We start from the raw sequence: 286532 nt of genomic DNA on the forward strand, positions 1-286532 counted from the left end.
CAGCGCGGCGGCCCGAGCCGCAACGGCAGAAGCTGCACCGCGTCCCGGCAGCGGCTGCGAGCCCCAGTGACGCATTGCAGGTACGAACCAGCCAATCAGAGGAGGGCTCAACGATCATCGCGCTGCGCGTCGCTACTACGATGCTCTTCCGCGCCGCAAAGTAGCGCCTCTCAGGCGCCACTCCACCGGCTCTTCAACGGCTCGCTAGGGCGTGAAACACAGTTACGTCATCCGTTCGTCCCCTTCCCTTTATCTTTTGCATCGTCTATCACATAATTGTGGATAAAAGGGTCTCGAGAGGCGTTGGAGGGGAGGGGGTTGGCCGGGACTCGTTTATGATGTTCCGTTATCTGAAGTGTGGCGGAGGGATCTGGCGGAGGGAGGTGTTTATGAGGCGCTGGGGGCGGAGGGGGAGAATTAGTCCGAGTGGAGCGAGCGAGCTGAGTGGTTGTGTGATTGCGTCCCGGAGACCGGTAGCGCTTGCAGCATGGTGAGTGCGTCGCTAAGCTGCGGCCGCTCGCCCTGTGGGGGGGTAAGAGGCTGAGGGGAATTGACGAAAGGGAACTAGCCTTTCTCACACTCTCTAGGAGCGGTCTTCTCCAGGGGGATGGCGCGCCAGAGGCTGGGGGCGTCAGCGGCGGTTGTGTCGCAGGTGCCCCCCCACCCCCACTCTCCTCAGGGAGGTGTCCCGTGGTGTCCTGGGGGCCAGGCGCACCGCCCCCGGCACCTTGGAGCTCCTCAGGCTGGATGAGGATGGAGCCGGGGCGGGGGGAGGCGAGGGCGGGAGGAGCGGGAGCGCGGAAGCCTTGGGTCGGGCATCTCAAAAGGTCAGCCAGGGGCCGTATTCAAAAGCCCAACGGACGGTTGGTGCGGGCGCCAGGAAGCGCCTTTGTCCGCGCGCGGCCGCCATGCGCCCAGGGGGCGGGCGGGAGCGCGCGAGGCCCTGGGCGAGCGCCTGCGCCGCCGTTAGCCCGCAGCCCCCGCGTGCCGGGCCAGGAGGGAGCTGGGGGCGCGCGAGCGGGCGGGCGGACAAGCTGAGTGGGCCGAGTCCGCGGGGAGCGGCCGGGGGCGGGGCGGGCTCGGGACCGCGGCCGTCGCCCGCCAGACCCTGCTCGAGCCCCAGCTGCTGCGCTGGCACCTGCGGGACTGCGGAGGTCTGGGCGTCCCGCGGCGCTGCGGGGTCGTCCGGTCGGGCAACGTTTGGGGAGGGCAGCCTCGTCCGCTTCCCATCCCCCATCCCCGGCGGCGAGAAGGAAGCTCGGTGAATCCTGATCTTTCTGCTACGTACGGGCCTTGAGGCCTAATTCCACCTCCTAGGCTAAATATTTCTAAAAATAATTTAAGTGGTATTGTCGTTGAAGGAAATAAGTATATCTGAAGTAAGGCGCAGCCTCGCACTGCGCATCTCGTTAGAGAAAGCCAGAGGCTCCAGCTGGCGTTTGAAAGGCGTTTTTCTATTCACTCACGGAAAGCCAGCTCCGGGGTCACTCCCATTCTGTTGCCAGTCGATCTTACCGTCTAGTAACAATCGGAAGGATGCCTTTGACAAGGGCCACATCTTCTGAGTGCTCACGTGCACGATGAAATGTTTAAGATCCATTAACACTGTATTGCCCCGCACCAGCACCCTTGAAAATAACTCCCTATTTCCGTAGCGAAAATGCCAGGTCATCTTTTAGGTGCAGTTTAATTCGTTTGTACATTAATGGCTATCAAAGACTATCGCAATATAAGAGTATATTGGGGGATGGGATTTTTTTAAAGCTTTTTCCTGTCACTTGAGACCGGAACTCCTGTTCTTTCCTGTATAAAAGTCTAATGAGAGCGGTAATTTGCAATACTTATTTTGTGGTTCCTTCTGCCAAGTGGTTACAGGCGATGGGTGTGTCCAGGAGGCAAGGTGACATCTTAAACAGGAGTTGGGAATCCTTGCCAACTGAAACCTCCACCCTGTACGGGTGTGGGGAGAGTTCACATTTGTTTGATGTACTCATTCCATTTTGATATTTTAATTATATTATCCTAAATTTGAATATGCTGGTTGAATTTACTCTTTTAGGTGAAAATATAGGCATGTAATGTTCTGAATTGTGGGGTGAATTTTTTTTATATTATGTAAATGAAAAATAAGTTTTGTTTCTAGTCGATTTGATAATTAAATCAAGATCTCAGATTTTCTTGAAGAGGCACAGTTTGTATCTACCCTTTCATGGTCCTTTGCCAAAAGTAAGCTTTTGTAGTTACTGATCACATCATTACTGTTTTGAGTGATTTTGACAGTCATTATTAACTAAATTGGGAATCAGCCTTGCTAAGTCACTTCAGTTGTGTCAGACTCTTTGGGACCTTATGGACTGTAGCCTGCCACGCTCCTCTGTCCGTGGGATTCTCCGCGCTAAAATACTGAAGTGGGTTGCCCTTTCCCTACTCCAGGGGATCTTCCCAACCCAAGGATGGAACCCTCCTGTCTTATGTCTCCTGCATTGGCAGGCAGGTTCTTTACCTCTGGCATAGGTAATTTTATAATTATAAGACCTGAAGGTTTAAAATTAGGACTCCATAAAGTCAAAGAATGAACTTTTATTTGATATGGAAGAAGTTTGCTCACGTGGCTCTTGGTTTTACATATAGTTGATATATGGTCATTGAAAGGGAGATTGATTAAGACTTGAGGCAGGGGTGATAAGTAAAAGATGTGAAGATGTGGAACTTTTGGTCACTTGAATCTAAATGAATAGCCATGGAACAGCAAGAAGATCTGTTTGTTAGACTAAAGAAATTAATTAAACAATACCTCTATTAAAGTATTGAAAGTTCTAGGTTCAGATAGACTGATCAAATTAGGCCTTTAGTAAAGGTCCTAATTTTTGAGTAATTTCTTCTAGTTTCCCTTTTGGGCCAAGATACTGTTCTGTCAGAATTAAAGGTAACTTTTTAAACTCTATTGAAATAACTTAGAGACTGCTTTTGATATAGGTAAAACAAATGCCCTGACTTCTGAAACTGGAAAAATTTTTGCTTAGCATGGAAGCCTTTGTTAGTAGTACTTGGAGTAAACAGAAAAGAATGCAAAACGAAAGTGTGTTCCATTTCAAGCCTATGGACTCATATATTTATTGAGATAAGAATTTTGGATTATTTTTATACCACCTTTCACTAGATAAGCTCCATGGTATCCATACCTGCTTTTGAATGCCATTTGGGAAATGTTAAATAGGTACATAATTCCCTTAAGATCACACATGTAGTCTCGATCAGTGGACTCTTTTTCTCAGTGTTTACAAATCACTTGTGGTCCTTCAAAATGCACAGTCTAGTCCAGTAAGGCTCAGCTGGAACCTGAGCGTATACTAACGTTTGGGAGCTTTCTCTAGGGTTGACAGTAGCAGTTGAAAGCGATATTTGTAGAAGTAAAGGAGTAAGAAGTAGTCATCTCTCTAGTGAATTATTCTTCACTGAGGTAAACACATTTTAATGAGCTTGAGTTTTCCCAAAAGTATAATTCTTCTAGTTCTCCTACTAAGAAAATGACACTCTGCATAGACAAAAATAAGAACCAAATTTATTTGCATGTCATTGGAAAAAGCTTACAAATTACAGTGCTAGGGAGCTTTGTGTTTTTACTTTCAGTAGTCTTTAGTCTGAAAGTTATTGATGAAGGTTATTTTAGAGCCTTGGACTCTAGGTTAGTAAATACAAAAGAAAGTTTTTTTTTCCTAAAGCCTTCTCAGCTTTCATATGTGAGTCTTCCCAAAATCTCCCTCCCAACTTGTTGAGAAAAGCCCACTGTCTCAGTTTCTGCACATAGCAGTAATTCTTTCAGATTTCACATATGTTACTGTGTTTTCCACACTTTCGGGTTAACATTTTTAGTCCTAAACTGATTTCTCCTGCTCCATTTGTTCCTGGGCTTGTCGCTTCAGTTTGTGGAAATAAAGTTTCTCATCTTAAAGTTAAAAAGGAACATGGAGAGTTTGCTGTAAAGGGCTTGAATAATGCCCCACTTGTCTACCTTCACTGTGGAAATTGAACTAGTCAGGTTGGTGTTTAATGTTAATATTGTAGGTTCTTTGGTTAATTAGCTAACATAAAATAATTTTCACTGAACTTTTGGGGCTAGCCCTTTATATAGCTTCTAACTGCACAATGACTCTGCAAGGTAGGTATTAATATTCTGTGTTACAGATGAAGTTGACAATGAGAGGTTGAGTAACATGTCCAAGGTCACATGGTGGCAGAGCTGGGATACTAAACCAGTGATGCCTCAAAGCACCATGCTTTTTTCTTCCACCATGTCATGTTACCCTTCTTTTAGAAATGATAGAAGCCTTGCATGTTGGAATTAGATCAGAGGTAAATCATCTATAGCCTCTAACAAAGTAAAAAATAACAGTGGATTTACTGGGTTTAACTCTTATTCGTTGTGAACACAATTTGATTTTATACCAAATACTCGGAGAATTGGGATTTGTAAGGATAAAAGTAGATAATTTTTTTTTTATAAACTTGTGCATTTGAGCTTGATTATTGGCTTTTCAATTTTAAATTGCTAGACTTGGCTTTTTTCCTAAAGACCTTACATTTGCTTCAGGGTCAAATCAAAGTTGATCAGGGAAGAAATTTATGCTCTTCTGGGTTTCTTCTCAAATGTTCTCATGCTGTCCCTTAGAGAAAATATAAATGCCATCCTGTTATTATCCTTTCCAGGGGTGTGTTCATTTAAAATGAAACCAGGCAGTGTTTATTTTTCTTTCATATCAATAAATGAAAATGGATTAATCACAGTATGCTTCACATACTGTAGGTAGGAATGTTAGCTAGGAAGCTATTTCTTGTCATTGCCTCTGGATATATGTTCCAATAAGCAGTGCATGTCCACGGATGAAGGCTACATGAGGAACAGGGAACCTTGTTATGTTGCAAGTATCTTTATAGTGTGCTCTGAATTTAAAACTTGAGGTATTGGATATGTCCAACAAGTGTTTAATCCTGACCCTTCATATGAGTAATTTTGTACTCCTGCTCCCTAAAATTTAACCTTAGCCTTTTTCCCCATCTGTATGGTATTATTAATACCATTTAGGGTTGTGAAGATTGAATAAAAGCAACATACATAATGGGTTTCAGCAAATGCCTGAACATGCATTTTTTTTTTTAAGTAAAAACAAGTAACTTTTCTCCATTGCCTAAAAACATCACAAACCTCATCACTTTGGAATTTTAAACATCAAAAGAAAATTAATAACTGGACTTAATATTTTGTAAATAGTGTACTTCAAATATTCAGAATCCTGGATTCTCTGCAGTTGCATGGCAGGTGAGAAGGAGTACAACTGGTAACTTTCATGTTGCCCCAACCAGTACAGCTTGGATTTTCAAGATAAGAGTTTTGCTTAGTAATCTTTGGGTTTATTGAGGTTTCAAAACATCACTTTTTTGAAAAGTGAAGTATTTAATCACTTATAGGGAAAGTTTAAATGTAGTTCTTGTTTATTATTGGTGGAAATTTCTGGTATTAATGGTTTTTATCTACCTGAGGAAATGAGCTTAAGTTTAGATATACTAACTTTGAAAAAGGAAACTGCTTCTTTTGCATCTATCCTTGCTTTAAAAGAGTACAATTCCAATTAAACTTTGTAGTGTTAGTGTGCTAGATTTGCTTTTTTAAAATTTATGTAAAATTTAGACTTTCTAATATATTCTGAAATATTTTCACGTCTTAAACTTGGGGGCAAGGTAGCTTAGCTTTGGAGATAAATCAGATGTATTTTCTTCCCACCCATGTTTGGTACTAAGGAGTGAACTAAATGAAGTTGAGAAGTTTTATGAAACCAGATGAACCCTAAATGTTTTTAAACTTGTTTCTGTAACTGTTAAACTACATACTGTCAAGCCACTTACCTATTTCTTTGGTTTCTTTTTAGGCTGACCAACTGACTGAAGAGCAGATTGCAGGTGAGAAATAACTTTGTTAGGTTAAAATCAGTTCAGTTCAGTCTATACCTGTTGAATATTATTATAAATTGAAAAGCCATTCTCAAAAAAAGATATTTGTATGAAAGAATTGACTTTGATCTGTGTAGTAGATGGGAACAAGTGAGTGTAATGTAAGAGAGTAATTGAACCTGCTTTGGCAAGTGAGAAGGTAAATTTGCCTGTGAAAGATGTGTGGGGCTAACTGTAATTAAACACATGTTTTTAGGTTATGCAGATATACTTTTGAGCCTGGTGTTGGGGTGCTCTTTGTTTTGTTTTCCTTGAAGCTGTTTTAGTCTAAAGATTAATTCTGGGCAGTTTTTAACACTGCAACTTCAAATCAGTCTCCACAAGAATAGGGCCAAGTAGTAGTTAACTTGAAATGTAAAATCAGAAAATGAATGTTGAATTTACCGTGGTTTAAAGTAGCTAATATTTTAACCTTAGAATTGCATATATGGTTGGTCAATCAGGGAATAACCATTTCTCCAGTGAAAAACTTAGATCCAAAAGTTAGTATTCTGTTTTACAGAATCAGTAAATTTGAGTTTTATCTTAAAAGCAGTGACAGCTATTGAAATAAGTTTAAGTCTTGTATCCTTTAGTTTGCTGTGAAAATGTGAAATTGTTACATAAAACCTGATGTCATGTAGTCACTATGCTGAACCAGTAGTACTTTTGATTTTATTCTAATATTTTTGAGGTGGCTAGTTAACAAAATGTTGGGGAGACATCTAAATGGGGTTTTGTTTTGTTTTTTAATTTCAGTGTTGAAATGCTTTTCAAACTCTATTCCTTGACTTTGATTAGAGACTTGGTAACGAAAGCATCAGGCAGTTTTAACTGCAATGTTTTTCCTGATAGGCAAAATTTCAAGTGCTCTCAAAAGCACTAAAGCTTTTAAAAAAAAAAATGCTAGAGAAAAATGAGAAACCCAGTTGGAACTCAGGTATTACTTTACTACCCCCCACTTCATACACAGACTTGGCAGAGCCAGAAATCAATAATCTCAAATTCTCATCACAGGTATTTGCTTGGACTGTATAAAGTAGAAAGCTATTAGCACTGAGTACCAATTTGACAGGTTTTATTTTTATTTCTTACATGTGCATTTGACTTAAACTGGGAATTTGCTCTTTAGGATTGGTAAATTTGTATGTATAGAGTATGTTGAAGTAGTCAAGCAGAGCTTTGGAAATGATTTCTTTTGTTTATGTATAGTATTTTAGGTGTATTGATGAAATGTAAGTTATTCTGGAATAGTTTTTTATGTATGACTCGGGCTATTATTTCCAATCTTAAGTTCTTACCTTCTCTAATAGACCTGTCTTCTTTGCCTTTATTTCTCCGTAGTCTGAGTCAGTTAGTTCTGCATGGCACAGCATGTTCACTTTAGGGTAGATAGTGAATTATTCAAAGTGCCAGTTACATAGTTGGTGCTCATTACTCCTTTCCCAAACACACATATATAACTCTTTTAAAAAGTAGTTTGTGTCTGTTAAGTTCAAGAGGATCAATCCTCAATGGTTGATAGCATTTTTGTAAAGAAACCATGCAATTCATGGAACATTGTCCTCAAGATAAATTCTGTCTTTTCATTGGTTCCTATCATACAATTAAATTCTAGTGAGAGCAGCAGAAAAATTTGTTCTAGGTTCTTTCCCTACCCTGCCTTTTCCTAGGATTTTAATAAAGCTGTTCTTGGAGCCCAGGTTTTAATGAACCTTTAAAGTAGAGGAGCTAAAGCTTTTATGCTACTGAAATAAAAATCCTTATTTCCTCTTGTTTCCCCGTTACTTCCCACACAGCAGGGACTGAGGAAATATTTCCTGAATTTATAAATTTTCAAAGATGTGTGCCACACAGATACGTTCTAAAGCAGTACCTACTCTATCCTAACAATTACTCTGTCTCCTCCTAGAGTCCCTTACTTTTGAGTTGCAAAGTTGAATATACTAAGGTACTTTTTCAGTTAGCTTTATCTACATATGCTGACCAATTTAAAATTCCTCTAGCAGGTAACTTGGCCTAGAAAAATGTACACTTATAGTTTAGGTGAAGTGTCGAGAATTGTTTATGTTATCCTGGTCTTAATGAACAATCCAGAACAGTCTAGTGTGACATCAGTAACAACAAGTTAATTTTGTTGATGACTTGCCATGATGCAGTTAGTTGTTGGTGTTTAAAAGAAAAATGTAAAATAGTTTTTTTCTTTAAAGAAATTTATGCCTAAACTTCTAAATTTCAGTGTAGGGATAAAACTTACTTGATTAAAAAAAAAAGTACTAATCTTATTTAATAATAAAGGCCTTTAAGGATTTAAATACATGACCTTTAAAGGATCATTAAGTTCAGAATTTTATAAATAAATAGAAATTGGTAAACAGGCATTAGAGTTTTCTTGTTTCATGATAACCTGTTTTAATAATAATGTGAATTTATGTAAAACATAATTAGAAAGGTATCCTGTGGTTGCTAATCAAAATCTAAAATGAGTAATAATATGACTTCTGAAAGTTTCAACTTAGGCGTAACTAGAACAGATTTTGGGAGGCTCCATCAGTTGTATTGAAGAGAGCTGTCCTGTGACAGGACCTGTTTTCTTCCGTGTATTGGAGTTTTGACACCTAGGTTTATATTTCAAGTCATTCCTGGGAATTACTTTTTTAAAATGATATGCTTCTATACATGAAGATTAGACAAGTTCTGAAGCACAGGTGGTGAGCTATAAAAGCAGGTGAATTAAAATTGTATTTTTCAGTTTATTTCAGGTTTTTACAGGTATTTCTGCCTTTTAAACTTCTTGAAATTTAGAACATACATAAATGTGTAGCATGCATCTTTCAGAAATAGTTTTTGAAATTAAGTCATTTAGTAAAATGATTATGTCTGATAGTTATATCTGGGGATTTTTGTACATAATGGTGTTAAATGATGCCTATATTATAGCAGAGAGTGTAATTAAATACAAATCTCGTAAGTAATTTTCTTGGAGGCCAAGTTACTAGGTGATAGATGCTAATGTGTTCAAACTCTTAATAGTTTATATATTTCTAGACAGTATTTGTACATCCTGTTTTTAAAAAAACTCGGGTAAAATGGAAGTATTTTCATCAAATTCTGTTCTTTGTAGGACTCACTGATTTACTTTTGTCATTGAATTGGTCTAGGTTAGTACTGCATATTTTCATAAGATCAGTCAGTAGTTTGGTTCTAAGCTTCTAATATCGGGTGAGTTTCTCTGAAAACAAGTAACATTTTTTAGGAGTGGACTGTTTAGCACTGAGAGTGAATAGCACTTACTACAGTGTTTCTAGTCTAAAGCTAAACAATTAAAAGAATCAAAGCAGAAGAAAATAATGTGATAATCCAAAATGGTAATAGGACTCAAGTACTTGTGTGGGTAATTTTAAATAAAGAACCCATTTGGAGGCTATTGTGATAAACCGCATAAAAGATGATGGGGCCATGGACCAAAATGTTGGATGTAGAGATGAAAAAAGAATCAGGTAGTATTTAAATAGCAGAATTCAGCAGGCCTTGTTTCAGGGGAAAAGAGTTAAGGTAGCTTGCTTGTGTTCCTAGGGTTGCTGTATATGGAATTAATTTCCATTAACTTTTCCTTGAGGTCAGCTAGGGGAGATGTCCTGTAGGATGTCAGAAATAAAAGTATTTTCGTTGAGAGAGATGAGTGGACTAACTGAAGTCTTCATCATTAGTGGGCATAGATGAAGTGGCCAAGGAGAGAAAAAAGGATAAGAAATTTGGTCAGATCTACATGCAGGAGACAAATAGGAGCGAGACCCTTTGGCAGTATAAGGTAGAAAGTAAAGGACTTGTGGAAGTCAAGAGAAGTTTTCCACTGTAATTTTGCTACAGGAAAATGACATCATCTCTTTCTTGATATTTAAGTACTTGCCAGGCATAGTTCAACGTGCTTTACTTGTAATAATTATTTAATTTAGAAAGTAGGTACCAAGTGAACAAGTGAAAGTCACTCGATTGTGTCTGATTCTTTGACCCCATGGAATTCTCCAGGCCAGAAGACTCAAGTGGGTAGCCTTTCTCTTCTCCAGGGGATCTTCCCAACCCAGGTCTCGCATTGTAGGTGGATTCTTTACCAGCTGAGCCACAAGGGAAGGTACATTCAGCCCCAAGTAACAAAAATGAGGAAGCTGAAGTGAAAAATTTGCCCAAGGTTCCATTACTAGTTAGTAGCAGAGCTGGAATTCTTTTAAGCCCAGGCGGTTGAGTTCCAAATTCTGTGCTTTATGTTTTTGTATTTATTTGCTGATTGAGCCTAATATGTCCACTCCTACTTGCTTTGTTATTAGCTCATTAATATGTTGTCTTGCACTGTTAAAGTAAATCTCTAGTTTCTCTGTATTCGGGTATCCTAGACAATCTAGTGGTGAACTATTGATAAAAACATCATCATTTCACAATAGTATCTTAAAGATTTTAGGCAATAATATATTTCATTCTGTTGCAAGCTCAGAATTTATATTCTGAAGAGAGGTCTAAATTATTTTTTTTCAGTGATAATAACAATTAAAATTGGCCATACATATCTTTATCATCCCATTGTTAACAGTATTACAGATTATTTGGTGATAGTCTCTTCTGTCCTCCAGAAAAGGAAACTAGCTTAATGCATGTTGTTCTAAAGTTTAAAGTTTTTTGTTTTTAATTTAGTAAGTGATTAAATGGACTTAATTTTGACTTTAAGGATTGCTGTAAGTAGTGCAGTTGCTGTATAGAAATAAATGTATTTGGTAACAATAGTTTCCTTTTCTATTGTGAGTGTAGGTTAGATCTGTAATTTAGAATTGTGTTCCACAGAGCAGCTTCAACAGAAAATACAGAAGCCAGACATTTGGGGTTTTTTGGTTCTGCTTTTTCCACAATAACTTGACTTTAGTCTAGATTTTGGAGTTCCCTGTGAGGTTTTAGATGGAAAAAAAAACTCCCAGGTAGATGAGTATGAGCATATGATTAGCTAAAAAAAGTTTGAAATACCACAAGGTTTTCCACCTAATCCTTCAGGAATAAAAATCCCATTTCAGGTCCTATCTCCATATAATATCTTTGCTTTAATAGTTGATTAATACATTTAGCTTAGGTTACTTTATTTTTAACCTGTATATTTGGATTGTGTTTTCTTTTTCAAACAGAATTCAAAGAAGCTTTTTCACTATTTGACAAGGATGGTGATGGAACTATAACAACAAAGGAATTGGGAACTGTAATGAGGTCTCTTGGGCAGAATCCCACAGAAGCAGAGTTACAGGACATGATTAATGAAGTAGATGCTGATGGTACATCTTTTTAATTCTGGGTTTGAGAAGAGGGAGTTGAAGTAGCATTTAAATTCTGTTGAAATATTTCAGTATTTCAAATATTGTAATATTTTAACCAATACCATTGCAGGTAATGGCACAATTGACTTCCCAGAATTTCTGACAATGATGGCAAGAAAAATGAAAGACACAGACAGTGAAGAAGAAATTAGAGAAGCATTCCGTGTGTTTGATAAGGTAAGTATTTGAAACTGGATTTGTTCTGTTTTGAGGATTTTTAAATATATTCAGTTCAGTCGCTCAGTCGTGACTGACTCTTTGCGACCCCATGAATCAGAGCACGCCAGGCCTCCCTGTCCATCACCAACTCCCGGAGTTCATTCAAACTCACGTCCATCGAGTCGGTGATGCCATCCAGCCATCTCATTCTCGGTCGTCCCCTTCTCCTCCCGCCCCCAATCTTTCCCAGCATCAGAGTCTTTTCCAGTGAGTCAGCTCATCGCATGAGGTGGCCAAAGTATTGGAGTTTCAGCTTTAGCATCAGTCCTTCCAATGAACACCCAGGATTGATCTCCTTTAGAATGGACTGGTTGGATCTCATTGCAGTCCAAGGGACTCTCAAGAGTCTTCTCCAGCACCACAGTTCAAAAGCATTCAGTTCAGTTCAGTCGCTCAGTCGTGTCCGACTCTCTGCGACCCCATGAATCACAGCACGCCAGGCCTCCCTGTCCATCACCAACTCCTGGAGTTCACTCAAACTCATGTCCAGAGTCGGTGATGCCATCCAGCCATCTCATTCTCTGTCCTCCGCTTCTCCTCCTGCCCCCAACCTTTCCCAGCATCAGAGTCTTTTCCAGTGAGTCACCTCGTCGCATGAGGTGGCCAAAGTATTGGAGTTTCAGCTTTAGCATCAGTCCTTCCAATGAACACCCAGGATTGATCTCCTTTAGAATGGACTGGTTGGATCTCCTTGCAGTACAAGGAACTCTCAGGAGTCTTCTCCAACACCACAGTTCAAAAGGATCTCTGAAGACTTGTTTTTGTGGTTATTTGCCAACATATTTTAATATCAAGCAAAAGCTTTACTAAGAATTTAGTGTAGAAGGAGATTTCCTAATAACATTCTTTACCGACTGAGCTGTGAGGGAAGCCCAGTAGTTATATATATATAGTATTAGTTTTGTGGCAGAAGAGGTATTGACTTTGGAACTAAGAGATAGTTAAATAAAGGTTTCTGTGGATTTCTAAAGTATATTTTGCTCCCGAATGAGAAGTTTAATAAACTTCTTATCTAGATCATTACATCTATAATATTGCTCAGACATTTTACTAAATTTTTTTGTAGGATGGTAATGGCTATATTAGTGCAGCAGAGCTCCGCCATGTGATGACAAACCTTGGAGAGAAGTTAACAGATGAAGAGGTTGATGAAATGATCAGGGAAGCAGATATTGATGGTGATGGTCAAGTAAACTATGAAGGTAAGTCTTTTCACCGTCACAGCCTTATCCTGTGCTTTACTATCAGATCCTACCCTTCTAAAAGAAGCACTGCACTCCAAACTAGGATAAAACAATTTTTGGTAACCATTGTGGAACAGTTTGAAAAGCTTCTTTAAACTTATTTCAGGATCCTCAAAATTAAGGTGACTTTAATGTCTTTCATTGGATTCTCCTTCCCTCCAATTAGCTATAAGTCTGAAATTATACATGCTTCTGTTCAGAAGTATTATATATGATAAACTAAAGCAATAATTTGGTTTATTTGTTAATAATCATAAATAATTTTGATTTATGAAGAATCCAGCCTTATCAGTAAATTATTCCTCTGTACTTTATAAATTTGAGGAAAGATAGGGGAGTGGGAACTGCTCAGTAGTTGAGTAAATGTGATTGGTTTTGTCAGACTTTTGCCATTGACTCAACATCTTTGTATACTTCTTCTTTTTCAGAGTTTGTACAAATGATGACAGCAAAGTGAAGACATTGTACAGAATGTGTTAAATTTCTTGTACAAAATTGTTTATTTGCCTTTTCTTTGTTTGTAACTTATCTGTAAAAGGTTTCCCCCTACTGTCAAAAAAAATATGCATGTATAGTAATTAGGACTTCATTCCTCCATGTTTTCTTCCCTTATCTTACTGTCATTGTCCTGAAACCTTATTTTAGAAAATTGATCAAGTAACATGTTGCATGTGGCTTACTCTGGATATATCTAAGCCCTTCTGCACATCTAAACTTAGATGGAGTTGGTCAAATGAGGGAACATCTGGGTTATGCCTTTTTTTTTTTTTTGAGTAGTTTTCTTTAGGAACTGTCAGCATGTTGTTGTTGAAGTGTGGAGTTGTAACTCTGCGTGGACTACGGACAGTCAACAATATGTACTTAAAAGTTGCACTATTGCAAAACGGGTGTTTTATCCAGGTACTCGTACACTATTTTTTTGTACTGCTGGTCCTATACCAGAAACATTTTCTTTTATTGTTAACTTGCTTTTTAAACTTTGTTTTAGCCACTTAAAGAAAATCTGCTTATGGCACAATTTGCCTCAAATCCATTCCAAGTTGTATATTTGTTTTCCAATAAAAAAATTACAATTTACCCAACTGTTGCTCCGAATCTGAGTCATTTAATTAATTTGATGTTGAACAATTTTGACAGTCAAATTGGGGGTGTAATTTCTTCTACTTGGTATAATTTAGATATTTAATTTTTTTTTTTTTTTACTATTTAAGACTCTGTTTAGTTTTTAGATTGTGATACTTCCTTCAGAAGGTTTAACTGAAAGATTAAAAACTCTTGTGTAAGTGTACTTAGCATGGGGACTGACATAAGGTAGGTATCCAGTGTTGGCTACTTTTATAATTTTCAGCTTTGGCTTTGTTTATCCATATTGACTTCAGCCATGCAATGATTTTTTTAAATATTTGGCCTTTAAAACACAAAAATCCAAATTGGGGCAGGGGGTAGTTTTTTTACCTGTTTTTCTAATTTTTTACTCACAGTGCTTTTTAATTCTACTACCATAAAACAAAGAATTTTCTGTTGTGCCTAACTATCTTCAATATATTTTACAAATAAGATATCTTCAGTAGTGGCTTGACAGTAACTCAACTTTGTTTTATTTAGAAGTTTTCCTTGCTACTAAACTTTCTTTGCACAAAAGATGGCTATCAACAGGTTACTGTGCATTGTTGACTAATACCAATGTTACTCTGCCAGAAAACGAAAAACTGGATGGTCGTGAAGGAAAAGAGACATGTTTTAGATAGGACAAGGGGATGTCACAGGAATTGATCATCCTAATAGGGTATTATTACATATTAGGCAGGCGATTAAATAGGAAGACCTTCGTTGGATACAAGTATCATGTGTTTCATGTGCTATTGAGGCACAATAATCTCCAGAATATTAAACATGGGCTTTGGAGTTTTATTGAAGCAGTAGTCAGATCACTGCTCTGTGTAACTTTGAAGAGGTCAATACTACCTGAGCCTCAGTTACCTTACATGTAAAATGGGTCTAATTTACCCAGGTGGTTTCTAACTTGGCTTTTATAATCATCTTAGGTAAAGCACTTAGCATAGAGTCAGACATGACATGAGCACACACACACAGCATTTAACATAGTTCTTAGTATTTGCATTGTATTATATCTATCCTGTTAATCTGTTATGATCCTTGTAAAATGAGGGAATTAAGCAAAGTTAATATTGGTGCTTTTCTAGTTCTAATAGATTGAAGTAAGTTGGTAAGGTGGAAGGGGAAAACATGTTTTGTGGTTACTTGCGTGCATCACATTGCTGATTTTATATTCTTGTAGTCTTCACAGAAGTCACACAGTTAAGCATTACATAATCTTACTCAAATCATAATTATAAAAAACCTTATAAAGTCTTAACCATATTACATGTTTTATATTAGAAGCATTATAGTAATTAATTTTTTCTCAATATGTAGCATGTTTGCTTTCAGATAGTTAACCAAAACTATCACTGCAGTTAAAAATGATTCTACGATATGAGGTATTTTATCTAGAATTTTTATTAAAAATCTGATGTATAGCATAGGCACTGTTGATCTCTACATAGTGTAATCTTGTATTCACAAAGAGAATGGCCGCCTCCCTTTAAAACTGCTGTTATGGTAACCTGAAAATCAAACAGTATACTGTACAAGAGAGTGTTTTCTTAAGGGGACATTTTGTTTATTCTACATACTTAGTCTGTTTCATCGGCAAAGTCCTTGAAATCATTGACCCATGCTGTTTCTATTTTTGCAGTACCCAAAACTATTTTCTCATCTAGGTGTTCCCTTACATCTCATACCTTCTATGGGTTTCTGGACTTCTCTGTACCTTTCATCGTATTCAGTCTCTAGGGTACCAGTCCCTAGTCTGCTGAGCCAGTTTTACAGGCTCAGCCAAAATAAGAAAGTAAAATGAGGAACAATGATGGACTGGCTTAATCACTTCTGGTGAAAGTTCTGTATTTGTCTTTTAGTCTTACAACTTCAGCTTTTTATTTCAAACCTGGTGCCTGGCTCCTCCTGCCCTTTCCTATTTTTAAGGCTATGTTAAATGAATTTATTGAATAGTCCCAGTATTTTAGGAGAATGGTGTCCTCTCTTGGTACCCAGAAAAGTCACCCACACAATCACCTGTGAGAACTTGTTAGAGAATCTGTCTATATTTTAACAATATTTCTAGATACTTCATGTGCACATTTGAAAAGTGCTGCTATAGTCCATTTTCTGGTTTTAACTTATAAAAGGAAAACTGTGTTGAAAGGGCTGAGAATTAGGACAAAAACCTGTTCTGGATATTCAAATTAGGGGAGACATGATTTGTCACAATGAGTCCCTCAATAAAGATAGGCACAGGGTTCTTGAGGTGACTTACAGGAGTTGACCCTTGAGGGTTGCCAGGCCATGAAGAAGGGAATAGCATTTCAAGCAGAAATGCTATTTCAAGCAGAAGGGTGAGCATTTAGGGGAGACGTGGGTGGCATGTTTGGGATTTGTAAGTATACATCAGATCAGGAGGTTCTAATGGGACGATGAGACTAGATTGTACATTTTGCTTTTGTTCTAAAGGCAATGATTATTGAATGCATTGTGCCAGACGGTTCCAGGTTTCAATGAAGTTAATCATAATTACCCCATGTGGGTACCAATATATTTCACCTCTTTATAGACAATAAATCAGCAAATACAAATCCTGGTAAGGGAGAAGAGGGATTCAAGAAAGATGGAAAAGAGGAATCAATGCAGTGATGAACTGAAGTCAAGCTTGCTAAGAGCTTGAAAAATCCCCATTGGTTTTGGCAACTGAATAACTGGCTAGTTTATTTACTAAGTGCAGTTTTTAACTTAAAGGTGTGTGATGTCAGTAAGATGGTTTCAGGGAAGTATGGGGCAGGGATCTACACTATTGAAATTTTGTGACAGGAAGCAGAAACTCCATGGTATAGTGGACGGTTGGGGGCACTGGAGTCAGGCCTGGAATTGAACTCGTTTCTGCCACTGTGATGCAGAGTCTGCTGTGCTAAACTGTCCAAGGAAGCCTGTTTCCTCCTTCATAAAGTGGTATTGATACCTATTTCGTAGGGTTATTTTGAGGATTAAATACATGTGAAGTATTTGGAACACAGCGGGTATTCCATAAAATCAAACTATTAAGGTTGAGGGGACTTTTGTTTTTGAAGATGGAAATGTGTATAGATAGGTTGAGGAGCTACAGTCAAGATGGGCTGACAATGAAACGTATCTATACAGAGGGTAAAGGGTGGTCCGTGGTTTCACAGAATGTTGTATCCAGAGCTCACTGCACTTCTCAAAGCAGTGACACTCCCAGAAGTTTCCTTCTAGAGGAGTTTAGAAACAATCTTAGAAAGTGGATGCTAAGGTTGATTTTTCTTTAAGTATGCGATCTCCTAGCATGGAGGTGATTTGGGAAAGGGCTGATGGAGATCGTGGAATGCTCTAGCTCCTTTACAAGCCTCCTTGGCGCAGGTTCTTGGTGACTCCAGAGCCCTCTAGATTTTCTTACCATGCACGGGCTTGACGGTCTCGACCGATTTCGCTAGGCTTGGCGCGGGCCCTCCAAGTGTGTGCCTGCCTCCCTTTCCCCACCACCAGAGCCAAACCTACTGGCGGGTCTTCTGCGCATGCTCGGGAGCCAGCGGACCGAGGCGCCTCCTGGCAACCGGACGCCAGCCTCGGCCTAGAGTGAAGAGGCAGCAATGGATCAGTCTATCGCCATCACCTCCACTGCAGTAAGGAAGACCTGAGGCGTGGGGCTTGGCCTCGGTACCGCTTGCCTTCCTTGCCTTCAATTCTCAAAACACTGTTCCCCTTGCTGGGCTCCGTCAAAAACACCAGCTGTCTCTAATCCTGGGTCCTTGTGCCCCTCCGCTTCCTACCTTCACGCCTACGCCTGCGTCCTTTCTTCCTGATCGAGTGCCCTTCGTTTGCTTTTCTCCTGCCTAGCTCTCACTTATCCTTCCCCTTCGTCCTTTGTTTTCTGTCCTGTTTCCCACCCTCCACCCCCCATCTTAACCTACTGCTACTTGCGCTGGACAGCTGCTTTAAACAGGGTTATTAGATTCCTTCGTTTCCCTCCCTCCACCTCCTCCTCCCCTCCCCCACCGTCTGCCAAAAGAATGGGTTTTTCCTTCCTTGGTCTATTGGACACGTTTTTGCCGTGCTTCCTACTGTATAAAATATTTGAAACTGTCTTGTTTAGTGTTTAAATAAATTTGGGCAAGGGATGTTTAGCCTAACTTGTATAAAGTAATTCACCCCTGAAGTGAATCTGAAGTGGGAGATAGGGGAAGTTGAGGTCATCTGTCTTGGGCTAAACAAAACAGCATCATGTTTTCTTCTCTCTTCTTCCCACTTCATTTCCCTGGTCCTAGGGAGTGCTCGAGACCCGTCTTAAGTTGCCTGAAAAAGTTCAATTTCTGTGACTATAAATGTGCAACAGAGAAGATTCAACATAAATCTAATGAAGGGAATGTATAGGAAGAAATTCAGATTTAGTGCATATGAAGCAATGCTTTTTCAGAGAAATGCCTATATTTCATAGTAAAACTGAAGTCAGGGTTACTTATACGTGGATATGTTAGGAAGAATGAGTTATATCAGTTTATTGATTAGATTATTATTTTTCATGCCTTGTTGCTTGAGATGACCTGTATTTCATAGCAATAGAAAAGCATTCTAAATGAAAGTAAAACTCAGTATTTTAATGATTTTACCTAGTGGAAATAAAAAAAGGATAAAACTAAGCAACTGTATTCTGTTGTTGACAGTGAAGCTGAAACAAATATGGGATAATGATAAGTGGATGCACTTTAGAGTACTTACAATGTAAGACAAGAGTGGCCTTGGAAACTGAGAATATCAAAATAATTTTCTTCTTAACTTGGCAGATAAGGTATTAAAAATAAAAGCCACTGCTTACTGAGTCCTGGTTGTGGGTACAGGTCTTTATGATGCCTTATTTTTGTGCCAGCCCTGGTGCCTTTTGTTGTCCTCCTAAGAGGAAGCTGAGGTTCATGAGGGTTAACTTGCCTAGTGCACCTAGATAGTTGTTGAGCTGGAGTTCAAGCCCAAGTCATAGCATATGGAAATCTAGAAAATGGCACTTTCAACATGGCCAGGAATTTGAATCCCAGTATTACATTACATTAATTGGATGTCTGTACATTTTTACCTTGAGCTCCCTGAGCCATAAATCGTAATAACAATTATACAATTTTGGGTTTACATAACTTTTTGCTTCCTGCTGCTGCTGCTAAGTCGCTTCAGTCGTGTCCGACTCTGTGTGACCCCATAGATGGCAGCCCACCAGGCTCCCCCGTCCCTGGGATTCTCCAGGCAAGAACTCTGGAGTGGGTTGCCATTTCCTTCTCCAATGCGTGAATGTTAAAAGTGAAAGTGAAGTCGCTCAGTTGTGTCCGACTCTTAGCGACCCCATGTACTGCAGCCTACCGGGCTCTTCCATCCATGGGATTTTCCAGGCAAGAGTACTGGAGTGGGTTGCCATTGCCTTCTCCATTTTGCTTCCTAAGAGCACCAAATTTTGTCACCTAATTATTCTTATGACATCTTGGTGAGATGGGGATGTTTCGGTTCAGTGCAGTTCAGTTGCTCAGTCGTGTTCGACTCTTTGCGACCTCATGGACTGCAGCACGCCAGGCTTTCCTGTCCATCACCAACTCCTGAAGCTTCTTCAAACTCCATCAAGTTTGTGATGCCATCAAGTCGGTGATGCCATCTAACCATCTCATCCTCTAATGGGGATGTTTATTACTCTAATTTACCCAAAGGAAATTTAGATACTTAAAAAGCACTTAAGATCTTAAAATAACAATTTAAGGAAATATTATAGGCAAAATTGATTATGGAGCTCTTGTTTTCATTTAGGGTGACCAGTTTCATACAATCAATTTCTTCAAGTACATGTTTCATAAGTGATATTTAACTTCTAGTGATCACTTCTCAAATGAATAAGCACATTTTTATGTTTATTAATAGAAACCAACCCAGAAGTCATCATCTTTTGAAAGAGAAGGATGGTGGAGAATAGCATTAACGGTATGTATATGTTCATCCTTTCCTATTTGAATCAGTATTTGAGTCTGACCTTTTAAAGCACTAATACTTAATTTTAAGGAAACAATGGTTGTTCAAATCTACCTGGGCTCGTTTTATATTTATAATTTTAGTGTCAGCACATGACTGAGAAACTAAACTCTGAATGCAGTAAAAGCTTGGAAGTAAAACAACTATAGGAGTCTAGGTGTTTTACACTACAGGTTATCTTGATAAAGTCAACTAAGCTTACGCATTCTGGAAAGGTGTTTGACTTCAGTTTTTATCTTACTTCTTCCAAAAGTAAGAGCCTATGATAGCTTGTGTTAACGTGGTCAGTGTGTGAAAGCAAGATGGTGACATAGGAAAGAAAGATGACCAGAAGATCCTTCTCTCAAGATACATTATTTCTGTGTGGCAGAAATATTTCCTATTCATACCTTTCCATAACAGAGGGGCCCTAGGGACCAAAGCCTCTTTGGAACTGAACTAATTTTAATGGTATAACTGAGTCGAGTGCTCAGTGGGAAGATGGCCACAAAAGCAGCCGTGACTAAACTGTCGGGCTTGGCCATTCAGCCATACTGTGGTTGTGATTTGAAAGTCCCAAACCTCTTATTGGACTAATTAGACCATATGTTCCGCCAGTTCATCCTCAATCTCATGTTATTATCCTGTAGCTTCCCACTTGAGGGTTAGAAAGAAACACGTGGTGTCTACTAAACTGAAGTAGGATACCTTCTGTTTAGTCATGAAACTTATCCAGAGGGTTCTCATGAGAGACCTGACATTTCTAGTCAAATAGAATCTCAAATTTAAGTAACTTTGAGGCTAATTTTTAAAAAGTTAAAGCTTTACCTATGGCCCTAACCCATTTGCTATAGTTAAGCAATTGTCGCAGAAAGGAAATCATCATGATTGTCTTGAAATGTTGTTCTGTGGGGAGTGTTTACTTGATGGAATTTTATTAAAACATTTCTCTGGGGGCGGATTCATGTCAATGTAAGGCAAAACCAATATAATATTGTGAAGTAATTAGCCTCCAATAAAAAAAAAAAGGAAAAAAAAAAGAAAATGTTTATCATGAGCTTTCTAAAAGCTCAGAAGAAAAAAAAATAAAACATTTCTCTAAGTAAAACAAAGAGAAATGCTACTTAGGAGTGACCTTTGAAAGAATGATGCTTTAGGAGATGTTACCAGTTTACATACTAACTTGAAAAATGATATCAATTCTCCACAGAACACTCCTAATCCTGGCACTTACCACTTGAAAACTTTTATTGAAGAATCCCTGTTGAATCCAGTGATAGCAACCTACAATTTTAAAAATGAAGGAAGGAAAAAACCACCTCTTTTGCAAAGAAATGATCCGGTGCTGAATGACCTTCCCCAGTACATGCCTCCTGACTTCTTGGACTTGTTAAAGAAGCAAGTGGCCACTTACTCATTTAAGGACAAACCGCGGTCAAGCCCCAGCATGCTGGTTTACAGAGATCAGGTAAAGTGCTAGTCGAAGTTGGCTTTGTGTGGGAAAGCTATCAAGAGGCCCAGAGGAAAATATTCTCTATCTTCCCCAGGAGAAATTGAAAATCTGTAGGATGCCTTATTTCTTCCAGAAATCAAACAAAGCGTGCTTCACTTGCAAATATGTCCAGCAAGATGTTTCCCTTTTCAGCCTATCGTGGACATGGGGAATTTTTTTTCCCTTGCTGGGGACTGTTGGTAGGATTCCCCTGACCTAGGGTCTCATCTATGGTGGGGCCATGCTTCTGGTCTCTTCAAGCAGTTGATATGGTATGTCCTCTTTTTTTTAAAGAGAAAACTACCTTTCAGTGAGTAGTCCTTATATTAGAGTGTGGATATGACTATACATCATAGGAAAGCTTTTGCAAGAATTTCTTGCGGAAATGAGCATTGTGATACCAGAAGAGTCAGGTTGTACTCTAAGTTCTCCCAGTTCATGCATCACATTAAGGATACTGAGCACTGCTTCTTACAGCCCTGGACTAGGTTCTGTAAAGAGAAGATGTTCCCGACTTTGAAATATTTAAGTAACAATACAAGAGCAAATAGATCAAGTCCTGAGATAAATGGTGTAGCAGGAAAGGCCTAGAGAGAGCTCTATGAAGGTGGGATTGAAAGGCTAGAACGCTCCCTGGATTGAGTAGAACTGAAGTTGACCTTGGATAATATATAACATTCCTGTGGCTCTTAATAATTTACTGTGAGCTTCCACATATATTCTGTTTGTAGTTCTTCCCAGGCATTCTGAAATAGGCAAAATGGATGTTACCCCCATTTTACAGATTAGAAAACTGAGGTGAATAGGGATGAAGTAACTGGTTCCAAGGTGCATAGCTTATAAAGAAGACAGTGCTTTTTTATGGTTGACCTAATTTTATTTTGTTATTATTTTTTATTAAAGTATTGTTAGATAGCATCACCGACCCAAGGAAATGGATTTGAGCAAACTCCAGGAGATAGTGAAGGACAGGGAAGCCTGGCGTGTTGCAGTCCATGGGGTTGCCAAGTCTCAGACGTGACTTAGTGACTGATCAACAACATAGTTGGGTTACAGTGTTGTGTTAGTTTCAGGTAGACAGCAGAGTGATTCAGTTATACATATATATATCAATTCAGTTCAGTTCAGTCACTCAGTTGTATCTGACTCTTTGCAATCCCATGACCTGCAGCATGCCAGGCTTCCCTGTCCATCACCAACTTCCAGAGCTTGCTCAAACTCATGTCCTTCGAGTTGGTGGTGACATCCAACCATCTCATCCTCTGTCGTCCCCTTCTCCTGCCCTCAATCTTTCCCAGCATCAGGGTCTTTTTCAGTGAGTCAGTTCTTTGCATCAGGTGGCCAAAGTATTGGAGTTTCAGCTTATATATATAAATGTACATATATATATATATAGTCAGCTTATATATATCTATAGATATAAATGTATCTATAGATATATCTATTCTTTTTCAGATTCTTTTCTCTTATCAGTTCAGTTCAGTCGCTTAGTTGTGTCCAACTCTTTGCGACCCCGTGAACCACAGCACGCCAGGCCTCCCTGTCCATCACCAACTCCCGGAGTTCACTCAAACTCACGTCCATAGAGTTGGTGATGCCATCCAGCCATCTCATTCTCTGCCGTCCCCGTTTCCTCCTACCCCCAATCCCTCCTAGCATCAGAGTCTTTTCCAGTGAGTCAACTCATTGCATGAGGTGGCCAAAGTATTGGAGTTTCAGCTTTAGCATCAGTCCTTCCAATGAACACCCAGGATTGATCTCTTTTAGAATGGACTGGTTGGATTTCCTTGCAGTCCAAGGGACTCTCAAGAGTCTTCTCCAGCACCACAGTTCAAAAGCATCAATTTTTCGGCGATCAGCCTTCTTCACAGTCCAACTCTCACATCCATACATGACCACAGGAAAAACCATAGCCTTGACTAGATGGACCTTGGTTGGCAAAGTAATGTCTCTGCTTTTTAATATGCTATCTAGGCTGGTCGTAACTTTCCTTCCAAGGAGCAAGCGTCTTTTAATTTCATGGCTGCAATCAGCATCTGAAGTGATTTTGGAGCCCCCAAAAATAAAATCTGACACTGTTTCCACTGTTTCCCCATCTATTTGCCATGAAGTGATGGGACCAGATGCCATGATCTTCGTTTTCTGAATGTTGAGCTTCAAGCCAACCTTTTCACTCTCCTCTTTCACTTTCATCAAAAGGCCTTTGAGTTCCTCTTCACTTTCTGCCATAAGGGTGGTGTCATCTGCATATCTGAGGTTATTGATATTTCTCCCGGCAATCTTGATTCCAGCTTGTGCTTCTTCCAGCCCAGTGTTCCTCATGATGTACTCTGCCTATAAGTTAAATAAGCAGGGTGACAATATACAGCCTTGACGTACTCCTTTTCCTATTTGGAACCAGTCTGTTGTTCATGTCCAGTTCTAACTGTTGCTTCCTGACCTGCATATAGGTTTCTCAAGAGGCAGGTCAGGTGGTCTGGTATTCCCATCTCTTTCAGAATGTTCCACAGTTTATTGTGATCCACACAGTCAAAGGCTTTGGCATAGTCAATGAAGCAGAAATAGATGTTTTTCTGGAACTCTCTTGCTTTCTCCATGATCCAGCGGATGTTGGCAATTTGATCTCTGGTGCCTCTGCCTTTTCTAAAACCTGCTTGAACATCTGGAAGTTCACGATTCACATATTGCTGAAGCCTAGCTTGGAGAATTTTGAGCATGACTTTACTAGCATGTGAGATGAGTGCAATTGTGCAGTAGTTTGAGCATTCTTTGGCATTGCCTTTCTTTGGGATTGGAATGAAGGCTGACCTTTTCCAGTCCTGTGGCCATTGCTGAGTTTTCCAAATTTGCTGGCATATTGAGTGCAGCACTTTCACAGCATCATCTTTCAGGATTTGAAATAGCTCAATTGGAATTCCATCACCTTCACTAGCTTTGTTCGTAGTGATGCTCTCTAAGGCCCACTTGACTTCACATTCCAAGATGTCTGGTTCCAGATTATTACAAAATATTGAGTATAGTTCCCTGTACTATAGGTCCTTGTTTGGTTACCTATTTTGTATATAATATTGTGTATATGTTAATCCCAAACCCCTAATTTACCACTCCCTTTCTTGCTGTCCCTTTTGGTAACCATAAGTTTGTTTTCCATGTTTGTGGGTCTGTTTCTGTTTTATAAATAAGTTTATTTGTATAGGCAAGCTGTACTTTTAACTAAGGGCTTCTGAGCCCCAGTTTGGTGCTCTTTCCAGTCTACCTGGTGCCTCTGGCCTTGAATGAGGGGAGGGTTTCATGGGGTGGAACCCAAAGGAGGCACTTCACAAGAAGGGTGGAGTTGAGACATGGACTTTGTCATTTGGGACTTTGGGCCTTAATATCTTCTGTTTATAAAGGAGCTAATAATATGTATCAATCTTTGCAACCTTATCAGGATAATATGATCGTGATCTGAGACGATGCATTGCCACTTGGAGGTTGAATTGAACGGAAGGGGTTGTGGTTATTAGAATGGATGAGAAATCTTCAGCAAAATGAACCCTTGTTGTGTCCAAGCAATGAACCCTTCTAGGGCTTTGCAGATTATGGTTTTGAAACAGGACAGAATGATTAATGTTCACAGGGTAAATCTTATCCTGTTCGGTTCAGTGGATGAATACAAGCACTGAATTATACATAGACTTTTATGGCTTGGTATCAGGTAACCAGGCGACATATGAAATTGTCTTGGCCACCTCCTATGCAGAAATCATTCTTCCTCAGCCTCCTCCACCATTTACTTCCCTTCTGCTTCCTCTCTTCTGACTTTTTTGAGTTTCTGAGGGTAGACACAGGCCCACTGCTGAGAGAAGAAAAAATAGATGGTTGTATTAGGCAAAATTTAATGCTTTAAAAGACCAAAAGAATTTGGCTTATCCAGAGGGATGGATAAAATGTTCTAAAAATACTTTCCTTCTTTCTTTTCTTTCTCCTCTCTCTTCCACCTCCCAGAAAGGCTTGAGCTCCAGAAACTAGAAGAATTAAATGTTTTACTAATTTTCTATTTTAAAGGTATATGATTATCTCCCAAGAGGAGAGATATTCAGATGTAACCCTGTTTACTCGCCAATAAAATTCATAATTCTGATTTTTTAATGGCAGAACTCAGTAAAACAGTCATTTGAATTCAAGGTAGATACAGTATACATTATTGTTATTTACTAAGATCAGCATTCTCAAGCTTCATAATTCTTAATAGAATAGTCCCGTTATACCTCATTAATGCTGTTCTTTATTTGTAAGAAAGTTTTTACTATTTTTTAACACCTTTATTCTGAAGCATATAATTCAACTGGAGAATCTGTATCGAAGAATCATATGTGTTTATGTTTATATTTTAATGTGTGTGTGTCTGTGCATGGCGGTTGTTTAGTCTCTTAGTTGTGTCTGACTCTTGCAACACCATGGACTATATAGCCTGCCAGGCTCCTCTGTCCATGGGATTTCCCAGGCAAGAATACTGGAGTGGCTTGCCATTTCCTTCTCCAGGGAATCTTCCCAACCCAGAAATTGAACCCACGTCTCCTGCATTGCAGGCAGTCTTCTGCATTGCAAGTGGGTTCTTTACTGATGAGTCACTAGGGAAGCCCCATGTCTGTGTATATACTCATCTATATCTGGCTCTTTCCAAAGAGTATTTGATATGGACCTAAAATTTTTACAATCATTTTTTTCTTATCAGAGAAATAGTATGTTTTTGTTTTAGAATGTATATTCAGATATTCAAAAGTGAGACCATTTCTCTACAGTATGTGGTTTTATGACCTGATTTTCCCCCAATGTTGCTAACCCTTGGATTACTTACTCTACCTTATTTGTGGATGATTTTAGCTCCTTCTGTTCCCTGTCACTCTTTCCACTACTCCTGTCATAATTTCAGTACATTCAGAGATGATAATGATTTTCCAACAGTCTGGCTTCTCAGTTTTTTGAACTGTCCTTCACTTCAGCCACTCACTTCTTAGATTTTTTTCAACACCAATTTCTTCAGCCATCCTTAATTTCTGTTGCATGCATCGCACTGTGATGCACCCAGATCTTCTGCCTTGCTCACTCTGGCATCCCAACTTCAACAATTTTTCTGTTCCCCCCAGTCTACAATTCGCTGATCCTGCTGTTACTGGAAAAATGGGTTTGCCTCTTGGTGGATGTTGAACCAAAAGATACAACCAAGCCAAAGAGCAGAGAAGGAAGGATTAACTTGCTGCTGCTCTCGAGGCCTCATATCATTGTCATCCCCTGGGTGTCCCAACCATCCACAGGCTCTGGACCAGCCTGTGCAAGTGTGTGCATGTGCGTGCATCACGTGTCTGTCCAAGACCCTATCTGCTTACACTACCACCTTTCATTGCCTCTCAACTTGCTGATATTTTCCTTCCTTTCAAAGCTCAAGTTCCGTTGTTAATCATCAGTGTTACTCCCTGCATACAACCTCAGTTCCTTGGCCTCTCGATGGCTCATCTTACTTGTTTGGCAAAGTCACAACCCTGGTCAGATCTCTCTGTGAACTTGGAACCTGCATTTGTGTAGCTGAATGACTAGTCTCATTTTAAATTCTTTACCACGCATCGGTTCAGAACTGTTGTTCAGCCCCTAATCTGTTTACTCTCCCATTCTCCTGAGGTAGGTTTCTCTCACATCTTTCTTCTTTCCAAATCCTAGACACCTCCTCCTCAATCCTCATTCTTTTTTTCTCTTCTCAGCCTTTCGGCTTGTTCAGCCCCTCCTTCCTACCTTCTTCCATTTGGAGGCCCAGGCATGCATACCTCTTCCCCATCTGCTCTCACTCCCTGCTGATCTGATTTAGTCTCAAGGCTTTGAACACCAGCTGTTTGTTTGTGATTTCCAAATGTATATCTCCTGCCCAGACTTCTCTGTTGAACCTCCAGGCTTGTATATCCAGTTGTTGTTTTGACTTGTCTGTTTTATGTCAAATTCAGGGTTTCTCACCCTTGGCTCTGTTGACTTTTTGGACAGGATAATTATTTGTGGTAGGGGGCAGTCCTATGCTTTGTAGGATGTTTAACAGCATTTCAGGATAATTAGATGCCAGTTAGCAGCCCCCGCTCCCAGTTGTTCTTCTCTGGTGACTTAGACAGTAAAGAATCTTCCTACAATGCAGCAGACCTAGGTTCGATCCCTGGGTTGGGAAGGTCCCTTGGAGGAGGGCATGGCAACCCACTCCAGTATTCTTTCCTGGAGAATCCCCATGGATAGAGAAGCCTGGTGGGCTACAGTCCATGGGGTCACAAAGAGTTAGACATGATTGAGCAACTAAGCATACCTCACAGTTGCAACAACCAAAACTGTCTTCAGACATTGTTCAAATGTCCCCTGGGGAAGGAGGGAACTAAAAAAACCAAACAAACTTCTGATTGAGAATCTCTAGGTTTACTCTTTGTGTAGTGGGTGTGATCTCTGAGTGGCTCTTTTCAGGGCCAGCAGGTTGACAGTGAACTGGCTTCGTGACCTTAACTCATGTGTCCCCTCATTCTGGTCCTGACCAATGGCCTCCTCCTGGCTGCTTCTTGAATTTGCTACTCCCAATCCACCTCATGTCTTTGCAATGGATCTTCCTTCATCTGGAATGCTCTTATCACAGATATCTATGTGACTTATTCCCTCTCCATCTTCAAATCTTTGTTTAAGGGTCACTTTCTCAATGAGCCTCATTTAAATTGTCCATCTGACACCCCTGACCTTTCCTGCCCTCCACTTTTGTTTCCTTAGAACCTAGGGTCCTCGGTATACTATATAATTTATTTACAGTTTGCCTTTATTATTTGTTGTCTTCCTCCTCCCATGAGAGTAAAGCTTTATGACGGCCTGAATACTTATCTGTTTTGTTCACTGTTACATTTTTGCCTCTAGAATAGTGCCTGATTGGTTAATATTTGTTGAATGCATGAATGAATTGATTGCTGGTATTTCTGAAATCTGACTGGGTCTTCATCATTTTGTTTCCCTGCTTCTGCTAAGTTGCTTCAGTTGTCTCCGACTCTGTGTGACCCCATAGACGGCAGCCCACCAGGCTCCTCCGTCCCTGGGATTCTCCAGGCAAGAATACTGGAGTGGGTTGCCATTTCCTTCTTCCCTAGATGTGTGATTATCTTTGACTGTGCATTGTTCATTGCCCCTGAAAGGTTTTTTCCATGGATTCCATAAGATGAAAGTGTTTTTCCTTCAGGGAAAGTTTGTTTTTGGTTTCTGCTAATACTTAGGGTGGTACCACTTGAAATACACTGCTTATATATTCTTGGATCACTCTAGTGATGGGAATTTGGACCAGAATCCATGAAAGGAACCAGCCTATGGTTACACTCTTTCAAGGATGGGTTTCTCCTTGTTGTCTCAATTCTGCTTAGCACCAAGACATCCCTTTCTGTACTCCCCTTAGCATTGGGGTGAGGTGGGAGGGTGGCTTTCAGGAAACTCCCTTTTAGGGCCTCCAGTTTCTGTGGGTAGGACTCCCACTAGATCACCATCATTGATGATCCAGGCTTTGGCCTCTGGATTCTTCTAGAGCTCTGAAGTTCCCTCAAATCCAGGTCTGTTCTTCTGCTGAGTTTAGTCTGGACCAACTTAAATCCTCTGAGCAAAACTAGGCCATTTGTATCTATGGTTTCTTGCTATCTCTTGGTTTTGTTGTTGTTCAGTTGCTCAATTGTGTCTGACTCTTTTGCGACCCCATGGACTATAGCCCTCGAGGTTCCTCAGTCCCTGGGACTCTCCAGGCAAGAAAGCTGAAGTGGGTTGGCATGCCTTTCTCCAGAGGATCTTCCTGACCCAGGGATAGAACCTGAGTCTCTGATGTCTCCTGTCTTGGCAGGTGGATTCTTTACCACTGCACCACCTGGGAAGCCCATCTCTTGGTGTGGGGATCTTATATTCCTTATGACTTTATTATCAGTTTCATATCTTGTCAAAAGCTCTTGTTTATTTTGTATATTTTGTCCTTCATTTCTAGTAGTTGTTACAGTGGGAAGGTTCATCATCCAAATAACCTAACCTGTCATTAGCAGAAACCAGAACTTTTCTTTTTTCTTTGAAATATATTTTGAATCTTTTCCATGCATCATGAGGGAAAGAAATGGAAAGATATCCTATGTTCATTGTTCAGAAGAGTTAATATAGTTAAAATGTCTGTACTACCCAAATCAGTCTATAGATTTAATATAATACCTGTCAAAAGACCCATGACTTTTTTTATTTTTACATAACTAGAACATAATAATAAATTTATATGGAACCACAAAAGACCCTGAATAGCAAAAGTAATCTTGAGGCAAAACAACAAAGCCAGAGTTATCACCCTCTTTGATTTCAGACTATACTACAAAGTTACAGTGATCAAAACAGCATAGTAATGGCATAGATAAATGGGACAGAATAGAGAGCCCAGAAATAAAACCATGCCTTTACAGTTAATTAAGTTACAACAAAGGATGCAAGAATATACAGTGGGAAAAAGACTGTCTTTTTAGTATTAATGCTGGGAAAACTGGACAACAACATGTGAAAGAATGAAATTAAGAGCGTTTTCCTACGTCATCCTAATGAGTAGGGGTGGATCTTTTAATTTGCTCCAATTTTCTGACCTTGTTGGAGTTGGTACAACACAATGGAATTACATATCCACACTAATAGCTTCCTGTCTTTTTCTGTGACTCCAAGCTACTGTAGGATTTCTGAGTGCCTAATCAGCATGGATTGAAACATTAATTAACTAGGATCAGCTATTTTTATGGGCATATTGTCTAGATTCTCTGAGCCTTACATTACAAGTGAGGAATGAAGAAGCATATGTAGGAATTAGAGTAAAATGTACTTACTGTATATAAATGGATGCACGCAAACATGCATTACATAATAGACAAGGGAGCCATCCAGATAGTTTGCAACATGTTCAGCGATGCACAGAGAAGCAATCTCTTATGTAAGGCAGCTGAGTATTTAAGACTTCCTGGAAAAGTCAGTCCTCTCTCAGCTATATTAAATAGCAAAGACTGGCCAATGCCAAGTAAAGTAGGACAAATAAAGAAGCTATGGATAACCAGTATTCCTTTCTAGAGTAAGGCTAAGAGTTTTTCCATGATTGCTTCATTGAAAAAAATCTAAATCTTATGCAATTGCTGAATATAGATGAATAAACAGTGGCTTTAAAGTCCCCCCCCCCCTCACTTTTCAGTTCTCTTTCTTTCTTCTCCTCCTGTGTATGTGTATATAATGTGCCTGAGTGGGAGAGAGAGGAAGCAGAGAGCAAGGAGCATGGAGCATACGTTCACAGTGTAAAGTAAATAGAAAGCAAACACCTGTGTCATCATCATCAAAATCAAGAAGTAGAATGCTGTGCCCCCAAGAAAGCCCCCTGCTTAAAATACATGTCTATGCTTCCAGCATATAATAATGGTAATAATAATAATAAACACCTATGTTCCCTAGGTGTTTATTCTGTCAAGTGAGCAATGAACAAGGCACAAGTGCATTAGGACATTGTGTATATTTCATCATAAAATTTGTATTTACTCTTATTATCACTGAATCCACAGAAAATGCCTCTATAATCACAATTCTGTATTAATATGTGAAAGACAGCTGTAGGATCAGATACAATAGGTGAACTTACGTGAGGCAGATAACACCAGGATATGAACGTCTCATTTCCAACAAGAGCAGTATTGTATTTTTAAATCTGATTTTAAATTAATAGGGGTGGAAGAAGAGTGTCTGTTTTGAGAAGGAGTCAACTCCTCCCTGCCAACTCCTTGAACACAGTAAGGTCCTGTCTGTCTTCCCCTGGCTTCTCATTCTCTTTCTTTTTCTCCATCCCTCCCTTCACAGAGCCCACTATCTATGTTTCAATTCAGTTCAGTCGCTCAGTTGTGTCTGACTCTTTGCGACCCCTATGCTTACCAGTTCCTAAGTCTCCCTTACTTCTCTTACTCTGGTCTGATATCCACAGACCCAGGGATAATGGAGCTATCCAGCTAGTCTGTAACAAGTTTCACAGTGGGCAGAGAGCCAGTCTGTTCTACAATGTTCTTCCTTCTTAGAATCTCCCCCTTGCCCACCTCAAGGAAGTCTTACCTTTCTTAAAAGCACACTCAAATCTCGCTGTCTTTACCATCTTTATATCACCCAGGTAGGTTTATTTAATTCTCCCCCCCACCCAGCTTTACTGAGGTATAACTGACAAATAAAATTGAACATATTTAAGGTGTACAACATGATTTGATATATGTATAAATTGTGAAATGATTACCATAGTCAAGTTAATTAACACATCGAGCACCTCACACAGTTATCATTGTGTGTGTGTGTGTGTGTGTGTGTGTGTGTGTGTGATAAGAACACATAAGATCTACTCTCCTAGCAGTTCTCAAGTATACGATACAGTATGATTAACTATAGTCACTATGCTGTGCATTATATCTCCAGAACTTATTTATCTTTTAATAAAGTTTGTACCTTTTGACCAACATCTCCCCGTTTCCCCCATCTGTCAGCTCCTGGAACCACCATTTTACCCTCTGTTTCTATGAGTACAAGCCTTTCATATTCCACATGTAAGTGTTACAAAATGGTATTCATCTTCCTCTGTTTGGCTTATTCGACTTAGAATAATGCTCTCCAGGTTCATCTATGTTGTTGCAAATGCTAGGATTTCCTTTTTATTTAATGGCTCAACAATGCAATATATACATTAGGGGACTATATATCACATTTTCGTTATCCGTTCATCCATGGATGGACACCTAGTTTATTTCCATGGCTCGGTTGTTGTGAATAATGCTGCAGTGAATGTGCAACTGAAGATATCTCTTCCAAGTATTGATTTTGTTTCCTTTGGATATATACCCAGAAGTGGGACCGCTGGATGATATGGTAGTTTTGTTTTTGATTTTTGAGGAATCTCCATACTATTTTCCATAATGGCCATACCATTTTATGTTTCCATCAAAGTGCACAGTTCAGTTCAGTTGCTCAGTCGTGTCCAACTCTTTGCGACCTATGAACTGCAGCACGCTAGGCCTCCCTATCCATCACCAACTCCCGGAGTTTACCCAAACTCATGTCCATTGAGTCGGTGATGCCATCCAACCATCTCACCCTCTGTCATCCCCTTCTCTTCCTGCCCTCAATCTTTCCCAGCATCAGGGTCTTTTCAAATGAGTCAGCTCTTTGCATCAGATGGCCAAAGTATTGGAGTTTCCACTTCAATATCAGTCTTTCCAATGAACACCCAGGACTGGTCTCCTTTAGGATGGACTGGTTGGATATCCTTGCAGTCCAAGGGACTCTCAAGAGTCTTCTCCAACACCAGAGTTCAAAAGCATCAATTCTTTGGCGCTCAGCTTTCTTTATAGTCCAACTCTCACATCTGTACATGACTACTGGAAAAACCGTAGCCTTGACTAGATGGACATGTGTTGGCAAAGTAATGTCTCTGCTTTTTAATATGCTGTCTAGGTTGGTTGTAACTTTCCTTCCAAGGAGTAAGCGTCTTTTAATTTCATGGCTGCAGTCACCATCTGTAGTGATTTTGGAGCCCCCCAAAATAAAGTCTGACATTGTTTCCACTGTTTTCCGATCTGTTTATCAAAGCGCACAGAGTTCCCTTTTCTTCACATTTTCACCAACACTTGTTATCTCTTGTTTTTTTGATAATAGCCATTCTGACTGGTATGAGGTAATAGCTCATTGTGACTTTGATTTTCATTTCCCTGATGATTAGTGCTTTTGAGCACCTTTTCATGTACTTGGTCATTTGTATGTCTTCTATGGAAAAATGCCTATTCAGGTCATTTGCCCATTTTAAAATTGGATTATTTGTCTTTTTTCTGTTGAGTTGTATGAGCTTCTTATGTATTTTGGATATTAACGCTTTATGAGATAAATGGTTTGCAAATGTTTTCCCCCATTACTTAGGTCACCTTTGCATTTTGTTGATTGTTTCCTTGGCTATACTTTGTTGTCCCACTTGTTTATTTTTCCTTTTTTTGCCTGTGCTTTTGGTGTCATGTCTAAAAAAAATCTTTGCCGAGACCAATGTCAAGTAGCTTTTCCCATATGTTTTCTTCTAGAGGTTTTATGGTTTCATATGTTACATTTAAGCATTCAGTAATTTTGAAGGGTCTAATTTTGTCTTTTGCACGTGGATCTCCAGTCCCCAGATACCATTTATTGAAGAGACTATAGCTTCCTTATTGTATATTCTTGGTGCCGTTGTCACAGATTAGTTGACCATTTCTGTCTGGATTTATTTCTGGGCTCTGTGTTTTGTTCCATTAGTCTATGTGTCTGTTTTTATGCTAGTATCATACTGTTTTGATTACTGTAGCTCTGCAGTATAGTTTGAAATCAGAATGTGTGATGCCTTCAGCTTTGTTCTTCTTTCTCAAGATTGCTTTGATTATCTGGGGCCTTTCGTGGCTCTATATTGATTTTAGAGTTGTTTCTTCTATATCTTTGAAAAAATGCTGTTTTATGCTAGGGATTGCACTGAATCTGTAGATTGCTTTGGATAATTTAACCATATTAATTCTTTGAGTCCATAACCATGGTATATCTTGCCATTTATTTGTGTCTTCTTCAACTTCTTTCATCAGTGTCTTATACTTCTCAGTGTACAGATCTTCCATCTCCTTAGTCAGATTTATTCCTAACTATATTATATTTTTGATGCTATTGTAGATGAGCTTGTTTTCTTAAATTTTTTTTAGATAGTTCATTATTAGTATATAAACTCAACTGATTTTTGTGTTGTTTTTGTATCCTGCAGTTTTACTGATTTTGTCATTAGTTCCAACAGTTTTTTGGTGGAGTTCTTTATTGTTTAGTTGCTAAATTGTATCCCACTCTTTTGTGAACCCATGGACTGTGGCTCACCAGTCTCCTCTGTCCATGTGATTTCCCAAGCAAAAATACTGGAGTGGGTTGCCATTTCTTCTCCAAGGGATCTTCCCAACCCAGGGATCAAACCTTTATGTCCTGTATTGGCAGGCAGATTCTTTACCACTGAGTCACCTGGGAAGCACAGAGTTTTTAAGAGTATTTTATATATGTAAGATCATGTCATCTGCAAACAGGGACAATTTTACTACTTCCTTTATAAAGATGTCCTTTTCATTATAGGGGACTGGAATGCAAAAGTAGGAAGTCAAGAAACACCTGGAGTAACAGGCAAATTTGGCCTTGGAGCACGGAATGAAGCAGGGCAAAGGCTAATAGAGTTTTGTCAAGAGAATGCACTGGTCATAGCAAACACCCTCTTCCAACAACACAAGAGAAGACTCTACACATGGACATCACCAGATGGTCAACACCGAAATCAGATTGATTATATTCTTTGCAACCAAAGATGGAGAAGCTGTATACAGTTAGCGAAAACAAGACCAGGAGCTGACTGTGGCTCAGATCATGAACTCCTTATTGCGAAGTTCAGACTTAAATTGAAGAAAGTAGGGAAAACCACTAGACCATTCAGATATGACCTAAATCAAATCCTTTATGATTATACAGTGGAAGTGAGAAATAGATTTAAGGGACTAGATCTGATTGATAGAGTGCCTGATGAACTCTGGACGGAGGTTCGTGACATTGTACAGGAGACAGGAACCAAGACCATCCCCATGGAAAAGAAATGCAAAAGAGCGAAATGGCTGTCTGAGGAGGCCTTACAAATAGCTGTGAAAAGAAGAGAGGCGAAAAGCAAAGGAGAAAAGGAAAGATATAAGCATCTGAATGCAGAGTTCCAAAGAATAGCAAGGAGAGATAAGAAAGCCTTCCTCAGTGATCAATGCAAAGAAATAGAGGAAAACAACAGAATAGGAAAAACAAGAGAGCTCTTCAAGAAAATTAGAGATTCCAAGGGAACATTTCATGCAAAGATGGGCTCAATAAAGGACAGAAATGGTATGGACCTAACAGAAGCAGAAGATATTAAAAAGAGGTGGCAGGAATACACAGAAGAACTGTACAAAAAAGATCTTCACGACCAAGATAGTCACGATAACGTGATCACTGACCTAGAGCCAGACATCTTGGAATGTGAAGTCAAGTGGGCCTTAGAAAGCATCACTACGAACAAAGCTAGTGGAGGTGATGGAATTCCAGTTGAGCTATTTCAAGTCTTGAAAGATGATGCTGTGAAAGTGCTGTACTCAATATGCCAGCAGATTTGGAAAACTCAGCAGTGGCCACAGGACTGGAAGAGGTCAGTCTTCATTCCAATCCCAAAGAAAGGCAATGCCAAAGATTGCTCAAACTACCGCACAATTGCACTCATCTCACACGCTAGTAAAGTCATGCTCAAAATTCTCCAAGCCAGGCTTCAGCAGTATATAAACCGTGAACTCCCAGATGTTCAAGCAGGTTTTAGAAAAGGCAGAGGAACCAGAGATCAAATTGCCAACATCCGCTGGATCATGGAAAAAGCAAGAGAGTTTCAGAAAAACATCTATTTCTGCTTCATTGACTATGCCAAAGCCTTTGACTGTGTGGATCACAATAAACTGTGGAACATTCTGAAAGAGATGGGAATCCCAGACCACCTGACCTGCCTCTTGAGAAACCTGTATGCAGGTCAGGAAGCAACTGTTAGAACTGGACATGGAACAACAGACTGGTTCCAAATAGGAAAAGGTGTACGTCAAGGTTGTATATTGTCACCTTGCTTATTTAACTTATATGCAGAGTACATCATGAGGAACGCTGGGCTGGAAGAAGCACAAGCTGGAATCAAGATTGCTGGGAGAAATATCAATAATCTCAGATATGCAGATGACACTACCCTTATGGCAGAAAGTGAAGAGGAACTCAAAAGCCTCTTGATGAAAGTGAAAGAGGAGAGTGAAAAGGTTGGCTTGAAGCTCAACATTCAGAAAACAAAGATCATGGCATCTGGTCCCATCACTTCATGGGAAATAGATGGAAAAACAGTGGAAACAGTGTCAGACTTTGTTTTTTTGGGCTCCAAAATCACTTCAGATGCTGATTGCAGCCATGAAATTAAAAGACGCTTACTCCTTGGAAGGAAAGTTATGACCAACTTTGATAGTATATTAAAAAGCAGAGACATTACTTTGCCAACCAAGGTCCGTCTAGTCAAGGCAATGGTTTTTCCTGTGGTCATGTATGGATGTGAGAGTTGGACTGTGAAGAAGGCTGACCGCCGAAGAATCGATGCTTTTGAACTGTGGTGTTGGAGAAGACTCTTGAGAGTCCCTTATACTGCAAGGAGATCCAACCAGTCCATTCTAGAGGAGATCAATCCTGGATGTTCATTGGAGGGACTGATGCTAAAGCTGAAACTGCAATACTTTGGCCACCTCATGCGACGAGTTGACTCACTGGAAAAGACTCTGATGCTGGGAAAGGTTGGGGGCGGGAGGAGAAGGGGACGACGGAGAATGAGATGGCTGGATGGCATCACCGATTCTGTGGACATGAGTTTGAGTGAACTCCGGGAGTTGGTGATGGACAGGGAGGCCTGGCGTGCTGTGATTCATGGGGTCGCGGAGAGTCGGACACGACTGAGCGACTGAACTGAACTGAACTGAACTTATAATCTGGATACCTTTTATTTCCTTTTCTTGCTGAATTACTCGCTAGGACTTCCAGTACTGTGTTGAATAGGAATGGAGACATAGGCACCCCTATTCTGTTCCTGGACTTAGAGGAACAGCTTTTCAGCTTTTCACCACTGAGTATGTGATGTTAGCTATGTGTCACCCAATTGGATTAATCTCTCTCTATCCCCCAGATGTCCACTCTTTAGCTTTTAGTATTGGTTATAGTGTTTTATGTTAGAATTGTTTATGTATTATTAGATCATGGCCTAATAGTTCTTAACCAACAGAGCAGGCTCACTATTTTGTGGTCGATTGGATTTGTTGAATCAAGCCCACTTAAAATGTGATTAATTGTACAACATTTTTCTACATACCACTGCAGGTGTACTGTCATAAAATTCACCATGAAAAGTGAGTATCTGTTGAGTGTTTCAAAGCTGTAAATTGAAAATATACCTTTTCCATTCTTAAAATAGAAAATAAATGATGTAATGTTGGTATGGTCATAAAATAAATTATCTGAGTGATAGATAACAAAGTGAGTTTGAGACCTATGTTAATCTTTTATTGGTGTCCTTGTCTGTTCTGTGTAGTCAGTTAAGCTTTCACCAGGGCAATACGAGCTACTTCCTCCACCCGTTCCCAAGCAAGCTTCCAGGTAATTAAGTACTTATTAAGTTGCTTTTACTAATTTCACTCATGCCTTTCTATTTACATACTTAACAGCCAACACTAATGACTTTTAAACCTCATTTATGCCCATTATATTCAGTTTAGCATTTAAAAATATTTAATAAGAATGTGTTAAAGATCCTCATATTTAAAAATATGTTTGGAAAATGGTATCTTTTTTTATTTTTAAATTAGGAGCTTCGTATTTCGTTCTTCGGTTCAGAGGTTTCCAACAGGCTGCTTCACTCCTGTAAGTATATTGATACACCATAAACTCATGATGAATTTGATATTTAAAATATGCAGCGATTCCTTTTGAGATGTCAAGATTAACATTTCACTCATCATAGTAGAAAGGCAATGCATGATTAATGTGTTGATTCAAGATATACTTAAAATATATCTGAAGATACACTGGGGGTGGCAGTGTAAGTCACACATTTTTAAAGTTATAGAGGAAAAGTAAAGGCTCTTTTACTTTCTTTAGCTCTTCACTCACATGACCTTTTTCTTGAGGTCATCCCTCGTCACTTGTTCAGAATTCCCTATCCCCCTTTCTTGGCTTGTTTTTCTTCATAGTGCTCATCACCATCTGATACACTTCATCTAAAAATTTACTTACCGTGTTTTCATCTGTCTCCCCACAGAACATAAACTTCACAAAGGTGGGGATTTTTGTCTGTTCTTGTCTTGTATACTGAGCACCTAGGAAAATGGCTCACACAGAGTGCATAGTATTTGTTGAATTAATTAATTATCATCAGACATATTCAATAGATCACTGTATTACTAACAAGAAAGAAAAGTATTCCTGGTTTCTTTCTTTTCAAAAATGTAAAAATGCTTTCCTGTTTCTAAAAATTTTCAAATACATGTACATGTGTTTGATAAAAATTAACTATTTTAGATAAGTAATCAGTAGGATGCCAAAAAAATAAAAAGGGAAGAATGAGAAACTGTGAAGTTATTTCAGGGTGTTTTGATGCACTATAGTTATTTATTTGTAACTAGACACTTAGCAGTGTGAGGGGGGAGACATACAGTGAACATCTGAAAGAGGAGCTGAGATAACTGAACTGAGCTCAAAAACAGGCTCCAGAATACATATCTCTGTATTTGATAAAGAAGGTATGACAAATCAGTAGGAAAGAGAGATATTTTATGCTAGATGATTAATTAACTTGTAAATATTAGACTCTTCCTACCACACATAGTAAATTCCATATTGATTAAAGAATTAAATACTTTAGAACTATAAAACTAGAAGAAAATATATTAGCATATATTTATTTTTGGGTTTCCAGGTGGTGCTAGTGGTAAAGAACCTGCTTGCCAATACAGGAGGCATAAGAGATGTGGGTTTGATCCCTGGGTCGGGAAGATCCTCTAGAGGAGGGCATGGCAACCCACTCCAGTATTCTTGCCTGGAGAATCCCATGGACAGAAGAGCCTGGTGGGCTACAGTCCACAGGGTCGCAAAGGGTTGGACATGACTAAAATGACTTAACATACGCACACACACACATATTTAATTTCAGGATAAGGTAGATTTTCTGAGACAACAGAAATGGGTGGATTGCAAAGGAAAAGAAGCCTCAGGTTTGATTGCTGCTAAGTCGCTTCAGTCATGTCCGACTCTGTGCGACCCCATAGACGGCAGCCCACCAGGCTCCCCCGTCCCTGGGATTCTCCAGGCAAGAACACTGGAGTGGGTTGCCATTTCCTTCTCCTCAGGTTTGATTACATAACATTTAAAATTTTTTGTACACCAGGAAAAAAACTGTAAACAAAGTTAGTAGGTAAATGCAAATTAGGAAAAGTATTTTCAACACACATGGCAGATAAACAGTTAATGGCTTATCTTAAATTCTGTTAATAATTTCTAGGAAATAGAAAAGTAAAACAGATAAAGACAGTGAATAGACCATTTGTGAATAAAAAATTCAGATATCCAGTAAAGGTGAAAAAATTTTGGTCTCAGTAATACTTAAGTGTGGGAAACTGAAAAGCTGATTGAGGGACTTCCCTGATGGTCTAGTGGTAAAAATTATCTTTTTTAATTGGAGTTTAGCTGATTTACAGGCTTCCCTGGTGGCTCAGCTGGTAAAGAATCCGCCTGCAATGTAGGAGAGCTGGGTTCGATCCCTGGGTTGGGAAGATCCCCTGGAGAAGGGAACGGGTACCCATTGCAGTATTCTGGCCTGGAGAAATCCATGTACAAGGAGCCTGGCAGGCTACAGTCCATGGAGTTGCTAAGAGTCAGATGCAACTTTCACTTCATTTGATTTACAATATTGTGTTAGTTTCAGGTGTATAGCAAAGTGGTTCGATTTTTTATATGTATTTTTTCAGATTATTTTCCATTATGGGTTATTATAAGCTATTGAATATAGTCCCTGGCTATACAGTAAATCCTGTTGCTTATATGTTTTATGTGTAGTATTAGTAGTTTATATCTATTAATCCTGTATGTCTAATTTACCCTCCCCCTCTACCCTTTTGATAACTGTCCGTTTGTTTTCTGTGTTTTTGTTTTGTATATAGATTCACTTGTACTATTTTTTAGATTCTACATGTAAGAATCTAAATACATATCATATGTATTTGTCTTTCTCTTTCTAACTTACTTCACTTAGTATGATAATCTCTAGATCCATCCATGTTGCTGCAAATGGCAATATTTCATTTTTTTATGGCTAAATGATACTCTATTGTATATCTACCATATCTACTTTATCCAGTTTCTGTTGATGGGCACTTGAGTTGTTTCCATGTTTGGCTGTTGTCAATACTGCTGCTATGAAAATTGGGGTGTGTGTATCCTTTCAAATTAGAGTTTTCATCTTTTCCAGGTAAATGCCAAGGAATGGGGTTGCTAGATCATATGGTAACACTATTTTAGGTTTTTTTTCTTTAAGTAAGATGTGACTTTATTGCTAAATAATTGCTCAGTGATTATCTACAGAGGACTAAAGAAAGAGATATAATCAATTTGCAAATTGTTATCAAAGTATACATTAGACTCATTGTCCCATGTTTTCCCATGAGTCCATTTAAATATTGAAAATGCCTTTTTCAAAATATATATCCTAAAAATGGGCTGATTTTACTGTTTGCCAAGCATTCTGCTAGGCATTTAAAAAAATTTTATCTATTTTTCATTGGAGGATGGTTGCTCTACCATATTGTGTGGGTTTCTGCCATATACTAACATGAATCAGCCATAGATATATATATGTCCCCTCCCTCTAGGTTATCACAGAGCACCAGATTTGAGCTCCCTGCATCAGGCAGTAAATTTCCCCTGGCGATCTAATTTGCATATGGTAATATATGTGTTTCTGTGCTGCTCTCTCAGTTTATCCCACCCTCTCCTTCCCCACTGTGTCCACAAGTCTGTTCTTTATGTCCACACCTCCACTGCTGCCCCGCAGATGAGTCCATCAGTACCATCTTTCTAGATTCCATATGTATGTGTTAATATACGGTGTTTGTGTTTCTCTTTCTGACTTCACTCTGTATAATAGCCTCTAGGTTCATTTCCCTTGTTAGAACTGACTCAAATGTGTTCCTTTTTATGGCTGAGTAATTGTGTATACATACCACAGCTTCTTTATCCACTCATCTGTCAGTGGACATCTAGGTTGCTTCCATGTCCTAGTTATTGTAAATAGTGCTGCGATGAGCATTGGCACACGTGTGTCTTTTTCAGTTACGGTTTCTTGAGGGTATACGCCCCGTAGTGGGATTGTTGGGTCATACGGTAGCTGTATTCCTAGTTTTTAAGGACTCTCCATACTATGCTCCATAGTGGCTGTATCAATTTATTTTCCCATCAACAATGCAAGACTATTTCCTTTTCTCCATATCCTCTCCAGTATTAATTGTTTATAGATTTTTTGATGATGGCCATTCTGACTGGTGTGAGGTGATACCTCATTATCGTTTTGATTTACATTTCTCTAATAATGAGGTTGTTGGATGGCATCACCATGTCATCCACATGATGTTGGATGACATCATCATGTCAATGGACTTGAGTTTGAGCAAGCTTCAGGAGTTGGTGATGGACAGGGAAGCCTGACATGCTGCAGTCTATGGGGTCACAAAGAGTCGGACACGACTGAGTGGCTGAACTGAACTAGTCATGAGTGATGTTGAGCATCTTTTCATGTGTTTATTAGACATCTGTATATTTTCTGTGGAGTATTTTTAGTTTTTGAAGGAATCTCCATACTGTTCTCCATAGTGCCTGTACCAGTTTACATTCCCCCAGCACTGTAGGCGGAGAAGGCAATGGCAACTCACTCCAGTGTTAGACGGCGGAGCCTGGTGGGCTGCCATCTATGGGGTCACACAGAGTTGGACACGATTGATGTGACTTAGCAGCAGCAGCACTGTAGGAGGCTTCTCTTTTCTCCACACCCTCTCTAGCATTTATTTGTAGACTTTTTGGTGATGGTCTTTCTGACCAGTGTGAGGTGATACCTTGTTGTGCTTTTGATTTGGATTTCTCTAATAATTAGAGATGCTGAGCATCTTTTCATGTGCCTGTTGGCTGTCTGTATGTCTGGAAGTTCTCTCAATTCCTGTTTTCAGTAAAGGTCCCTGTCTTCCCATCACCTGGGATCCTGGATCCAGATCTATGGCTCGATCTCTTTAGAAATGAAACCTTTCATCTCCTACAGGGATGAGAAAAGGGCAACTACCTGACTGCTGAAAGTAGGTAGGTAGGGACCAGAGAAAAGAGCTCAGTCAACCCTCCTAAGGTTGACTGATGCCTAAGGCCTGAAATTCCTGAGCTTTTCTTGGATTCCGTGGGCCTCAACCTCACCTCCACCTCACTGATGCCTAAGGCCTGAAATTCCTGAGCTTTTCTTGGATTCTGTGGAGGAAAGCAGCCCACTTCTCATCAGCAGGACCTCTCCATGCACCAGGCTTCAGCTTTCTCCACCCTGCCACTTCAAGGACCATTCCTCCAAACTGCTTCACATTCTCTCAAAATACATGATCTCTGTTGGCTGTTATCTCTTGTCTTGATTGTATGTGTGTGTATACGTGTGTATAGAGGTGTGTGTGTCTGGGTGGAAGAGATAGTTATGCCTTTTTATTTAACAAGGGAGGAGTGATAATAAACGCATGTGTTCCATTGGCTTTGGCAGTTAGCGGTCAAGACAGTTCCCCTGCCCTCACACACTGGGTGATATTATATTTCCTTTGAAATGCATGCTTTCAATGAATGCCATGAGCTTAATAATGATTTGTTTACTATTAGTAAACAGACTCAGTTAAAATTAAATGGGTTTTAGTCCAGGTTAGGCATCCTGAAGGGTAAGCAACCTGGTATGTGAAATAGCACAAAGCTGTTGATTCTGACAGCTTTTGCCTTTGTTCTCATTGCTTTTCATGGAGGAGAAGGTTTTTGGAGATCCTTATTCTGCCATTTTCATTGATGTCACCTCATCCATCCCATTTTATAAATAAAAGTGATTCACAGCTTGGAACATCCTGTCCTTCACCAAAGTGAAAAGAATGCGTTCATGGAAAAGGTTCCAAGATATAGAATTAGCCCAGGACCGTGATTCATGTCTGTCCTAAACATGCATTCCCAGAGCAGACTTGTGGGTTTAGTTTAGATCCACAGACTTGTAAACGGCGGAGAGCGAACTGCTTTGATCCCAATGGTGGGAGATTGTGGCACTCGGTGTGAAGAAATGATGCTTGCTAGGAGAATATCATCCTAGACGTTCTGGAAATCAATGCCTTGATCCTTCTGTTCTGTTCAGTCGTTCAGTCGTGTCTGACTCTTCGCGACCCCGTGGACTGTAGCCTACCAGGCTTCTCCGTCCATGGGATTCTCCAGGCAAGAATACTGGAGTGGGTTACCATTTCCTTTTCCAGGGGATCTTCCCAACCCAGGGATCAAACCCGGGTCTCCTGCATTGGAGGCAGACGCGTTAACCTCTGAGCCACCAGGGAAGCCTGCCTTGATCCTTAGTATTAAATTAATTTACATCTCTATCAGAAGTTAAGAGTGTCCATTTCAGGAAATCTGTATAAATCTTGTTTAGTATTGTTAATTTGATAGTAAAAGAATGATATCTCATTATTTTAATTTAATCCATAGGATCTGAGGCTACACATTCTAATTATTTGTTAGCTAGTTCCTTGTGGCTTTTCTTGCACACTTTCTGGTCACATTCTTCACCTAGTTATCTACTGGGTGGAGTCATAACTTTTTTTTTTTTAAGATTTTTTTGGTGTGGACCATTTTTGAAGTCTTTATTGGATTTGTTACAATATTGCTTCTGTTTTTATGTCTCTTTTTTTTGGCATGTGGGATCCATGACCCGGGATCGCACCCCTTGCACCGGAAGGCAGAGTCTTTTTTTAAATTTTATTTATTTATTTTGGGCTGTGCTGGATCTTCATTGCTGTGCGTGGGCTTTCTCTAGTTGCGGGGAACAGGAGCTGCTCTCTAGTTGTGGTGTGTGAGCTTCTAATCACTGGCTTCTCTTGTTGGAGTGTATAGGCTCTAGAGTGCAGGCTCAGTAGTTGTGTGAAAGGGATTAGTTGCCTTGTGGCACATGGAATCTTCCTGGACCAGGAGTCAAACCTGTGTCTCCTGAATTGGCAGGCAGATTTCTAATCACTGGACCACCAGGGAAGTTCCTAAATTCTTTTTTTGTTGCTTTGTATATACTCTATAGTGAAAAAATAGTAATGCTTGTATTTGCTGAAGTTTTTCAGGAATTTTGGCTTTTACTTTTGTGTTTTCATATTTACACAAGTTTAAAATGTAAAATGTTTATATCATCAGATCAGAGAGTTTGTAATTACCTTCTGGAATGTAAGTTCCATGAAAGAAGGGGCTGTCTTATTCACCTATGCCCCCAGCCCATACTACAATGCTTCAAAAAAGTGCTGAATGAACGAATGAAATCTTTGTCTCCTTTCCTTTTCTATTTCTCCGTTAAAAATTAAAAAAATTCCCTTCAGAGATACAATGTCACTTGTAATTCTCTTCAGTTTTGGGGGGCATTTAAAAAAAAAACACATGTATCACTCTTTTAAAATGTGTTATGTGTAAGATCACAGTGTCACTTGAGCCCTGTTTATTTAGGACAGGTTGTCTCACCATTGGTATACATGAAACCTACAGTCACCAGAAATTTGACCTGTAGATCAGGTGCAAAACAGTATGACAACATACAGACATTCACTGAGTCACTTTAAACCCTTAAGAGAATAAGGCAAATTATAAAAGATGGATACTTGCAAGTATATCTCCTCCTCCTTTCATTCCATCATCTGTGAAAACTAGCTCATTGAACTGTGTTAATCATTTATATCTAGAATCCCCAGGGGCAGCCTATCAAAAGAATGAAGAACCATGTGAAAATGTGGCAGATCACTATGCCATTTTAGTTGTAAAAAGTTCAGTAACTTTGAATTTTAAAATACTCTAGGATCTTATGTGCCTGAAAGCCCCTCCATGTGGACAAGCCATTATCACTTGTTAAAACACACAGCTTTTTTGTTTATGTCAGGAATTCCACAGATGAATTTACATGTTGTCCCTAAGGTGTAGGTGCCTCTCAGGAGAGGTGGTTGCAAAAGGATTTGTCTTGTTGGAAGATGGTTTCTAATCTTTAGATTACCAATATAAGGTTGTATACTTATTGGCTACTTCAGTTATTGATGAAATAATAATAATAATTGATTATGGCTGGGGTGGATGCATGCATGCTCAGTCATGTCCGACTCTTTGCCACCCAGATCAGTAGAATTGTTTCGTGTGTGGGAAAGACTGAGGGGAGTGTTTGCGTGAGCATTTTGCAATAGATACCAGAAGATATATTCTACCAAAAGTAAAAAGGGCCCTTTTGTACTCACAGAAAAAAATTGTATTTGGAAACTTGTACCAGTCACCATTTCCTTTTAGCACCATGATAATAATCACCAAGTCCTGCAGATCCCGAGATCCAATGCAAACACACAGTTCCCTCATAGCAAGTTTTTTTTTTTTTTGCTGCATGGCAGTCATGTGAGATCTTTATTTCCCCAACCAGTGATTGAATCTGCGCCCCTTGCACTGGAAGCATGAAGTCTTAATCATTGGACTACCAGGGAAGTCCCCAGGATTTTTTCCAAGAGTAGAAAACAAACTGCAACAAATCATAGTCATTCTTATCCAAGCAAAGTAGACAAAGTAAAACTTGCTATTTGCAGTTTCTCCTCCCCTCCTCCTTCCCTTTAATTCTTGACCTGCAGAAAATTTGCATGAATTTTGTTCCCTCCTGAATGCATTTCACAATTTCAATTTGGGTGTTAAGGATAGCAGATATCCTGCACAACTTCTTTGAACATACAGGGAATACTGATGACTTTATTTCATACTCCCATTAAGGTAAGGAGGAGTAAGGAAGATTTTGTTTTTCTAAGTCTGTTTTCCCCAGTATCTATGAACCATAGCATCAGTGCTTTTCTAGTCTCTTGCTGGTAGAAGTATACAGAATGCAACCCCTTGCAAAGCCACCAAAGTACTGAGCCACCAACACTGTTTATATCTTTCAGCCAATTAATTTCAGTGTTCAAAAACTCTCCTAAAGTAATAATTTATTTACAATAATATTCATCTATGCAAAGAATATCATCAAGGGATTGTTTATAATAGCAAGATGATGAGATAGCAACAATTTCATATCTAGGAGAAGGAAATAATTTTAAAAGATATTACATATCTACACAGAGGAATATTTTACAGCCATTAAAATTACTGTTAAAATTATGAAATAGCACCAGAAATGTTTATGAACTAACTAAGCAATCCCCAGCCTTTTTGGCACCAGGGACCAGTTTCATGGAAGGCGATTTTTCCAAGGAACAGGTTGGGAGCAGGGGAGATCCCTGATCTAATGCATAGTGAAAAATTGTAGGTTACAGTTTGGTATATCTATCATGATGAAAGTCATGTAAGAAAAATTATGTTATTAAAAATAGGAAATGCAGCAAAGTGCTTTTAGTGGCTATTCTGAGATGTTGTGATTAAGGGTGGGTGTTTGCTTCTTTTCTCTATTTTGCATTGAGATTATAATGCATTAATTATAATTTTTCAAAATACAATTTTTAAAAGTCAGAAAAATAGTTTGAAGAAAGGAGCCATGGAAATGGTCACCATAAATATATTTTGTTACTTTAATAAAGATAATGCCATTACTACTACTTAATTAGGACTCAGTCATTTATATGATTTGGGACTTCCAAAAGTGATTTGCTGAGCAGATTCTTTTCAATTATTTCTCATAGTTGCATATAAAATGAAAAATGAGAGGGATATACATCTTTCCTTCCAGTAATGAAAAAATGAAAAAAATGGGTTTCTTTTATTTGATGTCAGAAGTATTTCAAGATGTTTCTGTATTTCTTAAAACCTGACAAGCCTATAAAGAATAGGAAAAGATCAGATAAACAGGAAAGGGTCTGTCGATACACAAATGAGCGTTATATGATTTATCTGTTTTAGTCACATTTGATAGAAGTTTGGAAAGGGGAGAGCAGATTCATGGCATACTCTCTGCATTAAACTAACATTATGGGGACTTCCTGGTGGTCCAGTGGTTAGCACTTCGCCTTCCAATACAGGGGGTGGGGGTTTGATCCCTTGTTGGGGAGCTAAAGTCCCACATGCTTCACAGCCAAAAAACTAAAACATAAAACAGAAACAATACTGTAACAGACTCAATAAAGACTTTAAAAATGGTCCACATCAAGAAAGCTTTAAAAAAAATACTAGCATTATGAAAGAATGCTGAGCCATTTCAGTTATTTCTGCAGTTAAGGAATCAATTTGATTAAAAACTCATCTTAAAATCCTGTGAGGAGCAGAAAAATAATTAGTAAACATGGTTACATTGGAAAAAACCAAATAGATGTCTGTTTGAATGGAATCTGAAAGTTAAGATGATTAAAACAGGCCCCAGTGTCAGTCTTCTCAAAGAGTTCACTTGTAGGTAACATTTTTGGAAAAATCAGTTCAGTTCAGTTCAGTCGCTCAGTCGTGTCTGACTCTTTGTGACCCCATGGACCGCAGCATGCCAGGCCACCCTGTCCATCACCAACTCCCGGAGTTTACCCAAACTCATGTCCATTGAGTCGGTGATGCCATCCAACCATCTCATCTTCTGTTATCCCCTTCTTCTCCTGCCTTCAATCTTTCCCAGCATCAGGGTCTTTTCAAATGAGTCAGCTCTTCGCATGAGGTGGCCAAAGTATTGGAGTTTCAGCTTCAACATCAGTCCTTCCAATGAACACTCAGGATTGATCTCCTTTAGGATGGAGATCTCCTTCAGGTTGGATCTCCTTGCAGTCCAAGGGACTCTCAAGAGTCTTCTCCAACACCACAGTTCAAAAGCATCAATTCTTCAGCGCTCAGACTTCTTTATGGTCCAACTCTCACATCTATACATGACCACTGGAAAAACCATAGCCTTGACTAGACAGACCTTTGTTGGCAAAGTAATGTCTCTGCTTTTTAATATGCTGTCTAGATTGGTCATAACTTTCCTTCCAAGGAGTAAGCATCTTTTAGTTTCATGGCTGCAGTCACCATCTGCAGTGATTTTGGAGCCCCAAAATATAACGTCAGCCACTGTTTCCAGTGTTTCCCCATCTATTTGCCATGAAGTGATGGGACCAGATGCCATGATCTTAGTTTTCTGAATGTTGAGTTTTAAGCCAATTTTTTCACTCTCCTCTTTCAGTTTCATCAAGCGATTCTTTAGTTCTTCTTCACTTTATGCCATAAGGGTGGTGTCCTCTGCATATCTGAGATTACTGATATTTCTCCTGGCAATCTTGATTCCAGCTTTTACTTCATCCAGCCCAGCGTTTCTCATGATCTACTCTGCATATAAGTTAAATAAAGTGAAAGTGAAGTCGCTCAGTTGTGTCTGACTCTTTGTGACCCCATGGACTGTAGCCCACCAGGCTCCTCCATCCATGGAATTTTCTAGGCAAGAATACTGGAGTAGGTTACCATTTCCTTCTCCAGGGGATCAGCAGGGTGACAATATATAGCCTTAACATACTACTTTTCCTATATGGAACCAGTCTGTGTTCCATGTACAGTTCTAACTGTTGCGTTCTGACCTGCATACAGAAAAATATAACCTTTCAAATATAACTACAGATGTACTAGGGTTTTTCAAGAAGTATGGAGCTTCAGAGATACCATCAATTCTTCAAATTTACTTTTATTTGTTTATTTGACTGGGTCTTAGTTGCAGTCTGTGAGATCAGGGTTTGAACCTGGGCCCCCTACATTGGGAGTACAGAGTCCTAGCCACTGGACCACCAGGGAAGTCCCAGTACTGTCAGTTTTTAATTTCACAAATGTGGATAACTTTTGGCCCCTGCCAAGTTTACTTCTACCCTATCCACCAGCATACTTGTCTCCTTTCTCCTCTGAACCTTTAGACGTAGTCTTACAGAATTCTAGAATTTCCTGAGTTAGATACACCCTGCCACATGCCTCCTCCTGAATTCCCACAGAGGCACTTCCAGCCTCTGTGTGGCCTCCTCCACACAGGGCTCTCCCCTCCTTGCTGGGGCACCTCTTTTCTTCTGGGCAGCGTGGTCCTGTTATCATACCATCCACCCGACCAAATTTGGGTGAGATCATTTTTACCACCATGTCTAGCAATTTCAGTTTATGTTGTGTATTTCTTATGTTTTGCGTGTGTATATATATAGACATTTTATTTTATCTCTGACTTTTTCTCTTTTCAAGTATGATTTGTTGAAAATTGTTTGTGTCTAGGATCAATAGCTACAGACTATGTGCTCTTTCTAGGTTCCCTTTAGCTTTATGATTTTAAAAGGAAAATAGCTTAAAACTAAGTACTGACACCTCCCAACACCAAGAAGCATTGGATTAGGGTCCATTGTAATGACCTTGTCTTAACTTATATCTGGTTGTTGTTGTTCAGTCACTAAATTGTGTCCAACTCTGCGTCCCCATGGACTATAGCACACCAGGCTTCCCTGTCCTTCACTACCTCCCTGAGTTTGTTTAAACTCATGTCCATTGCATCAGTGATGCATCCAACCATCTCATCCTCTGTTGTCCCTTTCTCCTCCTGCCTTCAATCTGTCCCAGCATCAGGGTCTTTTCCAATGAGTTGGCTCTTTGAATCAGGTGGCCCAAGTATTGGAGCTTCAGCATCAGTTCCTTCCAATGAATATTCAGGGTTGATTTCCTTTAGGATTGACTGTTTTGATCTCCTTGCTGCCCAAGGGACTCTCAAGAGTCTTCAGCACCCCAGTGCAAAAGCATCAGTTCTTCTGCACTCACCTTATTTATGGTCCAACTGTCACATCTGTACATGACTACTGGAAAAACTATAGCTTTGACTATATGGACCTTTGTCAGCAAAGTGATGTCTCTGCTTTTTAATAAGCTGAATAGGTTTGTCATCGCATTCCTTCTAAGGAGCAAGCATCTTGTAATTTTGCGGCTACAGTCAGGGGTGACCCTATTTCCAGACAAGGTCACACTCTGAGATACTGTGAACTCCAAATCCACAGGTCTTAAGAATTTTGAGGAACGTCATTCAGCATAATGAGACACACCTAAAACTCAGAGGATTTATAGATTTTTTGGGAACTTAATTCAGTTCACATCTTGGGATAACTTCATCTACCCTCACACAGTCTTTCAGAGGTACCTGGCACCTTTCAGTTTCTGAACAGTGTTGTATACATAAGCCAGTCCCATCCTCTTGGCCCTGGAGGGTTGGAGGTAGTGGTGGCAAGGCTTTAGCAGATGCCTGCAATGGTACTGAGCATTATGGTGCATGGAATTGGAACCAAATAAGTCAAGAAGTTCAAGATCAAGGGCACAGTATGTCTTCATACCATATGTCTTCTCCCTGTCCTCGTTGTTTTGAACCCTCCCCACCCACCCACCCCCGCCCCGCTATTGAACTGAGTCCATTTCTCCTCACCTTCAGAGCCGTCCTGGACCAAGCCCTCTTCTCTGCTTTCAGCTCTTCCCACTCTGCCCACCATCCTCGGATGGGGCAGAAACAGGAACTCTGTTGAAGCTGCTTCCCACCCATTGCAGGACCCTGGCCTGATCATTACTTCTCACTTAAAATAGGATTCCTGTGGCTTCTGGAATTAGAACTTGGGCCTGCATCAACTTCCTTAATGTTCCCCACTTAAGAGGTCCCGTGTGACACATGAGGGGCAAATAGCATTCAGTAATTTCTTTCTGTCCCGAGTCTTAGGCCCTTTGATTCAGATGACTACGCAGGAAGGCCGCTGGATGGCATGGGCATATATCAGGGCTTTGCCAGGCCTGGCATCTGGACTCTCAAGCAGCTCACGACTTAGAAGCTTAGAAGTGAAAGCCACGTGAGGCTTGTGGGGAAAGGGTAGTGTTCACAGTTTCTTAGCCATCCCAGATGGCTGTGTTGTCAAAGGCATGGAGTCAGTGGTGACCCCCTCAGCAGCATCTTTTACCCCAGCTGCCACTCCAGCTTGAGAACTTGGATTTATTATGGCCAAACCAAGGGGACTCTGTGCAAACCATTCCTGTCCAGACTCCCCTGACTTTCTATCCTGTGTGCTTATGGTGGCTCAGACTTCCCTAGTGAAGAAGCCTTGCCCTGACAGCGGTCTCTGTCCCACAGAGGCATCCGGTTGAAGACACTGCTGTTTTGAGACACATCCCTTGATTATCAGACTTGTGCTTGGCTGATAATAACAGACTTCATTCGTGGTGGATAATTGAGAATGGCAGCCCTAATTGTGCTGCTGTGCCACAAAAGGAAAACAGGGTTTTGAAAGCCTTGCTTTTAAATCCTGCAGAGGGGCCACATTTGGGTGCTTATTCAGCCAAATCCATTGGGCTAACCTGTGGCTCAGTCTCATGTGTTACACGGATCTTATGGGATACATTTCTGTTCTAATCTTTCTGCTCATTTTATCTTTTTTCACTACCCCCTTTTTCACTTACCCAATTCCCATATTAATTTATCTATGCATTAAGAATAACTTTTTTTCTTATTTTGAGAATACTCAAGTCCATCATAGAAAAATTAGAAACAGCCAATAATAAAAAAAAAAATTTTTTCTTTTTACTCAACATGTCACCACCTGGAGAAAACTGCTGTCGGTGAACATTACATTACCAGTTTTTTAATGCACATTTTTTAAAGCTTGTATTTTCACTTAACAATACTTGGGAGTAGACTTTATGTCCATAGAAATTCATCAGCTTGGATGGCTGGATGGAAGAATCATAATTTATTTAACCAGGCACACGTCATTGGTCATTTCTTTCATTTCTGATTTTTCAACTCTTAGAAACAGTGTTGTAGGGAATGTCTTTGTGACCAAATATTTGTACACATTCTCAATTGTTTTCGGAGAAAGAATTCCTAAAAATGGAATTGCTGGGTCAAAATAACAAATATATATTGTCTTTAACTTTAAATATATATACCATATAGACAGAATTCGCATGTACTCACCCATTCAATAATGACCAGCTCTTGGCCAATCTACACCTCCACCTACTTCCCCTAGTTCCTGCATTATTCAGAGACAGATCTAAAACATCATGCCAGAAAGATTTTTTTTTTTTTTCTGTCAGATAGCACTGGTATTTGAAAATGGGAGAGGAAAAGAAGTGAATTGCTAGAAAGGAAAAAAAGGTTAACATTTTGTCTACATTATCTATTGTGGTGTCTGGGCTGTATTCATTTTCCTGCAATATCTGGGCTCAGGACTCATTATTTGTCTTCTGGATTCCTGCAACAATCCTGTAACCAGACTCCTTTTTTCTTTCTCTCCCTTTGGATAGGGTTATATGTTTCTAAGCTGTTTCAGGCTTGCCAAATTATGGTTCAGAAAGGCTAATCAAATTAACAGTTTTGCCAGAGTCATGTAGGAGTATCCACACTGTGGATCAAGTTTTAGATTCTTGGGAATTAACTGGAGGTTAGGACTTGGGGCTTTCACTGCGGTGGTGCTGATTCAATCCCTTGTCTGGGAACCAAGATCCTGCAAGCCACACAGTGCATGCCCTGGGCTCCACCCCACCCCCGCAAAAGGTTTTGGCTTCTCCCTCCCTTCTTCCTTTTTTCCTTCCTTTATCTCTTTCTTTCTTTCCTGACCCCCACAAAAGTATATCTCATTGTTCTTCTAATTAGAGCTTCAGTTCAGTTCAGTTCAGTCGCTCAGTCGTGTCCAACTCTTTGCGACCCCATGAATCACAGTACGCCAGGCCACCCTGTCCATCACCAGCTCCTGGAGTTCACTCAAACTCATGTCCATCGAGTCAGTGATGCCATCCAACCATCTCATTCTCTGTCGTCCCCGTCTGCTCCCACCCCCAATGGCATCTGGTCCCATCACTTCATGGGAAATAGATGGGGAAACAGTGGAAACAGTGTCAGACTTTATTTTTTTGGGCTCCAAAATCACTGCAGATGCTGATTGCAGCCAGGGAATTAAAAGACGCTTACTCCTTGGAAGGAAAGTTATGACCAACCTAGATAGCATATTAAAAAGGAGAGACATTACTTTGCAAACCAAGGTCCGTCTAGTCAAGGCTGTGGTTTTTCCAGTGGTCATGTATGGATGTGAGAGTGGGACTGTGAAGAAAGTTGATCACCGAAGAATTGATGCTTTTGAACTGTGGTGCTGGAGAAGACTCTTGAGAGTCCCTTGGACTGCAAGGAGATCCAACCAGTCCATTCTGAAGGAGATCAATCCTGGGTGTTCATTGGAGGGACTGATGCTAAAGCTGAAACTGCAATTAGAGCTTAGTGTGTTATTAATGACCTTAGAGCTCCACCCGCCTCTCCTCGGGTTTCCTCACTGCATTTCCTCTCTGTGAGTTGCCTTTTGCTAACTTTTCTATTGAGCTGTTTGTCTTTTTAAAATTGTATTCATCTACTTATGTTAATCTCATGGCATTGTACGTAGGGCAGTGAATTGCTGTGAATACTTTTTTTCGGGACTAAGAGAACATATGCTGCATTTGTGTGAAGGAATAAGTGTGTTTTATAAAACTAACAGCTCAGAGCAGTAAGTCACCATCAGCAGAGGGACAAGAATGGAGTGAAACCTGCTGGTGTGGGCAGGGGGCCTGGGAGAGGGGAGGGTATCCAGGCAGGGACAGGGGAGACTTTCACATGTCATTTCCTCTGCAGTCTTCACAGTCATCCACAAGGCAGGTAAAGCAGAAAGAGCAGGTATTAATCCCATTTCACAGTGCCTGGCGCCAGGGCACACCTTAACAAGATCTTCCACGTCCCAATCCAGGGATTTTTCTACCATATCACACTGATTCATATGTTTTTTCATAAAAGGCAAGTAAAGCATCAAAATATATCAGCTATCACTATTTATGAAACAAAAACAATTTTTTTTTCTACAGCGTGAAGGCCCAGGACCAGGTCATTATGACTTGAAAATACCTTCAGCAAGTTCTGTTACTTCTTGTTTTCAATCCAGAGTACCTCGATTCTTGCCTGCCTGTTCAGTAAGTGTCCTAAAAGACAGATACGGTTGTAGGTTTCGTGGCTGACGCGGGGGTGGGGTGGGGGTGGAGTGGGCATTGGGAATGGGAGGGGGGCAGTAGAGTCATATACAGTTCTAACGTGCATGTGTGTGTGCTCAGTCGCTTTGGTTGTGTCCTACTTATTATGACCCTGTGGTCTATAGTCCACCAGGCTCATCTGTCCATGGGATTCTCCAGGCATGAATACTAGAGTGGGTTGCCACGCCCTTCTCTGGGGGATCTTCCCAAACCAGGGATCGACCCTGCGTCTCTTATGTCTCCTGCATTGGCAGGCAGGTTCTTTACCACTGGCACCACCTGGGAAGCCCCACAATTCTAGTGTGTATACATTAAGATTGCTTGATAAGGCAGCAAAGTATGGAGCTCACTAGATAAGCCTTCAGCTAGCTTCAGGCTCAAAGAGACTCCAGGCCCAGAGACCATGGCTGAATTATGAGTCCAGTGGAGAACAGCCAGCACAGTGATTGGCCATCGGGGTTATGTCCTGGTTGCTTCATGGGGAAGCCCCTCTCACGAGTAGAGGCCAGCAGTGGGCCCGTACAGACCTGTGTGCCTTCTGGGGACAGAAAGCCACAGCAGAAACATCATCTTTGAACCAAAGGAGACCATTAAGTCCGGAGCCATCATCCTGCCCCCGAGGACTCAGGACAGACAGGGAAGACGCTCGAGTCCATGGAGATACACGAGGAGGTAGATTCTGGGAGGGTGTGAGAGCCTCGGAGGCCTGGAGGAGGCCAAGAAAGATTGCGGAAGCACAACCTGGAGCTTAGGAAAGTGACTTGGGTTGTTTGTTTAATTAATTCCTGTGGCCTTGTTGTTCCGCAGTCCGAAAGTCCCCCAGACTCATTGGTTTGTAGTCTGATTTGAGATGGTTAATTCGGTCTTTCTCTGGAGGAAGATTGGGGAGGCCCCACCGGAAAGACTAAAAACAGACAGCTGGAGGCTAGTGGCTCCCTTCAGCAGATCCTCATACCTAGTGGCATGATCATGATCCAAACAGATTTTCATCCGAGCTCACAGGGCTGAGCTTCTTCAGGAAGTTGGAGTCATACTAACCAAAATCCCAAGAGACTGATGGAGAAGCCGGAAGGTGGTGGTACTCCTTTACAAGTGTCCAGCGAGGGGGCTGGTGTCTGGAGCCACTGCTCCGTGGAGCGTCTCCCCTTGTAGGAAACTCGGAAGGAAGTCAAAAAACGCTGAAGTTTGCTTGGCAGCAGTGACATCAGGGCTGGGGGACAGAGCCGGATGTTCCCAAGGTCTGAGGACTGCGGCCGGCAGCTTCCCGAAGGATGGCCTTTCGGGGTGCAGGCCCCCGAACCTCCTGTTCAGGCACTAGCCTTCCTGGACTCCACACACAGGCAGCTTCCTCATTAAGAGCACTAATAAGGGCTTCAGCTTCCTTTGACGTCTGGCCAGGATTTGATTAGATTCCCAAGCTGCTCCTTTGCATTTGGCCAGGGAAACATCCTGTCATTTAAAGCAGCTTCTGCAGGCAGCTGATCTCGTGCACCCTGGGCTGACCGCTCTGGTAATCTTGTTTGTACTCGCACTGCTTCCTGCAGAGATAGCAAACTGCAGGGAGGGATGGCAGTGACAAGCTGGTGATAATAGGGACTCATAATAGTGGTGGTGACTGGCGTGTGGAGCGGTACTTGCTGCCAGCCTCGCAGGTGCTGTCTGTCCCTGGGGGCCCCCCGTGAACCTCAAAACCTCATTTGATCGGTGAGGAGTAGGAAGCATGTGTCATATTGAGCCATTCATGGTGGGACTAGGACTTGAATCCAGGCCTGTCTGACATTAAGACCCTTTCCTTAACCATACATACAGGTACTGTTGTCTCTCTAAGATAAAATTTTGGGGTATTCAAGAATATTGCGTGCACCTTAGCATAGACAACACTGACCCAAGAAATCAATGAGAATGACATTCATTGGCATCTTACCACAACATAAGAGGAGCTTTGTTTAAATAACTGGTTGAATAATTTTTCAAGAGTCATGTATGGGTATGAGAGTTGGACTGTAAAGAGAGCTGAGTGCTGAAGAGTTGATGCTTTTGAACTGTGGTGTGGGAGAAGACTCTTGAGAGTCCCTTGGACTGCAAGGAGATCCAACCAGTCCATCCTAAAGGAGATCAATCCTGAATATTCATTGGAAGGACAGATGCTGAACCTGAAATTCCAATACTTTGGCCACCTGATACGAAGAACTGACTCATTGGAAAAGACCCTGATGCTGGGAAAGATTGAAGGCAGGAGGAGAAGGGGACGACAGAGGATGAGATGGTTGGATGGCATCACTGACTCGATGGACATGAGTTTGAGCAAACTCCGGGAGTTGGTGATGGACAGGGAAGCCTGGTGTGCTGCGGTCCATGGGGTCGCAAAGAGTCAGACGTGACTGAACTGAACTGAATTTTTCAAGCATTTCATCAGAATGAAAACAGGGCTTTTCAGAATTAGAACTCATCCATCCCGTGAGTCTGAGGTCCATGGGCCTCGGTAGTGCTGCGTCTCACTCTGTCTGTACTGGGGAAGGTGATGGAAACAGGAGTTTGGGCTTCTGTGGTCAACTGTTCAGGTTCAGAATCCACCCTCTCTGGCCCATGACCACTAGAGCGAAGTCACTGGGGGGCACCCACATTCGCAGGGACAGGGTGCCCCAAAGAAAGTGTGTCCTGAGGGGTGGGGGAAGAGTGAGCCCAGCTCCACTGGGCTGTCGCTTGCTTGTCTGCCCTTCTTTCAGCGCCTCTGCAGCCTTGGGGAGAGCCGGGGGCTCAGCCCCGAGGACGGGCTCCCGCTCTCTGGTGCACAGGCCTCAGCCCAGACCAGTGCAGCCCTTGTCTCCCTCTGGGGGTTTGCAGCTAAGCCTGAGTCCACAGCCAAGCTCAGGAGGCTCTGGGTTCTGGAGTCACTATATCATCACTTCCTGTTCTCTGTTGTGTTTTCAGAAAACCCCGGGCCCAGGAGCATATACAGCTTCAGCGCAATTCCCCAAGCAGCCCCGTACCATAGCCAAAATGGGCCGAGAACACAGCCTTTTCTTCAATAACACAGTTGGCTTTTAAAATAAATAAACCCCACCTTGGCCCTAAGCAACTCTTGTTTTAGTAAGTTCTATTTTGTCTCCTCTTTAGGGGAGTTTGACCACAGACCATATTCGATTGCCTGGCCTGACTGCCCAGCCCACTTATCTGGAATAGTTCCAGCAAAATGTCCAGTTCACTCTCAGAAGTCTCCTGGTTTGAACAGTAAATTATATGCTCTCTCTGTGTATTGTCAGAGGGTGTGTCCCCAGAGGCTGTGTCCTTGGACTGCTCTCGGCACCTGGACGCGCCCTGAGGCGTCAGGTGGGCTCTGTGCCGCCTTGGACTCTCTAGCTGAGTCTCCACTGCACTAAGGTTGTCATTGCTCATGGACTCCTGGAGGCTTCAACAAGGGCCATCCTGAACTTGACAGGAACCCAATAGTTTTTTCTCTATCTCATCTTCATGAAAAGAACAATATTGGTTCAGCCTGATGAGCATTTGTGGTTTCAAGTTAACAAAAATATTTTGACGATATGCTTGGGGCCAGGAGCTGTGCTGCGGGTGGGGAGTGGGGGTTAAGACAAAGATGAACGAAGCATGTGACTGAATTTAGGGTGGGTTAAAGGGGAGACAAGGCCAGAAAGGTAGTTTGGAACAGTTCCCGGCTCAAGGAAGGCTTTGAGAAGCATGCCAAAAACCTCTTCCTGGTTGCCTTGTGTGTGCGGCTCAGGGGTGGTTGTCATGTGGATGGCAGTCCCACCGGGAAGACACACCCTAGGCTCAGGAAACTGTGAGATCACTGCGCCCAATGCATGGAGGAGCGGTCCTGACATCGAAGGTCACAGGCGCTCAGAGCAGAGACAGGGCAGCACTGCCCAAGTGGGGAAGGAGGGCTGCATGCGGCCGGCAGCTTGGCTGGCACCCCTGGGACCAGGAGACTTGAGACAGGCAGAGAGGAGAGGGAAGAAGGTGGAGGGCAAGGAACCCTTTTTGAGTGAGAAGCGGGAAGAGACATTTGCTGGAGGGGAACAGAGGGAGACAGGCCCAGCTGAGTGGAGGGTGCAGGCGGAGCAGGAGGGGGTCGGGCGAGGCGCAGGTCACAGGCCCAGCAGTCGGTCCTGCTCAGGGACTCCAGCCGGGCCTGGGCTCGGGAAATGACGTCAGGAGAAAGGAAGGATGGGGAGACTACAGAGTCATTCATCAATAATAGGAAGGAATCTTTTTAACTAAAAGAAAAAGAAAACCTAATATAAATCCTTATATTTTATTATATTGAGAAAAACCCACTTCTCTAGTCTTATAAATACCATTGTAAAGTAGGCGTTGGGGACAAGGAAGGGGAGGCCTGCATCTCCCATCTGGGTTTATCCACGTTTTGCTTTTATGGAAGAAACTTCCTGCACTGGATCCCTTCAGAGCAGAAAATGGCCCCTTGGAGGATGAGGCGGCCGCCTCGGGTGGCTGCTCTTGTCCCACTTTGATCAGCAGATGGCCGCAGCACAGATAGTTCCCAGTTTTATTCTCCAAGTGGGTCAGAGGCCCCCTGCAGGATCAGAAGGTAACACTGGCGGTTCTGACGAAGGGTGTTTTCTCCAGGAGCAGTGGGCCAGGTTGTGCCTGGTGCTCAGGTTCTGGAGGGAGCGAGGTGAGAGATGATCACATATGTTCTGGGGCTTGTGGGTGGAAGGTTAGGGGAACCCTCACGCTGGCAGGGGCAGGAGGGAGATTGTGCTGCACATCTGTGGGAGTATCTCCAGACAGCAGCGTGAACCAGGGGTGTGAGCGGGAGTGGTTCCTCTCTCTCCCTCAGCCTCCCGCTGTTTCTCCCTCAGGCCGGCTGCGTTGGGTCTAACACAACTTTCTGTTCATGTCACGCCCTAAAGAATGCCACCAGCTCCTCCTGATTCCACTGCCAGGTTCCCAGGAGAGAGAATCTAGTTGGCCAGCCTGGGTCAGGGGTCCACCCTGGCCTCTCCAGATCTGACCAGGAGGGCCTCAGCCCCTGGGGCAGACAGACACAGCTGCAGGGGCCCAGCTGTGTCACGTGTGTTGTTGGGGTGGAGGGCAGCTCCCCCATGTTCTAGAAGAGAATGAAGACCCTTTCAGCATAAGAAGCGGGGGATGCCTCTTGTCCCATCTGCAAGAAGGGGGTTTGGGAGGCCTGCCGGGACATCGGCTGGAGGTGGAATGGCGAGAGAACATTCTGCGGGGCCACCCGGACACCCTTGAGTCTTGAGTCTGCACTAATGTCGCCCTCGGCTCCTGTGGCTTCTGTCGTCTGTCTGGAGCCGGGGGGACCCCAGCACCGTCCTCCCCACCAGCCTTGCCCCCTGTCCGTAACACAGCCCTTTGCCTCCTCAGACTCAGATGATATGACAGAAGCTGTGCCCTAGGTACTAGCAGCAGGGCTGGCTGGCACCTGGCAGTGAGGAGAGCAGTGTTTGCTTCCCCTCTTTGATATCTTCCGGCGTTTTAAATAGTACTTCATACAGCTCCGAGACGGGATATTAACACTCTACAGCCATTGTGTGCATCCAGTGACAGGTCCAAACTGAGTTAGAAAAGCCCAGAGATGGAAGGGAATGTGGTATTTATCTCACATCCCCGAGGGGCCTTCTCTCCAGGGTCTCTCTGCCCTCCTGCATGGACCACTGTGAGGCTTGCTTCTCCGGGTCCCTGCCCTGGCTTCCCTGAGCATCCCTTGGTCCTCTCCCCTCCCACTCACATGCCCCAGTTGCCCTCGGAATTTGGCTTCAACCAAAGGGAATGGCTCGTCTTTGCTGCAAATATCATCTGCTGTTGCCCTGTGAAATTCCCTCTGCATTGAGTCAGAGCGTGTCAGAAGTCACCACACTGATGGGGACAGCTTGTCTCCTCCCTTTCTTCTCCTCTCTCCCTCCTCCTCATCCCCACTGTGAACCCCCCCTCACTGCTTTCTAGGCCCACAGAGGACATCTGCCAGACCCGGAGACCAAGGGCCACAGATTGCTCAGGTGGCCGGCCCTGCCTCCAGCACCACTTCTCACTTGCTCAGTGCCACCCGCCTCAAAACAGCACGAGCTGCTTGGACTCTGGTCCCCAAGTCTAGAATCACTTTGGAAGCCCTATTATCTTGCAAACACATTCCAGGATTCAGACCCAGTAGTTTTTGTTCCCCACGTCCCATCCCCACACCCCAGGTGATTGCAATGATTGGTCAAGATTGAGAATATCTGCTGGGAAAGTGTGAAGACACCAATCACCAGTAACTCTAGGTGGGGCCACAGCTAGTTCTCCAAGCTGTAAAGGTTTAAGACAGGCCCGCCATGGCCCTAAGAAGTCACACTCCGGCTCAGAAGAAGAGATTGGTCCGTGTTGGTGTCTGGCTGAGTCCTGAGGGAAGAGGGCGGTGCTGGACACGGTGAGTGAAGCAGGCTCCTGGAGCATTCTAGTGGAGGCTGTTCTGCATTGAACCCAGTCACTCTTGCCAGCCTGATTCTAGGCTGGGCTCCTTACAGGTCTTTGGTTTTGGCCCAAGGGCAGGGCCTCAGGCATGCAGAACCTGCCAGGCCCAAACGGAGGGGTTTGAGCGCTGGATTGACGACCACAGGGGCTGGGTGGGCTTGTGGGGGCCACTGCCAGAGACCCAGATCCTGGCCGGGCTCGTCTGCCATCTCCCTGGTGAAGACGCAACTGTGGATGGTAGGAGGAGCCAAGGCTGGCAGAGGCCTGGATGTTGCGGGTGGCAAGTAAGCGACGGGGGTCGGGGCAGAAGGAGGAGAAGCCAGAGGAAGGGGAGGCCCATGGGGTGGACACGTGAAGAATGTCTCTTAGCAGGTCTTTGCCTTGCCTTAATGACGACACCCTTGGCCGTATCAGAGCCCAGAACAGGATGTCACCCTTCTGAGGAGAGATAGGGGCTCAGAGAGGCCCATCCAGCAGGGGAGGGAGGTGGCAATGTGGCTGCTTTGGGTCAGAGTGTAGCTTAGTCCCTGAGAACTGTCGGCAGGAAGCAGGGCTCAGGCCCAGTGACATCTCTGATCACCAGAGTGGGCTTGGCAGGAGGCGAGGAGGCAGGGACCTGTGCCCCCCACTTAACCGAGCAGCCTGGGAGGGGGCAGGGATGCTTGGAAACATGCCAAGCACGGTCACAGCTGTTCAGGCTTCTGATCGCCAGCCCCTCCTGGGCTGGGCATGGGAGCTGGACTGCAGAGTACCCCCAGGCCCAGGGAGCTTGCTCACGAAAACATGTGTGTTAGTTTCCAGTGGCTGCTGTTACAATTGCCATAGACGTTGGTGCTTAAATCAACACAGATTTATTCTCTTACTGTTCAGGAGGTCAGGGGTCCCCAAATCAATCTCACTGGGCTAAAGTCAAAGTGTTGTTTTTGTTCAGTCACTCAGTTGTGTCCGACTCTGTGACCCCATGGACTGCAGCATGCCAGGCTTCCCTGTCCATCACTATCTCCCAGAGCTTGCTCAAGCTCATGTCCACTAAGTCGGTGATGCCATCCAACCTTCTCATCCTCTGACATCCCCTTCTCCTGCCTTTAGTCTTTCCCAACATCAGGGTCTTTTCTAATGAGTCGGCTCTTTGCATCAGGTGGCCAAAGTATTGGAGCTTCAGCATCAGTCCTTCCAACAACTATTCAGGATTGATTTCTTTCAGGATTGACTGGTTTGATTTCTTTGCAGTCCAAGGGACTCCCAAGAGTCTTCAACACCATAGTTCAGAAGCATCAATTCTTCAGCGCTCAGCCTTCTTTATGGTCCAACTCTCACATCCATATACAACTACTGGAAAAACCATAGCTTTGACTATACAGACCTTTGTTGGCAAAGTAATGTCTCTGCTTTTTAATACACTGTCTAGGTTTGTCATAACTTTTCTTCCAAGGAGCAAGCGTCTTTTAATTTTGTGGCTACAGTCACCATCTGCAGTGATTTTGGAGCCCAAGAAAATAAAGTCTGTCACTGTTTCCATTGTTTCCCCATGTATTTGCCATCAAGTGATGCCATGATCTTCATTTTTTGAATGTTGAGGTTTAGGCCAGGTTTTTCACTCCTCTTTGCCCTTCATCAAAAGGCTCTTTAGTTCCTCTTCACTTTCTGCCATAAGGGTGGTGTCATCTGTGTATCCTTGTCTGAGGCCAGTGTTGAATTGTGGGCTCTGGGATCTACTGAGGAATGGGTGAATTTCCCAATACCTACTATAGTGTTAGCACACAGATATTGATACAATATGACGTTTCTGGTGTACAGCATAATAATTTACCATTTTTAAAGGTTACGCTCCATTTATAATTATTTTGAAATATTGGCTATAGTTCCTGTGTCATATTATATATCCTTATAGCTTATTTATTTTGTGCATCATTGTTTGTGCCTCTTAATCCTCTACTCCTTACCTCTCCTCACTGGTAACCACGAGTTTCCTCTCTGTATCTGTAAGTCTGTTTCTTTCTTGCTATAGTCACAAGTTTGTGTTTTTGGATTCCACATATAAGTGATATCATACAGTATTTGTCTTTCTCTGACATATTTCACCGAGCATAATATCTTCTAGGCCCATCTGGGTTGTTGTAAATGGCAAATTTTCACTCTTTTTTTATGGCCGAATAGTATTGTATGTATGTACCACACCTTCTTTTGTTTATGGACATTTAGGTTGCTTCCATATCTTAGCAATTAAAAAAAATCTATTTATTTATTTTATTTGGTTGCAGCATGTGGGATCTATTTCCCTGACCAGGGACTGAACTGGGGCCCTCTGCAATGGGAGCTCAGAATCTTAGCCACTAGACCACCAGGGAAGTCCCGTATCTTAGCAATTGTACATAATGCTATTATGACTGTTGGAGTGCATGTATCCTTTTGAGTTAATGTTTTTTATTTTTTTCAGTTTGGATATATATGCAGAGGAGAATTGCTGGGTCATGTGGTAGTTCTGTTTTTAGCTTTTTGAGAAGTCTCCATACTGTTTTCCACAGTGGCTCCACCAATTTACATTGCCACCAACAGTGTAGGAGGGTTCTCTTTTGTCCACATCCTTGCCAACATTTTTTATTTGTGTTCTTCTTGATAGTAGTCATTCTAAGAGGTGTGAGGTGATATCTCATTGTGGTTTTAATTTGTATTTCTCTGATTAACGATATTGAGAATATTTTCATATGCATTTTGACCATCTGTATATCTTTTTTGGAGAAATGTCTATTCAGGTTTGTGCCCATTTTTTAATCAGGTTATTTTTTATGTTGAGTTATATGAGCTGTTTATATATTTTGTATATTAACCCCTTATTGGTCATGTCATTTGCAAATATTTTCTTTCGTTCAATAGGTTATCTTTTCACTTTGTCAGTGGTTTCCTTTGCTGTACGAAAGCTTTTACTTAAGGTCCTGTTTTTTTTAAATTTTAACTTTTTTAACACCAAAAGCATTTTGTATTGGGGTATAGTTGATTAACAATGTTGTGGTAGTTTCAGGTGAATGCTTTTATTTCTTTTGTCTTAGGAGGCAGACCCAAAATATATTGGTACAATTTATGTCAAAGAGTGTTCTGCCTACATTTTCTTCTGGGAATTTTATGGTTTCTGGTATTACATTTAGGTCTTTAATTCATTTTTGTAAATAATATTGGAAAAATGCTCTGATTTCATTATTTAACATGTAGCTGTCTAGTTTTCCCAGCACCACTTACTGAAGAGATGGTCTTTTCCTCACTGTATATTCTTCTTTGTCAAAGATTAATTGCCCGTAAGTTTGTGGATTTATTTCTGGGCTATTTTAAAAATATTAATTTTTATTTATTTATTTGGTTGTGCCAGGTCTTAGTTGCGTGGCATGTGAACTCAGCTGTGGCATGTGGAGTCCAGTTCCCTGGCTGGGGGTTGGACCCCAGCCCCCTGCATTGGGAGTTTTAGCCACTGGACAACTAGGCAAGTCCCTGAGCTCTCTTTTTGTTCCACTGATCTGTGTGTCTGATTTTTGTGCTAGCATACTGTCTTGATTATTGAAACTTTGTAGCATAGTCTGAAGTCAAGGAGTATGATACCTTCAGTTTTGTCCTTCTTTCTCAAGATTGTTTTGGCTATTAGGCATCTTTCCTGTTTCATAACATCTTTTATATTATGGAAGTTCCTTTTATTTTGAACCACAAAGAATTGTCTGGGGAAGGACTGTTAGCCTAAATAACCTCAGCCATTTTTGGTGTTTGGTACTGACAAAAGTCATCTGAAATGAATTAAGTTTTTTGAAAGAGAAGGCAAAAAAATTTATTACTGATTTTAGAAATCATTCCTGGAAGGTTGATATTTAAGACTGCAGATGTTAGATGTTATAAACAAGCTCTGTAAGATCACTTAAAAAGCAGTCATGCTAAAAAAAAAAAAGCAGTCATGCTGGAAGTTCCCTGGCAGTCCAGTGGTTAGGACTTGGCACTTTCACTGCCATGGGCCCAGGTTCAATCCCTGGTTGGGGAACTAAGATCTCACAAGCTGTGAGGTCCGGCCAAAAAAAAATTTTTTTAAATTTTTATTTAATAAATGGTACAAAGCAACAATGCCATAAACATTAACAGTTAAAATTTCACCAAATGAAAAAATACTATAGAATACACAGTTGTAAAAAGCTACATTTAAGTTATTTTACAACTGCCTCAGGCTGCAAAAAGAAAAAAACCCAATGCCATACCTAAGTTATCCCTCTCAAAATAATGCCATTTATGCAAAAGTAAAAAAAAGTCACCTTAAAAGTTATATTATGGGGAATGGGGTTGGGTGGGTGGACAATGCTCCTAATATTTTACTTATGTTACAAGTAAATAATGGCTTCTAATATGTGGCTCTAGGGGCCACATTATTCCAAAAATTTAAATATGCCCTATCTTATATGGAAATGAAAATGAAGCTTCTGGAAAGTTGTGTTTAATGATGCATGTATCTATAGTGTAGATGAAGATCCTAATGATGAAGATGTATGAGTATTTTTTTGGGGGGGGCTGTGCTGGGTCTTCATCATGGCCCATGAGCTTTTCATTGCTGCACATGGACTTTCTCTAGTTGCAGTGAATGGGGTCTACTTTCTAGTTGTGGTGTGTGGGCTTATTGTGATGGCATCTCTCATTGTGGAGCATGGGCTCTAGGCGTGCAGGCTTCAGCAATTGTGTTGCAAGGGCTCAATAGTTGCAATACGTGGGCTTAGTTGCCCCATGGCATGTGGGATCCTAATTCCAACCAGGCATTGAACCCTGTCACCTGCATTGGCAGGCGTATTCTTAACCACTGGCCACCAGGCACGTCCCTCTAAAGTAATTTATAAAATGAGATTAAGCATACATACAGTTTTATTAAGAGAATATAATGAATTAAGAACAACTGTAGGCCCTTGAACAGCCATGATATACTCAGGAGGGCTGTTGGGACCTGGGGACAGGGAGCTGGAGAATACACCTGTGCTGTGACCTGTACACAGTGAAGGGATCCATCTCAGGCATCAGAGCTGACACCTGAGGCCAGCTGGTCTTTGCCGTGGTGTCCCCATGCCTGCTCTGGTCCCCGTTTCAGCATACATGTGCTCCTCCTCTGGTTGGCAGGTGTCCCAGGAAGAATGCAGTAGACAAGGTTCTCGCATGCAGACTGCCCGTATGTTGACCACTGCCCTGGAGCATGGGGGTCTTTGGGCAAGTCACCTCACCTTCTTGCACTGACTTCCTGCAAGATGGGCTTTTGCCACACCCACCTGTGTGTGCCCCTTTGCCTCTAGTCAGAATCCTCCCGCTAAAGGTGGGTACCCCGGCACGTGCCCCCCAAAGGCTGGTCTCCAAGTGCACACTGAGAGGAGAGTGTGCCTCTCTGGGAATGGGCAGAGCCACCAGGAAGAGACACACCCAAGGTCCCTTAAGTCTTGAGGGATCATTCAAGGACCAGGGAAAGGATTCAGATGGGAATCTTGACCTCAGGCTGCAGGAGCTGGAAAGGTTGTCTGGGACAGAATCAGTGAAGCTCTTTGGGCTTCCATCATTTTCTGCCCCCTTGAAAATGGGCATCCATTTCTGTTTGGAGCTCTCTCTGTCTTTACAGAGATTCACCTGCTCTGCATTTTTTTATCTTCCTGACTCTTCCAACCAGCTCATGTGTGTGTTTGTGCTAAGTCACTTCAGTTGTGTCCGACTCTGTGACCCATGGATTTTAGCCTGCTGGGATCCTCCAGGCCAGAATACTGGAGTGGGTTGCCATTCTCTCCTCCTGGGGATCTTCCGACCCAGGGATCGAATCTGTGTCTGTTACATCTCCTGCGCTGGCAGGCAGGTTCTTTACTAGTGCCACCTGTGAAGCCTCCAACCAGCTCCAACCTGCAGCTTCTACTGCTTTTCAACCTCTGTTCCAACCACGCACTGCCTTTTTTTTTTTTAATTAATTTTGTTTTTGTATCATTTAAAAAAATAGTTTTTGCCACACCATGCAGCATGTGGGAATCTTGGTTCCTTAACCAGGGATCAAACCCATGCCCCCTGTAATGGAAGCACAGAATCTTAACCACTGGACTGCCAGGAAAGTCCCCAAACTGCTTCTTTCTCCGACCACATTGACACCTCAGAGGCCAGACCCTCTGCAGCCTTCGGCACTGTCAATGTCATGAAAGGCAAAGAGAGGGCGAGGAGCTGTTCCAGATGAAAGGAAGCTAAAGAGAAGGACAGCTAAGTGGAGTGTGGGATCTTGGGTTGGGGGAAGACAGTGCTACAAAGAACAGTAGCGGCAAACTGGCAAATGAATAGGAAAGGAGAGAAAATACTGGGTCAGGGTAAATTCCTTCATTTGTTAACTGTGCTATGGTTACGTAAGACAAGAGCCTTTGTTCTTACCAAAAACACACTGAATTATTAAGGGGTAAAGGGGGACGATTTATGCAACCTATTCTCAAACGGTTCGGGGAGAAAAAAAAGCAGCTTTTAAAAGAGGCCCACAATGGCTGACTTCTTGCCAAATTCCAAAGAGACAGTTAAGAGGGGAAGACAATGAGTGGGAGTGAGGGAGGAGGGGGAGTCACGGCAGGCTGGGGCCTCTCCGCCGGGGCCCTGCCACCTCTTGGGCGGTGGGCCGGTGCACGAGGAGGAACTTTGGTTCTGGAAACCACCCATGGCCCAATCAGCTGGTGGGCAGGCCAGGGGGGTCACATGACCTGGTGCACAGCTCCTGTGGTGACCTTTTCTTGTTTCTGGGTTGCCTGGCGTCTTGAGAACCCTCTTGCTTTTTGGGTGACTTTCCAGCTTCTTGAGTGATCTGTTTCAGAACCTTCCTCTCCGGCTGCAGAAAGGATGAGGGCGGCAGGCAGCACGGGCTGTTCTCCTCCCCTGGAAGTGTGGGTCTTGGGCCATGGGCTGCAGCTGCCGGTGAAATGGGGTGGGTGGGGGTGGGGTTCTGGACCCTTATATCTGCCCCTGTGACACTTCAGCAGAGGATTCCTGGTGATACATGTTTCCATGGATCCCAGAGGGGTCATTCTGCTGCCTCGGTGACAGGCGCTGCCTGCCTCTCTCCCATCTGGTGAACTGGGGCGGGCTCTATGAGCAGGGACCTTACTCTCAGCTTGGCTGTGTTCCAAGCCGTGAGTGGAGGCACCATAATCTCATCACCTTTCACGGGGACAAAACCCAATTCCCTAGGTTGTTGACTACCAGAGGAGCAATGTCAGAGAGAGTTCACGGATAAGTAAAGTGCCTTATACCAGTATAGTGCAGGGAGAATGTTAGGATTGTCATTGTCATCAAGAGCCAGGGCAGGAGCCTCACAGTGTACCATAAACTGACAATGATAGGGAAGGGCAAGGGTGGATGCCAATTCTGTTGTCTGTCTCCTCCAGCGGGACCTCCATCTCATCCAGGGCCCAGGAGGGCTTGAGGGAGTGATGGGCTGATGCAGGGTCTCAGATGGGGCCCGTTGCTGCTCACCCAGAGCTCCAGCTGCTCAAACAGCCAGATTCTGTGTCCTGAGGCCCCTGTCCTCTGGTCTCAGCTGGTTGTCATTAGAGACCCGTGGAAAAAGGAGTGGGACCAACGGGATCCTCACACCCAAGAATCTAAGCTAAGCTGTGCAGAGGGGCTGCAGCTGGGGTGTGTGGATTGAATGCAGTCCTTCGGGAGCATCTCTGAGTGAGCAAAGGCAGCCAGCAGGGAGAGGAGGAGGGAGCAGGCGGGGGCAGGGAAAGCCATCATATGGTGTCCAGTGGTTATCATGGCGCTGTTCTAGGCTCTTTCTGTGTTTTTCTCACTTAATCATCAGGACAGTCCACAAAGCAGACACTATTCCAGGATTATTCTTTACAGATGAGAAGACAGGCAGAGAGGGTTGGTGACTTCTCAAGGGCATGGGGCCAGCCAGGGGTACACTGGGCCTTCGAGCTCACTCTGGGTACTGACTCCATCACCAAAGACAGATACGTAGCTGCTTTGGCCCCAGATCTGTGCCCTGTAGTCCCTGCCTTAGGGCTCCAGGGAACCCCTCCTTGTCTCTTTTCCTAGAGCTACTTTCAGTGGGTCTCTGCTTTTTTTTTGCAACTGAAAGCTTGATGAAAATTCCAAGGAATTTCTGGCATGGGATACTTTCCCAGTAGGACCTCCCTAACTTCCAGAACCCAAGTCGGCACCATGTGGGTTGGTCTGACATGTCACTGATGCTTGAGGCTGTCTGACTGTGGGTTGTCATCAAAAGCTGGCAGCATGGGCTGGGGGAGATTTGTTTAGCTGGATGCTTCCCAAGCAAGGCCAAGAAATATTTGCACAGTGACAACATCTGAGAGCTCCGGTAGGGTAGGGGGTGTGTCTACAACAATGAGCACTTTGGTACCAGAAAGAAGTCTGGGTGGTGGTGGCTGAAATTCCATCCATACTTGTGCCTTCAGATAAACACTGTTAACACTACATGGCTGTGGGCTGGAGGTTCATGCGGGTGACAGTGAGACCTTGAGTCTTGTCCCGGAACTCCAGCCCTTGTTCTGGTGCGATGGGTTGGACACAAGGCTGTCTCCTCCCTCTCCAGGGATGGCTCAAGTGTGAATGAGGGGTCTGTGGACCTGTAACTGGAGGTCAGGGAATGCCTGGCTTTCCACCACTGCCTGACTTTCCAACATCTGACCAACAAAGCCTTCCTCAGGGCCAGGAAAGCCTCCCCTCCCCACCCCTCTCCAGATTCCTACCATTCTCTTCCGGTAGGACTAGTTTTTCTAGATCTTTCTGCCAGACAGGCATCTACAGCCTAGATGAAAAGGGGAAGTGTTAGTCGCTCAGTCGTGTCCAACTCTCTGTGACGCCATGGACTGTAGCCCATTAGGCTCCTCCGTCCATAGAATTCTCTGGGCAAGAATAGTGGAGTTGACAGCCATTCCCTTTTCCAGGGGATCTTCCCGACCCAGGAATTGAACCCGGGTCTCCCACATTGCCGGCGGATTCTTTACTGTCTGAGCCCTACTAGGGAAGCCCCCTCTATGGCCTATAGCAGGCTTTAGTTCTCACCCAGGGGGCCTGAACTGGGGGTGAGGCTGTGAGACAAGTAATTTGATACTAATTGTTAAACCACTAAAGACTAAAGGTGTCTTCTAAAAAGTACCAGAGGGAAATCGATTTTGGGCACCCAGCAACTCCTGGAAGGGCCCTTCCTCACCAGAATAGCAAAACCGTGAGTGGACCACAGGGCTGAGGGTTGGGGTGGAGGAGGCCAGGGTGCTGAGTGGGCAGCTCTGTCTTGGCCAGCCCCGAGAGCCTGGGGGAAGCCTTAGGGTGGATGGGTGCAGCCTTGGGTGTCTTACCAGATAATCCCTTGGGGCGCACTGAGAAAGCAGGGCTTCTGTGTAAATTGTCATCATCCTTTGATGCACATTTTATAACAGGCTTAGTGTATCACATGCGGCATAACATCTGTTAGAGAAGAGAACCTGTCTGGACTTCTCAGAGCAGGTGGCTGATCTGGGTGTGGCTTGGACCCTAACCACACACCCTTGTCTCCCCTGGGCTCTCCCCCAGGTGCTAAAGACGCTCCTGGCCGTGCCCTCAGGGCAGTCTCTCTTGTTGAGGTGGCAAGTCCAGCACTGGCTTCTCCCAGCCCACCCGAGGGGCTGGAAGAACAAGGCCCACTCCAGCCAGCCCTGCCGGACCCCTCTGCCTTCTCCCACCCACCGCAGTCTTTAGCACCTCCCCCAGACCCTGTCATAACCTCCTCAGTGGGCCCCTCCCTCTACCCTCCTCCCGACTCAAGGCCAGGGTAACTGGTAGATAAATGCACATGAACACTGCTTCACACAAACCAGCCTTCCCTTCATGGGTCTCTTTATTCAAGACCTTTGAGTTGTCAACAACTTGCCCGGCCCTCTAAGGCCTCCCAAAGTCAAAATGCAGGTGTTGCCTTGGCCTTTCCCATTACCACGGACTCAATGCCCACCTCTCTGGGCATTCCAGTGTGAACCGATAGCATCTGCTTTTTCTTGTTGAATTTTTTCCCCAACAGAATTTCAGAATAAAAATAGATCTCTATCATATATATATATATATTTATACACATACATACACACATAGAGATCCTTCACCCAGGTGGGAGAAGGATCTGGTGTCCTTACAGTGTCCCCTGGCCTGGCACGGGAAGGCAAGGAGGTACAGGCTGGCCCTGGTAGCACCTGGGGATGTGCAATGCTGAGCCCGGGCTGGGAGGTTGGGGAGGGGGTTGTCCTCCAACATCCCCTCACCTCCAAGGAACAGACCTGGCTCTGACAAACCCAGGCAGCCCTTGCCCAACCTTTCCACACACCTTCAAGTGAGGAACGTACCAGATGGAGCTTTAAAAACTAAACTCAAGGTGCAGATAAAGAATTCCCTGATGGGCCTGTGGAGGCTGACTTCCTGGGGAGAATTCCAAGAGCATTGTGCAGCAGGGCTAGGGAAGCCAGCAGGGAAGACCCCCCCTCCAGCAATCCCTCACTCCCGCCCTTGGACCCCTGTAGACAAGGGTGTCATGTACACAGAGGCCAGCCCGACTACAGAGGAGGGGCTGGCTCCTCCTGGGGTCTCTAGTCACCATCCTTGTTTGGCCCCGGGGAAGGGGAAACCAAATGGCCAGGGCAGAGCTTGAGTCATCCAAGAATGGGCTGTGGTTAGTGAAAGGTGTTAAGGCCAGCCTCCACATCATAACCCCCAGAGGCATCTATGTTGTACCCATTGCCCAGAAAGGTAAGGCATGAAGGAATGAGGTGCTGATGCAAGGTATTCAGGAAGGGCTGAGTCCAGCAGCCATGTAGCCTTGGGGCTACAGCGCAGGGCCTAAGGAGGCAGCCGAGGCATGCTTCCAGAGAGATGGGGTGGACAGAAATGGAAGGGTTAGTTAGGGCCGGAACCCAGTTCCCGTGGCCAGACACCAGAGGCCTTAAAGGCACTTGGCAACAGAGGGGACGAACATAATGAGGCCTGACAGCCTCATCAGACAAAGGGCCAGGCCAGGCACCACCCACTAACTTAAACCTGGGAAAGGCCGCAGAGGCCTATCCTCTTCCCACCTGCCAGCAAACCCTATAGCCATGACCGCTCTGGAGGTGGCCTGAGAGTGGGGTGTGAGACCAGCACGTTCCCTCAGGCACAGAGGCCTGGGCGGGGGTGATGTACAGCTGGGAGGCTCCCCCACTAGCTCTCTCAGGGGACCGGTCCAGTCACCATGCCTCTCAGTCACTTAGGTTCAAGCAGACCATCTCCCAAGGGGCTGAGGAAGGAACCCAGAACCTCTCTCGGCCCAGCCAAAGGGCAACTTGTGGGGCTCATCTTTGGTGTTTGGGAGCAGAGAGCTGAGGTTTGAGACTAAAGCTTGTGCAAAGCTGGGAAACCCAAGGTTACAGATGTTGAAGGCAGGTACAGTACAGGGGCTTCCAGACAGGCGCAGGGGGTATGCAAGCCTCAGAACCTGACTGTACACCTAAACGATACACAGGTACCCTGGGGAGCGGCCCCCTGTTGATGAGGCCTGCCAGCTACTTCCTTGCTCACAGATGCCACGATGTCCGAGTCCCAACGAACAAGGGGTTTGTTTCTGATGCAAATCTGGTCCACCCTGCTCCAGAGGAGCAGCTCTAAGTCCTCGCTGGCCCTGGAGGGAGAGCAGGGTCAGGTGGGGGAGGCGAGGAGAACCAGGGTTGCAGCTGGCAGACGTGTTCCCTAGAGATGTATTTCCCTGAGGCCCTGGACCTCCCCTGACCATGCTCCTTACTCCTCGCCTTCACCTGCCTGCTGCCCACCAGGCCGTTCCCTCCATCCTCGTGGCTGTGGGCAGTGTCAGAGCTCTCTGGGGATGATGGAGAAGGGCAGCACCGGGCTGCTGGCCTCCAGCTCCAGGGCGGTGAGGAAGCAGTCGACAGCGGCCTCGCTGTGGCCCTGGGCTTGCAGCACCTCGCCCAGGCCTTGCCACGCCTCGTGGCAGGTGCTCTGCCTCTCCACGGCGTCCCGCAGCACCTTCTGGGCCAGGCTTTTATGGCCCAGCCGGCTCAGCATGAGACCCTGGGGAGCAAGCACAGGGTGCGGTGAATGAGGCTGTGCTGGCGGAGGGGCAAGCATCCTGCCTGTCAGGGTAAGGAGCGCAAGTGGCTCGGCCACAAGTTACAGAGAACCCTGCATTTCAGGCTGGGGTACTATCAAGGGCCCCGACCTACGCAAACCCTCCCTGTGTCAGTCCCAGCCCGGCCTCCCAGGTCACCCATTGGGGCAGCTCTGTCCCCTCCTGGTCCCAGGGGATGGCCTTTAAGGTCAGCAGGCCTGGCTTTGAGTCTCCCCTTTACAGCTGAGGGCTCCTGAGCAGGTCACCCTTATCAGTAAATGGGAAAGACCACCATGCCCACGTCTGGGGTTGCTGTGACGCTGACACCACATGTAGGCAAAGCACTTGAACAACGCTGGTATATGTGAGCTCTCAGTCCAAGGGTCTGTTACCCTGAGACGCCAAGCTGCACTGTGGTGCTGCCTTCTCCCCAGGGACACGTGAGACCAAGGCCTGTGAGGTCCTCAAGCCTGTGGTGGGTAGACAGGTCCTGTGCCTGCATCAGGGACCTGTCTTCCTGGGACCCAAGCCCATCCCTGCCTGGCCTGGCAGGTGGGGGCCCCAGATGGCTGGGGATCAGGGACAGATGCTGGGTGAAAGGAGGGCCTCTGAAGGGGTCGGGGCTGCCTGGGAAGCTTGGCCCTGCTGTTTGGCTTCAAGCAGAAGTGAAATTGGTACACTGTCCCCTCTATGTCCACCCACACCGGGAAGGGTGTGGCAGGTGGGGGGAACAGGGTGGTGAGCAGGTGGAGGGGCCAGGGTCCCCTTTCAACCTCCAGTCTCAGAAAGGCTGCTCTGCACCATCCCACCAACCTGTATCCCAGCCCTCAAAGGGGGAGCAGCACAGGGGCCAGCCTCTCGTTCCCAGTTGTGAGGAAAAAACCCGAACACTGACTTCCTGGACAGCCGGGGACCAAGAGCTGCCTTCTGTGTGCCTGGAGCCCCCTCTCAGGTGCCCGCCCACTGACGGCCGTGTACATTTTTAGCTGGAACATTTTCCTCCTTGCCGCACTCCCCAGAGTTAGGCCCTCTGTTGCTATGGAGACCCACTGGGAAAGATGCACATGCCTGATTTCATAAAGTCCTCCGAGGGCTTGGAACACAACCAATTAGGCAAGAGTGAAAGATGGTGCTCAGGAAGCCCTCAGAAAAGCCTGTCAGAGGCGCTGGCTGGAGGTCAGGTATCCAGGGGGCCAGAAGGAAGGGGGAGGACGGCGGAACCAGGGACAGGATGGAGCCTTAGCAGAGTCCTTGGATCTGGATAGATGAGAGCAGTGCTGACTCAGGGCTGCCCAAGACCAGAGAGTAGTGCTCAGCGTGTCCAGCAGGGCTCCGGGCCAAGCTGCTCTGACTGCATGGCCTTGGGATCTGGACCCCAAGCTGTGCATGATGGAACAGGGCCCACAGGGAGGAGGGCAGGAAGGCAAGACGACAGGCCGCCAGACACCAAAATTAAGCACCAAAAATGGAAGGTTTGAGCCCTGGGAGTGCTCTGCACAGGGGAGCGCCAGAGGACAGATGGGGAAGGCTAGTGGGCCACCTGGGGCGGGGGCGGGGCCGTAGTGGCGTTTACACACACGTTTTCTATGTCCAGCTGCCATGTGAGATTTCTGTCTGAAAAGAGGGCTCTCTAGTGAAAAACGATTTTGAAAACCCCTGATCTCAACAAGTGTGTGGGTGTCTGGGAAGGGCTGCAGGAGGTGTCGTGTGTTGGTTTTACTCGTGGTCCAGGAGGTTGGGGCCGGCTCCTCTGTGTAGAGGGGGACACACAGGGCTCAGAGCCGGAAGACCTGGCTGGGTCAGAATCGAGCCCTGCCACTGACGGGGGCTGTGACCACAGGCCAGTGGCCCATTTTCTCTGAGCCGCTGTTTCCTTGTCTGGAAGCCATCGGATAGAGCAGTCCTGCCTCACAGGCTATTGTGAGGATTCTGTAAGAATGAATGTGAAATTGTGAGCGGGCTGCACGGTGGGCCAACAGCAAATGGAAGTGAACCCAGGATGAACAGAGGGGCCTGGGCTGGGGGCAGGCAGGGAGGGTGCAGAGAGTGGGTTTCTCTGGATGGCCAGGCTCCCCATGGAGGAGACTGTGGGCTGGGGTGGGGTTGAATCACCTCCCCCTACCCTGGGGTGCTGACCTTAGAGCCAGAAAGGAGACACCGGGGTCAGGCTGGGGTGGGGTTGAGTCACCTCCCCCCCACCCTGGGGTGCTAACCTGAGAGCCTGAAAGGAGACACCGGGGTCAGGCTGGGCCCCGGAGGCCCAGGGCCTGTAACAAGATCTGCTGCCACCTGCCTGAGACACCAGCCCGTCGGGTTCATGTTTGGTAGCAACTCAGGGCTGTTTGCTGCCTGACAACTGGGCAGGGCCCTGCTCCACGAGGGTGCGAGGTCTCACCTGCTCTGCCCTGAGCCTGGCACTGTGCCCAGGGCCCATCGGCAGTCACCCTCTCAGCACCCGCATTCCCAGGTCTCCAGGGAGGTGGTGAGAACACAGAACCGGTATTTCAATTCCATCCAGATACCCCTCCTGACTCCGCCCCATCCTGCATTGAGAGGGGAAGACCAGACCGCTGAGTGACTCTCAGCCTGATGCCTGACCTGGAAAGGCCACAGCCGCGCCCACGGAGGGATTAGAACAAAGTGCAAGTTGCTGAATGTGGTGGAGCATTGCGCCTGGACGGGAGTTCAGGGAGGGGCAGGGCTATGGGGCGGGGGTGGGGAGTAGGGGGGAGTCTCCAGAAATTCCCGAGATCATCCGTTTCCTCTTCCCTCCCTCCCTGGATCTCAGGGAGGAGGGGGCCTCTGGCCACATCTCATCTACCTGCTGCTCCTCCAGGAAGTCTTCCCCAAGAATGGCGCCCTCTGCTCACACCACCACCGTGTCACCATGCTCCTTACTGTGGGCTCTTGAATGCCATCCCTGACCGACCCCTCTTAGACTGAAAGAGACAGGGTCCCTGGCTCCTGCCCTGCTCTGTGATTTCCCACAGGACAGCAGCTCAAGAGAGTGTTGGCAGGAGGATGGTCCTGGGTGCAAAAGCAGGCACACAGGAGGCCTGTATGTGTGCTCAGTGACCTGCTAGGGCCACACAGGCTGGCGGGGCCTGCCCAAGTACAGGGCACAGGGCGGGGCCAGGAGCTGCAGCCTGGGGTGGGGCTGAGGGGGAGGGAGGGTCCTGCACAAGTGTCACCCTGTTAATTCAGTGCCTGTCCCCAGAGTGGGGGCAGGCAGCAGGAAGGTCTGGCTGTGTGGGGGAGGTGGTCCTGGGAAGCAGCCCCGGGGCTAGGCCAGCTGCAGGCCAGGCCGAACACTCCCTCCCCATCCCTTCCCTCAAGTATTTATAGAAGTTATTTTGGAAATTTTCTTTCTGAGCTCAAGGCACATTCCTGGGATTCTGTCACAGCCTTTCCAGCTGGGAAGCCGGGCATCAGCTGGAGGCTGCTGGAGCCTCCTGGTCCCTGGAGCCCCCTGCTTGGGGACCCTGGAGCTGCAGGAAAGAGCCCTGGGCATGACCAGCTCTGAGGCAGCTCCAGGAAGGCTCCTTCCGTCATCCCAGGGTTGAAGTGGCTGGGGGAGGGATGGGGGTGGGGTGTGGAGGGCAGCTGACACACCCCTCAAGGAGGTCCACATTCCAGCCAAGCCCAGGCCCTCTTCCGCACTCCAAATTCTTCCAGGTGTGTCAGCCTCAACCTGTCCAACCAGACTGGGAATGAGGAATCTGTCCCAGCTGAGAACCTAGCCCACACGTGGCCACATCCCGCCTGGAGCTGGGCAGCTCCAGGGCCACAGGAGGCCCACCTACCTCCCTGTTGTGGGGAAGACACTACGACTCCTAGACCCACCCAAGGCCTGGCTGATGAGCCCCGGCTGATGAGCTCCCCATGGCTCTCACAGGAAGAGGCCCCTGATGAGAGAGAGAGCCCCTAGACTCCCTCAGAGCCTCTGTGTGTGTGTGGCGGGGTGGCTTCCAGGGCAGCAGAGGTGGCTGTGCTCTTCAAGCCTGCCCTCCCTCCCTCCTGGGGCTCCGCAGTGAGGCTTTCCTGGTGCTATCTGTCTGCAGAGGCCACAGCCAGGCTCAAGGACAAGCACTGGCTTGGTGAGAGGGCAAGCTGAGACCTGGGCAGCGGGGCCCTTGCCAGTCCCAGGTTCAAGGCAGGGGGCTGGACCTTTTTGGGTTGGTTTCAGCCTGGACTGGCTGGGGGTCCTGCCCACTCCAGAGCACAGCCAGGCCTGCAGGGCCAGGTCAGGAGACTGCAGCGAGGCCTCCGGACTTTGGGTTCCAGACGAGAACACTGTGATGGGCAGTGATGGCAGATGCTGCCCCCTGAGCCTGTTCTGGGGTGTGCTGGCCTTTGTACAAGGGGAGGGGGCTGAGCCCTGCTGAACCCTCCATACGTGTAAGTCTTTCCCCTGACCACTGATTGTGGGGTTAAAGTAAGCCAACGATGCCTACCCATGGCTCTGCACTGAGTCTGTGACACTGACCGAAGGCTTCCTGTCCACTTCCTCATCAGGGTTGGTGTGGACTCCAGAAGTCCACACACGGACCTAAGGTTTGCCTACAAAGTCCTGGGCTGCAGGCAAGACACCATGCCTCCACCTTCCTGAGCCTGGGGCGAGGGTTCAGGCTGTGTGCTGGCTGCGCCGGCGTGGGCATAGGGGGCTGGGGAGGGGCCGCTGGACACAGGAGGCCCAGGCTGAGGGGACACACCTTGCACCTCCCATCCCCTCCTCCCTTCTCCTCCACTTCCCCAGCAGGGAATGCAGATCTCAGGCAGCCCTGGGGAGGGGCCAGGAAGAAAACTCACAATAAAACTACTGCGCCAGGGGGCCAAATAGCCAGCAAGACATTGCTACTGAATTTTCCTGTCAAACAGAAGCAATATTCCTGCCCGCTGGAGCTGGGGAGAGGCTCAGACTCTGCCGATGAGGGGCTGTGTGTGCAAGAACTCAGCTTCTACACACACCCCCCACAAGACTTCTGGGTCCTCCCATTCCTCAGGCTGTCTGGATGCTCTCAGCCCCTGCCACAGCTTAGGAAGCCAGCCAGGAGGGAGAAGCCCAGAGCAGGCATGGGGCCTGGAACCAGAGACCCTGCTGTGCTATGGCACTGTCCACCTCGTCCATCAACCAGCCTAACAAGACTGTGGGCCCAAGAGCAGGGCTTCTCCAGACCCTGGCCTTCCCAGTTCTTCCTCTCCAGCAGCCTGAGGGCCCAGCCACCACTTTAGCTACAGAGCCTCACCTGCAAGAGGGGGTCTCAAGTACCCCTCGTCTCTCAACACAGACTCTAGCCCACTGGGCCAGCTGCCCTTGCTCTCAGCCAAGGTCAGCCTGGCCCCGCCCTGTGCATACTTGTCCCATCCACAGGGTGGCTGGGGCTGACATCCTGCACCTCTGCACCTTGGCCAGAGTCACTCACTGTGCTCTGAGAGAACAGAGCAACTTGGCTACAATGAGTGTCTGAGACTTGACTCTGGGCATCTCTCTCCCCTCTGCAAACCAAGAGCATCTGAACTTGGCCCGGGAGCCACACTTCAAGATGAAAAAGGTAAAGGTAAAGGCTTTCACAACAGCATAGGAAACCATAAACAAAACAAAAAGAGAACGTAGAGACTGGGAGAAAATATTTGCAAATAATGTAACCAACAAGGGATTAATCTCCAAAACACATAAACAGTTCATGCAGCTCAAAGCAAAAAGAACAACCGCCATGGCAGTGACGTCAAGCAGTCCAGTCAAGGTGGGGCTCGGGCCACCTGGCCTGCCTTGTGAATGGCACCAAAAATATACCCAGTGTTGACTTGTCCTTTCATCATCTGAGCCCTTAGACTATCCCCTGGAGGTCACATTATTATCCCCATTTGACAGAAGAAAAACTGAACCAAGAAGTAACATTCCTGCCTGCTCTAAGTAAGCCAAGAACTAATTACAAGAAGACGTTATCTCTAAGTGCCCCCAAACCCAGGGGCTGGCAGGGCTGAGCCTCTCTTGTGTGGTCCTATCCTCCAGGACTGGGTCTTCCCAGGTGCTCAGCGGTAAAGACTCTGCCTGCAATGCAGAGACGGAGGAGACCTGGGTTCAGTCCCTGGGTTGGGAAGATCCCCTGGAGAAGGAAATGGCTGTCCACTCCAGTATTCTGGCCGGGAGAATCCCAAGAACAGAGAAGCCTGGCAGGCTAACAGTCCATGGACTCGCAAAGAGTCAGACACAACTGAGCAACTAACACTTTTTTAAGTCTGGCAAAAATGGCTTGGCTTTTCAAAAAATGAGTTTGTAGTGAATCAAGATAGAAGATGGGTACAGGGGGAGAGGGGATGACAGAGGATGAGTTGGTTGGATGACATCACTGATTCAATGGACGTGAGTTTGAGGAAGCTCCGGGAAAATGGGGAAGGACAGGGAAGCCTGGCATCCTACAGTCCATGGGGTCACAAAGAGACTGCGCAGGCACTCACCCTCCAGCATCTCGGATGGGACCCTGGCGGGGGGTGGGAGGAGCTCTGTGCAGCCAGAGTTTACCTTTCTGACCTCAGAGAGCAGAGCCTTCTGGTTGGATTCCTGGAGCACCTGCAAAAGGCCCAACCTAGAAGCTCAGGTTTGGGTGGGGCAGAGCCCTGGCCCTGGCTGACTCAGGCCCTGCCTCAGGGACTCAGAGGGATGGTGGCGGGGAGCTTCTGAGGACTTAAGTCGTGAAGTGGCACACCCCAGCCTAGAGAGAGGGCGGCAAGACGCTCTCTGGGGTCATGGCCATGCTCTTGATCCCCAAGTCCACTTAAAGACAGCCACGCTGGGAGCCACAGGGAGACAATGCATGCATGCGTGCATGCTCAGTCACGTCCAACTCTGACCCCGTGGACTGCAGGATCCTCTGTCCATGGGATCATCCTGAAAAGAACACTGGAGTGGGTTGCCATTTCCTTCTCCAAGGGATCTTCCTGACTCAGGGACTGAACCTGCAGCTCCTGCATGGCAGGTGGATTCTTTACCACTGAGCCACCTGGGAAGGCAGGGGAATAATTCATCAGCCGCTCTCATAGAGGACAATGGATGACAGAAACACTGTCTTCCCCATCCCTTACATGTGGAATCTAAAAAGAAATGGTACAAATGAACTTACAAAACAGAAACAGACTCACAGAGTTAGAGAACTAACTTATGATTTATGATTATGGGGGACTGGGGGAGAGGATTGGGGGAAGGGATAGTTAGGGAGTTATATTTGTAAACAAATATATCCACTATATTTATAATGGATAACCAACAAGGACCTACTGTATAGCACATGGAACTCTGCTCAATGTCATGTGCCAGCCTGGATGGAAGTGGAGTTTGGGGGAGAACGGACACATGCGTACGTATGGCTGAGTCCCTGCACTGTTCACTGAAACTGTCACCAGCCTTGTTAATGGCTATATCCCAATACAAAATAAAAGGTTAAAAACAGAAAAAGAAGAACTGTCTTCCTGGCTTTCCAGGGGCATCTGGAGAGAGAACAGGCCAGGTCGCAAGGCAGGACTGCTTCAGAAATCACATCTCTGGGAATTACATCACAGGAGCCACAGCTCATGCAGGGCTGTTTCCTCCTGCGGTTGGGGTGCCTGGAGAGGAAAGGGTTCTGGGGAGATGGTGCAGCAGGAGCTGGAGCTCTGTCCCAAGAAAGAAGCATTACCAAGAACAGGGGCCAATGAGGAGCAGGGCAGCCTAGCAGGAGAGGAGCCAGGAAATCCCATTCCCCCAGAACCTGTCCCTGATAGAGAAGCGGGTGGGGTGCCACCCACACACACAGGCGGCAAGGATACAGTCATGGTTGTCCGCTCCTGGCTGAAGCTATCAAGCTGCACTTGGAGTGAGACAGGCTGCACCGAAACACCCACTCTCCCGGCCCAGCCAGGCGGAGGGGAGGGAGAGTGAGGCAGTGGGTGGCCGCGCCTGGTGACCCTCCTACCACTGAGGTCAGGGGACCTCAAAGGAGCCCCCTCTCGGGAGGTTCTCAGGAAGCTGATGACTCTTCAGTCACTGCTGCGCTCCGTGCCTTCCCTCAGCATCCCTGCTTCCTAGGAAGTCCCCTCTCGGCCACATCCTCCCTTACATAAGTGCCACGCTGACTCAGACTGACGGGGAGTGACTCCCATTATGCAGTACCATGGTGAAAAAGATCCCAAGATCCCATCTGTGCTCAGTGGGAAAAAGTGCTGTGACCGATTAGTGATGTCTGTCTTGGGCGAGGGACTAGAGAGTGTGGCGTGTGTGCTGTGTTCTGCCTTCTCTGATATTGCACTGCAGACTTTCAGAAGTGCTTTCTCATATATCAGCTCATCTGATCATAACACTGCTGGTCTAGGAATGATGAAGCTCATTATTCATTTATGAAGGGAGACGTTAGGATCGTGGAAGCCAAGTGATTGATTCTCCTCAATCACTCAGGGGAATTAGGGCCAGAGCTAGGATTAGATCCCAGATGTTCTGAGTCTCAGGACAGTACAAGGAAGACACTGAGATCAGGGAATGCTGGAGACCAATACACAAAAGTGTTCATGTGTCTTTAGGAAAACAGTGCTTAGTAAATCTTTCCCAGGCTTGAAATTTGCTATTCTTTATGCATGTGTGTGGGATGCTGGCAGGAACACAGCGTGTGGAAAGGGGATAGGCTGCCTACGCTGCAGCCGATGCCCCTCTGGTTGCCTGAAACTTCACAGTGGGCAGTCCTTTCTCAGATTGCATCAAGTCAGCAAGGCACCCCAGGAAGAGAAAAGGGGCCATTTCAGAAACATCTGTAGGAGCCACTCTGGACAGCTACTCAATTACTATGGAAACCCACCCTTGGAAACAGCCTCAATTTCAGGAAAATAGCTACAAACAATAATAAGCATAAATGAAAAAATGGTACACTGTTGCTTCAAAATCGTACTTATTACTGGATTTGGCCGGGTTTTCCGGGAGGGGTGAGACAGTAGGCTCATATCTGCGACCGTAGGGGCAGGCAGCTGTCTGCCTGGCTGCAGGCCTAATGACAGAACCCACATCCTCTGGCTCCTTAATCAAGTTTCTGGATGTGACCTTGGGGGAGGCATCTATCAGAGAAGCTAATGTCTGAAGTGCAGGGGGAAGGACAATGTACTTTGCAAGAAACAAACATTTGCTGAGCAGACTGGAAGGCAATACGGCGCCAGGTGGAGGGAACCTGGACCAGGCTGAGATGTTGCTACGTGGGCCTGAGCTAGGAATCAAGAGATCAGGCTGAGATGGGAATCCCTGTTTTCAAGGACTCTTGGGGTTAGCAAGGAACTTATAAAGATGACCTGGTCCAGCTCCTCCTCCATGTGATATTTACATTCTCTGGGCAGCATCCTCACCAGATGATTCACGAGTCTGTCCTTGGACTATGCCAAGAGGTAAACCATTTTTCCTGATGCTGAGCTGACATCTAACTTCTTGCAGTTTCTACTCAGGAAAAAAGCAGACCCCCTGCGGCAGTGATAACCCTTCAGCCATCTGGAGCCATTCCCCTGGGGCTCCCATGTTCTCCACGGGGCAGGCATCAGTGACACCCTCACGGCTGTGCTCCTCAGAGAGTTCTTAAAGCAGGGCATCTAGGTGGAACCCAGACCCCGAATGTGTTGTAACTATGGGCTCCTAAATTATTCTTCAGAAACCACTGTACATGCAGGCCTGTCTGCTTTCAGGTCATGACATTTATTCTGATACCTGCTCTTTGAAAGCAGGTAAGGATGGCAAGGAAAGAGTCCTCCCTAGGTTCTACCTGACCACCCGTCGGAGACATTCCCTGGGCCAGAGAGTCTACTACACAGGTAAGTAAAACTGAGGTCCTGAGAAGGGGCTTTGCCAACAAAGGTCCATCTAGTCAAAACTATGGTTTTTCCAGTAGTCATGTATGGATGTGAGAGTTGGACTATAAAGAAAGCTGAGCACCGAAGAATTGATGCTTTTGAACTGTGGTGGTGGAGAAGATCTAGAGAGTCCCATGGACAGCAAGGAGATCAAATCTGTCAATCCTAAAGGAAATCAGTCCCGAATATTCATTGAAAGGACTGATGCTGAAGCCGAAACTCCAATACTTTGGTTACCTGATGCAAAGAACTGACTCATTGGGAAAGACCCTGATGCTGGGAAACACTGAAGGCAGGAGAAGGGGACGACAGAGGATGAGATGGTTGGATGGCATCACTGACTCGATGGACATGAGTTTGAGCAAGCTCTGGGAGTTGGTGAAGGACACGGAAGCCTGTTGCGCTGCAGTCCATGGGGTTGCAAAGAGTTGGACACGACTGAGTGACTAAATTGAACTGAGAAGGGGCTGACTTGCCCTTGACCACCCAGGAAAAGAACAGCAAAGTCAGGGCAAAAGAACCAATCTCCTACTCCCAACTGCCGAGCCTCCCCACAGGAGAGTCACTGAACCCCTGACACCCACACCCTGGCCTCCATGTCCTAAGATTAGGGGCCGCTGGCTCCTCTTAGCACCCTGAGGCCATTCTCCATGTATGCTTGAGTCAGGCCTGACACAACAGTCCACCCCAAGACACTGCCTGAATCCCACAAGGAGGCACGGAGCTCCTCTCAAATGGGGGAGGCAGCCCTGTAAACAGGCAGGGCCTGGGAATGAAAAAAGAAAAGCATTTTGGTATCTGTCTAGAGTCTGCAGGGCAGGGACCTGATGGGTCCCTACAGTGAAAACCCTTGGGGCTAGATGGCCTTCCAGAAACACACCAAGAGGATGTCACAAAGAATCAGCCAACCCTCCCAGATTTTTTCATCCACTTAGGCAGGGGAGTGGCCGGCCATATGGTCTCTGTTCTCGCAAAAGGGCAAGGAGGAAGCCATCTCCCACAGATACCAGGGCACTGCAGGCAAGGGAGGGGTCATCTCAGGGGGTGCGGGGCTGACTCACCAGGCTGTGCATGATACGCACACCGTCGGGGTTCACCGTGAGCGCCTCCTTGTACAGCTGCTTGGCCTCCTCCAACCTGCCCTTCATCTCGGCCAGCCGGCCCCGCATGTAGAGCACCGAATGTGAGGTGGGAAAGAGGCCCGCCGCCTCCTGGATGCAGAAGCCTGCTTCCTTGAGGTGCTGCTGCTCCATGAACAGCTCGGCTGTGAAACCAGAAGGGCAGGTGAGGCGGTGGGAGAAGTCAGAGGCGGTGGCCCCCTCCCACATCTGACCGTCAGCCCCCCGAGTTCAGGAGCCAGGCTTGGGTGATGGCACCAGCCCCCTGAGACACAGCACAGGACGGGCTCACTCTGGGGCATGGCCGGAGCACCAGGCAGTGGCTTCTGAGTGCTCACCCTGTGTCAGGTTCATGCCATGTGCTGCACGGAGACCAACTCTGCCAGCACTCACCAAACCCTACAGGACCATCACTTCTATTACCCACTTCAGGGAGGAGGAGACGGGCACAGAGAGGCCAAGGAACTCTCCTAAGGCCACAGGGGGAGACAGTGATGGAGCCAGGGTTCACACTGGGCTGTCTGACAGCAGAGCCTGGCAGCAGGGGCATGAGTTGGGTCCTCTGCAGCTAAGCATTTGCTCGGGTCCTGTTCATCACTTGTTCAGCTGTCCACTGTGGACAGGGTGGGGGGCAGATGAAGTGGCTCCCCAGGGATGCCAACCGACTGAAGAGCTACTCTAGCTGCATTGTCAGGACAAGGAGAGCCACAAGATGCTGCCAAAGATGGGACAGGAAGGCAGTCCCGAGGGTGCCTGCGAAGGGGCAGGGCTGGGGCTCACACCGAGAAGCTAGAAAGTCAGCAGTACATACTGAGAGCTGACTGTGGACCCTGGGCCAGGCAAGCATCTTCTCTTATTTAATCCTCATAGGTCTGGGGGGAGGCAGGTTCTCTCCTGTGCCCCAGGCTGCTAGAGGGAGGACCTTACCCCAGTCCCTTGGTAGAAGGTGAAGCTCCCGGCCTCCCTCCAGATTCAGGACTTTCCATCATAAGGAGGAACAACGTGTTTCAACCTACTGGCAGGGAAGATCTCCCCACAACCAGTGAGCCTTCTGGCTCCACATCGGGAGAAAACAGGGCAGTTTCTCCAGTCTTGGCCCAGCCCACACAAACACACATTTCAAACCCTCGCTGTGTAGGCACACACCCACCGCAGGTGCTTTTAGAAACACAGTGCCCTGGAGTTGCCTTGCAGCCCACTCAGCCTGCCTCCCGTGGCAGCCTGGGTGCCCCACACAGATGGGAGGGAGCACAGAAGGGCAGGCAGAGCCTGGCTGGTGACTCTGCCAAGAGCTATTCCCAGCAACGGCCGAGAGCTGAGGTCACACTGGTTCAGGTGAGGTCTGGGGGTCGGGGGTGGATAACAGACCTCCCAAAGGAAGCTACCAGAAAGAGGTGGAAAACCCAGGCCCAGGCAGCCCACCTTCTTTTTCTAACAAGAAGCAGAAGGCGGCCTAATAACGGCCTTGACTGTGCACACAGCACCGGGGGCATCCAGCGTGAATGCAGCCTAAGATCCGCTGGATAATCAAAGCAGCTTGAACACTGCAGAAGGCTTTCTGAGTGGGGTATTCTTTTCCTTTACTGGAGATGAGAATGTGGGAGAATCAGAGAATTAACTCAGAGGTGCCAGGCTCGCATGATAAGGTGGGAGAGGGCAGCACAGGCTCCAGTCCTCAGAGATGGCCTGAACTGGAGTTGCTGCCTGGGCTCTCCACTGGCTGCCTTCGTACCTGCGTCCAGCATCCGGCTGCTGAGGACCGACCATGTGCCTGGCCCTCCCACGAGAAGGAGAAAGAGAGGAGGTGAGGGAAGGGGAGCAGCTGAGCCACAAAACCACTGGACTGACAAATGCCATGGCTGAGTGTTCGGGGCATGCAGATGGGGTCGGGCCAGCTGGGCTGGTTTGATCAGGGGAGTCTTCCTGGGGGAGGTGGCATCTGAGCTGGGGCCTGAAGGCACAGGGGCCCTTGGCCTGGCAGAGAGGAGAAGGGAGGTCTCGCTGGGCTGGGTCTGGAGGGCTGGGCAGGTCTTTCCAGGGCCACAGAGGAAAAGGGAGGGAGGAAGTGTGAGTGGTGGGGGTGGGGAGGCCTGTCCCGCACCAGCCCCTGGGCTGCTCCGTCCACCGCCAGGAGCTGAGCTCAGAGGAAAGCTGGGCTCTCTCCTCCCCTGGACCTTGTCCCAGCAGGCCCTCCTCGGGCCTGGCCCACCTGCCCGCTTGGTCCTGGCCCGGCTCATTAAGCTGTTTACAACTTGCTGCCCTGACTCCCAAGCCTCGTCTCTGGAGGCTGGCCCCCGTCCCACCCTTGGGATCTCCTCACAGTGCCTGCACATCAACAGATTTCAATTACGAGGATCCCCAACCCCCTCCTTCCTCGGGGCCCTGGGCTTTGTCCCAGCCACACAACAGAGGACATGCCCTGAAAAATAGGTAGGGCTGCTCTGCTCTGACGGACTTCATTACCAGTCAGGCAGGAAACCAAATGACAGAACAGAGCCAGAGGTTAGGGCTCTCGGCCACGTTACTGACAGCCCCTGGCAGGCCTACTGCCAGGGTGGGATCCCGGACCTGCACACAGACCCTCAGGTCAGAGGGCTGCAAATGCACCCCTTTTGTCTAGCCTCAGCCTCCCTGGGCAGTTGTTTTACCAAACATGGTGCTCCCCAGACAGCCAGCCTCGGCTGCAGAAGGAGCCCTATGGCACAGTGCCCGCCCACTGCCCAATCCTCTACCTCCCAGCCCTGGTGACCAGGGCCCCAAGGTGTCCACACCCAGCCCAGTCTCCCTCTGGCCAGGGCTGGATAAGCACCCACTATCACTGGATTTTCCTTGGATTCTCATAGGTGAGGTCATCCCTCCAGCAAACAGGGACCTCGCAGCCCCCTCAGTGTCAGAGGCTCCTCTCTGATCCCCTTGGTCCTTTCTCTCTCCCACTCCCTCCTGGTCCCCACTTTTCTCGGCCTCCTCTCTTCCTACCCCTGCCCTGACCTCCTCTCCTGTCTGTGTGTTTCGGCTTTTCTTCTTCTTCCCTCCTTCTCTCTCCCCGCCCCGCACCCTGTGCTTTTCTCTCAGCAGGCTCCAAATGGAAAACATCTGTTCCCTGGAGCTTTGCAACAGTCCCTTTTATTATTTTTTTCTGAGGCATCCTGATCTAACCCTGCACCCAGAGCTGGCTCCAGTCTCCCGGTTGTTCCTGCCAGTTCCGAGCCGGCTCTGCTGGGAGGAGGGCTTTCCTCGGCTGGTCCTGAGGAGCAGGGTGAAGGAGGGCCCAGGGCCAGGCCTGAGGCCTTGGGGGCACCTCCCCAGGTGAGATGGCTTCCTAGATATCCCCCAGGAAACCCCAGAAAGGAAGGGGGGCCACTCGGGCTGAAAGGGCAGAGGCCTTCCAGGGCAGGAGATAACGTTAGACCCTAAAAAGAATCCACCTTGAGCTCCAAGTGGAGGGGGAGGTGTCTCCAAAAGTTATCCCTTAAAGGAAATAAGCACTTCCCTATATGGGTGCCCAGAATAAAGGAGAAGGAAGGGTCGGGGAGGGCAGGGGAGGAGTGAGAGAAAACCAGCTGAAGGGAGGACAGCCGTGAGAGTAACAGAGAATCCAAAGGTCTGGAGGGAGTTTTTGGGTTAGCCTGGGACCCAGGGGTGTGTGACGCGTTGACTCAGGCCACACAGCGTCAAGGCCCTGTGGGCCTGGGCGCCTGACTTCCTGTCCTGGGAGCTCTCCTCACGAACTCAGGAGGAGGGGTTGACTGACAGGGAGGAGGGAGGAAGGAGGAAGAACAAGCAGGAGCACAGGAAGAGAGGACCAGGAAGGGGGCATATAAGGCCAGAGGGAGAAGGGCAGGGAACTGGGAGAGAAGGGAGAGTGGAGGGAGAGAAGGGAAGGGAGGAGGAGGAGACAGGGAAACACGAGAGTCGGGGGAGCCTGTTGGACCAAGGGCCAGATGCAGCTTCTGTCTCAACTATAAACACTGCCCTTCTGCCTCACCCCAGGTCCCCGGTCTGCCTGGCCAACAGTAGGGGTAGCATCCCCTTTCGAGGCCATCTAAAGAGCCAGGGCGCCAGCGCCCAGATGGTGTGGGTCTGCCATCTGGAAGCTGAGACTCAGGCCAGTTTTCCCCCGACACCTGCCTGCGAGCCCTTGGACCCCCAGGACAGGGGGACTCTCCCTGCTCCCACACCCCTCTCGAGCATGCTCTTAGCTCCCAGAGACACGAGCTGCAGTGACAGGAAGAGGGGTCTTCCTGTCCTTCTGGAAGGCACCTCCCGACACTCAGGATCCTGGAACATCTATGGGGCCGGGTGATTCTCCCATTTTCACACAAATCCACTGCCAAAGAGGAGACATTTTTGAAACTCATCTCTCAGGCAGAAACCCTCCCTGAGGCTTCTCATTTCAAAATGATAAAGGCAGGTAGTTTTCTCTTCCTGGAAATCTGGTGCAGCTGGAGGAATCATTAGGCTTGGTGGGTGGGGGTGGTCATGGGGGTTGCTGATGACAATACTTGTAACGTGGGTCAGGTCGGGGTGTGGAGGCTTAGGGTGATCTGCTCCTGGCAGTCCTTCATTCAAGGGGTGCTCAGCACATGTTTGCTGGTGATGATGATGGCCAAGGGAGGGGAGGGGGCTCATGCAGTGAGGATTCTCCAGAATCCTCCCACACTCAGAATGAAAGACCTAGGATACCTTCTTGCTTCCCTTTTTGCCTGTGGCAGCTACCCACCAGTCTATCCTCCTTTATTCTATAATGACAGATCCCCCGATTTTTAATGGGGCACATGTATACCCAGAATAATGGCACCTCCCAGAGTCCTTTGCAGGTGGATGTGGTCATGTGACTGAGTTCTGGCCAGTGGATCATGAGAGGAAGTGATGCATGCAAATTCTAGGACATGCCTTTCTAGGGACGGGTTGTCCCTTTCTCCCACCCTCCTAGTTACGCCTTGGAATGTGAACGCGGTGGAGAGCCACCTTGGATCACAAGGACAAGAGTGACACCGCATTAAGAGTAAAGCCAACAAAACGGAAGGAATCTGGGTCCCCGGATTGGGAGAGCAGAGCTGTCATCCTAGTCAAGGCTGCCATCTCTGAATTGTTACAGAAGGAAAAGGAAGTGTTTACCTTACAGAAGCCACTGCTATTCTGCATGGGTCACACACCCCAAGCTTGTCTCCTAATGCCACACAGCCCAACCCTCACCTTGCACCACAATTCAAGCATTCAGATTTTGTTCTCAGAGTTCTCCATGGGCCAAATGTCTAGGATAATGTCCAGAGAATAAAGGCTAATGTGCAAATTATTGAAGAATGTTGCTTATACCAAAAGTCTGATTATAGGCTTCAGGAGGGCCTTTAACCTTACTTGGAGTTACCAGAACATACTACCACCCTAGTAGAAAGCAGCATTTCTCAGAGATGCAAGCAGCCTTGTAAAATGCAGAAACGGCTGTTATCTGCTAAGATGAGTCAACAAGACAGACCATTAACACAAAAGGCCTTGGGAGTTCCAAAGCAGGTAGCATGCACCTCCCAAATCTGACCACTCATCAGTGCACTGCCAATATATTCCTTGAAGCTGGTGAAACCCCCGAGGAGGGTGAAGCTTTCTATCCCAGGCCCCTGTGGGGGTGGGGCCCCAGTATGCCCATCGGGAGCTGTTAGAGCTCCATGTCCTACAAGATGACAGGGCATCTTTGCCTCAGAGGAAGCCTAGCTTGTTACTCCTCTGGATTTTTCAAAGTTCTTCCTACTTCAGATGCAACAAGTGACACTGGAGCACAGCCCCCACATCCCTAGCATCCCAAGGGAGCCCGATATGCTAACTGGGGCAATATCTGCATTATTAACATGCTTCCCAGTCTAGTCTTTTTATGAATCCTTGTCCAATTTTTTCCCCCAGATTTAGATCCTGTGGAGGGGAGAGTGGGGGCGTCCTGCATACTAATGTGTCCATATGTGGAAGCTACCAGTGGGGAACTGTAGATCCTCAATCAACAAGCACATTCTAACTCTGACTTGCAGAATCTGCAGGTCCCAGGAAGGGAGTATCTCCTTTGTCTCTTCTCTCTCTTCTGGGTCGGGGTGGGGGGGCGGTTATCGACACTGCCTGGGGTTGGGGGTGGGGGCAGTGGGAGGCTGGCGGGGAGGGGCGTCAGGAGGGTAATCAGTACCAGGTGAGGAGCTTCATGCCTGGGTCACGGGGTCATGTTGGCCTGCTGCATTTTTAGGATTCCACTCACCCCACCACTTTGTTTTGCTGCTGCTGCTGCCATTTTCTCTCATTCAGGCACATCCAGGCTTGGTTCTCTCTTGTTTCAGTCTAATCCCCCTCTCACACCCGCTCCAGTATTCCTGAGAATCCTATGGACAGAGGGGCCTGGCGGGACTGTGTAAACTTGGCCAAGCACCTACTATGTATGTGCTAACTGCTCGACACACACTAGCTCATTTCAGATCAGGACAGTAAATGAGCTGTGGGACTTTGAACCTCCTGCCTCCCCAACCCTAACAGACCCTCCAACTCCAGGGTGGCAATGGTGCCCTGAATGGCGATCCTTGAGTTCCTAGCCGTCTACTTGCAATGAACTCGACCACCAGGTCTTGCTTTCTTGGGGCCAGCACACCTCACTTCTGCTCTAGTTCTCCCAAGAGTTCTTGGGGGGCTGAGTCCTAACGGGTTTTCTTCAAGACACAGCTTTTCCACCTGGGCTGCCAGGGCAGACTCACAGGAGCCAGAGGGGGCCCGGGTGGCCTGCAGGCAAGGGGTGGGAGCACTCACCAGCCTGGAGCCAGATCTGTTCCAGCGTGGTCCACAGCTGCATGGGGCCCTGCTTCAGAACTGAGCTGGGCACTGTCAGCTCTGACATGGCCTCCTCCAGCCGGGAGGCAGCAATGGATGATGCCCGCCGAGAGCCTGTAGAGCAAGATAGGAAAGGCTGAGCTGCAGGCCTGGTGACAGTGGCTGCATAGCCCTGCAGGAGCGGCAGGGCACGCTAAGTTACAGCAGGGTGGCCCGGCCCTGCAGCTGCAAAACAGTGCACAGACCCACTAGAAGGGGTCCATCTAATACCTTCACCCATGCAAGAGAGAGGGGGTGGGTTTCTGAGGGGCAATGAGGCAGTAAGCCCACTTCTAGGAGTCAATCCCTAAAGAAGAACACTGTGAATATCAGCAGTGGTGGGCATTCTACCACTGCCCAGGATACTGAAAGACAGAAATGATCTCAATGTCCACCAGTGAGGACTGATTAAAAATAAGTGAGAATATAATCATACTGGACAATGCAGTTATTGAAATAATAATGCACAACTATCAGTATTGATGCAGAAAGATGGTGACATAATGCAGTTTGGTAAAAAGAGAAGCAGACTGCAAAAGTGTAGGATCACAGTTTTATAAGAAATAAGAAACAAAATACGGGAATGTTTCTGAAAGTCTGAAAGGCCACTTATTAAGGTTCAAGTGGTGAAATGATGGATGACTTTTCCTTTCTCCCTTTTATATTTTCACTTTCTTTCACAAGTGCCTATTATTTCTTTATAGAAAAGTCCCATTGGAGGTTGGGCTGTGAAGGATTCTTGGGTAGCAGCTTGACCAGACCGTGTGCCCTCTGGAGAACTTCTCCCTGTGGCAGTCCTGAGTAGCACTGGGCCTCTGTTCAGGATGTACAAGCTGTTGACATTTACAGTTTATGTGCAGGTGAGATGCAAGCACTTTCTCTCTCTCTCAGAGGCAGTAAAGGCTCCAATACACTCGGGAAACCTTGGGGCAAACCACAGATGACTTCAGTTTATAAGGCGAGTGTTCACAGAGTCCTAATAACTTTGTCCAGAGTTCTTCCCTCTCTAATTGCAAAGGCGCTACACTCCCAGCACCGTTGCCTCCTTGGAGTTGGCAGCTCTACATCCAGCCCATTGCTCCTCAGCTCAAATCAGGTGCTGGGTGTGGCTTTGGGAATCAGCTTCATCTCTTGACAACAAAGGCGCAAGTTGGTTAACAGCCCCAGAAATGGAAAAGATGAGCAATGACACCAAATACGACTCCCTCACACTTTCATTCCCGTGACTAATTTTACTTGTGGTTTTGAGGAAGGTGTTCGCTTTAATCAGGTCCTGGGTTAAAACATATAAGTTTGCAGATCCTAAACTGGTTTGAATTTCACAAGCCATGGATGTCAGGATGAATTTTTCCAGGAAACTACGGTCAGATTTAGGCTGAAATGGAAGCTCAATCCTTCCTACTTGACTTGATCTGTTGAGGACATTATCATGGCAGACCTTGGCCTTGAGCTTTTTTTTTAAAAAAAAAAATTTATTTGGCTGTGTAGGATCTTCGTTGTGGGAACTTTTAGTTGCGGCATGTGGGATCTAGTTCCCTGACCAGGGACTGAACCCAGGCCCCCTACATCGGGAACGTGGAGCTTAGCCACTGAGCTACCAGGGAAGTCCTCTTGGCCTTGAGCTTCAGCCTAAGGGGAGACGTTCTCTGTGCTCCACAGCCATCACTCCACCCTAGTCTTCCCCACTCCCATTCAGAAGATGGGGCCCCCTCCCTTGCCTACGCCATCTGCCTACTTCCTGCCCCAGGGCCAGCAGCTGTCCCGCCACGCTGGGCCCTAAAGAGCCCGAGGGCAGTTCCTTTGCACAGGACCTTGGGCAGCAGCCAGTGAGAGGCAGGAGGGATTCCACCAGGCCGGGCAGATGCTCAGGCTGGGACAGGGAGCCATGGGCTCATGTGGACAGCTGCCCACAGGGCACATTCTTACCAGAGTCTGCGTCATGGGCATCGGGCAGAGTCAAGTGCATGCCACTCTGTTTCTTCAGCGTGAGGCCATCGCCGAGGCTGCCATCCTTTTCCAGGCCCCTGGAAGGCAAGGGAGGGCCAGGCCCCAGTGAGGTGGAGGGCTGGCAGGGAGAAGGAGGGGAGCCTTACGGCAGGTAGGCTCTGGGGCTGAGAGTTCAGACCCAAGAACGGAGCTAAAGATCACTGGGAAGGATGGAGATGAGCAGCAGGCCAGATCACAGCTCAGGCTCAGGATTCTAGAATCTGCTTCATCCCAGAGCTGAACTGAATGGTATTTCTCCTTCTCGCCGCCTGCCTGCTCCCTCCTTACTCCTGATTGCCTCCAGCCCACTGCTTTCCGAGTCCACAGGTTGTGCGCCTGCAAGGCCATCAGCCTCCTCACTAGTCCCTGCCGTGACCACATTTAGTTTCCAGAGCTACACGCTTACTCATGCTGTTGCCACCAAGGATGTTCCTGCTGTTCTCCACCCAACCCCCAAACAGCTTTAGAACCCAGTCCAAGGTCCCCGCCTCCCTCTAGAGGCTTCGAGCTGCTCATCTGCCCTCCGGTTACTTTCCCTCCCTGCTCTCTGTCACCTTCGATCCCAGTGCACACACAGACACACACACACACATACACGCACACACGCGCGCTGAGGATGAGAAACCCTCGCGTCCATCCAATCCCTCTTCGACCTTTTGTGTCCTCTCGGCATCCAGCAGAGAGCCAGGTACAGAGCAGGTGCTGTGAACAGGCTTCCATGGAAAGCCTGGTTTTTTGCGGACCAGCCCGCCCTCCAGGCACAGAAGGCCCAGAAGCCACTTCCTGCCTCAGGGTCCCTTACCCTGGACTGCCAGAGTGGCCCTGGAGGAGCCGGAGGGGGCCCTTGGGTGGCAGATAAACAGTGTGGCCATCTTATCACACCTCCCCCAATTCCCCAGGTCCCTGCAGCTCCCACACGGCTAGGGAGGCTCCTCTTTTCTAAAGAGTGGGCTGTGGGGGAGCCATCAGCTCAGCAAGGTTATGCCCATCTTCGGGCGCACCCTGCCAAGGGTGCTGTGGCCTTAATCTGCTGACTGCGGAGTCTCAGAGGACTGAGGCCGAACCGGCAGGAGAGGAGGAAGTGGGCCCAGAGGCCTCCTCAGGTCAGAGTGGACCCACGAAGAACAGCAGGGCATCCTTCCGTCTAATGCCGGTGCACACTGAGCTCGGGCTTCTGGGTGCACAGCCATCTTTGTGGGCGTTAGAGGAAACCATCCACAAAAACACAGTGGGAAAGGGCTGGCTCCCACCCCGCATGCACACCTCTCATTCTTGGGGAGGCACAGGAGTGTGAAAGAGCCAGAGACCCTGGGGGAAAGCTGCGGGCTGCCCCTCCTTAGCTGTGTGACCCTTGGCAAAGCTACTTAACCTTTCTAGATCTTACTTCTCTTTTCTTGAAATGGGCATTGTGTGGAGTTAATGAGCATGAGAATGTCAACATCACAAGGCTGTGGCAAGGATGAAATGAGGATGTGGACTGGGGCCCCTCCCATGCCCGCCTAGAGTAAATGCACAGACACAGCTGCTGCTCCCCAGGGGGCTCTGCTAGGGGCTCCAGAAGTGGCTCAGCTCAGGGACCTCTTGCCACCTGGTTCTAGGCCCCCACCCTGAAGAACCTGACAGCCGACAAGAGGAGACAGTCCACGCTAAGCATTTAACAAAGACCCGGATGGAGAGTGTTGCACTGGGCCACCAGAGGCCAGGCATGGGGCGGGGCTCCCCAAGGGGCAGTGTGGGCTGGTCCAGGCAGAGCAGAGGAAGAAGGCCTAGGCGCAGAGTGGGAGGCGGGGCTGGCAGGGCGGGGCGGCCCAGACCTTCAGGCTGTGGATTCTGGCCTTGATCCTAGACTGCCCCAGCCCAGATGTGATAAGTTTTTGCTCTGTGGCTTCAGGTTCGGAAAGAACACTCCCTATCCTTGGGAAAGCCAGGAGAGGACTGAATTTGACTCTGCTCCCAACAGTTTGCCTCCAACTAGCTGGCCAGGCTGAGCCCTGCTCTACTCTGAGTGGGTGCGGGGGTCCCCCAGAGGTGAGGGTGAAGTTGGTGGCTTGAAAAGACCCCAAGGCAAACCTGACAGCTCTACAGCTCTGCTGCTCCTGGAGGGGAGCCACAGGCTAAGCCCTACATGTGGAGAACAAGGCTGCAGCTCAGAGGGGCCCCGCCATGATCACCTAGATGAGCAGGCAGCCAGCCACCCGGCTGAGATGTGCGCTCTGCCAGCTCTGGGGCAGTTCTTCTCTGCAAGTGGAGCCAGGCCATGCACCTGCCTGCCTGTCACAGCTGGTGAGTGGCAGGACGAGGGACATCCAAAGGCGGGCCCCCCACACACCAGAGTCTGGCCCTCATTCCACAGCACCCAGCTGCCAGGTGGCTCCCCATTTCCTTTCTGAAAAGTCCCTCATTCCAAAGCTGCCTGCAGGCAGCTTCCACCCACTGCCCTGTTCAGACCTGGAATCTCCTAGGCCCAAAGCCTGCAAAGAGAGGGCTGACCCTACCCTGCCCAAGGATTTTATTTGATCAGATTATCCTGGGGCCTCCTCTGTAAACTCCAACTTTAGAGACATTCCTTTGGGGATAATAAGAGGTTGCTAGGCTCCCAGAGTCCCAGTGAAAGGACAAGTGCCCACCAGAGTGGGGTCGCCTGAGGTGGTGGGGAGATAACACAGCCAGACAAGGGGAGTGGAGCAGAAATGAAGCCCATTTCTGCTTTGGGCTGCACAAGCTGAGCCCAGGTGTCTTGGCAGGTTTCAGCAAAGACATTCTGCAGATTCAGCCTGGACAAGAGTGCCTTGCTCTGGTCAAGGAGAATCTCAGAGCTGGGAACCGGAGCAGGAGATGGGATGTGTGGAGATGCTGGGTGAGTGGGGGTGCCCTTCAGGAACTCAGCTTCCTCCTCCTTCTCTCCCAGCTTCCAGACAGAACCAGGAAAGAAGTGACAAGCTCCACAGGCTGGGGTTCAGAAGACTCAGGTTTAAGCCCAACCACTACCACTCATAGGAGAATGGCTCTGATATGTTATATAAGGTCTCTAGGTCTCAGGTTAAGAACCCCTGGGGTGAGGATAAACTATGACAGTGGATAAGAAAACCAGCTGATGGGGGAGGTACTTAAAACGATTTCTCTTCCTTCTTACCCCTCTGAACTTCAGTTTCCTAAAGAGCCTTTTTCTGTCCTTCACAGAGGATGGTCAAAAGATTAAAATTAGGGCAGGCCGTAAAAGGCCCCAGGAACAGTAAGTCCCATGCCCTCATTCAAACATCCTCCCCACCCTCTCACCCACCAGGCATCATGGCCACTCAGCTGTGGACTGTTGCCCTGGCAACCACCACCTCCCAACTCTGTCTGGAGGGACCCGCCACTCACCCCAGCTGGGAGAAGCTGTATAGGGTCTGCCACAGCCGCAGCATCTGTCGACAGGTCACCAGGGCTTCCTCTGGGCCTTTCAGGACCTGCTCCAGCTTCACCTTGGTGAACATCAGGCTGTGGGAGGGAGGACAGCAGTGAGAACACCTGAGGGGGCCCCCTTCCCCTGACTTTCCTCCCAGGGTAGAACCCCAAGGGCTTCTGCCCCACTGGAGAAGCCCCCATCAGCCCACCTCCCCAGCACTCAGGAGGCAGGGTGCCCACAAGCACGGCGGCCTCAGCCATATCCCGGGATCATGTGCTCTCTCTGTGCCTAGTTTCCCCATCCTCTCTGCCAAAGCATAGAGCACTCCTCTGCGTTCGTCAGCATCTCTGTGGCTCTCGCTTATCCCGATTGTGTACCATCCCGCCCCCCTCTCAAGAAACCTTGGGGCAAACCACAGATGACTTCAGTTTATAAGGCGAGTGTTCACAGAGTCCTAATAACTTTGTCCAGAGTTCTTCCCTCTCTAATTGCAAAGGCGCTACACTCCCAGCATCCTCCTCACCGAACACATGGCTATCTTTTTACTTACACACTCTCCAGGCCTTACATCAGAGACAGACCCAGAAGGAAACTGACTCAAGGAATGAGGCTAAGCAAGGAACAGGTGAAAAGGTCACCAAAGGGCAGGGTTCTGCTTCCCCTCCTCACCAGCGTGCAACAGGTGCTTAAATGCAAACTGTATCCTGACCCTGAACACCCGAGGATGATCAGGTTTTCCTTTATCTTCACTGAATAGCCTAAAATTGCCAGTTCTCCTCATATATTCAATAGGATGAGAGTGACATGAAGTCTTATTCAGTCACCATTTAGGAACAACAGAATCTCTTTCAACCCTCCTCAAACCTAAAGTCCTCTAGGGTAAGAACAGTGGGAACAATGGGGATGTGGCCCTGAGAGAGGCTGGGAAGAGAGCGAAAGGGCTGGTTCTACCAGAAGGCAGGTCCACAGCAGGGGCGGACAGCTGCCTCGCTCTGCCCAAGACAACGGTAGAGACCATCAGAGCCCTGGCTCAGCATGACCAGGGTGGTGCCAAGTGCCCACCCTTTAGTTGTTGGGGAGTCCAGGGTCCTGATGAGGGCCAAGGCAGTGGCTATTTACCAACACGTATGAAATACTGCAGTCTTTGCACCATGGGTACTGCCAGCCACACTGACGCACACCAGCTGCCTGGCAGCCTGTGGAGAACTTGGCTGAGCCACTGAGGCCCAAACAAGGCTGTAATCCTGGTCCTCAGGCAGTGAGCGGTGAGCCTCCTTCATTCACGACACTGCTTCTGGGGAAATCCGTGGTCTCAGTACCCTGGTGGGAGGTGCTGGGGACACTAGTCCTGCCGTCCCCAGTCCCTTTTTCCAGATTCTTGAGAGGTCTAACACCCCACAAGTATTAGGAGCCTCTGCTTTAGGAACATGAAGACATAATTTCGGCCTTCCAGGTGACAATTAGTGCTAAAAATGACAAACTGCTCAGAGAATCCAGGGCTGGTGTTTTGGGTCAGAAGCAGAACAAGGAAAAGCATGGATGAAGGGGGTCTTGCTGGGACTGGTGTTTGATGAAAAGGAACGTGGGGTAGGATGTGGCTGAGAGTCGGGGGAAGGAGGAGAACTATGGTGGGCTATGGCTAGAACAGGTATTGGTGCAAGTGAAAGCTCTCCCGGGGGCAGGGATACCCAGAACAGCAGAGTCCCCTGGGCAGGGAGACTGGGAGCTGGTTCCCTGGACAGTCCCTTGGGCAGACCAGTCCTGCAGCGTTCCTCTGCTCCCAGATCTCCCCAGACTGGCCTTCTCTGCAGCATGCCCCTCACCACCAGGGCCTGTCCCCCTCCTGCGCGCTGCCTGCATCCCTGAGAGCCGGCAGGGGTCCATGGGGTGGATCCAACCACACCATGTGCCCGGAACAGAAGTGGCCGAAAGCTGAGCTGGTGTTAGAGTGACTTCTACCAACATAGGCTCTTCTCCTCACGGCTGCTGACATTCCATTAGCATGAGCGACCCAGAGTGGAATTTCTCAACCCAACCACATCCTTTCTGGGCTGGGGCAAGCGCTCTGACAGCCCTCCTCTGGCTGGATCCCTCAGTCCCAGATCCCTGGAGGCCCAGGTTAGCTCCCGAGATTTCCCTGGTCTCACAGTACAGCACCACTGGGACCATCTTCCTTGGCAAGAAGCCCTGCGCCAACCGTGACATCAATCAGAACGACTCTGTGTGCCACCTTCCATCCACGCCACTGTTCCCCGTGACCCTGGGCACCTGTGTGGTGCTCACAGGGTATTAGGGGCACCCTGGACCATAGGACAGGCTCCCCAACTCATCCGTGCTTTGTTTCATGTCGTTGCCCCTGCTAGGGCTCCCCGTCCACAGACATGTGGCCAGCTCCTAACCAGGTGTCACCTTCTGTGTGTCCCCATGGGGGCCTTACCCCCAGGGATTTTTACTACGTCATGGGGACATGGGCATCCACATGCAGTGGACACCGCCGAACACTCTCCACCTGGTAACAGGGATCAGCAAACCACCCACTCCTTGCCACTCTTCTAGGACAACCAACTACTAGTCCTGCTGGAGCACAGGGCTCTCTCCCTCTCCCATCTGCCAGGATGGGTGGCCCAGTTCTTCAAGCAATGGTGCAAGGCTGGCAGGGCCCTAGCGCGCCACTATGGATGGTGGGGCCACAACCTCATCAGGACTCTGTGCTTCCGGGGTGGAGCCGTGGGGAGGCTGCTGGCAGTGGGGGCTGGGAAGAGAGGGGGCAAGCCCCAGCTCCCCACTCCCTTCAGCCAGCCCAGCCCCTGGCATACCTGTTTTATACACTGAATGAGTCTAACATGTTATCTGAAGAAATGATTCTGAGACTTAAAAAAAAAAAACTATTTTAATCCAAAGTTTTAGTCCTCCTCCGAGAAGTGTGATCACCCCTGCCCTTCTCCACTTAGGACAACCTTCAGTTAGCATTTAAATCACTCTCTCTCACTTATATGTGTGTGTGTGTGTGTGTACACATAATGTTTTCTGTTTTTCCACATAGGCTTATGCTTTTAACAATGAAGAAACACTCACATCAAGCATTTACAGATTCAGATACTCTAGAAAACACTCGGCAGCCAGCCCTATGCACAGATGGTAAAACTAGCATCTATCTTGTCCTGGGTCTTGCTGTGTGTCCCTGCCTGGGTGACGAGTGCCCGCAGGGCAAGACCCTGCCTCCCTCCATGCCAGCATCCTCCTCGCTTCCCTGGTGCCTGGCACACAGCTGAGCACATGGTGTCCATTTAGCTTAATACTATGAGGGTGTATGCATGTTGTTACAACCCTCCAGCCACATTCTGGGTCTCATGGTCCACGGTAAATCAGAGCCGATTTCTGAAGGCACCGCTTCCCGCTGCCGGCTCCCAGCTAGGAGGCAGGTGGGGAATCTGCTCGCGGATGCCTCAGAACTGTAGCGAGGGCTGGACTCACGCAGCCAACAGGCAGAGTGCCAGCCGATTCCATTTTAAGCTGTCCAGAAGCAAAATGTCCCAGGGCCTGGGGAGGAATGGGGAGCTCAGGACACGACACAAAGGCATCTGGCTCCATGTGACACATCCCAGAGAATAGTCTCCCAGGCAGAGCCAAAAGTACAACAGAGGAGAGTCTCTGAGGCAGGAAGGCTGGGATACTGGAATCCAGCAGCCCTCCAATGCCCTGACAAGAGCCATTCCGGGGGAATGGCCCCACTGCTGTCCTGACCCTGCCCTGTGACATCACTCAGCGCACAGACACTGGCCCAGGAGTGAGAACCCCGAGCCAAAGCCCCAGCTTCGCACCGCCACCCAGCTGGCATGCCACAGGTTCCAAACCTGTGACACAGGAGTGAAGCCTCTTGTCCCGTTTGCCCCAGGGACTCCTGCAGGATGAACTGTGATGACCCAGAAGCAGCAGCTGAGAAACCCACAGCTGCACTAAGTCCTCGAGCATGGGCCTGCCCAAGGCTCTGGGAAGGGATTCTTTTATACTTGCAGGTCTGAAAGGCCCCAAACATCAGCGTTCAGGCCAGTTGCCTTCGAAGGCTCTCAGAAAGCCCTAGACCTGCACGGCTTGTTCAGCAAGGCAGGTGGGATGAAAGATGGGCATAAGAAAGGAAACGGGTGAGAGGGGATGGACAGAGCCACACCAATCCAGGCAGAGCGAAACCACCTCAGCTGTGACCCCTGCGGCTGCGACCCCCGCTTCCTGCAAGCCCTTTCCTGTTTTGTAAGATGTAGAATAAACAGTGAGGTCTTTTAAGGCCGAATGCCTTCGCCATGCCGCCAAGGCGTCTAAAGGCAGATGTGAAAGTGAGTGTGCTCTCTGGGGAAGGCGAAGGAGCAAGGGGCAGTGCAGACGCCATGCCCTTTGTCCCCACCGCAGGGGTGAAGCTGCCAGGGCTGCAGGAGGAGAGTTCCAGGTGCTTGTACTCTGCACAGTCCAAAGGCTGAGGCAGGAGCGCCCTGTTCCTAGCCAGGAGACCAGTGTAGCTGCGGCCCACCCTCTAAGCACTCACATCCTTCCTGACGATCACCAGAGTCATGGCAGTCCCTGCCGGTCCTCTTCCGAGTCACCTGCACAGGTCAGCACCTGGGGTCAAAGACAGGTACTCATCGAACCTAAACAGAGCCAGTCCCTGCTGAACCATGACGAGTCTCAGCCCTGCAGAGTCAGTCAGTCTGTCTGCATCTGGGCCAGCCCCCCTCCGGTGGGGGAAGACAGAAACCAGTGAGGCCAGCATCTCTGGGTGTCGCCACAGGTCACTGCCTTTGTAAGTCTTTCTGGTCGCTCTGGCCAGCAGTTGATGATGGAGGTTCCCAGGGGAAAGCATGGGTGGGCCTAGTACCTGCCTCTCTTCCCAGGCCCTCTGCCTGGCCTGCACTCCTGGGCCAGGATCAGCCTTCTAACTATTTGTCAAGAGGATTAAGACTTGGAGCTATTCCCACCTGAGACCAAGACAAATCATTTCTTTCCACTGCTATGAAGAGGAACTATCTTAGGGTGGTACTCCTCAGAACTGGGTGAGCATGAGCCTTTCCAAAAACTTTTCTTAAAAACAAAACATTATTTTGTAAATGCGGGATATTTTTGTAACAATGGCTCTGGCTAAGCCAACAAGCACTGTCCTGGGGTCAGAGTTCATCCTGCCCATCCCCCTCACCCAGGGTCTCCAGTCATCTTCCTCTGTATTTCCTCCCTGCTGCTCACCCGAGCACCCCACCCTCAGTGGCATAGTGGATGCTGGCAGAACTGAGCAGGCTGCGGGGAAGGACATGGGCTGTGTGGGTGGCAAGCACAACAGGTCCACATTTTCACTTTCAGGTTCCTTGAAAGAAGTTCCCTGTAAAATATGCTCAGCATATGCAGTAATAAAGACTTGGGCACGGTAACTGCTGTGTGCCTGAGGGAACCGCCTCTGGCCCCTGACTTACTGCCCAGCAAACAGGAGGACATCGTACTGAAGCGTGGCCTCTGGCCTCAGACGATGAGGGTCCACTGTCAGGCCCTGCTGCTTCCGAGCAGGTGCCTGGGCCTCTCTGAGCTTGACCGGCTGTTGGTAAAGCAAGGGCGGTAAGAGCGCCATCACGGAGGGCTGCTGGGAGGACTACGGGCAACAGAAACCGTGAAGGCAGCCGGCCCTGCTGCATGGCGACTCCTCAAGAAAGGTCAGCCGTCATCCTGAGGCCCTCTATCACTACTAGTCTTTCCTATGAGGCTCCGTGCTCCAGCAGGGACCACATCTTTCTCATCTTTATATGCCCAGTGCGTCACCTAACGCCGCTCAACAAATCATCATTGGATAACAGAGGGGAAGTTGAGTCACAAGGACTCACTGGGGCCTGGAAGGCTGTAGGGTCCCCGGGACCAGGAACCACGGAAGCCAAGTTGCAGAACACCCTGTGGAAACTCTCCCCTCTTCCCGGTCCCCTTGCCTACGTGGGTCTCCCCGGTCCTGGCCTCTGGCTCCTGGCCCTCATGGGAGTCCTCTGTGACGCGGGGAGGGTGGCGGCAGGTACTGCAAAGGCACAAAAGGGGGTATTATCTCTTTAAAGGACAGTAATTAGTAATTCCAGCTGATGCCCGCGCTGCGTTGTTTTAATGAAGAGTTCTATTTTTATAGAAAACACATAATTGAGTGGAAAAAGCAGGCTATTCTCTGAGTCACCACGGCCACGCCTCTGGAAAGTCTTAACTCCTCAGCCAGGAGGCCAGAGCCTGCGTACAGTGTGGGCTTCGGTGGGAAGTGGGTCTCTTCCCAGAAAACGGGGCCTGAGTCTGATGACCCAAGTTCAAATCCCAGCTTCCCTTCCTCTAGCCCTGTGACCCCCGGCCAGTCATTTCAGCTTCTCAGAGCTTCAGTTTCATCTCTGTCAAACGGGACAACAGTATCGCTACACCCTCGGGGCTATTCGGAGGAAACAAGGCTCACACAAGGCCTCGCCCTTCCTAAAGGGTTCGCCCACAGGTGCCCTTCCTCACTACCTACCCAGCCCCTGTTATGCACAACTGCTTACTTATGCCCTCCCTGCCTCTGTCTCTTCATCTGGAAAACAGGAGTTAACAACAGTTTCTACACCTCCCAGGCTGTGAGGAGACTGAGTGAATCCATGGAAAGTGCTCAGGGCCATGCCTGGCACACAGCCAAGCACTGGGTGTGCTGCTGTTTTATTATTGTTGAAGTGCTTGGGGTTCGAGCATAGCAGGGTTGTTCAGCTAGTCAGCTGGCTGGGGTTCTAGGCCCTGCTTTGCCACTCCATCAGCTATCTGACCTGGAGAGACCAGCTAACTCTCCAGTTACTTTCTTTACCTTTAGGGTAGGAGGGTGAGACAGAAAACTAAACAAATCAAGACAATGACAAAACAGGGTAAGGGGATGTGAGAGCACTCTGAGGGCTGTAAGAAGCCAACGTCCCCATGTGTTCCCTGCCTCCCTCCCTTCCTTTCCTCCATCCTTCCAAAAGAACAAACAAAACAACTCCGACAGTCTGCCCATCGGGGGTCTACGTATGTGCTGGATGCCCAGCTGTCGGATCCCTACAGGGAGGAAGAGGAGACAGAAGACTGGCCATCATCTGTCCTCTGTCCCCAAAGGGGCTTCCACACGCTCAGCGAAGCTCAAGCAACACAGCCAAGGCAGTTAGGAAAGGAAACAGAAGAGAATCAGATACTCAGTGAGTGGGTCAGCTCCGAGTGCACGAGCTACAAGGCAAAGTGGAGCCCAAGGGGAGTCCCTGAGGGTGGGCAGAATTTGGGAGCGAGGCGAGTGAAGGAGGGCACCCCTTGGGGCTGGGCCAGCAGGGACAGGACTGAAGGCCTGGAGGTGGGGCTCCAAGGCCCCACTCCTAGCCCTGGATCGGGGCAGGGGGAAGGGGAGGAGCGGCCAGAGTGTCGGAGCCAGCCACTCCCTCACCTCCACTGGGGCTGTAATCATCTGGCTCTCACCCTGGCCAGGGCAGTGCTGAAGGACACAGGTCTCAGCGTCCTCTAAATGCCCTGCCTCTGGGAGAGACTCCACCAGAGCAATTAACTGATTCAGCTCACACACTTGCTCTCCAGGACATTATTTTAAAGCTCTAACAGGGGACCTCCCTGAAAGGGAGAGGGACACTTATGGCAACTTTTCTCGGCCCTAAAAACCAGTCACTTTTCCTTGGTTCTGGAGGATTACATTGACTCATGTTCCCTAATCTTTTACAGTTCACACTGATCCTCCTCCCCAGGGGTCCCCAACCTCCAAGAGCTAAAAACTGATGCTCTGAGGTGAAGCTAATATAAGAACAGAATAAAGTGCACAATAAGTGTAATGTGCTTGCATAATCCTGAAACCATCCCCCCACCCCACCACAGTCTGTATAAAAAGTGGCTTCCACGATACCAGTCCCTGGTGCCAAAAAGGCTGGAGCCAGCCACTCTACCTCTTAATGAGTTCATTCAATATGATCTGACTTTGAAGCTTTCAAATCCTTTAAAATCAGCAGCCCCGCAAGCTTTCACCTCCAGGAGTTAGCACCTCTGTTTCAAAAGTTCTGCCCCACCTGCGGAACAGCCGCCTACACCCACGGCACCTGAGGCCTAACCTGAGCTGACCGATGGCTGACCCAGTGGGCCTTCAGGCCTGGCTTCCCTCAACTCTGGGGGACCAGTTCCTTCAGGTGACTCCCCAAAGACACATTCTTGATCATGAAAGATATGAACACAAACCACACAGAAGCCATTCCATAACCACTCTGGGGTGGAAGAACTTCCAGAAGGATCCTTAATTGGAACAAAAGTTGGCTCCCAGCCCAATATAAGAAACCAAGAAGCAAACACCTTGGTCTAGAATTGCTGCCCGGTGAGATAATCTGGGGACCTGAAGACCACCCACTGCAGAGGGCAGCCCTACTTCATGGGTATCAATGTGCCTCCTGGGTCCTCTCCCACCTGCAGAGGCCGGGCCACTCCTGCTCGAAAACCAAGGGCCCAGTCACAGCACCTGCCTCCAGCAAATGTTGACAGCAGTGAGACTCAGGAAGAGCTAAAACCCACTTTAAAACAAAGAATTCCTTCTGGAAAAATCTGTTTTCCTTCCTTCCTTCCTTTCTTCTTCCCCAAACAAAATAACTGAGGTCATTCTAGCTGGAGTGTGAGCAGAGGACTGCAGGGAGACAGAAGATTCGGTGACTGCAGTGTCACACGCAGCGAGGTCCTAGGAGGCTCCCCAGAGCCACCAGCGCAGGGAGATGCTGAACGTCAGACTGGCTGAGCCGAAGAGGAACTGACCTTTGGGGAAGAGCAGGCCGGTGCCAGCGATTATGCCTGGCTTAACACTTCCCTCCACCGCATGGCCTTGCAAGTTCACCCCGAGGCTGCTATCCTCATCGGGGCCTGTGGCAGCCAAGAATGTTTAATGAACCTGGCGAAGTGATAAACTATGTTTGTGCTCATACCTTTGATTCCAGCCCCTCACTGGCGTGATGGTATTTTAGGCATCCTTTTGATCCACTCCAAGTCCCTAATAAGAATCACCCAATAAACACAGTAGGTTTAAGTCAAAGACATTAACGGAAGCCCCAGAACTCTGATCCCTTCCGCCTGGTGGAACACACAGCTAGAAGTTTATCACATGCAACCTGTAACAAAGGTGAGGCAGGCCAGGTAGAGACCGGAAGGGCGCCCTTGAGGCGTACGCCGGCCTTAACGGGATCCAGTCACCATCTGGCCCCAGCTAACGCCTAGTTATCAGCTCAAACATTTTCCAAAACAGCCCAGGTTTCCTGAGGGAGATGCTGTGACTAGTTCCATTTGTTTACAAGTGGCAAGCCGAGCTCTGGCTTGTTGAGAGAGCCATATAGCTCCTGCTCTGGGGAAAGCTCCCTAGGGCTCCCAGACAACCCTTCCCCTAGGACCTTCCAAGGCCCGCAGGACCTGGGCTGGGCAGAGACTCTTAAGAGGGGTGGTAAGAGGGGAGGGGAAGGGCAAACCCAGTTTGCTCTTCTCCTGCCAGCCCAATAGCCTGGGCTTTCAAAACCGGTCTGGCAGGCTGCCAGGCCTGGGGTGGGAGCAATGACTGACAGGCTGGTTATTGGAAAGCTCCCATCATTAGCCCAGGAATGTTGTTTGGTTACTATGGCGACCTTCCCTACAAGCAGCCTGACTAAAGCGCAAGGAATCTGTTACCTAAAACCAGCACCCTGTGGATTCCATGGCTTCTGGAACAAGCTTATCAGTGGCCTGTTCCCTCAACTCTCCTAGCTGAGACTCCCAAGCCCAGGAAGGGAGAAGGAAACAGCTAAGACATCGCTCAGCTTGCTATGGGGACCTCTCGAATTCCAAGGCCCGGCCTGGCTTGGAACCCAGGTCCAAACAGGGAGCCTGCTGCCCCCTTGAGGCCCTCTGCAAACTGGCCAGGGGCAGCCTGGCCGGCACATGTGTTCAGGGCTTAGTGGAAAGCCCTCAGCATTTCAGGAAGCTGCTCGGGTGTCTGGTTCTCGTCATGCCAGGCTCATGCTGTCCCTGCAGGGCCATCAGCCGCTGCCTCATCACGTTTCTGCCTTTTTAAACTCAAGCTCCATTAACTAAAGGTCACCCCACAGCACGGAAATAAAGATCCCCTTTGCTATGTTTTCTAATCCCTGAATTTGAAGTCAGCTCCACAAAGGCTGGGATTTTCTCCAGGAGTCTTGAGTCCTGGAAATGGTGACCTCCTGGTGGCCGCTAGGGAGCCAGAATACTTCTCAGCTTCCACTGACCCTCATGTGCAGGACGCCCTCCCCTGGCCCACCGCATGTGCTGCCCTCCTTGAGCCTCACATCACAGGCTATGGACCATTTCCCCTTCCCCCATGGCTGCCCTTGAACCCGGCTGTAAACTGACTGTGAGATCTTCTCTTGTCTGAATCTCACAATGGACCCTGGAAGCAGAGGGAGGCAGGAGAAATGTCAGTCTTTCAGTAGCTGAGGAGGAGGGGACATGGGAAGGAGGAGCAAGCTGCTGGAGGGAGCATTGCTAAGTGACAGCCAGGAACCTGCTGCGGCTCCCACGTGGGGACAAGCCAAGAGGAAAGGGTCTATTCCACTCCCTGGCATCCCCCTGTGCCAGGCCTCCTCCACCCGACAGGGGTCTGCCAGCCTCTCCGGCACTCTGCACAAAGCAAGAGCAAGGTCTTAGCCACTGGAACCGACAAGGTGCTTGGGTAACAGACAGGCCCAGACCTGGTGCCTTTGAGTGCCCACAGGACAGACCTTATTGATGATGCTGAGCTCAGGGCATATACCCCATCATCTGGGGCAGATTTTTTTGTTTGGCTGCACTGATATTTATTGGATTAGGGGTTTAATTAACTGCCGTGGCAACAGCTGGAGCCACACACAGCTTGTTCCCAATGTAGGGAGCAGCTGGAAGAGCAGGCTACAGTTTCAGCTGAAGGGCAGTGACATTCTTCAGTGATCCCTGACTGTAATGGGCGCAATGACATTTCCTGCTAGTCCATGGGTCTCATCCATGGGGAAAAGCACTGAGTTATTTGCAAAGACCCACGGTCACACCCTAGGTCACTCCACAGTGCTGTGTGGTAGGTGGCTATTCCACCCTCACACCCTACCGTCCCTCCCTCCTCACCCCCTCCCTTTTTTTTTCTTTGGTTTAAGACAACAGAAATATACTGTCTCACAGTTCTGAAAGCCAGAAGCCCCTTGTATTTTATTCAGTTAGTTTTGTAGCCTTTTAGGGCTGGCCCAGTTCAAAGGGAAGCTCCCCATGGTCATGAATGTGAGGGGCACATGGTGGCTCAGAGATAAGAACCTTCTCTCTCCCTGGATGGGCAGGTTCACAGATGGAAGCACCATGGGGGATGGGACGCTCTGGGCTCCAAACACGCCACAGCAGGCTTCTCGGTGGTGACACAGGAACACAAGAACCCCAACTGTGCTCTGGGAATGGGACTTAAAACACTTTCCTTCCTCCGGCTGAGACATCAGAGGTGTCTCCCCGTGCTTCCAGCCCCCGAGAGTGCCTGAGGCCCCTGCAGTGGCCCTGCGGTTTTTTTATAGAGGGGCTCTGCTCCCACGGCAGAGACTGCCCCATGCTGAAGGCTCTTGCCTGCAGAAGTGGGGACCTGGCTGACACCAAGCGGCAGTCACCCTACGCACTGACCACCAGCACAATCTCCGCCCGGGGCTCCCACTTTTTTGCCTTCTATTCTCCCGATGCAGGCACACAGGCGCAAATGTCACAGTTCAGGTCGAGATATTCTTGGGGGCCCAGAAGGCCACCCACGGGGCTCCGGGGGAAGTCACCAACCTCACAGCAAGCACATCCCCCCCCCCACACACCTCTCCAAGACACTTTGAGTGACTGAAGCATTTCCTGGTGAAAGAGTCCGCACCTGAGTGAGGTGAGAGGAAAGAAGGGGGTGGTGGAAAGTATACTTGGGGGACTAGAAAGAGACAGTTTCGCACTCAGCCCAAGAACCAGGAGCAGGTTGGGGGGGGGGCTGGCGAGGAGGAAGAGGATGGCGGGTGGCAGGAGACACCTCCCAGGGCGTGGAACAAGACAGGCGAGGAGGGCTTCTGCCTCACACACGGTAAGTTTCAAGCTGACTTCAAAAGGTGGCGCTGGCCTCCCCACATCAGGCCAGGGAGGGCATCCTGCCAGCAGAGAGCATTCAGCCCAGGAGTCAGGAAGAGACACGTGCGGTCAGATGGGTGACACTGGCACGGGAAGCTCCTGCACTGGACCGGGGGCCCCAGGGAGCAGTATGTGCAGCCCCTTCTGTGGCTTCCACAGGACAGCTCTGCGCCCGTCTGCTCCGTCTCCGTCTAATACATGGAAGATTTCACTCGGATAAAGGACAGCGTCGGACGCCTGGCCCAGCCTCTGGTTTCTTCTGTGACACACACTCTGAGCCAGGGGCTGGACAAGGATTCTAACCCTCTTACTGTTCTAACCCTTTCACCGAAGCCTAACTGACAATAAAACACACAGAGGCACGTTTGAACACACACATATGCAGCACACCATGGGTCTGACCCTGCCAGACAGTCTTGAGCTTGGGAAAAAGCCAGGTTAACTGGTACTACGAGAGGAAGACCTTTGTCCTTCCTGTATTTTTATAAAAGTTAAAAATAAACTTCTAAACAGTAGGTCTTGCTGTACTGTATTTGGGATTAGGTAACGACACCTTTCCACACACATGGCTCTATCTACGTGGTGTATGCCCTAGGCGACATGCCTTTTAAAGTGAACTAATTTCAATTTTAATAATCTCTCAAATATATGAGGGAGGCCAAGAGCCAGGGCTGTCTTGTGAACACAAAGGACCGGCTATGTGGAGCTGGCCTCGCACCATCTTGGCTCACACCTGACCGGAGGCAGCAGGAACCTACCTGGGCTCTGCTGACCCTAGTCCAGACTAACACCCCCAGCCCGCCCACAGCATCATGACTCCTGACCCCGCTGTTCTGGCCCAGGTGGGTCCCAGCTGCCCCTCGTCAGGTGTGAGCTAAGATGGGGCAAGGCCAGCTCCACATAGTCGGTCCTTTGTGTTCATAAGACTTGGTGAGGAGGAAGCCACTCCCAGCAAAGTCCACAGGCGAAGCCACCGTGGCATCTTCTGAAGGAGGCCCAAGGCACAGGAAAGCCTGAGCCCCTGGTGCAAAGGGTCAGTCCTGCCTCTGCTGGACTATAAGTAAACAGACAAGTGCTTGGGCTATCCATGTGGAGGGGGCTCTCCCTGGGCTGGGCCGCCTGCAGCTCCCCTCGATCACTGATCTCGGCTGTGGCACCCACTAATTTCCCTAATTCTTTGTGGAACTGTTCTCACTGCCAGCGTGAGTCACCTCTCAGGGCACCAGGACCACACTCCTTTCTGCTGTCTAAAGACAACAGCCTTTGGCTGCCTAAAGGGTTCTCTTTCAAACCCTGAGCACAATGGGAGTGGAGGTGCTCAGGGCCCCTCATTCTGGGATCATGGGATTCAGAGAAACAGGGTTTATTAGCACCCTATGTCACCTGTCCCAGGCAAGGAGGGCAGCAATCAAAAGATGACCTTCTCCCCATTTCGTCCCAAGGGGCAATGCATCCTTCTGCCTCAGCCAGCCAGTGAGGCTCTTGTTCCCCAGGGTGCTGGTTGGATGGCAGCAGGTGCCCTGTGTATAGGTGGAGGCAAGACGGTCTAGTCCTGCCCTACCCACCACCAGTGGGGCCACGTGCAGCGTGAACCCTGCTCCCTAGAGGCAGGCATCTGGGTGATGTGGCAAGCAGGAGCTGTGGAGGAGCCGAGAATAGAGGGAAAGGCCAGGACCACCCTGTGGGGATATAAATCTTCACCTTGACTGCCTGTGGCCTTCTTGGAGGTAGGGGCCAGCTCACATGGCCTCCATCAGCCCAGAAACTGTTAGAAACCATCCTTGGCTGGCTATGCCAGGGTTATGGTTAAGTCACACAAGTTAGCGTCCCCTTGACGCTCAAATGTAGAGTGCAGGGCGGGATGGAAGCGGCTCGGGCATGTTATCGTAGCGCACAAGTCTCCTTGGTGGTCCACACAGCCCCCCGCGGAGTCTGCAGTTACCACTGAGCTTCCCCCTCCACACACGGTGCCTCCTGGCACCAAACAAAACACCAGAGCCAGGCTCCGAGCCCACAGGTCCTCGGCCCGCCTTGACTCTCAGTGTGTGCACAACCAGCCTCCCAGCCCAGCAGCGTCCACAGGGAACTCACTTGAAGTTCTCAGGGTATTCCGTGATGGCCATGTTGATCACGTCCAGGGCGTGCTGGTAGTGTTTCTGGGCGGAGAAGAGGAGTGCCAGCAGATGGAGGGCATTGGCGTCGTCCCTGCACACTTTCAGGGCCTCCTGCAGCTGCTCCATGGCGCTGGAGATCTGCCGGAGAAAACTGCCGGCTTAGCGACCTTCCCCAAGGCCCACACTGCTCCCCGGACTCGGGAGCCAGGTGCCAGCCCACGAGGCGCAGCAGACCCAAGTGAGACTGCAGGCACTGAGGGGCAGGCAGGGGCTCTGATGAGAAAACACACCCTTGAACACCATGGCAAGAAGGGTCTGCTGTTCCAAGTCAGTGGTGTCTCCACAGAAGAGAGAAAAGAGGGGCAGGTCCACCACGGACCACGAAGGACTGGTCGGGAAGCCCCAACCAAACTGGAGGAGGGGGACTGTGAGAGGCCACCCAGAGCACTGGCTACAGATCTCTTCTCTGAACCCGTTCTCGCAGTGATTGGGGCTGACAGACACATGTTGCCTCCTACTCAGAGGCTCACAGTGGCAAGAGCTTAGGCCTGGGGTCAGACGGGATGTAAATTCCAACTCTGCCACTTCCCAGCTGGCGCCGGGGCAGGGGACTTGGCCTCTCTGAGCTGCAGTTCTTACGCTGCAAAAGAAGGATAACAGTCCTACCTACGACACTGGCTGACAGGGCGAGACAATATAGGAAAAATGTCCTGCTGGGCATGGAACACGTTTGAAAATGTGAATTTCCCTCTTTAAGCCCCCAAAGCCCAGGCAGCTAATGAACAGGTTAAGAGCCTTCCTTCCAGTCCAGAGAGACATGTTTGCTTAGGCGCTCAGGCTTAGCGGTTGTCAGCTATTTGAGACACTAGCCACACCAGGCCTCATCCTCCCAGGAACCTCACTGTCTTTTTCCAAAAGTCTTGCTCTTGACCAAACCCCAGACCTACATCTCCAATACTCCGGGAGGGGCCTGCGGTACACAGGTCACCTGGGGGCTCTGGTCCCTGCCATGCCTAACCCCTGCCTGGTCTCCACCTGGTCTCTACACTACTGCCAGGCCCAGAGTTCTCCCAAGGGGACTTCCTTCTGTGGAAAGGTCATGGAAAGTAAAGGAGGAAGCTAAGGTCAGTGGGACTGCTGGCTCAGCTTGCCCATGCCCCCACCCCAAGGCTGTTCCAGCAGCATGATCCTGGGCTGCGTGTCCAAACCCGCCACCCTCACTGTTTGAGCAGCCAGACAGGCTTCGGGCAGGATGGCACAGAGGGCCTCAGAGACCCAGGCAGGCAGGATTGGCTTACAGTCCATTCAGAGACCCTCAATCCCCTGAGGTTACCAAGATCCGGGGGCCCTAAGGACACGGGGTACCAGGTTCCACTGGTCTGGCCCAGCCATCTTTCCGGAGGACAGATGCCATTCATCAGAGGTGACTGCATAATTAAAGACACTAAAAAATGCATCACAGAAGGTTTATCAGGAACTGGACTGGCAAGGAAAGTACTGGTTCTCCAACTGAGGGCTAAAAATAAACTGGTCTTGGATATCTTTGTGTCCACGCTCCAGGGGGCACCAGAGCGGACTGATGTTTCTGGAGACAGTGGCGGAGAGGTACCGAGTGCCTGCTTCAGGACCTGGGAGTTGGGAACTGGGGGCAAGTGGCATGAGGGGTTGGAAAGACGGCTCCCTGAAGAGAAAACCAGGGGCCGGAAGTTAACAGCGACCTGTAAAACCAACCACCAGGCTGGTGGACAAGGCTCCAAGTGCCCGCTTCCAAATAGGACAGGGGAACAGAATACTTAAGAGCCACACGGGGCTGCTCTAACTAGGTCAGAGTGGGCTCTGAAGCTGAACTGTGCAGGCACGGCCAGCTCCCAGCTCCTGAGCTCAGCAGAGCCGCAGCGCCTCAGGTGTCGGATGGGGCCAACGGCACCCTCCTTGTCAGCTGCAGGGCTGGCCTGCGCCCGTGAAAGCATGGCAGCACTCTTGTCAGCCAGGCTGCCCATCACCTGACCACAAGCAGCCACCACTCAGAGGGCTCTGCGGACCCCTCTCTGGCAGGCTAGAGCCCAGCCCCAGTCCTGCTGGCTTGTCTGCAGTCCCTGAGTGGCCCAGTGTCCACAATCACCAGAGCAAGGCCGCCGAGAGGCCCTGCTGCACAGAGCACCAGCCTGAGGGGCCCACGTGAGAGCAGAGGCTCTGAGGGGCCTGGGGGATGGAACCTTCACTTTTTTCTGACAGGCAACCAGCTGGGTGGGTGACTGCCTGACCTCACTCAAGTCCCTCAACAGACCTTTCGGCACCAATAGCTCAGCTCAGAGAAGGCAGGCAGGTTGGCCTGGAGAGCCTTGGGGATCGAGGTGGTCAGCGGATAGGAGGCCCCTGAGGCCGAGCCTGGCGGTGGCGTCTACACGGAAGCTCTGTGTTGCACAGAAGCAGCTCCACATGACAATCTCTCTGCTCCCCTAGGCCCCTGGGGATGAGGACACAAATGTTTACTGAGGTCTCCTGTCAACTTCTCAGGAGACAGACGTGTTGCAGGGGGAGTGAGGGCAGAGAACAAGCCCTTCCTGTGTGCCCACCAGAGGTCAGGGGCTTTACCACAGTAGCTGACTTAATCCTTGCCTGGGCCCTCTGAGGTGGAGTATGAAGGCACTTACATGACAGATAAAGAATAGAGGCTCAGAGAGGTCAAGGCACTTGCAAAGGGTCGCACAGCTGGTAAAAGCAGCGGGGCCAGGAGATCAGCACCCCCAGAGACCTGGGTGTTAGGAACTGTGAGGACTCACCTGGCGGACGAGGGCCAGCTGCAGGGAGACATAGAGGATGACCTGGGGGTCGCCGGGCGCCAGCTGCTGGGCTCTGTATTGGGAAGGGGAGCAGTGAATCAGCCATCAACCAGCGTGATGAGGACCTCCAGTATGTCAGCCCTGTGCTGGGTGCTTTCAGCAGGCCTCCAGGGCAGCCCGTGGGACGGCTGGGGTGGAAAGCCCAGGGGCAGTCCAGGCCGGGGTGGTACATGCCAAAAGGGTTGGCTCTGACTGAAGTGGGGGATACCTGGGAGGGCGGGACTAGGAGGTCCCGGGCAGCTGTTGGCCTGGCTGGGGCCTGTACGGAGCCTGCAACCTGCTCTCTCTACGTGGGACAGTGAAGACCTCTGGAGGGGCTGGATGGCCTTTCTGGGCTGGAAGCCTTGGGAGTGAAGAGCCGGTGGGGGAAGGAAGGAACTATCCCCTGATCCTGGAGCTCAGAGGGAGTTGGCCAGAATGGGACTCTCCTTCCTTCCTGGGTTTGAGAACAACCTGCCCCAGAGGGGAGTTGGATGTTCCTAGGAAGCTGGCACAAGGAGTCTGGGGCAGGCCCCGACCCAGCCCCTGCCATCTGTGTTCAGAGGTAGCGGGCTCAGAGGAAGAGCCCTACAATGGCCAGAGGAAGGAGGGAGAGGAATGCTCAGGTAGGGCCGGGCTGTGGTGGAGAGGACCTCACAGGAGGGGCCTGGGGGAAGGGTTTCTCTGCCTCTCCCCCACCACCCCCAAACCTAATGCTCCCTCCCAGACTTTGGGCTCCAAGGAAAGCTCTCTGAGGGCTGGGGGAGGGAGCCTCACAGCTCTCAGGTTGGGGAGGGGCTGGGAGGAGGCAAATCCCCTTTTTGAGCCCCTGCTATTTGTAGAGTACTGTGCAAGGTGCTTTCCTGCTTTATCTCATGTCCCCTGAACTCGGAAGCAGGAGAGCTGAGCCTGGGGGCAGCTCCACCAGTGCAGAAATGTTCAACCAGACTACCCAACCCCAAAGGCCTGTCCCTGCTTCCTGTGTGAGCTCTCAGAGTCTCAGTTTGCTGGTCAACAAAATGGGAGACAGAAACCTCTGCTCTGTCACACCAGAGGGTCTCCTGAGAGAGCAGGAGAACAAGCCACCTCATGCCATGCTGCCCTTTGGCGTCCTCACCTCTCCAGCGTCTGCAGTGCTTTCCGGTGCAGTTCATCCTGCTTGGATTTCAGAGTCGCTGCAGGAGATAGGACAGAGACAGAGCCGTGACGAGCTGCTGGAGGGGGGCCAACCCAGCCCTGCCCAACCCGGGGCATGGAGCTCTGCAGTGAGAGGCCCCACGAGGACCCTGTCTGGCAAATGCTCCGGACTGGTGCCCTGGTTACTGGGAGAAGGGGTGCAGGTGTCCCCCTGGCCCCAGCCTCCTGGCATGCACACTTCTTGGTGCAACAGGTCCTTCTACCCCTTTGCCTTCCTTGCCACATGGGCCACCTTCATCCTTCCAAAGGCCCGAGTTCCTGGAGAAAAGTTACACCTCTGTCCTGGCATGTGCCTCCCTAGGCTTCCTTACTCATGAGGCTCCTTCTTTTCTAACCATTTTAACAAATTTCAAGTGGACAATTCAGTGGAATTAAGTACATTCACCATGTCTTGCAACCATCACCACCATCCATCTCCAGAATATCTTATCCTCCCTAACCGTGTCTGTACCCACTGGACACGACCTGCTCTTCCGCGGGCCCACCAGAACCCTCTATTGCACTTTGACCACGAGGCTTCTTGCTTTAATCCAAACCAGACACCTCCCTGGTAAATTAAACCAGCTTTAAATGCAGTAGGATAGGCATATGAAGCCTCAGCTACACATTGAACCCCCTGAGAAGCTTTAAAATGACGTCACAGGCTCCAGCTAGACTAGGTCAGGATGCTACTGGCAGCACCAGGCATGGATAGATGTCAGGGGTCCCAGGCTCATAGAGCAGCCCTGCTTCTAGAGAATTAAAGGCACATGGAGAGTCTCTGGACTCTGACCAAGGGACTGATGACTTCCTCACTTGACTAGTGTGTGGGGACCCCAGGGTTCCCTATCAGAGCCTCACTGACACCTCGAAGTGACCACTGTCACTCAAGAACAAACAGCTAGCACTGCACCAGGATCTTACCCTTCCTTGTGCAAGTACCAGCTGTTCCTACGTCTCGCTGTGTGGGCATCTGAAGCCTGCATCCAAGAACTGGCATTTGGGGAGTGTGGGGGAGCTGATGACTATTCTGGGTTTGGCCTGGGTGGGGACCTATCGCTCCTTTTCCGTCAGGCTGCAAGGATACAGAAGTAGGTGGAGCTGGTGGGGTTGGGGAGGGAATGCAGGCTCCAGGCAGCAGGAGGGGAACCTAGGCACCAAGTATTTAGTAAATGCTTGCTGTGTACCCAGCTCTGTGCCATGCATCAGGGGGATTTAAAAGACCCCAAAAGACGGCAGTGGTGCTGCGGGTAAAGGTGAACCAGAACGAAGACACTGCGGGCTCAGGGCTGGTGGCACAAATGCCACAGGAGCTCCAGGGGCAGGGATCAGGTGGGGCTGGGCCTTGAAGGAGAAAGAGCCGGGTTCATGAAGAGGGCGTACCTGAGGCTGGCAAAGTTGCAGCAAAAGCAGAAATGAACTGGGGTGTGTGTGTGCGCGCACACACTCATGCACATCAGTGTGTGAGTGTCTGCGTCTGCACGTGTGTGTTTATGTGCACATGTGTGCACACCTATCCTAGAAGAGTCAAAGGAGGTGTGTTGGGGGGTGGACACTGATGGGACAAGAGGACTGGGAGGCCATCAGGAGGCCCAAGTCACCCTGAGCAGAGGTTCCCGGGTCCCGACACTCACCGTCGGTGGCCTGCAGGCTGTAGGTGAGACCCAGTGCCAGGTAGCCCTTGGAGAGGAACTCCCCGGCTTCTTCCCCAAGGTGGATCACCATCATGGCAAAGCGCTCTGCCTCCTCCAGCTGCAAAGAGGAGAGGCAAAGGTCACCGGGGAGGGCCGCTATCCACAGGCACCCAGCCTGGGACCCTCGGAACTGCAGTTCCTCACACCCAACCAGAGAGGCCCAGATCCCTTTCAGAAGCCACCCAGCCACTGAACGGAAGGATAGCTGTTTCCTCCACCTGCGACAACCTGGACCTTTTCCCCATCCAGGGGCCTGTGTTCCAGGTCATGGGATGCTACCTCTCACAGGGAAAGTCTGCCTTGCTCCAGAGACCCCAGCTCCCCCCAGCTGCTCTGAGAGCTTGGACGGTCTGCCACAGCCTCTTTCCTCACGTGGCCCCGTGTCTGTCCCTGCCCTGCTCATCAGCAGAGACAGGGGAGCCGGCAGCAGGCAGGGGTGGGGGTGGGGTACAGGCAGGGCTTGGGGACCAGGCCCTGGGATAGCCCACTCTGCAGAGCAGGCAGGCTGCCACGCCTTCTCCGGCTGTGAGCTCGCTACCCGACACCAGGCGCTCTAACTTTTCAGGGGAAAAAGGCCTGGGGTTGTTTTTGTCCTGGGAGCAGGAGGGACTGTTCCAGTTGGAAAGGGACCAACTGGCGCAGGTCACATGTACACATATCACATGCGACACGAACAGAGGGGCACACAAGGCGGCCCTCACGAGCCCTCTGGGGCGCCCACACAGCAGGCAGGCCTGCTGCAAGGCAGGGGACAGCTGGAGGCCTCAGTCGTGCCCACTCACAGGCCTCCCAGAGGACCCCTCCCTTCGTCCAACCCTGGAATGTCATCTGCCCACGTGGCTGGTATGGCAGTGTCACCAAGAATGATTGGTACCACCCTCAGCAAGGAGATTCATACCCACAGCCCCACTGTCACCCAGAGGTCAGGGTCCCTTGTGGGGGGCTCCCCTCCACCACCCAGATGGGCCCACAAAGTTAAGCTGGGTTCTGACACCCCAGCCAGAGTGCCTGTCCCTGCCCAGGTCCACCCCACTCGGCAGGAGAGGGACAGCTCTGTGCATCTTGTCATCTGACTGCAGGCCACAGCTGGGGGCACTGGTGGGCTCTCCTTCCCTGGAGTATTAGAGGAGGCTGAGAGACAGGCCAGCTGTGGAGAGGCGAGCTGGGCCGAGTCCACCTTGAGGGCACAGCTGTGGGGAGCTATGTGCACGAAAAGGCTGACAGAGCAGAGAACCCACGGGACAGAGGAGTTAAAAAGGCCCGAAATACAAGAGAGGTAGAGTGGGTGAGCTGAGCCAGAGAGCAGTGGGGGCTGGCTCCCAGTAACCCAGCCAGAGCCCTGACAAACGCTGACGGGGGCAGCTCTCCAGCCCGCACGTGGTCGAGCTCCAGCCACTGTCACTGGAAGGACACGGAAGCTGAGCTGGGCCTCTGTCACTCTCAGGCCTGAGGTCCTGGGTTCAGGGGAAGCAGGCAGCTCAGGAAACCTCACGGCTGCCTGCTGCCCGGTCTCGGCTGCTGGGAGGACTGAGGGCAGTGGATGCAGAGATCTGTCTCCTGGAGCACGTGGCCCCGCAGGATGCAGGAGAGTTGCGGAGCCTGAAGTCAGAGCCAGGCTGAGCACCAGGCAAGCCCCCCAACATCCCTGGAGAAGGGAATGGCACCCCACTCCAGTCTTCTTGCCCGGAGAATCCCATGGACAGAGGAGCCTGGTGGGCTATAGTCCATGGGTTCGCACAGTCAGATGACTGAGCGACTATCACTCAAGCCCCTCAACACAGGCTTGGCCCCTGATAGATACGGGACCTCGAGCAAGTCACCTCTTTCTGTGCCCCAAAGGTCCTCATCTGCAAAATGAGGAGCTAGGGCCAACCCCTTCCCAACTCTTAACCACTCCTCCCTACATATCTCCATGGAGGCTTCTGCAGCACTCGGCTCTGTGCTGGGCTTGGCTGGGGCGGCCCAGTGTCATAGGTACAGGATGTTTGGATGAAGCACACATGGAATCTCTAACGAGGAAGGACCCCATGGGACAGGGTGGCTCTTAATTAAGGCTCCATTGTGTGGTGCTGGCTTGGGGCCACGGAAGATCCAAGAGGGGGAAACTGCCTGGCTGGGGTTATCCTAGGAGGCCTCGTGGCAGAGGGGACAGGAAGCACCAAGGGAAGGGTAGGTGAGCAAACAGCATCTTGCCTGCTCTGAAACATGCCCAATGCTGGTGTGGTTTGTCTCCCACACTGTCTTCAGGCATCACTGTGAGCCACTGAAATGGGAGCGAGCTTTTTTCTAAATCACCAAGTGAAAGTCACTTAATCGTGTCCAACTCTTTGCGATCCCACGGACCATACAGTCTGTGGAATTCTCCAAGCCCAGAATACTGGAGTGGGTAGCCTTTCCCATCTCCAGGGGATCTTTCCAACCCAGGGATCGAACCCAGGTCTCCTGCATACGAATTATAGATAGAACTCAGAAACCTCCTGCACTCCATGTGTATACACTCTTCTCATGGCCATGTCCTTCTCCTAGGCAAATGCCAACTTCTATCTCCTGCAACCCACGCAGAGAAGGTGCCAGGAATGAAGCTCAGCAATTACTGGCATACCGGGAAAAGTTACTCTGCAATTCATGTATATCATATTCTGGATTAACAGGGCTCACCAGCCTTTAGTTTCAAAAAGTGACAACATATATCCTTAGTTTTCCAACTTGTGATCCACTCTGACTCCAGGTTAGTAGCCATCCTTGGCCAGTACTTGCCAGCCTTGCCCACATAGTTTAAAATGATCTCTGAGCATGGTGTCAGCATTTGTCTCAAATCAAACCCACAAGGCCTCAGTGTACCACTTTTTCTCATGGCCGACAGCACTTTTGATCTCAATTACCTACCATGTGGAGTCAAAGCGATGATTATGATGAAGAAAAATACTAATTTTATTAAATATGATAATATACAGTATTAATATATTTATTCATGGGTACTTTATCTAGCCAAAGGGGAAAAAGGTGTCACATTAAAAATCAACAAAATCCCCCAATATATATGTATTTTAAATATAAAATATAAATACATAATCCACAATTCCCCTTCATCTAAGACAGGAGTGGGAATCCTAAAACTCTTGAGAATATGGTTTTCCCACCTTTGTCTTTAAGTGTGATGAAGTGAAGTGAAAGTGAAACTCGCTTAGTTGTGTCCGACTCTTTGAGACCCCATGACTATACAATCCGTAGAATTCTCCAGGCCAGAATGATGGAGTGGGTAGCCTTTCCCTTCTCCAGTAGATCTTCCCGACCCAGGAACTGAACGAAGGTCTCCTACATTACAGGCAGATTCTTTACCAACTGAGTCATCAGGGAAACCTTAAAGTGTGATAAACCCACCTAAATCCAGAATCACTCCACACCCCTGAGTAAGTTTTCCATGTAAAGATCAGGACAGACTAGCAGCTAAGAACACAAGCATTAGGGTCAGGCTTCCTGAACTCAAATCCTGGCTTGGCTATTTACTGTATGACCTTGGGCAAGTTGCTTCGCTCTGCTGTGACCCAGTTCCTTCTTCTGTAACATGGTGATAACAGGTTTGGATCTCACAGGATTGTGGGGAGGACTGAACGATGAAATAAAGACACACCAAACACTCAAGCAATGCTTGAAGAAACCTACATGTGGGAGCTGGACTGTGAAGAGGGCTGAGCACCAAAGAATGGATGCTTTTGAACTGTGGTGCTGGAGAAGACTCTTGAGAGTCCCTTGGACTGCAAGGAGATCCAACCAGTCCATTCTAGAGGAGATCAATCCTGGGTGTTCATTGGAAGGACTGATGCTAAAGCTGAAACTCCAATACTTTGGCCACCTGATGCGACGAGTTGACTCACTGGAAAAGACTCTGATGCTGGGAGGAATTGGGGGCGGGAGGAGAAGGGGATGACAGAGGATGAGATGGCTGGATGGCATCACCGACTCGATGAACATAGGTTTGAGTGAACTCTGGGAGTTGGTGATGGACAGGGAGGCCTGGTGTGCTGTGGGGTCACAAAGAGTCGGACACGACTGAGTGACTGAACTGAACTGAAACTACCACTGTTACTATTAGCTGTGATATTAGATCTATAATTAGCTTAATTTTCCAGAATTTTTTTAAGTCTCAGTCTAATACAGGTGGCAGGTGCCATCTGGGTAGAGTCCGTGTCCCCTACAGCTACCTGGACTCACTGACAAGTTAGGAACCGGCATCAAAGATCTTCCTGGAACCCAGAGAGAGGACACCACTGTCTGCCTTCCGTCTCTGGCGTGACCCTTAATCACAGAAAAGCAGTGACTCTACACAAGGAGAACAGGGTCTCCTTGCAGTCGGCTGTGCCAGGTCAATCCACCTCTCTGACCCCTCCCCCGCCACAGTCTGCGACACACATACCTGTAACCGCCCACCTGGCCGTGTCACAGTACTCACTTCTACTGTGCGTGATACGCTCAGATATTTTCTGTGCTATTCTCTATTCCTTTTATAAAAGGATTCTATCTCACAACCCAGTAGTAGGTCTCAATCTATGATGTGACAAGCAAATTGCTGACTGAGCTGCCCAGAGCCTGCCCATCTACAACCACCCAGCCATCTGACACCTCACCTGCCCTTCCCAGTCCCCACATGCCTCCTCCTGTGGCCTCCACAGTGAACAGCTAATGGCTCTAGAGTTGTGGCCCCTGCTTCAGTAAGATCTGCTCAGGTTACAGCACTGTGCCTCCTTGCTCATCAAAATACTTCTAGGGTGACGGGTTTTCAAAGCTTTCAACCATTCTCCTACACTGCTTTTTTTCTTTTTTTATTATTTATTTTTGGCTGCACGGGGTCTTTGTTGCTTCAAGAGGGCCTCTCATTGTGGTGGCTTCTCTTGTGGAACACAGGCTCTAGAGCGCTGTCTCAAAAGCTGTGGCGCATGGGCTTATTTGCTCTGTGGCACGTGGGATCTTCCCGGACCAGGGATCAAACTCCTGTCCCCTGCATTAGCAGGCGGATTCTTAACCACTGGACCACCAGGGAAGTCCCCCTGCACTGCTTTCTAACACCTCCTTTAGCTGTAACTCTGCCACGAAACCCAGGAGGAGATTCCCCCCCGTCCTCCCTTGCAATTCCAGAGCAGCTGGGTACCCAGCGGAGCGTCACAGCACGGTGGCCAGCTGACAGAAGGGTTTTTCACAGCTGAGGTTCAGAGGCACAGGGCACTTAGGGGACCCATCTGAGGTCACCCCGCTAGTAAGTGGGAGAACTTTTTCTAAGTTTTCAACGCAGGTCTTCTGAGTCCATATCTAGGTCTTTCAGAGCTGCTCGGTTCATGGCTGCCCTCTGTGGGTCTTCCTTTTTCTCCTCTGTGACCCTTTGGGAAAAGGATGTAAGGAAGGCTGTAGCATTTTGTTCCCTTGCTTTTGCTTTCTGTAAGTAAGGCAAGTGTTCCCGTGCTTTTCCAAGTTCCTGCCTATCTCCAGTTCTCCTAATTTGGTCCCTGCACAGTCAGGCTCCTGGCTTGTACACTTTGGCTCCTGCTCGGGCTGCCTGGTTCATCTTGCAGGTGCCAAACTGGTTGTACCCCTTCCTCCTGCCCAGGGAACCAGAGAAAGGTCATTTCTGAGCCCGCAAAGCTCTGTTTAAACAGCACCTCCAGTTTGTCCTTAGTTGCTTCCCACAGGGTCCAGGACCTATTGTCATCTGCTCTCTCAAATACACATTTTTTCTTCCTGAAAGGAACAGGTACTCTTCCTTATCTCCACAAGCTCAAGGCAGGACAGCTGGCATTCTTTCTGGACTCCAAAACACTTGATCCATCTTTCTGAATCTCAAAATACAAAGGCAAAACCACAAAGGCGCATCCTTTCTGAGAGGCTGCTGTTTTCAAGGGGCCATCACAGGGATGGTTACCATTGACCCGGCACCTCCCATGTGCTAAGCAGGGACACCGCTCAGCTCTGGGCGGGGTGGGGGGGCGGTCACAGCCATCCTGTAATGGTGGATACAACTATCTCCAGGTTACTGATAAGGCACAGAGAGGGTAAATTACTTACCCAGAGTCACAAAGCTACTAAGTGGGAGGCCAGGGATTTGAACCCTATCCTCCCAGCCTCCAAAGCCTGCACTCTTTCCACTACCCCATCCACCACCTTAGGGGAAGAGGCTGAGGGACAGCACCACAGACTTTTTAAATAACAAGCATGGCTTGCTTTTCAGTTCCACAACCTCCTCTCCTTCGATGTGTGACACACACACACGCATCCCCTAGCTGCCTCAGTTCAGTCCAGTTGCTCAGTCGTGTCCAACTCTTTCCGACCCCAAGAACCGCAGCACACCAGGCCTCCCTGTCCATCACCAACTAGAAAGGTTTTAATCTTTTTAATTAAATGAATCTGAACTAATTTTGTCTGCAGGGATATGAAAAAATATTTACAGCTCCTCTTTCTCCTGCTTCAAATAACTGGCTGGGGATCCTGGCAAGAGGGTGTTGAGGCAGGAGGCTGCCCCACTGCTGTTCAGGTCAGAGCCTGGACACGACACCCTCCTGCACTCAATAAAAGGTGGGACCAGTGCTCTCAACCCTGGGACATCACAGGCCCCTCTGCCCAGGCCCCTCCTCACCTACCCTCACTTGGGCAGTTTGCTCTCAGACCCAGCCCAGAGCACGCCACACTGGCTCTGGGCACAGGGACATTAGCCCTAGGCATAAGGACAGGTCATGGGGATAACAGGTGCTCCACCTCTGGGCACATGGCCACCTAGTCCGCTTTCACCCAGCACAACTCATGTTTCCAAGTCCCAGTTTCAGCCTCCCTTCCTGCAACCTGGGCCAAACTGTCCACCCCCAGATCTCCATCCCCTGCTCACGGGGCTTGGCTGGGTAATGGCTGGGCCTGCTGGGGGCTGACATGAGTCAGAAGAGACATGAAGGCAGTAGACGGAGGTGGCGTCAGACACCTTTCAGGATCTCTGCTTGCCACCAGCACCAGCGCCCCTCTGCCTGCCTGTCAGACCCATTCTTTCTGCTCAGAGCCTTGAGGACAGAGAGCATGGGCTGCCCTTCCCTGGCCTCCTAGGAGAACGGGCTGCTCCTGGCCACCCACAGCCTGCTCTCAGCCCAGCACCAACCCAGGGAGCAGGAAGGCCCGGGAACCAAATGTAGATTTCTCACACCTGTCCCTCCCAGCTGGCTGGAGCCAAAGTCAATCTATATTTCTGAACACCTACTATATGCAGGGTCCTTCATGGGGGCAAAGGGCTGATGATATGAGATACAGTATGTGAAGAAGCTTCCTGTTTAGATGGAAAGGCAAGTACCATATACGGCAGAATTCCTTGCCAAGTAGGATCCATCCAATCAGCACCCGGCATGAACTCTGGGCCGCAGTTTCAAGAAAGAGGAGAGTTCCTGCTTTCAAGAAACACATGCAACAGGAGATGCAATGCATCATGCTAAGTGTCCAAGGCAGGTATAAATGGGGCTTTCGGGAAGGTAAGAGAATGTAAGGTTCCAGAGCAAGGAAGGCTGCCAGCAGCCCGCCCCAGCCCTACAGCAGGATCACGCTCTAACCTGGACCCGATTTAAACTCTAGCAAACTAGCCTCCAAACCCAAATATGTTTCTCAGCTGAGGTTAAATGGCTCACTCACCCTCCTCCCCAATTCAGATATCAAGTCTGCATGCTGAGGTTTCCTTTTGGGCTTTTCTATTTATGTTGTCATTGATTACTTTGCTCCCAACTCATCTGATTTCAATTTGGACTGATTGGATCCTAATTTTATTACCATGTAATCTGAATGCACATAATTACTGTCATTATACTGCTGAGGGAAACAGCTCCTCCGCGGCGGGAAGACCTAAATTTAGGGCTTCCTGGCAAGGGCGGCACTGCCTGGGTGGACCCACAGCCGTCTCAGAGCCGGCAGCTCCTGGGAGCACAGATGCCCTCCCCATCCACCCTTGGCGAGGTGGGTATTTGGGCTTTGTCCCAGGGATGCACTTGAGGTCCCTCTCTGGAGCCTTGGGAACACACAGGGCTGTGAGCTAGGGGTCAGCGAGCCCACCCTCTGCATCCTCTGGCTCACACGACCACCCGCTGCTGCTGTGCTCAGCCTGGGTCCTCACTCTGCTGGTACCCAGCCACCACCCGAAGGGGACCCTATCCTCTAGGGTGGAAGACACCAACAGTCTCCCGAAAAACACTTGGGGGACAGGCAACTTCCCAGTAACCATGAGGCTGAGGAAAGCAAGCTGCGATGGAAGGGACCACCTCTGAGCCCCATCCAAGGCCCCCTCCTCCTGGAGGCCTCCCTGACCTGTCCAGCCTTCTCCTGACATTCGTCATTTACACCACACGACAGTGAAACTCTTACCCCCTCATCACGCTGTCTTCTCCAAGTGCTGAGAGCCTATTACTGATCAGTCTTACAGGACATCATAAAGCCTGGGGCCAAAAGCCATGCTTTGTCCTCCCCCACTTCCCACAGTCGGGTGGGGCCAAGGCAGGGCCATACTCGCACGTCATACATGGGGACCTGAGGACCAGGGAACAGAGGGAAAGGTGCTGCTCCCCGGCCCCCACCCCTAACGCGAGGGAGCCAGTCCTTGCAGCAGAGCCAGGATGAGGCCCACTGGGTGGTGAGGCAGGAGGCCCTCTGAGAGGGTCCTCAGCATACTTAGTGGGAAGGGTTAGAATGCAAAATCTCCCTCCCCAAAGCTGGAGGAGTTGAAGAGGCTGCTAATTCTGAAGCACCTGCTGGAGGCACCTGCAACAAGCTGGGCGCCCGACAGCAAGGGCAGGCAGGGGTGTTAGGACATCAGGAAGGGGAGGGACATGTATGGGAGAAGCTCCCTCTTTGGGAGACACTGGGCCAATGAAGGAACAAGGCTTATTGAGCTTGAAGAGAGATGTAGGTGGGGCTGAAAGCCAACACGTGGGAGAGACGCTGCACTGTTCTAGCTGCTGAAGAGGGTGGAAATAGGATGGCCTGGACGTAGGAGGCTGATGTGGGCCTGTGGAAGCCAGGAACATGGGCAAAGGAGCTCCCAGTGAGAGCAGACAGCTGGGCAGAGGCACCGCTGCAAGATCCCCCAGGCCGAGAGCAGCAGCCAGGGAGCCGGGGCGAGGGGAGCAGCAGGCGAGGCCTGGCGCTCTGGGTTTCTGGGCCAGGGCTCCTTCCCCACTCCCCCTGCTGACCTCCTAGAGGGAAAGTTGCTGTGGGAGAGGGCATGCTGAGCTCATCTTTAGCTCAGCCGCCTCAGCAGAGAGTGGTAAGCAGGCAGCTGAGCACAAGGCAGGGACTGGGTACTGGAGTCCAGAGGGAAGGAGGTGGCTGACAGAGAGACCACCCTCCCATCCAGCCCAGGGCTGGTTTCGAAGCTGAACAGTGGGCTAGCCCAGGTAACTCCAAGGTCCTGCTCACTTCCCCTGTGCTGAGCAGGTTGGGGGCACCCTGTCTTCTGACTCCACATTTGGCTCCCTGGAGACAGTAAAGGCTGAAGCACAAACCTGACGCCATCCTGAGTTGGGGGATGAAGGCAGGAGTTTTCAGAAGCCATTCTCCACTCCCCCACCCCTTCCACACACAGCAAGACGCATCCACCTGCTGCCACCCTCCTGCAGGAAGCTGCCAGGACCTGGGCCCTGCCACCGGAATCACTCACCCAATGCAGGGATCCGATGCAGACCTTGGCGGCCATCAGGGGCACGGTGGGGTCCGAGGGCCGCAGCTTCGCGCACTCCCGCAGCAGTGACACGGCGTAGGATGACTGCAGGAGAAAGGGCGGCGGCACGGTCACTCACAGCCCCGGGCTGCAGCACACTGGGTGTTTCACGCCTTCAGAGTGGGCACCTCCCAAACGGCCAGCCCCTGCCCTGCACCCCTTTCCTCCCAAGCCAGGAAGGGGCCCACTGGAAGGAGTCCAGGAGGTGGTGGCAGGCAAGTCCTCCCGGGTCTGTTTCCTCATCTGGAAAATGGAGGCTGTGACCCTTGCCAGAGGTGATGTAACAAGAGCTAAGGAGAAAAAACAGGGAAACTCTTCAAAAGGAATTTACATGTGAACCACAGGAATTTTAGAGGTAGAAGGACACTCTCTCAAATCTCTGAGTTCAAATACAGGTGATAAGAAGAGGACAAACCCACATGGGGACTGGTGGAAGCAAAAAGGCTGTCAGAGAAGAAGCCGTGGAGATGGGGCCACAGACATGCTGAGGACGGCCAAGTGTGGAGGGTCAGCAAAACCCAGCCCACAGGCCAAATGTGGCCCTCTGCCTGCTCCTGTAAATAAAGTTTTATTGGAACTCGGCCACACCCATTCAGACGAGTATTGCCTACAGCTGCTCTCATGATGCAAGAACAGAGTGGAATAATTCCCACGAAGACTGTTTGACCTACAAAGTAAAAAATGTTTACTCGCTGACCCTTTACAGAAGGTCTGCTGACCTCTGTTCTAAGTGCTTCATAGATATGAAGGCATTTATTTTTCACAACTCTCCTAGGAGGTAGGTTGCTATTGAAACCGTGCAACTCAGATTGGGACTTGAACCTATGGTCTTTTAACTGAGATCACACACCTGGTCTCAGGACTACTTAATGAAGCTCAGGTTCTTGATGTCTCATCACAGAAAGAATTCAGTGACAGAAACAAAGTGATAGGTGAGAAGTGGATTTATTGAGGGAGAAACCCACCCCACAGACAAGAGTGTGGGCCAGAAGAGAGCACCCTTTCAAGAGCGCCCTTGAAATATGGCACGGCTGGCTTTTACAGGCTGGGTGACTCTATAGGCTAAAGAGTGGGAGGATTATTCCAACGATTTCGTCACATCCTAAAGGCTGTCCCTGCCCCCTTCCCTCCTGTTTCACTCTGCCCCTATTTACAGACGAGGAAACTGAAATGCAGAGAAGTGGTGTGTCTGAAGCCACACTGACTATAAATGGCTGAGCTGGGGTTTGAAGAGTTTGACTTTAAGCTTGTAACCACTGCCCTATCCTTCCTACCTTGGCCAGCGAGGAGGCTTCCGTCCCCCTCCTACACGTGCATATACATGCACGCATGCACATGTGTATAACTACAATTCCCACAAGCTGGGCCCTACTGTTGACCCAGCTCGCCACCATTAGTTAGCATCATCCTCCCTGGCTACTCCAGCGGCCCCGTGAGGGACATGGGGACTCTGGAAGGCTCCCTCTCCACAGCACAGTATGGAGACCAGTGGACGCAGACCTGGGGCCCCACTGGTCTGTGTCCACCCTGGACCCCTGCCTTTCTCTACCTGCTTTTCCTTTCCCCGTGGAGAAAGGAGAGCTTTTCTCAGCCCAGATGTGACAGACTTCCCTGAGCTCTGGGCTCAGGCTGATTAGGCCGATTTCAGGTGTGTCAGCCTCGGGCCTGCTCCATGTCACGCGTGCCACTGGGAGCTTTGGGGTCCCTGTTGGGAGGGGCAAGAGACCCATGGAAAGGCTGGGTGGAGAGGACAAAGCCCCGACCCACTGCTCTCTCGGGAAAGAAGAGGGTAAGAGACCAAGAAAGCGTCAGCATATGACCAGCTGGGAGGCTGGGGGCCTGCGGGGCAGGGGGATACTCGGTGTGGGCTGGGGTGAGAGAGGCCAGAGAAGAGCTGGCAGGAGGTGCCAGGCCATCCCCCTCTCCCGAGACCCTCTCCTCTGAAGGCTGTTCCCAGCCCCTCGCTGTGGCCCCCTCTGCCCCACCCCGCAGCAAGCCCTTGCCCTTTCCCTGGCTGCTGACCTCAGCATCCCTGAAACAGACTTCTCTAACCCCGACCCTCCACATCCCACCCGCACCCGGACCAGGAAACACTGTTATTTAAGGAGCCATCTGAGGACTCCTCAGTCAGAGCTGCTGGCTCTTTTTTTTTTTTCCTTCTTTTTTTGTCATGCTGGTTACCTAGCAACGCAGCCGCTGAGGAGACCAAGAGAAGAAGCGACCTAAATCATGACAGGGAACTGGTCCTCTCTTCCTGCAGGTGGAGGTGCCAGATATACTCATATCCGCCTGGCCTCACCTTCTGCACACAACTGCAGGGACAGAACCTGGATTCCCACCTTAGGCTCCTGGCAAAGGACAAGGTCTGGCTATTCTTCCCAGGGCTGCCTGGGCCAACCAGGCAGGTTGCAGGGCTCCTGAGGGGTATGCAGGGCTCCTGGGCCAGTGTGCAGGTCTCCTGAGGAGTAGGGATGGAGAGCCTGCATCCAGAGCAATCTCCTGCTGCACTCAACCCACGGGTAGGTGTGACCCAGCCTGTGGGCCTCACGCACAAGGCACTCACAGATCACTCCAACCTCCTGCCTGTAAGCCCATTCTTGCATCTACCTTGCTGTTCTGGGAAGGAGCCAGGCCATGACACCAGCTCCCCAGATTCTGGAGTGTGCCAGGCTGCGTCTGAACCTCTCTGAGCCTGGCTTTTTTCAGGAAGGGGGTTGAAGACTCTGTAATTCCCAGGTTAGTATGACACTTTCTCCTGAAACGGGGGCCTTCCAGGAGCACCCCCAGAAATTAAAGCTAACTTCTGAGAGCAGTGCATTCTTCTGAGGAGGGGTCCCCAGCTCTCCTCAGCATTCAAAGTGGTCCATGACCCACAGAAGGGTGGAGACCTAGCCCTGGGCCTCTCCTCTCAGACCACACTCAGACTAGAGGCTCTTTCTGTGTTTCCTCAAAGCAGAAAGAAGCTGTCAAATGCCATCGCCAGCTACCTACCCAGGCTCCATACAAGCCCCAGCCCGCCTTCTTCCTCCCCTGGGCCTCAACCCATCTGTGTTCTGAGCTCCCTCTGACCCTCAACAAGACCCTGCTGAGCACACAGCCAGGGTACATCACGTCATGACTTACAGGATGCCCTGTGAGGTGGCCAAGATGATGAGGAAAGGGGAAGAGGCTGGGAAGAAAAATGCTTGGCAAGGTAACAAGGGTGCAAAGAAGGCTCCTGCTTGATTCTTGGCTGTACTTCTCCAGCCCCTTCCCACCTGTCAGAAGAGGCACTTGCTCTTCCCCTCTCCCCACCAGAACCTGGCGTGCATACCCTCCTTTTAGTGGGGGTTGGGGGGGCTGGGAGGGTGCTGGCAAGCCCAGGAGGACCCTCCTTGGAGATGACTGCAGGGCTAGAAGAGCAGGTGGCACAAATGGCTTGGGGGCGGTGGGGGAGGAATTCCCTCAGCCCCACAAATGGGCTCTGGGTGTTTATAGCTCTTGGAACGATCTGTGAGCTCAAGCCTCCTTACTTCCTGCATTCGTAGCATCCTCAGCCCCAACACCCTCAGCACCCAGCTCCGGAAAGGTTCTCCTTTCATGTCACTGCTGAGAATAGAGGCTTACGTAAGTGTGATTCTCATGGGAGGGAAAACCAGTGGGTGCAGGGACAAGGCTTGGGGAGAGTGTGGTGGAGGGCAAACACAGTTCCAGAGACCTGGATAAGGTCAGCCCTGCTCCGGGCAGAACTCTTCCTGACCACCCCAGACACGTCCACCTCGCAGAGCTCCCAACACACTTCCTTGGGAGAAGGGGGATGCTCTGCTCTGCTCTACCCTTCAACCCCTCCCTCCTAGGGAAGTTCTGGATTTGCAAGAAGGTCCTTCCTGCTGCCACACTCCCAGGTGAGAAGAGATGCAGCCCCCAGTGGAACACCGTTCCCCTCGCTGGGAACCGATGTCCATGCCTGTCTCAGGCAATCACACCAACCAGCTCACAGGCAGAAATCCTGCGACGGCCCCCATGTGCACATGTTCTCAGAGAAGACCATCCACAGATTCACATCTATACACCTGGCCCCGTCGTAACTCACAGATAAGACACCAGGTTCACACAGGGGTCTGATGGGCAACCCTCAGACCCTGGAAATTAACATCAGTTGCGGTACAGTATTTCTGAATCATTGCCCCGTCTGACAGCTTCTGCGAGAGACGAGTGGAGAGTGGAGCCCCAGCCCCATCTGAGGGGGAGTGTGTAGCCTCCAGCACGCCCTGGACCTTACCTTCCCGCAGGCCACCATGGAGAGGGCCACCTGGTACCAGAGGTGAAATTCTCCAAATGCAAACTTCATGGCTCGCTCCAGGCACTGCGAAGAGGGAGTCGGTCAATACTCTCCCTTCAGGGGTCCTCCCTCCCCTGGCCCACCCACGCTGTTCCAGGGGAATCTCGGCTCAAGCCACTTTCACTGGAGGCAGCCAGAGCTTATGCTTGGTTCCTGTCAGAGAGCTCCAGGGGCAGCCTGTCTCTGCCACCGGCATGCTGTGTGTCCCTGCACAAGTGTCTCACCCTCTCTGGCCCTCGGTTCCCACCACACCATGTGAACACCACGTAAGGGCAACAGTGAAAAGCAAATGAAGTGAGATTTGTGCAAGCACTTTCAAAATGTAAACATCCAATAAAAAAAATAGTGGACAATTCTTCTCACTATTATGCCAGGCACCATCCTCAGCTTTCTACATGGATGAACTCATTTACTCTTCCCAACAACTCAGTGAGGCAGCTTCTCTAATTACCCTCATTTCACAGAAGAAGCAGCTGAGACTTGATTCATTTGCCAGAGTTGCAGGGCCAGTAAGCAACAAACTTACTGACTCTGAAGCCCGTGTACAGAATGATGCCCAAATGCACAGGCTTCCTTCTGCTCTTCGCTACAACCATCAAGAAAAACCATCTGCTCCCTGGCCCTCTGATCGGGGCCACCCCAAGTCAGGGGCTGTCAGTGAGACCTGACAGTAACCAACAGAAGTGGTTCCAGGTGACAGAGGCAGAGCCAGCACTGAGGCCAGGACTCACCGTATGTATGGCCCCAGTCAGGTGGGCAGGGGACAGAGGGGCACAGGGCCACACACAGGCACCTGCAGAGCTCAGAGGCCTGGGTCTCCCATGCTGACTCAACACCCCCCCCTGCACCTGGGCAGAACCACCTGACCGGGTCTCACCCTCCTCACTGGCGAACTTAAGAGACCACTTATCTCCTGATACTAAAGATGGTATCTTCTGGAAGCACCTCTGGTGGTGCCTTGGTGTAAGCATGGGCTCGGCAGGTGTCACTGCCCCACCTCTCGGGAGCCCTCCCAATCACGTGGACAGACAATCTGCTGCTGAGAGGGCCACCTAATCCCAGGGCCCTAGAGCCACCCGTGATCTCAGCCTGGATCTGAAAGCTCAAATATGTGCATATGCCATTCACCCTGGGTGGCGGGGGAGGGCAGGAGAGAGAGGCAGCTCTGCGCCCCTGGTCCTCACATCCTGGAGCGGGACCACCCCTTGGGTACAGCCCATGGAGCGCTGCCCCAGTAGGGTTTGCCCAATACAATGGGGGTGCCCATTCTAGAGGGGGTGGGAGGGGGATCCAGGCTCCCGACCACTCTCAGCTCAGAACCCCTCCAGGAGAGGCAGTCACAGAACACCAGCATCACCTCCAGGGGAAACGGAGGGGTGGATAATTATCCTCTTGGACTTCTCTATACAACACCACATGCTCTTTCAAAGCAAAAAACACACGAAAACATTTGAAAAAACACATATGCCCTGCCAGTGAAGGGCAGTCCCTCTCTGCGCTGGGTCTCCCAAGAACAGAGCCGGACCCCTTGGTGGCGGCCTGGGAGGGACAGTGGAGGGGGTTGTACCTCGGAGAGCATGACATACTGGCCCCGCCGGCCCAGGGTGATGCTCAGCAGGTCATAGATGGCCGCCGCATTCTGCAAGCTCACCGCCCGGTCCTTCTCCTGCTCCGGTGCCCGGCTCAGCACCACATCCCGAGTGGCCTGTGGGGAGACGGTTTAGAAAAGAGCGAGGACAGAGAATAAACACGTGCCTGTCTCCACAGGGCCCCTGCCTGTGAGGCCCAGGGACCTTCACCCTTTCGCTGCTGACCCAGGCCATACTCCCAGAGCCAGCCAGAGCCTTTCCCCACTAACGGCAGCAAGCAAACCCTCCCCCTGTAGCCCAGGCTGGGGCGATGGAGCAGTCCTGAGTCCCTGCTCCTGATTTTCAGTGTTTTCTTCTTCAAGCTGTCCAACCTACAGAAAAGTCACAAGAACAGTAATACAACAGCAGTGAACCCATTGGTAACATGGACCACAGTGGCTTTGACTCTCTAATAACAGTAGCAGCAGCAGCCACAGCAGTAGTTATGGTAGCCAGTTAAGGCAACTTGGACTTTCATCCTTAAATAGGACATTCTTTCAATAACCACAATAGAAATGCCAAATTCAGGAAATGGAGCACTGTTCCCTCTATCTTCTAAGAACAGCTCATATTCAGATCTTGCCTCCCATCCCACCGATGCCTTCATGGAAGAGCCATCATGCCAGGATCCAACCCAGGATCATGCTCTGCAGGTGGGCACCAAGTCTCTAGTGCCTCCTTTCACTGTTAAATAGTCCCATGGCCCTCCTCTGTCTCCAGGACACTGGCATTGTTGAGGGTATAGGCCAGCTGTCCTCTGGGACAGTCCTTGTGTGTGTTTAACCGTCCACTCACAGGACAACCTTCAGATAACACTGGGAACTGACAAGATTGGGGGGCAGCTCTGTGGCTTGACTCACAGGACTAGCTTGGGCGGTGGCCCCTCCGCGCCCTTTTCCTCTGAAGGTGCCCCCAAGTTCCTCCGATAAGGACCCTTATACCTCCTTCCCATCACCCCCGTGTCCGGCCCAGACCCTGTCCCTGACTTCCCACTACGGAACTCTCCTCCGTCCTTCTCAGAAATCTCCCCACAACCCAAGGTCTCTGTGCTTGGCATCTGGCACCCCGGAGTCCAGTTGCTCTGAGTTGCTGGGGACTGCTCTGGGAGGGGAGGTGCAAGAGAAAAAAAATGTGCTTTAGGAGTGGGCGAGTCTGCACAATCTGAAGGGGGTCCTTTGCAAACCCAAGCTAGAAATCCCCCCATCAGGAACTGGGGACCCACTTGTTCTGTGGCCTGTGGTCCCACCCACTCTTGCACACTCACATCCTGGGGACAGCGCTCAGGAGAAGCTAAACAGGAGTCATGGGGACCCCGACAGGGCGGGGGGCGGGCTGGGAGTGCTCTGGGGCCTGTGTCCCCTCCAATCATACACACACACACACAGTCTCTCTCTCTCTCTCTCAGGGCTGTGCCTGAGCTGAAGCAAAGCTGGGTTCTGGGCAGACGCTCCCACTGGCCGCTCCCAGCGTCCTCCCACCTCTTGCCTCCTCTCCACCAAAGGGGTCCCTTCCCAGCACCCCCCCCCCTCTGTAGAAAGGGCTGAACCCCCTTTCGTGAGTCGGGACTCACTCTCCTCTGCTACCCCACAAAGGACTTCAGACCCAGGGACTTGACCTCTTTGACAGGATAAAAAAGACCTCCTGACCCTTAAAACCCAGATCCTGCTGGTCAGGTTCAAACGATGTGTCCACAGGTGGTCCTCACAACCTCCTTCCATGCAAGACTACTATCGCCTCCTCCAGGGCAGGGGTTGGGGCTCCCAAGGGTGATGGTACAGAGGCAGAAGCTCAATGGTCTTTGGATTATAGGTTCTGGACATGTCCCACCGTGCAGGCTTGACGTGGATTCCCACAGAGGCTTCTAGAAGCCAAAATGCCTATAAGACCCAAGGACGTGACTCACTCGTGGGGGCTTTTCAGTAAGGCAGCTCAATGGCCTTGATGGGGTTGCTCCTCCAGGCACAACAGGCCAGGGCTGCCCATCACCCCGATGAGCATGGACTGCCCCAGGAGAGGGTGCTGGGGATGGAAGATCCCCAGAAAGGTTAAGCCCCAGTGCCAGCCTGGTAAACAAGAACCGCTCAGATGCCAAAGGGTTAAGGGAGAGGAGTGGAGAGGGAAAGTGCCAGAGAAATCCCCCTCCTTCCCAGTGAAATCCACCCACACAGGCACTAACAGGAAGAGAAGAGATTCTAAGGAGAGCCTTGGCAGCAGCTGTTTCACCAAGGAACACAAAACCCACTCTGTGCCCAGCCATAGACCTGCCCACTCCTCCACCTCCAGCAGCTCCCCAGCTCTCGGCCACCCAGGGTGGGGGCTGCCTCTATGGTGGGAAGGGGCCCGGAGGTTTGGGACTGAGAGAAGGGGAGACACAGTCCCTGCCCTCAGGGAGGTGCTATGGAAAAAGATGCAGCAGCAGTACCCTGTGCCTGCAGCAAGTGGACTTGACCTAGAACTCTGGGGGGAGAGGGGGTCGTCATGGAAAGGGGGCAGGGCAGGTGGCCAGCAGGGGCGGCCTTCCTGCAGGATGCATCCAGGATCGAGGACCCAGTCTACTGTAGGGGACGGTAAGCAGTAAACTTTGGTTGGCCTGTCCTCCAGAAGCACCCTGCCAGACCCCCACTCCAACCCACCCTCCTTTCTGTGGCTGCCAAGAAGTCCTGTGCCTCTGGCCAGATTCTCTTCACTAGCTCCAAGGTTCTTCCCTGCGGCTCCCTCCCCTCACCAAGGCCCATCTATGTTCCCCTGTCCACACGAGTGCCTTCTGGCCCCTCAAACTCAATTTGGGGATCCCCTCCTTCTGCTGCTCTCCCTGACTTGTCTTGCCAGGTGAGGCTGCCCACCCCACATCCTCTCCCAACCCTAGGCACACACGTGGGCCCCATATGCCCCCCTCACTCATTAGTTCTCGGGGCAGGAATGCATCTCGCTCATCTCTAGCCTCCCAGCCCCAACACAGGCCCGCACACAGCACTCTCAAGCAACATCTGAAACAGAAAGATTCTGGCCCTCATGTGGAAACTTCCTCCTGCTGCCCTAGACCCTGACCTGTAAGAGAACAGTGTCTCTGAATGTGTGTGGCTGGTGGGAGGAAGGCGTGGACTCCTAAGCTCTGGGCAAGCATTAGGTTAGAAGGACAGGAACGGATGAGGGAACCACAGCAGCATCTCCTCTGTCTGAGGACTCCCTCCCACCCCAAGAGGGAGACAGTAGGAAAGGCATCTTCTCAGGGGTCCTCAGGACTTGGCACCTGTGCCAAGACGGAAGCGTGGCTCCCCAAAGGAAACCCAAAAGCAGAAGTTGGCAAGCAGTTGCCATGGTTTTGGGGCAGGGCTGCGGTGAAATGCTCCCGGGTTTGCAGGGCAGCTGGGCAGCCTGTGTATGTAACCATGGCAACAGGGTGGGGTGGGGGAGAACCACAAAAGAAAAAAGGAAGCCACAGTGCGGGGGCGGGGGTGGGGGTGGGGTGCTGGTGACAGGGTAAGAATTCACGTGCAGCTCAGGGGCCAGAGCAGGCCTCAGGGCACAGGGCCTCAGACCTTCTGGGGTCTTGAAGTCCCTACCCAGGGCACCCTAGCTTCCCTACTCCCTCCTCCTCCACTGAGCTCACTCCTACAGGCCACAACTCTGCTCCCAGCTCCATCAGCTGCCTGCCTCACCCCTGGCCCCCTCACATACTTCCCTTTCACCATTTAAATGCCCTCACAAGGACATCCTGCACGTCAGATGCAGTGACAGTCATGAACTGTATGGAAACTAAATGTTCTTCTCATCACCCCACTCCTTACTAGTCTGGGATAATGACAGGCTAGTCTCCTCTGTTTCCCCTTGAAAAACCTTCAGGCTCCTCTACTTCAGGGGGTGCCCAGGTCTTGTTTAATTCATGTACTTAATCCCAGGGTTCATCACCTGTCCCAGATCCTAGCCTTGGATCCTCTGCTCTGCTGTCCTTCCAAGGGGCAGTCTCCCCAGACCAAGCAGATCAGAAGAGGAAAAGTCAAAGAAACATGCTCTTCCCCACCCCTCCATCAACCAGTGTGACCCACGGTGGCCTTTGGATGCACATCCATGAAGCAAACATCACGCCTTAAGAAAATGCCAACAAGGGCATGTCTTCTGCCCCAGATGGACCAGTGGCGTGACACCTCAGGCAGGATGGTTCTTGCTCAAACAGCCAACCCTCGTGTGGGCGCCATGCATTTTAGGAAGCAGAGTTATCACTGCCATGATCTCATACTAACCCCATGGAGGGGCGGGATGAAACTGCCAGTGTTCCCTTTACAGACGGGAACTTGTGCGAGGAACTTTGCTAACTTGTGTGAGGTATCCAGGAGTTGAGGCTGAACCTCCGATGGCCAGTCCAGGACAAGTTTCTACTGCCCTAAGTACCTGTAGCCTCCGCCAGCCCTGGTCCCCAACCTCTGTTGGCTGCAGGGCCATAGACCGCCCTGACTACAGACAGCCCTGACAGCCCCATTTCTCCTCTGATCCTGGACACAAGTAGGGTGAAAATGAAAAGGAACTAACTTGTAGAGTACTTTGTAAGTATTATCACATAATGTTGACAATGACCATCCCCTATTCTACTGTCCTTTTTATCAGATGAGAAAACTGAGGTCCAGAGGGACCAAGGAGGATACTCAAGGCATACAGATAGGGGGTTAAGGACCCAGATTAGAACCTAGACATTCTGACTTCACCCCAACTCTTCCCGTGCCTCCAGGTGTCTCTTAGGAAGTATCTGCCTGGCCTGCCCACACCCTCAGAGGCCCTGGGGTGGCTCTGCTTGGGACATGAGGCTGGGCTTCTCATTCAGGTCTCAGGGGCTGCTTCTCAGCAGAGAGCAAGCTCCCTGGACCACATCAGCCCCGTTCTCAGGGACAGCCTCTTGAACCCCGCCTTGGGGCCTGCTGTTCACCCCCCACAGCCATCATCCTAGAGAGGAGTCTCCCAGTGGCATTTGTGCCTGTCCCTCCCTGGAGGACACTGCCATGTTCTGCTCGTGCTGTGCTCCCCACCAGCAGACATCATTGCCACTGGCTCTCGAGCCGCCAGCCCACAGAACCAAGAAATAACATGTTCAGTGCTACATCTCATCTACACAGTGATCCTGGCCCCTCCCCCTCAGCCCCCTGCTTCTGCAGCAGAAACTTTCCTGCCAGCGAGGGTGCAAGGCTCTCCCATCTCCACCTCGAGCATTCTGAGCTGGCAGCGCTAACAGGCCCTTTCCCCTCACAACCTCATGTCCGAGCAAACCAGGTGCCAGAAGCTGGAACAATCTGTGCTCATCTGTGGAGTTGCAAATGGAATCAAGTCCAGGAAGCACTTTTTAAAAACATGACAACAACAAAAAAACAGTATCCTCAAACCGGTTTATCTTCCAACCAGACTTGAACCTAAATGTTTTCTAAAATTACTGAGTCAGAACCAGGTATCTATCGGGACAAAACAAAAACATGTTGACCACCCACAATGTACTGGGCACCTTGGTGTTCATTTTTGTACTTCATCTACCCAATGGAGAAAGAGACATTATTAGTCCCATTTTATAGATGAGAAAACAAGAGAATCAAGGAGGTAAGAAACCTGTCCAGGCTACAAAGGTTGTAAATGGCCAACTCAAGATTCAAACGGCTGGCTGCCTGCCATTGGGCATGGATGGCAGTCAGTTTGTTGACCTCAGCATCCCAGGCCCCAGAGACTTAACCACCCACCCGCCCTCTCTCAACCCCAGCCTTTGTGTTCTTTCAGTTCCCAGGAGCCTGACACCAGCAGCCATTTCTCCCCTAGCTGAATGAAACAGGGGCTTGAGGATTTCGGTTTGCTATAACACATTTTCATGCCTGAGATCAAGATTTTAGAAATGACAGTCCTATACCCTCTGGTTACCCAGTGAGAAAATCAGGCTGATTTTGACACATGGGTTTTTCAAAAACCAGAATATGCATTTGAGGTTCAGCAGACTGAGCTAATTCCTTCTGATTGGGGGGGCCAGGCCCTCCTCCGAGTCCCTAGATGCATGTTTCACTAGGTGGGAGGACATCTGGGACAAGGGCTGTGATTTAACTTGTCATCATTCTGTCTCCAGTGCTGAGCACGCATGCCACATCATCGCTGCTCAGACAAGACTGGATGGATGGACAGTGGGTGAGTGGACGGATGGGTAGGTGGGTGGGCATTTTTAAATGCCCTTTTGGCCCCCCAAATTCAAATCTGAGTACAAAACACAAGTCTCCTTTAGCCAGTTGTAACTCATGTCCTGTGCATTTCTATGATAGCATTTGTACGGTTTCTATTTACCTCTTGCAAGACAAGGGCTCCCCTAGTCATTCTGATAGCACTCAGCCTGCCACAAAAACCATACCTACGTTACCAGCCCTGCACTCAGAATAGTCCTCTGAGTTCCAGACCACAAAACAGGGGCCGAGGCAATGTGCAAACACCCTTTCCTGGAGCAGCTGCACTGGGGACCTGGAGGTGGAGAGCTGAGATGACTCTGCCTCTTGGGCCAGTTGTGCTGGAATAGCTGTTGCTGCAGCCTAGTGAATCCTGTAGGGATTGGGATAACCCAAGGAGCCGGCAAGGCAGCCATCTGCTTCTAGAAGTTTCTCCCGACCACCTCCAGCCAAACCCAGCCAGCACTAAAGGTAGATGAGGAAAACCCTGCTGGTACATGGAGGCCAGGCTGAGCCTCAGGAGGTCAGTTGAGGGGTCAGAGCAGGAGCATGGCAGGGGTGCCCACACCTGATGGAGAATGTGACCTGTGGGGAAGGAGGGGGTACATCTAGGGCAGGTGAGAAGTCAGGGGCAATCTGGTCACTCTGGGAAACCGCTTGGAGCCACAGTGGCCAGATCCTCATCCCCAAGTGGAAAACCCTCAGATGAGACATCAAAGCTACTTCCATCGCCAACACCCTCCTCCAGATGTCTGAAGCTTCTAGATGTGTGACAGGCTGGGTGTGAGGAGGAGGAAACCAACCATCTAGCCTCGAAGAGTGCCTCCTCCCAGCCACAGAGCACCCAATGTCTGAGCACTTCCTCTGCTGTGCATGCCTCAGGGAATTCCCACCAAGTCGCCTGTGCAGGCTAGTGAGCCACATACCCTCCCTCAAAAGGGGAAGAGCTGCTGGGAGGGAAACCACCTTGGCTCCAAGTGTGGGTCACGTTTTAATGAAAGGCCGTTTTCTACTTGGAGTGTTTGGGGGAACTGCTTTAATCGAAAAGCATCTAGATTTTGGTTCTGGGCACCCAGATCAAGCAACGGCCATAGGAAATCCTCTGCGGAGACAGAGTCCAGCCTCTATTCCTGCCAGGGAGATAAACACTGAGCATTCTCACACAGACAGCCAAGGACCTGTTTACAAAGCCCTGCCCAAGCCCTTGTCTCACTTGACTCTCAAAGTTATCCCCCTGGCCCTTTTACAGATGAGAAAACCAAGTCAGTGAATTACAGATGTGATCTGAATCATGGCTGTGAGGATTATAGTATGTGGTTTTTCTAGTAGTCACATATGGATATGAGAGTTGGACCATAAAGAAGGCTGACCACCAAAGAATTCATGCTTTCAAACTGTGGTGCTAGAGAAGACTTTTGAGAGTCCCTTGGGCTGCAAGGAGATCAAACCAGTCAATCCTAAAGGACATCAACCCTGAATATTCACTGGAAGGATTGATGCTGAAGTTGAAGCTTTGATACTCTGGCCACCTGATGCGAAGAACTAACTCACTGGAAAAGACCCTGATTCTGGGAAAGATTGAAGGCAAAGGAGAAGGGGGTGGTAGAGGATGAGATGGTTCGATAGCATCACCGACTCAGTGGACGTGAATTTGAGCAAATTCTGGGAGATAGTGAAGGACAGAGGAGCCTGGTGTGCTACACTCCATGGGGCCCCAAAGAGTCAGACACGACTTAACAACTGAACAACAAATGACCTTGACCAAGACACACACCTGTCCAGGACCTTACTTTTCATATCTGTAAGATGGGAACACAGTAATATTAAACAATATGAAACTTACTTTTCACAAGGCTCAACACAGTGCCTACTAGAAGAGATGATCAGCTTGGAAACTGGCAGAGAAAGGACCCAAGAAATGTTCCCAGTTTCACCTTTTGATGTTCCACCTGCAGACAACACTGTAACCCTCAGCACAGGAAAGTGAAAATAATGGCCTGTGTTTCCCAAGGCAGGTGACTTCCCTGCAGTCTTTCCTGATGGTGTAGGTGCTGAGATGGCCGAGGTGTGTGTAGGGGGCAGGGAGGGGATGCTGATCTACTGCTGAGGGTCCACAATTATAAACTGGGGTTCAGTCTGTGAGAAGTGCACTGTTCTCCCATGAGAACCAGATCTGGCCTTGGTACCGCTATGCCCACATCGGGCGAACCAGCTAGATGCTCCCACTCGAGCACACGCCCTACAAATCTTTCAGGACCACATCCTGGCCACTTTGCTCTTGGGATCCAAATATCCACACCCCTTCCTGGGCACTCTCGGATCTGAATGGACCCCACCTGGCTGGGGAAGAATACACTCTCTCTCCCCTAATTCAGTGTCCCCCCCACCCCACCCCCATCCCCCATCTACTTGCAGGAGGGACCTGCTCAGCTAGAGACAACCCACTGACCAGAGTTCTCTAAACAAACCCTGGCATCATACAGGCCCAGGCGTCCAAAGAGACATTTGTTTCTGGTTGTTTGGGGGACCTGGTTTCTTAAACTCCACTTTCAGTCACCACTCTCAGATGCATCATTTTTAGAAAGCTAGTTCTCAACCCAGGGGTCCCCAGCTCATAAGCTCTGAGGCCCCTCAATCAGAGGACACCTGACTTTGCTGCTCCTGCCCACCCCTCCTCCAGTCTCCTCGGGCCACATCCTTCATCTCACCACCTCCTGGACTACCCAACACATCTCTCCCCATCACTGAGCCTCCATGGCACACGTATGCGTGAGTGTATACGCACATGTGTGCATGTGTGTCTGCCTGGGGCAGGACAAGCGGTCTTATGAAAAAATCTAGAGAGTATTTCACACCATACCCGCCCCCCGCCGCCGCCTTATTTCTGCACAGCACTCAGGCACTGAAACCCTGGATAGTTGGAGAGTTGTTTACTGCCCACCTCCCTCACTAGACTGTAAGCTCCATGAGGGCAGGGAGTTTTCTCCATTTTGTCTGCTGCTGTTTTTCTGGTGTCCAGAACGGGGCCTGGCACAAAGTAGATGATACTCTGAATTAAGAGTGGCATGGGACTTCCCTGACAGTCCAGTGGTTAAGACTTTGCCTTTCAATGCAGGGGGTGAGGGTTTGATCCCGAGTTGGGGAGCCAAGATCCCACATACCTTGTGACCCAAAAAACCAAAATGCAAAACAGAAGCAATATTACAACAAATTCAATAAAGATTAAAAAAGACTGGCACGAGTACATGAATACTTACTTCCTTATACAGGCATCTCACGCCTGTGAGTTACTATCACTTCAGAGGTGAGGAGCTGAGGCTCGCAGAGCTTAGGTGATCTGCCCAGGGCCCTCAGCAACTGAGTGGCAGGGCTGGAACCTGAATCTAGGCCTCCTGCCATGAAAATTACATGTTCCTTCCACTCCCCTCCATCACCACAGACCCAGCTCTGAGCTGTTTATGCAACATTCTGTTGACTAGCTGATGATATCATTTATTTCCAGAAGCAGGAGGTAGGAACTTGTCAGCTCAGTCCCTGGTCATTGGAGGGCAGGACCCAGGCCCCCGAAGGCAGCCTTGTACACCACACCTAAATCTCATAAGCAAGCCGCACCCCCCTGGGGGGCAAGCAAAGCCTCCTGCAGTGACATCCACGGGGTCTGATCTCAGCCAGGACCTGGTGGTCTAAGCCTGAGTCCCGCAGCTTTCCCCCATGGGGCAGAGGCTGGAGGCCTGGGTAGAGCCTTGGCACTCACCATGGACTCACTGATGAGCAGCAGCAGCAGGGCTTCCTCAATGTTATCCTTCGGGCAGTAGAGGCTGGAGGACAAAGAAGGCAGTTTGGCTGCAGTGCGGCCCTCACCAAGCAGCACAGCTGGCCCGCCCTGCTGGCCCTTCTGCCCCGGAGTCGGCACCAGCCCTCGTAAGGTGACCTTCCCCTGCATAATTCACAGGCACCGGATTCCACCTGCAGTTCTTTATCGTGCCCCAGAGTCACGGATCTGAAAGACTATGGTGGGCGAGGGTGGGAAACACTGCAATGCTCTTGGGGTGGTGTTGGGGGATGCCCCTTCCAGCCCCCAGCACTGCCTGTTGTGAGTGGCTGGGGCAAGCTGCAGAGAAGGGTGGAAAAGAAGCTCACAGACCCCACCTCCAATTATTGGCACAAACAAGACAGATGGTGCATGAAGGCAGGGACTCCTCAAAGAATTGTTTGGCCTTTGCAAGCCATACAGAACCCCCTACATCCACCGTGAGCCCTGCCTTCTCTAGTCCACTCGGCTCCTGCCTGTTCTAAGGAGCCTGCCTGGCAGGGAGATAGGTGGAAAGTGCAGGAGAGCGTGGTGCAGAGAGAGGGCCCACCTTGGGCACCCAACCCCAGGGACGGTGGCCTGAGTTTGGCGTGGTCCCCTGAGCAGACAGGGCTTACTTGTCTCCTTCGTAGAGGTGAGGTTTCCGCAGGGCCTGCATGATGAAGGAACTCTCCTCCTTGCTCATGAACTCAGGCAGAGGCTGAGACAGGGGGCTCCAGTAGCACTCCTCACTCAGGGAGTGCAGCAGGACCCCGGCCAGGTGCTTGGCCGCCATCTGGCAGAGAGGGCAGGACTCAGATGTAGGCACACGCTGGCTCTGCCCTGCTGGGCCCTCCACCCATGGCCGGCCACATCTGCTTGCTGGCCACGTGCTGCCCCTCCAGGAGGCCCACCACTCCACCCCCAAGGACCCCCCTCCCTTCTCCGTGCCTCTAGCACTGAGCTGTCCCCACCCCTTCCGCTGGCTTTGATCCCACTTCATCTTTTGTCCTCTTTCTTCTCTAGACAAGAGGTACATTTCCTCCTTCTTCTGGCCCCACGGAGCCCAGCATGGCTCTGAGTGTTCACAGGCCCTTGCAGAGCATAAGGCCCCCTGGTACAAGCAGCTTTCGCCACCAGACACCTTCCTGATATTTGACAGAGAAGTCCAGGGTAAGAAGCAGCTGTGGCTCTGATTCTGGGTGAATAAAAACCTAAGAGGGCAGGCCTGAAGTGGGGCAGGAACGCGAGCCAAAGTTCTTTATTAAGATCAGAAACAAAAGCCTGAGAATTAGCGCACCACCGTGCTAGGAAGGGACGTCAGGAGGTTTCAGCACTGATCTAACGTGAGGGGCTATGCACGGTGCTGTGATGAGAAGGATGCTGAGGGCGTGTCCCAGGCTTGGAGGAAAAGAATGCTGCAGTTGACTAGCAATGTCTGCCATGAGCATGACAGGGAGAGGATAAACACGCACACATGCACGTGACATATGGTCATCCCTGATCCAGGGGTTGCCTGCTAGGACTTCTGCAGCCTCCTGCTGAAAGCAACCCCTGAATAAACCAGCCAGAGCCAGCACCCAGCCCTGGGGCCTCCTCCATTACCACTTTGAAGTTCTGAGTAGCTTTGGTCTCCACAGTGCGTAGCACCTCCCGGAGCTCTCTCATGCCTTTCACGATGTTCCTAGTGGGAAGACAGCAGAAGCAGGGTTGTTACCAGCCTAGTTCCCACAAAGACATCCTCATCAAACCTGAGGATGCTAGGAGGAGCCTGCCCGTTTGAATGTTATCTGACAACATCCGGTAATTGGTAAGAAAGGTCAGAATTGTAACACCAGGATCCTAGGGGCCCAGGACGACTTCACTGATCAAAGAATAGAAAGGCTTCCTCTTTCTTACAGCCCTCCAGAAACCCAGGCCTCCAGTTCACCATCAGAAAGGGACCAAGACTGGGTCTTTCAGAGAGCCAGAGGGAATTTGTTAAATGATGCAGGGAGCTCAACCAGCTGCTCTGTGACAACCTAGAGGGGTGGGATGGGGTGGGAGGTAGGAGGGAAGTTCAAGAGGGAGGGGACACAGGTATACCAATGGCTGACTCATGTCGATGTATGGCAGAAACCAACACAACAGTTGGTTTACACACAATTGTAAAGAAATTACCCCCAATTAAAAAAAAAAAAAGGATCCGGTTATTTCAAAGATATTCTGGCCCAAGTGCTCTGGGCTGGTGTCAAACTTTCAGACTTGAGGTCAGCCTCAAATTCTCCATCTTCATCACCACGTCTGGTCTACGCTGGAATCCATCCTCACCTCTCAGTCCTTACATCACCTGGGGCCGAGATGACTGCGACAGCTGGTCTCACCCACTGCAGTCAGCCCTCTGTGCCTTAAGCTTTTTGAAGTGCGATCCATAGTAGGAAATACGCTTGACATGGCAACCCTATATATATGCACTCACTGCTTACATAAAACTGAAATACATTTCCTGATCTATTATCTATTTCTACTACGTGCAAGGCAATCCACTCTGATATTTTCTATTTTACATCTCCTGCGACTTCCCCTTTTTAAAAATGCTTGCAGCAGCCCACTGAACAGATTTTGCAACCCACTGATGGGTGTGACCTGAGTTTGAAAAACTGCTGCCACTGTCCCTGAAGGACTCCACCTGACACGCAAAAGACATCTTGTTTCCCGCCACCTTCGCTTTTCGCTGGTTCCCCCCAGGCTTACAGAATCCAGTTGAGGCCCTCAGCACAGGGCTGTCAGGTCTGCTCCTTGCCTCTCTCCCATGTCATCTCTCACCACTTGAGTCCATTCTGAACAACTGTCCACAGTTCCCCATGTCAAGTCTCGGTACAGGCTTCCCCCACTGCCTTTAAGAGCCCTTCCCCTACACATCCTTAAAAAAACCCCTGTGTTTTTACACATCACTTTCGATATCATCTCCTCCTCGCAGCCTTGCCAGGCCCTCCTGACTGTGTAGCTCTTGCCTCGTGTTAAGTCCTCTTTTGAAGCAAGCATGGCACTGCAGTCATTTCCCATTTACAGGCTGACCCCCTTCGCACTGTGCACCCCCTGAAGGCAGGGTTCCTGTCTTGTTCCTAAAGTTCAGCCTGGGCGTACAGCATGTGCTCAGCAAATGGCCTCACTTATTCTGGGGGTTCTCTAGATCACAAGGAAAATCAGTAGCTGCCAGGCCAGCAAATTTAGAAATGAAAGATCACAGAGGGTTAAAAAGCCAAAGGTGACCACTGGGGAAGTCATATGAGTCCCTCCTGCAGCTTTTATGCATGAAACACATTCCTGGGGACTTTGAGCTGGGAGCCATAAAAGGACAGAAAATCAATCCCTTGCCTTCTCAGAACCTCTAGTTTCCGACAAGCAACATTATAAATTCAGATCCCCGTTTATAAGATTGAGAATGGAGACTAAGACCTGGGGCACAGAATAAGAATCACAGCAATCCTCCCTAGTCTGTCCAGAGCTTCTGAAGAACCAGAAAGGGTAAGAAGCACAGGGCACCACAGGGTCCTTAGAGACTTCACGTCTGGCTGCCGCTACTGAAGGCAGAGCTCACCTCTGTGGGCTGTGCACAGTCCTCTCCTGTATAAAATCACACCTTCAGTCTCAAACAGCATCTCCCAGACTCCTAGCATCCACATGCCACATCTACACTTTTGGCTGCTAGCTGTACACCATTAGTGTTATTGCTTTGTGCAACACTTTTCTTTACATCTTCTTTCTTTTTACTTCAGTAGACACCCCACCTTCATCAAACATCCCTGGAATCATGGATTTGGTGTACAAGTTGTTTGACTTCAGGTTTCACATTTCTTTTTTGCTAATAAATATTACATACAGAAGTACCTTTTTTTTCAGAAGTACTTTAAAAAACTTAGTCTGTGTATCACTTACAACCATCTGTGTACCACTAGAGGTACGAAGGTGGGACTAGCAGCATTAGCATCAGGGGAACTTGTTAGAAATGCAAATTCTGAGGCCCCCTACTTCAGATCTGCTGGATCAGAAACTCTGCTGTGGAGCCCAGCAATCCAGGTTTTATCAAACTTCCAAGAGGGTTCCAATGACATTCAAGTTTGAGAACCACTGGTTTAGATGATTTCTCAATGTCTTCCAATTCTCCTATGCTAAGCAATTCGGTTCCAGGATTGGAACGACCTGACATGGAAACCCTGGCTTTGCAGCCAGCTCCTAAATCTGCAATCTTAGGAAAGCAAGGTAGCCAATCTGAGTTCTAGCCTCCCTGTCTGCAGGAGGTCCTCACTTGCTCACAGTGCTGTCAGGAAGATGAATGTATGTGAAGCCCAGAGGACACTAGGCCTGAGGTACAGACTCACTGAATATTAGCTATTTTCCCTATTTTCCTCTCCTTTCTAATCTGGGTCTACAGGTCACATTACTTATGTTTTAATTTGCCACATTATTTTGCACGGAAGTTCAGAAGCTAATGAGTAAAGGTGGGGGAAAGAAGTACCCAAGGGGATCCTCCAGTTTTGTGTCCATCTTTCTCCTTCCATCAGCCCCGCCCCCACAGGGGACATAAGAACAGGACTCCCTGATAGGCAAACCACCCCCAGGGACAGGCTGGGGGGCCACACAAGCCCGAAAGCAAGAGTCTGCAGCAGAAGCCCTTCAAGCCCACTGAGGACTCTGCCTTAGAAAAGGACCCAGAGAGGGACAGCAGGGGCAGCTGAGGGGAAACCATACAGCAGCCATTATTAGAAGAGTGAGAAAAGACTGCATGAATTCTCAGAAGAGAGGAAACGACCGGCTCTGGGAACTCAGTCTGCGGGAGAGCTCTCCCGGAGCAGCTGGGCCAAATGGCCACAGGCTGGGGAGGGCTGGACGCTGGGGCTGCCCCAGGACCCCTGTGGCCCAGAGGAAGCTGGGAGCTCCCCGGACCTGTGGGTGATTTTCCATTCTGTGGGCTACCTGCCAGCCTCCTCCCTGGCAGCCTGGCCAAGGCTGCTACCAGGAGGCCAGAGCCAACAAGGACTGTGATGCCTTCTTCCCACTGCAAGGCAAGGGCTGTCCTCTCTCTGCCTTTAGTCTCTACATCATCAACACTCAGAAAGCACTCCCAGGTCAGCAGTACTGGCACCGCCTGGGGATTTGGGAGAAATACAGACTCCCAGGGATCCTGCTTCTCCCAATACACACACAATTTAGGAATGAGCACTGTATTTTAACAAGATCTTGTGCTCCCAAAGTTGTATATTTTTACTGTTTTCAAATCTGTAAGGGAACTGGGCACCTAAATAAGCTTCCAAGAATTTTTTAGCAAAGTAATCACCCTTAGGCATCTTTTGGGTAAGTTCCAATTTTTATTGAATGCAGATAAAGAGAAAAACCGACACAGGTTCTGGTGGCCAGAGCTAGACAGGGAGAGACCTAGGCTCCTGGTCAATGCTGACCTGTTCTGAAATGTCAGGAATGCCCCTCTGCCTCAAATCACCCCTCCAGGAAATGGGAAACAAGCTGGGGTCTCTCCCACCAGCCTGAATAATCCTGTCGCAGGTCTAAACTGCTGGTGCCAGGTAGAGCTGGGGCTTTTCTGAGCCCCGTCTTGAGAGGCCAGTTTGAAAGATCTCTTTGTTCCAGTCTCTCACACTGACCTTTCTGAGCAAAGCTGCCACTTTTAACAATATCCAAACAGGAGCCTCCAACAAACCCTGGCCCAGAATCAGGCTGCATGCAGACAAGCCAGGAGGCCATGGATTCCAACTCAAGCAAACTCTGGCTGGTCAGGAGAAAGAGAAAGAGGAGATGTGTGTGCAGGCATGGGTCAATGGAAACAACCTGTCTTAGAGTGGCCTGCAGGTGGGCCATGCAAGGTGATGGCAAGCTCCCCAGGGCCCCTGGTCAGCAGCAAGCAGTGGGAAGGATTTTGCAAAGCATTTTATCTCATCCAGTCTTTGCAACTTCTAATGAGGTTGGTGAGGGAAGCTTCATATTCCCAGGAATCAGCTCAATGCTTGGAACACAGGAGGCACTCAAGAAATTATTGTGAAATAAATCCATCTTCATTCTCCAAGGGGAAAATTAAAGCCCCGAAGATGCCTGCCTTTTCAGGCCATCACTCACCCAATGGAAAAGGTGGGCTCCCTGTAGGCACCAAGGGATTCAGATTTCACTCTCTTCTAGCTAACCAGATCCTCCAGAAAGACAATGGTGTTCTGACTTGGCACAGTTACACTTCCCTTTCCTGGCTATCTGAACTCCAGGACTCCCCCGACTAAGTCTTTTCAAAGGACTCACTGTATACCAAGTACCTGGATATTGTCCGACTTGATGGACATGACTTTGAGCAAGCTCTGGGAGTTGGTGATGGACAGGGAAGCCTGGATTGCTGCAGTCCATGGGTTCGCAAAAGTCGGACACGACTGGGTGACTGAACTGAACTGTATATTGACCACCAAGTATCCTGTTCTCAACAGGCATCCAACTAATATAGGGGGAATGAATTAAGAGACTGAATGATGAATGAATAGCTCATTTATGGGCTTGCATGTAAGAAGCTCACGGTCTATAAATTTAGCCATGCCCCTGATTTATTCAAGAGCTTAGCAAAATATTTTGCATACAGTAGGATACTCAACAAATTTTCTTGAGGGGGAGAATGAGAAACAGGGAATGAGAAAATACATGGAACTACCAACTGAATGGAACCTAAACAGGCTCTGGTACGCACAGCCCCGGCCAGAAGTCTCCGTTTCAGGGCTGGCACTGCTAATCATGTATGAAAGGTTTCTGGTCAAAGACCCAGAAATGCACAGCCAGATCCCAACAGCTGGGGGACTGAACCAGAAGACAGGGTCAGGTGAAGTTCAAATGGTTAGCAAGCTATTCCTTCCTGCCACAGAACCACAGGATCAGTTTCAAAAACTAAAGCTCTCCTCTTCACTCCCAACCCCAGAAAAAGACTGTGACACTTCCGTGCAGGACCCGGAGGACATCCAGGCAGGACCTTTCTAGCGAGGTGGGGATGGGCAGTGGGTAAGTATGATAAGTGAAGACTGTGCACTGAGAGAGGCTATAAGGAAGCGCCTTCTCTGATGGGCCTCTGAGTTCTTTGCCCATTGCCTAAAGAGGTCTCTTCCGTGACCACCAGGAGGCTCTCCTGGGTTTCGCTGTTGGGTGACTCTGCTCCCTGGAAGCCCCCTTGAGCCGTCTGTCTCCTGCCCTCCCCCAGCACTGCAGATACTGGGTGGCTGATGAGAATACTAAACTACTGCTGATTGGACACATCCCTCACTGGGTTACACTCAACAGCAGGCTGGGTTTTCTAAGGTACCTACACACACACACACACACACACACAGTAAACGGGAGAGTGTTTTCATAAGGCTTCACAGCCCGCCAAGCCCTGCAACTCCCTTAGAAAACACACATTCCCGTCTCTATTGTTTGGTTTTGGTACAAAGAACATATATTGCTTCAGTGATTCAAAAAAAAAAAAAAGAAAATGTTTTTTAAAGAGCATGCACAAAACATTCAGCCCACCTGGTTCAACACACATAACCCAAGCTGGCTCCCAGACCTGAGCCAAGAATGGGTTCTATTCATCTAGGGAGCAGGAAGGGGGAAAAAAAACTCTCCAAGGAGAAATGGCCCCTTGCCCACTGTGGGGGAAGGAGCCAAGCCAGCTCACATTCTTTTCTTGGGAGATGCTCAGAGACCCAGTTCTAGTGAGGTCAGGGTCATCAACAGTTTCCCTGGCATTGCACCACCCTCAGCTACCTCCTGCTGCATCACTCCTGGAACTGCTTCATGCAAAGGACAACCAAGCCTCCCCCACAGCCCAGACCTTGGGCTCACCAACCCCCAACTGAAAGATGCCTCCTCCTGGCAGTTGGCATCCGCAGAACTGCCTGGGGCGAGGGTCCAACCAGAGTCCACGGCTGCCCTCTGGTGGCAGCGAGGGGGAAGTGGAACCCAGGGCCTTCTAACTCTGGACTTTCGGGCCAGCACTTTGAGTCCCAGGTCAGTGAGGAACTCTGCCATCAGTCACAGAGCAAGGGGCAGGAGTCAGCTGGGGAAATTAACTGCTGGATCAATAGGGCAAGGCCCTTGGAAAAAATGAATGTCCCTCAGACACTGAATGAGCAAGCAGGCAGCGTGAGGGAGGCCCGGGCCTCAGTGAAGCTCAGGATTAAAGGAGAAGCGCTGTCTAGAGGCCAAGCAAATAACACTCACACTGCACAGCGGAGAGCACCACACCCTTTAAGTTACGTCAGATGCTCAACTGGAGGGATCAATCCTCAATCCTCAACTAGCTGGGCCCTGGGAGCCAGCACTACCTGTGGTCATCCGGCCCCTGGGGCTGAGCACCCCATTCTCAGCAGGGTCTCCTCTGACCCTCTGGAGCCTGGGTCCACACCATGCCCACATGGGAATGAGCTCCAGCTCTCAGATTCCAGCCCAGAGCCTGAGAAGCAGATGCCACCACCCCCTCCTGTTCTTTAGGCCCTAACGAGCGTCCTCGAACACCCAACAGTGCCTGAGCCCCAGGGACTCCATTCTACCCAGCCTGTCAGAACAAAGTGTCTCCCTAGAGTCCATCCTGTCCTAGGCGGCACCCAGCTCCCTGCCTTCTTTTCCTCCAGCACAGAGCACTGTCCGCCATCCACACATGGCTCCTACAGCTCCCCCCTCAGACGTGAGCTCTGTGAGGAGGGTTCTCGTCCAGCCCGGGCGGTTGGGGGGCGACACTCAGGGGCAAGTTGGGAGATGAGCTGCTGTCTCTTCTCAGGGCTTTTCCATCTTAGCCACCTTTCCCCTACTGGGCTGTGACCTCTTTCAACACAGCAAAGGGTTTCTTCCCAACCCTTTCCAAACACCCCAAGAGCCCAGAAAATGGGAGTGAATTTAAACACCAGGAAACGGCTCTGGAGCCTTTTAAAAGACTCTCCAGAGCTGCCCCATAGACAGTGATGGGGTTGTCAGGTATCTGCATTCCAGTCTCCCCCTGACCTCCTGCCTCTCGCACCCTGAGCTAAGACAGTGGTTCTCAAGTGCCGTGTCAGGCTGTCAGCACCAGGTTTGGTGGCAATACCACCTGTTGGCCTTGTGACTTTGGGCAAGTTCCTCAACCTCTCCCTCAGGAAAATGGGGATATTACTAGTTCCAACTGTAGAGGATTACACGTAAAGGCATTAGCATTCTGCCTGACATGCAGTAAGTATTCAACAAATACTGGGGATTATCAAGAAGAAAGGTGTAAAGACATTATTCAAACCCCACCCAGGCACCCAGGACTACTTTATATATGTCACATTCCAGGGTCACCTCTGGGCTGGATGAGTTCACAGGAAACAGACAGGGAAGGACTGAGCTGCAGCCACACATCCTGAGAACCGCTCCTCACACTCAGGCTTTCAAATGTTCAGGCTGTTCGCTGGGAAAAAAATGATTCAATCTCCGTTTGTCTGTATGTGGGAGGCAGGGTGGAGCAGGGGGTTAGGGGAGTCAGCATCCTGGCTTTAAGGACAAAATTTGTGCTTTAGGAGGTAGACGACAAAGACAGAGGAACAAAGTGACAGCTGCAGAAAATGAACCGAAATGCCGGGCTTTCCCGGAGGGGTGATGGTTGGTTAATGCCTCTGCCCACAACGGGGGCGTGTGCACACACACACAGCCTGACACACACACACACACACAGTTGGTTGATGCCTCTGCCCACAACGGGTGCGCGTGCACGCACACACACACATACAACGGGCGTGTGTACACACACACACACACAACAGGCGCGTGTACACACACACACAGCCTCAGTGTGCGGGACAAAGGCAGGGCAGGAAGCAGGCCCCCTCTGGGGAGGGGCAGGCCTGGTTCCGGAAGAGGAGCCACTCTCTGAGAATGTGACTCAGGGTCCCAGAGAAGGAAGCGGAGCCCTGAGTCAGCACAGCAAGGATCAGCAGGACCCTGTCCTTCTCCCACACACCCCACACACCCCACAGGTGCTAAGGCTGCCCTCCAACACCCCCAAAACCTTACGTGGCATGGGTTTCCAGGCCACTCAAATCTGAAGCTGGAACCCCAGGGAGTGATGTCAAGCAACTGACTCAAGCTCATTTGAGCCCTGGCCCCAGGGGTCACATGACCTCCTTCACAGAGCACATGGTCCAGCTTGGCACACAGCATGTGCTTGCTAACTGCTGGCTCTCTCCTTCCCTCTTGGCTGTCCAACATGCTCACTTTGACCTCGTCACACCAGCAGAGAAGCTGGTTTGGCGAAGGAGAGGGCAGCCCTGAGGGGTGAAGGGAAGGGAACCTCAGTGGAGAGGGAGTTAACAGAGCTCTGAATTCCACACTCCAGTGTCTTTTCATTCCCACTCTCCTCTTGGACCCTCACACCCTGGAAGGCAAGACAAACAGAAACCCCCTGTTAGAGGTGAGAGTGGGGGCAGAGGAAGAACTCACTCAGGGTCATAGCCCTGCTCTGATGACCACCGACTCTTCAAAACAGAAGCTGAGACCACGCGTACCAAGCAGGGGCATACTCGCAGGAACACATGGCAGCCTGTGAGCACCTCGGGGGTGGCAGTCGGTCTTAACCTGGGTATCTGCTTGGGCAGTGTAGCCTGGTGGTTAACGGTGTGAGCCAAGACCGGCACACACAGTCCTAGCTCTGCTCCGGACAAGTCACTCGTGTTCTCTGTGCCTCAGTTTCCCATCTGTGAAGTGAGGATGTGAATGACAGTACTTGCCTCAGAGGAGTGCTGGAAGGACAAAACACACAAGCAAGCAATGCACAAGTTCAGCACTTAATACATGGCATGTATTGTTAGCAAGAGGAATATTTCTTATGAATGAATGAAGGGCAGAGGACACTAAGATCAGAACCATCTGGGGAACTCATTGGCAGTCCAGTGGTTAAGGCTTGGTGCTTTCACTGCTGCGGCCCAGGTTCCATCCCTGGTCGGGAAATTAAGCTCCCTCAAGCCATGCAGTGCTGTCTAAAAGAACTGTCCCCTCCTCCAAAAATCTACTCCTCTACCGCACAGGGCTCCCCTACAGAAAAAGAGTACCTCTTCTCCTGCAAGAGGCCCTGACAGGAAGGAATTCTTAAGCAGAGAGCAGGTGTCCGCCAACTCTCTTCTGTAAAGGGCCAGGGAATAAATATTTTAGGATTAGCCATCTAGTTTCAAACCCAACTACTCCGTTCTGTGGGTGAGACAATATGCAAATAATGGGTGTAGCTATGTGCCAATAAAACTTTATTTGCAAAAACAGGGTGACAACAGTCTCCTGCTAAAGGGAAGCAGCCCGGTGGCAGCTGCCTGAGCAGTAAAAACAGAAACCAGCCTGCCAGGCCACCATCTCACTGAAACTGAGGTTCAGTAATCAAATAAGAACAAAAAAGCAGATGGTGGATGGAGCTAGAGCAGACAGGGTGCCACCTGATGGCCCCCTGGCCCCACCTCCCTGGCCTGGTTGGTGTGAAGCACCCAGGGGCACCCAGGCCAGTACCACCCCTGGGAAGAAAACTGCCTCGGCTCTCTGGGCCTCCTAATCCTCTCATCCCAAATGGGGACACCACCACCTCCCTGGCCTAGCACTTGAGAATTTTTTTTAAGTGTAAATTTAAAGCTTGAGGCAGCAGCCCATCTAGCTGTGGAGTACTTCTACAAAATAATACAAATAAATGATTATAACTTTCCAAGCAGCTGTGATGAACAGGGTGCTAGGCTGGGTGTTCACGTATGAGGGAAGAGCAAGGAGGGAGCCTGTGTCCCTAGCTGGGATGGTCTCCCTTTTCTTACCATTTGGAGGACAGGACTCGTGGGGCAACCCACTGCCTCTACCAGGAGGGCGGGATAGGGAGAGAGAAGCGGGCACAGGTCTTCTCCAGGCTGGGGTCCCACTGGAGCGGGCCCACCTCTCCCCAGGCCCAGGCCCACCTCCGGCCATCTCAGCCACCTCTGGCTCCCGGCAGTGGCCTCGCCATGGCCTGCTCCGCATTCTGGGCAAGGACTCTGCTTCCTACTCTTCCAGGTATTAAGTGCTGAAGCTCAGAGCTTCCAACACCCCAAATGGGATGTGGCTCTGATGGGACTGGAATGCCTGCTGGATGGAAAAGCTCCCTGGGCCAGAAACCATGCCTCCATCCAGCTGATCCCCCTCAGAGTCCCACCCCAAACTGAAAACTTTACACGCCTTTGCCTCCTCCTGAAAATTTACCAGCTGCATTCAAGCTCCTTGGAGTTCCTAAAGGGTCTAGGAAGTCTTTAACTCACTGATTACCAAGTATATTTGGCCTTGGAGCGTCCCAAGCTCCCCATCTAGAATCCTCAGCCCCATCCTATCTTCTGCCCCACCCAGACTCCTCCTGTCTCTGGGAATCTCCCTTCCCTCGAAGCCCAGCTCAAGGATGACTGTCCCAGCCACACAGCCCACCAAGTCCTAAGCCTATCTGCAGGTGTGGGCCTGGCCATCTTCCCCGGACCCCACAGGGAGAAACTTCATAGGAAAAAGAGATGAGCAAGGGCACAAAAGAGGCTTGCAACCAAGCCCTGAGGAGAAAACACAGGCTACAAAGCAGCGTACTATAAATTATGATACTGTTTTGTTGTTGTTTTTTTTAAAAAAGAAAAAATACACCACACTGTATATCTATACATAGGAAAATGTGAAAAGACATATATAAAATGTTAATAGTGATTATCTATAGTACAGGAGACGGAAAATTTTCTTCTGTACAGAGTCAGACTGTAAATATCTTAGGCTTGGAGTCATAGAACTCTGTAGTTGCTCTAACGCAGCCATAGATCTAGAAGATATCGAAACCAATGGGTGAGCTATGTTCTAAAAAAAACTTTACAAAAGCAGGTGGCTGGTCCAAAGGTCATAATTTGCCAGTTTCTGATCTGAAGATTGACTATGTGATTTTTAATTTGTCTATTTTATATTTTTAAGTATTTTTCAAATTTTCCACCATAAACATATTACTTACGTAAACAAGGAAGGAGGGAGTGAGCAATAAACTGTTCATTTTGGGGGAGGAAGGGATAAAAATTGGGTATTTGGGATTAAAATACACATACTACTATATAAAAATAGATAACCAATAAGGACCCACAGTATAGCACAGGAAACTATAATCAACATTTTGTATTAACCTGTAAAGGAAAAGAATACAGACAAATACATGTACATATATGTGTAACTGAAGCACTTGGCTGTAGACCTGAAGCTAACACAACTCTGTAAATCAACTATATTTCAATACAATTTTTCTTAAAAAAGCTTGTGCTGCGCTGTGAGAACGTACAGAGCAGCCTCTCCCATACATCTTGGTGGCACAGAAATGGAAACCCCTACGAGGTCCACGCTGGCCATCTCTGTAGCTCAAGCAGGACTTCCCTGCAGCTCAAACGGTAAAGAACCTGCCTGCAAGGCAGGAGACTGGGGTTTGATTCCTGGGTTGGGAAGTTCCCCTGGAGAAGGGCATGGCAATCCACTCCAGTATTCTTGCCTGGAGAATTCCATGGACAGAGGAGCCTGGCGGGCTATAGTCTGTGGGGTCGCAGAGTCGGACACGACTGAGTGACTAACACACACGTGAGGTCTAAGCTGGCCACCTCTAGTGAAATGACCAACGCTCATACCTTTTAATCCAGAATGTCCCTCTTTCAGAATTTACCCTGTAGGGCCCCACTGAAGTAATGCACCGGTACGGTTCTGTTCTGGACAATGGCATATGCTGAGAGCCCAAGTCTGGAAGTGACTTATTTGTTCCTTAGTCGGGAACGGAGTAAACCAACTGAGGACATCTGAAGTAGGACATCTGAACTACAGGGTACTACAAATACTACGCAGCAGTGTGAAGAAAAGGCAGCTCTGATGTGGAACAATCTCCAAGAGATACATTTTAAACGAAAAAAGGCAAATGGGAGAAGATGTATTTTAAAAAGGTAGAAAATACTACATGCATATAATCACTTAGGAACGCTGCTAACGCTCTTGGAACAACACAAGCGCCTAGGAACACTGCCTAGAGGAACCAGGAGGCAGGGGGTGGAGATGGAAGGAAGACTTATTGTCTCCGGTACCTTTTTAATTTGGTATCCTGTGTAAGAATCTTCTATTCCAAAAATGTTAAAAGAATGAATACAGTGGAATTTAACAAAATGAATCACACCAAAAATGACACAGGGGCTTCAAAGGACTCTAGCCAGTGAGAGCAAAGCACACTGATCCTGACCCTGTTTCCCACCTGCGGGGAGGAGGGAACACCTGTGTGGCAGGCCCACCTCCACCTGGGAGGCTTGAGAAAGGCCAGGTGTTCGCCCAGCCTGCACGTGACCAAGTCCATTTAGCGCACGAGTCCCCACTCCCCCAGTTCCCCTTGCTTGCCTGATGTCCTCACGGCCCGAGCCCACAGTGTTTGCAGAAGGTGGTAGTGATGCTAAGGGGATCGGGGCACAGGAAGCCCAGGGCCCTGCCTGCCAGTCTCCAGCCTGGTGGAGGCCTTGAGCCCTGTAGAACCGCCAAAGACCCAACACCGCCAGCGACACACCCTCCTGGTTGGGTTGCCTCTTCCTCCATCTCCACCACCACCCAACGCACGCCATGAAACACCATGCTTGGCCTGGCACCTACACCCCCAGCAGGTGGAAACATCCACCAGGCTCTTCACAAGGGAGGGTGCCCTTCTTAACCCCAAGGAGCAAAAGACTAAGAAAGGGGTTCTCGGCCCGTGTTTGTGCATCCCAGGGCTCTCCAGTCAACACACAGGAGAACGAGCTCCTTGCCACCTCATCTGCAGGTACTTGCACCCCCAAAATGATGCCAAGCCTTTACTTTTACATCTCCCCTGGCATCTCACAGCCCCCTGAAAGATGGAACAAGCAGGAATTGCCTTTTCCAATATATTCTGGAGAGAATGAGGCTCAGGGAAGCAAAATGACTTCAGCCGACACTTCAGGCAACAGCAACCACCACCAGACCGTCTGGCTCACTGTCCTTCACTCTTCCCATACCCTGTAAGGCTCCCTGACCTCCTCTGCTAAAGACGACCATCCCCCAACACATGCAGGCTTCACTGCTTCAGCAGCTTCCTGAAGCCCGGCCTCTCCCAAGCTCCTGGGCACGCTCATCTAACAAGACGGGAACAAGCCAACCCCCCGTTGTCCTCTCCAGGGAGTCCACACACACGTGCCCAAGAGACAAGGGGGACCTGATTCAGCGAGACCAATGTGAGCAGCTCCCAGGACTGGAAGAAATGACCAGGTCCCGCTCATCTGCCGGCGACCTACCCCTTCTTCAAGTTCGTCACATAAGCACTCTGGAGAGCGGCTTCCAGGAAGTAGGTGAGCTCGTAGTCGACTGGGTGCAAGCCTTTCAGGTGCCGGGATGTGGTGTTACTCGTGACCTGGCAAGAGGAACACAGAGAGAGCTGCTGTCTGCAGGCTCCAAGGCTGAGGGGCTGGGGCCAGGGTCAGCCCAGGCAGGGGTAGCAGCTCCAGCACCTTCCAAGCCCTCAGGCACCTCAGGGACACATAGCGCAGTATTCAGACCAAATGCAACCTGACCTGCTTCCATTTAAAATAAATCTACAATATAATACTTTCCAGCAATATTAACTATTCACATTAAATATTGCAGGAATATCTAAGGGAACACAGAGACTAGGAATGGTTATGGAACAACCTCAGCATCTTCTATGCTTTAAACTGAGTGGATGGTTTCCTACCCACTAAATATTACATTGTATGATTTGAAGACAGACTGCTGCTGCTGCTAAGTCACTTCAGTCGTGTCCGACTCTCTGTGACCCCATAGACAGAAGCCCACCAGGCTCCCCTGTCCCTGGGATTCTCCAGGCAAGAACACTGGAGTGGGTTGCCATTTCCTTTGCCAATGTGTGAAAGTGAAAAGTGAAAGTGAAGTTGCTCAGTCGTGTCTGACCCTTAGCGACCCCACGGACTGCTGCCAACCAGGCTCCTCCATCGGAGTGGCTTGTCATTGCCTTCTCCGGAAGATAGACTACATGTCATTTTATTATACTCTGTCAATCTATAATATATTAGACCAATGCTTTATCTAAAATGCTTTGATTTTGTGTATCTTAACAAATTTTACTACCATATGTAATAAATGTATATTTTTGTACTTGCAGAAACTGCTGCTAAATTTTGAAGTTGTTTGGTTTTAAAGGCACTGATAATGGATATGTATGAAGTCCATGATGACTGTCAAATAAAACACTACCCTTCGGAAAAAATAAATAAATAAATAAAATAAGTCTAAAGCATTCTCTGCATGCAAACGCCGGATGCCCACAACAACCCTCCAATGCTGGTTTTATTTGCACTTACTTCAGAGGAAACTGAGGCTCAGAAAGTGCCTGGGAACACAAAGCTGGCTTGGGCCATGATCTCAGACTCAAGTCTGCCCAGCTACACATTCCAGGCTCTGTATTTATTGGTATATTCATTCAACAAACCTCAAGTGCCCACCAAATGCCAGGCACTGCACTGTCCCTGTCACACACCATAAAACCTCAGAACAGCTGGATGGCTGACCCCAGGTCTCTGGGGAAGCTGAGGAACAACTATATTATTAACTGAGCTGTCACAAGCTCAGCTCTAAGAGGGCCTGCCTTCACTATGCTACCTCCCTCTCTGATCCAAGGGGAAAAAAAAATGAACAAGCATCCACCTTATTTTTCAGAAACTGAAGTAGGTTTAAGAAGGATTCTTAGTCCCTCAGAGGTTGGGGCTGGATCTTAGAAGGGACACCCCGTCTTGCCAAGAATGCACAGGGTTCCACGGTCTGCCATCCCTGGACCCACACAACCAGTTATCGAGGCCCATCTGTCAGCCCGGAGGCTGCGGGGTGCTGATTCCAGCCCTGGACACCACTATAGTTCATTGTCTGCATCATCCCCTTTAAAGAGTCCAAAGGCCAGGCTTCTACTGAATGGGTCACTTTCTTTTTTTCCTGAATGTTTCCTCCAAACCATATGTAATTCACATGTGAAGAACTTCTAAAATACTGCATGTGACCCTGGCAGAGGTCAACTCAAGTCTCCACGTGGACCTGTGCCAGGAAATACACTCGAGTCCTGTTTCTGCTGCTTTAAGAATGGGCCTCCTCCCCACCAGGGGATCCATAAGGGACTCCCAGGGCACCTGAGAGTTGAGAAGAGTGTCTACAAGGACTGGCCTCACTGCACCCTTCCAAGGGGAGTGGTTGTTGTTGATCAGTCTCCAAGTCGTGTTCAACTCTTTGAGACCCCATGGACTGTAGCCTGCCAGGCTCCTCTGTCTATGGGGGTATTTCCCATGCAAGAATACTGGAGTGGGTTGTCATTTCCTTCTCCAGGGGATCTTCCTGACCCAGGATTGAATCTGTGTCTCCTGCAGTGGCAGGCGGATTCTTTACCACTGAGCCACCCGGGAAAGCCCTCCAAGAGGAGAGGAATGAGCAAATAGATTAATCTAAGCCTCATCTATTAAACAGGGATGAATATAATACCTACTTCATAGAGCTGCTCCGAGAAGGCAATGGCAAGCCACTGGCCACTGCAGTACTCTTGCCTAGAAAATCCCATGGACGGAGGAGCCTGGTAGGCTGCAGTCCATGGGGTCGCTATGAGTCAGACATGACCAAGTGACTTCACTTTCACTTTTCACTTTCACACATTGGAGAAGGAAATGGCAACCCACTCCAGTGTTCTTGCCTGGAGAGTCCCAGGGACGGGGGAGCCTGGTGGGGCTGCCGTCTATGGGGTCGCACAGAGTCGGACACGACTGAAGTGACTCAGCAGCAGCAGCAGCATAGAGCTAGTGTGAGGGCTGTCTCAAACAGGGCTGTCAAATTTGGTCATATGAGCTGAGCTCATCAAGGAGTTTGCCGGCTCCCCATAGACAATGTGGACTCTTCTATTTATTAAAACTGTTTTCTGGCAGTAAAGAGTCTCATGCTAACAGGATCAGGATACTGTAAGGAGTTTACTGAGCATCTTAAGGACGGGTGCCGGGCCCTCTTTCCTAATTTGCACCAGCATGGCCTATGAGGTTAGCTGGTGGGACTGGTGGGCTGGGTGGCATACAGATACATGTGCTCAGCAGAGGGCAGTGATGACTACGGGGGTGTCATTTCCAGCTTACCTTCTCCAGTTCCTGCAGGAACACCTGAGCAATCCAGGAGGCTCTCTCAAAACAGGTGATCACTTCCTCCTCCCTCTCAGTCAGGCGGGGGCGGGAAGCAATGGAGTTGGGCAGGCGTTCCAGGGAGAGGCCTGCAGGAGGAGGGGAGCACTTCGGACCTGCCCTGCTTGAAGGTGGGGGCGCTGAACTCCAGGCCCCTCTCAGGGGCCCAGGGTGGCCTCATCTGAGACTCTGGAGCAGCCAGTGGGAGGCAAAGGTCCGGGAAGGTGGAGGGGAGGGCCTAAAGCAAGAATGGTATTAGCAGCGGCTGGCATCAAGCGGTGGGCAGACAGCAGGCACCCGTGCCCCACGTGGGGAACCACACTGGTGGCACCCCCATGCCCAACTCCTGTCTGGCCTTCCAGGCAGCACTCCATGAAGCAATCCTAACCCCTCCCCAGGCACTCACCATGTCCACATCCTGGAGGGGTTATTTACATCCAACTCTTCTCTCCCCCAGCAGTTCAACTTGAGCAAATGAGTCTCTTTGCACCATCACAGTGCCACAGTCCTTGTACCACAGTCCTTGCACATGGTAGATGTTTGATTACACAGCACTTACACACAGACCTCTTGAGGAACCAACCAGTCTCTACCCCGCCTACGTTATACGCTCAGGTCCTATGTGCCTGCAGGGGAATCTGCTGTTTTTGTGTCCTTGGCGTTCACTCCCATTCTTTCAGCAGCAGCACCTCACTTTCCCTTTGGGCGTCCATCCTGCAGCCTCAGCCCCCATGGTTCACAGGGTGAAGACCCCATCCCGCCTCCAGGGCAGGCACGTGACCCACGTGACCCAGGCTGACTTATCATCAAGCCCACAGTGATTGACTAGGGTGTGCCCGTGGCCAGGTGGGGCCCAGAGGACCTGATCCCAGAATTCTCACCCCTTCCACTAGGCTTGTTAAGCTGCCAAGAGGTCAGACTGGAAATGTTAAGGAAAGCTGACCTTAAAACGAAGCTACATAACGTGAATGTCATTAACATGACGGTATACTTGAAAATGGTTAGGATGATATATTTCATACGTATGTGTTTTCTTACCAAAATTAAAAAAAAATTTAAATATAAGAAAACATAACTCTAAAGTCAAAACAAAAACAAAAATCCCCAAACTATAAGAAACCAGGAAGAGAAAGCTGTGAAGGAAAACAACTATATTTATATCTGTTTTTTTTTTAAGACAGGAAAAAGATTGACTAAACTCTTAGTCATTACAAAAAGAAAAAAAAATGAAGTCTACACAGAGCAGAGATGAGACATGATGGTAAAGGGCAGATTCCTAAAGAAAGTGTCTGAACACCTTGCCTGAAGGACTACACCCTGAAACCTTCCAATATATGCACCAATAAATCACTTCCCCTACTTCCCCCTCGAGGCAGGGGAGGGGTCAAAGTCTGCTTAAATTGTACTCCTGTCACAGTCCTGACTAGAGAGTGCTGTCCTAGATGGCAGTTCTCAGTGGCCAGAACTCAGATCTTTCTCATCTTTGTGCCCACACAGTATGTGACATGTAGTAGGTGTTCAAGATGAGCTGACTGAAGGAAGGGATAAGAAGAGAATCCTCAACTCTCTGCCTTTGGCTCTAACATCCAACTGATGGATCATTTAACATTTCAAACCTCCTCTCCCCTTCTCCTCTCTTATCTCCTTATTTCAGGCTTTATCTCTTGAGTAGATAAAGAGATAAATTGCCTTCCTGTCACACTCAGCTCACAGTTCTACCTCCAGGCTCTCATCCATCCTGCTCAAGGCTCCCAGGGTGATCTTCTAAAACTCTACTGCTTACAACCCCTAACTCCTGACTCTCTGTACCACACCCTCCAAGGTTCATCCCTGTCAACTCCCCAGCCTTGTCTCTCACCATACATTATAGATTAAATGTTTGTGTCCCCTTGAAAGTCACATGTTGAAAACCTAATGCCCAAGGTGATGATATGAGGAGGCTGGCCTTGGGGAAGTGATTAGATCCTGAGGCTGGAGCCCTCGTGATAGGGATTAGTGACTATAGAGACCCCAGAGAGCTCCCTTATCTGTTCCATCATGTGAACACACAGCAAGATGCTGGCAGCCTGCAATCTGGTTCAGTAGTAAAGAACCCACCTGCCAATGCAGGAGACACAGGTTTGATGCCTGGGTCAGGAAGATGCCCTGGAGAAGAGAATGGCAACCCATCCCAGTAATCTTGCCTGGAGAATCCCACGGACAGAGGAGCTTGGCAGGCTACATTCCGTGGTCTCAAAAAGGCAGACACAACTTAGCAACTAGACAACAACAAACGATCTGGAAGAGGGGCCTCACCAGAACCCGATCTTGATTTCAGACCTCCAGCCTCTAGAACTGTGAGAAACAAGTGTCTGCGGGGTATAAGCCAGCCAGCCAGTGCCTTGTTCTAGGCCTGAGCGGACTACGACACTGGACCTGCTGCACCCGCATCCAGCCTCCTGCTCCCAGATGCTGACTGTGCTCAAGCTGCTGCTCTTGCCTGGAATATAAGGATCCCCCAAAGTCCACCCAAAATTACAGCTCACCTTCTGCCCCACCGAGTGCCACCGCCTCTGCGGAGCCCCTCCTGATACACCCTGGTATAACCAACCATCTCTCCTGGTCTACACTTTACATACTGCAGCCCCACCATTTTTTATACTTATTTATTTGTGCACATGCTTGCTCAGCCAGACGATAGGCTCCTTAAAGGCACAGACCTCATCACGTTCCCCCTTCTACAACCTGGTGCACAGTAGGCACGATGCAAGCGCTGGCTGGCTGAACAAACGACAAGCCCAATCGTGTCTGACGAAGTACAGCGTACTCGACAAACACAAGGTAAGGAATTACTGCTTTTCTTGGCTAGATGTCAACCCATATGGATTCAGTGACCTTGCCCTCTGCCAGGATGGGGTGTGACCTGGTCCAAAGGACGGGGTGCCTCAGTCTGGGCAACGCTGGGCACAGGCTGTGAAGGCCCTTGCTCAACACAAAGGCTCAGTCACCCGGGTCACCAAGTGTCAACATGCCTCTTGCCAAATGATTCATGACCAGGAGGGGACTGAAGGGGGAGGAGGAACAGAGGGTGCGTTGGAGGAGACGCAACAAGAAGGCAGAAGGAGGCAGGCCGCCCCATCACTGCTAGCGCTGGCCCAGCCTCTCTTCTCTAGACCCATGGTCGATGCTCCCCGAAGGATGGTGGGACCCAGAAACTGTTCAGGGCCTGGCCTGGAAGCCAAGTGCAGATGGCCGGAGGGCACAGCCAACTCCAGGAGACACAGAGAGGGTCTGCTTTAACACACCCTGTGCCCACCCTCCCCGCCCCGGGCCAGAGATATGCCACTGGTTGGGTTCCCTACTCTGGGCCCAGAACTGGGATGGGTGATACCAGCTGCCTGGCAGGTTCAGGCTGCCAGTTAAAAGACTCCAGTGGGCTGGCTACAACAAATCATCTGTCTGTGGGGCAGCCACCTTCCCTACGCTTCATCTGTTCCTTCAGCTCCTAGCAGGGGCCTCTCCACTGTGCTTCTCTGAGAATTCTAAATCCACCCTCCTTGGAAGCTCACAGTGAAACCACCTCTTCCCTGAAGGCTTTGGAAGTCTCTCGACTCCAGAACCAGCAGAACATTTTAAGCTGCGTCTCCTCTGCGTTTGCCCTTCCCCTACACTGTAACTTTCCTCTCTGCCCACTTCTGGCTGATCTTTGCACTCAGCGAGAGCAAGACCTGGTGTTCAGCGAGTGGAAGGATGCATAGAGGAATGTGCACGTTCACTCTGGCAGAGGGAAGAGCCTGGTGAAGTTTCTCCCTCTCTAAAAAACAGTTCATGCAGAATTTATAAACAAACCGTAGCATATTTATACAATGGAATACTACTCAGAAATAAACAACACAGATGAATCTCTCAGAACTTATAATTGTGCAGAAGAAGTCGGATATCAAAAAGTATGGGCTATATGATTTCAGTTATATGTCATTCTAAACAAGAGTAAAATTATTACCTGTATTAATAGAAACTAAGCAATCATTGCCTGGGGTGGGGTTGGGGAAGGGACTAACAGGCAAAGGACCTGAAGGAATTTTCTGATGAAAGTGTTCTTTCTCTTTCCTGGGCTGTTGGTTACATGGGTATCTACATTTGCCAAATTCATCAAATTACACACTCAAGACCTAGGAACTGTATAAAAATATATCTAAAAACAATAAAAATATTCCTCCTTTATAGGAAGCAATTATGACTCCAGGGAACTAATGAAGATCAAATTAGAGGGGATATAGTCATTGAAGTGGTGGTGCATGAAATAATTCCCAACATACAGAAGACCAAAAAGCTTCCTGGAGCTAGCAACGGCTCCTCCTAGTGACAGTCACAGTCCAATCACTGAGTTCTGTCCATAAAAAAGGGCTTCTTTGCTTATATTTGCTCTTTGATTCACATGAAGGTCCATTTTCCTGTCTATGAATATCTAATGGGAAATACACCAGGGACTCCAGGCCTCGAGTTTATTCACCCTCTGCCCTGTGTGTTGAGACCATACTACGTACAAGAGAGAGACAGGCTGTTCCTGAGCCTGCCCCCAAAGGATCCCAGTGGATCCCAGCCCTGCCCAGTGTCAAGAGACCAGGGGCTACCAGGAAGCATTGGGTACTACCTCCTGAATTTCCACTAGCAGGGGGGTCTTTCTGTGAAAACATCCTGTCCTATGAGAGAGGGGAGTTCCTCTTTCAAGAAGAATTCTTGCTTTTTCATGAACTTCAAACTTTCCATTTGGAAGCAAACTGACCCTGGCACAGCCCTGGGCTCAACACACAGGCTGGCCCTGGCCTCATCAGCCTGAGTGACTCATCCCATCCTGGATAGCAGTTCTTCCAAGAAGCCCCGCCCTTGGAGCCAGGGGTTCTGGATGTGGAGATGGAGAACGCGATGCTTCCTCTGTAGTGGAACTTTCCAGATATGTGGAGCCCTCCCTCCTGCCTACCCAGCTGGTCAAAGAGCACAGGGCACCCAAGAAGGGTACACCCTATAGGGGTGGAGGATGGGAGAGAGAAAGACATGCAAGTTACTGCTTCAGCCCTCAGAGAGGAAGCCTCAAGGCCAGGTTGGGAAGAACTCTTATAAATCACACTCAAAAGCGGACAACTGTGGGAATACAAAATGGTACAGCTTGGTCATTCCTCAAAAGATTAAAAACAGAATTACCATATGATCCAGCAACTTTACTTCTGGGTATATACACTAAAGAATTGAAAAAAAGGTCTAGAAGAGATATGTGTACACTTATGATCATCGCAACAGTATTCACAATGGTATAAAGGCAGAAGCAACCTGAGTGTCTATTGACGGATAGATTAAAAAAATGTAAGATATATATACACTGGGATATTATTCAGCCTGAAAAAAAGGAAATCCTGCCATATGCAACAACACAGATGAACCACAAGGATATTATGCTAAGTGAAATAAGCCAGTCACAGAAGACAAAGCCTGTATGCTTCCTTCTACAAGGTACCTAGAGCAGTCAAATCAGACACGGAAAGTAGAATGGGGACTGCAGGGCCTGGGGGAGGGGAATGGAAAGCTGTTGACTGGACGCAGAGTTTCACTTTTACAAGATAAAGTGCTCTGGAGACTGGTTGCACAACATGAATGAACTTAACACTACTGAACTGTACACTTAAAAATGGTTAAGGTAATAAATTTTATGTGTATTTTACTGCAGCTTAAAGATTTTAAATGGTTAAGATGCTAAGTTTTATATTTTACCAATTGAAAAAATTTAAGAAAAGAGCAGACAATCTGACTTGTATCAAAGTCTCTGAAACATGCATATACTTTGACTTCACTCTACTTCTAGAAATTTATCCTTAAAAAAATAATGTATGCAAAAAAATTAAAAATTTAGCTTTAAATATATCCAGTACAGCATTGTTGTAACGGAAAAAAAAAAAAGAGAGAGAGAGACTTAACCTACAGGTTCAATAACAGGAGATAAGTTTGCTAAACTGCAATAGATTCTTGCAATGAAATGCTATGATGCTACTTTAATGTAAACTTATACTAGAAACTAGTTCAAAAAATATTAACTTCAAAAAACAAATTACAAAATACATGAGTGTATGAACTTATTTTCCTTTAAAACATATAAACCTACAGGAAAAAAAGACTGGAAGAATATACCCCAAAATATTTACAGAGATCTAAGTCTCAGTTGACTCACTGGAAAAGACTGATGCTGGGAGGGATTGGGGGCAGGAGGAGAAGGGGACGACAGAGAATGAGATGGCCGGATGGCATCACCGACTTGATGGACATGAGTCTGAGTGAACTCCGGGAGTTGGTGATGGACAGGGAGGCCTGGCGTGCTGTGATTCATGGGGTCGCAAAGAGTTGGACACGACTGAGCGACTGAACTGAACTGAACTGAAGTCTCAGTTTCCCCAAACACAAAATAAGGTCGCTAACAGTGTCCACCTCATAGGTTGGCTGTGAACATTAAATTTGATGATATTCTAAAGAACAGAGCATGTGCTCTTAGAAAACATTTCAAGTAATGCTCAAAATGATCTCTTAAGTAGGGGTTTAGCCCTTCCCTAGAAGGACAAACGGGAAATCTAACCCAGGGAGAAGAGATTCCCTTCAACACCTCTCCACTCTAAGTGCCAGCCAGACCCAGGTCTTCCGGCTTCAACACCATCTGTCCTCTCAGCCCAGACTCCACATCTTTCCTTATCATCGATGACCCACCAGGGGTTCCCAAATCTCAGGCTTCTGGCCACCCACGGGGGCCGGCCTTTCACATGTGTATCTAGTGGCTGAATTACAGCTGTCTACCCTGGCACAGCTGGGCCACAGTGTCGGTGCTGGTTTCTCAAATGTACCCCTCAGTGCCCTGTCCACATTTCGCACCCCACCAACTACTCTCGGGGGTGGCCTCCAACGATGGAGGGATGGGCCACCAGGAGACCACAACAACTCCTTCACCTCCAGCCCCATGGTCTCCCTTCTGTGAGTCCGCCCACCTTCCTGTCTTGTTTTGTATCTCTCAACCCAGGCAGGACCTCAATGAAGGCTTGGTGAGCACACAATGAACACACCAGCCCCATGCAGATGCCCAGACTGCTCATTCATCTCCATCTGCAGGCCAGCCTCTCACTCCAGGGCTCACAGTCTGAGGCCAGGGCTGACCCATTTTCCCATAAGGCAGATGGCCCACGCCCCTTTGAGAAGGAAGCCAAAATAAACAGCTAATTCTTGCCATACCAGGACTTAAAAAAAACCCAAACCAAATATCCCACCATATCCCGCCCTAGGAGCTGCCTGGTGTTCTTTCATTTTTTCCAAGTTTTACTAAACCTATAAAATTGTATTCTTGCCTGGAAAAAAATCCCATGGATTGAGAAGCCTAGCAGGCTACAGTCTTTGGGACCCTACTGAGTGATTGAGCATGCACACATAAATGATTAATTTTTGAAAAAAGGACATGTGTGCATAAGCTTGAACTTACACACACACAAAGCCATAACAAACACACACACACAAAGCCATAAAATCCCAGGAGAGAGTAGAAGAGCTGGCGGTTTCAGAGACTGAATGAACAGAAAAAAAAAAATCTTGAGGGGTGAGGAAAAGATAATTCTCACAGCTACTCAATGTTTTTTACATTTTTACTTTTCAATTTTCACAGCACTTTCACAATTTAGCATCATACTGCAGTGTTTTGGGTAAACCAAGGCTATCTCCCTCCATGGCCAGGCCATCCTTTTATTAGTCGGCCAGCAGATAAACCTCCCAGAGTAGCCTCCCTGGTGCTGGGCTGCAGACAAGAGGCAAAGGGATTGGCTTGGCTAAAGCACAAGGCACCTCTGGCTTTCAAGGGGCCCACAAGCCCCAGACTAGGCAGCAATGACTTTGTGGGGCTTAGGGCAGGACCCATGGCCGCGGAAATGGGGGGTCATTACCACACTGCGCGAGGGCCAGAGAACAGGAGGCAACCCAGGCTGGAGGAGAGAAGGAAGCCATTCACCAAAGAACTGCTGGGAGGCGGACAGCGACACCGGGGCTTCTGGGGCGGAACTGTGTAAGGCTCCAGATGTCAAAAGAGCAGGCCCTGAAGCATCATGCACGTCCGTGAGAACTGGGGATAGATACCCTTAGAACGCAGGTCAACAGAAAAGAGGACGGTTTCTCACGTGGACCCACAATGGCTTTGCCCAGACTTCTCCAGATGGACCCAGACAGCGTGCTGGCCAACAGATGGGCCCAATTTTACAGGAAACAGGCTGTGCCACACCTCATGGTATGGCCACCTAGGGCCAAAGTTCTGGAACACCAGCAAAAGGGAAACCACAAGCCTTCCTGCCGGGCTCTCGATGCCCCCTCACTTCCGAGTCCCTCCCACACACTCTCTTAGTTCCAGAAAGGTATGGCTATATCCTACTCCAAATAAGTCACTTCCATTTCCCCAGAGCCTCCCCCTGGATTTTTCCTGTACCTGGAAGGCACCTCTTCCATCCATCTGCAGCTGATCCACCCTAAAGTTTAACCTCACCTGCCACATCACCTGGGAAGGCCTCGTAACTTGCTAAGTCTCACTCACTTCCCTCTCTGGAACAGAGTGGGTCAAACAAGTTCTCCCTGGGCATCAGTGGTTCTCCTACTTGGAGACGGGCAGCTGAGGAGCTGCAGCCCCCAAGGGGATTCAAAGACCCACCCTCCCGCCCGCGCCAAGATGTCAAGGCAGAGCAGCCCACAGAACTGGGGGCAGCCACGTGGCCAGGACACCATGGCCAGGCAGCAAGTCTGGCGTCCTGCCCAGCAGGCCATGGGAGTAAGCTACAGACCAGCCACTACTGGGTGTTCCCGTTTCCTGCTTTTCCCAAATGGTGGACTTCACTGACCCGACAGCAGGCTGATGCACAGGTGGGGCCGGAAAGAGTGGCACTAGGTGGCTTATGACTCATCAGCGCTGGGATGGCCGCCGCATGCCGCGGGCCTCCTCCAGAGCGGCTGCTTCTCCCCGGGCACAGCACACCAGCAGCAGGCTCTGCTCACCTACCTGCCACTCCTCTGAGAGGAGGGACCCGAGTTATCCATCATGGCACCCCCAGCAGGCACTTGTTGAATCAACTGCTGGCAAATTTTACTCTCTCCGGTGGGAGCTGGGCCAGGGGTACCATGACAAGACACCAGACCCCTGGCAGGAGAAGCAAACTGACCTCTCACTGGGGCGACTGGGCCAAGGTCCAAATGAGCTTGACAGAGGCAGAGAATGCTGCAGTATGCAGCTACAATCAGGGGGATCTCTGGTGGAGGAGGCACCTCAACTGTGCCTGGAAGGAAGTGTTGGCGCTACCTACATGTAGAGGAACAAAAATAGGGTTGGTTGGCAAGGACAGTGGCCCAAGAAAAGGTGAAGGGACAGAACTTTTTAGATCAAGCTGAGCACCAGGAGTGGCCTCCGTTATCAGAAACATGTGCTCTGGGAAGGGAAGGGAGAAGAGGGAGAAAAGACTGGGAATGTGGAAGAAATGACCCTCTATCCTCAAGGGGCTTCAAGTTTCGTAGGAAGACAGGCTGACAGCCACGAGGACATAGAATCGAACCAGCAGGGCTCTGCAAAGATGGGCATTACTGAGGACAGGTCTTCTGAGAAGGGCCTCGACACCAGAGTATTCTAGATTATCTTTAATGCAAAGTAAATGGAAGATGTTTCCAAACCAATCAGAATGGTACCAAAAGGAGGTATCTATTCATGAGCCTCTATGTTCACAGCAGCACTAGTCATAATAAGCCAAGACATGGAAACAACCTAAATGTCCATCACAGATGAATGGATAAAGAAGGCGTGGTACATATATTTTAATATGATGGAATATTAGTCGGACATGGGAGCTTGGGAGACGACCACTGGCCACCAGTCCAAGCTCTGCTACTCACAATCATGGACAAGCCTCAGTTTTTGCATCCAAAGAGTGAGCATAAAAACTCTCTTCCATTCTAGAGATGAACTGAAGGTCAATCCACCAGCCAACAAACATTTATTAAACGAGAGTTCCAGGGCTGCTGCTGCTAAGTCACTTCAGTCGTGTCTGACTCTGTGTGACCCCATAGACAGAAGCCCACCAGGCTCCCCTGTCCCTGGCCCAGAACACTGGAGTGGGTTGCCATTTCCTTCTCCAATGTGTGAAAGTGAAAAGTGAAAGTGAAGTCACTCAGTCGTGTCCAACCCTTAGCGACCCCATGGAATGCAGCCTACCAGGCTTCTCCATCCAAGGGATTTTCTAGGCAAGAGTACTGGAGTGGCTTGCCATTGCATTCTCCAGAGTTCCAGAGCATTGTTTCTCAAACTGTAAGGTATATACACATTACCTGGGGATGCTGTTAAAAATGCAGATTCTGATTCAATACGTCTGGTGTGGGGCCTGAGTCTACACTTCCAATAAGCTCCTGGGTGGTGAATGTGATAATCCTGTCCCCCCCACCCCCTGCCCCCATCATACTCTCAGGGTCCAGAGCGGGAGGGCCTATGCCTCACGTTTCTGGGTATACCACGAAGTCAAATAACCAGAGGAGCTTGGAAGACTGGGGGAGGAGGGGCCAACTGGGGTACTGTGACAGGCAGGGACAGGGCCCTCAGCTCCAGCAGGGGACTGGGGAGCGGCTGGCCACAAGACAGGCCTATTTCTGTGTGGCAGACCCATCGACTCGGCAGCCAGGAGGAGCTGGAGGACCTCGGGAGAGACAGTCCTTCCTTAAAGCCAGAGGCTTTGACAGAGCCCAGCCCACCTCCCGGGGGCCCATGTGAGGCCCTAAAATCCAGTCCTCCGCTCCTGGCAGGATCAGGTCAGTCTGATCCCAGGTGTGATGTTGGGGAACAGTTCATTCAGACAGGGAAGTGAAGCTGTTTTATTTTTCTTAGTGAAAAGTTTGTGGTTTTCATATTGCTTCTGATCACATTTGACACAGACAATAACTTTTTTTCCCTCGGAGGAGCTGGAAGGTCATATACCTTCCTGTCTCCCACTCCATGCAACATACATGTATGTGCACATAAGGTTTCCTCACTTCAAGCAAGAGAAACCCACAACTGCTTCAACTGCCCCCTTTTCTCAAGTTCCTGGGATGGTGTCTGAACCCCTCCCTGAGAACCAGAAAGAATCTTCTGTTCTCATCCATGTCCCCCCAACTTCAGAGCAAGGTCAAGTCCTGGTGAGTGACCTCCCAGAGGACACACTGCCAAGTCCCTCTGCTTTGAACGGGAAAGCAGGTGAGTTGAGTGTGTTTTTATGTCTCTCATGAGTGAGTGAAGAGACCCAGAGCCTGCTCTTGAGACACCCACACTTACACCCACTGAGCCTCCAGGCAGGGCACTCAGGCCCCTCTCAGTATGACACACGGCCTTGCCTCCTTCCCTCCAGCCAGGCGGGCTGGAGAACCCAACTCCCTGCCCCACAGGAAGGGACCAGGTGGAACCACAGAGCAGACTCCAATGCAAGACGATACAGAAGCTCAGCTATAATGGCTTGGGCAGGCAGAGTACTGGGGAGCAGGCATGTCGGGCTTCCGCAGGAGGCCACCCAACGTCTGCTGACAGAGGCTGAAAAGAGGCAGCCTGGAGGGAGGGCATTCTGGTTCACACACAAGCTAACTGACGTCCAGGTAAGTCGTTTCACTTCCGCCAGCCTTTTTCATCTGTTACCTGAGAACTGACCTACATCATTGCCATAATCCCTTTCAGTCTAGGATTCTGAGCAGCAACATCAGAGTGTTTATGAGCTCTGGCTTCCTGGGTTCAAATCCTGATTCTGCCAATTCTAGGGAAATCCACAAGGGTCCCTTCTCCTCTTTGCTTGTAACTCCTGGCCTAGAACATACGAATGAAGAGAACACCTACTCAGGGGGTTACTGTGTAGACTGAAGGAAGGCATACCTGGCGTGGAGTGAGGGTTTAATAAATATATATTATTGCTTGTTGAACTCTGGGGCATGCTGCTGCCACCATTCTACTTACAGACTGAATGTTTGTGGGCCCCCAGGTTCATTCATTGTAGCTCTAACCTGAAATGGAATGGTTCCTGGAGATGGTGTCTTTGGGAGGTAACTAGGGTTAGATGAGGTCATGAGGGTGGGGGCTTGATGATGGAATTAGAGGTTTCATAAGAAGGTGAAGAGAAGAGATTTCTCCAGGAGCCCACAGGGAGGACAGGTCACGTGAGGACACATCGAGAAGGCAGCCACCCGCCACCCAAGGAGTGAGCCCCGACCAGACACCAACGTTGCTGTTACATGGATCTTGGACTTCACAGTCTCCAGAACTGTGACAAATTCCTATTATTTAAGCCACCCACTCTATGACATTTTGCTGGGGCTTCCCAGGTGGCTCAGTGGTAAAGAATCTGCCTGCAATGCAGGAGACTCAAGAAACAATAGCTTGATCCCTGGGTCAGGAAGATCCCCAGGAGGAGGAAGAGGCAACCCACTCCAGTTATTCTTGCCTGGGAAAGCCCATGGACAGAGGAGCTTGGTGGGATACAGTCCACGGGGTTGCAAAAGGGTCGGACATGACTGAGCACAAGTCAGTGGCATTTTGCTCTGGCAGCCTGGCAGACTAACACAAGCCCCATGCTCACAAATGGAGTCAGGACCAATGACGAGCCGTCCCCACCCCCTACTCTCTGCATGGGGAGCCCTGCTGGATCCCCTAGACCCAGGAAAACCACACCATGCACACTCTGGAGGCCACGTGCAATCTCAAGCACCCACAGGGTCAGGTGAACTTTAGCATGCCAAGCAGCAGGGTACAGGCACTGCAACAGGACAGAGAGGACAGGCAGAGAGCAGGCAGCAAGCACAGGGCCGCGTGCAGTCAGCGGGGGCTAGGGAGCCAGCACAGCCAGATGATCGAGCAGCCCACGCCGGGGACACCCGGCTCCTTACCTCCCCTGCAGCACCTCTGACCACCGGGCCTGTGTTCCCCCAAGAAGCTGGAGGCGTGCTGGAAAGAGTAGAAAGCAGGAGACAGGGAGCAGTAGGTATCGAGCCAGGCCTACAGGAAAAAGTGCCGGAAAGGAGCCCTGAGGAAGGGTGTTAGGTTCGGGGAGTCGGTGGCAGAAGTGGTTTCCAAATGCCAAATGAAGATCAACCCCCCAATATCCCCCCAGCCCATGCCAGGGGCGCAGAGAAGGGGACAAGAGAGCAGTGGGATAAGACCCCACACTGGACCATCCGAGACGGGCACCTGCTTCTCACAGCCCGGCCCTGGGTCTGTCTGGGGCGAAAATCTCAGATTTCCCAGGAGGGCATTAACAGTCTCTCAATGGTGAAAGGGACCAAGGGACTCAGGGGTGGACAAACAGCTCTCCAAGGAGGCTATGCCCTGCTCAAACTAGTCAGTCCTCCGGGACCCAAAGGAGACAGAAGACTGGGAGCGGAGAATCATAGTCCAAAGCCAACATCACAGGAGGTGGAGGTTCCAATCCTAGTTCCACCACAGATCTCTGGGTAACTCTGGGTGAGGTACCGTCCCTCTCTGGGCCTCAGTTTCCCTGTACGTAAGATGGAAGAATGTCCCCGTCTACAATAGAAAAGAAGGTGACAAATACTCTACCAGTACCAGGCACCAAATCCCCACAGGGCCACATGTGTTTCTAGACTCTGGGGGTTGGTTTGTGTTGGAATGAAGAGAAGACTGACCATCCAGGAATCCTGGCAACAGTCTGGACAGACAGGTTCCTGCGACCCTCACAGCCACCAAGAACCACTGCTCAGGCTCCAAGACCCCAGGGTTCAAGGATCCAGGGAAGAAGGAGCTTGCAGTGCAAAGTCTGGGGTAGGGCCTTCACTACCATGTAACACCTGCAAGCTCAGGTCTAGGGCACTCTTTCCCCACGTGGGCATCCACAACCCCCATCATGAAATTCCTACATCACTAAGCCCATGTGCCTAGCGCCCCCTCAGAACACTACTCAGCCTGGGAGGTGGCTCTGACCTGTGCATCGCAGGATCCCAGCACTGCCCCCCTGGGCCGCTCACAGCAGGAGAGCAGCAGATATCTGAGCAATTCCAGGTTTCTCTGCCATCAAGCACCTGACCTGTAGCCAACATCAACACTGGTGCCAGCCTGATGACAGGTGGCACATTTTTTAAGCCTTTCCCAACCTGGTTACACAACTGATTCCTCTTGTTCATGGTAACCCTGTGAGGGCAGGTTATTATGACCCTGTCTTATAGATAAAGCAACTGAGGCCAAGAAAGGTGAAGAGCTATATGCCCAAGGGCACGCAGCTGGGTTACTATCTGTCAACAGAGCAGGGGCGGGTTACCCAAGTATTCTGATCTGACATCCAGCCCATACCTGCGGTCAGCCAGAGGTGTGGCTGGTTACCCTGGCAACCACCTAGCCAGTCAGTGCTCTAGGGACGTGGGGGTCAGAGTGTAATGACCTGGGCACAGTGAAGGGGAGCCCTAGCCGGTGCCCACACCTACCTTTAATGACAAAGGCCTCTGCCAGCAGCCGCATCTGATACAGGGGCTTGTTCTCCATGGACATGTCATCAATGCCGGCCCGTGCGTACATGCTGATGGCATCTCGATATGAGCCTTCCACGTAGTGCAGCTTGCCCAGGATCAGCATGGCCTCACACAGATACTGCGGCTGAAAGGACAAGGACCACATCAGCGGGCTCCTGCCGCAAAGCCCCTGGCCCACGCCCACCAGGTACCTGGGGATGAATACTCCTCTCACTGAGCCATAACGGCGTGCCTAAGACCCTGCTCAGAACACCCCTCCTCTTCCTTCCAGAAAGCCTTCCCACCCCTCAAGTACACGTGGACAGCTCCCCTCTCTGCACACCTGTAGTCCCTGGCCTACACTGTGGCTCTTGGTGCTATCTTCACACGAGTCCCTAATTGTGTCGTGTGTGTGTGTGTGTGTGTCTTATGCCCCCAACTAGACTGCAAGTGGCTTACAAACTGGGCCCTGATTCCTTTCTCCTGAAGCTCCCAGAAGCTTCACCCAAGGCAGGCACTGGCACTCAGTTCAGGCACTTGCTCTTAACACAAGTAGGGAGTCAGAGACCCAGCCAAGATTTGTAGGGCCTAAACAGGGAGGCCTGGTGTGCTGTGATTCATGTGGTCACGGAGAGTCGGACACGATTGAGCACTGAACTGAACTGAACTGAAAACCTTATATAATTGTGGGTCGTCTATATATATGTGTGTGTGTGCTAAGCCACTTCAGTCGTGTCCAACTCTTTGTGACCCTATGAACTGTAGCCCCCCAGTGTCCTCTGTCCATGGGATTCTCCAGGCAAGAATACTGGAGTGGATTGCCATGCCCTCCTCCAGGGGGTCTTCCCAACCCAGGGATCGAACCTGCTTTCACATCTCCTGCGCTGGCAGGTGGGTTCTTCACCACTAGTGCCACCTGGAAAGCCCCATCTACATAGACAGATAGACAGATGCATATATGGATAAATATTTAACCAGGTGAAAGGCCTTGGAAAGAGTCCTGCAGGTGAGCGGCTTGAAGCTGAAACCCTCACCCACAGCATCATGACCCCTGCAGGGAGATGGCCACAGCTGCAACATGGCCGGAAGACAGGAGAGTGAAGGCCTGTGAGGCCACCACCCTTATCTTATCAGAATCAAGTGCCTGCACTCAAGCCTATTTTCTTTTCCCTACTTGATCAAGTACTGCTTACACTCAAATCTCCGCCCCATATGAGCACTCTTGGGAACTCCCTCAGGACCCGAGCAGGTCTCGTCAGCCCTGCCTGAGAGTCCTGGCCTTGGACGTGGGCCCAGACTGCTCTAAAATCTCCCACCTTCTGAGGCCACTGTTTGTAGCCCTCTGCCTCCATGTCTGTGCTCAGCCAGCCCACCACCCCTTTAGCCAGGCTCTGGGCACCACCCCCACCACAGAGCATCAGTTCTGTCCACGAAGCTCCAGGGAGATGCAGTCCTGGTCCCCACTGCTGGCCTCTGTCACTAACAGGAGGCCCTTGACCCCCTGTAGGGAGATCAGAGTCTGGGGTACTCATGACCCCAGGGGAAGCATCCACCACTCCTCACCACCTACTGCCCTCTCAGAAGCCAACAAAGGGAAGTGGAACACAGCAAAGCCAAAATCTCCTTCCTCACTGGTCCGATACTCGTTCTTCCTTTGCTGCTGCTCACACAAGCCCCATCTAGAACAGTCTTCCCTTCCCTTCAGTCTATGCAGATCCTCCACTCTTCTTCGGGGCCTTGCTCAGGCCCACCTCCTCCTAGAGAGCTCCCTTCTGCTGACCTTCCACAATGTCTCCACCAAGTAAACCCACTGGGTCCCCTGTACGCCTGACCTGATGACTACAGACCTGCTCAAAGGCTGAATTTTTCAAGGGGATTTGCTAGTCTCCCCCAAGAGGTCACCTCTGCCCTGGGTCAGGGCCATAGATCACACACCTCCTAGAGGCACTTTCCTCCCTGCTCTGTCCTGGATTTCCCCATCGCTGAGGGCGAGATAATAACAGCTACCCATCACCTCCTGTCACAGCGAAGCCAAGAGCATTAGTAGACGAAGTCCAGAAAAGAGCTTTGAACTTTTCTCTAGAAAGGAGCTACATAAACACAGGCCAAGAGTAATTATTATTATTATTCTGTTCTCCTGTAAAGGGGGAAAAGGGCAGCTAAGCTCAGGACATGTTTCAGGGCGAGATGACACGGAGTGGTTCCTGGTGAACCAATAACAGTTTACAACAGGGCTTCCACCAAGCTGGTGGAAAATTAAGGACAATGCAGTGAATGTTTTATAAAGTTAAAGTTATGCTAGTTAAAAAGCTGCCTTTAATTCTTAATTCTTAAGCATATCCATCTTGTGTTTTGATGTTAAGATGTTTGTTCTTTTATGGACCGATAGTAATAGAAAATGGTATGGTTCTGCTGTTGTGCTTGGGGGCTTTGTGAATGTCCTTTCCTAGCAGAATGAAAAGTTGGCTATGCTCTTTGGGACCCACGCCTTTGAATTTGAACCTGGCTTGTCAATTCAACAGTGTGGGAACCACAGAGCCTAGGCCCCATGGAAGGATGCTCTGCAAGAAGCCACTGGGTCTGGGGAACAGTCCTTCGACTGGATGGATCAGGCCTGTCACCGAGCCTTTTTGTGCCTCACTGTCTCTGTCAATAAACAGGGAAGAGTGACCTCACGTGTACACTCAGGTAAGAGGAAGAAGAGATGGGGAAATACTTCACAGATGCCAAGTGAGATCTCTAAGAGCAGAAGCCGCAACATCGCCACCTACGTTAGTCCCAGTTTCTCAGTCATTATTTAATGTCTGCTCCAGTACTCGGGACACAGCACTGAAAAATGGCCAAGGACATGAGAGCGTGGGAGCAGAGTCAGACAGGCTGTGTTCAAGACCTACGCTGTGGTCCTTGGCTCGGTGACTAACCTCTCCTGGGTCTCAGTTTCTTCATCTGGAATATGGGAATAACAGTAAATACCATCGTAGAAGATTACTGTGAGGCCCCAGTGAGATGGCCTGGCACTCACTGGACACCCGAAATCAGGACAAACGGCTCATTTTCACCAGCCTCCAAAGCACGGAGCTGTATGGGATCTCAGAGGTGAGATCTGAGATCTCTGAGGGAAGAAGGTTCCAAACTACCCTGAGGAGGTGCCCCGGGACCCACCTCTCCCCCTCACCCCATGAGAACGCCTCAGAATGCATGGGAATCCACCTGAGATTTCATCTGCTGCCAAGAAATATCACACCCCAGTCACACCTTTGCCTTTGGGGCAAGATAGAGAATCCCACAAACTACTTTTAATATTTTATTTTGCCTGATCAACATGGAGTTTTTAGCCTTGGTCCATATAACGGTGAATTTCTCAATGTTATCAGTGCCTATCTTTGTCTCTGGTTAATAAAGCATGGTAAAATCTGTACTGAATAAATCTGATATGGTAGATAAAGCAGTTTTCACAATAATACATGCGGATACTATTCAGCAAATACAAAGAATGAGGTATTGGCATGGAGACAGAATCAAGTGAGTTTTTGGTGCAAAAGAGCAAGTTGACAAGTAAGAACCCTATAATGCTAAGAAGAAAAGAAAGCTCCACACATGTGTACATGTGACTGTTAACATAGAGAAGGCATATGGAGCTCACAGCAAGTGATGACCAGAGCTCAACTCGGGATGGGAGTGGGCACGGGGGTAGGAGTGGAAACAAGGACTTGTTATTATTCAAACTCGTTCTTTATTTTAGTGAACTTCTTTTTACAATAAGCCTGAGTCATTTTCATTTTTAAAAAGAAATTTTTAATATATAATTAAAAGAAAAAAATTTAAAGGGTCTTGATGGGAAAAACTTGAGACCTACCAGTCAAGTTCAGCCACTTTTATGGGCAGATGAGAAACTGAAAGGCCTGGAAGATCAGGGGACAGGCTCAGGGTCAAGCAGCTATTTTAATCCAGGACAAAACCTCCCAGGACTACAGTAATCCCTGTCAAGGAGTCTGAAGGCAGTAACCTTAAACTCCCAGGACAGTCTCCCCACACTGCTTACAGAAAACACACCCACTTCCTGGCCTGATATTTCACTCCCAACTCTCTGGCCACAATGTCCCTTTATACCTAATTAAAGCCATTCCCTGATGTTCCTGCTAACTGACATACTTTAAGGAAATCCTTCCAAGAGGAACTTTTGGATCATACACTGCTTCCATAGCTTAGAATGCCCTGTACTATCTGTGTTTAAGTCCATATCCTGACCCCTTTCAAGGTCCAGCCCCCAAATGGGCTATCAGAACTATCATCAGCCTGAGTTTGACTGCTGCAGCTCACCCCAGGGACTGTCCCCTAAGACTTGCCTCCCCTTGGAAGCTACTCCAGTGGCATGAATCACAGCCCACCTTGAACAATTTCGTAATAGGACTATCTTCTCAGAAGGCCTGCAGCCTCCCTGAGGTCAGGGTCCACACTGGACTCATGCTTATTGTCCTTGAAGTACATAACACCATGCCTTGTACATAGTGGGTTGCGATACAATATTTAAGTCAGGAAATACACTACTTTGGAGTATCTCTTGAAAAATTACTTCCTCTTTGGGTCTCTAATGACATACCAATACTTCTATCACAGCTCAGTATACACTGGAATTGAGAACAGTCTCAAACTTAAAGAGAGTGCATGAGAATCACCGAGAGATTTTTCTTAAATGCAGATTCTGAATCAGATTTTGCATTTTTCCCCTTACATTTGTTTATGTGATTATTTTGGGCCTTCATTGCAGCATGTGGGAGCTTTAATTGCAGCATGCGGGATCTTTAATTGCAGCATGCAAACTTAGTTGTGGCATGTGGGATCTAGTTCCCCGACCAGGGATCAAACTCGGGCCCCTGCATTGGGGAGCAGAGTCAGCCACTGGATCACCAGGGACGTCCCCAGATTTTGCATTCTTAACAGCTCCCAGATAATACCCATACTGCAGCTGGGTGGACCATGCTTCAAGCAGTAAAGGTCTAAAGAAAGCTGAGACTGTACCTCCCTCTATATCACTCTTCAATGCCTTGCATTCAGTAGGTGCTCAATAAAGGCACGTGGACTCAAACTGGATTGCCATGTTATGGAGTGCTTCCATTGCTAGACAACAGCATATTTGCCTGTTTCCAACTAGATGGTAGGCTTACTAGGTTTTATTTCCCTGAGACCCTCGAAGAGGCCAAAGATCAGGGACAAACTAGGTCAACCAAACACTGCGTGATAGAAACACACAACTTGGGCCACAAGTGTAATTTAGGTTGTTCTAGTAAAACTTTCTAGTCACATGAAAGAAGGTAAAACCAGGTGAAATTAATTTTAGTAATATATTTTATTTATTTATTTATTTATTTTCACAATTATAATCAAAATTTTAATAAAAAGAATATAAGGAAAAGAGTTTTCAAGTAAAAAGACAAATAACATTAGATAGTATAAACTGCAGATTTCCTTGGTGGTCTAGTGGTTAGGATTCCAGGTTTTCACTGCCATGGTCCACATGCAATCCCTGGTCTGAGAACTGTGATCCTCTTATGCTTCACAGCTCCTGCCAACAGCTTTGCCTGGGAGAACTTGTTCTTGGTTTCTATGGGTTTCACAGCTTTCTTCTCCACTTCCTTCTTGTTTTCTGAAGAAATTCCAACTTTGTTGAGATTACTTCTGTATTCCTTCAGTTCTTTCAGCTCTTCTTCTCTTCGCTGTTTTTCTATTAGTTCTTGCTGCCGAGAAACTTCATCAAGGAAGTTGGTCTCCTCTTCATCTAAGCCTCTTACCATGTTTTTGAATTTGAACTGTTCTTCATACTCCTGCTGCTTCCTGTCTTTCTGTTCCTGTAGCCTTTCATACAGAGACCGAGGGTCATAAACCTCCTCTGGGCATTCTTCTGGATCTTCAGGTTTTCGAACTTTTTCCCATTCTTCTTGTCTCCTTTTGCGCCGTTCATCTAGCTCTGCCTCAGATACAAACCTCTTTTTGATAACAAGGTTATCGTCATCCCCTCCATCCATAATGGAACAGTCGCCACAACAAAGCTCCGCCCCTCTTCCGGCGATGTAACCCAATCCGTACCTCCCTTCATCCCCTAATTTTAGTAATATATTTTATTTAATACATTCAAAATATTATCATGTGAATATGTAATCAATATAAAGAATTAGTGATCTTTTATATTCCGTGTTTTGTGCTGTCTTCAAAATTCAGTGTGTGTTTTACACTCACAGCACATCTCAATTTGGATGAGGCTTGTGGCTAGTGGTTACTATACTTAACGGCACAAGGCTGACCCTTAAGAGATACATGCTTCTCCAGCAACCAAATGACCCCGGCAAGACTGGACAGCAGACAGGAGGGAGGAGAGAGGAGAGACAGCCCCAGGCTTGGTGGGTAGAGGGGAGACCCGCTTACCGGCAGCTTCCCATGGTTAAGGATGCTGCTCAGATAGTTTCTGGCTTCACTCATCTTCGGCTCATTCTTCTCCAGCAGAGGGATGGAGTCTTTTATCGTGGCATGGTTCCCCTTCAAACACTGCTCTAGGAGGGCCTCGGCCAGGAGCAATTTCCCCAAGTCATCTGGAAAGCAGGGCAGGAGTCAGAGTCGGTACTTGAGGGCAGCAGTTCCCTTAACAGGGCAAGTGTGAAGACTGTACTCACCCAACCACTCCCGCCCCCAGGCACATGAATGGTCCAGGTCTAAGAAAATAAAGACACAGATTCCACAAACTTAACCAGCCTTTGAAGAGAAAACACAGACATTCTACCATGGTCACAGCACAAACTGCCCCCTTTGGTTTAATTTCTGCAGTATAGCGGTTGAGGAAGTGGAGTTCCCAGGACTTGGGACAAATTCCGGAATTTCAGAATTTAAAATGACAAAATCATATCTGTGCTCCACAGTGATAAGTTCTTACACCAAGGAGGAACATTTCCCAAACAACTGAAGAGGAAAAATAAGCATGGTGGCTTACACATTTTAGGAGTTTAGTGCTCCTAACTTCTTTAGTGCTCCTAATGTAACCAGAATTGGTTTTCTCTGTTTTTAAGGTATTTGAACATGACCCTGGGATAACCTGGGCTTCCTCAGTGGCTCAGCAGTAAGGAATCCTCCTGCAATGCAGGAGACGTAGGAGATGTGGGTTGTATCACTGGGTCAGGAAGATCCCCTGGAGTGGGGCATGGCAACCCTCTCCAGCATTCTTGCCTGAAAAATCCCATGGACAGAGGAGCGTAGTGGGTTACAGTCCATGGTGTCACAAAGAGTCGGAGACAACTGAAGCGACAGATCATGGCACGGCACTGGGATAATCTAACAGCCAAGCAGAGGTAAGGCGGGAAGCAGATTTACTCATATAGCAAGGCAAATCCTTGAACATCCTCAGAACTTGGCATCTGGAGTTCTCTCACATACACGTTAGCTCGTCTATAGACCTCACTACTTGGCTAGTGATTTTATACTGCTTGATTTAATTTGCCGTCTCCCCAACAGCACTAAAAACTCCAGTCTTGGGGCCACCACATTCCTGCTACTTACAGCAGGGGCAACCTGGGTGGGGTGGGATCCAGGTGCTCAGGGTGCAGGGTCTGAGGATGACGGTGATTTAGATATAGCCTCAGGTGGCTGTGCTTGGTGTGACTGGATCATGGCCCAGTTCCCTTGAACAGAGCAAGGACCACTGAATACAGGCACCCAATAAATATTAGCTGCTGAGTGAAACAGATCCTTTCCATGTGGATCCAAAATGCCTCCAGGAAGGTGAGCTACTCAGAATGCCCCACTGCTGGTGGGGCAAAAGTTGGTGGAACCTCTATAAAGTACAATTTGGTGACATATGTTAAAATTATTCCTTGCACATTCCATTGACTCAGCAATCCCATGGCTACAGACATCCTCAAACATGTGTAAAACGACTGACATATAAGGCCATTCCTGCAACGCTGTTAATAATAGCAGAAAACTAGACACGACTTTTATGTCCATAAAGAGGAGTCTGATTAAATAAAGCATGATACATTCATTAAAAGGGACACTGTACTACCATATAAAGAAATTAGGAAGTTCTGTATGGGTCGTCATGAAATGAACTTCCAGATACACCGATCAGAAAGTGGAGCACACACAGTGGGCCACTGTGCATTTATGCATAAAAATACACGAAAGAATACCAGAAACATCTGCTAACTCTGCTGCTTTATGGGGAAGGGGCAGAAATAGAGGGAGGCTTTTCACTCTTTTGGTTACCTTTGGAAGATTGACCCGTGTGAATATATTATCCAGTCAAAAATAAAATTTAAATCAATCCAAGAATAAAGGGAAATACCCTACGTTTCCAAAATCTTCAGGCAGGAAGGAAGTGAGCTGCTTAGAAGTGGGTGCCTGAGCAACATTTTTCTGAGCTGTGGGCCACCAGGCAAGTTGCTGTCCCCTTCTCATCTGTAAAACTTGAGGCAGAGTTAGGAACCTGCTACTTCCCAGGGAGGAAACAGCACCCCACCCCAGCATTCTTGCCTGGAGAGGAGGCAAGAATGGACAGAGGAGCCCCGAGGGCTACAGTCCATGGGGTCGCAAAGACCTGGAGAAGACCGAGGGACTGAACACACGCACACTTCCCTGGGAACCGAAACCCTCCCAGGCTCCGCCTCCTGCGCTGGCCCCGCCCCGCTGCTGTCAGGCGCCCCTGCACACTCCGCTCCCGCGCCCGAGGTCTGCAGCGCAGCCGCCCGACCGCCAGGTCCCGCCTCAGCCACTCAGCTGCCCAGCCCAGAGCTCCCTAGAGCTCCTCGGCTCCTTTCCTTTCATGCCAAAAGAAACCAGTTCCTTCCAGGCAAACCTCAATCTTGAAATACTCTGCAGGGCCCATAACCTCTCCTCAAAATAATGGAACTGTCCTCGGAACACATTCTGCTCAAAGTGTGGTCCGTGGGCTAGGGCAGGTCTGTGCATGTTTGTGACCCAGTCCTGCGGGGTGAGTGCAGAAATTTATAAAGTATGTTTAGAAACACTGATAATCATGTAACAGAATAACTGCTGAATCTAATACTAAAAAATTAGGGGTGAGTGGGTATCAGTTTATGTATTTTAAGAAAGTATCAGAGCACAACAGATTGAGAATCTAAAAAAACAAACAAAATCCAAAATCCAGAACATAAAACTGAGCCTTCACCACAGATAGCTTGAGAAGCACTACTCTAAAACACAAGAGTGCCTTTTACTGCCAAAGGAGGGCTGATGTTTGCTGAAGGCACATTGAATATCTGGTGGCTCAGTGGTAAAGTATGCCAATGAAGGAGACGCAGGAGATGTGGGTTTGATCCTTAGGTCAGGAAGATCCCCTGGAGGAGGGCATGGCAACCCACTCCAGTGTTCTTGCCTGGAAAATCCCACGGACAGAGGAGCCTGATAGGTTACAGTCCATGGGGTCACAAAGAATTGGACACAAATAAGTACGCACGTATGTACTGAGTATCAGGTACTTTATCATTTAGTATCATTTAATCTGCACAGCTCTGAAAGGTAGAAATTATACTCATTTTATAGATGACAATAGAGATGCAATACTGTTATGGTCACAACCCACCATAATGTGACGCAGCCAAAGAACAGTCTGCCTTCCCCACATCCCATGCGGAGCAGACCCTCTGATAGTCTGGAAATGAAGAACAGTCTAAGGAGCTGTAAACTGTAAGTTACAAGCTAATTCCAAGGTCAGGAATAAGAACAGTTCCCACTGTTCCACACTTGTGAGTTACAGACTGTTTTGTAAATTAACACTCCGGGTCCTTCTCCAGAGCCCTTTGCCCTTCCTCTTCACTCCCAACTCAGCCTCTGTTTTTCCACTTAGCAGACACTCAAAGTGGACGCTGGGAACTGACTTTCTTTTCTTCCTTGTCCAACTCTCCTCCCTGCTCCACATTTTCCATCCCACTGTCCTCAAGCGGTCAGTCTATGGAACTGAAGGCTATTCCAGGTTTTCCGCTGTTAAATAAGGATATAGGTAGATCGAGGCTTTCCTGTCCGTCTCCAAAGGTAAAACAAATTGCTCTTTATCATTTTAGTGTCTCACATCTACTCCCTATCCCGGGTCGGGTTAAGTGTTCCAGCTTCTCCCTTCCCAGGGCATTAGAAAGGCCTTTCTCAAAGACAGTGTCACAGACTCTGACAGCCTGGCTCTTGATTCTGGCAGCCCAGCCCAGCCCTCTGCCTTAGCAGAGGCGCAAAGGAAGCCCCTCCTTAGTGGCCCCCCAGCCTTCCCACCTTGATTGGAGGCCTCTGGGGCCAGCTTCCTTTCCATTCCTGCCCCTCTCCAGGCCTCTCAATGGGTGACAGGTCATAAGGACCCACCTCAAGGATGCCAGCCTCCTCCCCAGAACCTATACTTTCAGGGCAGAGCTCCCTTCTCTTCCACTTGTCAGTTCAGTCAGGAAAGCTGGGTCCAGTCAGCGAGCCATGTGCTCAGATCAGCCCCTTCCCTCCTGGTCAAAAAGGGATACAGTGGTCTCTGCAACTGCTCACTTCACAGAACTGCAAAGGGTGGGACCTTCCAACCACAGCAAAAGGAGGAAGAGGGCAAAACTCGTGATAGGCCACCTGCCTCAAACACACTCCCTCTAGCTTCAACTGAAAAAAAAAGCTCAGAACAATCACCAGGTTTTTTTTAATCACTAATTTAAAAGGGGGTAACTACAGATTAAGAGACTCAAGCTGAATGGAGAGTATGGCAGAAGCAATTAAAGACAGTACAGTGAAAGACTATCAGAATTTAGGTGGTGGCAATATAGGTGTCTACTGCAAAATTCTTTCAAATTTGTATGTTTGAAATTTTCATAATAAAATGCCTTAGATAAGAGAGAGATTCAATCCATTAACCAAATGCAATGTGTGGCCTTATTTGGATCCTGATTCTAGCAAATGAACTGTAAAGTGAAGCATTAGACGAAGGAGGGCTGCAATAATAATATGGTAGTCTTATTTTTCAAAAGAGTTCTTGTTTAATACATAAATACTGGAATAGCAATGTGGGGGAGAAATGGGCCAGGGTATAGCTCAAACAAGACTATTCATGAGTTTGTGACTACTGACACCGGTTGATGGATACATGAGATTCATTTTTCTACTTTTTTGATGTTTTAAAATTTTTTCATAATAAAGTTTTTTTCTTTTTTTAACCACTTGGACGGGGTCCTTTGTTTCTACATGAACAAACCCCATTTACAGTTAGCCACACTCTGGGGTTCCCCTGCTGCATCCTGACCAAATCTAAACCGGATATGTTTGAAAGAAAATGTACAAACAGTAACAACCCTTTTCCCCCTGGGCAGGTGGTGGGGAGCAATCTCCCTGGACAGGAAAGGAGGGTATAAGTGCCCCTTCTCGGGGAGCATCTCCTGATCCTTCACTCTTTCATCTCTGACCAGAAAGAGGGCCTCCCTCCAGCTGGGTCTTCCCTTCCTGCTGCCTGGAGTGAAACCCAGGCTCTGGGAGCTATTCTTTGTTTCTGGAGGAAACCCCACAGATACAGTGGGGCCTCAGTCTGTAAAGCACGGTTCAGCGGGGATTCAGCTTCCTCCCTTCTCCCAAATTATGTCATTATGTTGATGCTTCTGGTCCTTGACTGTAGCAATCTAATCGACCAGGTGGGACTTTTAAGAATTTCCCTCTTGGGTTGTGGGGGCGGTGGGGGAGGTCAGTGCCAACACCCCTCAAAAAAAAAAAATAGTTTGCCAGTCCTTCCAGTGATGTTGAGAAACAACCAAAATGGCAGACAATCCAAAAATGCCCTACACATGGGCTTTGGAAGTCACCTGTTTTTGCTCCTTGTGTCTGTGTGTGCATGTACGTGTGTGCATTTTGGAATAAGTGTATCTAGATTTAACAGTGGGAGAAAAGCACTCATAGAACCAAACCTCAAAATTGGCAGTAAAGACCCACTGCCCCCAGCCTCCCTCTTTGGGCTGGCCAGTACTCACCGTGACGCCCAGCCAGGCCTCACACTCCTTCCTCTGGCCCTAATAGACTTGGTGGGTGAGACTCATGTTTGGGTACATTCTCTGCCACTTACTACTCATTATGTGACCTTTCTGGGCCTTGGTGTCTAAAGTGGGGCAATCATTCCTGCCTTCCCCACTGGGCTGTTTACCAAAAGTTTGTTCAAATAGAAGAAGCGCTTTATAACTACACATACCATTTATAACTATGCCATGCCAGTGCTTCCCAATAATGCTTCATAGCATATGGTCAAAGTAAGTTTGAGAAATGTGTGTTTATACTCTAACCTGGGCTTGAATATCACCGGCAGGTGGGCACACGAAAGGCTCTGAGAAGTCCTACTAGAAGTTTTAAAACATCAGTTTAACCATACTGAATCTATTAAGCCTAATGTCTTAGCTTTTGGGATTCCCCAAACTCTTTTGTCCTGCAATACCAATGACTTTATTAGTCAACCTCCTTGAGATGTCTGAAGAACGGCTTAGGAAGCACAACCCTGTGGAGACTCCAGGAGGCCCCGGTTCGTTTCACAGACCCAGCACGTTTCTCTGTGGTGCTGCCAACCTCACTCAGATTCCCATGCACCGTCCAGGCCCCAGTGCCCTTACATGGTGGAAGGTCAGTTTCCCTTCCATCCTCACCAGCCCCACCCTACCACATCACCCCACACAGGGGACAGAGGGAAACTGAAATTTATCAATCCTTCCCCAGAAGACAGAAGCCCATCAGTTTCTCCCACATGCATCTTTAGCTCTTGCCAGTGCAACTCACTGCCACATTCAGACCTACCTGAGGGTCTCAGACCAACTGTCCATCCCTGCCATCTAGCTTCCTCGGTGTCCATCTATCCTTCCTTCTCACCAGGAAACAATACTCTGCCTTCCCCAACACCGATTAGACGCCAGCACCGGTTCTGCTGTTTCCTGAAACCTCCCCTTTCTCTGAGCTCCACAATCTAACACACAATTGCCCTCGGATCACCCCTCTACTTCCCATTCATTTTCATCAGGTCTTCCAGCTCGGTTTTTGTGTAATACATCCTTGAGAGGTAATGGTGCAAGTAGTTAAAAGGATGTACTCAGAAATCTGGGTTCAGGAACTTCCCTGGCAGCACAGTGGATAAGAATTCGCCTGCCAATGCACGGGACACAGGTTCCATGCCTGGTCCAGGAAGATTCCACATGCTGCAGAGCAACAAAACCAATGCACCACAACTACTGAGCCAGTGCTCTAGAGCCCAAGAGCTGCAGCTACTGAAGCCCTTGTGCCTAGAGCCTTCTCCACAACCAGAGAAGTCACTGCCATAAGCCGGTGTATCACAACTAGAGAGTAGCCCCAGCTCTCCACAACTAGAGAAAACCCACACACAGCACAGCCAATAAATACATTATGCTTTTAAAAAAAGAAATCTGGGTTCAAAACCCGGTTCCATCACTGACTGGCAGGATGATAAGTTGCTTAAGTAATCTGTGCCTCAGTTTCCTTGTCTGAAAGAGGCAAACAAGAGTACCTGCTTCATGGGGTTGTTGGAGAAATTAACGAGTTGATTACAGGGCTTAGACACTGGCACACAGTGAGTGAACAAGTTGCTTATTACTGATATTATTATTATCATTCTGTCTCCTTACAGAGGCTTCCACGGGCTGGGCAGTCCTTAAAACTTTATATCTGTATTGATTTACTCTCTGCCTCCTTCCACAAAGGCTCCAAAGTTGGCTGAGCACAGAGAGGGCTCAGGCAGGGCTCGCTGGGCTGAGCTGAAGGTACGAGGAACAGGATTTGAGGTTGGAGACTGGGGCGGGGTGCTCCCCACCGCCCCATCAGGCTGCTTTCCCGCCCCGGCACAAGAGCCCAGCCCAGCCAAACCAGCCCTACTGCTAAAGTCACCGACTGCAGGGCTAGAGGCGTCCTGAAGCAGAACACAGAAGAGGAAAACTAAGGCTTAACCAGCCCTCTTTCCCACTTCACCACTCCACCGTGGCGCTCGTCAAGCCTCCAACCGTACTGGCTGTGCACAGAGCTTCGCTGTCAATGTGACGGGGGCGAGAAGGGGAGGGCAAGAGAGACAGGCAGTCTTCACCTGACGGAGTGTAGGAATCGGAATGGGGGTTGGAGGAGTGGCGCAGGGGTCCAGCCTACGCCCTGAGCTGATATGTGTTGGTACCACCATTTCACAGTTGTCGGAGTAGCCCACAAGATCGAAAAGGGCAGAGAGTAAAACCCGTTTATTTCTCTTCCCCAAAACACCCTGCACGTGAGTTTTCTCCTGGGGCAGAAGAACCTTCCTAAGTACCCTGGCTGTTCCTAACATCGGCAACGCAGGACGAGTAATACCGAAAGTAGCCACCTCCCGCCCCAGGCAGTCGGGGCCCGCTTCCTGGAGGAGGCGGCGCCTTTCGCGCGCTGCGCGCTTGTGAACCGGCCCCTTCCCTTACTCACTCACCGGTGTCCAGAGAGGTGAGCCCGGCGCTCGGACTGCCTCGCCGGCCGCCCCCGCCGCCCAGCGCGACTAGCGCCTGCATCTGCCGAACCAGCTCGGGCATGCGGTCCCAGTGGCCCTCGGCGCGGCAGCGCTCCAGCTCACTCTCCATCTTCAGGTGGGAGCCGTACGCGCCCTTCGCAGCCATCTTCGAGCGGGCGCAGTCATGGGAGGTGCGGCCGAAAAGTGGAGACCCGGCCGGGGGCGGCGTCCCGGCTGGGGCACACACGCGGGCGGGGTCGACGGGGGCGCGGGCTGCGGCCGGGGCCCGGGCGGCAGCGGGGGCCCGGGCAGCGGCGGGCGGGCAGCAGCCGCAGCACCCAGCGCACCGCCCGACACCTCCGGGCTGGGACTCCGGCTGCGCGAGCCGGCCGCGTCCAGGAGCAGCCTCCGCCTCTGCAGCAGCAGCTCCTGGCGCCGTTGCCGCCGCCGCTGCTGCAGCTGCTGCCACAGCCCCCGCCCCGGGCCCGGGCGCCGCCAGCGGCGGACCCGCCCCCGGCCGCAGCTCCACCCCCGCGGGGGCGTGGCGCGGCCTCGGCGAGCCCGGCGCGCGGGCCGCCACCGCGGCCTCAGCAGCCAGGCGCGCGCTGGGCGCTCGCGGCCGCACCGGCGCCACCCGCGCGCCGCCGCCGCCACCGCCGACTCGGCGCTCACTGTAGCACCGCGCGGAGCCCCGGCGCCCGGCGGCGCCTCGCTCCCCACCCCCTCCCCATCCCACTGGGGCGCTTGGCCGGGGAGACCCCCGCCCCGACGACCCTGCTTTGTGTGGTGGCCCCGTCACCACCGCTGCCCCGGCACGTCACAAATCCGGGGAGAGGCCCGCCGGCCGGTAGCTCCCAACCCAGAGAAGGAGCCTCCTCGGGAAGCCACCGGTGACCGCCCGGTTCCCGCCCTGCTGGGCCGCGCGAGTCTTGCGCGCCAACCCCGGGGCGCTCTGGAGAACCCGCTCATTCCGAGGCCCGCGACTCTCGGGCCGCCTCCCCTGCGAGGCATTTGTACGTTCTTTCTTCAGAGTGGAGTTCCTCTTTCCAACCTGTCTCTCTCCACCCCAGCTGGCAGGCCTTTCCTCTGCAGAATCCTGTTGCCCTGGATTTCTTAGACGTTTTAAGCCGTTTCTCCAACTTGGTATTTACTTATTTCTTAACTCTAGTGTATAAAGAGTACTTTGATCAAAGCTGTACCGAGCTCTTAGCAAGACTTAGCCCTGTGCTGTGGGTACTAAGGAGTTCAAAGGATTACAAGGCAGGCAGGGGAGGCGGGGGAGGCAGACCTACAACCCTTTGAGACCCGTTTATGGTGGCCCCGCTTCCGGGTACAGCCCAGGGTGGGGATGGAGGCCATCACGCAAGACCAAAGCGACAAAACAGGATTATTTAAGTGACAGTGCATGGCACAGACCGAAGATTCCAGAAGACCGGAGAGTCAGAGCAAGCTTTTGAGTATAGACCCCTGAAAGCTAGAAGGTGCCCACCTTCTTCCCCAGCCCCTGCCTGATACATAACCCTGGGAGTGAGCTTGACCACTTTCAGTGTCAGGAGACTCACTACTTCGTGCTTCTGGCCAACTGTAACCCGTGGGAAGTTTTTGTGGAGTGGAGCTCAGGCTCCTGGGTCCTTTGTCTCTGCAGCCACAAGGGGGCGTCTGTCGAAGGTAGCCTCCCTGCGCCCCCGCCCCCGCCGATATCCTCTTCAGTGTGAGTGGGTCCGTCGTGTCCGACTCTTTGAGGCCCCATGGACCGTAGCCCACCATGGAATTCTCCAGGAAAGAATACTGGGGTAGGTAGCCATTCCCTTCTCCAGGGGATCTTCCCGATCCAGGGATTGAACCCAGGTCTCCTGTACTGCAGGCAGTTTTCTTCACCATCTGAGCCACCAGGGAAGCCCTAGATGTCCTCTTCTCCAGGTTCCAAATGCAGCTCCATTCCTTGCTTGGGAGGCAGAATTCCTCACCTTGGCTGCTGCTCTAGGGTCTGACCTGAGCTCCTAGAGACAAGGAGATAGAGGAAGGAAAATGGGGATGGCTTTGGCAGTTTACTCAATTTACACAGACTCCTTTCGGTTACCCTTTGTCTGCCCTTGCTGGTCACTGGAACCGATATCACTTGGAGAGAGTTGTGTGTGTCCTTTCGATGGAGGAGGCCTGAGGACACCCTGTGATTTCCCCCAGTCTGGCATTCCCCAGAGTCAGCCCTAGGGCAGCCAAAGAAAAGCAGAGCTGATAAGAGGAATCCTAACAAAGTAAGGAAAACCTCTCCTCCCTCTTTTCTCTCCAATCCTTTGCTAAGCCTGCCCCCAGGTTGCTGGACTCCAGGGAACTATCTGAGGCAGTATTGCTGCCTGTTGATTTCCTGTTCAGATCATGTTGGGGTCAGATTGTTATTAGGGGCTTTCCTGGTGGCTCAGATGGTAAAAAATCTGTCTTTGATTCAGGAGACCTGGGTTCGGTCCCTAGGTCGGGAAGATTCCCCTGGAGGAGGGCATGGCAACCCACTCCAGTATTCTTGCCTGGAGAATCCCATGGACAGAGGCGCCTGGCAGGCTGCAGCCCATGGGATCACAAAGAGTCAGATACGACTAAGCAACTAACATGTTCTTTGACGGGAGCACTGATATTTGTGTGGGCCTGGAGGAACATAGCAGGATGGTGAAAACTTAATGAACACAAACACATGCTGGACCCCCTTAGAGCTGTTTTTCAGAAGAGGCAAGTCCCCAGCCCACTAGTCACCACTGTCTTTCATGGGAGTAAGAGGCTGTAGGAACAAGAGCAAAGAACAACCATGATCCAATCAATAATATTTGACAAAACCAGTGGCAAATACAAGTGTAGAGGTTGTTTTTAATTAATTTTTAATAATCTGGGATCTCCCAGATGAGAGTTTAAGACACATTCTGATAAAGAATGCTGTCATTGCCAGCTCGGAAATGCTGCCAAAATGCTGATCAGGTGAAGGAAGCTGAGTTTATTGCTTACCAGAGGGGGAGAGTACAGCCTAGACAATCTGCAGCATCTCAGAGAAGGGAAGGAAGTTCGCAGGAGGTAAATGGACTGAGTGAGAAATGTGTATTTTCAGGGAGCAACAAAGACGGTCCAGCACAGGGACCATCTGGTTTAAAGGAGACTCTTAAAGCCAAGCCAGTAGGAGACTGTTCCTTTAGCTGCTGCCCCTGAACAAAGTGGGAAGTTCTTGCCATTGGATCATCAGAGAAGCGAAGCTACTGGTGTTTGTTCTCATGAAGTTAAGGTCTCGGTGAGATCTCTTATTGGCTTACAGTTGGGCTTCCCTGATAGCACAGATGGTAAAGAATCTGCCTGCAGTGCCAAAGACCTGGATTTGATCCCTGGGTTGGGAAAATTCACCTAGAGAAGGGAATGGCTACCCACAAAGAGTTGGACACAACTGACAGACTAATACACACTAGGCCCAAAGTAAGAGGGTTTTGAACAGTTCATTAGAACTAAAAAAATAAGTTTATGTTTGTTCTCAGAGAAAAGACTTGGTTACCAGGAACTTGGATAAGTCAAATAATGATGTGGGAGCATAAGACAATTTGGAAACACACAGCCCACAGTGGCCAGTGAGACTCAGTTCAATTCAATCACTCAGTCGTGTCCAACTCTGCAACCCCATGGACTGCAGCACGCCAGGCTTCCCTGTCCATCACCAACTTCCGGAGCTCACTCAAACTCCTGTCCATCGAGTTGGTGATGCCATTATGAGGATTCATCTCAAGAATCCTGATAATTATCTCTTAGTCGGCTGGGAAGCTTTTGCACAGCTGGTTGTCTGGAGTAAGAGATTTACCTCATGGGATAAATCCTATCTTAGGTCGTGCACTGTCCTTTAACAAATTGTTACCGTCTCTCTGGAACCCATATGCCCTCTCTGAGCTAGAAGAGTAACCAGATGCATCAGCCTCAGAGCCAGCCTCATCTTTGGAACAAGAAAGATTATCTACAGAGTGGCTAAGAATAGGATCACAGGGCAAGGTAAAGCTCCAGAGGTCCTAGTTGAGGATTTGTGGAAAGTAGGAGGGCACCTCAGAAACTGAGGCATACCAGTCCAGGTATGTTGATTTTACTTGGTGAAGACAGGTGTTAACTTTTAACTTACAGGCACACCAAGGAAAGCACAACAGTGTTCCACAGTTCTACAACACATGCCCAGTCTCCTTAGACCTTGAGGATGAAACAGTATTTGAATTTGGTTCTAAAGGGAAGTGGAGAGTGATATTTATGGCCCCAGGGAACTATTAATAAGTGAATCTATGTCATGTATGGATGTAAGAGTTGGACTGTGAAGAAAGCTGATCGCCGAAGAATTCATACTTTTGAACTGTGGTGCTGGAGAAGACTCTTGAGAGTCCCTTGGACTGCAAGGAGATCCAACCAGTCCATTCTAAAGGAGTTCAATCCTGGGTGCTCATTGGAAGTACTGATGCTAAAGCTGAAACTCCAATACTTTGGCCACCTCATGCGATGAGTTGACTCACTGGAAAAGACTCTGATGCTGGGAGGGATTGGGGGTGGGAGGAGACGGGGAGGGGACGACAGAGAATGAGATGGCTGGATGGCATCACCTAGTCGATGGACATGAGTTTGAGTGAACTCTGGGAGTTGGTGATGGGCAGGGAGGCCTGGCGTGCTGTGATTCATGGGGTCACAAAGAGTCGGACACCACTGAGCGACTGAATTGAACTGAACCGAACTGATGCTCTTGCCCACTGGGTTTTTTGACTGGGGAAATAGGAGTGTTACAAAGCCTGGAATGAAGTAGGAAGACTCCTTTCTCTTTGTGGCCTTTGATTATTAGTTTTATTTCTTCCTTAGTGCCTTGTTTTAAAGGCTGTTGGGCAAATTTGCATAGAGGTTTAGGTGGGTCAGGCTGAACTGAACACTATGCATTTAGTTCCAGTAGAATGTAAGTGGAATTGTTTGCCCACAAGAGAACTGCAATCTATGCTTGATTTACCACCAAAAGTACTGGTAAATCAATATTCACATTAGCCAGGAACTCATTATGAACAGAGAGGTCCTCGGGGACTGAAAGGAAGAGGCCATCAGGAGAGCATTTAATGTGGCAATTCCATTCACACAGTAAATCCCTTGCTATTAAGTTAATGAGTATAATGTCACAAAGGAGAAAAGAACATTCCTTGGTTAAAAGTACAGGGCAATGGTTAAGTCCTGGAGCCTAGGGAAGGTGTGGTGAGAATTATCAGATTCCTGACCACATAGTTTGTTGAATCCAAGGAGAGGGTTGTCCCAGCAGGTCCCCGGCTTATGATGATGCAACTTCTTCCACCTTTAGTATGGTAGGAAAGCGATACCTATTTGGTGGAATCCACACTTCAAATTTTAAATTTTGATCTTTTTACCAGGCTAGCAAAAAGCAATAAGATCCTCACTAGTAATGCTGGGCAGGGCAGCAAGTGGCAGCTCCCAGCAGCCACGTGATTACCAGGGACACAACCAATACACTTGCAACCATTCTATACCTGGACAACCATTCTGTTTTTCATTTTCAGTAGTATTCAATAAGTTATAAGAGATACGCAATACTTTATTATAAAATAGGCTTTGTGTTAGATAATTTTGCCAAACCATAGTCTAATGTAAATTCTGAGCATGTTTAAGGGCAGCAAGGATAAGCTATGATGGTAGGTTTACAAAACGCATTTTTGACTTAATGGTATTTTCAACTTACGATGGGTTTATTGGAATATAACCTCTTTATAAGTTGAAAAAGATCTATATAATAGTGCTCAGATTTAAGATTGCTGTTACTGTGATGGTATCCGTCAAAATTGTCTTTTAATTTTTAGACAAGTGTTTCCTTGTGGGTTTGCAGGTAGAATGGGAAACTGAACACCTTCACTGATAATTTTTTTTAATTTCTTTTCTCTTTAGTCTGTTAGTTCTAGGGCTCTTTTAAATAGAGCTTGTCCAAGGTTTTGGAGATCTGGCCATGGGCCTATTTCCCACCCTACTTTTTGCTTGCATGTTAAATCCCCTATTTCTGCTTTGAGGCAATTTACAAAGAGAGGGAGAGCCGGGGTCCCATCTGCTTCAAGATTTACTGCTGAACTCTGCCACTACGTTTTAAAGAACCTATCCCTAAAGTCTCCATCAGACTTCTCTTTTTTTGGCTTGAAGAACTGAATCAGAGCACACACTGTTTTCACAGAAAAGACAGAATAGCTTCCAAAAGACCTTGACCCACATCTGTGGTGTTTCTGAGTCCCTTTCATTTCCTGTTCAAGTCAAGGTCTTTTAAGTCATCATTGGAGGTTCTGACTTTTCACTGAACTTTTTGCAACATATGAACTAATTAGTATATATCTGGTCACCCTGGATTATATGTCCCTCAAACTAATCTGAATTTCTCTTCACTGTTCTCTTTAATCTTGTCTAGGCCTTGGAGAGTCTTTGACAATGACTTTCAGCTGAGAATGGAACCAGAGCTTAAAATTCACTATTAGCAGTTTTCTCTGTGCTGAGGAAGGTTTACCTTGAAGAGGAAAGTAAGGATAGGGTTGGACTTCCATGGTAGTGCTAGTGGTAAAGAACTTTTGGAGTGGTAAAGAACCCACCTGCCAATGCAGGCAACATAATGCAGGTTTGATCCCTGGGTCAGAAAAATCCCCTGAAGGAGGGCATGGCAACCCACTCCAGCAGTCTTGCCTAGAGAATCCCATGGACAGAGGAGCCTGGTGGGCTACAGTCCATAGGTCACAAAGAATCGGATGCAACTGAAGTGACTTAGCACACATGCATGCAAGGCTTGGGGTATCTGGTGGGTTAGGAGGGAAGAAGAGTGGGTCAGAGGGAGAGATGGGGCAGTAGGAGGTGGAAGAATGTAGGATGGAGGAAGAGGAATAGTGTGTTTGAGCTGTGATTTGTGGGAGATCTAAAAGAGAGATGGTTTTAAGTTGTTCAGATTTTTCTTTTGCTTTGACCGAGGAATCTGTTAAGGAGGTGATTTTAGAATACCATTTTTTTTTTTGGTTTCTTCCTCATGCTAATGAAAACAAAAGACCATCGGATGTTTCAATTGTGTTCCCTTTTCCTTCAAAGACACTTATCAAGTGGATAACTTTGTTTATGTCCAGAGTTCTTGTAGTGGTGACTACACCACACTATCACTACAGTGGTAATTCTGAAGCACCCTTGGTGAAATGATGCTATTTAGAAAGATAAGTGCACAAATTTGGGCAGTAGCATAAATACCAGTAAGAAGCGGAAGTTGGGCCCAAGGAAGACATGGACTGAGGTTTACACCAAGAGAACCCCCATGACAGCCTGGGAATGTCAGTGGAGAGTTGCTTGTGCAGCCTGTAGCTTGGGGCCATTGACCTCACAGCTCGACCTTATCCAGTTGCAACTCTGATGAATTTACAGCTCTCAGCAGGTGAAAGGTGTGTGGAGAGCTCTGTTGATCCAAACTCTCACAGACAAAACAAGTCTGAAGAAAGTTCTCATAAGGTGTTGATCAGTGTCCTGAGATAAAATTTTTCCCTGGGCTGGCTTAGGGATGGACTTACTGGGACCCAAACTTGTCCTCTTCACCATAAGCTTTATTCTTTTAGATGCACAACAATAAATGACCAGTGTGGATACAGACAAGTAGTTGACTGATTAGTGATAAGGTAGATACCCACCAAGGAGAAAAAAATGTTCAAATATGGTCTGGTAGTCAAAGGATTCCTAAAAAGGGTTCCTAATTGGTAGGAGACAAAATAGACTCAGCACTTGGGTTAAGAAATTGGAACTCGGGCCCAGGGCAAGCCTTACATCCCTCACTAGTGATGTCTGGAAGACACCTGAGGGGCTTGAGGGCCTCAGAGAAGCACATTGTTTTGGGTTTTTCGCTCCAGTGGTGAAGGGAGCCTCCTTTCAACCTTGGTGGGCTTTGATAGTTGAATGGTGGCTCCCTGAAAATAATCTCAAAAGAGCTCTGTGATAATGTAAAGCCAGATTTGTTCTCATCACAGGAAGGAAGAACACAACTCTGCCAAAGCATACCAGCATCTAGAATGAGGAGGCAGAGTTGGGATTTATGAAGCATCGGGGTCTATTTGAAGGCAACTCTTCCAGTGAGGGAGTTTGGGAATTGGCAAGAATCATGATGTAGTAGATGAGGATTATTGAGCAGGGCAACGGGAGGGTTTTGAGGCATGGATTTCAGTCTTAGAGAGTGATTGGATACAAACTATTTTAAAAATTGCAAAGTTCCTTTATATGTTTTTTTTCCTTGAAATTTCTGCCAAAAAAAATGATATTTACAACTTTTATTATCCCAATCAAGTCAGTGTCAACAGTAAGCTGTCAGGATGTTTAGTTCTTTCTATGCACTGACTCAAAGATGTGTTCTGTATGATTATTCCAACATCCCCTTGAAGCCCACATCAAATCCATTGCTATTTATACTGGCTGTCACAGTGCCCGTGAGTCATTAGGTCATCTAGAGGGAAAGACGACCTGGGGAAGAGATGTCCTCCCACCTATTACTCCAGCGTCTTCTTTCATACTATTGTATTTACCATTTAAGATTCCCAACAGGAACCCTAAAAATACTAAATTTGAGTCAACAGTCCCTTCATCCACCCAGATCTCAGGGTATGTGATGTAGAACAGAATGACAACTGCCTTCCCAATTTTCTGTAGTTGTAGCCCAAATCCTTATATACAGGATTCAACTTTTACTTATTACCATAATTATTGGCTCATAGTGTTTCTAGTCCGTGATGTAACTCATGTCTTAATTATCAGTGCTGTGAACTAACCAGCCCTCCTAGAATGTTGACATGAATTCTGCCAGAGGCTGACTTGCATGGTCAGCCTTTCCCTTTATAGCTGCCATAAAATCTAGGGGGTGATCATTAGGTAAGGGAAAGAGACCATAGAGAGGCAAGTTTCAAAACCATGAATTCTTGTGTTTGTGCATGTTAGGCACTTAGTAATTATGTTTTTTTTATTTTATTTTCCAGTTTTATCGAGATATAACTGAAACACAACACTGTATAAAGTTAAAGCATATAACATCATGATTTGACTTATATACATCAAAGTTTAATGAACATCCATCATCTCATAGAGATATAAAAGAAAAAGAAAAAAATATTTTTTCTTTCAATAACTCTTAGGATTTACTCTCGACAACTTTCATGTGCAGCATCCAGCAGTGTTCACTGTCTTTGTCATATTGTACATTACATCCCTGTTGTTGTTTAGTCTCTCGGTCGTGTCCGACTCTTTTGCGACCCCATGGACTGTCGTTCGCCATTACGTTACATCCCTAGTACTTATTTATATTACAGCTGAAAACTTATACTCTTTGACTGCTTTCATGTAATTCCCCCTCCCCTCTGTTGTGTTATTTTTAGAATCCTAGAAATCTGACGTTTTTCCATGCCTGGGAGATGAGGGCTCTGGGTGTCTCCTGTCCCCACCACCCACTTCATGATCTCGATACCAGCACCTCCCTCCGTGCACATGCCTCTCTCCTGTCATCCCCATCTGTTCTGCTCCCTGGTCTCCCAGGTGACTCCTGCTTCTTTTTGGTAGCTTTTGTGTCATCCTGTAGGACTGCAGTGGTGGTCCCCTCCCAAGAGGGGAGGTCCATGCTTCCTCCCAGCCTGCCTTGTACAGATTCCCTGGCCAGGTGCTGCCATCCTGGGGTGAGAAGTTAGCCCTACCCACCAGTTGTTGTTGTTTAGTCACCAAGTCATGTCCGACACTTTTGCCACCCAATGGACTGTAGCCTGCCGGGCTCTTCTGTCTGTGGGATTTCTGAGGCAAGAATACTGGAATGGGTTGCCATTTCCTTCTCCGGGAACCCAAGGATTGAACCCAAGTGTCCTTTAGCACCATTCTTCAGCCACCAGGGAAGCTTGGCTGCATTAACAAACAATCACTCAAAAATCTCAGGACTTTCAACCAACATAGTTTATTTCTCATTCATGCTACCTGTTCCATCCAGATTGGCTGGGTTCTTTTCCACATTGTTTTCACTGTGCGACTCAAGCTATCAAAGCAGTCTCTGTCTAGAGCATTGACAACCCTTATGACAGAGGGAAAAGAGACAGTATGGTAAACTGTATGTAAAACTTCTGCCTAGGTGTGACATATCACACTTCTGTAAACATTTCATTGACTGGTACAGAAAATACAGCTAAACTTGATGCCAGTGCCCAGAGATAGGCAGTAAATCTTTGTGAGTAATAGTATAGTATCCAATATTTTATTTTCTAGAATAGAAAATAACTTTTTGAAATAGAATCTTAGCTCATCAATTTTAACCTTTGTTATTTTCTAATATATGCATTTAAGACTATAAATTTCTCTTTATCAGCTGTACCCCATGAATATTATTCTAATTTTCTTTGTGATACCTTATTTAACCTATGTGTTATTTTAAAGCACTTCTTAATATCCAAATAAATGTGGAGTTTTAAAAATTTTTTCCTAGTGTAATTGCATTGTATCAGAAAATATGATTTGTATACTTTCAAATCTTAGACTTTTATTAGACCTCATTTCTGCTTTCAACTGCAAAGTGTCCGGATAGAGGACCTTGAGCCTCAGGTGAGACCCTAGCCTTGGCCAACACTTTGATTTCAGCCATGTGATATTCTGAGTAGAGAACCTATTTGATCCTTGCCTGGACTTCTCATCAACAAAACTGTGAGATAATAAGTGGATGTTGTTTTAAGATGCTAAGGTTACAGTAACTTGTTATGCAAATTGGAAAATTAATACAGTATTTCTGCTAGTGGGTAAACCACTCCGTTTTTATTTGCCTAAAAATGTCTGCTCATGTTTATTGTTAAAAGGACCTTTTAGCTGGATGTAGAATTTTGGACTAGCAGTTTTCTTTCAGCACTTAGAAGACAATTCATTGTTCTCTGGTTTCCATTGTTGCTGTTGAGCAACCTCTCTAACTGCTGCTTCTTTGGAAATAATCTTTTTTTTCCCCTCTGCTTATCTTTAATTTTTTGTTTTGTTTTTTGCAGATTTAACATGCCAAGAATAGATTTCTTTTATTAACTTTTCTTGGGGTTTTTTGCTTTTCTTGATTTTGAGCTTGACATCTTTCATCAGTTCTGGAAAATTCTTAATTATCTTCAAAATTGTCCCTGCTCATTCTCAGCTCCAAGTAGACTTATACCAACTAGATATACATAAGACCTTCTGTCTGTATTCTGTGTCTATTATGTTTGCTTTTGTGTTTTCTGCCTTGTTGTCTCACCTTCATTCTAGGTAATTTCCTCTACCAAGTTTTCTGATTCATTGATTCTTTCTTCTCATGTGTCCAAACTGTTGTTAAACCCAACCCTTGACTTTTTAAGCACCTATTGTATTTCTTTGTTCTCAAATTTTTATTTGATTCTGTTTCCAATCTGCTCCTTTGTTACTCTTCTGTTTTATCACAGAGGGAAATCTTCCTTGACTCCCCCCATCCTGAATCAGACTGTGTACTCCCCTCTTCCACTGTGTGTTGCCATGGCAACATGGGCTCTGCCAGGCGTTTACTGCATTTCTTACATTCTCTCTCCAGCTAGACTGTAAGTATCTTGAGGATGGAGACTATCACTTGCTCTGTGTATCCAGCATTTATCACAGTACCTGGTAACAGCAGTCACTCCATAAATGTTGTGGAACTCTACTGAACTTTACCTAAAGAAACCTCCTTGACCATCAGACACTTCCACTTTGAAGAGATGGAAAAATTTCAGTTAAGTCTGCGCTACTCACAACTACTCTTTGTGTGAGGAGATTCTTCTACAGAGGGAATGCTAAGAGTTGCTATTTCTGCATCCAGGCTGATGAGAGGAAAGAGCAGAAGGCAAAACAGACAAAGAAATAAGAGGCACCTCAGGTGAGTAAATTCTAGGAATAAAGGGAAATTATTGGACAAGCTCAAATGTTTCCAAGATATGGAATTACCCAGACCTCCAAAGAATGAGGGGCTCTGTTTCAGTATATCTAGGAACTCAAGGCAGAGTGGTTTCTAAGAAAACAATCTTTTATAACCAGTATGCTGAACACACAGAACTTGTGGGTTGTATTCATCAAAGCCACTTTATTTTCTTCTTCCATTGCCTTTTTAAAAATTGAGGTATAGTTGATATATAATATTTTATGTTTCAGGTGTAAAACATAGTGATTCACAGTTTTTTAAGGTTATTCCATTTATGGTTATTATAAAATATTGGAAATAAAATTATATAAAAGACTGCACTATATATCCTTGTAGCTTATTATACATAATACATAGAATTATTATTAAGAATTAAGAATACCTCTTAATCCCCTGCCTCTGTCTTGCTCCTCCCTCCTTCCCTCTCCCCACTGGTAACCACTAGTTTCGTCTCTATATCTGTAAGTCTGCTTCTTCTTTGATTTACTAGTTTGTTGTATTTTGTACTTTCACATATAAGTGATATCATACAGTATTTGTCTTTCTCTATCTTAGTTCACTTAGCATAAGAGCCTCCTAGTCCATCCCTTCCATGGCTTCAGTGAGGGTTTAGGGTGGTCTTTTCCTCGCCATGTGTAAAAATCCTGCCAAGCTTATAAATTTTTCTGGGCACCCTTAGTTAAAAGTCCAAGGGTCACAAATAAAGACTTAATTACTTAGTATTTAAATCTTTATTCAAAGATAAGATTTCTCTCTCACGCCCCCAAAGCTAGGGCCAATGGCACGTGGGTAGTCTGCAGCCTCAGGAAGGGTTATGTTCAGTTTCTTCTCTTTCTTACTCTCTTCCTCCTTAGTGGGAAAAGGAACTGAGGGAAGTGGGATAGGAAAGTTCCTGGTAGAAGGGCTTCATAGGTTCTACACCTGGGGATCCATAGGTCCCTGGCAGATGTTTAAACCTGACTCCTAGGGGCTTTCATGGGGTCCTGGGCTCCCATGCTGGGTTTCTCAGACCCAGCTCCCTCTCCTCCTGTTCCTCTGCTTCCCACAGCCTATGCCTTAGCATCTGCCTCCTGGTCCCTAATGGCTAAGTCTCTTTTTCCCTCATAGGTCACCCTCTTGGTCAGGCTTCACTGGGGGTGGACCTTGCCTCTGCCTCTTCCTCATCTGGTCCCCAGGATTCTAGTCTCCTTTGATCTGTACTCAGAATGTAGAGCAGTTCATGCCCAGATCCACTTCTTTTTGTTAAGGCTGCTTAACTTCCAGAGTCAGCCAGCACCTGACCAGAGTATGTGACCTGTGACAGAGGCCATGTCAAACTCCCGCAGTGGTCAGTCCCCTTGAGACCTCTTTCACTAGACTTGTGGCGAGGGAGCAGGTGACTCCTTAGACTCTCCCAAAGAAATCCTACCCCCAAAACCTCCCACCTGAAACCTTCCCTTCTTCTGACTCTACCTGTCTTCTCTCTGAGTGAGGGATTCCCTAGGTGAGAGATCAAGAGACAGGTAACCAGATTTTGAAAATTTCCTTTGAAGAACTGTACTTTTGTGGTCCACTCACAGCTTACTAACATCTTCTCTGGTGGCTCAGACGGTAAAGCCTCTACCTACAATGCGGGAGACCCGGGTTCAACCCCTGGGTCGGGAAGATCTCCTGGAGAAGGAAATGGCAACCCACTCCAGTATTCTTGCCCGGAAAATTCCATGGACGGAGGAGCCTGGTAGGCTATAGTCCATGGGGTCGCAAAGAGTCGGACACGACTAAGCAACTTCACTTTCACTTTTCACACCTTACTTTGACGAACAGTAATTATCATATCTTTTTTCAGCGATCAGCTTTCTTCACAGTCCTGGAAAAGACTCTGATGCTGGGAAAGGTTAGGGGCGGGAGGAAAAGGGGACGACAGAGAATGAGATGGCTGGATGGCATCACCGACTTGATGGACATGAGTTTAAGTGAACTCTGGGAGTTGGTGATGGACAGGGAGGCCTAGCATGCTGTGATTCATGGGGTCGTGGAGTGTCGGACACGACTAAGCGACTGAACTGAACTGAATTATCATATCTTAGCATATCAATCGGAGAAGGCAATGGCAAGCCACTCTAGTACTATTGCCTAGAAAATCCCATGGATGGAGGAGCCTGGTAGGCTGCAGTCCATGGGGTCGCTAAGGGTCGGACACGACTGAGCGACTTCACTTTCACTTTTCACTTTCCACTTTGACACATTGGAGAAGGAAATGGCAACCCACTCCAGTGTTCTTGCCTGGAGAATCCCAGGGACGGGGGAGCCTGGTTGGGCTTCCGTCTATGGGGTCACACAGAGTCGGACACGACTGAAGTGACTTAGCAGCAGCAGCAGCAGCATGTCAATAAAAATTTTCAACTTAACATCCTTTGTTGTACTTGTTTTTTACTGGAATTAAAACATCATTATTCTTCTTTCTGATTATAAAATTAATTCATGCTTCTTATAAAATTGAACTAATGCATCACAGAGATAATTCAAAGATAGGACTTTTCAGTATACCTTTCCAAACTTTTTTTTAACACACTTGCCCTTGTTGTTAATAACTAAAATGGGATTGTAACAAACATGAACTCCAAAGAGCCTTTTCCCTACCACCATAAGGATATGTAAGCCCTCCCATCACCTATATACCTAAAGCTATCTTTGAGTGGAATAGGAGAAGAGAGAAAAGCTGAGATACTGAGAAGTTACCTGGATAGACTGAGGGTCTAAATGGACAGGCTACATTATTTAATTAAACTGTGATTTAGTGGAGTGGACAAATTTAGTGTGTTTTAGTGGAGTGGACAAATTTAGTGTGTTTTAGTGGAGTGGACAAATTTCCACCAAGATAGTTGCTTTAGAGGAAATGAGATCAGTTATATAAAACCAAAGAGCTGCATTTGTGTTTTACACTAGGGAGTATTAGGTAAATTTTCAAATCCCTACTATAAATGAGAGTAGCTTCCCTGTACTTCCCTGTACAGCTTCCCTGTAGCTCAGATGGTAAAGAATCTGCCTGCAATGCAGGAGACCTGGGTTCAATCCCTGGGTCAGGAAGATCCTCTGGAGAAGGGAATAGCAATCCACTCTAGTATTCTTGCCTGGAGAATCCCATGGATAGAGGAGCCTGATGGGCTACAGTTCGTGGGGTCACAAAGAGTCGGACGTGACTGAGCACCCACACCACTACAAATGAAATTACTGAGTTGAACCATATGCACCTGTCAACTAAAAAATTAGTCACAACCTGAAAGTTGAGAAATGCTTTATTTGGTGGGAATGTTTAGGACTTCCTGGGAGACAGCATCTCAGTAGCCCTGAGGGCTGCTTCCCAGAGGCAGAAGAGGGAGTCAGGCTATATACAAGTTTGCAGCAAAGCGGGCAGACAGTCTGAACATCAAAGATTATTGTTAAGTAAGGAAAACTAGATATCAAGTTAGGAAATTTAGGGTTCTTGCCTGTATGGGAAGATGCAAGAATCTGGGATTACTGAAGTCATTCCTTTCACCTGCATCACTATCTAGGACCAATACCCTACATTTTTACAGATATATTCTTCTCTTCATGAATTCCATTAGGTTCATACTGGAGAGCTATAACCACTGATGACTCTGACATCCTTCAGTTCAGTTCAGTTCAGTTGCTCAGTAGTGTCCGACTCTGCTAAAGCTGACACTCCAATACTTTGGCCACCTCATGCGAAGAGCTGTCTTACTGGAAAAGACTCTGATGCTGGGAGGGATTGGGGGCAGGAGGAGAAGGGGACAACAGAGAATGAGAAGGGTGGATGGCATCACTGACTCGATGGACATGAGTTTGAGTGAACTCCGGAAGTTGGTGATGGACAGGGAGGCCTGGCGTGCTGTGATTCATGGGGTCTTGTAGGGAGTGATGCTGCTTGTTGGCATAGCTCAGAAATTCACATTTGGAGGGCTGGAATTGTGATAGCTATGACTTTTCTTGCCCACTGATATAGCAGGAAATACTTCATTTTCCACACCTTTTTAAGGCTTTGAGTGAGCATTTCCATTGTGTATGAGAGGCTATACTCTCATACACTTTTTCTGTACCTTCCTAACAATGGATATTTACATTTTTGCCAGTGTAACAGGCCAAAATTAAGAATTAAGCTGTCGACTAAAAAAGATGTACAACTTGAGAGTTGTGAGTTAAGTTTTATTGGGGGCAAAATGAGGACTGCAGCCCGGGAGGCAGCATCTCAGATAGCTCTGAGAGACTGCTCCAAAGTGGCAGTGGGGGAAAGTCAATATATAAAGTTTCGGTGAAGGAGGAGTTCAATACCATGAAGTACTCAATTTACAAAAGGTTTTTTGTTAGTCATGAGTCTGATGTCACCATAAAGGGGTTAGTGCTTCTCTAGATATGAGGAGATGGAAGGATTGAGATCATAAAATGTGTTCCTAAAAACATCCAACTTTCTAACCCACCACTGCAGCAGAGTGCCTCTTTCCATCCTGAACTCCCTCAGGGGTTGTTGAAGGTCACCAGCTATAGCAGCATGGGGTTCAAACTCAGTAGAGGCAGATGGCAAATGCCTTGTTGTTCAGTCACTGGCAATGCTCTTGGTAAGTGCCAATTTGTAGTTGACAAAGCCTTTCTTTGATTTGTAATAAGGTTGAGGAAATTTTACATTAGGATATGACACTTGCTAGTTATTAGGGCAGTATGCTTTCTTCGCCTAAGTGTTTATTTTGATCTCCCAATAAAATCTTAGTAAGTTTTGCTCCAGGCTCAGTTTTTAAAGGATCCAAACTAAAACAAGTGGGTTTTAGAGTGGGCTGCAAGAGGCCTGTTCCTTCCCCAGGTCCCGGCCTGTATGTGGGCCCTGACAGGAATAAAGACTGAAGGAGATACTTCCCCAGAGGACTTTTGAGAGACTACCATCCAGACTGCTTCAGGCTTGATCATTCACCCTCCTCCCTTCTATGAGAATCTGCCCCACTCATTCATAGCCCCAAAATGTGCCTCAGCAGGTCATTCCATGACAAGGAACCTTGTCTGTTTAGATATGAGTGACCCCGAGACCAAAGTGGAGACTCTTGCTTCGAGGGAAGCCAGACCACCCATGGACCAATCAGCTGTAATGTTGACTTGGCACAAAAAGATGGCCTCAACTAGATTTTTTTTCCCAAGGATTTCAGCTAAGAAACTCAGAAAGAATTTGCTTGTAAACTGTGGAAAGTTGTAAAGATAAGGAGATAATGAATTGAGCCCTGGGCAAGCCCAAGCACAGCGGAATCTGCAGGGAGAAGATATTCTGAGTAGAGGAGCTGTTCCCTGTGACCGAGGCAACTCTCCCAGGAGGCGCTGCGCCCCCTCCTGCCTCTGGGGCTCCAGCCTTGGAGCTGCAGCCATCCTGCCTGACTTTGAAAGCCAGAATCCTCTGCGCTCCAGTCTGCTGGAAGACTCAGTGATTTCAGCTCTGCTCTAGGCCACTAGAGTGTGGCACTTCCTTATATATCCCCAGTATTTCCATAGATGTGTCTCCATCCTTTTTGCCTGTTCAAACTGTTTAAGGCAAGAATACTGAAGTGGTTGGCCATTCCCTTCTCCAGTGGACCACGTTTTGTCAGAACTCTCCACCATGACCCGTCCGTCTTGGGTGGCCCTACACCGCATGGCTCATAGTTTCATTGAGTTAGACAAGGCTGTGATCCACGTGATCCATTTGGCTAGTTTTCTGTGATTGTGGTTTTCATTCTGCCTGCTTTCTGATGGATAATGATAAGAGGCTTGCAAAAGCTTCTTGATGGGAGGGACTCAATGTGGGGATCCAATTTTCTGTTGATGGGTGGGGTTGTTTTCCCTCCCTGTTGTTTGGCCTGAGGCCAAACTATGGTAGGGGCAACCTCCTTCAAGAGGACTTATACTAGCACTGTTACTCACTGCCCGGACCCCATGGCAGGCCACTGCCAAGCCACGCCTCCGCCGGCAATTCCAGGACACTCACAGGCGAGTCTGACTTAGTCTCGTGGGGTCAGTGTTCCCTTCTCCTGGGTCCTGGTGTGGACAAGGTTTTGTTTGTGCCCTCCAAGTTACCCCGTTCCGTTCCGTCGCTCAGTCGTGTCCGACTCTATGCGACCCCGTGGACTGTAGCCTACCAGGCTTCTCCGTCCATGGGATTCTCCAGGCAAGAATACTGGAGTGGGTTACCGTTTCCTTCTCCAGGGGATCTTCCCGACCCAGGGATCGAACCCGGGTCTCCCACATTGGAGGCAGACGCTTTAGCCTCTGAGCCACCCGTCCTGTGGAAATTCTGTAATCAAATCCCACCGACCTCCAAAGTCAAATTCCTTGGGGCTTCTCAGTCCCTTTGCCGGATGCCCTGGTTGGGAAACCTGTTGTGGGTCCTAGAACTTTTGTAACAATACGAGAATTTCTTTGGTATAATTGTTTTCCAGTTTGTGGGTCATCTGCTCAGTGCCAGCAAATTTGGAAAACTCAGCAGTGGCCACAGGACTGGAAAAGGTCAGTTTTCATTCCAATCCCAAAGAAAGGCAATGCCAAAGAATGTTCAAAGTACCTCACAAATGCACTCATCTCACACGCTAGCAAAGTAATGCTCAAAATTCTCCAAGCTAGGCTTCAACGGTATGTGAACTGAGAACTTCCAGATGTTCAAGCTGGATTTAGAAAAGGCAGAGGAATCAGAAATCAAATTGCCAACATCCATTTGATCATAGAAAAAGCAAGAGAATTCCAGAAAAACATCTACTTCTGCTTTATTGACTATGCCAAATCCTTTGACTGTATGGATCACAACAAACTGTGGAAAATTCTTAAAGAAATGGGAATACCAGACCACCTTACATGCCTCCTGAGAAACCTGTATGCAAGTCAAGAAGCAAAGGTTAGAAATGGACATGGAACAATGGACTGGTTCTAAATAGGAAAAGGAGTATGTCAAGGCTCCTGCTTATTTAATTTATATGAAGAGTACATCATGCAAAATACTGGGCTGGATGAAGCACAAGCTGGAATCAAGTTTGCAGGGAGAAATATCAGTAACCTCAGATATGCAGATGACACCACCCTTATGGCAGAAAGCGAAGAAGAACTAAAGAGCCTTTTGATGAAGGTGAAAGAGGAGAGTGAAAAAGCTGGCTTAAAACTCAGCATTCAGAAAACTAAGATCATGGCATCTGGTCCCATTACTTCATAGCAAATAGATGGGGAAACAATGGAAACAGTGACAGACTTAATTTTCTTGGGCTCCAAAATCACTGCAGATGCTGATTGCAGCCATGAAATTAAAAGACGCTTGTTCCTTGGAAGAAAAGCTATGACCAACCTAGATAGCATATTAAAAAGCAGAGACATTACTTTGTCAACAAAGGTCCATCTAGTCAAAGCTATGGTTTTTCCAGTAGTCATGTGTTGGATGTCAGAGTTGGACCATAAAGAGAGCTGAGCACTGGAGAATTGATGCTTCTGAACTGTGGTATTGGAGAAGACTCTTGAGAGTAGTCCCTTAGACTGCAAGGAGATCGAACCAGTCAGTCCTAAAGAAAATCAGTCCTGAATATTCATTGGAAGGACTGATGCTGAAGCTGAAGCTCCAATACTTTGGCCACCTGATGCAAAGAGCCAATTCATTAAAAAAGACCCTGATGCTGGGAAAGACTGAGGCAGGAGGAGAAGGGGACAACAGAGGATGAGATGGTTGGATGGCATCACCATTTGATGGGCATGAGTTTGATTAAGCTCCAGCAGTTGGTGATGGACAGGGAAGCCTGGCATGCTGCAGTCCATGGGGTCACAAAGAATCGGATATGACTGAGTGACTGAACTGAGCTGTCTCCATCCATCACACAGGTTGCTGCTGCTGCTAAGTCACTTCAGTCGTGTCCAACTCTGTGCGACCCCATAGATGGAAGCCCACCAGGCTCCCCCGTCCCTGGGATTCTCCAGGCAAGAATACTGGAGTGGGTTGCCATTTCCTTCTCCAATGCATGAAATTGAAAAGTGAAAGTGAAGTCGCTCAGTTGTGTCCGCCTCTTAGCGACCCCATGGACTGCAGCCTACCAGGCTCCTCCATCCATGGGATTTTCCAGGCAAGAGTACTGGAGTGGGGTGTCATTACCTTCTCCAACACAGGTCGCAGGTGTACATAATTGATACCTCTGGGAGACTCTGGGTTGGCCTCCCCAAGCCACTCAGAACTCCAGAGGAAAGATTTTGCTTAAAAGGATAAATAGTATTTTATTCTGAGCATTCTTGAAACATTCTGAGCAGATATGGGGCAAGTTTATAAAGACCTTCTACAAAATATAGGACAGTACACAGCAGTGTTTTGCAATGAACTCTCTCCTTACGACTGGATGGGAGAAAGTTGTTTATTAAAATCCTCTTGGCAATTCTGGTAGTAAACCCAAAGGATTGCACATAAAATAGACCGGCTTTCACCTCTTCTTCACTCACTCTACCTCCAGACAGTAAAGGGTAAGCCATCAATCATTACAGACAGGTTCATATAAACATTTTGCATGGTTCTTTGGATGCAAGGCAGCCCCTAAAAACTGACAGTCTTCTAGAACGATCAGAAAGATTCATACTTCTACCCTTTTCTGAAAAAGAATACTCTGTCAAAAGAAGTCCTTTCCTCAGTGGCCTCACAGCTGAGGGAGGCCCTTCCTGCTCCGGCCACGGCCAAAGGATGACCACGTGGATGACCATGACCTGGGCCAAGGGCCTTGTTCAAGTTCGAAGACACCGCCAAAGCCGTTGCCAAACCCCCTCTCAGTCATTGTTCGGAACCCTGATTCTGAGGTCGATGGGCAGAGCCACAGCCTAGGACTTTAAGGGATATCTAGAGGGAAGAGTTAGTGATCAAATGAAAGTCTGCGATTATCTACTTTATGAAAATAAAATACCATTAATTAACATCCCCCTGGAAGGACTGATGCTAAAGTTGAAACTGCAATGCTTTGGCCACCTCATGCGACGAGTTGACTCACTGGAAAAGACTCTGATGCTGGGAAAGGTTGGGGGCAGGAGGAGAAGGGGATGACAGAGAATGAGATGGCTAGGTGGCATCACCGACTCTATGGACATGAGTTTGAGTGAACTCCGGGAGTTGGTGATGGACAGGGAGACCTGGAGTGCTGTGATTCATGGGGTCGCAGAGAGTCGGACACGACTGAGCAACTGAACTGAACTGAACTGAACCTTCAACCAATAAAGGGACAGGAGCAGAGTGGCCTCGCATGCTGCAGTCCATGGGGTCCCGAAGAATTGGACACAAATAGGCAACTAAATAACAACAATAGCAACAACCAAAAAAGAAGTCCCTTTAGTTGTAGCACATTCCTTTTATCCATGTCAAGGGTGGTCTGAGTGTGCTGTTGATCCTGAGAACACTTATTTTAATTATTTACAAAGAATAATTAACCAGTTGATAACTAAGCAGAGGGTTTGAGCTAATTCTTGGAGTAAATGCTATGGCTGGGAAAACTCAAAATGATGAGCTACCTTTGTTCATGCAGTAACTTCGAGGCTGTAAGGTAACATATCAATTAGAATTTTGTAAAATTAAATATTATTAGAAAGGCAGAAATGATCATCGTAGAAAATGCCCTCTATATGAAAGGACTTTTATAATGTGACTAGTCAGGCTATAACCTGTAGTTTATTGGGTTTGTTTACCTAATGGCTTGTAAGAATCCCTGTTTCCTGACTCAATACCCACGTTCTTCATCTCAATTTGCACCTGTTCTATGAAGCCTTCCCCTCCAACCTGGGTTTTATAATTCCCTTTCATTCATCTCTGAAGTCAGTTTTAATATTGTCTGTGTCCTATAGTTTAGCTCTTTTTGTTTTCAATGTTCAATTCTTACAATATATTTTTTAAAAAGAAGTATAATACTCAGTTTCAGTCTTAAAACACTTTAAAATGTTTCTCTTGCCTCTTCCTTCTTTTCCCTATTTCTATCATTACGTTCTTCAGTATATTTATAATAATCAGAATTTCAGGTATAGGTCAACAAGTGTCACTGTAAAAAGTAAAATTTAGAAAGCTTATCAAAAGCTACAAACTTCCAGTTATAAGATAAATAAGCACTGGACATGTAATGTACAACGTGATATACAACTGCTAAATATGTGACAAGTTGTTAAGAGTTCTCATCACAAGAAAAAAGCATTTTAAAAATTTCTTTAACTTTGCATCTGTATGAGATGATGTATGCTCCAAAGTTATTGTGATAATCATTTCATGGTGTATGTAAGTCTAATATGCTGTATACCTTAAGCTTATATAGGGCTCTATGTCAATTATATCTCAAAAAACTGGAAGAGGAGAAAACAGTAAGTAGATAGGAAAAAAAATGATAAACTGATTCGTTCATTCATCCATCCCTTCATTTATAGTTATTAAAACTGTGTGAGATGTTGGGTGGAGAAAATAATTATTAATGTTGCTGTGTATGTGCTCAGTCACTTCCTACTCTTTTTGACCCTATGGACTGTAGCCTGCCACTCTCCTCTGTCCATGAGATTCTCCAGGCAAGAATACTTAAGTGGGTTGCCATGCCCTCCTCTAGGGGATCTTCCTGACCCAGGGTTCAAACCTGGGTCTCCTGCATTGCAAGTGGATTCTTTACCCACAGAGCAACCTAGGAAGCCCTAATGTTGCTTAGAGCTGATTAAACCATAACAGTGGGAATCTGGGAGGGAAGGCAGAAGAAAAATCAGCATAGGAACTGGTTTATGAATTACCTTTATCCACCAAGTAAGTCAGTTGATATAGTCACTTTATTCTGAGCAGGCATGTGTCAATATTTTACCAAAAAAAAAAAAAAATGCAGTGTTCTGAACTAACCTGTACTTTAAAAAAAGTACTAAAAGCTAAATGGAAGCAGCCCAGATCCTTAAAGGTCAGTTCATGAAAGGATCAGTTAGTTCAATGTCCAAGCTACCTCCAGTTTGTCAATGTGTGATTTATCAAAAACTTAAGAGCACTCTTGAAAATACCCAATGAATAGTAATATTTTTTTATGAATACCACAAGGAGTATTTGTTATTCAAGATAATCTTTAAGATATTTTTGTCACATATTCTAATTTAAAACATTTGTATTCAATTATTCTAGAATATATTTTTCTTCATGAATGTGAATATGTTCCATAAATGTATTCAGTTCTGTTTCTTCCGAAACATGTTAAGATGCTTGTAAAATAAATTAAGCTTTCTGTTAATTGGATAGCTAAGCTCACAAGAAAGTAGGGAACATTCTTGATGGTCCCAAAATTAAGAGGGAGTTTAATTGGGTTGGGGGGAATGCAGGAATGTTGGATGAGCTGAGGCAGAGGCTTCCCTGGGGGTTTACTGGACTTTGAGTTTTAATGGATGCAGAGCAATGGTAGAAAGACCTTGGGTTAACAAAAATAAAGAGGTAGACCTGATGCTTACCTGTGGTGAAAGTATGTACCAGAAATGAAACTGCAGAAATGCACAAGAAAATAGAGAATGTCCTGTTATAACCTCTTTATTTAGTTTCAAAAAAAAAAACAACTTCCCTTGAGAATTTAACCACTTGACCTGCCTCTTGAGAAACCTGTACTCAGGTCAGGAAGCAACAGTTAGAACTGGACATGGAACAACAGACTGGTTCCAAATAGGAAAAGGAGTACGTCAAGGCTGTATAGTGTCACCCTCCTTATTTAACTTACATGCAGAGTACATCATGAGAAACACTGGGCTGGAAGAAGCACAAGCTGGAATCAAGGTTTCCAGGAGAAATATCAATAACCTCAGACATGCAGATGACACCACCCTTATGGCAGAAAGTGAAGAACTAAAAAGCCTCTTGATGAAAGTGAAAGAGGAGAGTGAAAAAGTTGGCTTAAAGCTCAACATTCAGAAAACTAAGATCATGGCATCTGGTCCCATCACTTCATGGGAAATAGATGGGGAAATAGTGGAAACAGTGGCTGACTTTATTTTTCTGGGCTCCAAAATCACTGCAGATGGTGATTGCAGTCATGAAATTAAAAGACGCTTGCTCCTTGGAAGGAAAGTTATGGACCAACCTAGACAGCATATTAAAAAGCAGAGACATTACTTTGCCAACAAAGGTCCGTCTAGTCAAGGCTATATGGTTTTTCCAGTAGTCATGTATGGATGTGAGAGTTGGACTGAGAAGAAAGCTGAGCGCCGAAGAATTGATGGTTTTGAACTGTGGTGCTGGAGAAGACTCTTGAGAGTCCCTTGGACTGCAAGGAGATCCAACCAGTCCATTCTAAAGGAGATCAGTCCTGGGTGTTCATTGGAAGGACTGATGTTGAAGCTGAAACTCCAATACTTTGGCCACTGATGCAAAGAACTGACTCATTGGAAAAGACCCTGATCCTGGGAAGACTGAGGGCAGGAGGAGAAGGGGATGACAGAGGACGAGATGGTTGGATGGCATCACCGACTCAACGGACAGGAGTTTGAGTAGGCTGCAGGAGTTGGTGATGGACAGGGAGGCCTGGCATGTTGCAGTTCATGGGGGTCGCAAAGAGTCGGACACAACTGAGCAACTGAATTGAACTGAACTGAGAATTTAAAATTATAGTCTGCCTTTACTCAGTTCTAGGTTTCAATTTTGTACTCCCTATAGAAAGCAGGGGCCCACAAGTTGAAAACTTAACTTAAAAGTGGATACCAAGCAGAGAGAAGCAAATATAAAATCTCTTTGAAAGGAACATAGGATTGCTATAGACAAAACCCCTTTAAAGATGAGCCCATTACCTAAAATTGCAAAATGCAGGAGGAAATAATCACCATGAGTGAGAGTTGAGAAATTCTGAGGAGGGAAGTGATACTGTATTAGGGACCTTGCCTAATACAGTAGCCTCAGCCTGGCATGAGTATTCCCACAGTTAAAATCTCCAAGTCATCAGAGGAATCTGACAGTGGCTGAAATTGTTTCTTTCTTTATCCTAATCAGCCTGTTCAAGAGCACACTTCACAGATTAGGCTCTGCTGCTGCTGCTGCTAAGTCATTTCAGTCGTGTCCGACTCTGTGTGACCCCATAAACAGAAGCCCACCAGGCTCCCCCGTCCCTGGGATTCTCCAGGCAAGAACACTGGAGTGGGTTGCCATTTCCTTCTCCAATGTGTGAAAGTGAAAAGTGATAAGTTTTTGGATTCTTTTGGTTTGACATTTGGATGGGGGGAGGCTAGATGACAGCTAATCAATTAGCCTCCCCCCATCCAAATGTCAAACCGAAAGAATCCAAAAACTTACTGTGCCTAGAGTGTCTTTAGTTTTTTCTTCTCTCGTAAAGCCCTTTTTGTTGACAACAGCCTAGTGACTAACCTCCTTAAAACAAGTAAGTATATCATTTGGCATGCAGGTAACTAAATGTCTCTGAGTTATGCTTTCATAAGTTAGGGCTTCCCTGGTGGCTCAGAAAGTAAAGCATCTGCCTGCAATGCAGGAGACCCAGGTTCGGGAAGATCCCCTGGAGACAGAAATGACAACCCACTCCAGTATTCTTGCCTTGAGAATCCCATAGACAGAGGAGCCTGGTAGTCTACAGTCCATGGGGTTGCAAAGAGTCAGACATGACTGAGTGACTTCACTTTTTATGCTTTCACAGGGTCAAAAAAATAAACACAGAAGCAGGACCAGACCACAATAACTTTAGATAATAGAATTACCAGACTATTACCAAATGAGGTCCATCTGCCCCACTCCGCAGCAAGTCGAGCACTGAGATGTGGAAGTTTGCAGCAGAGAAAGGGTTTTTTCATGAGACAGCCAAGCAAGATGGGAGAACAGGTCTCAGATCCACCTCTGTATAGGTGAGAGGCTTGGGATATTCATGGGATAAAGAAGCAGGGTGGTCTGTGGCATGGGGAAAGGGGGTTGAAGATTAAAAAAAGGTGAAGTAATCAGTGTTCTGAGCAGGTATATTTGCATTACATGCTTCTTCATGGGACACATGTTCAGAAAATGGCAGCATTAGCATGACCTAAGGGTGGAGTTTTTGTCCCTCTGACATCCATTGGAAACTCTTACAGCTGAATGGTCAGTCATCTTTACCAGTTTGAATTGGGCAAGACTATCCCCATGTTCCTGAAAAACAACTTAAGCAACCATTACTATAGCGGCCCATATGTCAGAGATTTTTCTCTGTAGAGCGTGGTTAAAGAAATCTTGTGATTTGTTGTCCCAGCTATGGAGAATCTTGGCGGGTATGCAATTTGCAAGAACAATTAAAGCAGGCTTGATTAGTGAAGGTGCGTTGCAAGTTATTATTTATTAAGCAAGTTATAGTTCAAGGATTCTAATTGATGACTGCCCTCAGTTTCAAAACTGTTAAAAAAGTATGTTTAAGAGGTGGGAGGTGGGGGGGCGGGGAGGCTCAAGAGCAAGGAAACATATGTATACCTATGACTGACTGATGTTGACTTTTGACAGAAACTGACACAATATTGTAAAGCAATTATCCTCCAAATAAAAATTAATAAATTTTTTAAAAGTATGTTTAAAATAATTAGACTTATCCCTAAGTATTTTGTATTTGGGGATGCTAATGTTTTGGGTGTTTTTTTAAAATATTTATTTATTTGGCTATGCCAGGTCTTAGCTGCAGCATATGGGACCTAGTTCCCTAACCAGGCATCAAACCTGTGCCTCCTGCATTGGGAGTGCAGTCTTAGACTCTGGACCACCAGGGAAGTCTCCTGTAATGATATTTTTAAAACTTTCCATGTGTTCATTGCTAATATGTAGAAATATCATTGATATTTTATATTGACCTATAACCTATGGCCTTGCTAAACTTATTTAAGAGTTCTAGTAGCTCTTTTGTAGATTCTTTAGAAGGATTTTCTATGTGCACGATTATGTTATCCGTGAGAAAAGACCATTTTCCTTTTTCCTTTACAATCTCTGTGGCTTTTATGTATTTTTTTTGCAGTGACTTGAAGCTTTGCTGTAATGGTCAATGGAAGTGTTGAAGGTGGACAGCCTTGCTTTGTTCCTGATGTTAGGGAGAATGTATTCAGTCTTCTACTACATGAACATTAACTGTGGGTTTTTAATACATGCCCTTTATCAAGGTCAAGAAACAACTTTTCTATTCCTAGTTTGGAGAACATTTTTATTATGAATGTATTTTAACTTCTGGCAAACACCGTCCCTCCTACCCCATCTTTTTAGATGATTGTATAGCTTTTCTTATGATAATGTATTTATTTCTTTCTTTAGATACTGAAAGAAAAGAGCTCTGAATCTGAAGTTTTATACAGTATAGCCAAATTCTCACTTCAGTGAGAGAGAGTATTAAGAATGTTTTCAAGCACACAAAGCCTCTGAAGTTTAACACACAAAAATCCACAATCAAAACACCTTTAAAAGAAATGTTCATGTAAGAAAAACAAATCCAGGAGAATCTTCAAGAGATATGGGATGTCAGGGTGGTCAAATATATTGATAAATTTATTGCTGTTTTAAAACATTAAAAAGCTAAGACTAAAAGAGAGAATGTTTATCCAAAATAACTAATGTCAAAAATTCCAAACAAGAACAATATGATGGTGGGGAGAAGAGGGAGACAGAGGGATGCTAAAAAATGCTAATGCATTTGACTTATTAGGAGGAAAGTATATATATTTAGAAGTTTCAGAAATCAATGGTCTTGGGAATTTTCATCAGGAGTTATGTGTTCTTTGATAACAGTCAGGGATGGAAGAAGTGAGGCCATTAAATACAGATAGATATCATTCCCAACACCCCAGTTTATAGTATATCTGAAGAAGAACATCCCCCAACAGAAGCCAGAATTTCAAACTTTTAGCAGCATGCTTTGCCTTTTCAGAAATATTGAGTAAGAGATGAAGAAAAGCCCTACCTCACTGTCTTGAAAGTAGATTTTACTGACATCAGTATTTTAGATTTCCTCCTCTGTGGTTATCTTGAGGTTTTTCTGCCCTGAGACAATGCATCTTAGTAAGATTCAGGGTGGGATTTCATAGTTTAAAGTGGTGAGGGAACATAATTGTGAAAGGGACAAATGGCATGATGTTCTAAGGCAGGTCCCTGTTAAGCAGGTCAATTTTAGTGGAGTGCATAGGAAAACAGACAGGCTGGAAAATAATCTCTGCAACTACCCATTCCTGGACATCCTTGGAAGAACTGCATATACCCTCTAGTACTCATGCTTTGCGTGAGCAGGGGTGGGTCATTATGAACAAATGGAGATTTTTTTTTTAATTAGTTTAAAAAATCACCAATGCACTGTGATCAGTCGCCTTGTGATTCAGAACTTAAGAGGGGAAGAATGAAGAGTAACTCGAGGCAAATAGGCCCAGGACAGGAGAGTCCCCTGTTTTCTGTATGTGCCACTAATGTCTAAAATCCTGCCATGGCCTCTCACTGTCAGATGGGTCTATTTTGCATTTTCCTCATCCCAGTGACCAATTCTTAGAATTGTGGAAAATTCTTAAAGAGATAGGAATACCAGACCACCTTACATGCCTCCTGAGAAACCTGTATGCAGGTCAAGAAGCAACAGTTAGAATTGGACATGGGACAATAGACTGGTTCCAAATTGGGAAAGGAGTATGTTAAGGCTGTATATTGCCATCCTGCTTATTTAATTTATATGCAGAGTACATCATGCAAAATGCTGGTCTGAAGGAAGCACAAGCTGGAATCAAGATTGCCGGGAGAAATATCAATAACCTCAGATATGCAGATGACACCACCCTTATGGCAGAAAGTGAAGAACTAAAGAGCCTCTTGATGAAGATGAAAGAGGAGAGTGAAAAAGCTGACTTAAAGCTCAACATTCAAAAAACTAAGATCATGGCATCCGGTCCCATCACTTCATGGCCAATACAAGGGGAAACAATGGAAACAGTGACACACTTTATTTTCTTGGTCTCCAAAATCACTGCAGATGGTGATTGCAGCCATGAAATTAAAAGACGCTTGCTCCTTGGAAGAAGAGCTATGTTAAACCTACACAGTGTACTAAAAAGCAAAGACATTACCAACAAAGATCCATCTAGTCAAAACTGTGGTTTTTCCAGTAGTCATGTATGGATGTGAGAATTGGACCATAAAGAAGGCTGAGCACCAAAGAATTGATACTTTTGAGCTGTGGTGTTGGAGAAGACTCTTGAGAGTCCCTTAGACTGCAAGGAGATCAAACCAGTCAATCCTAAAGGAAATCAGTCCTGAATATTCACTGGAAGGACTGATGCTGAAGCTGAAGCTCCAATACTTTGGCCACCTGATACAAAGAGCCAACTCATCAGAAAAGACCCTGATGCTGGGAAAGACTGAAGGCAGTAGAAGAAGGGGATGACAGAGGATGAGATGGTTGGATGGCATCATCAACCTGATGAACATGAGTTTGAGCAAGCTCTGGGAGTTGGTAAAGGACAGGGAAGCCTGGCGTGCTGCAGTCCATGGGGTCACAGAGAGTCAGGCATGACTGAGCAACTGAACAACACCAAGTGACCAGGTCTCATTTAGTGAGCTTTGCTCTCACACTCGTCTTCTTGGAGGACTTTGGAATTCTTGCCTCCCTTGGCTGAACCATGCTGGGGCTCACGGACTGAGGGCTTGGGGATGCTCTCAGGCCCGTCTTTCCAGACCTCACTCTCAGTGTTGCTTCTCCATTGTTCAGGCTCCATGCTGGGCCCCATGGGGACTGTGGTCTCCTGGAAAATACCCAAGGGAAAGTGGGGACTCTACCCTGGTCTCCTCTCAAACCCAACCCGAGTCATGAGTTCTTGAACCAGATTGGGATACTTTTTAAAGGGATTCTGCCCAAAATAGTGCCTGTTGGACTACCAGGGAAAACAAGATTTTGAGAGAGGATCAGGAAAAAAGTGGAAGTGAAAATCTTAGTCACTCATTCATGTCCGACTCTGTGACCTATGGACTGTAACCCGCCAGGCTCCTTTGTCCATGGAATGCTCCAGGCAAGAATACTGGAGTGAGTAGCCATTCCTTTCTCCAGGGATTGAACCCAGGTCTCCTGCATTGTAGGCAGATTCTTTACCATCTGCCACCAGAGAAACCCAAGTCTTCCAAAAGAGAGTGCTGTCCTCTTGTCGGGGGACCTTCAGTGAAGGGTCCAGCAGGGGAGCCACAGGAAAGCATTCAGCATTAAACATCAATCAGATGGAGGGAGGAAGGAAGAGCTGACTTACTGTACCAGTTAAGTAAGAACTTCCTTATCCCGCTTACTATTCTCCAGTCCAGCCCCCAACTCAACCCTGGTGTGGTCATAAACAGTAGTATGCGAGATGGGAAGATGTGGTGATTGAGAGAGAGGAACTTGGTTTTTTATCAGACAACTTTCTGTTCTAATTTTTTTTTTCTAGCTACATCCATGTGTAACTTAAATGCAAAAAAAATTTTTTAATTAAAATTCACCAAGTGTACATTAACCATTGTATATAATTAAATAATTACGCAGACTACCATTCTAAATGAATGATCCCTAATTCCAACTGAGCTTTCAAGTCAGGCAGGAAAGTCTTCTATCTCCTCTAGGCAGCTTGCTGTCCCAGTTTCACAATGCTCATTTCAAACTTTGACCCAGCTGCCTGCCCTTCCCCAAGTCACAGCACTCCCAGAACTAATGGGCTTCCCTGGTGGCTCAAGCAGTAAAGAACCTGCCTGCAATGCGTGCAGGTTCAATCCCTGGGTAAGGAAGATCCCCTGGAGGAGGAAATGGCAACTCATTCCAGTATTCTTGCCTGGAGAATCCCATGGACAGAGGAGCCTGGTGGGCTACAGTCCATGGGGTCACAAAGAGTTCGACACAACAAAAGCAATTCAGCATGCCCAAATTTCAGGCTAACACTCATCTGAGCTTTATAACCATTCTCTCCTGCCTCCTCAATAACCTCATTCTTTCAGTTTTTTCCACTCTGCTGTTTTCAATATCGTCTTTTCTGGGCTCCTTCTCAAAATGATTTCAACATGCACAAGGTCCTCCACCTTAAAGACACCCCTTCTGGATCCTGTGTCCTCTTCCAGCTACTTTCCTTTCCCTCACAGGCAAACTTGAAAAGCTTGCCCACACTTGCTATACCCAGTCTTACCTGCCAGGCACTCACCACCCACTGTACATTGGCTGCTGTCCAGAATTCCACATAAACTGGTCTCTGAGCCCACAGTGACCTCACATAGGCAAATCCAATTCCCATCTGAGTCCACATATTGCTTGGCCTCTGTGTCACTTGGGAATGCTTTGGACTGCAAATAACTGTCTTAGAGCAGCTTAAACAAATATGAGTCCTCTGCTCATAAGAGGATATCTGGAGGTAAGCAGCTGCTGGTGTTGGTTCAGTGGCCCCACAGCATTGGGGTAGTCTTTCTAAATCCTTTCCCACTTCCCTCCATGGTTGAGGCTGTACATCCCAATTCATAACTGGAGGAAGGGGAGAGGTCTGGACTTGTCTCTTTTATTAGAAAAGCAAAAGATTTCCCAAGTTCCCCTTATGTCTCATTGCCCAGAACTGTGTTTCCTGGTAATCTAGCTACAAAAAAAGATGAAGTGAGTGTTTAATGTATTTTAGCCTTTATTGTCGGAGAAGGCCATGGCAAGCCACTCCAATACTCTTGCCTGGAAAATCCCATGGATGGAGGAGCCTGGTAGGCTGCAGTCTGTGGGGTCACTAAGGGTCGGGCACGACTGAGCGACTTCACTTTCACTTTTAACTTTCACACATTGGAGAAGGAAATGGCAACCCACTCCAGTGTTCTTGCCTGGAGAATCCCAGCCTGGTGGGCTTCCGTCTATGGGGTCACACAGAGTCGGATACGACTGAAGTGACTTAGCAGCAGCAGCAGCAGCAACCTTTATTGTAGAGACAGACAAGAGAGAAGGGTGTTGAAAATGGAAACTGGGCTACCAGCCACTCTAACTCACCAGTGTTGGCCTGGTGCATCTCTTGGGTTACTTAAAACCTACGCACACCCCCACTTTCCCCCATACATATTTAACCTGGGGGGGTGGGGCACTCACTCCATATAGGAGGTAACCCTAGGCAGGAGTCTCCCCCAGCTCCTGCCTACCACATAGAGTCCAGGTTCTCTGTGTACTCTGCAGGACCCTCTTTGAGGTTCAGGTGTGGCTTCTCACGGTTTGATGATTTAAGCCAAGACAAGTTCATTGTCTGCTAAAATGAGAAGGATGGGACATACCAAGTGTTGGAGAGAAAGGGGACCAATAGAGCACCATACGCTCTTGCTGGTCTAGATCGACGTGGCCACTCTGAAAGACTTGGCACTAGCTGCAGTACAACTGAACCCCTGCATTCACTCTGAGCCGGGTGAATACCTGACACAGACGTGAGCAGATGTGCAAGAAAACATGTGTTCTGCAAAGTTTGAAGCAGCATAATTTATAACCACCTGAAACTGGAAACCACCCTGATGTCCATTGATGGTAGAAGGGAAAAGGGAGCAAGCAGCATATGGAAATGAGGACGAATGTTCTAGATGGACACACTACATACAAATCTCAAAACAATGCAGCGTAAAAGAAGCTATAGACAAAAGAGTATGTACTGTGTGGTTCCATTTATAGAAAAAACAAAAGTAAAAGCCACTTTGTGGTATTAGAAAAAGTCAGGATAGCAGTTACCTTTCAGGGAGAGGGTGGTACTTGGAAGGGAGCACAGGCAGGTCTCCTAGGATGTTGGTAATGTTCTGCTTCTTGATCCAGGTGCTGGTTATATGGGGGTATTCAATTCCTGAAAGTTTATTGAGCTGTATGCCTTTCTGTATGTGTGCTTTTGCAAAATAATAGAAAAAAAATACATATATGCCCTTGGTTCCTGGCACAGAGCTGTAATTCCGTTGTAATTTCATAAGTGACAGGAGCACTAGGAGCATCTTTGTTCTAATATTTGGCCTTTGACCCTGGTTCATGATCATTTCCCCCCCGCCCCTGAACCCCCCTCCCACCTCCCTCCTCCCTTTATTCTCCCTCTGGGTCATCCCCACATGCCAGCCCCGAGCATCCTATAACATGCATTGACCCTGAACTAGTGATTCGTTTCACATATGACAACATACGTGTTTCAATGCCATTCTCCAAAATCATCCCACCTTTAAATCCCTTGGAATCTCCTTGGTGATTGGAGTGTCCTTTGTTCTAATGTGGTGACCCTTGGTGGGCCCCTGGATGGCTTCAGGATGGGTCTGGTCACCAAAAGACCAAGCCATGATTAGACAGGTGGAACTTTTAGCTCCACCTACTAGCCTCCAAGAAAGGGCAAGGACTGGAGATTGAGTTAATCATCGATTATGCCTGTATGGGGAAGCCTTCATAAAAACCTCAGTGGTACAGGGTTTGAACAGCTTCTGGGTTGGTGAATATATCCACATGTCTGCAGGGTGGGGTACTGCAACTCCAAAGAGACAGGGGCTCCTGTGCTTTGTGCCTTTCCAGGCCTCACTCTATATATTTCTTCTTCTAGCTGTTCACCTGTATTATAAAATAAACTGGGAAATGCAAGTAAATGTTTTCCTGAGTTCTGTGAGCTGTTCTAGCAGGAGATAAAATCTCAGGAGGTAGTCATGGGAACCTTCAATTTGTAGCCGAGTCCAGTAGAAGTCATGGTTAACCTGGGGACCTATTTACTGAGCTTGGAATTGGAAGTGGGCAGCAGTCTTATGAAGCTGAGTCCTTTACCTGTGGGGATAGTACTAACTTCAGTTAGTGTCATAATTGAATTGCATTGCAGAACACTCAGCTGGTGTCGCAGAGAATTGCTTAGTGTGGGGAACACCCCACACATCTGCTGTCAGAAGTATTGTGTGTGTGAGTAAAGGAAAACAGTATGTTTTTCTCTGAACAACCATGCATCAATAAGCTATGAAGAAGAACACCAAATCAAAATACAGGGAAACACAGTCAATGCACAATGTGAAGAAATAATAAAACGTCTTTCTTTTCAGAAAAAAAGAGAATAAAAAACGTAGAGTATACCCCAGTCAGTAACTCATACCCAGGCCAGTCCTGCTGTACAGAAACAAGGGGTCTCTTCCGTGACCACATATCAGGTTCTTGTAGGGGATCTGGCAGCCCCTCCCTTGTTAACAGGGACGACCACCATTGATCAGGCTTGAGATTTTAGGGATACATGACTCCCTCCATCATTTGTTAGGCTTCTGGTCAAGTCTGTGCATGAATAATCACAATCATAACTTATCTAAAGAGTCTTCAAATGGTTTTCTAATGAAAGACTATATTTCACCCCAAATAGGTAATATATTTGACTTTTTAAAAATGAAAGCAATACAAAAAGATATAAAATGAGGTCTTATTCTCACCTCTGTTCTCTTTTGTTAGTTTCTTGTGTATACCTCAAATGTTTCATTCTGGAAAACAACCACGACCAAGTATAAGAATATTTAAGTCTTACAGGGGCTGGTCTCTGTGTGCTCAGTTGCAGTGGAGGTAATTCAAAACAAAACAGGTAGAGAAGCCACCTGTGGTCCATCTTTGCTCCCTTGGGCCTCTGTCTTATCTCCTGATAAAGCTGCCTCTTCCCTGTAAATTGTGAGACCCAGCTAGTTCAGGTTGTGAGCTGCACCTCATCAAGTCCTCCTCTCTCACCAAGGCCTAATTTTCTTTAACCTCTGTGTTCAAATCCGTTCTAATCTGGATTTTCACTCCCTTGAAGGACTTTGCTGAAAGCTACTTTAAAAAGGAAGGAAAAAAGGCAACACTCTCAAGTGTTCTGTATTGTTCCTGGGATTTCTCCTATAATACAACTTTGGTTGGCATGTGGGTTTTTTCCAAGGTCTAGCAAGTGACAGCAGTTCAACTCTTTACTACTTAACATGTTGGTCACCAACTTTCCAATATGGAATAGAGTCTTCACCACTGGCTACCTTAACCTTCAGTTAGCCAATCCCACATTTTAGTATTTGGTTTTTGTGTCCTACTTCTAGTAACAAGTTATTTGCCAGTTAGGAATGGGTTCAGCTACAAGTTCTAGAACACTCCTCTATAAATGGCTTAAACAAATGTCTCATGGACGAAAATGGGGCAAGGGAGGTCAACAGGGAAGTTCTCACAGTAGTCTGAGTAGCGGATGATGGTTTCCTGGGTGTTATACCTCAATAAAGCTGGGGTTGAGGGGGAATGTAGCTCCTAGAATCTGGCTTGAGTAACTAGATGGATGGCAGTGACATTTGCTCAACTGGGAAAAACAGAGAGGTACATGTTCGGGGGTGAACATATTTCAGTGGGCCAAGTTAAGTTTGGAATCCTAGTTAGACACTCCTGTGGAGGTGGCAAGTAGGCAGTTATTTTGAGGAGTCAGGACTTATAGGCCGAGGTTACTGTTAGAAATCTTTTTTTGGAGTCATCTGCTTGTAAATGGCACCTAAGACCACATGATTAGATGAAATCACATAAGCAGAGTAGATAGGTCGACAAAGAAGGGGACTCAGGATAGAACCCGAAGCACCCTGATGTTTATAGGTTGAGCAGTAGGTGTTTTGGTTAGTGTTCATATAGAATATCTTTTTCTATTCATTTACTTTTAACCTTCCATAGCTTTAATTTCTTTTTACATTTTATTTTACCAAATTTTAAACCTATCTAAAAGTTAAAGTAATCAGCCAGTAAACACCCATATACCTATCACTGAGATTTATCAGTTATTAACATTTGTTTCATTTGTGCTTTCTCTTTAAATATACATTTTAAAAATTTTATTTTGGAATAGTTTTAAGTTTATAGGAAAGTTGCATCTAATGTATGGGGTGGAGAAGGCAATGGCAACCCACTCCAGTACTCTCGCCTGGAAAATCCCATGGACGGAGGAGCCTGGTAGGCTGTAGTCCATGGGGTTGCTAAGAGTTGGGCACGACTGAGCGACTTCACTTTCATTTTTCACTTTCATGCTTTGGAGAAGGAAATGGCAACCCACTCCAGTATTCTTGCCTGGAGAATCCCAGGAACAGAGGAGCCTAGTGGTCTGCCATCTATGGGGTCGCACAGAGTCGGACACGACTGAAGCGACTTAGCAGCAGCAGCAGAGCAGTAGGTGAGAAGTCAGTGAAAAGAACCCAACAAAGAACAGCCAGTGAGGTAGGAGGAGGGCCAAGAGTACATGGCATCAAAAGACGAGAGAAGAAGGCGTCTCAGAGTAGAATGACTGTGAGAAACAGTACTGAGAGGAGCGTGAAAACAAAGAAAAGGAGAAGGCACCACTGAATTTGCATGGAGACTGCAGCTACAGTAATGCAGTGGAGAAGAAACCACGGCAAGACGAAATGATCCTGGGGATGGTCTATTAGAGAGGGAGTGACGTGATTCAAGAGATGACACAGGATAAGATCCACAGAAAAAGTGGAAGTGTTGGATAAATAGAATGAGAAATGCTTTATCCATCTATCAGACACTGAACTTGTTGAAGGAGACCATTTCTTGTTTGTATTCATTTCTCGGGTTAACTCCTAGCACAGAGCCTAGTACCTAAGAGGTACTCAAGAAGTGTTACTGAATGAATCAATAAACAGCCAGATGGAAGAATGGATGGATGGCAGAGGGAGAGCTGAAACATGAACTAGATCAAACCAACTCAAACTTCAGAGTAAGGAAAGGAGGAGGAGTCTGGGATTAATAGGGTGTCCTCTATCCTCAGATGGTAAAGAATCTGCCACTAAAGCGGGAAACCTGGGTTCAATCTCTGGGTCAGGAAGACTCCCTGGAGAAGGGAATGGCAATCTACTTCAGTATTCTTGTCTGGAGAGTCGCATGGGCAGAGGAGCCTGGCTGGCTACAGTCCATGGGGTCACAGAGATGGACATGACTGAGCAACTAAGACCCTGCTCTCCTGCCACAATGGTCAGAGAAGGGAGGAAATAATTTTATGAGCTATTAAAACTAGAAAGTGGTACTTGATCCTAGACAATATTTTCACCATCCATGTTTCTTTCTGCCAACCTATAAAAAGATAGGAAGCCTGGGTGCTTGGTTCTCCCAGTTCCCAGACTCCCAACATGATTCTCTCAACCAAGTCCCTGCATCATCTTCAATCCTTGGCTGAGCCCACAGCAGTTCTGTATTTCCTAGGGTTGTCCTAATTTTCTCCTTAGAGATGCATCTTAACCTATCTAACTATACCTGAAGTACATTATGTTTCCTGTTTTTCTCCTTCCTAAAATTGGCTCCAGGGCCCACGGTTGGTGAGCAACTAACTGCAGGGGCTAATGGCTTGATCCTGACAGAACTGGAATGGAAGGCAACAGTTTTTTTCTTCACGCTATTATATTTTTTCCTAATGTGCAGTCAGAGAAACCCAGGAACCTGTAGAGGTGTAGGTGGTGGTGGAGCTGAAAGCCAGTCAGCGGGCCAGTTGCATCCGCCATCCAGCGTCCTCATCCTACTATATTTCTGGGGGCTTCCGGGCTTGCCTAGCCCCTACGGACTTGGGGGTTCAGATGGTCCAACCCAGAATCCAACCGAGTGTCGCCCTATGCGAGGCAGACAGAAGAAATGCCCCCGCCCAGCCCTTACTGGGCCTGAGCCCATTACACGTGGAACCAGCCCAGCGGCCCGCCGGTTCCGGCGCTGGTCAGAGGCGGGGCCCGCGCCGCCAATGGGCGGGCAGAAAGGGCGCGCGTGCGCACAGCCGGCCGGGGGCGGGGGCGGAGCGGAGGAAAAACGTACTGGGACGGGAGCTGGCGAGGCTCATGCTGGAGGGCTTCGCGTCTGGGGACAGACTGGTGGCAGCTGGTGGCAGCGAGGGTGAGTGAACCGGGGGCCTCCCGCGATCCGGCTGCGGCCTGTGATCCCTGTGACCCGACCTTGGAGGAGGAGGTCCGTGGGGCGGCATTCAGGAGTCTGCAGCGGGGCGGGACCCTGGCGTTCCTTCGGGGGGCTTCTGGCTAGGGTTGAAAGGCGAGAGCGGCCTGGGTGCGGGTCTCGGACCCCGAGCCGCCGCGGGAAGCTAGCCGACTAGGAGCAGAGCCTCCCTCCCGGGGCATATGCTGTAGGGGCTTTAAAGCCTGACGGGCCGGCCGGGGTCGATCTCCGCGCTCTTGGAGGACCTGCGGTGGACCTGCGCGCGGGCGTTGAGTCGTTGCTGCCCGTCTGCCCCTGGTACCCCTCTCTCTCTGGGAGAGACAGTGAACACTGACGGGGGCCGAGCTTGGCCAGGCTGTGCCAGGGGAACAGGGAGGCGGGGAAGCCTGTATTCCTCTCTTGTGGCATGGCACCGCCATCCATCCAGATGCCCAAGCAGAGACCTGCACGTCATTCTCACCTCCTGTACGCTTTACCCATCCACATCGAATCCATCACAAATCTCTCTTGGATACGCCGACTTCTCCACGCCCAGTTCCTCTGCTCTAGCAAGTTCAGGCCACCATCATCTCTCCCCTGTGCCCCTTCTCCATCCTCTGTGCATTGTTATATATTGGAAAGCCAGAGTGATGGTCTTAAAACCGAAATCTGATCACGGTCACCAGAACCCTCCCCCCATCCCCTGATCTTCCTTCTGTGGATCCCCTTGCTCTTACAAGCTCTTGAACATCGCTTTCAATGCCCTTGGTGACCTGTCTTCTTTTGTACTTTACTAACTCATCTGTCTCCACTATACTGTCTTCAACGATATTAAACCCTTTTTAGTTCCCAGGTTGGAGCAAGTTCCTTCTAGGCTTAGGTGTTTGTTACAGTATGTTCACTCTACCTGAAGTGCTATCATTTAATTGAAAAAAATCATCCTTCATATATTAACCCAGGTAGGGGTTGGGGCTATTGCCATACCCTACAGCTATCTCATTTACTGATCTTTTCCACTGGGCTGTAATCTGTGTGACAGGAGCCTGTCTGGTTCTTGTCACACAGATTATCCTATTCTCAGACATACCTGTCCTCAGAACCTTGTGCAGTACCAAGCTGTTTAGTGAAGTTGTTTTTGTTGTAGTTTAGTCACATCCAACTCTTTTGCAATCCCGTGGACTGCAGCCTGCCAGGCTTCTCTGTCCATGGGATTTCCCAGGCAAGAATACTGGCTTGGGTTGCCATTTCCCTCTCCAGGGGATCTTCCCAACCCAGGGATTGAACCCCATGTCTCCTGCATTGCAGGCAGATTCTTTACTGCCGAGCCACCAGGGAAGCCCAGGAAACAGTTTAGTTAAATGTGTAAATGAAGCGTGGCAGCTCCCTCCCAAATGAACAAATAGATCAAGTTATTAACTGCCTGCTTCTCCAGAACCAGTTCTCAACCCCCAGCGCATGTAGAGGTTTCTCTGTCTAGGAACTTGGTTCTTTCCTTGCTTTCAGTCCAGGACTGTGGCAGTTTTAAATGGGGAAGTACCAGTCAGAGTTTTTCTTTGGCATCGACTCTGGGTACAGGATGTGTGGCTACTTTGAGTTTGATTCTTAACTGAGGGCGGTAGCATGAGAGAAAAGTTGCCTACAACTGATGGGAGGAAGGCTGACTCCCAACTTTTTGGTGCTGATAAGACTAAGGACACAATGAGAGTGGGCCAGGCCAAACCACTGCAGGGAGGACTCCCGAGGGAAGTTATTTTTCTAGCTTAGGTCAGATCCTCTGTGATAGGGAACAACACACCTGGGTTCCAGGGCCCAGAGCCCTGATACAGAGTGAAGGCATGCTATTCCAGGTGAGCTCAGTATTTTGTTATAAATTCACTAAAGGAGTAAAGGAGAGACAGAGAAAATAGCTTTCCTGTCTTCACAGAGAGAGGGAAAGAGAAAAACAAAAGGAGAACCGTGTGTGACCGTATGTTAAGGCCAAGTGAGTGTGAGAGACCGCAGACTGAGGTCAGAGGAGGGAACAGTTGGTTTTGGCTGAGAGAACAGAGATGACATTTGAATTGGGCCTGGAAGGAAGAGGGAGGATGGACAGGTGAAACAGATGGGAACAAATGCCCTAGGACTGGAAGAGGCTGCTGGAGCCAGGAGGAAAGCCCTGTTACAGACAAGGCCTTGTGGGAACCGGCCGCCATCAGTGGTCTAGCGCTTCTCCCCAGAACTCCTGTGAAGGATGTCTCAAATTCAGAAATCTCTCCTCCTCTGGATTTTTCTCTAGCCTAGCCTTTACACTTTCTGAACGGCCAGTGAACCCAGGAACTCCTGGGGCTTATCTGCCAAGCTCTCTGCTTATGGCCTTGAGCTAAATAGTTGGAGTGTGGATGATGCAACTTGTTCTTTTGGCGGAAGGAGTTGCTAAAATTTCCTTTTCATTGTGAGCAGTATGGTTTGTCGGGTGGCAATCAGATTCCCTGTTCTTGTAGCACTTGCTAGGTGGAGTTTCTCTTCTATGTTTGCAGATTTGGCTTTTGTGGTGGTCTCAAGGTTAGAGACCTGGCACAGCAAATCAAAATGGGGTAATCCCAAATGGATGGTTCTTGGGCTTTATCCTGTCTCCTTTGAAGAGGGGATAATTTGGACTCAAAGTTACTGTATTACTGAGCACTTGGTTGCTTTTTGGTGTTATTCCAATAGAATCTCTCCCCTCTCACCCCATCCCTACCTGATATACTAAGTATTCAACCACATGGTTATAGGAGATGGTGCCACGGGTCTGTTGACCACTGAGCTCTACTATCTGATAGATAGCGCCAAAACCAAGTTTCATCCTCAGTTACATTGACATCAGAACCTGGCAGTGTATGGGTGAGGATGATAACCCCCCAGCTCCCAAGGACCATGGCACGAAGGCTGAGAACCTCCAGCTTCTGTGAATGTGAATCCAGTCCCCAGCCTCACAGAGCCCAGTCCAACAGAGGGTACTGAGAGGTCATCAGACATGTTCACAGGCACTTGCACAGTTGTTGTCAGCAACAGACAGGACCCTTCTGAAGGGAAGCACTTAGGAGCATATGGGAAGACCGTCTAAGCCAGACTTGGAATTGAATAAGGCTTGCTGGAGAAAGAGATATCTTATGCATTATGACTCTTAAAGGCTTTCCCCTCTGGTCCCTCCTGTCCCAGAACTCTCCAGTATGTGTCAGAACAAGCTTTCCTTCCCTGGTTGGGGCAGTCTTTGCAGAGAGTAACCTGAGACCTTGTTTTCAGGTACCAGAATGGCAGTGACCTTATCAGTGTCTGGACACTTCTATTTGGTAAAATTGGAATGTAGTTTCTGGCTGTTCCTAAATTATTTTCTAGAGATGAGACTCAACCAGAATCCCCCTTTTTATTCCATCCATATAGAACTGGAACAAAATTATGGGATGAATTGCATTAAATATATATTTATAAAGAAAAAACATGTTTATAGTAGAAATTTTAGAAGCAATGGAAAAGTAAAGAGCAGAAAAATAAAAGTCACTCCTAATCTCATAATTCAGAAAGTAATCTTTGTTAATAGTTTTTAGTCTTTGTTCTGTGTATGAGAAATATACATACATTGTTTTGTTTTTTACAAAAATGAATTTTTTTTTTTTTTTTGGCTGCACCACACGGCTTATAGGATCTTAATTCCCCAACCAGGGACTGAACTCAGACCCACAGCAGTGAAAGCACCGAGTCTCAACCACTGGACCACCAGGGAATTTCCCCAAAATGAATAATTCTTTACAGACTTTTGTAGCCTGCTTTTTTTCACTTGGTGTATATTGAACGTTTTTTTCTGTTATGAAATATGACAATTGCATTTTGATGTCCCTACTCAATTGTGAGACTCGATGCTTCTTTTTTCCACCTAGAAGTTATGTATCCCAGGGATCATTGTGTCTTTAAGGGAGGGTATACTGCTGATATCCAGCAAAGCGGGTTTGGGAAATTTTCCTAAAAGTTGTGGGGATGGCATTTTCCTAGGGTCCCGCCCTTGAGAGCCTCTTGGGGTAGGTGAGAGGTGCCAGAACACCTCTGAGTAGAGGTCTCCCGGCTGTCCTTCAACTTCTTTTTTTATAGAGGTCAGTCTATAAGCCCTGGAAGGATCAGGACTTTCAGTTTAATAGCAGTTAGGTAAGGCTGCCTGAGCCTTGGTGGGGTACAAGTGGGAACAAGGCACTTCTGCCCTCGGGGAGCTTGCTGTGTAGCCAACCGTTTCTCCTTGTTGACCATGACTCCAAGTCCAGCCAAACCCCGGAAGTACTAGATGGAACCTAATCCCTATGGAGCCCTCCTCCCTAGTGTTCTTCACGTGGCTCAATTACTTGCCTCCCTCACAGCCCTGGGAGGTGGACGAGGCAGGGAATAATGTCCACTGCCATGGGCCTTGATCTAACCCACCCATTGTTTCCCTCAACCCCTGTCTCTAGTCTCACTCTACCTAATACCTTCCCCACTGCACTGCTCGATGAGCCATTCTGAAACTGTCTCTGCTCTCATCTCCCTCAGCGGCTCCCATTCATCCCCAGGCAATGTCAGCCTCTTTGGGTAGCATGCAGAGCTGCCCCCAGCATGGCCTGGTCAGCCTCTGCAGCCTGTTGCCCCCTGTTCCATCCACTTCGTACCCTCTGAGCTCAAGTCTGACTCACTTGGAGTTTCCTGCTTGTCTGCACCCACCCTTCTACTCACACCTTCCATTCGTCCTGCAGTTCCTGCCCATCCACTGCACGCCCCTCTATTTGGCCCTGCTGAAGTGTCCCCGCGTCTGTTAACCTCTGGCTTTCTCTAGCCCAAAGGACACTTCGTCCTCTGAACTCTCAGAGGGTCTCATCTTTCTTTAGTACTCCTCACTTTCTCACCTTGATTAGTGCTCTCGGCAGGAAGTATTTCTCTCACCTGCTGCTCATAGGCAGGAGTGCTGTCCAGATCCCCGTGAGCTCTCATTGAGCTGCTTAGCATTCTGAAGGGGCTTCAGGAAAGGTCATGGACCCGCCAGCCCATTTGAGCGATGGGGACCTGGAGAGCCCGAGGTCATCCTGCAGTCTGGTGGTGGAGCTGGCCAGTTCTCTTCCCAGCCCTGCTCCTTCACCCAGTTCCCAGGAGTGTGCTGAGTCAAGTCTTGAAAGAACCTCAGTTCTCGTGTTCTCGTCTTCACCTTCTTGTTCCCCACCTCCCAGGTACCGGTGACCATGAGATCTCTGCGACTGCTCAGAATTCCCTTCCTGTGTGGCTTGCTCTGGGCCTTTTGTGCCCCAGGTGCCAGGGCCGAGGAGCCCGGGGCCAGCTCCTCTCATCACAGCAGCATGGGCCTGGATAAGAACACAGTGCATGACCAAGAGTACGTATTCAGCCAGGGCTGTGGTCCAGGGGCCTCCCCGTCTGCAGCTGCAGCCAGTTACAAAGGCACACGCTGTCCCCTTTGCCTTCTACTATTTGTATAACCCCTTGACATTTTTCCAAGCCTGATGTTTATTCCTTGTAGCCACCTGTAAGTCCAGGTGTTCTTTTTTTGCCATCACATCACAGATGAGATCCAAAAAGGATGAATGGCTTTCCTGAGTTCATTCTGTCTCTCTCTTTCAGCACAGACAGGCAGATAGACACAGACACCAGCAGTAGTGGCAGAGTCCAAAATAAAGCTAAGGTTTCTTGCTTATGACAAGATCTTTTCCTTTTTTCTTGGCATGTTCAAACATTGCATCATTTGTTGGAACTTTTACCCTGGGCCAGTTAGCCTCACACATTCCTGCCTACAATTCCTGCTCTATTGTCCTTAAATTGCTTTAAGGAAAAAAAAAAAAATTAATAGCTCCCCCAACAATGTTAGGTAAAGAAACTGCCTGCCATTGCAGAAGACCCAAGAGACATGGGTTCAGTCCCAAGATTCGGAAGATCCCCTGGAGTAGGAAATGGCAACCCACTTTAATATTCTTGCCCGGAAAATTCCATGGACAGAGGAGCCTGATGGGCTACAGTCCAAGGGGTCACAAAGAGTCGGAGACGACTGAACATGCACACACACCCCCAAATGTTATAACCATATTCTAATAATAAAAAGGAAAAAGCACCCATAATCTTGCCAGCATAACAGATGAACTGTTTGATTTTTTTTTTTTTTTACCCTACTCCTTTCGTGGTCTTGCCTATGTCTATCTTCTTGGAGAGTGGTCTGCCACTGTTTCTGTTAGTTTTTCTGGGATGGATGTACTTGAAGACCTTGAACTTTTCAGAGTCCTTAAGATTTCAGCAGGATCCCAGCCCAGCATCGCTGCCAAGTGGTCTGAGCTTCACTGTTGGTTTTAGGCATATCATGGAGCATCTCGAAGGTGTCATCAACAAACCAGAGGCGGAGATGTCCCCACAAGAGCTGCAGCTCCATTATTTCAAAATGCATGATTATGATGGCAATAATCTGCTTGACGGCCTAGAACTCTCCACGGCCATCACTCATGTTCACAAGGAGGTAGGTCGGGCTGTGGCCCAGGGGGCAGCATCTTGGAAGGGCCTCCCTCTGGTGACTCAGTCCCTGCTCTTGATGACTTCCCCATCCTTGGGCAACACTGTTACTGCTTCTCATTTTTCTGCTCACCTTCTGCTCTGCCTCTTTTCCTGTTCAGAGGGCCTTCTCACAAAGGGTGACCAGCTGAGGCAGAAGCCCCAGAGCCTGCCTTGGATCTTTAGCAAGTGCCACTGGCATTTCCACCACGTGCCAGGGTCTGAGAACTAGCTGAAAGGCAGACCACATTCAAAAGGCAGAACTGGGAAGAAGTTATATCATTTGGGAGGAATGGCCAGTCTGGGCCAAGGGATCGAGGGATTTGATGAGTGAGGGTTTGGGCCATGTCCTTGTTATTATCTCTAATTTGAGAGGTGAGGAGACTGAAACTCAGATCTTATGCTTCCAGATCTAATGCCTGTTCCACTTGACCACACCGTAATCTCAAGAGACGAGGCAAGGCAAAGTTGGGGAGGGGCATGTGCTCACACTGGCTGCCAGTTGAGTGGGGCTGTGTTTGCTCTGAAGGTAGCCGGGAGCACCAGCGGCTTTGCACCAGCGGAGACAAGCATAACTAATGCAGTGTTTGCTGTGGGAGGCAGACTGGTGGATGCTAGCAGACTGGCTTTGAGAGAGGAATTGGGGTCCAGCTGCCCTGGCAGGCGAGGATGGTGGTGGGCAGGAGAGGAAAGGGTCTAGACATGGGAGAGGTGACAGAGGACGAATTGGCCACAGACATGAGCAGCCTTAGCTCAGCCCTTGGCAACATGAGCCCTGCCACACCTGCTTCTGGAGCAGAAGTGCCTTCACCTCAGAGACTGTAGTGCGGTCTACTGGTCAGCAATGCCTTCTTCCTCTTGTCCTGACCCCGAGATGTCTAGTGTGGGCTCTCACCACTTTAGCAGAGCTGACCTGTGGGAGGGCCTAGGCTGTGAGCTTTTCTTTAGGATAGATTTATGGGTCCTGGAATCTATGAAACTCCAAGTTCTCTGTAAGCCAGACCCACCTTTCTACAATGAACGTGTATGACTTTGGTAATGAAAAAAGAATGAAAAGTATTTTTTAAAATAAATCAGCAAGGGCCTACTTTGATTGCATCGTCCTTTTAACTGCCAAATATCATTTTTAAATTGGGTTGTTGTGAACTGACTCTGGATCTAACATGTGGCTTGTGGATTTCCGAGAAATAGAAGTACTACATTTGAAGGGGTCTATAGACATTTTATTTTGGACATTAACCAGGCGCTTTCAGTAAAAGATGCAGCTCACCGTGCTGTGATCTGTACCTTGTAGGAGGGAAGCGAGCAGGCACCAATGAACGAAGATGAGCTGATCAACTTAATAGATGGTGTTTTGAGAGACGATGACAAGAACAACGATGGATATATCGACTATGCCGAATTTGCAAAATCCCTACAGTAGACCGGAGGTGGCCATCTCCCAGTTAAATGCAGATCTGACCCATTATAATGTGATCGGACACTTAACGTAATGCAAAATAACTCATTTTCAAAATACTGCTTTGGTATTTTGGTAAAAACCTGTAGCAGCTTGTTACACTGGGGTGAGAAAGAGAAATTAAGAGAAATAAAAAAGCAGAGGAATGGGACCTACTGTAGTCCCCAAGTACTGTTAAATATCTCATTGGACAAGGGCTTGATAAAAAATATCCTTTTAAGAATATTGGATGATCGGAGCTGAGCACTCAGGAACTTGGATGGAGAATGCTGCCAGGCTCTTGGTTTTAATTTATGCTACCTGAAAAGTAAGACAAGCTTTTGCTAACTGGACACACTTTTCAGTAACTGAAGGAATGGAATGAATGCCAAATGTTTCCCCTGGGGGTGTCCTGTCTCTTCAGAGGAACGTGGTCAGTATTCTGTAAGGTTCCCCTGGCCTAAATGATTACTTGTTCTGGTCAAGGGAGTATTTATTAGGCTATTCAAAGCCACAGATCAGAAGAATGTCAAATAGTTGAGCTAGCCAGAGTCTAAGATTTTGTATCTCCTGGGACTTTGGGAACAACACACCACTGACCTAAGTGATTCACCTTTTTCAGTTTTTCAGTATTTTATAATACTACTGCCACATCCTTACACTCTCTTTTATGTCTTCTTCAACCAAGGAGAGACCTCAATTCTAAAAGTGTTCTCTACTTCTCATCGTTACCAAACATTTTTGCTTTCTAGGTATTTGTATTTAACTCTTGTTTCTAGGGTTTTGTTTTTGCAGTTTAGAAACTCTCAAGAATGTAAGGACTTTATCCCTTCTGCTTGATACAGCAGAGGTGAACTACCAGCTGGTCTAGCCTAAGTGAAAAGTGAAAAGATTCTTCACCAAGCACAGTGATTAACCTGACACACGAGATCTAGAAGGAATGTTGTTTAAATTACCTCTTCTGCCTGAATACGTGAATTCTTTCAGATCAGTAGAAAAAGAAGCCTAAAAACTCTTAACAGTGTAAATCTCAATTATAATTCAAAATCAGAAGTGGCTGCAGATTATAAGTTAGTTTTTGGAATGTGATGGATGTGCTGTGATAGGAAACCTGAAATGATGGTTGAATGGGTTAAAAAAAAACTGCATAAAATTTGCTGTAAGATATATAGACTTATTTTCTGTACTAAAGTATTCTTCTAAGAAAAATAAGTATTTGTAAAAATGGTTTCCTGTGTCAAGTATTTGTGCAATCAGAGCTGAATTGTAAACTATTCTTGTAATAACTGGTTATTTTGAAAGATTTATATAATGAATTCTGGATATATGACCAATAAAACTAATGAAATGAAAAAGCAGTTGAATTTTTCCACATAGGCCTCTCTTCCTACCACCCAAAGGGTTGGTTGCTTTAATGCCCACGTTTACAGGTGGGACCTATCCCATGGGCTGGGACCCTCCCTGGCACTACCTTGTTCCTTTCTACAGGGGTAGATCTAGGATTCACAGTCACTTTCCTTCTGTAGGCATTTTTTTCCTCTGCATGAAAGCACTTTTTGGACCGTCCTTCTCTGGCCAAGTTCAGATTATGACGACATTGTCTAGGAACATACAATGTTTCTCCTTGAGTCTCAGTGACTGTTTTTTCTTAGCCAGAAAATTTAAATTAGATAGCGTTATTGAAAGCACCCTTGGCCCAAGCAGGAAGCACAGTCTCCCCTAGATTTTTGGAAATGACACTTTGTTCTGCCAGTTGAAAGGAGAGCAAAGGAAGAAGTTACCATTGCCTCCCTGACTCCCATCCCCTGCCCAAGACCCCTGGGTCTTGCCCCTCTTCATCCAGAGCCGCCCTTCTGGATGGATCTAGTGAGCAGACCCACGGCTGAAAGAACCTTATATTGTTGGCTGCTAGGAAGTGAGGCAGCTGGAGAGGAAGAGGCAGATTCCTACAAGGTAGAGTCACCCGGTTAAACAGACCAGACAGACACCGCTTCCCTCCTCCCCAGTTGGCTGCACTTTGAAATTATTCCACACTGGCCCTTATGGTTAGCCTGCGTTTCCTCATAGGAAATTCCTTGTGGGAGCACCCCGACGCCCCCACCCCAACCACTGCCTAATCCACACTTCCCTATCACGGCCCCTTTATCTCCTTCCCTTACGTGAGGTGTTGGCTGTCTCAGCCCGCCTCGATTTTTCAGATTGTATAAGGAACATCTCTGCTCCTTAATTTCTTTATCTCTAAAATGGAGACAGATACACCTGAGAGAGGCTGCCTTATAACACCAGAAGCTTTGAACTCAGGCAGAGCTGTTGAAACCCCAGGCCTGCTATGCTCTTAAAGTTCTCTAACTTTCTCATCTAAAAACATAGTGAAATTTACCCACAGAGTGGTTAAAAGTATTAACAAAGTGAGAGAAAATATATATAAAACATCAAGCAAATGGCCGGCACAGAGTATGAGCTAAACACAGTCAGTCTCCTCCCTGTTCCTTAGCCTGGTCGAAGTATCTGGGCCCCGTCTCACTGAAGAGTAGGGTCTGGAGAGGCTGGGAAGAAGTGGGTGACTCCTTAGGGGCAGGCATCAAATGTCTTTTCTGCTGCTTTTTTTTTTTTAACCTGATCTTTTTAATTTTTAAAACATTTTGGCCCACTGTGCAGCTTGTGGGGTCTGTTTCCCAACCAGAAGTTGGACCTGGGCCAGAGCAGTGAAAGCACTGAATCCTAACCACTGGATCACCAGGAAACTCACTTCTCTGCTGATTATATTCCTCAGTCAAAGTGCTGAATGAATGAGTGAGTGAATGAATTCTCAGGGAAGAAATGAAGGATCATACCGAATGCAATGGTGAAGGACACAAAAGTGTGGAAACCAGACTTCAGAAATCAGACCAAGAAACCAGAAATCAGACCAAAGGAGTTTTCTGCTCACCTGGCCTCCCAGTGATTTCACTGGTCCTCAGATAATCCCCCTTAGAGAGGGGAAAACAGACCACCTCCCTGACCTCCTTAGTTGGCATAAGGAAGGCACTCAAGCCGTTAGCTGTGCCTCCTTCCTTAGAAAGATCTAGAAAAGAGAAGAGAGGTACTGGCAATGTCCAGGGTTGTGGAGATGGAGACCACAAAGGACAGCTGCCTCAAGCCTGCTTTTACCCCCCGGGGCGTTTTGGAGGTGTGCAGGTTTGAGAAAGCACTCAGTTCAGCACTAGAAGAGGATTTTTTTTTTTTTTTAATAAATGGCAACTGCAAGATGAGAGAATAAAAGCACCTGTATCTCCATCTCAAGTAATTAGTCCCAAATCAAGAATTAAAAAAAAAAAAAACATTCCACATTCAGTGACCTCGGTTTGCCAGACCTGAGGGTGGGAAGCTGGTGGGGAGTGGTAGGTGGACTGACAGGGAAAGAATAAGTGTGGCACTGAGGGAAGCGGCTCCTTTGTCCCCTAGAATTCTCGGGAGGCACAGGGACTGAAGGAGCAAGGCACCAGGGGGGCATGAAGTGGGAGCCAAAGGCAGGGATTATTCCAGCCCTATGAGAGGGGGCACAGACCCGGCCAGACCCAGTCTGTTGCGTAGAGCTAGCCCCCTCGTCCTCCTCAGAATACAGCAGACCGGCTCTGAGGAGGTGAGCCAGAGATGCTCTTGGCTTGGGAATGCCAAGCGAAGTGTGGGGATGAGAGGACCATGCTAAAAGCAGAAGTGAAAGGCTCTTCTACACATGATCACAAAGCTTCAGATAGCCAGGAGCCAGGCTTGTGTTCCTTGTGAAAGAATAAGTCCATTCTCTGAAGAAACTGAAGTGCCCCTGTGTGAAGACCTTCAATTACTGACATGTTTGGGTTCCCAATGAAAACCCAGGCTGGCCACCTGCCCCCACGCAGATAACTACCAAATGGAGCCTGTCCAGACACCCATGGACCAATCACCTTGTTAGTGTCACAGTTAAATATGAATGGGTTACTTAGGATTGTAAGTCAGTTCAGGGGAAACCTTCAACATGAGAGAGACAGTAACCAAAAAAGCTGAGAAAAGGAACACTGAGGAAACTGAATTAATACAGGGGTGAGCAGACAATTAGAGCAATTATGATCCGTTTCTTCTGAGGTGTGAGACTTGATCACATCCAGGAAAGAATACCCCTTGTCCAAGGTAAGGAGCAGCGGCTGCGCTTTGCTGGGACACTCGTGAAGAGATACCCCACGTCCAAGGTAAGAGAAACCCAAGTAAGATGGTAGGTGCTGCAAGAGGGCATCAGAGGGCAGACACACTGAAATATAATCACAGAAAACTAGCCAATCTGATCACACGGACCACAGCCTTGTCTAACTCAATGAAACTAAGCCATGCCATGTGGGGCCACCCAAGACGGATGGGTCATGCTGGAGAGGTCAGACAGAATATGGTCCATTGGAGAAGGGAATGGCAAACCACTTCAGTATTCTTTCCTTGAGAACCCCATGAACAGTATGAAAAGGCAAAATGATAGGATACTGAAAGAGGAACTCCCCAGGTCGGCAGGTGCCCAATATGCTACTGGAGATCAGTGGAGAAATAACTCCAGAAAGAATGAAGGGACGGAGCCAAAGCAAAAACAACACCCAGTTGTGGATGTGACTGTGATAGAAGCAAGGTCCGATGCTGTAAAGAGCAATATTGCATAGGAACCTGGAATGTTAGGTCCATGAATCAAGGCAAATTGGAAGTGGTCAAACAGGAGATGGTAAGAGTGAACGTTGATATTCTAGGAATGAGTGAACTGAAATGGACTGGAATGGGTGAATTTAACTCAGATGACCATTATATCTACCACTATGTGCAAGAATCCCTTAGAAGAAATGGAGTAGCCATCATGGTCAACAAAAGAATCCGAAATGCAGTACTTGGATGCAATCTCAAAAATGAAAGAATGATCTCTGTTCGTTTCCAAGGCAAACCATTCAATATCACAGCGATCCAAGCCTATGCCCAATCAGAAACACTGAAGAAGCTGAAGTTGAACGGTTCTGTGAAGAACTACCAGACCTTCTAGAACTAACACCCAAAAAAGATGTCCTTTTCATTATAGAGGACTGGAATGCAAAAGTAGGAAATCAAGAAACACCTGGAGTAACAGGCAAATTTGGCCTTGGAATACAGAATGAAGCAGGGCAAAGGCTAATAGAGTTTTGCAAAGAGAACGCACTGGTCATAGAAAACACTCTCTTCCAACAACACAAGACTCTACACAGGGACATCACCAGATGGTCAACACCGAAATCAGATTGATTATATTCTTTGCAGCCAAAGATGGAGAAGCTCTATACAGTCAGCAAAAACAAGAGCAGGAGCTGACTGTGGCTCAGATCATGAACTCCTTATTGCCAAATTCAGATTTAAATGGAAGAAAGTAAGGAAAACCACTAGACCATTCAGATATGACCTAAGTCAAATCCCTTATGATTATGCAGTGGAAATGAGAAATAGATTTAAGGGACTAGATCTGATAGAGTGCCTGATGAACTATGGACAGAGGTTCATGACACTGAACAGGAGACAGGGATCAAGACCATCCCCATGGAAAAGAAATGCAAAAAAGCAAAAGTAAAGGCTGTCTGAGGAGGCCTTACAAATAGCTGTGAAAAGAAGAGAAGTGAAAAGCAAAGGAGAAAAAAAAAGATATAAGCATCTGAATGCAAAGTTCCAAAGAATAGCAAGGAGAGAGAAGAAAGCCTTCCTCAGCGATCAATGCAAAGAAATAGAGGAAAACAACAGAATGGGAAAGAAGAGATCTCTTCAAGAAAATTAGAGCTATCAAGGGAACATTTCATGCAAAGATGGGCTCGATAAAGGACAGAAATGGTATGGACCTAACAGAAGCAGAAGATATTAAGAAGAGGTGGCAAGAATACACAGAAGAACTGTATAAGAAAGATCTTCATGACCCAGATAATCATGAAGGTATGATCACTTAACTAGAGCCAGACATCCTGGAATGTGAAATCAAGTGGGCCTTAGAAAGCATCACTACGAACAAAGCTAGTGGAGGTGATGGAATTCCAGTTGAGCTATTTCAGATCCTGAAAGATGATGCTGTGAAAGTGCTGCACTCAATATGCTAGCAAATTTGGAAACCTCAGCAGTGGCCACAGGACTGGAAAAGGTCAGTTTTCATTCCAGTCCCAAAGAAAGGCAATGCCAAAGAATGTTCAAACTACTGCACAACTGCATTCATCTCACACTCTAGTAAAGTAATGCTCAAAATTCTCCAAGCCAGGCCTCAGGAATACATGAACCGTGAACTTCCAGATGTTCAAGCTGGATTTAGAAAAGGCAGAGGAACCAGAGACCAAATTGCCAACATCCTCTGGATCATCGAAAAAGCAAGAGAGTTCCAGAGAAACATCTATTTCTGCTTTATTGACTATGCCAAAGCCTTTGACTGTGTGGATCACAATAAACTGTGGAAAGTTCTGAAAGATGGGAATACCAGACCACGTGACCTGCCTCTTGAGAAACCTATATGCAGGTCAGGAAGCAACAGTTAGAATTGGACATGGAACAACAGACTTGTTCCAAATAGGAAAAGGAGTACGTCAAGGCTGTATATTGTCACCCTGCTTATTTAACTTACATGCAGAGTACATCATGAGAAACGCTGGGCTGGAAGAAGCACAAGCTGGAATCAAGATTGCCGGGAGAAATATCAATAACCTCAGATATGCAGATGACACCACCCTTATGGCAGAAAGTGAAGAGGAACTAAAAAGCCTCTTGATCAAAGTGAAAGAGGAAAGTGAAAAAGTTGGCTTAAAGTTCAACATTCAGAAAACTAAGATCATGGCACCTGGTCCCATCACTTCATGGGAAATAGATGGGGAAACAGTGGAAACAGTGGCTGACTTTATTTTTGGGCTCCAAAATCACTGCGGATGCTGATTGCAGCCATGGAATTAAAAGACGCTTGCTCCTTGGAAGGAAAGTTATGACCAACCTAGACAGCATATTAAAAAGCAGAGACATTACTTTGCCAACAAAGGTCCATCTAGTCAAGGCTATGGTTTTTCCAGTAGTCATGTATGGATGTGAGAGTTGGACTGAGAAGAAAGCTGAGCGCCGAAGAATTGATGCTTTTGAACTGTGGTGTTGGAGAAGACTCTTGAGAGTCCCTTGGACTGCAAGGAGATCCAACCAGTCTATCCTAAAGGAAATCAGTCCTGAATATTCATTGGAAGGACTGATGCTGAAGCTGAAACTCCGGTACTTTGGCCACCTCATGTGAAGAGCTGACTCATTGGAAAAGACCCTGATGCTGGGAAAGATTGAGGGCAGGAGGAGAAGGGGACGACAGAGGATGAGATGGCTGGATGGCATCACCGACTCTGTGGACATGAGTTTGAGTGTACTCCGGGAGTTGGTGATGGACAGGGAGGCCTGGCGTGCTGTGATTCATGGGGTCGCGGAGAGTCGGACACGACTGAACTGACTGAACTGACACCAATGCTATATGCAAATGATACCATTTGTTCATTACTTATTGGATATTTATTGTGTGTTTATTATGTAACCTCTCTGTTCCAGTGTCTAGATTTGAGTACCTCCTGGAGAAGAGGAAAAGAAAAAAGAGGCTTTTCTTTACTTTCCTTACCCTGCCCTACCACCCACCCTGAAAAAGGCTTTTTTGTCACTGACCAGGTTTCCCTAGAATGTGCTGAGGTGAACAGAAAAATATTCTTGACTAGCATCTCCAATAAAACAAAAGCTAAATCACATTTCTACCACAAGAGGGAATCCATTATATCAAGGACCGAACCAAATAGCTAGCATTTCAACAGGGAATTCGTTGCAGAAACCATGAACATTATATCTGAACTTTGGGGATGTTAAAAAAAACTACAGGACTTTTGCTTCTGGGAAGAGCAAGCAGACATGCTTCTCCCTGTTCCTCTAAGCACAACAAAACCCTGAGACATTATACACAAAACAGACACAGAAAGACTCTGAAAGGTGGAGAGAAAATAGGCTGGCCAGGGGCTTTGGGGCCTGAGCAACATCATAGTGGTTAGTTCCCTTATCTGTTTTCATTTTTTTAACCTCATGTATCCCAGATGGGGAAACAGTGTCAGACTTTAATTTTTGGGGGCTCCAAAATCACTGCAGATGGTGATTGCAGCCATGAAATTAAAAGACGCTTACTCCTTGGAAGGAAAGTTATGACCAACCTAGATAGCATATTAAAAAGCAGAGACATTACTTTGCCAACAAAGGTCCATCTAGTCAAGGCTATGGTTTTTCCAGTGGTCATGTATGGATGTGAGAGTTGGACTGTGAAGAATTGATGCTTTTGAACTGTGGTGTTGGAGATCCAACCAGTCCATCCTCAAGGAGACCAGTCCTGGGTATTCATTGGAAGGACTGATGCTAAAGCTGAAACTCCAGTACTTTGGCCATCTCATGCGAAGAGTTGACTCGTTGGAAAAGATTCTGATGCTGGGAGGGATTGTGGGCAGGAGGGGACGGGGACGACAGAGGATGAGTTGGCTGGATGGCATCACCGACTCGATGGACATGAGTTTGAGTGAACTCCAGGAGTTGGTGATGGACAGGGAGGCCTGGCGTGCTGTGATTCATGGGGTCTCAAAGAGTCGGACACGACTGAGCAACTGAACTGAACTGAACCCAGACTTGGAGCTAATGAAGCCAGCAACCCGGAAATACCAAAAGACACAGACATAAAAAAGCCCCCATGAAAACCTGCTGCCTCTAGCCAAGGATGAAGACAAGAGCAGCCTAACAAGGCAGAAAACATGTAGACAATGACTGTGCTGCTCCTGCCAGACACTGGGGAAAACTGGCCCTTCCAGCAGAGGCTGTGCGAGGCCCAGACTTTCTCCCTTGCCAGGCTGTGATGAGGGGCCCCTCCTCCTTCCTGCCGGAGGAGGCCAAGAGCTGGGACTTTCATTCCTCCCACCTGCTAGGCAGTACCAAGGCCTGAAATTCTGCCTCCACCTGGGTTCCCTTCCCCTTCCTGCTGGTTGGATCAGAGGAGGCCCAATAGAGGGTTAGGATTTCACCACTGCTTAGTGACAACAAGGGCTTCCCAGGTGGCTCAGTGGTAAAAGAATCCACCTGCCAAAGTGGGAGACACAGAAGATGTGGGTTCAATCCCTGAGTGGAGAAGATCTCTTGGAGAAGAAAATGGCAACCTACTCCAGAGGAACCTGGCAGGCTACAGTCCACAGGGCGCAAAGGATTGGACAGTACTGAGCACACACCAAAAAGACAGTGTAACAGGGTCACCTGCACTGCAATGTCAGTGGAGACCACATAGTTGCCAAACTCCCATCCCCACCCAGCAGTAATGAGGAGTTCCTGGCTTTGGGTATCAACACGGGACTAGTGGAGAGTCTGGACGTCTCCCTCCATCTGTTAGTGATAAGACAGAACCCTACCTGCTCCCTGCTAGACTGATGTCATAGAAAACCAGATCAGTTCAGTTCAGTTCAGTTCAGTCGCTCAGTCGTGTCCGACTCTCCGCGACCCCATTAATCAGATAATGAGGTTTAAATAAGATCCAGTCTCATTGCATAACAGGCAAATGTCCAGGTGTCATTTAAAAATTCCTTCATCATACTAGGAACCAGGAAGACATCAAACTGAAGGGAAAAAGATGCTGACACTGAAGTAACAGATGCTCTCCATTAGATATCTGTGTTAGTTTTTAGAGAATTACATGGGTTAGAACTATCTGATGAAGAGTTTAAACCAGTTGTGATAAAAAGAATACTGCAACAATCACAAACAAGCACGAAAAAAACAAGTCTCTGCAAAGAAATAGAAGTTACAAAGAAGAATGGATAAAGAAGACATGGTGCATATATAAAATGGGATTATTATTCAGCCATAGAAAAGAATGAAATAATGCCATTTGCAGCAACATGAATGGACCTGGAGATTATCATACTAAGTGAAGTCAGATAGAGAAAGACAAATATATGATATTGCTTATATGTGGAATCCAAAAACAAAAACAAAACAAAAGACACAAATGGGGTCTTCCCTGGTGGTTCAGTGATAAAGAGTCTGCCTGCCAATGCAGGAGACTGGGGTTTGATCCCTCGTCCAGGAAGATCTCACGTGCCATGGAGCAGCTAAGCCAGTGTGCCATAACTATTGAGCCTGTGCTCTGGAACCCTGGAGTCACAACTACTGAAGCCCAAGTGCCTGGACCCCGTGACCTGCAACAGGAGAAGCCACCACAATGAGAAGCCCACGCACTGCAACTAGAGAGTAGTCCCTGCCTACTGCAACCAGAGAAGAGCCTGCGCAGCAGTGAAGACCCAGCACAGCCAGTAAATACATAGATAAAATTATTTCTTTAAGATTACACAAGTGAACTTATTTATAAAACCAAAGCAGACTTAGAGAACAAACTTATGGTTACTGGGTTGGGGGGGGGCAGGATGTGGGCAGGGATAGATTGGGAGTTTAGGATTGACATGTCCACAATGCTGTATTTAATATAGATAACCAACAAGAACATACTGTATAACACAGGGAACACTACTCAGTTGCTAAGTCATGTCTGACTCTTCGCGGCCCCGTGGACTGTAGCCCGCCAGGCTTCTCTGTCCATAGAATTTCCTAGGAAAGAATGCTGGCGTGGTTTGCCACTTTCTACTCCAGGGGATCTTCCCGATGCAGGGATTGAACTCACATCTCATGTGTCGCCTGCATTGGCAGGCAGATTCTTTACCACTAGGGCCACTGGGGAAGCCCAATAGACTATATTCCAATACAAAATGAAAACTTTAAAAATTGCTTGGTCAAACTGCTGCTGCTGCTGCTAAGTTGCTTCAGTTGTGTCCGACTCTGTGCAACCCCATAGATGGCAGCCCACCAGACTCCGCCATCCCTGGGATTCTCCAGGCAAGAACGCTGGAGTGGGCTGCCATTTCCTTCTCCAATGCATGAAAGTGAAAAGTGAAAATGAAGTCGCTCAGTCGTGTCTGACTCTTCGCGACCCCATGGACTGCAGCCCACCAGGCTCCTCCGCCCATGGGATTTTCCAGGCAAGAGTACTGGAGTGGGTTGCCGTTGCCTTCGCCAGCTGGTCAAACTGCTCTCTGGCTAATATAATTTCCTAGAGTGCAAAAACCCCCAAAGAGAATAATAAGTGCAAGGAAATCTATACTGAGACTTATCACAGTCAAACTTCTGAGATCTAAAGGCAAAGAAAAAAATCTCAAAGGTAGGGGGACAGAAACAAAACCTTACCTATAAGGGAAAAACAACTTGAATAACAGCCCATTCTCATCAGAAACCATGGAAGCCAGAAGGAACTGGCACTCAGTTTTCAAGTGTCAAAAAAGATCCCTCAATCCAGAATCCTGTATCTAGTTAGAATATCCTCGCAGGGAAACCAAGATATTCTCAGACAATGGAAAATAAAGGGACTTTTTCACCAGCAGATCTACTCCAAAAGAATGGCTAAAGGGAGTTCTTTGAACACAAAGGCAACAATAAAAGAAGGAAACAGAACAGCAGGAAGAAAAATAGACTAAAAAAAAAAAAAGGTAAAAAACAGAAAAGGTGTTGAAAAATGCAGTCTTTTCAACCCCACCGTGGCAATCTAAAATGTGGGGCCTCTGAGCCAGTGTTAGAAGAGGCCCACTGCTTGCGTTAGTGCCCCAGGGGCTGTACTGGCAGTCCTCAGAATGAGAGTCTTCTTTCAGAGGCTTTCAGAGACTTCGATTTGCTCTGCCAGAAACATTGCGCTGGGCATCTTCTGTCTACGAATTTCTAATTGCTTCCCACTGGGTGGCTGGGGAAGGACGTACCATCACTCCTGCCAAGGCTGAGAGGCCCAGGGAGGGGAGAGGAAGGTGAGGAAGTCACGGAATCTCTGTGGAGGGAAGCACGTGGGGCTTGCCTGAGTGGCTGGAGCCCCACAGAGCAGAAGAGGCTGAGTGCCCCTTCCCCTGGCTGTGGATACAGCAGAGAGGACGGGAATGGGGGCAGGTGTGGGTGTGGTGGGTGGGCCTGAGAGGGGAGACCCAACGGGTGTCCACATCCAGATTTCAGGGAGAGCCCTTGAGCTCCACAGATACTGGGGGTTGGAGTGCGGGAAATAGTAGGGGCTCATCCACAGGGCAGACTCTGGCATTCATAAGCTGAATTCTATGAGCCCTGGGGGGGAGGGTGTTTTCGGGAGTAGAGTGGCCATATCTGAAGGGTTAAGGGTTTTGAAAGCACCCATTCTTGTGGGCTGTGGGAGCCCGTGAACAGCAACCTCATCCAAACTGTCCTTGGGTTGCTGGAGAAAGTCACTGGGTGGGAAGTAGATGGTGTAGATGGAGCAGGCAAGGAGCAGACAGCAAAGTCATAGGGCTGCAAGACTTCCCTCTGCCTCAGGGTGGGACCTCCAGCCAACAGCTCATTTCTCCGCTCCTTGAAGGAAGACCTACCCATGCTGTAGGCTATACTGACCATAGTTTCAGAGATAGACCTGGTTACCCACTCAATTCGGGCCAATGCCTTTTCTCTCCCGGGGATTTGATGTTTTGGACCGAGGGACAATCAGCAGGCAGGCACGGTGGTGGAGGCAGGTGTGTGGGACCCTTGCTACTCAATGTGTGGTCCATGGACCAGCAGTATCACCCAGGGTGTGGCTGTTTATAAATGCCCATCCCAGATCAACTGAGTTGAAATCTGCTGTTTAACAGATCCTGTGATTCATGCTGCTGCTGCTGCGTCACTTCAGTCGTGTCCAACTCTGTGTGACCCCATAGACGGAAGCCCACCAGGCTCCCCTGTCCCTGGGATTCTCCAGGCAAGAACACTGGACTGGGTTGCCATTTCCTTCTCCAATGTGTGAAAGTGAAAAGTGAAAGTGAAGTCGCTCAGTCGTGTCCGACCCTTAGCGACCCCATGGACTGCAGCCTACCAGGCTCCTCCATCCATGGGATTTTCTAGGCAATAGTACTGGAGTGGGTTGCCATTGCCTTCTCCTCATTTAATTGGAGAAACTGCTCTAGAGAGAAGGTCCCCAGACACCTCTTGCGAGGAGGCCTGAGCTGCCTCTCTGAGAAGGGTGGTTCCACTCTCACTTGGATTCCAATGGCCTCCACTGAATTGCCTTTTTATCTAACTCTGGCCAACTTGGTTTCTATATTGTTTATGACCAAGAGAATCTTGCCAATGCACACAGACTCGGCCTTGGGAACAGTGTAACTCAAGGGCAGGCTGACCCAGCCTGCCGTACCAATCCAGTTCCATCACTAGTCAGTCAATCCTCTGTTTTCACAGAGGCTTTAAGTCACATATAATGAAAATGCTCCCCAAATGAAAACAATTTAAACCATTCTTCCTTTAGGACCAAGTTATCATCTCAGATTCTTTCCAAAGGGACCATTTGCTGGACTGGACACAGAAGAAATCATACAGACCTTCCCATATTTACATTTTAGCAAAGCCTGGCTCTGCTTCTTCAGGAAAGGCTTGTATTGAAACTTCTCTGTGAGGCCCCTTTTAATGGTTCAAAGAAGACCTTCATCTCTTCTCTGACTAGTCCAGCCTGTGGTCACCAGTCCCTCTCCTGAGCCTCTAGAACAGCACGCCTTGACCTCCTGTGTGCCATGGATCCCTTTACAGAATAATGTCTTCAAATGTGTAAAAGACAAAAGATTTCAAAGAAGTCAATTACATTGAAATACAGATTCCAAAACATTTTAAGAGGTGAGCCATTTAATAATATAAATGCTTCTTAATTCACATCAATAACATCTACCAGCACTTAAAACAATCACTGTAATTTCAAAGTCGTGATAAGTAAGTGATTTGAGACATTTGCAATGACTACAAATGATAGGAAAATATTTTAAAATTTTCTGTGAATGATGAAGTCACCGTTTCTGCTAATACCACCACGGTTTGATGCCTAATTCATAATTGAAGAAAATGCTAAATTTCAGCTTAAGTTTCCTGAAAATAAAGATGTCCTTTTTATCCTGCCCAAGTTCATGGAACCCCTGAAGTATATCTAGGGATGACAGTTGGTGGACCTGAGGTTTAGAACCCTTGCCCTAGAGAATATCTAGTCTGTAACATGTGATAAATTATTTATAACCTTAGGAATAATGTATTTTTAAATGCAAAATAGATGTGTATTACAGTAAGATTCCAAGTCCCATCACTCCTCTGCCTGCCTGCCCCCCACCCAGGTCTGGTCCTCTCCTAATTGGTGTTGTCTTGGCAGGGTCCTATATTCAGTGGACCTGAGTCTGTCTTCTCTTACCTGCTGGACTGCCACCCAGACTTAAATGCATGGCAGAGGCTAGGCCAGGAAGGACCACTTAATCAGCATGCGTTGACTCTGCCTGTGATGACTTGTTGAATGTCTGTATCTTAAGATTCTGAGATTTTTGTTATCTATTGGTCCCCTCTCTGCTGTGCTTAGTGGCTCAGTCTTGTCTGACTCTTTGCGACCCCATGGACTGTAGCCCACCAGGCTCCTCTGTCTGGGGGATTCTCCAGAGAAGAACACTGGAGTGGGTTGCAATGCCCTCCTCCAGAGGATCTTCCCAACCCAGGGATGGAAGCCAGGTCTACATTGCAGGCAGGTTGTTTTTATGGATCGCCTCAGGTCTCTTGATATAAAATTTGTCATTTGCATTTGCACCACTAGATGGCAGCAGCATCTCGCAGAATCTGCTTTCCCAGACAGTATCCTATCCAAGAGCTATTTATTTTTTAAGTCAGTTCTATTTCTCTCTTGGAAAAATCCAAGTCCCTCCCCCAACCCATGCTGATTTCCCAGACAAAGTCATCAGTGCATTATTTTGCTCCTCCAGTGGGAAGGCAGTGGGGAAAAGTGGACGACTGTAGGTAAGTAGGTAGACAGTCTAAGGTCAGTACAAAATGATATGACTGGTCTGAATGGAGAATTCAGTTCCTCCCAGCATTTTCTGGGCACCTACTATGTGTTAGACTTACAGCTATGCTTCATTTACAGGGTTCACTGTCCCTGTAGCAGATGTGTGGTCACATCCTGAGAATGAAAGGAAAGAGTAGTTGTGGTCTTTGGGGGGATGGTTTAGAGTTGCAATGGCAACTGGTGCTGGTCTGAGCAGTACTGCTCTCACTGAGCTGTTCACTCCACTTGGAAAATATAAATTACAACAGACTGAATGCAGTGAAGCTAAAATACGTATGTGGACAAAGTCTCGAAGGTGACATGCAGACACGAAGTCAGTAAATGGGATGTGATTAAAGGATGATGGTCATATGAAATGTTCTCTATGCAAAGGACTCTGTCACATTGCCATTATTTAATTAAAGAAATAAAAACATTAAAGAACATATAATTGATGATCTTAGTAAGAAGTAGACCTTAGGCTAACTCCGATTCTATCACACATGCCATGTGTGAATTCTTCACACAAGAATCGGGTTTGGTGAGAAACCTTACAGTAGATGGTGTTTGGGTCACTGAACTTGACAGGAAAACAGAACATTTCCTTGTGGGGTCGGCGGCTTTGTTTGCTTCAAGGTGGAACAAAAGCCTTTTAATTTTCAAAATTCAAGAGCCAGGCTGGCTGACATCAGATGCCTCCGCGTATTCCTGTGCGGGCAGAGCCAAATCCCAGGGTCTTTTTAATTGGAGGTGCCCTCCCTTCCACACGATTATTTAAAGGATAAACTGACTCCTCTTCAAATCTGCCTGCATCAAACAGCCACCAGAACCCTTCTTCCAACACACACACATACAAAATGACAACAACAACCATTGAAACATGAATATGAACTTGAAAACTTGCTCAGATTGAACTACTTTGGGGAAGGGCATTATTAACCTTTCCCCAAACAATGGAAGTGATGACCTGGATGGGCAAAGGCAATGGTGTTTCTGTGGACTCAGTAAACTCTGAGTGGGCCAAAGTGAAAGTGAAAGTCGCTCAGTCATGTCCGACTCTTTGTGACCCCATGGGCTATACAGTCCATGGAATTCTCCAGGCCAGAATACTGGAGTGGGAACCTATCCCTTTCTCAGGGGATCTTCCTAACCCAGGGATCGAACCCAGGTCTCCCTCATGGCAGGCGAATTCTTTACTGGCTGAGCCACAAGGGAAGCCAAAGCAGTGCATGAAGTCCAGGTGTAATCAACCTTGTGTTACTGTGCTTTCTTTTCCTAATACAAATGCCTTCTGAAAAATCTCCACCCCACAGCAGTTTGGCCGCAGAAAAAAGGGATTTTTTTCCCCCACTCCCGTCAATATCGCTCTCCAGGAGAGCAAGGCCACCAAGAGGTTAGCACAGTGTGGGGATGGGGGTGGAGCGGCATGGGAACTGATGCGGATTAATTTGAGAAAGGGAGGCCTGCAGGCCTGCTGTGCTGCAGTCCATGGGGTCGCAGAGTAGGACACGATTTAGTGACTGAAAAACAGCAACTTGGATTTGGAAAATAAGGTAGATTAAAAGAGCCAAGCCCTGAGGGAGAGGCAGGGATGTGGGAGCTCCACACACTGGAGTTTACATCCTAACCTTAATCCCTAAGGTTTGATTCCAGCAAGCTCCTCAAACGTTTCCAAAGTCACCCTTCTCTTCAAGAAGTCTAAGAAAGCTGAAAGCCCAACAGAGGTGAGAGAACTGCTTTTAGAAGTGTTATTCATCCTTTAGCAACACAAGCACCATAAAGAACTCAAATTTCATTTATGGTCAAGCCTGGAGGAACAGCGCTCTACAAGTCAGTTAAGAGCGTTTTTGAACATCTCTCGAGAGCCAGTATTGAATGGGGTTAGGATTCCGGTGGCCTCCCAGAGCCTCAGTTATGTCCTCTGAAAGTCTGGATAATCTAGTGCCTGTTTCATGGGCTTGTTGTGAAAATTGTGTCAAGTGCCTGTAGCATTTACTGATAACTGATGGATAAATAGCATAGATCAATGTGCTCCTAGGCATGGATGCATTCAACCAAATCTGATGGATCTCTGCGAATATAAAGTGAGACCCTATGAATGTGTATACACCCACATATATTGCCTGGATTCTAAAATGTACTTTTTTGTACATTCACATATTTGAATTTGGCAACACTTTCCCCCAGGTGTCGCAAGGGGTAAAGAATCCACCTGCTGACGCAGGAGACACAGAAGACTCCAGTTCAGCACTAGGTTGGGAAGATCTCCTGGAGAAGGAAATGGCAACCCACTTCAGTATTCTTGCCTGGAAAATTCCATGGACAGAGGAGCCTGGTGGGCTACAGTTCAAGGGGTTGCAGAGAGTCAGACACGATTGAGCACACACACACTAAGCTACTACGATACATTAAGCTACGCTACTTTCTTTGTTGGTGGTAAATTAAATGAAATAATGGTGTGACTACATCTTAGAGTTGGTGAAAAATAGTAATAATCGTAGAGACAGGGCCACCAGCTCACCACCATGATCCAGCCCCTAATGGACACCCAGAACCAGAACCTCAGTACAGGTGACACAGTTGTGCTCAATTCTTTGCAATCCCATAGGCTGCAGCCCACCAGGCTCCTCTGTCCTTGGAATTCTCCAGGCAAGAATACTGGAGTGGAGACCTTCCCAACCCAGGGATCAAACCCAGGTCTCCTGCATTGCAGGAAGATTCTTTTTTAATTTTAATTGGAGGCTAATTACTTTACAATATTGTGGGTTTTTGCCATACATTCACATGAATCTGCCCCGGGTGTACATGTGTTCCCCATCCTGACCCTCCCTCCCACCTCTCTGCCCATCCCATCCCTCAGGGTCATCCCAGTGCATCAGCCCTGAGCACCCTGTTTCATGCATTGAACCTGGACTGGTAATCTATTTCGCATATGATAATACACATGTTTCAATGCTATTCTCTCAAATCATCCCACCCTTGCCTTCTCCCACAGAGTCCAAAAGTCTGTGCTTTACCTCTGTGTCTCTTTTGCTGTCTCATAAATAGGGCCATCGTTATCATCTTTCTAAATTCCATATATATGTGTTTTTTTTAAATTTATTTATTTTAATTGGAGGCTAATTACTTTACATTATTGTATTGGTTTTGCCATACATTGACATAAATCCGCCCCGGGTGTACATGTGTTCCCCATCCTGAACCTCACTCCCACCTCTCTGCCCATCCCATCCCTCAGGGTCATCCCAGTGCATCATCCCTGAGCACCCTGTTTCATGCATGGAACCTGGACTGGTGATCTATTTCACATATAGTAATATACATGTTTCAATGCTATTTTCTCAAATCATCCTACCCTCGCCCTCTCCCACAGAGTCCAACAGTCTGTTCTTTATATCTGTGTCTCTCTCGCTGTCTCGTATATAGGGTCATCATTACCGTCTTTCTAAATTCCATATATATGCGTTAGTACACTGTATTGGTGTTTTTCTTTCTGGTTTACTTCACTCTGTATAATAGGCTCCAGTTTCATCCACCTCATTAGAACTGACTCAATTGTGTTCTTTTTAATAGCTGAGTAATACTCCACTGTGTAAATGTACCACAGCTTTCTTATCCATTTGTCTGCCGATGGACATCTACGTTGCTTCTGTATCCTGGCTATTGTAGACAACGCTGCGATGAACATTGGGCTACACATGTCTCTTTCGATTCTGGTTTCCTCGGTGTGTGTGCCCAGCAGTGGGATTGCTGGATCGTATTTTAGTTCTATTTCCAGTTTTTTAAGGAATCTCCACACTGTTCTCCATAGTGGTTGTACTAGTTTGCATTCCCACCAACAGCGTAAGAGGGTTCCCTTTTCTCCGCACCCTCTCCAGCATTTACTGTTTGTAGACTTTTAGCTTGCAGCCATTCTGACTGGCGTGAAATGGTACCTTATTGTGGTTTTGATTTGCATTTCTCTGATAATGAATGATGTTGAGCATCTTTTCATGTGTTTGTTAGCCATCTGTATGTCTTCTTTGGAGAAATGTCTGTTTAGTTCTTTGGCCCATTTTTTTGATTGGGTGGCTTGTTTTTCTGGAATTGAGCTGCAGGAGTTGCTTGTATATTTTTGAGGTTAATCCTTTGTCAGTTGCTTCATTTGCTATTATTGTCTCCCATTCTGAAGGCTGTCTTTTCACCTAGCTTATTGTTTCCTTTGTTGTGCAAAAGCTTTTAAGTTTAATTAGGTCCCATTTGTTTATTTTTGCTTTTATTTCCATTACTCTGGGAGGTGGGTTATAGAGGATCTTGCTATGATTTACATCAGAGAGTGTTTTGCCTATGTTTTCCTCTAGGAGTTTTATAGTTTCTGGTCTTACATTTAGATCTTTAATCCATTTTGAGTTTATTTTTGTGTATGGTGTTAGAAAGTGTTTTAGTTTCATTCTTTTACAGGTGGTTGACCAGTTTTCCCAGAATTACTTGTTACTTTTCTCCATTGTATAATCTTGCCTCCTTTGTCAAAGGTAAGGTGTCCATAGGTTGCAGGAAGATTCTTTACTGTCTGAGCCACAGGTGACACAGGATGCTATCTTTTTCTCTATTCCGATGTGTCAGCTCCCCTGCTGCCTTTGGGGGACAGGAGTGGGAGGGGCCTTTGGGTGACAGGACTCATCACCTTCTTGGCGGATGAGGGCTTGGCAGTACCCAAACTCCAGTGCATATACAAGTCCATGTTTAGAATGCAAGCCCTCGGGTCCTGCCCTGGGGGGATCTGGTTGCGTAGACGTGGGGGTGGAGCACCAGGTGGCTTAGCCAGTCCTGGTCCCTCCCTAGTGCCAGATGATTCTTCGCTGGAGGAGAGCATCTGAGCTCTGGGCCCAGGAAAGGATCTTCACCAAGAAACCTGAATTTGCTTCTAGATGCTGCTCATGCAGGAGTGTGCTGACACTGCCATTCGACTGCCAGGCAAGTGCAGGTGACTGCCAGTTAGTGTGAAATCAGCCAAGGAGGAAGCACTTAAACCAGAGCAATGGGCCAATACACCAGACGTTTTTTTCCCTTCAGAGAGTCAGTTTACCAGCACACTTTGTGACTTCTCCTAAGCTGGGTGACCTTGAGTAAGGAGGTTATGGAAAACCACTCTGAGTGAGTCCGTCTTTCCATCCAAATGGGGATAATTATATTTCTCACCTCATGGGGTTGTGGAGGGAATAAATGAGTTCATGAGAAAGCATCAAGCCCAGGGCCAGGCTCCATTGCTTTGCAGTTTATTGTCTTGCTCCAGAAGTTTCCTATAATGTTTTCTCCTTGGGAACATATCATGGCTCTTCAGTCACTAAGTCGTGTCCAACTCTTTGTAAGCCCATGGACTGCAGCATACCAAGCTTCCCTTGTCTTCTGCTATTTCCACGTTCCTATGCAATATTGTTCTTTGCAGCATCAGACATTATTTTCACCATCAGACACATCCACAACTGAGTTGGCCTAGCAGCTTTATTCTTTCTGGAGCTATTAGTAATTGCCCTCTTCTCTCCCCTAGAAGTGTGTTGGACACATATTGGGTCAGCCAAACAGTTCATTTGGGTTTTTCTGTAAGATGTTACGGAAAAACCTGAACAAACTTTTCAGCCAACCCGATAGTAAGGAGAGAATGAAATGAAATGAACGTTCTTCATGAGACAGTTTAAATCTCCAAGTGGATAACTAGCATTTAACAGCAAGGATGTGTGGGTGTTATCACTCAGCTGTGTCCGACTCTTTGCGACTCCATGGATTATAGCCCGCCAGGCTCCTCTGTCCATGGAATTCTCCAGACAGGAATACTGGAGTGGATTGCCGTTCCCTTCTCCAGGGTGTCTTTCTGATCCAGGGATCAAACTTGGGTCTCCCACATTGCAGACAGATTCTTTACTGTCAGAACTACCAGGGAAGCCCAACAGTAAGGATAAATAGTAAGCAACTTTATGTGACCTTTTACGGTTTAATCATCTGCATTTAATGCGTCACAACCTCCCAGGGCAGACACTGCTCTCCTCGCTCTTCAGATGAGGAAATCAGGCCTCAGAGAAGTGACTTATTCTGTGTAAGTGAAGCAGGAGCCACAACTTTTGTATACTTTGTTTCCTCCCCATCTCATCACAACAGGGCCTGTGTGAAGAGTCGGGGGTGAGCAGGGAGGTGGGTGGTGGTAAAAACAAACCAAACTCCCAAGCCCCACAAGTTTCCTGCCCAAAGCTTAAAATTTAGTTGGAAAGCTTAAGACACCCGCAAAGGGAATCACTTGGGAACGATGACCAAGCAGAGTCACAAAGAGCAGATGATTTAGTGAATGCACTTCCTCAAACACATGGAGAGGTGATCAATGCAAGACCAGACCATCTCAGAACTTTCAGATAAACAAATCTGCTCAGATGTTCCCCTGGACAGTTTCTCAACCTTGCTGTGGTTCTACTCCTACCTTTGCTCTGGTGTTTGCAGGGGAAGCCGAGCTTGGGGCTGAGGCAGCCCTTCTTTTTCCCTTGGTCGCAGTCAGGCTCTTGGTTTTCTCCAAGACAAACACTAAATTCTTGAAAGCTGAGGCTGTCCACCCTGGGTGTGAATGCAGATGGTGATTTAGTCTTTGGTTTCTGCAAGTATGAACTTTATGGCCTGAGCTGCTTATTGACTTATGAGCTGATTAAAAGGCAGGAAAAAACCTCTCCCAACTAAAGACATGCACCAGACCTTTCCAAAGTTTAAATAAAGTTGAAATTCAGCAGCAGTTTGGCTGCGGTTGAGGAAAGGGAATTTCAGCCAAGTTCAGCCTTCATGTTCAGAAGGTGTTCAAGGGCCCAGCCCTGCGGTTCCAAGGAGCACAATGTCTTCCCTTAGAAAGGGAAAAAGTTTGCTTGCAACATTGGTTGCCTCAGCCTTGGGCTTTGCAGAGAAGATAGAGGCAGTTGTTCAAAAAATTCAGGAATCCAGAGGGAGAAGGGGGAACCCGGCCGCCTAGTTTGTGGAGATGATGCCACATGATAGTGACCATCAGCTGTTCTGATCGTGTCACTCCAGGGCCCCCCCCCCCCGCCCGCCCCCGCAGGCACACAGCCTGCTGGGTCTCTGAGCCTTCATCTGCGGCTCAGTGAAGGGAGTGGCTTCTTAGGGGCTAAATCTCGCATGTGACGTGTTTGGCCAACACAGTGTTTTAACTTTTCTTCCCTTCCTTTCCCAAAATGTGTGTGCCATTAGGAAGGAAATGCCTCTACAATTCATTCTAACCATTTCCTGATTTTTAACCCACTTCACACACCCACAGAATAAAGATTTTCACCTTTAAAGATTCCATGAGTAAGATGTTCATGATTCCTTCACATCCTGAAATACTAAAATCACTTTGTTGAAAATATTTGTTGATATGGGGAAAATATTCTCAATGCAGTGCTGAGTGTAACAATAATAATGTCGGTACTAGAAAGTCACGAAATGAGATGTGAACTCTGGAAATGTCTGGTCTTTGAGACGAAGGGTGATGTGTTTTTTATTTTTCTGCAGCAGATTGCATCATAATTATTAGTTTCTGAGTTCTGGGTGAACAGTCAGCTCTCTGAATGCAGGATCCATTTTCTTGATGTGTCCATAGAGTGGCAAGAGCCACTTTAGTGATATGGGAGCCATTGGCTAAATATTTGTTGAATAAATGAATGAGTGCTTTTCTGGGTTGCAGAAACTGTGCAATGGACATATAATACTTTTATTTATTACTGAAGAGTAGGGGAGCAATCAATGATAATGTTCAGAAATAAGAAAATTAATATTCTTAACTGTCTTCATTAAAAAACAAACAACAGCTTCAATAAACCACAATGGAAAAAATGTGAAAAAGAAGATATATTTATATGTGTAACTGAATCACTTCGCTCTGTAGCAGAAATTAATACAACATTTTAAATCAACTACACCTCAATTAAAAAAGAAACAAATTTTTAAAAAGTAAAATAATAAATCACACACAAGTTTCAATATCGGGCAAGTAAACAGCCTTGTTAAACAGGGCCTCTGCTGACGTTTCAACTTTGGGAGGAAATACTGTCCAGTCCAAGGAACCCCCGCCCCCCTGGAAAGCCCCTAAAGAGCACACAGAGTCTCCGCCATAATGTCAGCACGAACCCAGAGACCCCCAAGCCACCTCTGGGCTGAGGGAAGGGGAGAGAGCAAAACAGTGTGAGAGTTTGGGGCTTTGATATTCAAGTGGACTGGCTTTTTATTATAGAAAACGGGGGATTTTTTTTTTTAATGCATAAGAGTAAGTGGAAAGCTATGGAACCTCGCTGCGAGAGCCACGAGTTGTGAGAGACTCTTCTGAACCTCCGCTTGCGCCCCCTGCGGTAGCGCATCAAATGGATGGATTCCAGCTGTTGGGGATAAGAACCCCCATGTCCTTGAAGTAGCCCCCCATGTCCCTGTTTCCACCAGGCCGCTGCCTCTGGTAGTCCTCAGTACGAGCCCGAGGCCGTCAGCAAACGTTTGTAAGTGGAGTGAAAGGGGATCCTCAGGCAGCTGGGTGAGGGGCTTTCAGGACACCTGGTGAAGGTCAGAGGAGCAAGACAGAGGAGATGAAGTGGTGCACGCCCGCGGGAATGACAGCTCTGGGAGGGGAGCAGTGGCTGTGTGCATTGGCGGGAGCTCCCAAACAGATCACATCATCTTCTGGGCTCACCTCAAGCTTGGGCTTGCTTCTCCCCAAGGGACCACATCCTGCACCCAGGCCTCCTCACAGGGTCCCTGTTGCCCATGGGGTATGGGGAGTCAGAAATATGGCTTCATATAAAGGAGCCTCAGTAGAAACTGTGTTTGACTCCTGGTCCTGCCCCCCCACCCCCCACCAGCCTGCACTTGCTAAAAACTTTCTGTTCATCAATTGGCAGGGTGGGGTAAGGTCTATTTATCTCTCCATTTGGCTGTACATCAGAATTACCTGAGCCGCTGTTAAAGCTCCCAGTGCCCAGGCTCCACACTGGACCCATTACATCAGAATTTCTGGGGATGGGAGCGTCAAGAAAACCTTTTGAAGACCCTTTCCTTTGCTCACCCCCTACAACTGATACCTGTAAGCAGAGCCAGGATGAGAGCCGGGAATATTCCTACATTCTAGCTGCCTCTCCTGGCCTAACCCTGGCCCCTGCTCTGACCCCTCAGGGTTCTCTCAAACCAGGAATCTGGGGCTTAATAAGCAGGGTTGAGGCTGGGGTGACCCCTGCCATCTGTGAGGCTGCCTCCGGCTGTGAAGGATGTAACAGGGTCACCAGCAGGCGGGGACTGACCCCTCACAAGTGCAATTTATGAGGCAAAATTTTCTCTCTTCATAAAAATGTCCCATGTTCCTGTCACGAAGGGTAATTGAGGCTTTTAGCTTCTGTGTCACAGTCATCACCCATTTCTTTATGTGCCTGGTGGGATCGCCCACGGGGAATTAAGTCATGTTCTTGGTCAGTGAGTAACAGAAAGGCCATATGAAACGGACATCCAGGCAGGTGACTCAGCCGGGACCTGAGTCCCTGGAGAGCTTCTCTTCCTGTGTCCAGTCCCTCAGTTCACGCAGACTATCCTGCGGAGGGGGCGTGCGGGGTAGGGGTGGAGGCGGGAAAATCTGGAAGGGCTCCTGCTTCCTCGTCTGTAAAAAGGAGGTGACCGTGTTTATTTCTCGGGGGTGACTGTGAGGGTTAAAGGAGGCAGTGAGCATGAAAAACCTGGTGCCTGGCGGGTGATGGTTCATTTAAGCCACCTGACTGCTGCTTCCATTTGCCTCATCCCTCCCTCTCCCCACAGGGCCCCAAACACACAATCACCCTTTTACTTGATGAGAAATACTTGTGAACTGAATTCCAAACAGCTGGGGTCAGGGCCAGCAATCATACTGTTGGGGGGACTTTAGGCCCTTGCCCTTTCCCTGCCAAGAAGCCCTGTCCTCTTCTCAATGCCTGCGGTCCAGACACAGGGCTCCTCCCTGAGAGGGGAGCCGCCTAGCGGCAGGCTGAAAAGAGAAAGAAAGTGAAAGTCGCTCGGTCCCTTCCGACTCTTTGCCACCCCCATGGACTATGCAGTCCATGGATTCCCCAAGTCAGAATACTGAGTGGGTAGCTGTTCCCTTCTCCAGAGGATCTTCCCAACCCAGGGATCGAACCCAGGTCTCCGGCATTGCAGGAGGATTCTCTACCAGCTGAGCCACAAGGGAAAGCCCAGTGGCAGGCTCAAGGGCCTCCATTACTCCGCCCCTGCAACCCGATGTGGTAAGTAGACCTGGGAACAAAATAGCTATCATTCTTCCTCCTGACAAGTGAGGAGACAAGCTAGTAGTAGCCAAGCTATTTCTCTAGGTCACAGAGCTAGTTCCTGTGTTCCAACCATCACCCCAGGCTTGGTGCCCAGTGCCGACTCTGCAGCCTAGGCCCTCTGGACTTGGGGGATGAGGGCGCACCCTGGAGGCTTCTCCTGGGAGTGCAGTCTCAGTTCAGTTGCTCAGTTGTGTGACTCTGCGACCCCTTGAACTGCAGCATGCCAGGCCTCCCTGTCCTTCACCAATTCCCGGAGCTTGCTCAAACTCATGTCCATCCCATCGGTAAGAGGGAGAAAGCCTGGCATCGGGAGCTCCCTCCCCAGGGTCAGGGTACTGCCCTGAGAAATCCAAGGACTGGTGGTGGAGACGCAGGGTACCTGGGAAGAGGATGGATGGGGTGTGAAAGATCTGGGCTTCATCCAGAATCGGTCCTCTGCTCCAGTGCAGCAAAGGTACCTACTCTCTGCAAAAAATGGCCAACTGCTGACTGACCAGCTGGTTTGTCCTCTGGCCAGAGTGCTGCAGTGGAGCCAGAGTTGCCTGCGCTATGGCTTCAGATCTGCAGCTGTTAGGGTGGTGATCTCAGGAGATTGAAGTAGGCGTGTTGGGGAGAGTGTGTGAGAGGTGGCAAGGGTTCCTAATCCTGGTTTTCCTGGTCACCAGTGGGTGGTCTTGGGCCCAGCTAAACTCCCCCAAAATGTGGATAGTAGTATCTGTTTCAATAGGCTGTTGTTGTTATTTAGTCTCTAAGCGGTATCCAACTCTTTGAGACCCCGTGGACTCTAGCCTGCTGGGCTCCTCTGTCCATGGGATTTTCCAGGCAAGGATACTGGAGTGGGTTGCCGTTTCCTTCTTCAGGATCTTCCCAACCCAGGGTTCGAACCTGCATCTCCTGCACTGTCAGGTCAATTCTTTACCACTGAGCCACCAGGAAATCCTCCAATGGACTGTTACAAAGATTAATTAACACATAAGAAAGCTCTTGTAAAGTTACTGGGCCAGGGCAAACACTATGTCTGTATTTGCTATCACCCTAAATCCATGAAGGCTGCGAGACACTGCAGGTATGCCAAGCTCATTGAATCTGAACTTATTGGGTTTTTTTCCCAGGGAGTGAGCCCTCTGTCTTTGGATGCCCCTCCATGGTTCCACTTGTACTTCTATGACCCAGCACTGCCTGGTCAAGGTGGGTAGCTCAAGCTGGGGTTCAGGCTCAATTTACTTGAAACTTGAGGACATTCTGTGTGTGCTTTTTGTTTCTTTGTTTGGTGGCATTTGGCCAATCTGATATAGGTGAAATATTGTATTATTTCTGTTTTAATTTGCATGTCTCTGAATATCAGTTCTAATGCCATCACTATTTATTTCTCTTCCTTCTAATCTCAATCCAGAAATTGACTAGTGTGTGACTTGTACTATAGAGCTTACAAAGCACCCTCACATAATCGCTAATGCAGGCCTCAACAAGGAAATGACGTGTGCATCATCCCCACTTCAGGGTTGTGGGAAGTGAGGCTAAAGGTATGAAGCACCATGTCTGAGATGCAAGTGGGCCTTAATATGGATCTTCCGATGTTGGATCCTATAATGTTCTTTCCATTAAATACCTTTCCACCAATTTGTAACAGAGTTCTACAGACTTATACATTTTAAATTCCTTTTATTACCTAGTATAATTTCAGAAATAAGGTTACCTTATTTAACACTGTCATTCTGGTTATCATTTGAGTAACTGCATAATACAACATTTTACTGTAATTTACTCATCAGCTCCAGATCATCTCTCATTTAGGCCATTCTGGTGCTGCTGTGTTAGAAGCAATGCTGCTACAGCCTTTGGGGGCCAGAGAAATTTTCTGCTCTGAATTATTTCCTTAGAGTGAATTCACAAGAATTGGATTAGGGACTCAACGAGCATTTTTACAACTCTTGATTCACCTTGGTATTATTGACCTCCAAAGGAACCAAGCCTATTTATTAGTTATCCATCAATGTATGCATTTTTTGTTTTGTTTAGTCAGTTCTCCATCCATCCACCCATCCATTGACCCTTCCATCCATCCATCCAAAGTATACTACATGTCCTCTGAACTTTAAATATATTGCAGAAATCCCAAACCAGCATGCGTTCTGGTAGATGCTTATGGATGCGGATACAGTGGAGGAAGTCCCTGCTCCACCCTCCATCCTGTCTCCAGTTTCTACCCTTTCCTTAGACCAACCCCTGCTGCCCCCTGTGTCCCCTGAGCAATATGTTCCCAGGCTCTGCCTCCACCCCCACCCCACCCCACCCTTCTGCTGCCCTCAGCTGACTCCTTCATTGATGCTGGCAGTCCTGCTCCCTCAGCTTTCCTTTGCTTATTTTGGAAGGTCTGGTCACTTAACTGCAGCCACTGGAGTCATTTGGTTCCAGCAGTTTCCCTAGAGGCTGGCTGGTTGGGGGTCTCTGCCAGAGACAGCTGGCCTCAGTCAAGGGAAGTCAGGATCCTGGGGGAGAAAGAGGCCAGCGGTAGCTCTAGGACATCCTCAAAGGCCAGTGGCCTGTTGTAGGAGAATTGACTGTGTGTGAACTTGGCCCCAGTCTTCCTTCATGGCCTTGGAAGGTCACGGATGTTTTTGAGATGCTCTGCTCCTTCCTACCTACAGACAGTTTATCATAGCGTGTATGTGTGTGTGGTGTGTTTCTAGGAACATTGGGAAACACTGCAGGAGGGGACTCTCTTTTCTCAAAGAGAATCTTGACAATGATTTAAAAAAAAAATTAAACCTTCCTTCTGTTTCTTTAGTAAATAAGTAAAACATTGCTGTGATAGAAAGTACAGATAAGCAATAAAAAAAAAAATCACTTCTGATTCCACCATCTAGCAGTGGCCATGCTAACACAGGGGTTACATCCTTTGAAGGGGACTTGTGTGGCTAAAGTGTGGCTGGAAGGTGTGGATTAAGGCCAAATTATTTTGTGTCACCAGGAGCCATCCAGAGAGAGGTCATGGGCCTTGTTCTCAGACCTGAGGTCTAAGCCTAATTCTGTCCATTTCCCAGTTATGTGACCTTGGATAAGTCACTCAACTTCTCTGAACCTTTACTTGCTCATCTGTAAGATGGGAACAATAGTATCTACCTCATGGGATTAAATGACAGCAAATGTGTCTCATTGCTGGCACGTGGTAGAAGCTGTTAGTCATGTCAGTGCCTCCCCAGGGAGTTTGGATCATTGCCTGTGAAGTGTATTCCAAGAAAGGGAGGCAAATGTTTGTTTATGACTGATTCTTTGAAAATCATTTGCAGGCTCATAGGACTCAATGTCAGTGAGGCATGAGGGAATGTACACTCTCATGGCTGCTGGAGAGAGGGTTTGATTGGTACAACTTTTCCTTGGGGAGAAGTAGGTGACATGCCTAAAAACACTTGAAAACCCCAATGCCTACCCCATAGTCCAGCAATGCTACTGTCAATAACCATCTGATGGAGATGATCACTCAAGATGTGTGTATAACAGTGTTCTTGCTTAGTGTTCTTTTCCATGTTAAAGTAACAAATAAGCCAACTGTCAAACAACAAAGCACATGCATCTAACTCTGACATGTCCTTACAATGGAAGCACTGCCAGTAATGAATGAAGTTTTAAGTCTAAGTTTATTAACACAAAAGAATGTAATATACTGTTGAATGAAAAAAAAGAGTGAATGTACAGTTTGATTTCTTATTTGTAAAAACTTGTACCCACATTTGTATAGAAAATGTTTTGGGTGATTTCTTTTTTTTTTCATAATTTAAGATTATTGTATTTCCTTACAAGAGGAACGTTTTAACAAATTTTACAGGTGTCAATCAACCCTTGTTCAAAATTGGGCACACATCAAATCTAGCATTATGGGAGTTTTATTTGGAAGTGAACTTTTAACTCCTAATATAAATGCCAAGAGATACTACACAAAACATCCACAGGAATTTTTTTCATCTTTTTTTGAATTGTTCACAAACATTTCCTACATAATCCAACATACAACAGAGAAATGGTACATCTTTTTCTTTCAATTTGCATACAATGGAAAAACAAGAATATATATATATTTTACAAAGTTTAACTAATAGACACTACCAAGCTGACAGTTTAAGTCTATATGTGAGAAATTATCTAATAAAAAATAATCAGAATTTATTTAGCATCAGTCACTTCCATAACCAAGTATTATTCTGATTGATAAAACTTGTCATTAAGCTTCTGGTATAAACTTATACCACTATTCCATCGGTTGTGTTGCTCCCCACCTTGGTTCTTCAGAATTATGAACAGAAAATCGTTGCAAAGTAGGGGCAAGCATTTGCAAAAACAAACAAAAATCCCCAGCTTATTATAAGCATGAATGTGCGGTGGAATTTCCTCCCAAGCAATGGACTTCAAATCATTAAGAATCTCCAGAACTGAGTATTGTCAAGATATTTTGCCTAAGTCCAAGAAGAGATGCCATTTATTTATATCCAACAGAGGACTGAAAATTAAACTTAGTGTTCCATTTGGGGGTAGGTTGGAGGGAACTCAGCCATTTGAAAAATGACCATCTTAAAAAAAATGACCACCAAAAATAGGTTCACTAAATTTATTTTAAAAATCATAAAATGTTTCTTACAAAAGAGCATTACATTCTGCACACTGCTCTGAATAGATGCCAGGGACATATGGACTACTGTTACTTTTCCTCCCTGTCCCACCACCCCAAATGTTACAGTGACCACAAAGCAAAGTGTTCACAATAATTACATGGGGGGACTTCTTTAAACCACCAACAATGAACAAAAATTAAAATTCACTCACTCTGCTGCTGTTTCAAAATTTCAATGTTAGTTTTTGCACACCCTCCCCCACCCCCCACCCTGTTTGTAAGGAACTAAAACATTACATCTGGTGAACACTACATCTCAAATGCAGAACACCTATGAAGCAGAGGAATGTTGGCTTTTTAAACAGAAGCAGATAAAAAAAAAAAAAAGATGCAGGACTCCTTCAGTTCTTCACTAGTCTTAGAAAAACTTTCCAGAATACTGCTTCACACTATAAAAAAGAAAAAATATCTTGCATTAGAATCCTTCAACATCTGCATACTGCTTCACACTGTTCTGCAGCAAATACTGTGCATTCTGTATCTGGTCCTGTGTTCCTGTTATGGTAATGATCCGATCTTCGGATCCTTCTAAAGGCTCATCAATTTTGATTGAAGCTCCTGACTCATGACGGATTTGTTTAATCCGCTGACCACCTTTGCCAATAACAGATCCAGCCAAATCTTTGGGAATAGTTACTTGTGTAGTAATAATAGGTCCACCAAGATCACCATATGAGCCACGACCCCCTGCATAGGAATAATCATATCCAGAGCCACCCTGTGGTTCATAAGCCATTTGCCACTCTGATGGGCTCCATGTATCTATTGCAGAGTCCCAGGTTTCATCAGCACTGAAACCAACCATGCCATCATAACGGTCTCCAGGTCTTCCTCTTGTCATAGGCCATTAGATCTCCTCCTCTAGGCGGTGGTGGTGGTGGAAGAGGAAGATTCCGAGCTCTGCTACCGCCCCGGGCACCTCGCCTGGGAGGGGGAGGAGGAGGTCCTCGACGAGGGCTCATATCATCATAATCTCTCCTGGAGGGAGGCATGGGACGCCCACCCCGGCCAGGCGGCACTCTGTCAAAACCACCTCTTCCCCGCATGGGAAATCCCACAGGACGTCCACGGCAGTCATCAAACATCATTGTAAAACCACTGTAATCATAGGTTTCATCATAAAAATTGGGATCATAAGGCTGAGCGCGTCCTTTGATGGGAAACTCTGATATAAGATCAAGGATGATCTTTATGCACTCTACAACCCTATCAGGTTTTCCTCTGATAAGAACGACTCTGTCAGTAGATTGAGGACAACATTCCTGGAAAAGCTTGATTGTTGTCTGAGTGTTGTTCTTTGATTTTAGCACCTTTGACTCCAGTAATTCCTCCTGCCAGACTCTGATGAATCAACAGTCTCAACTTGCAGTCAAAGTCGCTTCCTTTATAGTGTTGGTAATTTAAGCATTCCACAGCATCAGATTCGAGCGGGAGCTGGCTGGTTGCAGTGGGTGATGGCAACTGCAGGCCCTCTTCCAAGGTAGGGATGATTTTCTTCAGAATTTCTCCAATCGTTTCAATATCAGCAATGATACTCAATATGCGCTCGGGGCCACTGCTGTCTGGGACTGAAACACTGGCACTGTAGTCTGTACGGAGAGCCTTAATATTCTTGCCTCCTTTTCCAATCACTGCCCCAGCATTCTTGCTCTGAATCAGAATGCGCAATTCAACCATCTCATCAGTGTTTCTAGATCTTTTAAAAGCTTGTTCCTCTTCCATATCTTCAGCAGGGCGTTTGCCAAATTCGCCATTGGTTTCAGTGTTGGGAAAGGTTTCCTCTGGCTGTTCAGTTTCCATTTTCTTGTATTTAAGGGACACACCAATCAGTTATTAAATATATCCTTCCAGGGCAGAACTGAAGTGTTCTGGGCAGAACCAACTGACACCCTAGTGCTGTAGTAGCCCGGCAAGGGTACCATCCCTATGCTGCCGCTCCTCCTCAGCCGGTCACAGCTAGACAGAGAACAAGCCGTTTTGGGTGATTTGTAAGGCTCTCATCCTTGGTTTGGGGCTTCCTTGGTGGCTCAGATGGTAAAGAATCTGCCTGTAATCCAAGAGACCCAGGTTTGAGTCCTGGGTTGGGAAGATCCTCTGGAGAAGGGAATGGCAACCACTCCAGTATTCTTGTCTGGAGAACTCCATGGACAAAGGAACCTGGTGGACTACATCCCATGGGGTCACACAGAGTCACACACGACTGAGCGACTATCACTTTCACTTTCATCGTTGGTTTAAGATGCCCTCTATTCCTTAAACTGAATTCTCTGGGGCCAACTCTAGGGAGCGGTGTTAGTAGCCAAACACATCCCAATCAATTCAGAAACAAGTTCTGCTTGTAGCGTTTGTGTTCTTCAGAATGTTCCCCGGATTATAAAACACACACCTCCTGCCTTGGTTTTCCCAACTGGGTCGGGGCGGCATGTGGAGACCCACTGCTCTCAGCCCTGTCTGCTAAGGGGAACTCAGGGTTCCACAGAGGCAGGAGAGGCTCTGCTCATTAATTGTGTAGGGAACAGCGGGGGACAAGGTCAGCACTGGCCTTGGGACATTGGCCTAAAAGTACTCAGGGAGCATAGATTGTATGCAATTGATACTGAAGCTGAAACTCCAATACTTTGGCCACTTGATGTGAAGAACTGACTCCTTTGAAAAGACCCTGATGCTGGGAAAGATAGAAGGTGGGAGGAGAAGGGGATGACAGAGGATGAGATGGTTGGATGGCATCAGCGACTCAATGGACATGAGTTTGAGTAGGCTCTGGGAGTTGGTGTTGGACAGGGAGGCCTGGCATGCTGCAGTTCATGGGGTCCCAAAGAGTCAGACACGACTGAGCAACTGAACTGATTGTATGCAATGAGCTCTGCCAGGTGAACAAAGACGAATGAGCCATAGTTGTTGCCCTTGAGGAGCTCAGTGACTGGTAAGAGGGGAGGGGGTGACCCAGAGGAGGAAGGGGAGCCCTGCTTGGGAGAGCTGGCAGAGAAGTTCCCTACAGCATCCCTAAGGGATGGTTCCAGAGGCTAATGTTGTAAAGCCTTGACCCTGTTATCTTAAGAAACAGGCTTGTGATTGAAGGGTAGTCAGTTTTACCCCAGATGTGTTAGGAAATAGTGATTTTCTGTGTACGTGCTGCCCCGTGTGTGCACACACACAGATGCATACACAGGCACACACACACACTCATGAGCCCAAAGGGAGATGAGAAGAGTCCACTTCCCCGCAGTCTGACTGATCCCTTCAAGGCTCATCCGCACAAACAATGCTGGTGACTCATCGCTTGTGACTCACAGCACTGCAGGGCTAAGGTCCTGCCGGCTCGGGGCAGACATCTCATTAGCTGTCCTTTCTGCCCTCTGAGATGGATGGTCCCCCCAGCCTGGCCTCTACCTCCAAACCAGGTGATCCTGGAGGGGGGCAGCTCATTAGTGTAGGAAGTGGGGGAGCAGCCAAGAGAAACTCTGGGCAATGGGGGTGACGGGGCGTGGTGTCACATTACAAAAGGATTTATGGAAGATGTATTTCAACACTGCATTCCCCACTGGGCATTCAGAATAGGCTATGATTTCCCAAAAAAAATCGTTTCCTGGCATCTTCTCAGGAATCCATCGATTGTGCAAAGTGAGGTTGGAGTGAGGAATGGTGGGGGGAGCAGAAGAAATTCCCCGTTGAAAAGTCAGAGTGGGCTTTGGACCTTTGGGGTCATTTCCTCCCACCACCTTGATCCCCTGTCATCACCTTTACTCCCCTCTGGCTCCCCGCTCCTTCCTCCTCATCTGACCCTGCGCTCAGGGCTGGAGACTGAGGGGAGAGGCTGCTCTGGTCCCTGCTGGCAGCTTGATTCCCTTCAGCTACTCCTGAGAACACTGTGCCAGAGAAGCCGATTCCTTCCTCTGCTGCCAGTAGTTTTATCAGGCATTCGCTGTGGCTCTGCCATGTTCCAGGGTAATGAAGTGAGGGTGGGGGAATGCAAGAGGCCAGACATTCAGCCAGGAGCCAAAGGTCCCATGTGGTGTATCTAGGGAAGGGCGGTTTTAAATTCTCATCATGGGGTGGAGGTATACAGAAAGGCTGCCATTTGGGGGCCAGGCTTCAGTTCAAAGAAGATGTCACTGCATTCTAGGGCAGGCTTCCACAGTTTTGGGCAACCAGATATTCAGACCCCTAGGTCAGTAGCTTGGGAATGTCCCAGAATGGAGGAGACGGGGGCTTTGCCTTTGAGATAGACATAGGCAATGCTTTCAGGGCATCCCTGGTCTAAGAGGGAAGATGGAATTTCTCTCCTTCCTGTTCCCATTCTTCACAGCAATTAATTAACATTGGCAACGGGAACCCGAAGTGGGCAGAGGAATCCAAGGTTTCTACTAATCCCACTGGGTCCACTCATGAGAAGCCTTAAACGTGGCCTTATTTGTCAGATGATTGCAAGGAATAAATAAATCCTTTGATGAGAAAGTGCTAAATAACAAAAACGTTATTAATTACATATCATTTAAAAAACCAGGGGGATTTCCCTGGTGTTCCAGTGGCTAAGATTCCAAGCTGCCAGTGCAGGGGACCTGGGTTCGATCCCTGGTCAGGGAACTATAGCCCACACGCTGCAACTAAGAGTTCGCAAGCCTCAACGAAAGAGTCTTGCATGCTGCAATGAAGATCTAATATCCCGTGGGCTGCAACCAAGACCCGGCACAGTCAAATAAATAAAAATAAATAAATTTATTGCCTATGCTAATGCCTTTGTGCAGATCACAACAAACTGTGAAAAATTCTTAAAGAGACGGGTATACCAGACCACCTGACCTGCCTCCTGAGAAACTTGTATGCAGGACAAGAAGCAACAGTTAGAACTGGACATGGAAAAACAGACTGGTTCCAAATTGGGAAAGGAGTACGTCAAGGCTATATATTGTCACCCTGTTTATTTAACTTCTATGCGGAGTACATCATGAGAAATGCTGGGCTGGATGAATCACAAGTTGGAATCAAGATTGCCAGGATAAATATCAACAACCTCAGATGCAGATAACACTACTCTAGTGGCAAAAAGTGAAGAGGAACTAAAGGGCCTCTTGATGAGGGTGATTGGTCACAGATTGGTTGGCTGGATGTCAAGGCTGTGTTGTTCAGTCACTCAGTCATGTACGACTCTGCCACTCCATGGACTATAGCACACTAGGCTCCTCTGTCCTCCGCTGTCTCTTAAAGTTTGCTCAAACTCATGTCCATTGAGTCAGTGATGCTATCTAACCATCTCATCCTCTGCCATCCCCTTCTCCTTTTGCCCTCAACCTTTCTCAGCATCCGGTCTTTTCCAATGAGTCAGTTCTTCGAATCAGGTGGCCAAAGTACTGGAGCTTCAGCTTCATCATCAGTCCTTCCAGTGAATATTCAGGGTTGATTTCTTTCAGATGGACTGGTTTGATCTCCCTGAAGTCCAAGGGACTGTCAAGAGTCTTCTCCAGCACCACAGTTCGAAAGCATCAATTCTTCAGCACTCAGCCTTCTTTATGGACCAACTCTCACATCTGTACGTGACTACTGGAAAAATCATAGCTTTAACTATACAAACCTTTGTCAACAAAGTGATGTCTCTGCTTTTTAATATGCTGTCTAGGTTTATCAAAGCTATAAGGATGTTCTAAAGACTGGGCCATTCCTTCACCCCGGGAACAGGCAGCCTCCTGTAGGGCCAGCTTGGGGGAGGAAATAGAACCATAGGGCGGAGGTGAGGATTGAAAAAAAGGCAGTGGGACTGTAGTGCTGGGGTTGGGGAGGGGAGGGAGAGGATGGAGAGGAAGCTTGGGAATTGGGAAGGAGAAAAGGTACATTGTCTTCTGGGGTGAAGTTGATGGAAGGGACCCCAGTATTGTGTCCTAGGGTAGGAAGCGATAGAACAAAGTTATGGTATGGAGGGTAGAAATCCTGTGTGTTGACCCATGAGGGCTGTGGCAGAAGACTGAACTTGTGTAGAAATGTGTACATTTCAGATAGACAAGGACAGACAGAAAAGAAATAGGGATCATGAAAACCTGGAGCAGAAAGAAGTCTGGCCTCCTCAACCTCAGAGGGTGGGGGGTGCCCCTTCCCCTCTGCCCAGAGATAGGCTCACAGATGACCTGGGGGCTGTGCATGTGGTGATTGGGAAGTTGGGGCCAGCGTGCGGAGAGGGGTTGGCCTGAAGAACAGAGGAGGATCCAGGCTCCGGAAGTGAGGCCCACAGTTTCTCTGTGGACCAGACATAAGAGCCAGGCTTTACTGTCCCAGCCCCACCTCCTCCCCCCACCAATGAACAGTGCATTTACAGAAAAGAGCTGTTTGACTCTTCCTCAGAGTAGTACCCATCAAAGAAGAAGGAATACAACAGTCCCTGCTGGAAAAACTGCCCCCTCCCTTTTCTTGGCCAGTCAGTGCCCTGGGAGGTGAGTGGGGGAGGCTGATCTTGGATCTTGTCAGAAAGGGGGCTGGTCTTCACCCCCATGTGGGCCCCCGCCCACCGGTGGACCAAAGGCCAGGACTCTAGTGCTCATGCTTCACAGAGGAGCGCCAAGGCACGGGTTAATCGTAAGAGCTCTTCCTGTTGTCTAGCGCTTGGCCCCACTCTAAGTACTTTGCAGCTGGGCGTTCTCATCACAGCCCTGCTGTTCCACTCCCTTTTACAGACTGGAAGGCAGGCACACAGAGGTGAGGGAACTTGCCTGAGGTCCCAGGGCGGAAGGGGCACAGCTGACTCCAAGCCTGACAGTCCTGCTGTCTGCCTGTTCTCCAACCCCAACTGGTCTGATGGCACATTTCCTCTTCCAGTGGCCTAATGTGCAGCAGATTCTGCCAGACTCAGGACAGGCACCCTGGGGGCTCTAGGATCTGCATCCCAGGCTCAGGACCAGAGAGGCCAGCCGGGCAGAGGGGCCTCAGGGGCCCCAGGGTGGGGGTGGGGGATCAAAGTTGCAAGGGGGTTAGACTAAACCAACAGCAAAGGCAGGCCAGTTTGGTCTATAAACAAATAAAAGTGAGCCACAGTGGGGCAGACACATGTCCTGGAGACAGCCCTGCTTTCACTGTGTGTGTGTGTGCGTGTGTGTGTTTTAAGCGAGTTGCCAAAACACTCCAAACCTGGCCAGTGGAGGTGGACTCTGGGCTGCACCTGACCCGTGCTCACTTAGGCCCCTGTAGCCCACAGTATCAGAGACAACTGAACATGCTGTAAGCTTCAAAGAAGAAAACAAATTCCCCTAGCCCACTGGAGTGGGGGTGCTGGTGGTGGGGAGGAGCCCCTCAAACTTGGACAGGTACTGAACATCAGAGAGGCCTCAGGGAGTCTTCTGGGACTTGGCCAAGGAGGCCCGAGAGGTGGGTTCCCAGGCCTGGCGTGCCTCTACCCCTGGGGGACCTGGGGCCAATTGCCCCTTGAACTGCATCAGGGCCATGGGGACACAGACGCCACCTTTTGCTCTTGGCCGGATTGTCCTTATCACTGGAACACCTTCCTGGGAGCCCTGCTCAAGCATCTGGGCTCCTGCTGGCTTCTGTGGGCTGGGGCACCCTGACACCCCATCTGAAGCAGGGTTTCTCAGCCTTAGCACTGTTGACTTTGGAGGCTGGATAATTCTCTGTGGCAAAGCCCACCCTGTGCATTTCAGGAGGTATAGCAGCACACCCGCCTTCTACCCATTAGCTGCCAGTTGCATCTCCTGTCCCTACAGCCCTAAATGTCTCAGGACTTGACAAATTGTCCCCAATGAGAAGCACAGGTCTAAGGGGAGGGCTTGGGTGTGGAGGAGCCCTGGGACTGGCAATCGCTGGACTGGTGGGACTGTGGGTGGATCTCTTGATCTCTCCCCAGCTCCTCGAATTTCTGCCTCTTGTCAGGGGAACCAGAACTCCGGGCCATGAGACAGAAGAAGGCAGGAAGCTGTTTGAGACCCAGAAAGCTGTTTGACGTTGGGTTGGGTAGGCTGGGGTCACAGGCTCTCCCCCTAGGAGAGCACAAGGAGTTAACCGTGTGGTCAGAGAAGGTGGCGGGGAACCCAGGTGTGTTTCCTTTGAGAACAGCTTCACTGGGTATGCAGAGATCATGCCTGCCCATAATACGAAGCACATCTAACTGGTTGCTGGTACCTTGGGGACCTTCTTTCTCCCAACCACTTGTGATGGTGTCCGCTCCTGCTGCCTCTGTCCCCTGGGTGACTGCTGGTTCCACACCCACCAGGTTCCACACCAGGCTGTGTCCAGTCCTCCTTGCTTCTTCCCGGGCTCCTGCAGTAGCTCAAGTAGCCTTCCCACCTCCACTCGCTCCCGCATCCACCCTCTCCCCTGATCTCTCTCCATGAAGAAAAGTGAAAGTTGCTCAGTCATGTCCGACTCTTTGCAACCCCATGGACTATACAGTCCACGGAATTCTAGGCCAGAATACCAGAGTGGATAGCCTTTCCCTTCTCCAGAGGATCTTCCCAAGCCAGGTCTCCTGCATTGCAGATGGATTATTCACCAGCTGAGCTATCAGGAAAGCCCTGCTCTCCATATTATAGAGGTTTTGTCTGAGAAACAGATCTTCACATCATCTGCCTAAACCCTCCTATGGCTTCCGATGGCCCTAAGGGTGAAGTTCTATTCCCTTAGGCTGCCCACTCACTAGGCCTTCTTGTTTTGCCCTCCCTACAGCCTCAGCCTCATTCCTGATGTTTCTCTCCGTTTACTGTCATCCCATTTCAGACTCTCGCAGTTCTCCCCTGTGCCACTCTTTCAGACCTCTGTGCCTCTGCACATTCTATTCCTTCTGCTTGTGCTTTAGTTTATTGAACTCCTATTCACCCTTCAATACCCAGTTTAGGAAACTTCTCCACTGTGAAACTTTCCCTGACTTCCCTGACCGAGCCATTTGTTTCCTTCCCTGACCCACTCTCTTACTCTTATCTCAGGGAGGTTTTATTGCCTGCCTCCCCTACTAGACTAAGAACTCCTGGAGAGAAGGTCCTTGAGCTCAAAGATGCCCAGCCCAAAGTCAGGCACATGGCATGGCCCAGCCAGTGTTTGTTGAGTTGAACTATAATTCAGAGGCAGAAAGAGCTTCGGCCCCTGTTATCAAGGCAGAGGCCTCTCCCCAAGGAAGATGTGACATGCTGAGACAGAAAGGCTGCCTTTCTTACCATGGGAGCTTTGAGGACACCCATACATAAACCAACATAGGACTGCATGGCAAGTTATTAATGTGGCACCGCTGGTTCCAAAAGAGGAATCGAGAACAGAAGGAGAAAGGGGTGACAGAGGACAAGACGGTTGGATGGCATCGCTGAGTCCGTGGACGTGAATGTGGGCAAACTCCAGGAGATGGTGGGGGACAGGGAGGCCTGGCGTGCTGCAGTCCACGGGGCACAAAGAGGCGGAGCAACTGAATAAAAACAACGGAACCCTGAAGCTGAGAGGGTTCTGAGACCCAGCGTCCTTGTTTATCAAAAAGGAAACTGAGGCTCAGAGAAGCGGTGTGCCCTCCCCAGCACGTCAGCTGGGATGAGAATGCAGCCCCTGAGGTTCCAGTTTGGGGGCTGTGACCCTGCCTCCCCAGGAAGAGCCCTGAGTACTCGCTGTGGAGGTGAGGCTTGGCCTCGCACAGCAGGGAACAGATTCCCAAGGGATTCAGGGTGGGGGTCCTGTGGCAAGTGCCCGCTCAGCAGATCTTCACAGGGGCCAGTCCTCGCTCCTGCTCTATGCCGGGAAGGTGCCAGCACCGGGTCTAGGCAGCTCAGTCAGGAAGTCTGTCGGAGGCAACAAGCCAGGATTTACAACAGGAACTGCTGTTTCCTGAGAATGCTGTGTTCCCAGAGGCCTTCCCTCCAGAGCTGCGACCGCCCCACCCACCCTGCATAGTCACCCATTACTGCAGGTTCAGCCTCTGCTTTCAAACCTGCAACCTCACTTCTGAGGATCCGCAAACCCCCACCAAGGTTGGACCTTGGCCTTGGCTGTCACATCCTCACCCAGAAGTCCTGAAATCTGCTCTGACCTCCTGAGTGACACGGGGCGGTTTGTCGGAGCTGCCTTGGTGTCATAAGAGCTTGTGTCCCAGGACAGGAAAGGCCTGGTCTAAGGCCAGGTGCTTTGTTAGTGCCACAGGGCTAGGGACACACGTGCCCTTGGCCACCTCTCCATCACCGCTGGTCTCCATGTCCCCATAGCCTATCCTCTTACCCCAGCGTCTCCATTTTTCTTGCACTTGTCTCCCTTGCGAAGTTAAAATGCCATTGGGTTTGGGGCCGGGGCCGGGGGTAGGGGGAGTCGCGTGTCAAGGAATTGCATGGGCTTTTTGCGTGTAAACTCCCAGGGGCCAAAGACACATCCTGCTATCTCCAGAGGCTCAAGGACATAACCCATCTTCCTTTTTCCTTCTTCTTTCCTTTTTCTAGTATAGCTGCCATCACCCACTCTCAATGTCACAGTGAGACTGAGGTGGCCATAGGATGGATATCAGGTCAGAGGACCCAGAAGGATTCAAATCTCTCCCACCCCTCCCAGCCCGCACAGGAAAAGGTCAAGCAAAGTTGTCTAGTCACTAAGTAGTGTTTGACCCTTTGCAACCTCATGGACTGCAGTGCGCCAGGCTTCCCTGTCCTTCACCGTTTCTAGGGCACTTTGTTGCTGGCTGGAGCCTTGACCCTAAACCTAGGAACCAATGAAGAACCACCTTTCCCTTAGAATCAGGGCCCAGGACCTGGACCAAAGGGCCTCCCCACCCCAGCAAGGCCACAGCTAGCTGTTGGGGAAGCAGAGGCCAGCCCAGAAGCAGCAGTTGTGACATGTAGGCAGCATGGCCCAGGTGGCCTTCCTGGCATCAGACTCAGGCTCACCTTGTCTGGATGAAGCAGACTTGGGATGGGGGAGAATTGCTGCCTGGGGCTACTTGTAACAAGTGGGGAGAGGGAGACGCGTGGAGAAACACCTTTCTAAGGAAAAGCAACCCCTAGGCCTTTCCTCTCTGGACTCAGCCCCCACCCGCTGGGCGCTGCGCTGGCTTGGCCTGCAAGGGGCCACACCCTACTGCTCAGTGACCCTGCCTGCTAGCATACGGACCCCATCTATATCCTCCAACTGGCCCAGAGGTGTGGTGGGAAGGGACACAGAAATCTTTTTTCCTCTCCAGGCTGAGGGCCACACCTGCACCTCCCAACCCTGACGTGCTTGGAGTTTTATTCCGCAGCCTGCTTCCCTGCAGTGACCCAGAGGCTGTTCTCCTTCTACAAAGTTTCCCAGGATCCCTGTGGAGCATCAGGTGCCAGACAACAAAAGCCACAGACATGGGAGGTGGTGAGGGTTCTGCAGACCCCACGTTCTTTTCTCAGGAGTCCCTGGTGAGCCCTGGGATTGGGGCATTGTGTCCTCACTGGGCAGCATCCCCCTCAGGTTTCTCCAGTTGCCGCAAAGTCCTCCAAAAACATCGCTCAGATAAAATAGGGTGGCAAGACTGTTGGTGGAGTGAAAACGTGGACTCGGCCAGATCTGGGATGCAATCTCTGCTTTCCCACTTCCTGACTGTGAGAACTTGCACAAGTTCCTAGCTCCTCCCTTGGGCCTGGGTTTGGGCATCTACAGAACGGGGGCGCTGTCTTCCAAGGTTACTGGGATCCCACAAAACCACAGGGTGCCTGGCAGCATAAGATGCTCAGTGAGTGGTACCCAAGAGTCACTCTGGATTAGAAACTAGACACCCATAATGATAATGATAAAAATGAACATTGAGAGAACACTGACTGCATGCAAAACCTAATTCTATTTAATCCAAGAATAGCTCTATGGGGTAGGTACTATCCTTATTCCCATTTTACAGAAGAAACTTGGGGTACAGAGAGGAAAGTAATTTGTTGACAAAGCAGAGCCAGGATTCAAACCAGAGACCTGGACTCCAGAGTGGTTACTTTAGGAAGAGGCATCAAAAAGGGCCAGAAGTGAAGCTGGGGTACTAATCAAACATGGCCTGGAGGCTTTTTTGTTCTTCAGGATGGGAACCCCTTGCAACATATGGTACAGATCTCATTAGGGAGGTAGTCCACCCCCTTGACTGCAGACATTGCTCTCTCAGCCCTGCCAGGTGGGCGCTGGGTGGGGAGAGCAGCCTTTCCTGTCTTTCAGGGTCTCTGTTAAAAGAGATCACGTAACTTGTTGCCCAACTCTGATGCAACCCAGACCCAGGCATCTGAGGGTGGGGGGTGGGGTGGGGAGTAGGGTCCGGGACTCAGGATATGGAGGGAAGGGTCATCTGCAGCACTTATGCTGGGGATGAGAGCCAGGAGCTGGGATGGCAGCGCTGCTGACTTGCAGAAGATCTCTGCTGGCATGCAGGCCGTTTGAAGGAAAGCTTGTAATTGTAGCCATAAATCAAACACAGACAGAGGAAAAACTGTCAGACTTTGGGGAATTATTTTGTACAGAAGAGGTGGAAAAATGCAGCTGTGGTGTGAGAGCTGGGCTGGATGGATGATGGCAGAGGTGAGATGCATGGAGTCATCATGGAATGGAGGGGGACCCTTGCTCCACAAAGCTATTATTGTCGCCCTCACTTGCAGGATGACGAAATAGCCAGTTCCCCAGAGAAGGAGGCTTTTCCTCGTAGGGGCTGTCCTAGGGGACAACTGTGAATAACCTCGGCTTATCTTTAGCCCTTTTGTTCTCCTCTCTGTGGATTTGAGTTCCGGCCAGACTACTTATAGCTCTGTGCCCTTCGGCAAGATGCTTAAAGGGAAATGACTCTAAGTATTTAGTGCCTGCTAGGTTCCGACTCCGGAGAAGGCAATGGCAAGCCACTCCAGTACTCTTGCCTAGAAAATCCCATGGATGGAGGAGCCTGGTAGGCTGCAGTCCGTGGGGTCGCTAAGGGTCGGACACGACTGAGCGACTTCACTTTCACTTTTCACTTTCACACATTGGAGAAGGAAATGGCAACCCACTCCATTGTTCTTGCCTGGAGAATCCCAGGGACGGGGGACCCTGGTGGGCTTCTGTCTATGGGGTCACACAGAGTTGGACACGACTGAAGTGACGCAGCAGCAGCAGCAGCAGGTGCCGATTCAGAGAAGGCAATGGTACCCCACTCCAGTACTCTTGCCTGGAAAATCCCATGGATGGAGGAGCCTGGTAGGCTGCAGTCCATGGGGTCGCTAAGGGTCGGACACGACTGAGCGACTTCACTTTCACTTTTCACTTTCATGCATTGGAGAAGGAAATGGCAACCCACTCCAGTGTTCTCTTCTGCAGAATCCCAGGGACGGAGGAGCCTGGTGGGCTGCTGTCTATGGGGTCACACAGAATCGGACATGACTGAAGCAACTTGGCAGCGGCAGCAGCAGCAACAGGTACCAACTCCTGGAATTGGCCTCAGCTGGAGTGTAGCATCTTCCTCAGTAATAGAACCTGACTTAATTCAAGCACCCACTTTCCCCAAGCCAGCCACACTCCTCAGCCCAGTTGGGCCTATCTTTGGCTTTACGGGTTGGGTCCTGATTGGTTCAAGCCAATCACGGTGGTTCCATTGCTCTTGCCTGTGAGGCCTGGACACGTGACCCAATTCTGGCCAATGAGATACAAGGAGAAAGTCTATTTGGGATGCTTCAGAAGAAGATTTCTCATTCTCCAAAGAGATCTCTCTTACATCTCTGGATATTGTGCCTGGAACCATCCTAACCATCTACTTACCAGCCCAAGGCTAACAACGGCAACAAGCATAGCCAGGCAGGAAGCTGGAAAGAACCTGGGTCCTTGGTAATGTCACCGAACTGCTAATTAACTCTTGCTGGAGCCAGCATACCTTGTGATTTCTTGTTATGTAAGGTTGCTTAAACTGCTTTGAGTTAGGTTTTCTGCTAACAGTTTTTCACTACTTGTTTCACCAAAAACTGCAAGTGTGTTCTCTTCCCCCTGTTGGAGGGTGTCATAGCTGTGTTGCTTGGCCCCTGTGGTGTCCTTCTTGTTTAGCTTTTGCATCTGGTTGTAATCTCCCCATTGTTGGACATGTCTATATGCCATGTATTCTGAACCCCAGTCTTGATTGACTGGGTGAGGTAGGTGGTCCTGTGGTATTGGTTTCCTCTTATTCATTCCTATAAGTTAACGAGGCTTGGGGAATAGCTGAGCACATGTCAGCTCTGTGTAAGAAAGACACATATGTTCTCAGAACCCCTCCACCTGGCCTAGCCCGAGGTCCCCAGAGGAGAACCCATGAGAACAATCTGTACCTCCTAGTCTGGAAAACCCAGGTTGTGGGGCCAAAGGCTGAGCAAGGGAAGGGGTGGGCAGGGGCCAGGCTGGTAAGCACTGGCCTGAGGGCATCAGCATGAGAGGGAGAAGGGCTGGGGAGGGCAGCTAGCAGACAGTAGGGAGGCACGCCTGGTGCTTAGAGACCAAAGGTGGGGGCACCAGGCTGAGTCTAGAGTGGCAGCTCCCCAGGAACTCTGGGGGCACAAGTGAGGGGCATTTAGGGCAGCTTCTCTCTGAATTGTGTCCTGGGTGTGCCCCAAGTTGAGATGGAGTCCAGGGTTAGGGAATCACTTGTCATATGCAAGAAGGGGGCTCTCATGCACAGGACACCTGGACACCTTACTTCCAATGGTGCTTGTAGTATTTCAAGGGAGTTACCTGCCCTCATCCACTATATCCCTGCCCCCCAACAACTGTCCGCCCAGCCAAATATTTATGAGAATGTTCAATATTGAAGGACTGCTGCTGCTGCTGCAGCTAAGTCACTTCAGTCGTGTCTGATTCTGTGCGACCCCATAGACGGCAGCCCACCAGGCTCCTCCGTCCCTGGGATTCTCCAGGCAAGAACACTGGAGTAGGTTGCCATTTCCTTCTCCAGTGCATGAAAGTGAAAATTGAAAGTGAAATCTCTCAGTTGTGTCAGACCCTTAGCGACCCCATGGACTGCAGCCCACCAAGCTCCTCCGTCCACGGGATTTTCCAGGCAAGCGTACTGGAGTGGGGTGCCATCGCCTTCTCCGGCATTGAAGGACAGCAGAGAGTTTTACAGACAAACAAAAGCTGCAAGAGTTTAGCATCATTAAATCAGCCTTATATGAGATGTTAAAGGGGTTTCTCTAAGTGGAAAAGAAAAATCCACAACTTGAAATAGGAAAATTATAAAAGGAGGAAAAATATATACAGTAAACACTTCTAAAGCTAGTAGGAAGGTTAAAAGACAAACGTAGTAAAGTCATCTATAATAAGAGGTTAAGGGACACATAAAACAAAAGATAAAATATATCAAAAACATTAAAAGTAGGGGTGGGGGAGGAAAAATGTAAGATTTCTAGAATGGGTTTGAACTTAAGAGGTAATCAACTTAAAGTAATCACATATATATTGTTTAGTATGAACCTCATGGTAACCACAAGACAAAAACCTGTAATAGATACACATACAAAAAGAGGAGGGAATCCAAACAAAATGCTAAAAATAGTCATCAGATAACAAGAGAGCAATAAAAGAAGAAAGTAACAACAACAAAAACCTACAAAAACTACCAGAAGACAATCATCAAAATGGCAATTAGTACAAGAAAAAAAGTAAAAGTGTTAGTCACTCAGTCCTGTTCGATCTTTGCAGCCCCAAGGACTGTAACCCACCAGGCTTCTCTGTCCATGAGAATCTCCAGGCAAAAATACTGGAGTGGGTTGCCATTTCCTTCTCCAGGGGATCCAGAATCTTTACCACTTGAGCTACCAGGGAAGCCCCAATAAGTACAAACCTATCAATAATTTTTTTAATGTAAAATGTTCCAATCAAAAGACAGACTGGCTGAATGGATTTTTTTTTTAAAGACTCTTAAATTCAAGCTGTTTTTTTTCTGAAAAATCTCCTCTGGATTGTCTGTTTTTATTGGAAAACAACCTAACTATATGAGTAAAGGAAACTTTGAAAAAAAAATTAGCCACCATCTTGCCAAACATCATCATGTTTTTCTATTTTCTTCCAATCTTGGTCCAAGTGGTGGCTTACTTTCCCCACACCATCCTGTGTCCTGCCACACCAGCCTGGTGTCAAAAGCCTGGTCTCCTATCCTTTGATACATTAAATTGGCTCAGCACCCCTCCCAGGGAGACGGACATCATCTGTCTGCTGCTCCTGGTCCAGGCTCCACCTTCTCCTCCCTGGGGTCTGACCCATGTGGACCATGCACACTTGCTGTCATGCCCTCTGTCTTTTGGTTGGGTTTGGCCAGTGTGGGGGCACCAGCCAGAGCTCGTAAAGAGGGAGGAGGGTACACTTGGGGCATTAGTCTATATTCCTTTGCTAGGACTGCCATAGGAGTACTATGGGCTGAGTGGCTTAAACAACATAAATATATTTCTGCCGGCTCTGGAGGCTAGAAGTGCAAGATCAAGGTGTCAGCAGGTTGGGCTTCTTCTGAGGCCTCTTTCCTTGGCTAGCCTTTCCACTGTCTTCTCTCTCCATCTTTCCTCTCTGCACTCCTGTCCCTGGTGTCACTTTGTTTGTCCAAACTTCCTCTTCTCATAACGTTTCCAGCCAGCTTGGATGAGGGCCCATCCTAATGGCTTCATCTAAACTTAATCACTGCTGTGAAGGCTCTAGCTCCAAGTACAGTCACATCCTGAGACTCTGTGGGTTAGGGCTTCAACAGGAATTTGGGGGGACACAATTCAGCCCATAATGTCTTTCCTCTGACTCCCTCCCTGTGGGGTCACTGAGCTGTCTGTGCCCCTCAAACAGAAGGCCACATCTCTCGTCAGGCCGCCTGTTCTATTCCTGTCCCCTCAGGCCTAGTAGAGTTAATGGTGCTGGGCTGGTACCAGCTCCACTGTTTTCACAGACACAGGGCTGCCCACACCTCTGTAAATAGTCCCTTCATTCTACTCTCTCACATGATCCGTTTTGAGCACGCCATCTGTTTCCTGCTGGGCCCCTGCCTGATATACCAGGTATTGTGGCAGACCCAACAGTGCTCCCGGCAGCTCTGAGAGTGTCTGTGTGGGGGGGTGAGAGCCAGCCAGGTTCAGCTGTCCTGTTTCCTCAGCACTGGAATACTCTGCCCTGTCATTTACTGAAGGCATGAAGATGGAAAATGAGGTGCCTCATGCCATGACCCAGCAAATGCCTTAAACAGAATGTCATATACATTTTTGGGGGTGGGGGGAGCAGTGCTGCACGGCATGTGAGATCTTAGTTCCCTCACCAAGGATGGAACCCGTGCTCCCTATAGTGGAAGTGTGGAGTCCTAGCCACTAGACTGCCAGGGAAGTCCCTGTCACACTCTTCTAAAACTCTTGGCCATTGCTTCATGCAGATACCTGTTGAATACCTGAATGATCTCCTTGGCAGTGCCCTTCCCTTCCAGCTGCCAGCCCCAACTCTCAGATTCCTGTTATTTCTTTTTCATGATGCAATTCTGTAGCACCCATCCACACTTTCAGCCCAAGCGGGCCATTCCCTGGGGGCTTCACATTTCACACCCAAGGACACATCCTGGTCCTCGCCAACAGAAGCGCTCATTCTCTGGGGACTCTGCCACCAACTGTAAACTAACAATTCCCCTTCATTAAGGCTTCATGGGGCTTCCCTGGTGACTCAGTGGGAAAGAATCCACTTGCCAGCACAGGAGACTTGGGTTTGATCCCTGAGTTGGGAAGATCCCCTAGAGAAGGAAATGGCAACCTAATCCAGCATTCTTGCCTGGGAAATCCCATGGAAGAGGAGCCTGGCAGGCTATAGTGCATGGGGTCACAAAAGAGTCAGACACGACTTCGCAACTAAACAACAAGGCATCAAGGACTGGAGTTATCTACCTGGTGTAAAAGGGTCTCAGGCCCTCCCACTGGCAGGGTCTTCTTATTGGCCACATGTTGCCATCATCTGGGAAACCTACAGAAAATACAGGTGCCTGGGCCCCATCTCCACAGGACATGACTGAGTTGGTCTGGTGTATGACTGGACATAGGAATTTTATGGCCAGAGCTGGGAATCCCTCACCTGCAGTGCTCTGCAGCTTTCTTTTAGGCAGCAGTGACACTGAAGTTGGTCAAACCTTTCCAAATCAAAGTCCTTACTGGAGACTCCAAGCGCTGATTCTTGCTATTTGAGGTGACTGTAACATGAGGGATCTTGAAACGCCCTGCAGTCCTAAGAGGAAGCGACCTCCTTTCTCCTCAGAACCTTCTGAAGCCTGACACTGAAAGGGCCTTGTCCTCAGCCCCAGAGCCCTCCCATCCATCTTAACTATCCTTTCCTGCCCCAAGGCAGGATTCTCACCCCAATCTGCCTCCCAAGTCAATTTTTTTCTTTTTGACAACCATTAAAGATACATTTAAAAAAAATCATCTAAGAAGACATGTGTAACCCATTGGAAATTTCAAGGCAGTGAGTCACACTCCTGGGCCCCCTCAGATTCTTATGTAAGGTTGAGTCACTTTTTGTGAGGTCCATGCATAGCAGAAGACAATTGGAAGACTCCCAAGATATGAGGATGAGTGTGTGTGTGTGTGTGTGTGTGTGTTGAGTGTATGAAAAAGAGAGAGGTCATTTGCAGCTTTAAGAGACTGGCAGTAACTCTGAGTTAACTTTAGAGATTCCTCAGGAGACACAGATGAAAGATAATCAGGAGACCCTGGAGGTGGTGAAGTCATCAAGGAGATTCCACTCCTGGAGCCCCTCGACCTCCGCAGTGGAGTCCCCTGCATCACCATAGGCCTCACTTTTTTATTTTTTAAATAATTTCTTGAGCCACCCTGTCCAGTTGGGTACCACTAGCCCCCTGTGGCTGGGGAGCACTTGATACATGACTTGTCATGGCTGTAAGCATCGCACACAGATGGGATTTTGAAGACTTAGTATGAAAAAAAGAATATGTCTCGTTGAGCATTTTCTATATTGATTAGATGTTGAAATGACAATATTTTGGATATATTGGGTTAAAGTTAATTAAAATTAATCTCTGTTTCCTTTTTGCTTTCTTTTTGATGTGGACTATTTTTGAAGTCTTTATTGAGTTTGTTACAGCATTGCTTCTGTTTTATGCTTTGGTTTTTGGGCCATGAGGCACGTGGGATCCCAGGTCCCCAACCAGGGACTGAGCCCGCACCCCCTGCATGGGAAGGTGAAGCCTTAACCACTGGACTGCCATGAAAGTCCCCTTCATGTTTCTTTTTACCTGGCGTCCTGCCCCAAGCATCACCAAAATGAAAACAAAGGGACAAAGGCAATAAAATAGACAAAGGTGACTACTTAGGAGTCAAAAATCAGATGGGGAAGGGGGCATGGACTTCACCGGCCAGATAAAGTTGAATCCAGCATTGCACTGGGTTGGATGGTGTCCCCCTAAAATTCATGCCCACCTGAAACCTCACAATGCGACTTTATTGAAATAGAATCTTTGCAGATGTAACTGGTTAATTTAAAATGAGATTTAACTGGATTTAAGTGAACCCGAAGTTCAGTGGCTGGTACCCTTATAAGACCATGTGAAAATCAAGACACAGAAAGGAGAAGGCAGTGTGGTGAGGGTAGCAGACCTGAAGGGAGGCAGCCTCATACCAAGGACTAGCCAACAGAAGTTAAGAAATAAGGAAGGGTTCTTACTGGAGCTTCAAAGGGAGCGTGGCCCTGCTGCACCTTTATTTGTTTAATTCTTTTATTTGCCTCACCGCACGGCATGTAGGATCTTAGTTCATGTGTCCCTTAGAGTGGAAGCATGGAGTCTTAACCACTGGACTTCCCACTGACACCTTGAATTTAGACTTCCAACCTTCAGAATTGTGAGAGAATAAATTTCTATTATGTTAAGCCACCCTGTTTGTGGTAGTTTTTTATAGCTGCCCCAGGAAACGAATATACTTAACATGAGGAAAAGAATGTAAAAGGGCACATCAACAATGTTTTTCTGTTGATTAAAAGTTGAAATGATAATATTCACTTGTGTTGATATAAATATATTGGGTTAAATAAAACATATCGTTAACATGAATGTCACTTTTCTTTTTTTTAAAAAGTGGCTATTAGACAATATTAATACAGATACAACTCTCATCTGTGGCTTGCATCTTATTTCTATTGAACAGCGGTGTTCCAGAGGGAAGGAAACACTGTGAGACCCTGGGGTTCTTTATCCGAAGATGAGAAAGTTGGTGGAACTTTGGAACCAGAAGCCACAAAGGTGGGAAGGTCTTTTTTTCACAGAGCCCACCAGGCAAGTCAGCATTTCAGCAAGAGGTGAGGCCTGGGGGAGTGTGGCAGGGGCTTGGAGGGGATGACAGGAGAGATCAGAGGGTTTCTTCTTAATCTGTAGAATGGGAACTCTGTGCTGCTTCTGGTCGGGAGTGAGGGTGGAGGTGAACTCCTCCTTGGAGGACAATCACCCCTCCCCAAAAGGGGTTCCTGCTCAGGGAAGGCCAAGCAGGCAGAAGGCAGGCCAGCTGAAGGGGTCTCTCTCCCAGGTGCCAGAGCCTCACACTTCTCACTCTTTCAAAGGCAGCGACCCACAGCCTGGCCACGGCCCTGGAATGCTGCCTGAACACCTGGCTGTAGACAGTGTGGGAGAGGGGTCCTGGGGTTATCCAAACAGCCCACTGGCTCCAGAGGGCGGCAGTCGGGGGGACAAAAGGTGGGGAGAAAGAAGCCACCTGGCTTAGCCAGGCCAGACTCTTGTTTTCCTTGGCTGGAGCTGGGATTCCTCCCAAGATTTCTGCCCTGAGACAGCAGTGAGCTGAGCTGGGTAGCGGCCCAAGGCTCTATTTCACCCTGTCTGGGCTGCAGAGGAACCAAAGGTCACCCACGGGATGTGTGAAGTATGCAACTCTCCCTTAAAGAGTGTGCTATGCAATTGTCTTTGGAAGTGAGAGTTCAAGGGGGTAAGGAGTCAATGAGCTGCCAGCCCCGTACCCCAAACAGGCCATTTCCCAGGGGTTCTTTGGTTGCGGGCAGCAGGCTGGAGTGCTCCAGTTATTCTGAAGGCTTCAAGGAGGGACCAGAGTGACCTTGAAACTCCTCTCTGGAGCCCGCCAGAAGAAGTGGCCCCTCACCTCTGCACCACAGCACCCATCATTATTCCTATTGCTGTCACCGTTGGATGACTGTCCTAAAAACTCCCCAGGTGGGCCAAGAGCTCAGGTCACCCAGATTCCCCCCACAGACCACCTGCACTTAACCAAGCCCCTGTGTGTCTGCTGTAAGGGACTCCTGGACATCCCTTTTCTGCCCCTGAATTGCCATCCCTGGGGAATTTGTCCCAGCTGATATGCCAGTTCTTTCCAGGTGGAGAAATACAGCAAGTCATTCTCTCTCCAGGAGTGTCCTGAGTGCCACGAGACCACAAGCGAGACCTGGTCCCGCAATGTGACACAGAGGGAGCTGTGCCTTGTTAACCCACGCTGGTGGGAAGCTAACTCCCCCATCTCCCCTTCTGGGCAGCTCTGCATGAGCTCCCAGGGCACGGGGTGGGCATGGGATCAGTACCTGTGCTCGGGCTGCTCAGGGGAGCACAGTTATGCCCAGAGAAGTACCGGCCAGGCCAAGGGCTCTGGCTCCCACTATTGTGTGGGACCGACTCAGCGAGCCGTCAGAGCCAGGGTGAGAGCTGCATTCTGGCCATCCAGGCCCCTGTGCTGGGGTCTGGTGCCTCCGCCTTTTTTAACAGGGAGCCTACTTTCCTCCTGGGGCCTTCTCCAGCTCCCAGGCTTCTCCTCCCGTCTGCTTCTTATCTTTCTCTCCAGTGTTTAGAAAGTGTCATTTTGAGTGGCATGGGCTGTGAGCAGCTGTGGGAGCAAGGAGAGGTTTGCTGTGAGGTGATGGGGGTCCCCTGGGGCCTGGTTTCAGAGCTCAAAGCTTGTCAGCATTGGAGGAGCCACCCGAGCTCAGCCACTGCTGCCAGATTCCCACTCCCCGTCAACCCACCTCTACCTCACCTTGGGGAAGTCGAGATTCATCATTTTGATATAGATTAAGGAGAGATGAGATGTTTTCTTTGTCCCTCAACTACCCCCCCCCCACCCTAGCACATTTTCAAACAGGAAATCAAGGGACGCCCACTCTGTTTTTCTTGGGCAGAGCGAGACCAGAAGACTGACGCCATCTGTTTAGGATGCTGACCCCCTGGCTGTGCTGTTCAGACAGCGGTCCTACAGCGGCAGCCCTGGTTCTGGGGTTTGCCCTTTCATGGGACAGCACAGATTTTAAAAACTAGTTGCCCTGGGGTGAGAGAGAGACTCCCCTCCCCCAGCTGCTTTCTCTCAGAGCCTTGAAGGACCCAAATCCCCGTCTCCTAGTCATAGTCCAGT

At 48.0% G+C, this 286532-nt stretch overlaps 4 protein-coding genes, 1 long non-coding RNA gene, 1 other non-coding gene and 2 pseudogenes across 13 annotated transcripts; 5 read left to right on the forward strand and 3 right to left on the reverse strand.

The window, feature by feature from the left end:
* The first annotated feature begins 472 nt into the window (after positions 1 to 472).
* CALM2 (calmodulin 2) lies at positions 473 to 13881 on the forward strand. 2 transcript variants are annotated; one of them, XM_055399727.2, is made up of 6 exons: positions 473 to 532; positions 5925 to 5955; positions 11151 to 11294; positions 11407 to 11513; positions 12622 to 12757; positions 13228 to 13881. In XM_055399727.2, exons 1-6 carry the CDS (start codon positions 488 to 490, stop codon positions 13254 to 13256), a joined length of 492 nt encoding a protein of 163 aa, XP_055255702.2. In that variant the 5' UTR covers positions 473 to 487; the 3' UTR covers positions 13257 to 13881. The 2 variants fall into 2 exon arrangements, with proteins under 2 accessions (XP_055255702.2, XP_055255703.2); XM_055399728.2 differs by lacking the exon at positions 473 to 532.
* An 84-nt stretch (positions 13882 to 13965) lies between these two features.
* On the forward strand, positions 13966 to 57460 carry STPG4 (sperm-tail PG-rich repeat containing 4). Of its 2 annotated transcripts, none has more exons than XM_055399724.2 (7): positions 13966 to 17550; positions 19817 to 19876; positions 21114 to 21371; positions 37597 to 37661; positions 37871 to 37925; positions 54129 to 54233; positions 57222 to 57460. In XM_055399724.2, exons 1-7 carry the CDS (start codon positions 17518 to 17520, stop codon positions 57336 to 57338), a joined length of 693 nt encoding a protein of 230 aa, XP_055255699.1. In that variant the 5' UTR covers positions 13966 to 17517; the 3' UTR covers positions 57339 to 57460. The 2 variants fall into 2 exon arrangements, with proteins under 2 accessions (XP_055255699.1, XP_088697626.1); XM_088841500.1 differs by having other exon boundaries at positions 54206 to 54233.
* A 7225-nt stretch (positions 57461 to 64685) lies between these two features.
* TRNAE-UUC (transfer RNA glutamic acid (anticodon UUC)) lies at positions 64686 to 64758 on the forward strand. Its single transcript has one exon. It is a non-coding gene; the product is annotated as a tRNA-Glu (tRNA).
* A 5820-nt stretch (positions 64759 to 70578) lies between these two features.
* TTC7A (tetratricopeptide repeat domain 7A) lies at positions 70579 to 189200 on the reverse strand. Of its 2 annotated transcripts, none has more exons than XM_055400912.2 (20): positions 188705 to 189200; positions 180688 to 180851; positions 174244 to 174412; positions 159736 to 159866; positions 156877 to 156992; positions 143195 to 143273; positions 142228 to 142385; positions 141554 to 141617; positions 131563 to 131700; positions 129936 to 130019; positions 125615 to 125719; positions 115891 to 116008; positions 114198 to 114255; positions 113042 to 113114; positions 110236 to 110396; positions 95991 to 96107; positions 92568 to 92665; positions 90582 to 90716; positions 83751 to 83953; positions 70579 to 72800 (listed from the first exon to the last, which is right to left on the reverse strand). In XM_055400912.2, the coding sequence occupies exons 1-20, from the start codon at positions 188886 to 188888 to the stop codon at positions 72579 to 72581; spliced, it is 2577 nt and encodes an 858-aa protein (XP_055256887.2). In that variant the 5' UTR covers positions 188889 to 189200; the 3' UTR covers positions 70579 to 72578. The 2 variants fall into 2 exon arrangements, with proteins under 2 accessions (XP_055256887.2, XP_055256888.2); XM_055400913.2 differs by lacking the exon at positions 188705 to 189200 and adding an exon at positions 182602 to 182620.
* On the forward strand, positions 86101 to 89005 carry LOC129539889 (uncharacterized). Its single transcript, XR_008682541.2, has 3 exons — positions 86101 to 86650; positions 86949 to 87113; positions 88741 to 89005. It is a non-coding gene; the product is annotated as an uncharacterized LOC129539889 (long non-coding RNA).
* Positions 179730 to 180408, reverse strand: LOC148776216 (PSME3-interacting protein pseudogene; annotated as a pseudogene).
* MCFD2 (multiple coagulation factor deficiency 2, ER cargo receptor complex subunit) lies at positions 188719 to 235777 on the forward strand. Of its 5 annotated transcripts, none has more exons than XM_055400918.2 (4): positions 188719 to 188858; positions 231664 to 231824; positions 232790 to 232949; positions 234276 to 235777. In XM_055400918.2, exons 2-4 carry the CDS (start codon positions 231676 to 231678, stop codon positions 234402 to 234404), a joined length of 438 nt encoding a protein of 145 aa, XP_055256893.1. In that variant the 5' UTR covers positions 188719 to 188858; positions 231664 to 231675; the 3' UTR covers positions 234405 to 235777. The 5 variants fall into 5 exon arrangements, with proteins under 5 accessions (XP_055256893.1, XP_088697627.1, XP_055256896.1 ...); XM_088841501.1 differs by lacking the exon at positions 188719 to 188858 and adding an exon at positions 200599 to 200621; XM_055400921.2 differs by lacking the exon at positions 188719 to 188858 and adding an exon at positions 226287 to 226426.
* Positions 235778 to 264523: 28746 nt separating this feature from the next.
* On the reverse strand, positions 264524 to 266237 carry LOC129539809 (heterogeneous nuclear ribonucleoprotein K pseudogene; annotated as a pseudogene).
* Positions 266238 to 286532: the final 20295 nt, after the last annotated feature.

The sequence above is a fragment of the Moschus berezovskii genome, chromosome 11, assembly GCF_049115385.1.
Source record: "Moschus berezovskii isolate FMDL1 chromosome 11, NW_MosBer_1.0, whole genome shotgun sequence".
Taxonomy (NCBI): domain Eukaryota; kingdom Metazoa; phylum Chordata; class Mammalia; order Artiodactyla; family Moschidae; genus Moschus; species Moschus berezovskii.

Coding starts and splice junctions, on each gene's coding strand:
- CALM2 (XM_055399727.2), top strand. CDS start 488: ATGGTGAGTGCGTCGCTAAGCTGCGGCCGCTCGCCCTGTGGGGGG. Junction 11,295..11,406: donor TAATGAAGTAGATGCTGATG/GTACATCTTTTT, acceptor ATACCATTGCAG/GTAATGGCACAATTGACTTC. Junction 11,514..12,621: donor CATTCCGTGTGTTTGATAAG/GTAAGTATTTGA, acceptor ATTTTTTTGTAG/GATGGTAATGGCTATATTAG.
- MCFD2 (XM_055400918.2), top strand. CDS start 231,676: ATGAGATCTCTGCGACTGCTCAGAATTCCCTTCCTGTGTGGCTTGCTC. Junction 231,825..232,789: donor AACACAGTGCATGACCAAGA/GTACGTATTCAG, acceptor TGTTGGTTTTAG/GCATATCATGGAGCATCTCG. Junction 232,950..234,275: donor TCACTCATGTTCACAAGGAG/GTAGGTCGGGCT, acceptor TGTACCTTGTAG/GAGGGAAGCGAGCAGGCACC.
- TTC7A (XM_055400912.2), bottom strand. CDS start 188,888: ATGGCTGCGAAGGGCGCGTACGGCTCCCACCTGAAGATGGAGAGTGAG. Junction 174,413..180,687: donor TTAACCATGGGAAGCTGCCG/GTAAGCGGGTCT, acceptor TTGTCCTTTCAG/CCGCAGTATCTGTGTGAGGC. Junction 159,867..174,243: donor AGAGGCCTTTGTCATTAAAG/GTAGGTGTGGGC, acceptor CTCCTCCTGCAG/GCCTCTCCCTGGAACGCCTG.
- STPG4 (XM_055399724.2), top strand. CDS start 17,518: ATGGATCAGTCTATCGCCATCACCTCCACTGCA. Junction 17,551..19,816: donor TCGCCATCACCTCCACTGCA/GTAAGGAAGACC, acceptor GTTTATTAATAG/AAACCAACCCAGAAGTCATC. Junction 54,234..57,221: donor GATTCTTGCCTGCCTGTTCA/GTAAGTGTCCTA, acceptor TTGTGTTTTCAG/AAAACCCCGGGCCCAGGAGC.